The sequence below is a fragment of the Brachycentrus maculatus genome, unplaced genomic scaffold (genome assembly GCF_059751285.1).
Source record: "Brachycentrus maculatus isolate JH-2025_06_01 unplaced genomic scaffold, ASM5975128v1 h1tg000241l, whole genome shotgun sequence".
Taxonomy (NCBI): Eukaryota; Metazoa; Arthropoda; class Insecta; order Trichoptera; family Brachycentridae; genus Brachycentrus; species Brachycentrus maculatus.
Genome location: NW_028280992.1, coordinates 470717 through 759074, shown reverse-complemented (window position 1 = coordinate 759074; position 288358 = coordinate 470717). Strand labels below are relative to the sequence as shown.

At 33.7% G+C, this 288358-nt stretch overlaps 11 protein-coding genes across 28 annotated transcripts in view; 5 read left to right on the top strand and 6 right to left on the bottom strand.

The window, feature by feature from the left end:
* The window catches only part of LOC148306461 (DNA damage-regulated autophagy modulator protein 2), an 18934-nt gene extending 18420 nt beyond the window's left edge, over positions 1-514 (top strand). Inside the window, exon 7 of the mRNA XM_088264989.1 lies at positions 1-514. This exon is cut by the window's left edge and continues 1677 nt beyond it. The gene's annotated coding sequence lies outside the window, so the exon portion shown is untranslated.
* Positions 515-7029: 6515 nt separating this feature from the next.
* Positions 7030-13299, bottom strand: LOC148306460 (transmembrane protein 127-like). Its single transcript, XM_088264987.1, has 4 exons — positions 13160-13299; positions 10208-10514; positions 9137-9439; positions 7030-7438 (listed from the first exon to the last, which is right to left on the bottom strand). Exons 2-4 carry the CDS (start codon positions 10488-10490, stop codon positions 7206-7208), a joined length of 819 nt encoding a protein of 272 aa, XP_088121113.1. The 5' UTR covers positions 10491-10514; positions 13160-13299; the 3' UTR covers positions 7030-7205.
* Positions 13300-14399: 1100 nt separating this feature from the next.
* On the bottom strand, positions 14400-27590 carry LOC148306459 (ornithine aminotransferase, mitochondrial-like). The gene is made up of 8 exons (XM_088264986.1): positions 27503-27590; positions 21649-21832; positions 19459-19683; positions 18234-18457; positions 17264-17407; positions 16309-16465; positions 15208-15411; positions 14400-14688 (listed from the first exon to the last, which is right to left on the bottom strand). Exons 2-8 carry the CDS (start codon positions 21821-21823, stop codon positions 14525-14527), a joined length of 1293 nt encoding a protein of 430 aa, XP_088121112.1. The 5' UTR covers positions 21824-21832; positions 27503-27590; the 3' UTR covers positions 14400-14524.
* A 2680-nt stretch (positions 27591-30270) lies between these two features.
* LOC148306458 (ornithine aminotransferase, mitochondrial-like) lies at positions 30271-47080 on the bottom strand. Of its 7 annotated transcripts, none has more exons than XM_088264981.1 (8): positions 41602-41695; positions 39549-40461; positions 37883-38055; positions 36012-36236; positions 34834-35057; positions 33786-34086; positions 32925-33128; positions 30271-31381 (listed from the first exon to the last, which is right to left on the bottom strand). In XM_088264981.1, exons 3-8 carry the CDS (start codon positions 38031-38033, stop codon positions 31218-31220), a joined length of 1269 nt encoding a protein of 422 aa, XP_088121107.1. In that variant the 5' UTR covers positions 38034-38055; positions 39549-40461; positions 41602-41695; the 3' UTR covers positions 30271-31217. The 7 variants fall into 7 exon arrangements, with proteins under 7 accessions (XP_088121107.1, XP_088121106.1, XP_088121109.1 ...); XM_088264980.1 differs by having other exon boundaries at positions 40304-40461; XM_088264983.1 differs by lacking the exons at positions 39549-40461; positions 41602-41695 and adding an exon at positions 46960-47080.
* A 1333-nt stretch (positions 47081-48413) lies between these two features.
* Positions 48414-56069, top strand: LOC148306457 (coiled-coil domain-containing protein 149). The gene is made up of 7 exons (XM_088264977.1): positions 48414-48662; positions 49487-49741; positions 50853-51026; positions 51552-51827; positions 53388-53469; positions 53993-54137; positions 54530-56069. Exons 1-7 carry the CDS (start codon positions 48591-48593, stop codon positions 54963-54965), a joined length of 1440 nt encoding a protein of 479 aa, XP_088121103.1. The 5' UTR covers positions 48414-48590; the 3' UTR covers positions 54966-56069.
* Positions 56070-65154: 9085 nt separating this feature from the next.
* On the bottom strand, positions 65155-91389 carry LOC148306456 (armadillo-like helical domain-containing protein 3). 4 transcript variants are annotated; one of them, XR_015838003.1, is made up of 14 exons: positions 91248-91389; positions 90740-91015; positions 87412-87572; positions 84803-84970; positions 79748-79859; positions 74379-74552; positions 73640-73775; positions 71135-71214; positions 69256-69388; positions 68774-68861; positions 67226-67585; positions 66304-66458; positions 65839-66114; positions 65155-65796 (listed from the first exon to the last, which is right to left on the bottom strand). XR_015838003.1 is itself a non-coding variant. In XM_088265014.1 (13 exons), the coding sequence occupies exons 1-13, from the start codon at positions 91364-91366 to the stop codon at positions 65899-65901; spliced, it is 2178 nt and encodes a 725-aa protein (XP_088121140.1). In that variant the 5' UTR covers positions 91367-91389; the 3' UTR covers positions 65155-65898. The 4 variants fall into 4 exon arrangements, 2 of the variants coding, with proteins under 2 accessions (XP_088121140.1, XP_088121141.1); XR_015838004.1 differs by having other exon boundaries at positions 91255-91389; XM_088265014.1 differs by having other exon boundaries at positions 65155-66114.
* Positions 91390-95162: 3773 nt separating this feature from the next.
* On the top strand, positions 95163-113574 carry LOC148306455 (uncharacterized). The gene is made up of 9 exons (XM_088264971.1): positions 95163-95746; positions 97481-97652; positions 98345-98710; positions 99560-99705; positions 100272-100353; positions 102083-102151; positions 107743-107820; positions 109775-110035; positions 111263-113574. Exons 1-9 carry the CDS (start codon positions 95317-95319, stop codon positions 111690-111692), a joined length of 2034 nt encoding a protein of 677 aa, XP_088121097.1. The 5' UTR covers positions 95163-95316; the 3' UTR covers positions 111693-113574.
* A 3019-nt stretch (positions 113575-116593) lies between these two features.
* sev (receptor protein-tyrosine kinase sevenless) lies at positions 116594-229678 on the bottom strand. Its single transcript, XM_088264994.1, has 36 exons — positions 229301-229678; positions 214317-214376; positions 162153-162212; positions 161617-161707; positions 160249-160469; positions 159376-159618; positions 157940-158087; positions 157744-157860; positions 156864-157200; positions 155288-155494; positions 153284-153470; positions 152784-152980; positions 151442-151539; positions 150354-150694; positions 149046-149232; positions 147927-148042; positions 146483-146690; positions 145463-145632; positions 144128-144324; positions 142755-142953; positions 141992-142267; positions 140121-140335; positions 138200-138510; positions 136069-136602; positions 134664-134828; positions 133409-133658; positions 132568-132776; positions 131189-131662; positions 130120-130341; positions 129556-129815; positions 128518-128712; positions 127484-127703; positions 125989-126196; positions 125165-125328; positions 123793-123843; positions 116594-123697 (listed from the first exon to the last, which is right to left on the bottom strand). Exons 1-36 carry the CDS (start codon positions 229430-229432, stop codon positions 123003-123005), a joined length of 7965 nt encoding a protein of 2654 aa, XP_088121120.1. The 5' UTR covers positions 229433-229678; the 3' UTR covers positions 116594-123002.
* Positions 229679-233564: 3886 nt separating this feature from the next.
* Positions 233565-234881, bottom strand: Polr1E (RNA polymerase I subunit E). The gene has a single exon (XM_088264997.1). The coding sequence runs from the start codon at positions 234756-234758 to the stop codon at positions 233616-233618; it is 1143 nt and encodes a 380-aa protein (XP_088121123.1). The 5' UTR covers positions 234759-234881; the 3' UTR covers positions 233565-233615.
* Positions 234882-234987: 106 nt separating this feature from the next.
* On the top strand, positions 234988-239558 carry LOC148306452 (zinc finger protein 711-like). 3 transcript variants are annotated; one of them, XR_015838001.1, is made up of 6 exons: positions 234988-235413; positions 235505-235745; positions 236377-236535; positions 237004-237253; positions 238464-238617; positions 239158-239558. XR_015838001.1 is itself a non-coding variant. In XM_088264996.1 (6 exons), exons 1-6 carry the CDS (start codon positions 235409-235411, stop codon positions 239460-239462), a joined length of 1128 nt encoding a protein of 375 aa, XP_088121122.1. In that variant the 5' UTR covers positions 234988-235408; the 3' UTR covers positions 239463-239558. The 3 variants fall into 3 exon arrangements, 2 of the variants coding, with proteins under 2 accessions (XP_088121122.1, XP_088121121.1); XM_088264996.1 differs by having other exon boundaries at positions 235510-235745; positions 236377-236554; XM_088264995.1 differs by having other exon boundaries at positions 236377-236554.
* A 3457-nt stretch (positions 239559-243015) lies between these two features.
* On the top strand, positions 243016-287284 carry LOC148306451 (protein Aster-B-like). 7 transcript variants are annotated; one of them, XM_088265024.1, is made up of 16 exons: positions 243016-243214; positions 243438-243509; positions 254093-254218; positions 256629-256716; positions 260382-260709; positions 262296-262606; positions 263601-263720; positions 270626-270701; positions 277026-277107; positions 278452-278611; positions 279865-279975; positions 280290-280482; positions 280928-281059; positions 282600-282891; positions 284354-284486; positions 286287-287284. In XM_088265024.1, the coding sequence occupies exons 1-16, from the start codon at positions 243171-243173 to the stop codon at positions 286377-286379; spliced, it is 2361 nt and encodes a 786-aa protein (XP_088121150.1). In that variant the 5' UTR covers positions 243016-243170; the 3' UTR covers positions 286380-287284. The 7 variants fall into 7 exon arrangements, with proteins under 7 accessions (XP_088121150.1, XP_088121148.1, XP_088121152.1 ...); XM_088265022.1 differs by having other exon boundaries at positions 270626-270758; positions 286287-286569; XM_088265026.1 differs by having other exon boundaries at positions 282621-282891; positions 286287-286565.
* The last annotated feature ends 1074 nt before the right edge of the window (positions 287285-288358 follow it).

Genomic DNA, 288358 nt, shown 5'->3' with positions numbered 1-288358 from the left:
AATTCCGTATTGAATTTTTGGGTAATATATCCAAAATTAAACACGGTTAATGGATTGAATTCTACTTTTATTTGCATATATATAAGATAATATGTGACGTGTTTCGTCTTATTAAGACATTATCAAACACTAATGTGATAAAGTCTTAATAAAATGAAATGCGTCACATATTATTATATATATGTATATGTAAATAAAAGTAGAATTCAATAACCGTATTTAATTTTGGATACATTACCCAACAATTAGCTAACAGATTACTGTGGTTTATATGATAAATTTGTTTTTTTTAGACTGGTTTGAGATTTATTGAGTGATGTGTTACATAAATCGTTCCTGTAATACATATTATCATATTCAAATCTGAGTAATTAGGGGAGATAAAATGAGATCATATGGATGAGAGAGGGTTAATCATTATTCCATAATATTAAGGGCTTAATTATTTGTTAAAAAAAGGAACTTCTCTTTTTTTTCATTTATATCTTATTTTATGCTTGCTGACCAAAAAAAACTTCTCAAAACAATTTGATTTTAGAAATTATTTTTGTAGTATTATAAATAAATTTTATGGTGTAACCATGTAACTCACTGTTTTAATATTTCACTCTATGTGCAATATATAAATATAAGTTTAACCAAGTTAATGTTATGTCTGATATTGTCAGCAGAAAGACAAAATGGCCGACAACCACTAAAAAATTATTTGTTTTAACATTTTATTCCGATTTTTTTCCTACATCTATCATTATTATTTGCTACTGTAATAAATTATATATATATATTTTTTTTATGACATCTCATCAAAGATGAAGAAGAATATGGAAGTTTAGTGATTCAAGAACAAGGTTTCTAAATTGGTTCATATATATAGAACTTCCGAGAATTTGAGTAGTGTGGTTGTCAATAATGGGTAGAATTGGTAAATGTTACACGTGTGTAAAGTGATCACTTAAACCAGCCTATGACGGTTGTCAGCCCCGTAAATGCCCAGACTTCCATATTCTTCTTCATCTTTGATGAGATGTCATAAAATAATATGAAAATAACTCCTATAATTGGAGATAATCCAGATTTTGTGAACAAGTATTTGGACACACTCAAAATGTTGTAAATTATATTTTGTTGATTAACGTTTTCTATTTCTATCATAATTTTAGAATAATCACTCCGTGGCTTTTTCTGGGGTCAACTATTTTTAATCCATGTTTTTTAGTACAATTGAAACCAATTTTTTTTAAATATTCATGCAAGAAGGAAGATATGTACAGTGGAACCTCTAATAACGAGTAATTCGCATAGTGAACAAAAAAATCTGAAATGGTTACTCCCCCCTTAACAAGCGATATTTCGCATGAGTTACAGAGAAAAGCAAATCCCCTTTTCACAACATTCGCTTGTGAGCCGGAACTTCTGCGCCAGTCAAAACAAAAAAGGTTTTACTTAATGAGTAAGATTCTGGAATGAATTATGCTCACTATCAGAGGTTTCACTGTATTATAAAATGTCCCCTCAGCACGGGAAAACCCAGTGAGGTATTTCTATTATATACATTATTGTAAATTAATTTTTAAATATTTATTGATGTAAAAATACCAATTTGCCATTCTGCTGACAATGTCTTGACTTACATAATTATTTTATTAATTGATTCGAATTGATTTTACTCCTTTACATTAATACATAATATCTATTTTCTTTGTTTTTAAAACATAACTTTAACTTGAGGTGGGTGGGTCACCAGTCGGTGACATGTTTAATGCTCATTTTAAAAATAAAGAAATTTGCATGTGTATTGCATAATAAATAGTAAAATGTTGATAAGGAAGAAAGTGTCTTTACGAAATGCGTAGTCTGACAATGAATAACACTAAATTAAACTCCCCCACCCCCTATACAAAAGGTGCAGAAATCTACCAAATATTGTTTTAAAACTCTCCTTATTATTCATTGTTCACTTTCTGTAATACCACTTTAAAAAACACTACTTTGTGACTACCGGTTTTACACAAATTACACGATGAATGGTAAGAAGTGTTATATTACCATACCACAAGTTAATGCTTTTAATATACAAAATAAATATTGTTTTGTCTGAAATACCTTACATAGGAGACATAGGTCTCCCTGATATATTTATTTTTTCTTACACATTACGTTTGTTATTTTATAAATGCTGTTATACACCCTTTAGCACTCGAATTCTGCACAATATTTATATTTATATTTAATGTACAGTCGTTTCCGCATAATTGGGGCGGCTGCTTATTTGGGCCGGCTGCTTATTTGGGCCTAATCTCAAGAAACGGAAACTTAACCAATAGTCACTTAGTTTGAACAATATTCTGTCTTGTTCGGAAATTTGATCATAGTACCCTAGAACGGGGCTACTTGAACTTTGATGTGTTACTTGAGCCCAGTACAAAAAAATATTAGATCGTGGTATTGATCGAAGTATCGTGACAATAAGTGTCACCTGTCAGGTAAACAATGAATCATGTCGATACCTTCATTATTGTAGACCAAATACAGATTTAAATCTTTTTTTGTACTGGGCTCAAGTTACACATCAAAGTTCAAGTAGTCTAGTTCTGTGGGATGTATAATGTATAAATTTATTGTTTTTAACACGTCAGTGAGTCAGCCTTGAGTATTGTTAGTCCAGCTCTAATGTGTAATGGCAACTAGCCGTAACTCAAGTTGCTGTTGTTTGGCTTAACACGGCTCAAAGCATTCTTATAACTGGCATCTATCATATACATTCACAGATTTTGTTCTATCTCTTTCCTTTACCGAGATATTCATTATCCAAATAGCCTCAAAATTGTATTAATTTGATACATGTTTTGGCAAAAAAAAAAACATAATTTTAAGTTAACTATGAACTCGTTTATCTCAAAACTACTGTTTTTAACTTGCGGCTATTTGCCTTTGCACATCAGAGCTATATTAAATATTATTTTTTATTGAATATGTTATAAAACGAAGACTAAGAGTCAAACCTTTTTTTATTATAAAAGTAGGGCAAAATCTTTTCTTTTTTTCATAAGATTCTCAATAACAATACTTATTTATGTTAGTGTCCTAGACTTTTTTTTTAAAACAATATAATAGTTTAATAACGAAAGTTTCTTTTACTTTTTATGCGTAATATATGATATATTACTTTTCAATTAGAAAAATTCCAAAACATATTCATAATAAAACTATTTTCAAGTCAATTCCTGTGATTAGAATTAAATTTTTAATAATTATGTGATGTAATTAACCAACTTACCAGTATGTGATGTAATTACGATATGTTTTATTTACCAAGGCAAAAATATAAGTAATGCAATTTTTTATAAAATTTATTTTACTCTTATGTATGCTTTATAGATATTTTAATGGAATAAATTTATAAATAATTTCATGTGAAACTTTTATTTGAGTTATACATATACCTTTATGTGTCGGGTTGTGGTCCGTGGCTTGTGTCGCGGACTCTTAATTCAGAGTTTCTCGGTTCAAACCCACTCTACCACAATTTGATACCTATAATGATTCGCTTAGGTTCACAGAAATAGTATGAAATTGAAATATTTGTGCAAATAAAAAAAAAACAAGAATATCTCTTTTTAAAATTAATAAATGTATTCTTCTTCTTTAGCCTTCTGTCCTCCACTTGCTATAGTCCTGTTTGCAGCCAGTTTGTACCCCCACAGCGGCTGTCGTCGGAACATCTTTTTTTAGGTCTTGCGACGCCTCTTTTATTCTCCCAAAGTCTACATCTCAAAATTAGTCCATCTTGTGGGGTCTTGTCTTGTAACGTGTCCTGCCCATTGCCACTCAGGTCTTGCTACGCGTTGTATGATACCCGCTATTCTGGTTCTGTTACTAATTTCTTAATTTATCTTCATACAAAGGATAGTAAAAACAGTGTAATCGCAATAATAAATGTATCACCTGCTACATTTTCAAAGTGGGAAAAGAAAAACACCAAATTGGTACAACAATTTTATCACATGTTTTTTTACAAAAAGTCTACATTAATGATTTCAACACTTACAAACATAAAATAAAATAGATTTGTTCTTTGTTCCTATAATTATGAGATTAAAAAAAAATTAACAAATAATTATAACATAAATTAATGTAGTCTGCTTTGAATTTAAATCGCAAGTTATATTTTCAACAGCTTACTCCATTTTACGCACGAAATCAACTAACAAATAATTGAGAATCCGAATGGTTTGATTTTACATTTCAAAATCTCAACATAGATGGAGAAGAATATGGAAGTCTAGGTATTTACAGCGCTTATCTCTTCACATACGTGTAACATTCACCATTCTAGCCATGATTGACAACCACACTACTTGACTTTTTGAAACTAATACATACACATCATAAATTTCGACGCTTCACATTTGATTTGATTAAAATTCAATGATAAAAATGTGCAATGTGTCATAAAGTCTTTATATAATACTAACACTATACAAAAGTACATGAATATTTTAGAAAAATATACTGTATTGGGACTAAATCTAACATCAAAATTGCATTTTTTATACTAAAACACGACTACACCATTTCATTATGATAAATTGATTACTGTTAGGTAATCAGGTTGGTAGGTATACATTAGAAAGATATTTATATGATATTGACACATCTTATGCGGAAGGCGAGTTTTACAGTCCTCAGTCTGCCAAACCCCATTTGCCAAATTGTACAAATTCCGAGTATATAATAATTATTTGAAAATAATTATTTTATACTGAGAATATCAATGACTTTGCAAATCCTCTAAAGATTACCCTTTTTAATCATGTTTTGCACTCTCCAATGACATTCCTATGATGTTTCACACTTTCCAAGTATGTTACACCCTCTCCAACAATGTCACACACTTTCCTTTGATGTTACATACTAATCTAACGTAGTGAATACTGCGACACATCACATAAAACTAAATCTCAAAGCATGGACTTTTGACGATACATTTTCATAACACCACCTTTAGGTTGAAGCATTATCTTTATTGGTGCAATCATAATGTTTCAAGGTACATGAATAAAAAAGATATATAGAAATAAAAGAAATATATATAAAGACATTTCCTAAATTAAGTATGTAGCGTGTTTTATAACATAATTTCAAATGGCAAAATAAAATACATTCAAATTACTATACATTTTGCATTAAAATCTATTATTGCTTTTCACATTCATTTACATACTATATGATGATTATTCTGGAATGTTCCGAGTGAAAATATATGTTATCACCACATCCATTATTCTAAGTTTAATTAATTTTTTAATATCAATAATAGCCCAGATCTTCATAATTTTATCGGATACACAATTTTACATATAATAATATCACGTAAACAGTGAGAAAACAGATTTAACATACTCTGCATTAAAATGGAATTTCATAATTTATATACATATCAAATGTTAAAATCAAACACTGATTTTTTTGATGTACGTAATTGTATTTTATTGTTAAAAAACACATAAAAATAAATTTTGTGACAATTGTTTCGCCTTGTTATGAGCATCTTCAAAGGAATGTGAAGATTAAATGGACTGATGGTCCTTATGTAGCTATACAATTCCAGGTACTTAAGTAATAGTTTTAGCATGTGCAGTAATAATTCACGTAAACTATAAACTAATGATCTAAATTAATGATCTTCACATTCATTTGACGAGATTCATTCATCTTCACAAGACGAAACAATTGTCACAAAATTAATTTTTATGTGTTTTTTAACAATAAAATACAGTTACGTAGACTCGAAAAATCAGTGTTTGATATAGAAATTAAATTTATTTAATTTATATATCTTTATTCAATTCAATTTACATTTAATATATAAATTAAAATGGAGTTCCAAAAATTAAACGCGAAATCTATAAACAAATTTTAAAATCATCTGTATTTACAAAAGTTCATTTATGATTTTGGTTTTTGGAACCATTGCACACACAAACATCATCATGTTTTGTCTTTGGTCATTCGTCTTCTCATAATTTTTACGAAGGCAAATGAAGCTTTATACCGTTTAATGAAATTCTCATCAATTCCAGTTAAAGTGATATTTAAAAATATAAATGTTTTACTTGGCAAATACCATTATTTCTTAAAATCTATTGTAACAGGTGTTTTGGTGCATTCCACATCATTTTCAAATGCCGTATGCGAAACTAAAAAAGAATCGAAACGAAAAGTCTAAATTTTCTTTGAAAATCATGCGAAATGCATCAAAACACGTGTCACAACAGATTTTAAGAAATATGTGTATTTATAATTAAAAATTTAATTAAAAATGGATTACCTGAAATAAAGGCGGATTTACACTACTGAGTCAGCTACTGACGCCAGTACTGGCTTACCAATTTGACCTGTTATTTTATTCACGAGAAAAATAAATTATACATTGAAAACTGTCAAATTTAGAATGTCCCTAATCATAAAGGCAAAATAGAGGGTCGACGAGGTGTGGGCAGAAGACAGATCTCCTGGCTCCGGAATATACGAGATTGGATGGGGATCAGGACCGTCGAGGCGTTGTTTAGAGCTGCCCAAGACGATGACAATTACTCCCAGGGGGACCTGACATGACACGCACAGAAGAAGAAGAGACCTTGGTATCAGACCTGATTGCAACTCTGATTACAAACCCCTATGAATATGAAGATGTGGAGGATCTTACTAAGTAACTAACCATGATGCCGTTTGTAATAGTAGTAGTAAATTTGGTAAGTTGCGCGATAGGATAGTAGTAGTAAAAGATATGAGAGTAGTAGTAAATGTGCTAGGTTGGACACGTTGCGCATGGCATGAGGATAGCCTGGAACGACTGGATGTGATCGGTAGCCTGGAGGGGAAGAGAGGGAGAGAAAGATCACTCTGTTTTGATAATGTCTTAATAAGACGAAACGCGTCGCATATTATCATGTATATGTAATAAAAGTAGAATTCAATCCAATAACCTTGATCAATTTTGGGTATATTACCAAAAAATTCGTAATTCGTTCCAGGGCGCAAAATATATTTTAAGGATGTATTCATATGTCCTACCCGAACCCGATATTGTTTATGTTTGACGTATTTATGCGTCCCGCCCGGTTAACAGGTTAATTATAAAATAATAATATTTTCAAGAAATTTGGTAAGTATTCATCAAGGCTTCTCTCGTCTTTGCAGTTCTAGGGTGTGTACGGCGGTGGCGGCGGCATGGTGTCCAGGTCGCTGCCGAGGTCCAAGGGCGGGGGCAACCTGCTGGGCGCGCGGGGGCGCCCCGGTGCGCGTGCCCGTGGCGGGGAGATGCTGAAGCTCTCCAGACCGTCCCAGTCCTCCATAAGGTGGCGTCGCTGCAGGCTCTGGTCCGTAATCGTCACACTCAGCAGATTTGTGGCCGCGCCCAGTATGGCAATCACACCTGAAAATATTTTCACACGCTTGAAACAAACAGTATAGTAACTTAAGAGACATCTTGGCTGTCCAAACTTTTGCATTTTTGGACTAAGTAGAACCTACTTAGTCCAAAAATCCAAAAAAATGTACTACAAAAAAAATGGCCCTTACTGTTTTTTGAGTTTGGACAGCCGATCTAGTACGATGCAAACTTGCAATTAACAATAAAATCATGTCCGTCTTCTTGCTGTAATGGTTAGCGTGTTTAGCTACTGTGCAGGAGGTCCCGGGTTCAATTACAATGTCTTACAATGTTTTTTGACGTCTCTCACGATACCAAAAGTAAGCAAATAGAATGTGTGTTTTTTTCATCAACCCCGGCCCAAATAAGTATACTAATTAGGGTCGTACAGATAAGATAACACTGTGTTTATATGATGCAGTGCCCTATGCACCATCGGGTGCGGATGAGGGTTTGAAGAAGCAGATGAAGAAGAATTGATCAAAATAACACTGCGTTTATACGATGCAACGAGGGTTTGAAAACGAATGATCAAAATAACTCTGCGTTTTTATGATGCAATGAGGGTTCAAAGAAGCAGATGAAGAAGAATTGATCGACATAACACTGCGTTTATACGATGCAACGAGGGTTTGAAAACGAATGATCAAAATAACTCTGCGTTTATACATATGATGCAATGAGGGTTCAAAGGAGCAGATGAAGAAGAATTGATCGAGATAACACTGCGTTTATACGATGCAATAAAAAGAAATGATGAATGAAAATATCGATTATATTGGCTGCTATAAACACAAAACGAGTCTAATACAATCGTTATATAGGTTGAGTATGTTAAATAATTATTTCTCCCTAATGATGAAACCCATTTTTACCTTTATGTATTAATTTGAAATCAAACACAGATTTTTTGAGTCTGCTAAGTTGTATTTTATTAACATTTCGCTCACTCCTTTCAAGAACGTCATAAATCAAAATTCGTCAATTTTCAGTTGTGCATATTTTCGGAATGCCCAGAAAATGTACTATATCCCAGCAAAAGCAGCATATTTAAACTTAATATTTACCCGCTACAGGGCAGAGAGTGTTGTTTTTGCATTTTGAAGAAAATGTAGTGTTTAAATTTTTTTTTAAATACAATAAATATTTTTCAAATGGAGAAAAAACCTTCAGGTTTTACCTAAAAAGATCTGTTGCACAGTAAAAAGTTCAATAAGTGCCATGATATTTATTTTTAAAACATTGTATTATATTTTTAAACTTTAAAAACGTTCTCCTGAAAAATCAAGTATTTTGATTTATGACGTTCTTGAAAGGAGTGAGCGATTTGTGTTTGATTTCAAATTAATACATGAATTAAAATGGAGTTCTACAAATTAAACGCCAAATCAATAAATTCATTCGAACCCTTTTCCACACCCCAATGGTGCATAGGGCACTGCATTATATAAACACAGTGCTATCTTGATCGTTAACACACAAAGGAAAGGTGATCAGCCCTCCGCTTCAGGTACCAGTCTAGGATAATATTGAATAAATATTAGAGTGAAAAAATCACTTTTATTTATTTGACCCCCCTGGGAATCGAACCCGGGGCCTCCGGAACGGTAGCCGATCGTGCTGACCATTACGCTACGGAGGCAGACAAAATCAATAAAATAAATAAAAATTAAATTAAATTTTAAAAAAACCCATTGTTACCGGCCGCCGTGATGGTGTAGAACCCGTACTCGTAGGAGACGTCCACGTTCTTGGCCGCCCCTCCTCCGCTGGTCTCCTCCTCGATGACCAGCGTGACGTAGTAGCAGACGCCCACGACGGCCACCACCCACAGCACGCAGAACACGCTCAGCACGCCGTTCCTCTGAATGGCCCGCAGGCTCTCGTTGCGCGTGTTGGACACGCTCAGGGAGATGCCCAGCACCGAGAACAGGATCACCATGAAGCACAGCAGGAGGATTATCCTCATGAGGTTCAGCAGCCGCGGAGAGACGCACGCCAGCGCTGGAAATATTACAAAATGGAGGATTGTATTTAAGGGAGCGTAACATAGGATTGTAACATTTTTATGATAATGTTAATCTTCTTAGTGGTGAGGATAGCAGCGGACAGCAGCATAAGCAGGATCAGACCCCCAGGAAGATCACCTAAACGATGGAGGGATAGCTGGTCTTCCACCTCCCAGGAGCGGACCGGAGAATGACAGGACCTAGTCCTAAAAGAAGAAGAAGAAGAAGTAGTTAATCTTCTTCTCCGCCTTCTTCCTCATTACTGAGGGTTGTGACTCTTGTGGAAGCAATTACTCTTCTCCAGTTATCCCTTGACTGCGCTGCACGTAGCGCTCCAAACACAGAGGTGCCTGCTGCTGCCCTAATTTGATCGGTCCATCGTGTGGGGATCTTCCTATCCCTCTCTCCCCCTCCAGGCTACCGATCAAAACCAGTCGTTTCAGGCTATACTCGTTCCCACGCACAATGTATCCAAAGAACTGGAGAATCTGTCGGGTACAGACATTGGCCAGAGTCAAGCCATCCAAGCGTAGTTCCTGGCAAATGGACTTGGTGTGTCTAGCTGTCCATGAAATTCAAAACATGCGCCTCCAACACCACATTTCGAAAGTGTCATTCTTTCTCCTTTCTGCTGCATTTTTGGTCCATGTTTCATCAGCATAGAGAAATAACGGAGTGGACCAAGCTCCTGATAAGCTTTATCTTGGTGTTGTTACTATATAGATCAGGTAGGCTATTATAATATTGAATCAACTGTACTCACTATCACTAGACGTGTAGAGATAGGAGACAGTGACAGGCGCCGGCATCTCCAAGTCGATGTCTCCGCTCCTGGTCTGGTGGTGGACCAGGGAGGGGGTCACGGCCTGGACGCTGAAATCCCCGAACCTGAAGAAGGGGGTCAGGCCCAGGTGCGGGGCGCACTGAAGCCCCCGGATCCGGAACCATCCGGATTGCGCCATGGCCGTGCACGTCAGCAGGAAGGTGGCGAAGTGGAAGAAGGAGGTGATCTTGTTGATCTCGTGATCCTTGAATGAACAAGTCATCTTGGCGGATAGAGATTCAATCACCTGAAATGGCAACATAAACAGTTTAACTCTCTTTTTTTTAACCCACCAGCATACCATATATCAGCCGGGATTTAAGCCACGCTTTATATTTTATTGTACGCTTATTTTATGTTATTTAAGGCTAATGCATTTAACAATACAGTAGAGTCTTATCCGACCTAAACCGGCCGCGGCAAGGTCTGATAAGCGAAGAGGTCGGATAACATGGAAAATATCGTGTTGTGGTCCCGTGGTTAGTGTCACAGACTCTTGTCAGAGTTTCTCGGTTCGAACCCACTCTACCACAATCTGATACTTATTTCTAATAATGATCCGCTTAGGCTTACGGAAATAGTATGAAATTGAAATATTTGTGTAAATAATAAAAATACAAATATTTCTCTTTTTAAAATTAAAAATAAAATAAAAATAAAATGATATAAAAATGACATTGAAATTGTGTTAATTTTATTTGCAGCTCTCCTGGATAACGTCACCTAGGCCATGCATTCCAATCATGTTATCTTTCTGCATCACCCATGAATTCCTTGGTCTTCCTCTAGACAGCTTTCGAGGAAGATCCATTTCTATTCCTGATTAACTAGATGTTCGGGTTCTCTACGTCCTATATGCCCATACCATCTCAATTGTCTTTCCTCTACCTTCCTATTAATGTCTGCCCTGTCTGTTATAACAATAAAGAATACACTAATAAAAATCATCACTATCAGCGAGCAGCGAGAGAGAGTGAAACATAAAGGTGGAGACTGACGGAGCATTTCGTCGTAACATAACGTTGTAACATCGCTCGCGGCGAGCATCAGCGAGCATCCGAAACTATGGATGGAGTGCTCGGCTCGCTTTACTGACAGCCTGAATGCTCGCATCGTAACGTGTTACGTTACGACGAAATGCTCCGGTCAGTCTCCACCTTGATGTTTTATCCATTATAACATGGAGAAGAAATGCTGAGAAAGCACAGACTTCAAGGTGGATGATGATATATTAAATAAATCTATATTTTCAGAGGCATTGGCTAACATGTTTAAGGCGCAGAATCGGAGAGAACATGGCATAATTCGCATTGTGTACGGATATGGCAAATGAGGATTTTTGCCTTGCACCTCTTAAAGTGGCGACTGACCAGACCATTTCATCGTAACATAACATGTTACGATGCGAGCATTCAGGCAGTCAGTACAGCGAGCCAAGCTGCTCACCGCTCATTCCGAATGCTCCATCCGAAGTCGGATGCAATTTTAGGTCAGTACCAGGGCTGCCAATCTGTGGGAAATTCCCCAAACTGCGGGGAATATTTTTTTTCTTCATCTGGAGTAAGCTGTTATTTATTAAAATCACAGATCCAGGAATCACGTCTTCGTCGTCCGACATTTTAACTATGAATGCAAAGATTCATACAGATTTTGGGTTATTGATTTTATACAAATTTAATACAGATTTCTAGACTGTAATTCAGATTTTTTGGTTTGGCATATGGCAACACTGAGCGCAAGGCCACAAGCCTGTGTTGTGTTCTAGACGAGCACTGATCGCGGCAGTCAGCAATGCTGTAACGTCGTAACGTAACATGCTCGCCGCGAGCGATGTTACGACGTTACGTTACGACGAAATGCTCCAGTCAGTCTCCACCGTTAGACGCACGCTAAGCTTTATTTGACTCAGGATATCAGGGCTGTCCAAAAAATTTTTAATAATTATAAAGATACTTTTGTATGGTATCTACAAATCAGTAAAGAAAACTTTTGGTATTGCATTATTTGTATGCAAATTATAAATAACTATTTTTATGCAAATTTATTAACGACTTGACCAAAGATGTCCCTCTAAGGATAGAATTAAGTTTTTAATTAAAATATCAACTAAAATCAGTTTAAATTAGAAAACTTTACATCTCAGGCATAATGTTTTGCTGAGCTATATTTTTTAGTTTTATTAACTGTCAATTTATCACATTTCTGATCTAGACACTCAATAAAATATGTGCGTAATAGTTTTATGTACCATTTTTATTAGTAAAACAGTAATAGTTATATTTTTATGATCCGTTTTTTGCGTGATCCGTGATTTTAACGCTTTTGACGCACCCAATATAAAATATAAAAAAATGTAGTTGTCAATTGTTTTACTTAAAAATTCAAATAATTTCATATCTTCTTCTTACCCTTATTCGCACTCAATGGTGCATAGGGCACTGCATCCAATTGATGTTATGTAAAAATAATGTAATGTATTTGACATTTCTCACACTAAAATGGTATAATATTGTAAATTGTACCAAAACTACAAAATTGATCACCTATATGTAATTACGATCAAGACAAATGCATCACTCCAATCGAATATCGTATGCACCATTAAATGTGGATATTGAAATATGAATCTAAAATAATTCTACACATTTTGAAGTCATTTTAAACATACAAAAATCTTCATAACATAAATATATTTTGATTAAACTTTCAGTATATTTATTTAATATTTTACAATATTTTAGCATATTTTCAAAGTTACACGAACGTTTTTAGTATGTTAAGCATTGAACACGATCATTACTAAATAATTTAATAACAATGACATCCATACCAGTCGTGTCAAGGCTTATTATTTTAGGTTGGATACAAATCAATAAAAAAACTTCAGCATACCTAGAAGGAGCACTCAGTGCTGAATCAATGGAAAATAACCACTTAAATTAGATATCAATATTTACAGTGTTTAAACTCAAGCTTTGTGAAACTCGAATCTTTTATTTCTATTATGACGTTTTACTAATAAACAGCTGAGTGGTTTTTTCTGAAGGTTGTTCAGTGTGACCAATATCCATCCAGCTAAAAAAATATTTTTTCAATATTCAGGATATCTATCTATCTTGCCCATTTTATATTTTTCTTGATATTTTATTTTTATAAATATTTCTAAATTATTTTTTTTGGAGCAATGATAGCATTTTAACAGGTAGGCTTTATACAATTTCATTTTTAAATAATTCACATTTTCAGTACCTACCTAAGTAGTAAGTAAATGAAAATGAATATTTGTATTATTTACTGAAACATTATAAACATTTGTTACAATTGTTACAAAATTTCTTTAGATTATTCTTAAATTATTTTTTGTTAAAAAATATTTAAAAGTTTTTTTTAAAAAACGCCTGCGTGGTGTAAAGGTTAGCTTGTTTAGCTATCGTGCCGGAGGTTTCGGATTTGATTCTCAGGGGGTGGGTGAAGATAAATATTAGTAATTTTACATTCCAAAAATAATTTTATATTACTCTGAAATGCAGGAGTGAGCCTTCATGTATGTACCGATCAAGTTAACACTGCGTCAATACGATGCAGTGTGCCCTATGCATCATTGGGTGCGGATAAGGGTTAGAAGAAGAAAGAAGAAAGTATTTAAAAAATTATCCTTAATTGTGTTTTTTAAAAGGATTTTTTTTAATGGTAGTAATTTCAACAAAACCATGATATAAAAACTTATAATCATTTCTAATAGCCATCCAAATTTTTGATTTCGGTAATAATATACCCTATACCCTAGTATCGCCTACGATTCAGTTGGCTTGGCCATGTACTCCGCATGCCTCCCGAGAGCCTTAATCAAGCTTGCTTCTTTTACAAGGCATCAGATTTGCGCCGCCCATGACGACCACTGCTGACAATTCGTCGGCAGTTCTCGTCAGAACTTCGGGACGCGGATCTGACTTGGGAGGATGCAAGGGAGCTGGCCGCCGACAGAAAAGCCTGGAGACAGTTAGTGGACTCCATATGCTCCTAGGGAGCGGATATGGTTTAATAAAATAATAATTTACCCAGTGTGTATAAAAATAACCACCTTATATATGATTAGCACAAGGGAAAATGTAATAAAAAACACAAAATTATAATAGACACTGGTTATTTATTCATTTTAAAGTTTGAACAATTTAAAAAGTCGCAATATTTGTTTTATATCTTAATTGAGCAATCATATTGGAATAACGATATTTTAAAAATATATACACAACATGTTTATAATTTGTTCAAAGTATTCTCCAAGATGTCCAGAGCGTCATTCAATTGTTCCTCGGTGATTATCAAAGCCGGAGATAACCTCAAATTTTTGTTGTGAGTCATTTTGGTCAACAGACCAGCCTGCATCAACTCCAAGCAGACGTCCCAAGCGCTGATGTAATCTGAAAACCATACAAAATAATATTTGTGTGAGAGAAACCACTAGCAATGAAAGATGTTCAAGATGTCCACCTCCGTAGTGTAGTGGTCAGCGCATTTGGCTACCGTGCTGAAGGCGCAAGGTTCGATTCCCAAGGGAAGTATTATCAAAATAAATATAAGTAATTTTCACACTCATATTTATTTAATATCACCCTTGTCTGGTGCAAGAAGCGCAGGGATGATCACCTTGCTTTCATGCAATTAACAATCAAGATAACACTGTGTCTCTACAATGCAGTGCCCTATGCACCATTGGGTGCGGATAAGGGTGAAAAAAAAAGAAGAGCAATGAAAACTCCCGAATTTTTCGAAATTAAGAATTTGAGTCATTGCAAAACAATATTAGTGTAAGAATGAAACCACTAGCAATGAAAACTCCCGATTTTTCCAATATTTAGAATTGGAGAGTCATTGCTTCCATCAGAGTCACAACCCTCAGTAATGAGGAATAATACGGAGAAGAAGAGAATTGACTTTACCAGTGTTGATTTCAATAGCGTGAAGTAGTCCTTTCCCACGGACTTCCTTTACAATCTTCTTTGGTAACAAGTCGAGTCTCTTTCTCATGATGGTTCCCAGGTATGCTGAATTCTCCACCAGCTTCTCGTCTATGATCACATCGAGCGCTTCCATGGCGACTCTGCATCCAAGTGGGTTCCCGCCAAAAGTAGACCCATGCGTTCCTGATGATATAATACAAATTAAGTTTACTCAGCCAAAGGGCGTTTGTCCACTACACAGAATTACACGGAATTTTACCGTCCGGCACCTCAGTTAGCATTTTAAAACGATGATTGGCTAGTGCTTTTGTCCATCTTTCTTCGGATCGGAGCTCTTGATCAATGCGTGAACACGTTGCGCGTAAATTCGATCATGCTAAACTGTCGTGGTCGCTTTCATTTTCCAAAACCGGACTGCCGGCTGGTAAAATTCCGGGTAGTGGACAAGCGCCCAAAGGGTGATACGATATAACAGCAACACCAAACCAATTTATAACAGAGAAATTCATCTTATAATACACAAGGACGTAATCAAATACATGTGGGGACGATAAACTCAACTATGTTTGGAGTACAATATACCCAAATTAACAAGCTGCCTGACATATATAAAATAGAACCCAGTCAGGGTTCCAAAATGAATGAACTGAAAAAATACTTTATGGAAAGATCAGTGTTAGTGATTAATTATATTTCCTCTTTTTTTTCCTTGAAACATGCATCTTACCAATTTTTTATTATATGCCTATTTACTGTACCTTTTAATGCTTTATATTTTCCATTTTGCCCTGATGTTTGTTGCTTTCTTATATGTTTTTCAGTCTTGTTAACCTTAATCCTATGTCACAAAATGCGTAATGAAAATTACTCATTGGGAATATTATTTATATGAGAGGAATGAGCGGGTGCAAAGTCTTGAAAGTGTTGGGCAAACAAAGAGTATATTGTTAAGGTCTTCTTCTTCAAAACATTATATACGAGTATGTGACTTATAGATGTAATATGTTTAGTTAAATAAATTAAGAGAGCGAGAAAAAGGAATATTTATGATTATAAGGAAGTCAAAATAAGATTTTTTACCTGGTTTCATCACCAACATGATAGGATCATCCGCTAAAACACATGAGACGGGATAAAGTCCACCCGATATAGCCTTCGCAAGAATTACTATATCCGGGCGTACATTTTCATGTTGAGCACACAACATTTTACCGGTGCGTCCGAGGCCTGCCTGAATCTGTAAAATAAACACAATTTTGTCGTAAACAATTACAAATTTTAACCAACGCTCCTTCTATTGCTCAAATTTACAAAACCCATTAAAAGTTTAAACTCTTAAGGTGGGTACTGACCGGAGTCATTTCATCATAACGTAACACGTTACAATGCGAGCATTCGTATAGTCAGTACAGCGTTCCGAGCGCTCCATCCATAGTCAGATGCTCGCCGTGAGCGACGTTACTATGAAATGCTCCGGTCAGTCCCCACCTTTTAAGAAAAATCTATACGAAAACATATAAGCAGATCCTAACCCTCCTTAATCTTACGCTTTTTAGCGCCTATATCATAGTAAATCTGGCAACATTGTAGTGACAGGAATCGTACAATAAAAAATGTAGTCTATACAAAATACCACATGTGTATTTGTAGTACACAAAAACATAATGTTTTTATTCACCATCCATCCCTTTTAGTCCGCCTCCGTGGTGTAATGGTTAGCATGTTTAGCCACCGTGCTGGAGGTCCCGGGTTCGATTCCCAGGGGAAGGGTGAAAATAAATATTAGTGATTTAACACTATAATATTATTCCTAGACCTGGTCCCTGTAGTGCAGGAGTAATCACCTTGCCTTCATATAAGTAACGATCGAGATAACACTGCGTCACTTTCTCTGTAACTCATTATGCAAAATGTCGCTTGTTAAGGGAGCAACTTTTTCACATTTTTTTGTTCGTCATGCGAATTACCCGTTGTGAGAGGTTCCACTGTATGCTTATATCTTTTTATTTATTTTATCGTAGACTGATCGTAATACCTCATCATCGATCCAAAGAATGTTATTTTTGGTGCAAAGCTCTCTGACTTTTTGTAGGTATCCAGGGTCTGGAACTATGACCCCGGCTTCTCCTTGGATGGGTTCCACCATGAATGCACACACGTTAGAATCCTTAAGAGCTTCCTAAAACAAATTTTAAAAAAATTACAACCAAATAATTTATTATCAATCATTATTCTTATTCTCCGTCTTAATAGTTATTACTGAGGGTTGTGACCCTTGTGGAAGCAATGGCTCTTCTCCAGTTATCCCTTGACTGCGCTGCACGTAGCGCTCCAACCCCGAGGTGCCTGCTGCTGTCTTAACTTGACCGGTCCATCAATCATTATTCTTCTATGAAATGTGCCTAATGGGTAACTGTTACTTTTTTGGTAACCCTTTTGTGACGGTATCCTTATTTTTTTTCAGTTTATATTACATTTCTTTCCTGTTTTAGTTTTTATGTTAAAATGTCTAATATATCAGTAGTTTTAAAACACAATATGCAACCAACTTTCGATTTGAATGAACAATTTCTTTTAACTCTCAGTCTATCGTAAACAAAAACTATTTAAAACTACCATTTTGGGTCCAATAGACTCTTATGTAAAGTATGGTACCTGCATACTTTTCTTTACTTGTAACCCGTCCATTACTTATATATAGTTATCTCCATATATGTTATATTAAGAGTTTCAATAAACCCAACATTAGCTTCATTTGGTAGACAGATAGTTAAAAATTCATTGTAATTTTAAAAGCTGTTAACAAGCATTTCTGGTCGAACCAAAAAATTCATAAGAATCAAATAAATTAAAGACTTTAGGACATCTGGACTTCAATACAAGAAATCTTTTTTGTTTATAAGTCTATTTCTAGTATTTCTGAAGTCATTAATACCATGTGTATAAGTTGAAAATTATTGGGATAGATTATTGGACCTATCCCAATTATTTTCACTTTAGTTTACCTCGAGTGCAGGGATGTCGTTATAAGGAATCGTCTCTAATCCTGGCATGAACGGACCGTAACCTTCAACACAGTCCATATCATTCGATGTAGAAATGGCAGCCATTGACCTCCCCCAGTAATTTCCCTCGGCAAATAATATTTTGGCTTGATTTGCCGGTATTCTTTTTACATCATAACCCCATTTTCTTGCCAATTTACATGCTGTATCACACGCTTCAGTTCCTGAAGAAAATGTGTAAATTATTTTGAATGATAAGTAAATTTTTCAATATCCATTCTACATAATATGTACAACCAATCAGCAAGATCCATCCAAAATATCCTTGAATGAATACCCCGCTTAAACGATTAAAATAGATGATTTTATTCTTATATAATAAAACAACTTTTTTTCCACTTTTGTTTTATTTGACCATTCGAACATCTATCATACTTTTATATTATCCACTGACACTTCGTGATGGAATTGCATTTTTAATTTATTATTAGATTAAAACCAATATTTTTAGCTTTTCCACTTTTTTATTTGACCAGCGACCGGGTTTCGTCGTTACCGACATCATCAGACTGGTCTGATGATGTCGGTAACGACGAAACCCGGTCGCTGGTCAAATAAAAAAGTGGAAAAGCTAAAAATATTGGTTTTAATCTAATAATAAATTAAAAATCTATCATACATCGTTTTGCAGACATTTGTCTGAGGGATCGCATTTTGACTATATTCTGTTTATTTTTAGCCTTCTTTTGCACAACTTGTGTGTGTTTTTCATTTCAAGTTTGGTGATTCTTTCATCAGCGTCTTCAACTTATATTACATATATGTAATTACTAGCTTTTTCAGTTTTTAAATAATTAGTGACTTGTGATAATTTTAGCAGATTATAAATATACGAGTCAATAAATACATAATTTTATTATGTATTATATACTCATAGTAGTTTAATGGTCAGCACGCTCGACTACCGTACTGGAGGTCGAGGGTTCGATTCCCAATTACGGGTAGGTCAAATAAATATAAGTGATTTTCACTCTATTATTTATTCAATAATACCCTGGACTGGCACCTGAAACGGAGGGCTAATCACCTTTCCTTTATGTGTAAATTATCAAGATAACACTGCATTTATGTGATGCAGCGCCCTATGCAACATCGGGTACAGAGAAGAGTTTGAAGATGATAGAAGATATTTATGGTATATATTTTACTAATGTATTTTAATTACCTGAGTTCATGGGCAGCATTTTATCATATTTGAGGAGCTTACATATCTTCTCCGCAAATTGCCCCAAGATGTTGGTGTGGAAGGCTCTTGAAGTGTGGTAAAGCACGTCCAGCTGTTCCTTCATGGCGTTGATAAGGCGAGGATGTCCATGTCCTTGATTGGTAGCAGAGTACCCGCTGAGGAAATCATAATATCTTTTCTCCTCCATATCCCACACGTACACCCCTGATGAATCAAACACATAAAATAGTTGATACACAGTTCTGCATAATGTGGTACATTGAGTTTGATTTTATTTTAACGTTATTTACTGGATGTAATTGGTTTTTCCAGATTTTGTCTATCTGGAAAGACCGAGGTGTGAGTAACAACACCAAGATGAAGCTTGTCAGGAGCTTGGTCCATTCCATTTTTCTCTATGCTGCTGAAACATGGACCATAAAAGCAGCAGAAAGGAGAAAAATCGATGCCCTCGAAATGTGATGTTGTAGGTGAATTCCATGGACAGCTAGACGCACCAATGAGTCTATTCATCAGGAACTATGTACGCTTGAATGGCTTGACTCTGGATGGCCAATGTCTGTACCCGACTAATTCTCCAGTTCTTTGTACATGTTGCGGCGTGGCAATGAGGATAGCCTGGAACGACTAGCTGTGATTGGTAGCCTGAAGGGTAAGAGAGGGAGAGGAAGATCCCCACACGATGGACCGATCAAATTAAGGCAGCAGCAGGCGCCTCGGTGATTGGAGTGCTACATGCAGCACAGTCAAGGGATAACTGGAGAAGAGTCATTGCTTCTGAAAGGGTCACAACCCTCAGCAATGAGGAATAAGACGGAGAAGAAGAAGGATGTACCTGATTCTAAGTCTAGTTAAATGGAAAAGAAAGAAAAGAGAAAGCATACATTTATCATCAATTTCACAGCGCTTGCGAAGCAAAAAAAAAACATTTTGGTGTCAAGATATTTTTCTTATTTGTATGCTTATAATTATATGCTTTGTATGCTTATGATTATAATTCAGTTAGCTTCCGGCAATGCATAGAGCCGGACGTCTGGTCCGAATACACATTGGATTTTATTTATTTTTTTAGAATATGTTTGAAATAACTTTTTTTTTTAAACCCTTTCAATAACTATTTTCTTTTCAAAACCACATATTTGCTTTGAAGAAAAACTTTTTAAAATGTATATATATATATATATATATATATATATATATACATTTTAAATATATATATATATATATATACATATATATATATATATATATATATATATATATATATATATATATATATATATATATATATATATATATATATATATATATATATATATATATATATATATATATATATATATATATATATATATATATTCGTGTTTTTATTATTTGCAAATAAAATTCAATTTCATACTATTTTTGTGAGCCTAAGCGGTTCATTATTAGAAATAGGTATCAAATTGTGGTAGACACTAACGACGGGACCACAACCCGACAAGAAATGGCTAGAAGAACAATATCTTCACCTTTGCTCAAATGCCTTTTAAATTTTATTTATTTAAACTTCAGCTACAGAAAAGAAATAACTAAATTGGCGCGCTTATCGCTAAAAAGCAATATCTTCCAACCAGCCAAAAACAGACTAGTGATATTGATCAAAACGATTGATACCATATGTAGCTGTTTGCAATCAGAGGGTAGATAGTACTTCAATCAGAGGGTAGATAGTATATCATTAAAAGAAGGAAGTAGAGGGGAAAACTAAGGGAGGAGGACAATTACGATTCCAATGATAAATAGTAATTGTTGGTTATATATCCAAAATAAAACAAGGTTTTTGTTGGATTGAATTCTACATTTAATTATGTATATCTTAATACGTGACGCGTTTCGTCTTCTTAGGACATTATCAAACACTGAGTGTTTGAACATTGAGTGTTTGATAATGTCCCAAGAAGACGAAACGCGTCACGTATTAAGATATACATAATAAAATTTAGAATTCAATCCAACAAAAACCTTGTTTTATTTTGGATATATTACCCAACAATTCAATATGGAATTCTACCAACTGTCTGCAGTTACAATAAATAAATAGTAATGTCTCAGACGTTTCTTTTTCGACCTTATACATAGACGGAAAAAAATATATCAGATCCCACCCCCTGTATCCTGCCATATTACCTTTCCCTTTGCATAGGGCGACTGGAACGGGGTCATAATTATGAGCACCATACTTCAATTCCCTTTCGATGACCTCCTTGGATGAGACGGATGAAGGCACCTGAACAGAGTGCGTAGGAGAACTGAGCGTCCGAATACTTGACTTATATGTAGATTCTAGTCCACTTCTCAACATTTTCAATGCCTGAAAATGTTCAAAAAAAGATTAATGTTACCAAATTAGATTTTAATTTTGTACTGACATTTCTTAGTGGAACTATGTAATTTTTTCCACATGAATTTAATTTCACCAGCCGTGTTGTGTATATAACAAAGAATTTTGTCTAGCCTCACACCAGTTTGATGATGTCGGTTACGACGAAACCCGGTTCCCGGTGGAAAAATTACATGGTTGTTATTTTATTCTGTAATCAAATTAGACAGTAGAGGTGGGAATGATCTGTTCATTTGGAAGATCTGCATCAGTGGATCTTATCACTTGAGCGATCCGTTCATAAGACCTGTTGTTGTGTATATAACAAAGAATTTTGTCTAGCCTCACACCAGTTTGATGATGTCGGTTACGACGAAACCCGGTTCCTGGTCAAATAAAATTAATTTGGAAAAAATTACATAGTTGTTATTTTATTCTGTAATCAAATTAGACAGTTGAGGTGGGAATGATCTGTTCATTTGGAAGATCTGCATCAGTAGATCTTATCACTTGAGTGATCTGTTCATAAGACCGGATCAATCGAACGATGGATCTTTCGTTGGACAAAATGCGGGAAAATCTGAGCAGTCTATTTCTAATATTTTCCAATTAATGATTCAAGAATCTGAAGTGCGGGAATGAACAGATTTCCTTCATAAAATTGATGATCAAGTTATCGCTACGTCAATTCGATGTGGTGCCCTATGTATCATTGGATGAAGATAGAGTTTTTTTTACCCTGAGCAGTTTGAGGTGTAATATTAGAAATCTCAGCTCTAAATCACTCTATCAAAGTTACAACATTCGGATAGTATAAATATGTAATAAGAATTTATATTTTTTTGTAATGTTTTATTTTATTGTACCTGTAAAATGGGTAATTTATTCAAATAATGTTTCAAAAAGTTGAAAGAAGCATTGTTCAAAATGTCACGAATTGTATGCATTAAGATAACACTGCAAAAATACTTAAATATATAGGGGAAAGTAATGTTAAGCTTCAAAGTAAGCCATGTACCTACCAAATTGTCTACGATTGCAGGAAGGGATTTTTTTAGTAATTGTTTTCTGTACTCATTCATTGACTGCATATTACTAACCTACATTAACATCAATATTTTTATCACCAAAAACATGTGTTTTTTTATTACACTTGGAGAAGTGTTTACTTTAAATGCAATGAAGATTATCATATCAGTATTATTATCATTTTTCATTAATACATTATAATAACCTCATTTACGCAATTCATCAAATGATCCCTCTTAAAAAACAACGTTTTATTGATAAAGTTAAGTTACCTGTTCAAATGATAAGATCTGAGTACATTCCGACGGTACTTCAGAGGTCAATTGCTCTTTGTATCTAATAAAATGCTCAAGTGGAGTTAGCGATATCTAATAATAGTCATTCAATAAAAAACCGGATTATATCATTACGAAGGTAGTGGAAAATTACCTCAAAATTATCTCGTAAGCATCAAAAACTGCAGATATTGGCAGGGATTACAATATATGTTGGCAGCAGTGATCACGTTAAAAGTTTGATCACCCAAAGTCCTTTCTTTAACACCCCCTTTTTTTTTTATCGTAAAAATAATTACAATTTATTACATGGGCACATTTTACAGTACATAATTATAATTAAGTCATTTTACAGTACTTAATTGTAAAAAAAAATATAATTGAATTATTAAAATAATATACTTATATTTTAGTAAAATTTTTTTTTTTATGAGATGAAATCAAATCAAGATATCTCCGAATGATGCGATCTATTTCAGATCTACCCACCTCCATTATCCATTTATGAATACTTTTTTTTTATCTCAATTTTTTCATTTAATGAATTTTTAGACAATAGAAGCAAGTTGTACAACTTTATTAAATAGTAATCAAAGTACTTTTGACCAAAAGAGATATGTTTTGTTTGATGTGTCTGTGTTTTGGATCTTGAGGTTCTTATAAGAATGAAATCAATGTAAAAATATCCAAAAAAACGTATTTATATTTTTCCACAACATTTTGAGTGTGTCCAAATACTTGTTCATAAAACCTGGATTATCTCTAATTACAGGAGTTATTTTTATATTATTTTTTGACATCTCATTAAAGATGAAGAAGAATATGGAAGTCTGGGCATTTACGGGGCTGATGGAAAAAATAATATGAAAATAACTCCTGTAATTGGAGATAATCTACATTTTGTAAACAAGTATTTGGACACACTGAAAATGTTGTAAATAAATTATCTGGTCAAATAAGCTTAAATAATAAAAATGAAAATGATATTTTTTGGCGTTTCTCATGTGTGTGATTATAATACAGGATTCGGAACTCACATAGTAATAAAAGAGTTTCTGCTCAATAAAAAGCTTCTTTTCATCTCACCAATAGATGTCTCTAGTGATTCAAGAATAATGTTTCAAAATTGGTTCATATAAATAAAACTTCCAAGAATTTGAGTAGTATGGTTGTCAATAATGGGTAGAATAGGTGAATGTGTGTAACATTCACCAATTCTACCCATTATTGACAACCACACATGTGTGTGTAAAGTGATTACTTAAACCAGCCTATGACGGTCGTCAGCCCCGTAAATGCCAAGACTTCAATATTCTTCTTCATCTTTGATGAGGTGTCAAAAAAAATTGTATAGTTCGTTTATTAAAATAAAATTACTTTCTTGTAAGATGTTCTAATAGGATTCAGAAAGCAATATAAAAATTCCGTTTTTTTTCCCTCGTTCATTCAAATAAAATTACATTATTGTTAGATGATCTAATAAGATTCAAATCAATGTAAAAAATACCCAAAACCTTATTTTATATTAGTTTATTCAAATAAACTTACATTCTTGTAAATTGTTACTAACAAGCAATTTAAATAAATCGAAATAACGGGTTTATATATAACAAATAATTAATTATTTTTGCTAGAAAGCAGCCTCCATTTGTTTTCGTCCACGCTTCAAAATTGAGTGAAAATGTGACACATCATTGTCAATACATAGCCACCTCCCTATCTGGGACATTTCTTAATTTACATATGATGTATCCAGTATGTAACAGTTTCCTATGCTTTCAGCATTTATCTTATTGTGCCAGAAGATTGTTGCCCTGCTACTTCCTGCACTCTTTATGCGAAATGTCGCTATAAAAGGGAGGGATTTTTTCACAATCCGTTTTGCTCGCTATGCGAATCACTCATTATAAGAGGTTCCACCGTACCACATTACGATACCCAATGATCGATTTTTTTTCAATCTTGTCTCAAATCGAAATCCATTTCAATGAGAAAAAACTTTTTTATTTTACAATTTACCGATATAGAGCCTAATATAAGCTTTAAACTCAATATTATTTAGAATTTAGACCTTGATTTAGTCTAAACAGGATACAAATTAAGTAAAAATAAGAAGGAAAAAATATGCCAATATATATTTATCTGGCCGCGACCTCGGCATTCATATTGCCTATATCGCTCACTCCTTTCAAGAACGTCATAAATCAAAAATTGTCAATTTTGAGTTGTGCATGTTTTCGGAATGTCCAGAAAATGTAATATATCCCAGCAAAAGCGCCATATTTTCAACTAAATATTTACCCGCTACAGGGCAGAAAGTGTTGTTTTTGCATTTTGAAGAAAACGTATTGTTTAATTATTTTTTAAAATATACTAATTATTTTTCAAATGAGGAAAAAACCTTCAGGTTTTACCTTAAAAGATCTGTTGCACAGTAAAAAGTTCAAGAAGTGACTTGATATTTATTTTTAATACATTGTGTTATATTTTTAAACTTTAAAAACGTTCTCCTGAAAAATCAAGTTTTTTTATTTATGACGTTCTTGAAAGGAGTGAGCGATATATCATTACTATTTCGAACATATCAAACATTGCTCGAAAAAACATTAAATTTGAAATTTTTATATTGACACAAAATTGGGGTCGGAATTTCTCAAAAAACCAGAAGTTGTTACGTCACGGCTGGGGCGTGTTACTTGTAACAGCTTCCAAATATAGCTACAAGGTTATTTTTTCGATGAAAACGTCTAAAAACATAATCAAATGTACATTATTATGTTCTATAAATAGTCGATCAATGATAAATGGCCAATTTATTTCACTTTTCATTCAATTATTTTTGTAACTACTGTTGTTAATAATATTACTGTCTTTAAAAAGTTTAATAATTCAAAACAAACTAGCTATGAGTTTATAAAGCCTATATTATACATTTTTTTCACGTTTTGTTTTTGCCATGATACATAAATTGTATGAAATACGTTTTTTATTTTATTTTTCAAAACACGTGTCAATTTTGTCGGTCATAAACGAAGTAATCAGATAATTGACAGATATCGAAACGTAAAAAAAAATAATGATGAAATTTTCTTTTATTTATTTTTTTGATCTAAGAAAATTGAAGAAAAAAATCGCTACAGAATTCAAAACCTTACAAAAACAAAACCCAATTTAATAGTAACAAAATAATAAAAAGATAAAAGAGATTGCGATGAATTATTTTTTATTTGTTTAAATAAAACTGAAGAAGAGAAAGCTATTTAAAGGGTTTAAAACTTTACTTAAATAATACCCTATTTTTTTATTATTCACTATAGGTCCGCTTCCGTAGTGTAATGGTCAGCACGCTCGGCTACCGTTCTGGAGGTCCTGGGTTCGATTCCCAAGGGGGGTAAAATAAATAAAAAGTGATTTTTTCACTGTAATATTTATTAAATATTACCATGGACTGGTACCTGAAGCGGAGGGCTGATCACCTTTCCTTCATGTGTAAATGATCAAGATAACACTGCGTTTATACGACAAAGTGCCCTATGCACCATTGGGGTGCGGATAAGGGTTTTATTATTATTCACAATCTAAGAAAACTGAAGAAAAAAATCACTGTGAACAGAATTCAAAACAAATCAAATAATTAAGAAATCGTGACGGGTTTTTTTAATTAAAAATCTAAGAAAACTGATTAAAATCTCATTTAATAGATTTTTTTTTTTAAATTACACAATCAAAAATAGTAATAATAATAATAACAGAGATCATTTGATTCAATATCTCATAAAACTAAAAAAAAACAGTACTAAGAGAATTAAATAGTTTAAAAACATAAAACTTAATTATTTTATTAAAATTAAACACTTGAATAATCCACTTAATCGAGTTTTATTTTTGTTTACGACTAGTTTCGAAAACGACAATTGTTTTCATCTTCTGGTACAAACTAAAACAAATTTATTTTTATTAATTGGTTTTAATTTGTACCAGAAGATGAAAACAATTGTCGTTTTCGAAACTTGCCGTAAATAAAAATAAAACTCGATTAAGTGGATCATTCAAGTGTTTAATTTTAATAAAATAATCATGTCATTCCACAAAGTTAATGCCGAATCAATAAATAATATAAAACTTTATAAAATAGTTTTAAAATTTACTAATTTAAAAAAAGTCATATTGTTGTTTTTTTTTTTTTTTTTTGTATTTCAAAGAGAACTAAAAAAATTAACTAAGACAAAAATGCGATTTATTTCAGGAGACGCATCTCAACATTGGAAAAATCGATACTCTTAAATAATAAGTTTTTTATGCGTTTTTTTTTTTCGTAACTTATTTCACATTCCTTACACACACATATTATACATACCTACGAGAATATTCCCCACAGCTGACATAAAAAGAAATGATATTTTCTGCCAGGACACACACTTACTGCAAACTGATTGACGATGACTGAGCTAATCCATTCCAAAACTGTGCAATTTATGTGCTACTGTATTAAATTTTTTAACGACTTCATCGAGAACTTATCTTTATCAAGATTGCTTACGTAATATTGCACAAATATTAGTACATTATTATTACAATAAATATAAAACAAAATTATTATTATTATTAATACACTAAACATAAAATATTATTATTATTATTATTGTTTTTACATTAAACATAAAATAAAGTTATTATTTTTATTACAATAAGCATAAAACAAAATTATGATTATTATTAATACAATAAACATAAAACAAAATTATGATTATTATATTATTACATTAAACATAAAATAAAGTTATTATTTTTATTACAATAAGCATAAAAAAACGATTATTATTATTACATTAAACATAACACAAAATTATTACTAATATTAAAATAAACATTAAACAAGATCATAATTATTATTATTACATTAAACATAAAATAAAGTTATTATTTTTATTACAATAAGCATAAAACAAAATTATGATTATTATATTATTACATTAAACATAAAATAAAGTTATTATTTTTATTACAATAAACATAAAATAATAATAATCTTATTATTATATTTAACATTAAAAAAAAATTTTCACAATAAACACAAAACATAATTATTATTTTGATTATTATTATTACAATAAACGTAAAGTAAGATTATTATTATTACAATAAACCGTCTCCGTAGTGTAATGGTCAGCACGCTCGGCTACCGTTCTGGAGGTCCCGGGCTCAATTCCCAGGGGGGTCAAATAAATATAAGTGATTTTTTCACTATAATATTTATTCAATACTACCCTGGACTGATACTTGAAGCGGGGGGCTGATCATCTTTCCTTTACGTGTAAACGATCAAGATAACACTGTGTTTATATGAAACAGTGCCCTATGCACCATTGGGGTGCGGATAAGGGTTTTATTATTATTACTATAAACATAAAACAATTATTATTATTATGATTACAATAAATAGACAACAAAATTAAATATTATAACTTAATTTTTCTTCAATCCCTCATCCGCACCTGATGGTGCATAGGGCACCGCATCATATAAACGCAGTGTTATCTTGATCGTTAACACATGAAGGAAAGAGGAGCCCTCGGCTTCAGGTACGAGGTAGAGGCGGACGAAATTATATAATATTGTAATTGTATTAATAGTAAATATGTGTATCTTTGAAACCGGTTCTAATGTAAATGGGTACTTACTTTGCATTTTAGATGATGACTTCTCTCTCTGTTGTAAAGATATATATAAAATAAAAATTTTGGGTAGTGTGGTTGTCAATCATGGTTAGAATGGTGAATATTGCATGTGTATAAAGTGATCACTCAAAGCAGCCTCTGACGTGTCGCAACCCCTGTAAATAATACCCAGACTTCCATCTTCTTCTTCATCTATGTTCATCAGTCAATAAGAGATCAATTACAGATATTTATCAGTCAATCTACTGTATAATTGTTTTTTTATTACCCTTGTGAAAAATGATATCATTTTCCATATGTGGTATAAGACTTTAGATGTGACCTTTGATGACTTACTTTTAAGACAGCTTACCAGAGGTGGGCTGCAGGGGGCTCGGAGGGGCTCGCGCGATCCCCTTGTTAAATTTGACTTGGGCCAGCGAGCCCCTTGTTAAATTAAGAGAAATCAATATTTTCTGATTAAATCAGTAATCTTCCATAAAAAGTCATTTTGTCATTTGATGTACATATTAAGTATATTCTCTTATTTTTAATTATTATGTATTTTGGATATTTAATACAAAATCATACCCTCCCCCTCCCCCACCCCCTTCGCCCTCCACCCGCGAGCCCATTGTTTAAAAATTGTCAATCTACCCCTGCGGCTGACCCCTTATTACTGCATAGGCCGCTGCATCTAATGCAATGATGTAATACACTTATATTTATTTTGAACACCTTGGAAATCGAACCCGGGACCTTCAGTGTGGTAGCCAAAGGTTCTACTGCACTATGGAGGCGGACAACTCTTCACAACTATCAGTCGTGAGTCACAACTAAGGCTTATTTTACACTTAGGCTTTACCAGGATAATATGGTTTCGTCACGAATTTTATTAAACTTCATGAGTAATTACTTACAATTTAATTACAACATTTTGAGTGTGTCTAAAGACTTGTGAACAAGTATTTGGACACACTCAAAATGTTGTAAATAAATTATCTGGTGAAATTATAAGCTTAAATAATAAAAATGAAAATGATATTTTCTGGCGTTTCTCATTTGTGTGATAATAATCCAGGATTCGGACCTCACATACTAATAAAAGAGTTTCTGCTCAATAAAAAGCTTCTTTTCATCTCACCAATAGATGTCTCTAGTGATTCAAGAATAATGTTTCAAAATTGGTTCATATATATAGAACTTCCAAGAATTTGAGTAGTGTGGTTGTCAATAATGGGTAGAATAGGTGAATGTTACATGTGTATAAAGTGATCACCAGCCTATGACGGTCGTCAGCCCCGTAAATGCCCAGAATTCCATATTCTTCTTCATCTTTCATGATATGTCAAAAAATAATACTTACAATTTAATTATCTTTTTCCATATGTTCCAGGTCAGTAAGTAAGCATTATATAAAACACTACATATGTACATTTAAATACTAATAAACATGTGAATAAAACACAAAATAAAATATAAAATCTTGTTTATTTAGTTAGGTATGTTAAATCAATGGACCGTGAGAAGGATAACCATTTCCATATGAAAATAGCTTAATAAAGATTAGAGACTTTCTTCTGTCTATTTGAGACGAATCCTTCAGTTTTTCAGACACACCGAGAGAGGAAACTATAACAGCATTGAAAATTTAATGGTTATGAGAGAGGTACAAGGTAGTAGAAGAGAGGAAGATCCCCACTAGATGGACTTACCCAATTAAGCCGGGATAATCAATATCCAGCAACTTAATTTTCTTTAAATCCAGGTAATATTTAACATGTAAAGGGCAATAAATGGGTCGAAAAAGCCCATACTAGAGAAATTTCGAAGTCATTAGAAAAGACCTACATCCAGCAGTGGAGAGACGGCTGATAAAGAAGAAGAAGAACATTTAATGACATTTTTTGCTTAAAACAATGTATATTGAAAAAATAAATATTTCTTCTAAACAAATAAGAAAAATTTGAAAAGAAAAAAGTTATAGGAAGGTACGAAGTTAAAAAAATAAATTTATTTGCCAAATTCCAATATATGTATATTCTAAAAACAAATTGTGCGCGGTAACCACGTGCGGCTTCTTGCGCAGCCGGTCATGTACTAACTTTGCAAATTTGAGACTACATCCTTAAGGCTGCCACAAAGTCATCAGTGATTGGAGCGATGCGGATGGCGGGTTTTAAAATAAGTGGAGGGGAACTATACAAAATGTTCAAGGAGAAGAAGAGAGGATGGTTGAGACCATCAACAATGAGGACAGTACAGAGAAATTAAATGAATCGTTGCTTTGCTAGTCTCTCAAAAAGCTAGTTAACGAAACCATTAGAATTACCGTTGAACACAACTGTACAGTAAAAAAATAGCGAGTGTTCTCTTATACATATTATTTTTGTTATAAAACTCATTCCAATCGTTTCAAACTGCCTTAATAGTAGCTTCCATGGCGTCCATCGCCTCATTCATCTCTGTTCTCGTGATGACCAGTGGAGGAGACAGCCGGAGAGCTTTCCCATGGGCGACTTTTGTGAGAAGTCCAGCCTTCATTAAACGGAGACTGAGTTCCCAAGGATCTATGGCATCTGAAAAATATATTAATTCATTAATATCTAAAAAAAACTAACTAAACTAACTAACCATCACAGGCAGAGAAAATACAACGCCACATCTATCTGTCTTTGCAAACAATCTTTGCCTCTTTCACGTTCATGCATCTCCTCATACATCTTCTTCAAGCTAGGACACAAAATGCCGAACCCTCTTCTAGTGGAACGGAAGGTCTGTTGACGACAGTCAACAGTCCGCCTTCTCCTGAGGATTTTTATGTGGTTTCCTCCCAGCAATGAGCAAATGCTGAGAGAAGTTCCTGATTAGCCTGCACAAGATTATCCCTCTTGTTCCCAACACAGGTTGAAATAAAAATACAGTTATTTAGTTAGAAGAAACAAAAATCCACTAAATGATCTGAAAACCTTGTACATAATAAGCAAGGTAAATAATAAATGCAATTCCCATCTAAAAAAATACATCTTCTCAATCGTGGATTGGTTTGCAGCAACAAATGACACCTCCTTTGCCATTCCAGTCTATCAAGCGCCACCCTCTTCAGCTCCTCATACGTTAAACAGCCCATATCCTTGTACAAGTCGCAAAGCTATTCGCGGCGTGGGCGTCTTCTGGTGTTAGTTCTCTCGATCATTCCCTCTATTATCAGATGCAGGTACCTCATACATATCCGCCGATTATTCGAAACTTCTGACCTGACCACACCCAAGTATTTGAAACACTTGATCATGCCAAGTTTTCCTCGGTCTTCCACATTTGCCTCATAAATTTGTTTACTATTCTTTATTCACTCATTCCATTTACATACCCAAACCATCTCAACACACTTTTCTTAGTTTTATCCATAATCCTTATCTCAGCCTTGCTTTCTTTCTATAAGGAAAGATATATATAAATCACCATTCAAACATCTGTTATACAATGTTTTGCAATACATTTGTCTGAGAGAATGCATTTTGACAAATCATCATTTTCTCTACTAATTACCAATGCTCAGGGCCCACGACTGTTTCTAGGAATCAAACCGGGGACTTCTAACATGGTAGCCAAACCACTACACTGCAGAGGCGTGCAATCTATGTATATAAGCAGAAAAACAGTACCTACTACTGCCTACGCTGATTAAAAACTCTGTGCACGCCACTATGCGTATATAAATACAAATAAATACGGAAGAAGTGTTGATAGCGAAAAACATGTGCGAAGGAGATTGTTCTAGATTTCAGCTTCTTAAAATTATAAATACTCAAATTGCGATAATTCATATGTCAATCCATATAATGAGAGATTATGCATTATAAACTTTACAATCATGTTCATTATGTTATCGTTCTGAATATAATGCAATTATTAATTGCACACTATTAAAATGAGGATTAACTTTTTCGATAAATTTATTACATGATTCATTTAGTAGATAAAAAAAGAGATAGATGCACGTCAGGCAGTTGTATAAAGAAGATAGCGCAATGAAAAGTATGTATGTCGTATACCTGAAAAAATAATCCATTGCAGCCACTTGTTTCTTATGACAATATATTCGCCCCCGGGGTATCTTACCTGTATTTACGTCAATGGCGTTCATGAGTCCTTTGCCTCTAACGTCTGTTATTACATTTCCCTTCATGGCTTGCAGCCTCTCCCTCATCAGTTCACCCATAGTGAAAGAATTGAATGAAAGATTTTCGTCTTCCAAGACTTGTAACCCGGCCATTGCTACCCTGCATCCTAGAGGGTTCCCTCCAAATGTGGATCCGTGAGTTCCTAAAAATTCCAAGTTTTTTAGTTAAATAAATACACAAGAGTTACTATATACTCAGTAGTTTTTCCAAATGTTTCTTTGAGCTTAAGTCAACATCTCAAAGTCTCAGAGCAACTGATCTACATTTTATGGCCGGCACACACTCAAGAATGACTTCACAAATGAATATTATACTATAGACCACCCGGTATTTTCAAAATTGCAACTTGGCAACATGGATACAGTGAAAATTGCCAATCTGGCGACATTAGAGAAAGGTCGCTTCACTTTAAGCCGCTATGATTAAATTCTTAACAAAAATAATGAAAACCGACAATGAACGGTTTGCTACAAAATGGATGGCAGATACTGAAGACAATATAAAATGATAGAGACAAAATGGATTATGTATCGTGAGCCATATGCACTCGTGAAAGCATGTAAGATGAATTGCATACATCTTTTATATTTGAAAATTGCTGTTTTTGTCAAATTAATGGGGAGTTAACCTAGTCAACTCGGTAGTCAGTGGTGGTTGGAGCGCTACGTGCAGCGCAGTCAAGGGATAACTGGAGAAGAGTCATTGCTTCTACAAGGGTCACAACCCTCAGTAATGAGGAGTAAGAGGGAGAAGATGAACCTAGTTAGTCAGACAATGTAATTGCAAAGAACTGAATTACCTGGAGTGATTACATTCATGACTGGATCATCAGCAAGAACTGTGGACACGGGATACAAGCCACCAGCTAAGGACTTGCCCAACACCAGAAGATCAGGTCGAACTCCTTCATAATCCACGCACAGCCTCTTCCCAGTCCTTCCCAAGCCAGTCTGTACCTCGTCAGCTATCCAAAGGACATTATTTTTAGTGCAGAGATCGCGGACAGCTTTGAGGTACCCATCGTCAGGAACAAGGACACCGGCTTCTCCCTGAATCGGCTCAACCATGAAGGCGCATACGTTGGGGTTTTTCAGGGCTATCTAAATGTAGCAACAAAAAAGTGCAATTGCATTAAAATTTCTCCATTCCCAACGTGCTTTGCAGGCAGTGGCGCGAACAGAGAATTAATAAGCGTAGGCAGTAGAGGTAGGTAGTAAGGTAAGCTAGGTACTACTTACTAGCTTCCTTTACATCCATGGATCTGGTAATACATGTCCTCCGGTTACGGTTAAAAACATGGTTTGTTCAGTAAGTAAAACATATAACTGATTATGATGTATCATCAATAGATGGCGTTGGTAGTCCAAATCCTGACATAATCTGTAAATATTGGAGAAATAATCACTACATCCCAAACGTGGGGCCACACGCTACCTGACTTGGTATTTTATGGCCCCTGGCTTGGTATTTTATGGCCCCTGGCTTGGTATTTTTGGGTGGTATGCACAAAGAGGTTAAGAGAAGAAACAAACTAATTAGCATTGAGTTTTTTTTTGTAAAATCAACATGGAAAGATATCGTAGTCATACAGGAGAAAGTGACCAACTAACAAAATGTAAAATGTTCAGAAGGGCCATTTACTTTTGCTTGGCAAGAAAATAGAAATCAATGCAGTTAGTCATTTTTAACAAGTCAATATAATGTACTTCATGTTTAAAATCGCTTTGGGATTTTTTCAGGACAATATAAAGCTAGTAAGATATCAAATAGTCAATAATCACGTTTTTGTACAAAATGCACTTGGTCACTTTCTCCTGTATGACTACGATATATAGAAATTCTCTCACCTCTAGCAATTTCAGATCATTATATGGCACCAAATCAAACCCTGGCATCAGCGGCTGATATCCTTCGTAGCTCTCTGGATCCGTGGACGAAGAGACTGCAGCTAAGGATCTGCCCCAGAAGTTTCCTTCAGCAAAAACGATCACCGCTTTTCCACTTTCAATCTTCTTCACGTTGTACGCCCACTTCCTGGCAATCTTGCACGCGGATTCGCAAGCCTCGACACCTGTGGATTACAAAAATACATTATTCTTCTTCTGTGCGTGTCTTTTGAGGTCCCCCTGATGTCGACTATCACTTAAGAGTAATTGTCCTTGTCTCGGGCAGCTCTAAACAGCGCCTCGACGGTTCTGATCATAAGCTGGTTTAAATGATCACTTTATATACGTGTAACATTTTCCATTCACCCATGATTGGCGACCACACTACTCCAATGTCGAAAAGATGTATATCCTTCAATTGACAACTTTTTTCACATGCAAGTTAATCAGCACCATCTAGGTTAAGTTGTTTCATATTCTTCTTCATCTATGTTGATATATCAATATAAAAAATATATAACTCCTGAGTGGAAAACCCAGATTTGAACACACTCATAATATTGGAATCCATTTTGATTTACACATTTGAAATTTAAGTTTTACTTGGTAAATACCACTATTTCTTAAAATCTATTATGGCATATGTTTCGATGGATTCCGCATCATTTTTAAACACCATATGTTTTACGAGTTTATCGAAACACATGTCACAATAGATTTTAAGAGATAGTGGTATTTACCAAGTAGAACTTAGAAATTAAAAATGAATAGATATTACCACAAAGCAGGATCAATTAGCACGTTAACTGCCATGGTAATTTCAGAAAGCCGCTCTAAAAAGCCTTTAAAAATATTGTTTTACTTCTTGATTTTTAATAAAAAAATTAATAATTTTATTTTCAGTTGATTTATTAATAAATTTTCTATTCACGTAAGCCAGCATTGACTTTTCCCATACGCCATCTATCCATATTAGCACTGATATACTAGGAAGTTTATCGTAGCTGCACGAATGTGGCAAGTAAACACAGTACAAGATAACTCGTAGTAAGCGTCCTAACAAAGAATGCAATCTACGAGTTATCTCGCAGTTAGCAGTCAACGTGTTAATGAAATGAAAACATTCGTATCGTGCTAACCTGAGTTCATAGGCAGCATCTTTTGATAGCCAAACAGCTTGCAAATCATCTCGGCGAACTCTCCCAGGACGTCGGTGTGGAAGGCCCGGGAGGTGTGGTGCAGGACCTGCATCTGCTTGACCATGGCTTCCATGATGCGCGGGTGGCAGTGCCCGTGGTTGGTGGCGGAGTAGCCGCTCAGGAAGTCCCAGTACTTCTTGCCCTCCACGTCCCAGGCATAGACCCCTGCAAAAATAAACATCCGTATAAATAAAAATGGTAAAGGTGGAGACTGACTGGAGCTGCCGCCAGTTTACAATGTGCCTAATGGATAACTGTTACTTTTTCTGCAGCCTTTTTGGGATGGTATTGTTACTTTTTCTCAGTTTATATTGCATTTCTCTTCTGCTTTAGTTTTTATGTCAAAATGTCTAAAGGTGGAGACTGACCGGAGCATTTCGTCGTAACATAACGTCGTAACATCGCTCGTGGCGAGCATCACCGAGCATCCGAAACTATGGATGGAGCGCTCAGCTCGCTGTACCGACTCCCTGAATGCTCGCATCGTAACGTGTTACGTTACGACGAAATTCTCCGGTCAGTCTACACCTTAATATTTCATATTATTTTTGACATCTCAACATAGGTGAAGAAGTAACAACGCTCGCGGCGAGCATCACCAAGCATCCGAAACTATGGATGGAGCGCTCGGCTCGCTGTACTGACTGCCTGAATGCTCGCATCGTAATGTGTTACGTTACGACGAAATGCTCTGGTCAGTCTCCATCTTAATGTTTCATATCATTTTTTGACATCTCAACATAGATGAAGAAGAATATGGAAGTCTGGGCATTTACAGAGCTTACGACTCTCATAGGCTGGTTTAAGTGGTCACTTTACACACGGGTACCATCAACCAATTCTACCCATGATTGACAACCACACTACTTATTTCTTGAAATTTCTAAATATATACATATTTCCAATTTCGAAACATTGTACTTGAATCACTAAAATTTCACTAAAGACATCTATTGGTGAGATGGAAGAAGCATTTTATTGAACAGAAATCCTTTCATTTGTATGTGAGGTCCGAATCCTGGATTATAATCCAGTAAATGCCCAGACTTCCATATTCTTCTTCATCCACGTTGAGATGTCAAAAAAATAATGTAAAAAATAACTCCTATAATTGGAGACAATCCAGATTTGTGAAGTATTTGGACACACTCAAAATGTAAGTAATTCACAAGTAATTCACCAATTGCTTTGAAATTTGACACAGCTTTGAATTTGTACACTGATTGGCATGATTAGATTGAAATGATCAAATCTAGTAAAGAGTTACTTTAAAGAAGTCGTTATTTAATTTAATCACCTGCTTCTAATTTTATATGAACATCTCAGAACAAAGACTCGACTCATAGTATGGTATCTTGTTACTAACTCATTTACCATCATAGTGTTACAATTGAGTAGTCCACTTGCAAACCATTATATTACTCGCAGATACTTGCGGAAATTCACCACAGAAGCTCTAAAGCTTCACAAGAAACAAATAAGGATCCTAACCAGGACCTTGACAGGACACTGCAGACTGAAGAAACACATGACAAAAATTGGACTACATGACTCCCCAGTCAGCAAATTTTGTATGGAGGATAACGAAATACACATCCACATTCTCTATAATTGTGATGTACTCGCTCGCAAGCAAAGTCACATCCTTGGATGACCACTACTAGACTCCGAGAAGGTGAAGCTATTACCACCAAGACAGGTTGTGAGCTACATGACTCATGTAGGCCTTGAGAGTGAGCTATGATACAGAGGGAGGTCACAATATATGGTCGCAGTGAGATATAGGATGCAAGTATCTTGTGTAGCCTCACCTTTTCCTTTGCAAAGCGCTACGGGCAAAGGATGATAGTTGTGGCAGCTGTATTTCTCCTCCTTCTTGATGACTTCAGAAGTTGTTGTACTTTTCGAACGAACGGAAGTCTTCAAGACATGCGCACCCCTGGAGGAGACCCGTGAGAGCATCTTGCAGATATGATGAGGGTATCTGAAACAAGAAAGTTACTTGGAATAGAGTTATGAAGCAAAAATTACATTTAGCATAAAAAAATAATAAATTAAATAAATTAAATAGAAATAACACGCAAAACCTATGTTTTAAGAGGCTTGTCTGTAGGTAGGATAGTAAGGATATGGAAGATAAATGTGAAAAATACATTACAAATATCCAGAAGATTTTATCATTTTGATAAACTTTAAACATGTCCTAAAACTCCTTTCCAAAACGGCATAAATCAAAAATCATAAATTTTCAGTTGTGCATGTTTTCGGAATGTCCAAAAAATGTACTATTTTCCAGCAAAAGTGGCATATTTTTAACTTAATATTTACCCGCTACAGGGCAGAAAGAGTTGTTTTTGCATTTTGAAGAAAAGGTATTGTTTAATTATTTTTTTAAACATAATAAATATTTTTCAAATGGAGAAAAAACCCTCAGGTTTTACCTAAAAAGATATGTTGCACAGTAAAAAGGTCAATACGTGGCTTGATATTTATTTTTAATACATCGATTATATTTTTAAACTTTAAAAACAATCTCCTGAAAAATCAAGTTTTTTTATAAATGACGTTGTTGAAAGGAGTGAGCGATGTGTCATCATATTGTAAATTTGAACAGGATAAAAGGGATGCGACCATACTTTATTCCAGTATACTCTCACAATAGCAAAGGAGAACTTCCTAAATAACTTAATACAGGCAGTACCACCCATTTCCACCCTTCTTTGTGATCTGAATTCTAGAATTGAGGCCATAATTCCTAAGTTTAGTATCTTTTAAATATTTATTTGATTATTTTGTTTATAAATAAAAATAAGACTTGATACTGGCAGAAACATTCTTTCACTGGGTGACTGTCAAACAATTATAAAAATAAAAATAAAAGTTCAATTTTGTTTTCATTGTAAATAAATATCAGTACCTACCTGTGCTATATTTCATGAACTGTCTCTGGAGTATTTGCTTTTCGATTGCTTGATTCAATCAAAGAAAAATACAATTCATTAGAACTTTTTTTCATATAAAAAAAATGGAAAACCCATGGCTCTATTGACTAGTGTTAAAATATTTAATTATATTTTGTTTTCAAGAATTTTTCTGAAATTCATGAATGAGAAAACGTTAATAAATGAACATTGATATAAACAATTCTTAAATTCTAAATAAAAATCACCCAGCTAAGAATCAACAAAATTTGCATATTTTTCACATCACCCATTATATCTCCTTCAACGCGATTTTATACCACAAACGTCACAATAATCAAGCCATTTGCAATAATAAATAAAATATTATTTTACTTTATTAAAACTTGGAATAAATAATCTTAATAATTGAGTAGGTACTTAAATAAATTAAACAATATGTTTTACTTTAAAGTAGCAAGAACTGTGCATTTTGGAATGATGTTATCATGTGTTAAATTTTAAAATGACAGTTGTACAATATGTCAACAACAAAATCAATAAACAACACACTCACCTGTTCCTTGGATTTCTCGAGATAATGACAGTAAAACTTCTACTTGAACTATTTAAATACACTCGTCGTAAGTGGTTTTATGTGAATTACGAATCACCCAAAGCAATAATAATTACGATATAATGAAGTGGTTTACGAGAATGCTACATTATTTTCACTAACTATAGCACTAAACTGACTAAACCCGTTGTATAATCAATGAATCGTATTCTAGAATATATTTAGCAGTGTTTTTTAGTCGATTTTTATAGTAAATATTTACAAAATATATTTTTTAAACCTAGTACGAAATGATTGACATAATTTGAATAGCGACCAATACGCCAAACATGATTTTGAAAAAGTACCAAATTTTTGACATACCTACTATCCATGCCAATAAACATTTTTTTTCAAATCGGTGCTACAACAAATTAATTTTAAAGATTAGATTCTTTTATTTAATAATATTTTCTACAGTATTAGAATTCTATTGGATGCTTTATTTTCATCAACGGTTTTTTTTAAATAAAGTAAAAAACCATATTTAATTTTAATCTAATTTATAAAACGACTTTTTTTAACAACATAATTTCTCAAGGGAGTTTAAAATTTGCATATTAACTGTATTTTTACTATGCAGTGGCGTACATTCCATACAGGCATATAAGCAATGCCTGCCCTAATTTAATGGGGAAAATATGGAAAGCTGTGATAGTAAACGAAATAAAAAATTTAACTATTTATTTGGAAGAATAAAATAGGTGTCGGAAGACCTCAAAAATTATGGTCCGACGACAAAGCCGCTGTAGGGGGTAGAAACTGACTGCAAACCACAGACTAACTAATTTATATACCTACTGCAAACAGCAACCGAGCGAAGGAAATGGAAGGATACAGAAGAGACCCATATCCAGCAGTGGAAAACAGAAGGCTAGAGAAGAAGAATAACCATTTATTCGTTATGAAACTACAAGTTCTCTTTCAACAAGAAAATCGAATTTCGCCAAATGCAAAATAAATAATAATAAATAAATTGAAGATTTTTTTTTCAATTGGCCTGATTTTTTTGCGATGTATTTGTCGGGTTGTGGTCCCGTGGTTAGTGTCGCGGACTCTTAAGTCAGAGTTTCTCGGTTCGAATCTACTCTACCACAATTTGATACCTATTTCAAATAATGAGCCGCTTAGGCTCACAGAAACAGTATGAAATTGAAATATTTGTGTAAATAATAGACACAACAAATATATTTATCTTTTTGTTTAAATATATTTCATATAAATAACACTTTCCCTATCCTTCGCACTTTACAAACAAGCCTCTAAAATAAAGGCTTTGTGGGCTATTTCTGTTTTTTTTTCTGTAGGTTTTGTCTTTTGATTGCTTTAATTTTTATTTTTATTATAATTCTTAATATAACAGAGCATTATTACAAAATAAACTTTAACGTAATTGTTTAACCAATCCCCGCGGCTGATTCTTGCTAATTATTTCAAATGACTTAATCGATACTTTTAATTGACTGGTAATACGATTTTAATGAAATCACAAACATAATTCTCGTGGGAACTTTTTTTACTAGGTTAATATTTTATGTACCACTAGCTGTACTCGACCACGCGTGCTGTAGCTTAGTCTGGTTAGAGGAAAAGAAAGAATACAGTAGAACCAAAACTTATAAAAACACGCGCGTGTTTGAAACCACGTTGTGTTAGTTCACAATGGTTTTTAAGGCCCAATATACGATAAATCGCAACTTTATTTTCTCTAGACCCAGGGAAAATATGACATAAATGAATTTTTTTGCTTAAAATACCGTTTTTGTATCGAAAAAATAAGTTCTTCGAAATAAATATATGGTTTTGAAAAGAAAAGAGCTTTAAAAAGGTAAGGCAAAAAACGGAGGGCGTTTGCGTTCTGAATTTGAACTTTCTAACCTTAAGTAATACAAATATTAAAATTTATGAAACAACAAGACAATCGAAAGCATTAAAAATGCTAAGTAACAACAGTGTCAATAAGCATGCTGTCCGCCACCAGCAATTTCTACAGTCAATCATATTATGCACTTACTTGAGGATCTATCGGTTTTTCAAAAGTAGCTTTTACAAAATTAACTTAGAAAATCGTATTTTTGTATTATCCCTTGCATTCCGTTTTTCACTTTGTATGTGACCAAATCAAGTTTACTTATAAATGCACTATCTGCATAATCTTATTGCACATTTTTCTTTCCGTCATAAATATTCAAGACGATTTGTTGACACAAATGTGCAAATTCGCATACATGCAGTTGTTTTGCATCTGTGGTGCGCGGAGAGTTGGTGATATGTTTAACACGTATACACATATATTCTTCTTCTTCTTCTTCTGGCCCCTGTTCGCGTCAAAGTGTCGCATAGGGCACGGCGTTGATCGATGTGGCCTTAAATCGATTTTTGATCATATGAAGGCGCGCCGATCGGTTCTACTCTCCAAAATTTTGGATCTAGATCCAAAGAGTGGAGTAAATTTGATGGAATAAAGATGACGTAGGTAAGCGTGTGTGTGTGTGTGTGTGTATATATATATATATATATATATATATATATATATATATATATATATATATATAGATATATATATATATATATATATATATATATATTATATATATATATATATATATATATATATATATATATATATATATATATATATATATATATATATATATATATATATATATATATATATGTGTGTGTGTGTATGTGTGAGTGGTTTTACATATCCTGAAGGGACTCGTACATATTAGCAGTTACACACATTAGCATATGGGAACATACTGTGTTACCACATGTGACGCTGACGTTTGTAGAATATGACGGATTTATTAAGTATGTGTTTTCGAACAATGTTTTCTTTTAAAATGACATGTCCAATTTATTGATAATCTACCAATAATTGTATTATATACGTATAACGATAACAAATAGAACTTATCGACGTAAAAACCAGCTTTCCGAGTGGATTCTTGTTTTTGTCTAAAAATAACTTATTTATAAAATTTTATCATTTCTTTATTATCAGCGGATTAATTTATAAGTGGATAAGTTAAAAAATAAACCCATTGATGTGTCTTATATAATATATAAATTCTCAATAAAGTTGATTAGATGTTTTCTTTTACAAATATTGCTGTAATTTATGTATTAGTTTTTTTGCCTCCGTGGTGTATTCGGCTGTCCAAACTCAAAACACAGTAAGGGACATTTTTTTTGTAGTACGTTTTTTTGCATTTTTGGACTAAGTAGATGCTACTTAATCCAAAAATGCAAAAAAAACGTACCACAAAATAAAAAGTCCCTTGCTGTGTTTTAAGTTTTGGACAGCCGTATTGGTAACTACAGTGCTGGAGGTCCCGGGTTCGATTCCCAGGGAGGGGTGAAAATAAATATGAGTTATTTTACACTATAATGTTTATTGAACATTACTCTGGACTGGTCCCTGATGCGCAGGAGTGATCATCTTGCCTTCATGTAAGTAACGATCTAGATAACACTGCGTCATTATGATGCGGTGCCCAATGCACCATTGGGTGCGGATAAGGGTTAGAAGTAAGTTTTTATAATAAATATATCTTATTATCCTTCAAAAATGGCCGACTAGTGGATATTCGTGTAACCTACCGCATGACTATTCAGTGCATCGTTACTTTTTATAACATATTCAAATATTTCAATTAAATGCTACTTTAAAATAAGCTCAAAAGCGTAAAACTTTTGTTGAAAAAAGTGGAGTCGAATCCAGAATTTCTGATTCAGACGTCTACGACCCAGTCTAAAGGATATACTATTGCAAAAAAATACGACAGTGCATAAAGTAATAAGTTAAGCCAGCCAAGGACAAGTCGTAAATCCTGAAAAAGGCCAAAGGCTTCCATATTCTCTTTGATACATCTGTAAAAAGTATTGAATTACCTTACGTCCAAGTGACGTTGAAATCTAGCTACAGCTTATGGAACACCGCTTATCATGGCCCTACTTAGGCTTCAAGTCTTATAGCCTATACCTACTTGTGAGTGGATTTGACCTTTGTGTCTATTTGATGTAATTCATAAGTGAAAATTCTTAGCAAAAAACGCTCGCTGGTTTAATATATCTACTTATAATTTATAATTTTGCGTGTTTATATAGTTTTTAAGAGTTCAAAATACAGTAAAACCCCTTAAAACGTTGAGATAGGTACCGCATTATCAGAGGGAATGTTATAACTGGTTTATTTTTTTTTTTACACATTTTAACCAGCGGAAAATGAGTCTTTTATAATTAAAATACATTTTAAAAACACTAACCCATTTTTTTAAATTACCTAACGTCCAAGTGACTCTGAAATCTAGCTACGGCTTATGCAACACCGTTTTTCATGACTCTACTCAGGCTTCAACTTTTTAACTTTCATAGCCCATGTCTACTCGTGAGTGGATTTACTCTTTATGTTTAAAGTTACTATAATTTCATGTAATTCATGAGTGAAAATTCTAGGCAAAAACACTAACCCCCCCTCCAACGTTCCCATTGATAAACACGGTACCTATCTCAACGTTATAAGGGGGCTTACTTTATTCCTGGTAGATTTTTTTTAAATATCATTTTATGGCTAATGAGTAAAATATGTTAACAACCATTGAAAATTATTTATTTCGAGAATGCAAATACATAAAAATATATCTCCGCTATATATGCTACACATCGCTTGACGACAAAGGCGATCAGGTGATCCATTATCAGCTCGTCACAAGAAGGTGTGTGTACCAGCTGTTTATATTATCAAGTAAAAACATCGTCACATAAGCACACATAATCTCAATGGTACCTACGTACTACAATGTATTTACGTACGCAAACAGTACACTGTCAATTAAATTTATTAGATATTAAAAATAATTTATATTCTACAAATCAAAGAAAAATAAGTAGAAATATTGACGTTATTAGCAAAAAATTACTTCATGTAAAATGAAAATTATTTTGGAGAAAACTATCATATCAAATTGACAACAGCATGGACGCAATTCCATAGAAAATGAAAAAGCTACCGTTTAAAAAAAGCAATTCCATAGAAAATGTTAGCGCTACCGTTAAAAAAAAGGAAATCATAAAAATTTGTACTACAACAAACTACAAGGCTATGAATAAATGATATAAAATGGGAACGAATATTTCTAAAGATTTTTCAAAAATATTTAAGAATAAACTAAAACATTAAGTACTGCAGTGTACATCAAACATGTCTAGAATATGCGATTTTTTTATTAAAATATTTACAAACAATTAGTGTTATTAAGAGTTATAAAGACTCATGCTTTTTGTACCAATAATTATATTATTTACATGAAACGATGATAAATTTAAACTTATCTACGTAAAAATCAGCTTTCCAAGTGGATACTTGTTTTTGTCTAAAAATAATATTGAAATATTCATGATTATTTCATTATATTGAAAGGAGATTATTTAAAAAGCTAATAACGTTGAAATTAAAAGCTGGGAACAGATGCTTTCTTATTTTTTTATTTTTTTTTATTTATATACATTTATTTAAATCACAATTTATACATATTTAGAACTTTTTTTTGCAGAGACCCACCAAATGAAACCAAATTCTTACCACCAATCATTAAAAAAATGTAAGAAAGCCTATTTTCATTTTCATTTTGATTGACATCTTTTAAGATTTTTTTTAAATATTTTAAATTATCATTACTATTAGTATACTGTTATTTATTTTGGTCGTTTGTATTATGGTAATTTTTTATAAAATAAATATGCTATAGTAATATTTATTTTTTAAGTTTATTTTAAATAATGTAAACATAGACCATATAAACCTTAGAGGCTTGCACTCTTTGCTTCAAGGTTTGGAATAAATATAAATACATAAATTAGTATAAAAGTGCATAAAATAATTTCAGCAACTACTGTGTAACTAACGACCGCGAAATTTTTCAAGGAGAAGATAACATTGTATTAATGTAATAAAATTCCATAATTCTCTAATATTAAAATACTTCCAGTTAATCCTCAAGTATTATGTTAAGCCGCCTCCGTAGTGCAGTGGTAAGCGCGTGTATCTTTCGTGCTGGGTAAACTAAATCCAAGTGATTTTTAGTACTAATATTTATATCTAGTCACCCTGGACTAGTATCTGAAGCACAGACTAGTCATCACGCCTTCACGTAATTGACGATTAAGACAACACTGCGTCGATACGATGCAGTCCCCTATGCACCATTGGGTGTAGATGAGTGTCTGAAGGAGAATACATAATTGTATCAATTATCGAATCGAATCGGGTGGTGGTCCCGTGGTGTCGCGTACTCTTAAGTCAGAGTTTCTCGGTTCGAACCCACTCTACCACAATTTGATACCTATTTCTAATAATGAGCCGCTTAGGCTCACAGAAATAGTATGAAATTGAAATATTCGTACAAATAATAAAAACACAAATATTTCACTTTTTAATAATAAAAAAAATCTGATTCCACGATTTTAAGAAGGGAGTCTTGCATTTCACATATTTACCTTCATGGTTTGATAAGTTACACTATTCGTTGTTCTTCTGGCTCATTTCCACATCCATGTGATGCATAAGGCACCACATCGATATCGAAGCGGTATTATATTTTATTTGATGGGATGTAGATGACTTAGGTGAAGGAGCTGGACGTGTGGGGCATTATTACTATATTGGAATGGATATGGAGGAGGAATGTAAGAAAGGATGTAAAACAATCAGAATAGCAGCTAGGGCACTCAGATTTGCATGCTCGTATTCGTACTAGCTTGTGTAACTTAAATACTGCATATATTGTGTGCATCTCCCAAGCACTCTATGATGCATAGAGTACTCCATCGCATTAACGCACATCACATAAATTACGTGAAAAGTTCCGCGCTTCAAATACTAACAAGTCAAGGGTGACAAAAAATTAAAATAACAGTGAAAAATCTCCTACTTATATTTATTTTGACCCGCCTAGACCGGGACTTCCAGCATAGAAACCAAACGCGCTAACCATTGCATTACGAAGGCGGACGACCTACTCTCCTACTGTTAGGTCATTTTGATTAATTAAAAACTGTTCACCATAAAACAACACGTGTTCAATTTACATTTGTCGTATTATAACATTTTATCATTCACCATAATCTCAAATATCGACTTTATTGAAATTAATTATTTTTAAGCAACTTCGAACATCGTCGTGTAATTGTATGTATATAAAATAAAAATAATCTCTAACCTTAAAATGTTAATTCTCTTCTGACAGAATTCTCCTCATGTATAATATGCGATTTACCACCAGTTTTGTTTATTAATTCATTCACTACCATGTTATGTTGTTGTTATTAGTCAAAAATAAATAATCGTCGATTTCACTCACCGTACCTATTTTTAGACGAATGATTTCTCTCAATATTTGCGAAACTCGATAATTCGCAAACATTCGCGAATAGACGAAAATACTATTCGAACCAAGGTCATTATCATCAGTTTTTTACTACTTTCCTAAACCAGGGCTGGGTTTCCATACGGAAATTAATGAGTTAACATCGAAGTGTTAACATTACTTCTACTCGTCAAAAAACAAGCATTCATTAATTTTATTTACAGTATCATTAATTCCCGACAATACTGATCAATCAGTTTCAAAATCGTTCAAAATAAAAGTCTAGAAGAAAAGTTTAAGTTATCTTCACTACATGTTTGCTTTCGGATGGAATTGAAGCCCAGGGCATCGATTACATACGGAAGTAATTTTTTTTATTAAAATAATAGAGAAAAATATTTGTGTTTTTATTATTTACAAAAATACTTCAATTTCATACTACTATTTATTTGAGCCTAAGCGGCTCATTATTAGAAATAGGTATCAAATTGTGGTAGAGTGGGTTCGAACCGAGAAACTTTGACTCAAGAGTCCGCGACAACCCACGGGACCACAACCCAACACTAACTTTAACTTCATTGATTCTCAATTTTAATTCCTCATTTATTTATTTAATATTTACTTTGTGGAATAATGATATAAATGTAAAAATAAAACACTTTGAGAACGGTTTTCGAGTTTATTAATTTTAATAAACTTGTAGTCTTGTTTACATTAATAAACTCAAAGAGTGGTCTTACACAAGTGTTTTTTTTTCTAATATCATTTTGTCAGCCTTCGTAGTGTAATGATTAGCATTTTTATCTACCGTGCTGGAGGTACCGGGTTCGATTGCCAGGGAGAGGTGAAAATATATATTTGTGATTTTGCACTCTCTAATTTTTTTTATTAATATTTCTTGGACTGGTCCCTGAAGCGCAGGAATGATCACTTTACATTCATGTAAGTAACGGTCAATATAACACTGCATCAACAAGATGAAGGGTTAGAAGAAAAAGAATGACATAAGCATTTTTAAATTCCTTGTCTGACCGTATTGTCAGGAAGTTTAAATTACCAGTATACCCAAAGTAAATGATTTTAGGTTTTTTTATCAAATGCAAGGTAAGTTTATTTTATCTACGTTAACTTCCGCACGTACTGTAAATAAATCTTACTTTACTTCCAGCTTGTAATAAACAAATAATCCTTATCTTTTCTGTAAACGGATACGATTAACAAGGTTTTACTCCTGCTTCGTCCTCAATGCTAAACATTAGTGCTATTTTAAAATATCGAGAAGCGGCGTTTATTTTCCCATTATTCGCAAGATTAACGGTAAAAATAACATTTCTTTTTAATGCCTTGCCTTATGCACCATGAGGGCGAAAGCGAACGAATGAATGGGTAGGTACCTAGGTATTAAATTAGAAGTTTAATTTGTGCTTCTATGTCTATGGTAATCTCGGTTAGTGTTTATTGACCGTGGTTTGACAGTTGACAGCTCGCTGCTGATAGCAGATTTTGGCAAATTAGATTCCCCGCTTTTTAAATTTTGTAATCGACAAATTTACTTTTGTCACAGTAAATTTGCCCAAAATTATAATGAAAGTGCTTTAAAATATTGTAATCACTATTTATATTTACACAAATGTTTAATAAAGCAGGTGGTCCGCCCAGAGTTAATTTTTTAGACGAACATGTTGACAATGTACTTACTGAGGTAATCATATTTTTCATATTTTTACTGATAAGTTTTTTAAATAAATATATTTTATAGCCATGTCATTAAATCAATGTGCAAAAGCGCCAAAACAGCCTTTTATATGTAAAAGTTTTCTTTCAACAAACAACCAATGTGGTAATAAGTGTCGGGTTGTGGTCCCGTGGTTAGTGTCGCGGACTCGGAGTCGTCAGAGTTTCTTGGTTCGAACCTTATCTATCGCAATTTGATACCTATTTCTAATAATGAGCCGTTTAGGCTCACAGAATAAGTATGAAATTGAAATATTTTTGTAAATAATAAAAAAAAAAACAAATATTTATATTTTTTTAATAAAATAAAATAAGTAGCATTCCAGTCGCTGTGACAGTTTATATGGGCACAAAGTGGACCTTTTTCTTGGAAAAATACATATTCTCATCGAAATCAGTAAAGAAGTAGGTAGCTGAGTTTTATTTTATATATGTCAGGCAGCTGGTTAATTTGGGTATTGGTAATATATTTTTATAATATATATCCTTCAGCTAAGATAAAATTCCTAGTAAATATATATATATATATATATATATATATATATATATATATATATATATATATATATATATATATATATATATATATATATATTTACTAGGAATTTTATCTTAGCTGAAGGAATATGGCAAGTAAACACAGTACGAGATAACTCGTATTCGGCGTCCTAGCAAAGAACGCAATCTACGAATTATCTTGTAATTGCCAGTCAACGTTTTAATAACGAATCAATTAACATAGTTTCGTTGTATTCTTTTTTCACCACTATCACATTGTAATTTGGACTCTAGAATGCAGTGCTCCGCAGTAAACTACAAAGTAAGGTGGAAGCCCTCTCCATCATGAGTAAGCAGCTGGATAAATGTTCCACGGAGAAGGACAGGTACAAGCTGCTAGCGGAACAGTTCCAGATGAGGTTTCCTTCATCCCGCGGGCCCGAGGCAGACTATAAACAGTCATACCACGGCTCCAAGACCATCAACAACATATCCGGAGAGCAGCTTTTGGCCAACACGAGAGAACAAAATAAGCTTTTATCCGTAGAGGTGAGTGAAATGAAATGAAAACGAATGCATGCAATCAACACCATATTTTCACTAACCCTTTCCGGTCCCCCAAAATTAAAAAAAAAATCTATGTAAACAGTTACATTCTAATAAGAAAAATATATTTTGTCCTCTGCTCCACATACTGTTGTAATAGATACGAGTGATAAAAATGTAAGCTTGGAATTTCAACAAATAATACTAATGTTAAAAATAATGTGGAATAACATCCGACAAGGGACCTAAGAGGAAAAATCGATGTCGAATGAGATTCGACATTGACCAGTAAGGATTAATTGATTCGGCAGTCACTTTCTGGAAAAATACATCCATTTTGAACTTAGTTTTACTTGGTAAATACCACTATTTGTTTAAATCCATTGTGACACGTGTTTCGATGCATTCTGTATCATTTTCAAACTGAATGAATGAATCTCCAACATGCGTCTAAAGCACCACATCTCAAATCCCCAACCACGCTTTAAATATTAAAAATAACAACATTTTGAGTGTGTCCAATGAAAATGGTATTTTCTAGCGTTTCTCATGTGTGTGATTATAATCCAGGATTTGGATCTCACATACTAATATAAGAGTTTCTGCTTAATAAAAAGCTTCTTTACATCTCACCAATAGATGTCTCTAGTGAAGTTCTAGTGATTCAAGAATAAGGTTTCTAAATTGGTTCATATATATAGAACTTCCAAGAATTTGAGTAGTGTGGTTGTCAATAATGGGTAGAATTGGTGAATGTTACACGTGTGTAAAGTGAACACTTAAACCAGCCTATGACGGTCGTCAGCCCCGTAAATGCCCAGACTTCCATATTCTTCTTCATCTTTGATGAGATGTCAAAAAATAATATTAAAAATAAATTTGTGTTTTTTTAATTTTGCAAATTTCCAGGTATTCTGTGTCACATTTAGTATTGTATACATAGTGAATGTGTTAAGCAAGTGTGTCAAACTGTGTGTCAAGTGTGTTCAAACTTCAATTTGTTTTGACAAAGTCATCAATAAGTATTACCTTAAAATGTCTTATTTAAGTGATTTTTTCAATAAATTACCATCTTAAAAATAATATAAACGCAACCCAAATTATTACTTTCCAGGTTGAAACTTTGAGGCACAAACTGGAAGAAGCGGAGGAAGATATACGAGTATTAAGAAAACAGAAAAAAAGTCCGCAACAGTCTTCAGATAAGTTGTATGGTGGGAGTACTGTTACCTCTATCAACTTTGAAAGGGAAGAATTGGTCCGGCAGTTAGAAACATTAAATAAGAAGGTTAATTATATTTCCTTACAATTTATAAAATACTTTAGCGCCATTATTTTGGATTTGTCCATTTTTTTTCCACAAATTTACTACGATTAGTAGTTATTAGAAGTTATTTTTGTCCGCCTCCGTAGTGTATTATTAATGGTCAGCACGCTCGGCTACCGTTCTGGAGGTCCCGGGTTCGATTCCCAAGGGGGGAAAAATAAATATAAGTAATTTTTTCACTGTAATATTTATTCAATATTACCATGGACTGGTACCTGAAGCGGAGGGCTGATCACCTTTCCTTCATGTGTAAAACGATCATGATAACACTGCGTTTATAAGACACAGTGCCCTATGCACCATTGGGGTGCGGATAAGGGTTTTATTATTATTAGTAGTTATTTCAATCAAGATTTTTATCTTTTCAAGTGTTACTTTATGATAATATCCAGGGCTATTTTTTAAACAAAATAGGTTCCGGAATTCACCTCATGTCATTTAAATATTCATTTTGATAGATTCTTTTAATATACTTTCTTTTTTCAGGTTGAGCAATTACAGTCAGATCTGAGGTCAATGTTGGATGAAAAGGAAGACTTGATTAACGAAAGAGACTCCTACAAGTGTAAATTGCACAGGTTAAACCATCAGCTGATGGTCGCCTTGTCCAAGAAGACCAAGTCTACCGGAGCCGACAATGGCAAGCCCGGGCCGGTCCTAGACATAGACTCCCTGATCATGGAGAACAGATATCTTCAGGAGAGGTTGACACAAGCTATTGCAGAAAAGGAACTGGCTACTCACGCCCTCACTAAATACAAGGTACTACTTACTTCAGCCTGCTTCTTGTGTCCATATTGCACAAACACCTTTCTCTTGGACTTCCACAGTTGTCTGTTGGACGTGACTCTCTACCAGTGCAGGCCCGTCACTTTTTTATTGTCATCGGACCATCTTGTCTGGGGCCTACTCATGCTTCTGCATCCTGTTCTAGGCCTACATTGAAAGCTGTCCCACCGCATGCCCAGATCTGATACAGAAGCATCTAGGCTTCCTGACAGATCTGCTCTCGCTAAACAATATTTCTTTTTTGAACTAAGTTGCGAAATTCATTGAAAATGTGAAACAATATAAAATTGTATCCCGATTTTACTGTAAATTTACATTTAAAAGCTTTCAATATACCCGTCACTGCCAATCTAAATAAATACAAGATTGTAAGTCCATCACCAAATTTTCTAGAAGTACCCCAGTGTAGGCAGTGAAAGGGATTAGTGTTTAGTTCAATTAGTCAGCTAGATCCGATTCCGACTCAAAGTTGGCCGGCACACAGACGCCCACAACTCCGACCAGCACAGCAGATAGACACGGAACAGTTCTAGGCCTACAGTCAAGCACCTTTTTTGTCCATCTATCCTCAGGCATACGTGCCACATGACCTGCCCAGTTCCACTTTTATTCCGCTATTCTTTGAGCCACATCTGTTACCTTGGTCTTCTCCCTTATCCAAACATTAGTTTTTCGGTCCCTAAGAGATATATTTGGCATCATTTTGTACTCTTTATGTTACCCAAGTACGAGTTTGCTTTGGTTGCTAAACACAATGTTGCTTTTAGTCATATTTATTTGTATATGTACATACCTACTGCCTTCATTAGTTGCTATACAATTTTAAAAAGAAACTGTGGCCCAATGTTTCATAAATCGATCCCGTACAGAATGAATATTTATTTTGCTAACCGCCCTACCTTTGAGTAAAAAAGAAGTAGGTAAAATAATCCTCAAGTTTTTTTTCCTAATATTTATCAATAACAATCTCAATACAGCAACAATATTCAATCCAATCAGTAATCCGTGCCAGTAAAATAGCACGCTAAACAAATCAGCGCTAAGCGCAAGAGAAAATTTTGAATCAATAGATCCATTTATGACCTTTTTTATTTCCTTTGCAAGTCAGAGGTTCTCAACATAAATGTCGCCAGAATTTTTTTAAATAATATTTTATTGAATATTTTTACAATTTTATTTTATATCAAATGTAATATATCAATCAACATAATCCCAACATATTCTGCAAATGAGGTAGTCAATTATATTGATCTCGAAATACTAAACATGCCGTATGGTGCATTAGTATGCATAGGGTAAGTAGGAATAATTTGACATATCACCAATGTTTCTGTGGTTGCGGATATACTTTTTTGTACCTGAACGTATGGGATACTGGTTGTTGCATTTGGGCGTTAATATAGCTTCTAATGTTCGTATGGGTAGAGTGGTTAAAGAGTGTAACAGGACTTGACTCACATAAAAAGAATATATATTTTTTTTCAATACAATTTGATCAGAGATGTAAAAATTAAACATTTCATATTTTTTCAGAGTATTTTAGAGACCAAACATCGCAAGAGCGTTATAAAACTAGGCACCAATACGGCTAACGCAGTTGTGACGCACAAACAAGGTATTTTGATACACTTGTGAAAGTGATTACATATTTACAATAATATTACTTAACACATTGTTTACGGCATACACATCATATTTGTGCATTTCAGGAATATTATGTTGCGGTGGTGGGTACATTGTTATGTATTTCGGTTACCTTCAACATCATACACAAAAAACATGGAATGTCTTATTTCTTGTCATATTTGCTTAGCGGTGTAGCGGATAGGTGTCACTACATATAATACAAAATTATTATTGATCATTTTCTGATTTCATAATATGACTAAACGTATAATTCTTTCAATGTGATCTAATATCGCCCGCATCAAATTCAATTTCTTTAATAAACTTCGCCATAACCAATGTGTTAAAAGAAAACTTATATAATTCGATTTTAAATATATAAATATGTATAGAGCTTGCTCCATTTGATAGAAACAATAAAAGTTTCATCTCAACACACATTTATAAAATTATATTAGTCGAATCGCTGAATATCACATCAATTGAAATTGAAATTATTGTTTTTTTTTTAGTAAAACAGCTTCTTGAGAGTGGCACCACTCAGGAACTGCCCGTCACGGCTGCCACAATAGCCGACCTAAGGGCGTTGAGTTTTGGTTTACTAGACGCCTTGAATGACAAATCACTGGCTTTGTCACATCAAAAGAAGGCTAATAGGTAAGATTTTCTTCTTCTTGGTCTTATCCCTCATGATGGTGGAATCGTGACCTCTGGTTAATCAGCTTTCCATCCTTCCATTGAATTCATGGGATTCTCAACATGCGGAGCAGTACCATAAACCAAGCTAGGACACAAAATGCTGAACCATCTTCTAATGGAAAGGAAGGCTTGTTGACGATAGTCAACAGTTCAGCTGATGGAAGACAGCTGCTGTCATTTAAAATTTCCCATGTATTTGATGCATTATTGTTTCGTAGATTTTTTATACTTTTTTGCCTCACAACCATTGTGGAATGAAGTATTTAGAGATGTGCGCTTTCTATTTTCTTTCTTTTCTGTTTAACCAGCCGTGGCTCAGGCTAGTGTGCAATAAAATCGTAATTTTTCAGGATATTGGCAACCAGGATAACTGAACTGGAACAGAGGTTAGAAAGTACATCAGACAACGAAGAAAGAGTCTCTCTTTTCCCCTCCAAAGTGTTTCTCGAAACGTACTGTTCCTCGGAAGTCGATACCTACGATATCAACAACCACGATTTGGACAAACCAAACGCGGAAACCTCGCCCGACCCGTCCGAAAACATTCCCAAAGTGTTGGTCGAAGATGTTGAAGTAGATCTCCAAGTCGTACAGACAAAAAGAAACAAGAGAAGAAGAGAAAAATCGGAGAGTAAAAAGAAATTAAACGGAGATGTGGAATGTAGAGAATTTCCTGTTGACTGTATGAATCGTGAGCTTGTCGATGAGAGTCTTCCGCCGGAGCTTCAGAAGTTGGTCCAAGAAGCCCTGGACAATATTTACATCGAAGAAAACCAAAATCAGTGAAGACAACCACAAAATATTGGGTGAAAATCTTGTAATACATATTTAAAAGATTAGTTCAGTATCATGTAATGATGGGTCCTAACCGAAACCAAGAGTTTCTTTACCGGACCTGGGAATGTGGTGGAAGCTTACAGAGTACATCTGTAATGATTGAGTATCTTCTTAAAGTAAAATTGAAACGGAATTTGTAAACTGTCTTTGACACTTACAAAATTCTGTCACTAAAATTTACATCATTTTGTAACTTACCTATTGTTATTACCTTAGCCAATTCGGATATTTATATGTTTCATCAAATATTCACGTTTATATATCATTTCCGCGGAAATGTCAGCAAATCATATGTGCCGCTGCTATAGTGACCGCAAGAGATATGATGAGGAATCAAGAAACTTATTTTTTTGAAAATGTTCTGTTCACATTTTTGTGTGGTGAACAGTGTATGTATTAGGTCTTGAGTTTGATTCCTAAGGGGGTCAAAATAACAATACATTCCAAAGTACTTATCATTACTTATATTAAAATAACTTTTATTTACATAGTTTTTCTCAATATTTCAATATGTACATTAATTTAAGCTACGCAATTATATATTATGAATATCATAATATTAAAAGTGAATACTTTAAACGCAATACATTCCAAAGTACTTATACTTAGTTATATCAATATAACTGTTATTTATACATAGTTTTTATAAGGGTGTTAGAAGCCAACTTACAATTTTCCACAAAAAAAAAATACGTTGTTGATAGCAAACATAATACACCTTACATTTCTTATTTTGAAATTTTTCATTCCAAAATAACAAATGTATTTTTTGCTGTCTCTTAATAACTCTTTGCCCACAGTTGGCAGTCATCTATAATAATGGCCGTTTAGTACACAGTTTGTGCAGCATATAACGCAGTACCCGACATTCAAACCTCAATTTCTCTGGGCATTAATTCTCATAATGCTAACGATTTTTGGTGTAAAAAATAGCTAGTTCTTTATGTTATTGACATCTGTGTAAATAATTTCAAAGAAAAAATATGCTTTTCTACAGTTACATGATAGAATTGGGGCTATATTAATTCCAGCGGCTCCCGTAGTCAGACAAAATATATCTGCATATCACTCGCATTATATCACGATAGCAACATGAGTATTAAATTATTATGTTAAAGCGTGAGAGAAACTGCCGTAATAATAATTGTTTTGTAGTTCATACATATAACATTTGATGTGTCATTTAAAACCAATTGGATAATTTATCTAAATGATTTATAACTTCATTAATTGATTCGGCAGTGACTTTGTGGGAATATCTATCCATTTTTAATTTAAGTTTTACTAAGTGTTTACCACTATTTCTTAACACATTGTTGTCGGGCAGTTTTTTCATCAACCCTGACCCTAATTATATTCAGATAGTCTGCCGCCCGACCCTCAGTATACTAATCACAAGTAACCGCTAACCTGATTCCGATCTGTACAATGTTTTTTTGGTGTCTCACGCTCTCTACCAAAAGTAAGCAAATACAACACTTATAAGCATCTCCCGCTCTCTCTACCAACAGTATGTAAAATATGCTTTTTAGCATTTCCCGCATATAATGTGTTAAAATCTGTTGGGACTCGTGTTTCAATGCATTCCACGTCATTTTAAAAATGTGTTTGAAATAAATTTTAAGAAATAGTGGTATGTATTTACCAAGGAAAACTTAAATTAAAAATAGATTTATAACTTACTTACATACCTCTTATTCCAATTTAAAAAAACAAGTTCTCAAGGAAAGTATGTTTAAAATATAAAATAAAGAATGTCACATTTCGCTCACTCCTTTCAAGAACGTCATAAATCAAAAATCGTCAATTTTCAGTTGTGCATGTTTTCAGAATGCCCATAAAATGTACTATATCCCAGCAAAAGAGGCATATTTTTAACTTGATATTTACCCGCTACAGGGCAGAAAATGTAGTTTTTGCATTTTGAAGAAAATGTATTGTTTAATTATTTTTATAAATAAATTAAATATTTTTCAAATGTTGAAAAAACCTTCAGGTTTTACCTAAAAAGATCTGTTGCACAGTAAAAAGTTCAATAAGTGGCTTGATATTTATTTTTAATACATTGTGTTATATTTTTAAACTTTAAAATCGTTCTTCTGAGAAATCAAGTATTTTGATTTATGACGTTCTTGAAAGGAGTGAGCGATTTGTGCGGCATGATGAAAATGTCACAACTTATTAGATCGGTTTAACTCGGTTAAATGGAGTTAAAATTCCAACAATATTCAAACCAACATGTGTTTTTACAAAATGGTTCATGGTTTTTATGAATTTATTGGAAACAGATAATTTTAATTTTGCAACTAATACCCTCATATCATTCATTTGACTTGTTAGTTTTAAGATTTAATGACATGAAATCATATAAATAATATGTAGATTAGAATTATAGACAAACTGTTGACAATTATAAAAATCTTTATGACAAAACTTGAGCGGAAAAGATCTGTCTATATTTTTTCTTATTTGCCATTTTGTAATCCTGTTAATAGTTCCTTTTTAAAATGTTTTTATTGCAAATAATTCAATTACAATGTGAATCTCTAAATTCTTAATGGAATATTATAAATCATTTATTCTAGTCTAAATTGTGATGCGGAATACATTACATATGTATGTACTACTTTATATGCCACCACGTCTCACATATGGTCAAGATCCCAATTATTGTCACTGTAAGCAAATTGCTTTGATAAATACTTATTTAAGACTAAGACATTTATCATATCAATGTATTTTTTATTAATTTTATGAACGAATTTTAATTTGTATATTAATTTAATTATTCTTATTTTTTAATACAAAGTACAAAGGTTTTAAAGGTTCAAAAAGATAGTAAAATAACATGTTTTAAAAATTGATAAATACAAAAGTAAAAATTGTGATATGTTAAATTAGTTAAAAAATATATTACGCAGCCTGTAAAAAACTCTCCCAAATCATAAAATCAATCTAAAACTCAGTCCATGTACTGTCCCAACAAAAAGAAACATTTAGACAAAATTATCATTACTTATATGGACGGTGTACAGAAAAAATGAGATACGTACTCAAAATTCCAAAATGTATAAATTTTTTAAAAAAAAAGTGGAATTCTGACCTTTATTCTATGTACTTTAACCATTTTTCCATACACTTTTTTTGCACATTTGAACACTTGTACCTTTTGAAACCGCAATGTATCTATTAAATAATATTTACATATAAAATCAGTGTCAAGAATAACTAGTCCCAATTTTTCGTAGATAAAAAAAGTACTTGACTTCAAGTTGTGTGAAACTGACTTTACATATATTTTGACCACATTGTATGTTCCTAAAAGTAACCTAAATTATTTGAACTGTATTGTGTGTTCCTAAACGTTACCAAAATTATTTAAGGTTAGTTTTTTCTCATAGTTTATTATTTGTTAATAATATTTTTGAAATTTATAAACACAGATTATTTTATGTGTGTATTTATATTAAGTACGAAGATTTATTTCTTCAAATATACCAGAGTATAAAATCCCTCTGCCTAGCAGTGAAATACTGTTTTTTAGTTTAAAAATGCATGTATGTTAATGCATATTAGTCATTTTGCAGGAGTCGTTATAGAAAAAAGTTGCAGGAACAAGTCTCTCATATTATTTTTATGCTTTGTAGTTTAAAAACATTGTACAAAAACATGAGTATGCAATAAAATTTCTGAAAGAATCATTGTGTTTCATTACTTACCATTAGATCCAACAATTTTTTTTTTTTTAAATAACTAAATAAAAAAAGTAATGACTTGGACGATCAGTGTTTGCAGAGGACGCTTTTTATTGCTTCTGTTTAGTTTTTGTTAAACTGGACAATTTTTAAATTATGTAACAACTGACCCTCATCCGCACCCAATGGTGCATAGGGCACTGCATTCAATTGATGCAATGTTCACTTGATCGTTTATTACATGAAGGCAAGATGATCAGTCCTGCGCTTCGGGTAATATTGAATAAATACATATTTATTTTCGAACCCTTATCCCCACACCCCATGGTGCATAGGGCACTACATTGTATTGACGCAGTGTTATCTTGATCGTTAACAGACGAAGGCAAGGTGATCACTCCTGCGCTTCAGTGACCAGTCCAGGGTAATATAAAATAAATATTAGAGTGTAAAATCACAAATATTTATTTACACCCATGGGAATCGAACCCGGGACCTCCAGCACGGTAGCTAAACACGCTAACCATTACACCGCGGAGGCGTATAAATAAATATTAGAGTGAAGAAACTTGTATGTTATAAATTTTTATTTTACCCCCCCGTGGGAATCGAACCCTAGACCTCCAGCATGGCAAATGTGCTAACCACTACGCTATGGAGGGGGAACAAAAACGTAAGCGAATTATGTAAACTCCATATAAAAAATTATTTAAAAATTAATAAATAATAATAAACCCTTATCCGCACCCCAATGGTGCATAGGGCACTGCGTCATATAAACACAGTGTTATCTTGATCGTTTACATATGAAGGAAAGGTGATCAGCCCTCCGCTTCAGGCACCAGTCCAGGGTGGTATTGAATAAATATTACAGTGAAAAAATCACTTATATTTATTTTACCCCCCTTGGGAATCGAACCCGGGACCTCTAGAACGGTAGCCGAGCGTGCTGACCATTACACTACGGAGGCGGACAATTTAAAAATTACCTAACATATTTTTTTTTGTGAAAAAACCCAAGCAGTAAATTGGTTAACAAAATTGCTAAATGAATAAACACATTTGTGATGTTTTTCTTCAATCTTTTTATTTCAAACATATTTCATAAGATCAGTCAGTAAAAATAAAATATGTATATACGTATGTATTATTTTATCAATAATAAAAAAAATTCACCAAAGTTGAAAAACATATTTTTTTGTTTTTTGTCTCTTATACAATTAAAATGTTAGCAGTACTATTATATCATTGATAATTAGCAGACGTCAATAACAATATATATTTTAGCGAGATAACATATTTTTGGTAAATATTCTGTCTTAAAATCTATATTTTTAGAATCAGCTAATAAGATGCCATCATTTGTGAATGATTTATGTACGTGATTTATTAAACAAATTACCATAATTTGTTTTTAAAGTCTCTTGATTGCACTGAAAAACAACAGTAAAACAAGTAGACACAGTTTAACAGCAATTCGGTCACAGCAGTCAATATGTACGTACAGTGAAAACCTGTATCTATCGTTTTTAAAGGGACCTATTGAAATAAACTATGACTGCCGGATTAAAACATTAGTACAGAAGAAGATACAATCGATTAAAGATACTGTCCTCCCAATCTGCATATAACCGTTGGTAGGTTAATATTCTAAGAATATTACAAGTTTTAGATGTGAATAAATGCATTTATTTTTAAAAAATACACGGATGAATAGAACCAAAAAAAATTGTTGAGTTTATTGCATTGTAAATAATACGTCCGCCTCCGTAGTGTAATGGTCAGCATGCTCGGCTACCGTTCTGGAGGTCCCGGGTTCGATTCCCAAGGGGGGTAAAATAAATATAAGTGATTTTTTCACTGTAATATTTATTCAATATTATTACCCTGGACTGGTACCTGAAGCGGAGGGCTGATCACCTTTCCTTCATGTGTAAACGATCAAGATAACACTGCGTTTATATGACGCAGTGCCCTATGCATCATTGGGGTGCGGATAAGGGTTTATTATTATTATTATTAAATAATACGTGACCAACATTTGTTTTTTTACTGTTTTATTTCCGTAACTCAACAGTATATTTTCGGCTTTGCAAATGATATTTTATCGGCACGGGTTATTGAATGTGCGTAGTAGAAAGTTTTCAATATTTCAAAGAGTGTGCATGCTTCTGAAAATGAAGGTACAGGCAGTGGCTCCTTATCATCAATATTGACCTCTTCTGCTGTTTCCGCCAACCTTGCATCACACAAGCGTTCGATTTTTTCTATCCCACATGTTGGAATATTGTCATCGAAAGTAGCAAAATTGAGAAAAATGTAAAAAAAAAACACAGACAAAATATATCAAGTATGCAGCGTAATTCAAACGATGAATGCGGTAAATAGTGATAGAGAAACAATCAATGCGATCTATTTTTGTATGAAATGAATTTGGGGTAGAAGAAATAAACGACACATCCGTAAAAACAATAATTCGAGGAACGATAGATAGAGGTTTCACTGTATTTACATATCGCTCACTCCTTTCAAGAACGTCATAAATCAAAAAACTTCATTTTTTAGGATAACGTTTTTAAAGTTTAAAAATATAATACAATTTATTTAAAAAAAATATCAACCCGCTTATTGAACTTTTTCTGTGAAACAGATCTTTTTAGGTAAAACCTGAAGGTTTTTTCTCGATTTGAAAAATATTTAATAAATTTAAAAAAATAATTAAACAATACATTTTCTTCAAAATGCAAAAACAACACTTTCTGGCCTATAGCGGGTAAATATTAAGTTAAAAATATGCCGCTTTTGCTGGGATATAGTACATTTTCTGAGCATTCTGAAAACATGCACAATTGAAAATTGACGATTTTTGATTTATGACGTTCTTGAAAGGAGTGAGCGATATATGCATATATGTCCTGTGTTTGCATTTTTTAACAAATAAGGGTAATTCATTAATAAACGTGTGTGTCAGTCGCTCTTATTAGCTGCTTCTAAGGAATTGAACCTTGACACAATCCTTGGAAAGAGCACATCCTTCATGACAATTTAACTACTTTTATCACAGTTCATTATAATAATATGATTCATCTCATTATGTGTTTCAATATTCATTATATTTGCAGAGTAGGCTCTATATCTGTGGTCGGCAAACTTTTGAGAGATAAAAAATTCCAGTTTCTAAATTTTCATTTTACACGTGGCGATGTGAATAGCCTGGAAAGACTATGACTTGTGATTGGTAGCCTGGAGGGGGAGAGAGGGAAAGGAAGATTCCCCACACGATGGACCGATCAAGTTAAGGCAACAACAGGCACCTCAGTGGTTGGAGCGCTACGCGCAGCGCAGTCAAGGGATAACTGGAGAAGAGTTATTGCTTCCACAAGGGTCCCCCCTCCTCTCAACAACACAACCCTCAGTAACGAAGAGTTAGACAGAGAGAAGATAATTTCATTTAATACATAATAATAGTAAAAGTTCTTAAAAAAATAAAATAAAATAAAAAATTATATATATATATATATATATATATATATATATATATATATATATATATATATATATATATATATATATATATATATATATATATATATATATATATATATATGTGTATATATATATATATATATATATATATATATATATATTCATAAAATGAATATATACAGAAATAAATTTATAAAGTGTCACATCAGTAAGGGAGTGTTGCCATTACATATTCGATGATAAGTGATGATAAGCGATATTCGATGATAACAGTAAAAAAACTGACCATCAGTTATTAACTTAAAATTATCAAGTGATAAAAAAACATGATTATTTATTCACCTTACTTTTGTAATTGTTATTATTTTCAAAGAATAAATAATTTTACTGAAAAAAAATTATCATATTTTCTTGGTGGGTACTTCAAAATGTTGTAGTGGGTAATTCAACTACGGGCGGGTAGTAAGTTGCCGACCACTGCTGTAGATTAACAGAGATGAATGGTAAAAAAAATCCAGTTAAACAAATTAACTTATTAATCCAAAAATATCAAAGAAATCCACAACTTCATAAATATTTACCTCTTACCGACAAACATACAAACGTACTAGGCCAAGTTATATAAGTGGCCAGAAACAAACATATTCTCATATCACTCATTTCTTTGTATTAAGGGTGGAACTACCCCCTATCATATGGCCGGCTCACATATCGCTCACTCCTTTCAACAACATCATAAATCAAAAATAGTCAATTTTCAATTGTGCATGTTTTCGGAATCTCCAGAAAATGTACTAAATCACAGCAAAAGATACATATTTTTAATTTAATATTTACCCGCTACAGGGCAGAAAGTGTTGTTTTTGCATTTTGAAGAAAAGGTATTGTTTAATTATTTTTTTAAATACACAAAAAATTTTCAAATGGAGAAAAAAACCTTCAGGTTTTACGTAAAAAGATCTGTTGCACAGTAAAAAGTTCAATAAGTGGCTTGATATTTATTTTTATTAGATTGTATTATATTTTTAAACTTTAAAAACGTTCTCCTGAAAAATCAAGTTTTTTGATTCATGACGTTCTTGAAAGGAGTGAGCGATGTTTCAAATACAGGACACAGTTGACAGTTGTTTAAATTTAAAGTTATTGAGAAAATTGGTTAGCGTTTTTAGCTACCGTGCTGGAGGTCCCGGGTTCAATTCAATCAAACACTACTAGTTTTGAGAACTACAGATGTTCAATTAACACGTTGACTGCCACATAAATTTTCAGAATTTCGGTCTAAAAAGCCAACTCTTATAAATATTATTTTACTTCTTTATTTTTAACATTTTTTTTTTATAATTATATTTTTTGTCCATTTACTAATAAATTTTCTGTTTTTAAAAAAAATATATATATTTTTGTTTTTTCATTATTCACATAAATATTTCTATTTCATACTATTTCTGTGAGCCTAAGCGGCTCATTATTAGAAATAGGTATCAAATTATGGTAGAGTGGGTTTGAACCGAGAAACTCTGACTTAAGAGTCCGCGACACTAACCACAGGACCGCAACCCGACACAATTAATAAACTCAACTAAGTGTTCTTTTTATTATTATAATTTAAAACTGGTTTCAACTGTTTTGTATTGTTTCTTGTAGCAGCGTACCCATTAATTCTTTATATCACCCCACTTTTAAAACAAATTTCCAAAAGTATGGTATTAATTATCTCCTCGTGATGATAACATTGTATTATTACAACCGATAATTAATTCAAATTAATTTGATATGATATAATAAATCATAAATAAATTTTTAATTATATTCGTAAACCAAACTATTCCGTGGGAAAATACAAGACGCTTATTTGAAGCACCATTTAACCATTTTAGTGCCATACATTTTCGATAGAACTATCTAGAAACACAATCGTGCTCTTCTGTACTAAAACAGTTAATATCATATCAGTAATTAATATTTTAATATCTCGGCTACTATCAAATTCTTACAAATTCGAAAAGCCGATATTTTAATCAATTATATTTTTTGCATAATAAGCAAAAACAAAAGTTATTATTTACTTGAAATAAAAATAACATAAATATTAAATATGTGTATATACCTTCATGCATATTATTTATTACTTTTATATAAAGAGTATGCATGTATAAATAGCTACAAAATGACATTATTTTGTCCCTTGTGAGCACAATTATAAGAAAAGATTCAGTTTTATATACACTATATAAAAGAAATGTCATAGAAATGGTTTATCCTTTTGATAAATGCGCTGTATTGAATAGTGTTATATGTATCAACATTTAACAATTAAGAAATGCAATATCTACTGGAATTTTCATGGATTGATGTCTGCCTCCGTAGTGTAGTGGTAAGTGCATTCGGTACCATGCAGGAGGTACCGGGTTTGATCCCCAGGAGGGGTCAAAATAAATATTAGCAATATTTTCACTCGAATATATACTTATTATCACCCTGGGAAGTGTAGGACTGGTCACCTTACTTTCACATATTAAATGACCAGGATAACACTACTCAATCCAATTCAGTGCTGTATGCACCATTGGATGCTGATAAGAGTCGAAAAAAAATGATAAAGCATTTTTAAATCAATCACATAACAACCTTGAAAATAATTATTTTCTTACACATGATTCCCATAAACGGAAAACAAAAAGCTTAAATACAAAGTATGTATGTTGTCCGCCTCTGGTTAGCGCATTTCATTACCATGCTGGAGACCCCGGGTTGCTCACAGACGGCCCTAGAAGGATATTACTAACCAGAACAAAAAAACTTGTAACCCTGAATATACGGAACGCAGATTGAGAACCTCAAAAAAGTATTACATTCAAATACATCGAGTTATAAAGAAATATTATCTCTGAAATTTTTGCTATCAAAAATTACTTGAAAATATTTTATTTTTTTTTTTTTTTTTTTTTTTTTTTAACTCTTTATTCCAGCTTGACTAAGTGGTGGGTGCAATACTTATGCAATAATATATGATCATTTTTCAACAGAAAATGCTAGATGTTTCAAACTGCCCGTCACTGTAGTAATTTTAAGATAATTTGTAAAAAGTGTTAACACATTGTTTGCGGGTAATTTTTTCATCAACTCCAACCTTAATTATACTCAGTCTGTCGCCCGACCCTCAGTATACTAATCACAAGTAATCACAAAACCAATTCCTAGAGTAGAATGTTTTTGGCATCTCTCGATTTCTACCAAAAGTAGGCAAATAGGTCCCTTACAAGCTTCTCTCGCTCTCTACCAACAGTATGTAAAAGACACTTTTAAGCGTTTCCCGCAAACAATGTGTTAATACCCAATTCATGCAAAAATATTATAAATATCTTTCAACGACATTGCAAACAGTAAATGCCATGGTTGAATCAATCCGTATTCGTGATGTGTCAGTATGGGTCGGAATAACATCTTAGAACAACAGAATCTAACTAGGCATCAGATTTTACTTTTTCATTAATTGATTCGGCAGTCACATAATAAAACCTTTCCATTTTAATTAAAAAAATTACTTAGTGAATACCACTATTTCTTAGTAAATACCAATTTTTACTTAGTAAATACCACTATTACTTAGTAAATACCAATTCTTACTTAGTATATACCACTATTTTACTTAGAAATAGTAGTATTAACTAAGTAAAATTTTTAATTAAAATGAACAGATTTTACGATACAACCGTCCCTTCTATTAACAAGGAGAGACCTTTAATATCAGCTCCCGCATAGTCCACGTGAGTTCTCGTATCGCCGACTGTCTGCGTCAACGCAGCCTGAAGGAACGCACTGTGCAGGGGCCGTTCTCCGTATCGCTCAAATTTATCCAGAGAATCTTGCAGCTTCAACATGAGACTGTCGTAATTCTTTCGGACAACATCCAATATCTGTAAAGAATGAAAAAAATTTAAGCAGGGGCGAATTTTAGTTTTTATATTAATATTATGTACCAATCTCTTTGTTAAGGTCTAAACTACACGACTATCAAATCCCATTGCCAGCGGTCCGCAGGCGTAACAAAATACCCGTCCGAAATGCTTAATTGAATGTTACAAAGGAAATAAAAGGGCATTTACCTGATCTTCATTGGGCGTGGATAAACTTTGGCTGGCGAGCCAACTCTCTATTTTTGGCGTAAAGTGATTTATAATGGCCCGTATATTTATCAAGCAATTTGCTAACTTCAAGGCCTTCTCTTTGTATTCACTGTCACTCGTAGAGTAGCGGAGAGCTGAAATTAATATTTAAAAAATACATCAGTTACAATAACTGAGATCCCTCATATCAAAACAATCATTGTTACCAACTTCTGGGGGAAACCTGAAAATTCAATCCTTTATTGAAATGTGATATTTGTTGATCATAAATCAATTTGGATTCTTTCAACACATAAGAAGAACTTTTTTTAAGCCTTGATGTGAGAAACAAGAAAGAAAGAAAACTATAGTGGTTTGAGTGATGTGTGGGGTAGGGGTTTATTCTACAAACATTTTTATAATTAATTTTTGAGATAATAAAAAACCTCTAAAAATGTAATCCTGTAATTACATATGTCTGATCTGTCACTGTGTCGTCAATTTTCGCACTTTTGTCGCACTTTGTCTTGTCGACAGTATTTTTATTATTTTTTTAGAAAATAAAACTAGTCAAAAACGATAAACTGAGAGACAATGACATTAACCATTTTAGTGCTAAGATTTTTTCCGATATATGCTAAAATTGCTAAATTTCAAATTTAGTGGACACAATAAATATTTATTTATATTTTTCAATCATAATAAGTTCAATTTTGTTCAATTTGTAAATATTATCAACGAATCGGAATTTTAGATATGCACACTGTCACAAAACCTCCCAACCCGGCTGCCAAAATACACAGCACTCTTAATGGTTAAAAGAAGAAAAATATGCATGTAGTGTAGGATGATAACAGATAAGACCATATTTCATTGTGGCCAGCATGAGGGTGGAGTATAAACAGCAGGTTTACCAACTCACCCATTGAATACAGGTTATCGAACACCTGATGCATCCTGATCAGCTCATAATAGAGCTGGTCGTAGCTGGCTGGAGTAGGCAGGAAGGTGTCTCCATATGTGATGAAGAGGTTGAAGATGTTGACGAGCTGCAGACAGAGGTGGAAGATGTCCATCTTTTTGGACAGGTTGGACTCGTTGTTGACCACGAACTTGAGCAGGCAGATCATGGCGGACCAGAGCTCCCGCCACTGGTAGTCCAGGCGCACGCGGCAGCGCTTCTGGTAGCACAGCAGGCGGTGGATCACCCCGATGCAGTGCAGGTATAGCTCCATCGGCAGGCGCTTCATCATGTGCGACATTATGAACTCCACGAGCAGGTCTGGAAACACAAAGTATGAATGCAAATTACATCATGGAGATTTCTCTCATGTAACGCAAGAAATTGGGACCAGAACCACAACGCTTTACCTACAACAAAGGGTTGATAGTCCCAAGAGTAAACAATAAATATGGGAGTTGAACAATTCAATATATTTATTTATTTTAAAACATATTACATACATAACTCATATTGCTCACTCCTTTCAACAACGTCATATATCAAAAATCATCAATTTTCAGTTGTGCATGTTTTCGGAATACCCAGAAAATGTACTACATATATCCCAGCAAAAGCGGCATATTTTTAACTTAATATTTACCCGCTACAGGGCAGAAAGTGTTGTTTTTGCATTTTAAAGAAAAGGTATTGTTTAATTATTTTTTTAAATATACTAAATATTTTTCAAATGGAGAAAAAACATTCAGGTTTTATCTAAAAAGATCTGTTGCACAGTAAAAAGTTCAATTAGTGGCTTGATATTTATTTTTAATACATTATATTATATTTTCAAACTTTAAAAACGATCTGAAAGAGCAAGTTTTTTTATATGACGTTGTTGAAAGGAGTGAGCGATATATATAATATTCCCGATGAGTAAAAAGTATTGTTTTGATTAGAGGTGGGTAAGATCTGATCATTTAGAAGACTCGCATCAGTGAATCAAACTCTAATACCGAATGGATCTTTCGTGAGATAAATTGCACTGATAAGACCGGAGAATTTTCATCACAAATATTATTTTTATTTATTTGGGAATTGTACAGCTTCACATATAAAAAATGATATAATAAACAATAGTTACATTAACAATAATAAACATTACATTACATTAACATAAATAGTCACGTTAAAAAAAAAAGCTAATTAAACAATTCTACATTTATGTCATAATAACTATTAAAAAACATTTAGAGATTAAAAAAAAGGGTATGGTATAAAATTATGACAGCTAAGAAATAAATAAAAGGTTATCAAGGCATTATACAAATGTTCTAAGTCATAAACACTACATAAGTGATATAGTTATTCTATTACTCTGGAAAACAAATGCATTCGGCCCTCAACATGTGTTTTGACATTACAAGTACTATCGTGAAATATTTTTGTTTTTATGAAATATTTTTTCAATGGCTCAAGTGTTCCTACCCCAGAACAGTGTTCTGTATACATATGTAATTCACTTACCTATTAATGTTGCCGCAAGAGTTTGTGAAGGAGCTTCTTTATCTAATGTAACTTTTCTGTGTCTCATTGGCAGTCTGTGTAGTTGTACCTAGAAATTCAGTGTTTTAATTAAACTAGTGTGCATTTCTCTTTCAGAAATTAAATTAAACACTTGGATGGCTTGACTCTGGCCAATGTCTGTACATGACGGATTATTCAGTTCTTTGGAGATAGCACGTGGCAGGAAGGATAGCCTGGAACGACTGGTTGCGATCGGTAGCCTGGAGGGGAAGAGAGGGAGAGGAAGATCCCCACACGATGGATCGATCAAGTTAAGACAGCAGCAGGCACCTCGGTGGTTGGAGCGCTACGTGCACCGCAGTCAAGGGATAACTGGAGAAGAGTCTTTGCTTCCACAAGTGTCACAACCCCCAGTAATGAGGACCAATATGGAGGAGAAGAAGAAGAAGACAAATTGAGCGAAAGATTATATGTAAACTTACCTTAAATGTGAGGTTACAATCGTGCATGATTGAGTTGGCATATTGGTCTTCGGAAATACAGGTCAGAATCAAAAAACATAACTTGCAGTTGTTTATACTGGGGTCGCTTTTCGTGTCTTGCATCACAATTGAACTGCAACAATAATGAAAAATGATTTTCAATTTCAATTTATTCAGTAAAAATTAACATCTAGAAACTAAAATTTAAAGCGTATATATTAACACAAAAATTATAAAGTAAGCATGAACACTCTTATTAAAGATGTAGAAGAATCCCGCTTTGGAATACCCCTCAGATACATGAAACAGATCAATATCCAGTGTGATATTATTCAACATAGCGGTAGATCTTCCCACAGGCCTAACCATCGGCAGTTTGGTCCTGTATATAGGAATGTGAAACAATCTATACCGATGCTGTCTTAGGTAACTATCGGGAACATGCAGATCAATGCTTCGGTTAGTTTTAAGATTAATATATTATTAGATTAAAACCAATATTTTTAGCTTTTCCACTTTATTTTTATTTGACCAGCGACCGGGTTTCGTCGTTACCGACATCATCAGACTGGTGGAAGTGGAAAAGTGTACTGTACATATTAAAACGTGTACTATACAAAAAGTAAAGTGGAAAAGCTAAATTTTTTTTTTATTATAACCCTTATCCGCACCTAATGGTGCATAGGGTACTGCATCAAATTGACGCAGTGTTATCTTGATCATTACTCACATGAAGGCAAGGTGATCACTCTTGCGCTTCAGGAACCAGTCCAGGGTAATAGTAAATAAATATTACAGTGTTAAATCGCTAATATTTATTTTCACCCCCCCCTGGGAATCGAACTCGGGACCTCCAGCACGGTAGCTAAACACGCTGACCATTACACCACGGAGGCGGAAGCTAAAAATATTGGTTTTAATCTAATAATATATTAAAATGCAATTCCATCACGAAGTGTCGGTGGATAATATAAATCTATTCAAAAATAGTTTTAAGATTATCGATCATACCGCGTAACAATCGATAAAAATGCGTAGTCAAATACACATTCCTTCTAGTCATTAAACTATTGTAGCCTAGATATAGGTATAATGCAGTGGTCGGCAAACTTATTAGCCAAACAGCCAAATACGTACAATACAACAATTAAAAAATTTCTTGAGATGCAAATCTGTTTGCAATTCTAGTACACCTTCATAATAATTTTAGACCTTTATCAAATTACATTTTTGTCCGCCTCCGTAGTGTAATGGTCAGCATGCTCGCCTACCGTTCTGGAGGTCCCGGGTTCGATTCCCAGGGGGGTTTAATAAATATAAGTGATTTTTTCACTGTAATATTTATTCAATATTACACTGGACTGGTACCTGAAGTGGAGGGCTGATCACCTTTCCTTCATGTGTAATCGATCGAGATAACACTGCGTTTATATGAAGCAGTGCCCTATGCACCATTGGGGTGCGGTAAGGGTTTTATTTTTTTTTATTATTATCAAATTACGAGTACAGTCAATAAAAGTTTATTCATGGAGAAAAAATCTTTTGAAAGTAAGGTATCTATAAGAATACTACTTATTGCATATAATGTCCTTGAATCTCCTTTGAAAGTTTTATCAAGTCAGGTTTGTATATCATTGTTTTTAGCACGTTTCCAGGTTCTCATCAATAAGGCAATTTCTCAGATTACTTTTAATACGTTTCATGCCTGAAAAAGATTGTTTGCATGAATACGTAGAGTCAAAGAGCCTTCCCGCGGATATTTGTGCCGGAGCTGCACACAAAACGTGATAGAGTCGCATGTGGCCCCCGAGCCACACTTTGCTGACCTATGGTAGAACGGAACCACAATTATAAGAGAATATTATTATGTTATATTTACCAGTACTGGAAAAATGTTACAAGCAGGTTGGTCGGCTGAGCTATATCTAGTACTAGTTGGTCTGTAGCATTTGGCGGGGTCTGAAAGACAAAATAAATAATGTAACGAAATGAAATAGATATTTATCAATATCTTACCATAGTCTATTTAGATGGCAATCTAAATAGACTATGGTAAGTCTGTGGAACATGAAACAGTGAAAGTCCATTTATTCAAGTGTAATTTCAGTTACTGAAATTAGCATCAAGTTACAAGCTACATAAATCATTAAAAAAATATATATATCGGCGTGACTTTTATACCCTTTATTGTCTATGTTAAGATATCCATATAAAAAACATAATCCTAACAAGGATAAAACCCAGATTTAGACACACTCAAAATATTGCAAATAACCAATATCTTTTGGATGTGTATTTTATTTTATTTTATTTTTGTTTTATTTCATTTTATTTACGGCTAATGCCTTTAACAATATTAACAAAAATATGTACAATTACAATTAAGAATACGCTAATAAAAATCATCATCAATATCATACAACAGATTTAATACAATACAATAGATTTTCAAAACGACAGTTACATACTATGTATTATTGTCCCATATTTTTATTTAACTATGTTGGGATGTAAGTATTTTTAGTACATATTAGGCTTCAGATGAGGCATATGTGGAGTTTGGTTTCAGACCTCGAAGTTGGTGTATCTTCATCCTAGCTCCATCCCAACTAATCGTCTTTGTAGACTATTGGAGTCAGCTCTCCTCGTCCTCAGGATGTAGGTCCTTCTATCATAGACAACGTCACCTAGGGCATGCCTTCGAATCATGTTATCTTTCTGTAGCATCCATGAATTTTTCAGTCTTCCTCTAGATGTCTTTCGGGGAAGATCCATGGTGATTGCCTGGTTCACAATATGTTCAAGTTCTCTACGCCCTATGTGCCCGTACCATCTCAATTGCCTATCCTCTACCTTACTATTGATGCCAATTATACTCAGGCTTCCACGAATGTGTGAACTCTTTGTTGTGTCTCTAAGAGACACTCCAGCTGACCACCAGTTTCAGCAGTTTCTAGTTTCTAGTCGACATAGATTGTTTCAAATTCCTATACACAGGACCAACCTGCCGATGGTTATGCCTGAAGGAAGAGCTACCGCTATGTTGAACAATATCACATTGGATATTGATCTGTTCTATGTGTCCGAAGGAGTTTTCTGAAGCGGGATTCTTCTACACCTTTAAGTCTTCTTGCTTACTTTTAACAATAATTTTAATATTCTTCTTCTCCGTCTTATTCCTCATTGTGACCCTTGCAGAAGCAATGACTCTTCTCCAGTTATCCCTTGAATGCGCTGCACGTAGCGCTTTTAATATTTACGCCTTGAATATTGTTTGTTATGTACAGTGGTGCCTCGCATAACGAACGCCTCGCACAGCGAACGCTGCACACAACGAACTTCCTTTTCGTTCATTTCACGATTCATACAACGAACTTCGCTTCACACAACGAACTTCGCTTCACACAACGAAGTCGCCCACTTCACACGATCACTGCCGATTTATTGCATCCTTCCGCGCAGGCAGTCGTTAGTCACTGAGCAGTACGCTTAACTTACGCACGTGTCGCAGCAATCGTTCATCATTACAACGAAGTCGCCCGATCTTCTACGATCACTGCCGATTAATTGCATCCTCCCGCGCAGGCAGTCGTTAGACTCGTTAGTCACTGCGTAGTACGCTTAACTTACGCACGTATCGCAGCAATCGTTCTTCATTACGAATTAAATCGCACACCTATCACGACAGTCGTCCTTTTAAGATAAACTCAACATTTTTTTTATATGATGGGTTCTAAAAAAAGCAGGAAGGTGATTTCTCTTGAAATGAAACAGGAAATAATTAGAAGGAGTGAATGTGAGGTAAAACAGTGTGACCTCGTCAAAGATTGACAAACAATGACAAACAAACAACCGATACTCTTGTCCGTTATTTCCGGCAGATGTTGAAGAAAAGAGAGAAACAAACGACTTTGGACAGGTTTTTCACTGCACCATCGGCCAAAATGCGGAAAATGGATGAAAATGTGCAAGATTCGATTATTTCTTAAAATTAAAAAATGTGTGTTTTTTTCATTATGTTTTTAGATGTATCTAAATAAAAATAATAACAAAAAAATTATCTTTTTTTTATGTCATCTTACCATATTTTATGCTACAGAACGAATTATTTTTTTTAACATGTATTGTTATGGGAAAACGCGTTTCACATAACGAACTTTTCGCATAACGAACTTGCTCCTGGAACGAATTAAGTTCGTTGTGTGAGGCACCACTGTATATATTAATTTTTTGTTGTTGAATAAATTGAAATTGAAATTGAAAAATTGAAATTGCCTAAAGTAGGTATTATACATCGTCCAGCATTCGGAGACATAGAGAAATGCGGGTCTGACATGGTCATGGCCGAAGATGGTGTGTAGTCATAGGCAAACTGTAGACCAACCTGATTGTGCGGAAGGGTATTGACAGGGGAGGGGGGTGCGCTGGGCCGGTCACTCTGCGTGTGTGCCAGGGTAGTCATGAAGTTCCTGTTGAGGTGAGCCGCCTCGTACAGGGCCAGCAAAACAGCATTATTCGCTCTGGAAATGAGGAAATATTTATTATAGGAGTCTTAACTTGAACAATGTCCTCATCATTCGTCGTTCTTAAGTAGTATTACACAAAGTGATTGATGAATGATAAGGAGAGTGTTGTTATATTACCATACAAACACTTAAAAGCGTCATTAAAATACTGTTGGTAGAGAGCGGGAGACGCTTATAATCGTTGTATTTTCTTACTTTTGGTAGAGCACGAAAGACGCCAAAAAACTTTGTACAGGGCAGTTCGTTCATCAACCTCGACCCTAATTTAATGTCTCTCGCGCTCTACCAAAAGTAAGAAAATACAACGATTACATAGCAGTATGTAAAATACGTTTTTAACCATTTCCCGCAAATAATATGTAAACAATTTTTTTATCATACACTGGTTTATTAGACACCTTTAATATTGATATATCATCCTAGGGTGAAGAATCCACTGTCTGATATAGAGTAAAAAATAATAAATTTAAAGAAATCAATTGAAATAACTTTGCGCAAGCGCTAAAACCTTTAAACGGTACTTACACAAGGGTAAGATAAGATAGCCCTCCGTACATCTACATATTGTGATAGGATAGCTGTCAAGTAAAAGCCTACCTGATGTGATGCGTCCTGCCTCCGGGCGCATCCTCACCGCTCAGAAACATGCCGCCCACCATGGAGGTGAGGGAGCTCAGCCACCCCCCGCCGCCGCCGCTCTCCCCGCCGGCACGCTCGTGGCCGTACCGGGAGCAGAACCCTCCCAGAGCGGATGTGATCACTTGACCGTATCTGGAAATAGTGATTCAAATGTCCCGAACATTTTTAATTTGTTGTCGGCGGATGTTAGAGGAAAAGATGTTACAGAAAAAGAAGACCATTGTTTTGCTGTTAGAGGTCAAAATAAAATATGGAACAAAGGCAAAATAAAGGAATGGGTAAATGGTCAAGAGTTGATTTTATGAAAATTGTAAAATTTTTATATTCTTAATTTTTTTATCTTTTTTGTGTGTATATTAGGTTAAAATCTTTAAAAACAATAAAAATGTATTAAAAAAGAACCCCACCGACAAGACACACAAGGTGGCTTGGTGGGATGGATATGTATAAATTGTGATTTAAATAAATAATAATTTTTTTTTTAAATGTACTGCAAATTCTCTACCAAAATCAGATTATTCAGGAAGTTTTGTATTTTGACAATCTCTGAAAAAACATGAAACCAAACTTGGTAACATTGTGGTAATATTAAAATATTTTTAATTCAAATTTCGCTAAGTAAATACCACTATTTTTTTTTTGTTAGGTGGTGATGGCAACGGAGAAGGCAATAGTATGCGCATGTGAGGACAATGGAACCATTCAGACTCCCTCACATACCACTGTACGGCCAACCCCAAGGTAGACGTCTCCCATGCAAACCACCAAAGAGACAGATAGACATCTCGGAATTGACATCACAGGATGCTAATCCCACTTAAAAACAGACCACAAAGCCTACACCAAGAAGAAGAAAAAAAAACTTTAAATTTACTCAAATCAATTAAAATAAAATTACAACATTTTGAGTGTGTCCAAATACTTGTTCACAAAATCTGGATTATCTCCAATTACAGGAGTGATTGGAGATAATCCAGATTTTGTGAACAAGTATTGGACACACTCAAAATGTTGTAAATAAATTATCTGGTCAAATTATAAGCTTAAATAATAAAAAATGAAAATGGTATTTTCTGGCGTTTCTCATTTGTGTGATTATAATCCAGGATTCGGACCTCATATACTAATATAAGAGTTTCTGCTTAGTAAAAAGCTTCTTTACATCTCACCAATAGATGTCTGTAGTGAAGTTCCAGTGCTTCAAAACAAGGTTTCTAAATTGGTTCATATATATAGAACTTCCAAGAATTTGAGTAGTGTGGTTGTCAATAATGGGTAGAATTGGTGAATGTTACACTTGTGTAAAGTGATCACTTAAACCAGCCCATGACGGTCGTCAGCCCCGTAAACGCCCAGACTTTCATATTCTTCTTCATCTTTGATGAGATGTCAAAAAATAATACAGATTAAATTAAGTTGTTTCTGTATTTTTAGTTGTGTATAGTTAGTAACAGTTAAAATGAGGAAATCATAATATGTAGTTCCCTTGTTCTCATTACATCCAAGTTCAACTGTATGCTCTTTTTATTTCAAGAACCAAAAAAAATAGTACCAAAAACATGCATATCCCAAACGGAACTAGACAAAAACCTGTATTTTTTACAATATTCAGTTCTAGACGTATTATTTCAAAAAAAGTCTGTACACAAGTTATAATCAACAGAGCAATGCCTTGAATGATGTGCAAACTGACCTTATTGCAGCACAATGGGCTATGTGGACTTGTTACTGACGCAACCAACCATGTGTAACACAAAGCAATTTGATCAATCAATATTTACCAAATACATACATAGTTTGTTCGGTGGAATAGAACGCAAAAAAAAAACATATACACAATATCATCAACGTACAAGGACAGCGAAGTGGTCATGAACTTGTGTCTTTAGGATAATGAATATCGCATCTTCCTGTTTTTAGGAAATAAATCAAATCAAATAGAAGAATATGGAAGTCTGGGCATTTACGGGGCTGACGACCGTCATAGGCTGGTTTAAGTGATCACTTTACACACGTGTAACATTCTTCTTCATCTTTGATGAGATGTCAAAAAATAATATGAAAATAACTCCTGTAATTGGAGATAATCCAGATTTTGTGAACAAGTATTTGGACACACTCAAAATGTTGTAAATCAAATAGAGATCTATAATTTTTATTTGAAGCACTAACTTTGTGATTTTCCATTTTATAATTAAAATGTAACTTTGTTTTAAAATCACTATAAATAATAATATAATTTCAAATCACTAAATTTATAGTGATTTTAAAACAAAGTTACATTTTAATTATCAAATAGACATCATTCAACAAAAGTTGTTTTTTCAAATAATTGAAAACATTTATTCTTTTTCTAACCCTTATCCACACCCTATGGTGCATAGGGCAGTGCATCGTATTGATGCAGTGTTATCTTGATCACTAGTTACATGAAGGCAACGTGATCACTCATGCGGTTCAGGGGCCAGTCCAGGGTAATATTAAATAAATATCAGAGTATAAAATCACTAATATTTAAATTCACCCTCCCTGTGAGGATCGAACTCGGGACATCCAGAACGGTAGTCGAGCGTGCTGACCATCACACTACGGATGGGGACAAGCGAAAAGCAAGATTGCCCAGAGCTTTTATCACTCAAAAAAGAGTCCCGGGAGCACAGACCAGAATCAAAAATCTATTTAAAATCCCTAAAATGCACACCAGGTCCTACCAAAATTTCATTTTTAAATCGAGCCTGCGATATATGCAATGTAATCTTTAATGAAATAGACATCAATAATGTTTCTTTTAATACGTTTAAGAGAAATATTGTTAATGTCTATTTGACTAGTTGATAAAGAAAATTTTTATTATTTGATAAAAACATGTAATGTAAGTTCATTATATAGTTATACTTTTATGTACATGACAGTTTATTTTTATTTTTAAATTACTCAAGTGAAAACCTCTAATTGCAATGTTATTTTTTAATTTTATTATTTTATGTTATTTTTGTTGAATATTCTGTTGGTTTTCCAATAAATAAAAAATAAAAATATGGTACATATGTCCAAATACCAGAAGCTATAATAATAGTTATAATAAATAAATAGATTTATATTATCCACTGACACTTCGTGATGGAATTGCATTTTTAATATATTGTGGTTTCTAGTTGAATACCACTTTAATTTATCAGAAGGGAAGCAAGATGAAAGCGGATTACTTTTAACACAAATTTATTCAGTTCTATAAAATTACAATCAAGAAAATACTTAAGAATAATCGCGTGATTCTAATATGAGAACAGTTGAAATACGTGTCCATCTGAGGACGGGCGGCGGCGAAGTGTAACGGGCTCGTTTCCGTTCGTTGCGGGCTTCGTGTAGGGTGATCGTTATTTCACTCGATTTGGGTTGCCATGGTAGAGTGGGTTGCCACAATATTATTAGATTAAAACCAATATGTTTAGCTTTTCCACTTTATTTTTATTTGACCAGCGACCGGGTTTTGTCGTTACCGACATCATCAGACTGGTCTGACGAAACCCGGTCGCTGGTCAAATAAAAAGAAAGTGGAAAAGTTAAAAATATTGGTTTTAATCTAATAATATATTAATAATAAATATGATTTGGTAGGACTGTTTTATATTTAAATAAATAAAGCAAGCAGCAAACATGTTATTGTTTGCACAGCATGTTGCGTATAATGTGATTCACGGTGTAATTTACTTTGGCGGGGGTCTCTTGATTACTAAATTTGATACTCACTTAGCCAACAAGATAAATGAGTCAGGACAAGAATATAATTTTTTTAAATGCAGTCGCTGCCATATTATAAAATCGGTAAATCAAAGAAAAAATTGCATTATTTATAGATTTAGCGTTTTATTTGTAAGACTCCATTTTAACTTATATATCAAATGTTAAAATCAAACACTGATTTTTGAGTCTACTAAATTGTATTTTATTGTTAAAAAACATATAAAAATAAATTTTGCGACAGTTGTTTCGCCTTGTTATGGCATTTTCAAACGACTATGTGTTTTTTAACAACTTATCATTTTAGATACTCTCAAATTCACACAATTTATTGTAAATAAACTTCTCAGATAGTCGATTTCTTTGTTAATCTAAAGATGTTTAAATAAAAAACACAATTTTTGCTAAATATAATGATTTTTCATATGAAAAAGTAGCCGTAGTTAAATTTTATTGATATGATCTAACATTCTATAAAAATAAACCTAAATATTGTTGACAAACAACATTGCCAATGTGTTATACAACATGGCTTGCATTAGTCACACGTATAAGGCATCTCGAGGTACGTTACAAGATACGCAACTCAATTTTCTCATATTTGATATTCAATCAGTTTACAATCAAGAGTGTGATATACAGATTACATAATTACATTATAATAATGAATAATTTTTAGTCAGAATCACTCAAATCAAACATCATCACTCGTGTAATCAAGATCTCTGTCATTGAAATCACTATCAAAATAAATCTATAAATTTTCAGGAAGCAATCCATTTCACAATCATAAAATCATGATTAATATAACATAGAATAACGTGTTAACATATTGTTTACGGCGTGCACATTTTTGAGCATTTTAGCTATCGTCAACTTCATATAAACACAACATTTTGAGTGTGTTCAAATACTTATTCACAAATCTGGATTATCTCCAATTATAGGGGTTATTTTTCATATTATTTTTTGACATCTCATCAAAGATGAAGAAGAATATGGAAGTCTGGGCATTTACGTAAATACCCAGACTTCCATATTCTTCTTCATCTTTGATGAGATGTCGAAAAATAATATCATATAAACACGTTTAAAATGTCTAATTTATTCTGTCATGTTTGCTTTGTTGAGTAACGGATAGGTTTCAAATAAAAACTATTATCGATTCTTTTCTGTTTTTAAAATATGGCTGAAAGTAATAATTCTTACGGTGCGAGCTAATATCGCTCGCGTTGGATTACATTTCTTTAATAAACTTCATCGTAACCGATGTGCTAACATTTTATTGCGTAAATATCTTGGCTACAGCCAATGTGTTGATAAATCAATTAATATTGACAGTTGCAAGACAAAAAGTGGTAAGTTACTAATGGCTACTTTTGAGGAGACACATTTGAAGCTCGAAAATTTGTAGTAAGTCTTATAAAAGTATTGCACACTAACATATTGTACCTTTTGCCAAATTCTCAAAATGAAAGTTTCATTGTATGTATTAGGATATATACAAATTTAAATGCAGTAAATAAATGGTGTCCTCCAATAAATGGGGTCAAAAGAAGAATAAATAAACGGTTTATTATTCTTACCCATTTAAAGCCAGTTCATCATCCAAGATAGACAACTTTACAATGTATGGATTGGCGGCTTCGTCTTTCTTATAATTGACTAACAGTGTCAACAGCAAGACTGCATCATGACCTGAAAGTTTTAAATTGATTAGGTATTTTCTACAGAACAGGAGTATTTTAACCATTTTACTGATGAGTTATAATGAAGATTTTATTTTGAAAAAGGTTTTTTTCATTTCAAATATGATATGTATTTATATATATTGGAAACATAGGAAATAATACCGACATTGAACGACAGAGTCCACTACAGTCCATACACAGAGCCACCTTGCAAGAATACATTAAATTACCTCATAAAATAATACAGTGGTGCCTCGCATAACGAACGCCTCGCACAGCGAACGCTGCACACAACGAACTTCCTTTTCGTTCATTTCACGATTCATACAACGAACTTCGCTTCACACAACGAACTTCGCTTCACACAACAAAGTCGCCCACTTCACACGATCACTGCCGATTTATTGCATCCTTCCGCGCAGGCAGTCGTTAGTCACTGAGCAGTACGCTTAACTTACGCACGTGTCGCAGCAATCGTTCATCATTACAACGAAGTCGCCCGATCTTCTACGATCACTGCCGATTAATTGCATCCTCCCGCGCAGGCAGTCGTTAGACTCGTTAGTCACTGCGTAGTACGCTTAACTTACGCGTAGTACGCTTAACTGCTGACATCAAGAACATCCTGGTCAAATGGAAAGCAGTTCAGGAGTTTACCAATGCCCACTATCCGGATTCCGCTGAAGCAAACAGGATCAACGACCTGTACTCCGATACTCTTGTCCGTTATTTCCGGCAGATGTTGAAGAAAAGAGAGAAACAAACGACTTTGGACAGGTTTTTCACTGCACCATCGGCCAAAAAGCGGAAAATGGATGAAGATGTGCAAGATTCGATTATTTCTTCAAATTAAAAAATGTGTGTTTTTTTCATTATGTTTTTAGATGTATCTAAATAAAAATAATAACAAAAAATTTATCTTTTTTTTATGTCATCTTACCATATTTTATGCTACAGAACGAATTATTTTTTTTAACATGTATTGTTATGGGAAAACGCGTTTCACATAACGAACTTTTCGCATAACGAACTTGCTCCTGGAACGAATTAAGTTCGTTGTGTGAGGCACCACTGTACATGAAAATCAGTTTGAGCTATTTCTTCGCCAGGGTGCCTATACCAGGTACGGGAAAATCCACAAAGGCCAATTTTTTTGCCCGTATGAGGTACAGGCAGCAAGCAACATGGTGGAAATGTGCAAAGAAAGATGGGCCACCAAACATATAATAAACAAACAATTGATAGTGAACAGTTGGAGTAGCGGGTTTTGATCTGCCCCGAAGGGCATAGGTATAGCAGAACAGAATAAGAATGGAACAGGGTTCCTGCAACTACTTGCTTTAGATGTAGGGGAAAAGGAACAACCCTGATTGTGAGTGTAGACCTGAGCAGACCATAAGGCACATAGTGCAGGGCTGCCGACTCAAAGGGTTCGATTGTGACCATCGGCTTCGGTATATTCATGAGGCGACCTCGGAGGCTGACGAGACTGGCGCCAAGACTCTAAGTGCTTAAGACGCAACCCACATGATGGGTGAAGAAGCCGGAGGCGCATGAAAAGTAATAAGCAACTCATAATTCTTGAGTCCCTCCACACTAAAGGTTGGCAATCATTAAGGTAATAAATTTGCCTGCTCTTAGCAGAGACTCAACTTGTTAACCGGGCGGTCCGCTGTCCAATTACCCAACTTGTAACGGGCGCGGTTGTTCGATAAATATACGTCCATATATATAATATAATAAACATATATTTCAAGGACGTATTCATATGTCCTACGCGTACCCGATATTGTAACTCCTCGTACCCGATATTGTAAATTACTCTTTATAACTCCTTGGTGCGAAGTAGACTCGAGAGTGACTCGATGATTTGGGGGCCACACGAGCTTAAGTACTCTCTTATGGTAGAGAAAGTCCAAAAGAAGTTTTTGAGGTATCTCTACATGAGAGTACGGCTATTATCCTTGGCTCTACCCGACCCAGTTTCTCCAGGGTATGCTTGGCTACAATAGTTTAGAGACTAGAAGGAATGTGTATTTGATTACGCATTTTTATCGATTGTTGCGCGGTATGATCGATAATCCTGAAATTATCCAGAGCATTGGTCTGTATGTTCCCGATAGTTACCTAAGACAGCGTCGGCATAGATTGTTTCACATTCCTATACACAGGACCAACCTGCCGATGGTTATGCCTGTAGGAAGAGCTACCGCTATGTTGAACAATATCACATTGGATATTGATCTGTTCCATGTGTCCGAAGGAGTTTTCCGAAGCGGGATTCTTCTACACCTTTAAGTCTTATTGCTTACTTTTAATATATACGCCTTGAATATTGTTTGTTATGTATATATATATTTTTTTATTGAATAAATTAAACTGAATTGAATTGTTTATGTTTGACGTATTTATGCGTCCCGCCCGGTTAACAGGTTAATGCTACAGTGGAACTACTCTCCCAAGCGTTTAAGCCAGGATATACGTATTTTTCCTATACTGCTTTATCGATGTTGAGATGTCAAAATGCAGTTAGGATAGTTCTGCATTCAGGTAACTAAATATTTACTAACGAATGCAAAGCTTTAGACCAGCTACAAAAATCAACACTACATTAGTGTAGCATAAATAAATTTAGAAAGTCATAAACTACACTAAAACGTTTCTCTTATTATGATAAAAAGACAACTTTATAAGTTGAATCAACATTTCTGTTATCAAAAGTGCACTTTATATGATATTAAAAACTCATTTCTGCAAACAAATATTTCAGTGTGACTTATAAATGAACTCTAAGAGCGAATGTTTATTTTATCAAATATGTAACTGATATAGCAAACAAACATTTTGTTTGTCAAGATAATATCAAGTATTTTTTTTTTAATACTTGATATTATTATCTTGAAATCGTCCGCATACGTGGCGTAATGGTCAGCACACTCGGCTACCATTCTGGACGTCCCGGGTTTGATACCCAGGGAGGGGGGGTAAAAAAATATAAGTGATTTTTTCAATAGATTTATATTATCCACCTACGCTTCGTGATGGAATTGCATTTTAATATATTATATTACTACCAGTCTGATGATGTCGGTAACGACGAAACCCGGTCGCTGGTCAAATAAAAATAAAGTGGAAAAGCTAAAAATATTTTTTCACTCTAACATTTATTCAATATTACCTGAAGCGGAGGGCTGATCACCTTTCCTTCATGTGTTAACGATCAAGATTACACTGTGTTTATATGATGCAGTGCCCTATGCACCATTGAGGTGCGGATCAGAGTTTGAAGATTTTTTAAATGTAAGTAGATATATATATGGAGACAAGAAATTTTCAATGAATTTCAGACACAAGAAAAAAATCTACCGGGAAACATATTTTTTCTGGCATTCGGCTGGCTTATGCGATCAATTTATACTATTGTATAATGTTCAACATTCTGCCTATTATTAAATATCCATATTACATTAGGACGTTGGCCCGGGGATGCTCAGACTTCCATCTTTTTTCCATAATAAAAAGGGAAGAACGATACATGTTTCATATCGGGTTGAGACACCTTTAAATTGGCATATTAAGTTTAATTGTAAATGGATAGATATTAGCACAAAGTGCCGAATTAATTAATGAAATTTTCAAGTGGTATTACACAAAGTGAAAGATGAATGATAAGAAAGGTGTTGGTAAAGATTTTTTGTAATAATATTTATTAACCTTTTAAACGCGTTAACTTTGTTCCTAAGAGACGCTCGTGCGCGGTTGTATTTCGCCGTTTTTTAAATGATTACTTTAATCATGTATTCAGTTATGAAACGATTTATTTTCCTAAACAAAAACGTTCAATGGGATTCATTGTGCCTTTTTGGTACTCTATAATACACGTGTGTCACATTATTCTTGAAATATATCGTAATATAAACAAATTAGATCGTAACATAAATAAATCAAAGCACTGCATCGTGTGTCACTCTTACCCACTGGCGATGCGTAGCGTCGAGAGTGAGACAGATATAGGGCATGATTATGGCGCGGACTAATTACCGACCGCAAGAAAAATCAGGGATCTGTTGTTTTATTTATCCTTGTGATGTTACAAATTATTAGTCAGATATTTCAACAGATGTCATAAGGCCGAGGATTGACGTATTATTTTATCCAAAGTTCCACACCATGAAAAAATCCCTCCAAGTTGAACTGAGGTTCGAAACTTGGAGCAAAGTGAAAACACAAACGCTTATGTCAGCCGCGTATGGGGCATGTCTTGTTAAAACACATACGCTTATGCGAGCCGCGTGGATCCGGTTAAAATATATTATATTAAATTGTTTGCAATATCTGAGCATAATTTTTTAAAATATTAAGCTGAAATTGAAATTAGTCCCCACATATCGCTCACTCCTTTCAAGAACGTCATAAATCAAAAAACTTGAGTTTTCAGGAGAACGTTTTTAAAGTTTAAAAATTTAACACAATGTATTAAAAATAAATATCAAGCCACTTATTGAACTTTTTACCGTGTAACAGATCTTTTTAGGAAAACCTGAAGGTTTTTTCTCCATTTGAAAAATATTTAGTATATTTAAAAAAATAATTAAACAATACATTTTCTTCAAAATGCAAAAACAACATTTTCTGCCCTGTAGCGGGTAAATATTAAGTTAAAAATATGCCACTTTTGCTAGAATATAGTACATTTTCTGGGCATTCCGAAAACATGCACAACTGAATATTGACGATTTTTGATTTATGACGTTCTTGAAAGGAGTGAGCGATATATTATTCAATGTCAAATTTATCGCAAAAGTGTAATACGTCTGATGAAATTTATACTGCAAGCAAACACAATACACATCAAATCGATTTCAAAACAGATGTTCTCCGTATGCCATATGGTTTATACAATGGAGAAGTCTACTGTTAAATAAACATCAGTTGATCATAAATCATTACCGTGAATTTGTCTCTCGGCGGTTGTGGAAAGGAGTTTTATCAAGGATTCAAACAGAGACGTGATCATGAAGAACTCGAGTAGGGGATTATCGCTCACATCCTCTTTACCAGTTGCAATTACCAGTAATAACTTCAGGACATGCGTTTTGAGGCTGTCCGGGGCATCGCCTGAAAGAAAAAATTGTGTTAGCTCTCGTCTACTTGCACATTGTCTATGCTTTTTCCACAGACAAAACATCGACAGGTCAAATCTTTCATATAATATATATAAAACCCTTATCCGCACCCAAGTGGTGCATAGGGCACTGTGTCATATAAACGCAGTGTTATCTTGATCGTTTATACATGAAGGAAAGGTGATCAGCCCTCCGCTTCAGGTACCAGTCCATGGTAATTTTGAATAAATATTACAGTGAAAAAATCACTAATATTTATTTTACCTTCCTTGGGAATCGAACCCGGGACCTCCAGAACGGTAGCCGAGCGTGATGACCATTACACTACGGAGGCAAATCTTTCAACATGGGAATATTGTCTATGATCCATTTACATGAAGCCGTTCTGATTCCGTTCTCAAATACAAAAATAAAACAATTGTATAAGACCACTTTTCAGATTTTTTATGCAAACACGACTAGTTCGCGAGTGTTTTTGACTAGAATTTTCACTCATGAATTATGTGAAATTATAGTAACTTTAACGTGTAGGTACAGGCTATAAAACTTGTAAAGTTGAAGCCTAATTAGGGCCATGATAAGCAGTGTTGCATAAGCCGTAGATAGATTTCAGAGTCACTTGGACGTTAGGTAACTACAGATGAATCTCAAAATATTATTTTGAAGGTTAATTAAAAAATTTAATAAATATGTACCATTATTATCGTAACTCTTTTTTTTAATACATAGATAAAACTTAGTTAAAAATGTTTTATTTACTAAGTAAAAAAATTATCAGTTTATATATCAAACAACAAAACTCCTCAAAAAAATATTGATATATATAATTTAAATATAAAAATAAAACATTTGTATATGATCCTATTTTTGGAATTTATTACTGTGAACACAACTAGTTCCGAGAACTACAGATGTTCTCAACAGGTGAAAATATGAACTGCTTGCATTTTCACCTGTTGATGAGAACATCTGTAGTTCTCAAAACTAGTCATGTTTACATTAATAATCTCAAAAGCAATATTTTATTTTTATATTCAAATCATCATGTTTTTTCACAAATCAATTAATTATGTTATTCCAGTCAACTAAGATGTTCCAATAATAATACAAAAGTTATTATGTTACTTGCTAGCAGATTTGCATGGTTGCAAATTTTTATTTTAAATTTAAAAAAAACTCATTACGGAAGTGACAGACCGTTAAAAATCACAATATAATAATAATAATAAAACCCTTATCCGCACCCCAATGGTGCATAGGGCACTGTGTCATATAAACGCAGTGTTATCTTGATCGTTTACACATGAAGGAAGGGTGATCAGCCCTCCGCTTCAGGTACCAGGCCATGGTAATATTGAATTAATATTACAGTGAAAAAATCACTCATATTTATTTTACCCCCCTTGGGAATCGAACCCGGGACCTCCAGAACGGTAGCCGAGCGTGCTGACCATTACACTATCACAATACTTACATATAATTTTTTTGGGTAAAATTAATTTATAATGAACATATTTTACACGTATTCATTTTTAGTACTCTCAATTCATGTTAAATCATGCAGAAAATTCAATGTCGCGTGAGCCACATAAAACAAATAATTGAACCTTTTTCTATTCTATGTGTAAAGTGAACTTTTTTTATTATTTTTATCTGCGTATTGAATAGGAAGGGACCTAGTTGTCAAATTAAGAGATAGATCCAAAGGAAGGCTAAATGTGTCGGGTTGTGGTCCCGTGGTTAGTGTCGCGGACTCTTGAGTCAGAGTTTCTCGGTTCGAATCCACCCTACCACAATTTGATACCTTTTACAATAATGAGCCAGAAATAGTATGAAATAGAAGGATAAAATCACAAATAAATAAAATAAAATCATTAATATAAATAAACTTTTTGGCGAATTTTTCTCAAAATGATTTCATTCACATGTAATAAGTAATTCCTTCTCTGGCCAGACATATTTTTATAAAACTTTATCCGCATCTGATGGTGCATAGGACACTGCATCATATAAACGGAGTGTTATCTTGAACGTGAATACATGAAGGAAACGTGATCAACCCTCCGTTACAGGTACCAGCAATGTTGAATAAATATTAGAGTGAGAAAATCACTTATATTTTTTTGACCCTCCCTGGGAATCGAACCCGGTACCCTCAGTACGGTAGCCCAGCATGCTGACCATTACAATACGGAGGCGGACAAAAAAACTAACTAACTAACTATCACGCCGCTTCTCCGCAGGGGTAGGCAGAGAGAATCGAACGCCACACCACTCTGTCTTTGCAAACATTCTTCGCCTCTTCTACGTTCATGCATCTCCTCACACATACTCGACAATTATTACGACTCGTGACTCGGCCGCTTTCAAGTATTTGACATACCTGTTTGTGCCAAACGGAGGCGGACAAAAATGATAAATAAATAAATTTACCTGATAGGAAGCCATTACAGTAATCCAGAAACTTTTGCATGGTGCCTTTGGAAGAATCGGTCCCTATCATCACATTGACTATATCATTGCCAGGATCATTGGACACCTTCCTGTACATTGCATTCACCAGGGCACTCAAAGTCTGCAAGGAATACACTATCCTGAAAAATTATGAAGCCATTAAATTCAATCCTGCAACACAGGACATATATATAGTTCAGGTATTTTTTTATTAACTTTTATTTAAATCACAATTTTAAACCTACTTAAAAAACAATTGCACAGACCCACCAAGCCACCTTGTGTGTCTTGTCGGTGAAGTTCTTTTTTACTACATTTTTTATTGTTATTAACCATTTTAACCTAATATACACACAAAAAAGACGGAAAAATTAAGAATATAAACATATTACAATTTTCATAAAATTAACTCTTGATTCCCATTCCTTTATTTTGCCTTTGTTCCATATTTTATTTTGACCTCTAACATCCGTCGGCAACAAATTAAAAATGTTATTGTTTGACATCTCATCAAAGATGAAGAAGAATATGGAAGTCTGGGCATTTACGGGGCTGACGACCGTCATAGGCTGGTTTAAGTGATCACTTTACACACACCAATTCTACCTATTATTGACAACCACACTACTCAAATTCTTGGAAGTTCTATATAAATGAACCAATCTTGAAACATTATTCTTGAATCACTAGAACTTCACTAGAGACATCTATTGGTGAGATGTAATATTTTTTTTACAATCTTTTTTTTAAATGAGAAATATTGTGTTTTTATTATTTGCACAAATATTTTAATTTTATACTATTTTTGTGATCCTGATTTTAATAAAGAATTTTCAACCATAAAAAAATAAGTCATATTTATATTTTGTCGTTTGGTATGCATATTAAGTTTTTTTCATTATTTTTAATTATTATGTATTTTGGATAGTTAAAACAAAATTAAACACCTCCCCCTACCCCCATCCCCTATTATTGATGAGATAAAATGCCCAGACTTCCATATTTTTCTTCATCTTTGATGAGATGTCCAGCACTTCAGGTACCATTCCGGAGTGAAATTAAATAAATATTATATATCTAACCCTAATCCGCACCCAATGGTGCATAGGGCACTGCATCATATATAAGCAGTGTTATCTTGATGATTAAATATATGAAAGCAAGGTGATGAAGGCTGGGAAATATGAAATACATATTGGAGCGAAAAAACGCTTAAATTTATTTCGATCCTCCCCCCCCCCCCAGGAATCGAACCCGGGACCTCCAGCATGGTAACTGAGTGCGCTGACCGCTACACTACGAAGGGGAACAAATTAACAGTGATAAATCACTTAAGGTGGAGACTGACCGGAGCATTTCGTCGTATCATAACACGTTACGATGCGAGCATTCAGGCAGTCAGTACAGCGAGCCGAGCGCTCCGTCCATAGTTTCGGATGCTCGGTGATGCTCAGCGCGAGCGATGTTACGACGAAATGCTCCGGTCAGTCTCCACCTTTAAATTTATTTGAAAACCCCAGAAAACGTGTACAATAGCTAAACCCTCTAACCACTGCACTACGGATATGGATAATTTAATCCAGTAGTATGTTTTTAGTTGATTGTTCCTGGTTGATTCAAATATGGATAATTTAATCCAGTAGTATGTTTTTAGTTGATTGCTCCTGGTTGATTCAAACCTCCGCAAGGCAATAAATCATTCCGTCCCACAGGAAGTGTGTTCGCAAAGCTTTATTGATTCAATTGCCACTTCGCTTCATACCAGTAGGTACCCTACACGCGAGAGACGAGGCGTTTCGCAATTACAACAAACAATAAATGCAGGGGTGGGCTGCCAATTTTTCAACAAGGGGCTCGCGGGTGGAGGGGGAAGGGGATGGGGGGAGGGGAAGGTGTTTAGATTTAACTATCCAAAATATATGATAATTAAAAATAATGAAAAAAAAAACTTAATACGCATATCAAACGACAAAATATAAATACAGTGAAACCTCTATCTATCGTTCCTCGAATAATCGTTTTCCCGGATGTATCGTTTATTTCTTCTATCCCGAATTCATTTCATACTAAAATAAACCGCATCGATCGTTTCTCTATCACCATTTACCGCATTTATCGTTCAAATTGAACTGCGTATTTGATACATTTTGTCTGTTTTTTTACATTATTTTCAATTTTCTTACATTTAACGGCAACGTATGGGATAGAAACTATCGAAAGCTTGTGTAACCGATAGCGGGAGAGGTCGATATTGATGAAAAGGAGCCGCTGCCTGTACCTGCATTTCCAGAAGCGTGCACACTCATTGAAAGAAAACTTTCTACAACGCACATTCAATAACCGATGCTGAAAAAAATACTATTTGCAAAGCCGAAAATATACTATTGACTTACGAAAATAAAACAGTTCAAAAACAAAATTTGATCAATAAACTTTAATATTTTTTCAAATTCTATTCTGGTTTGTAATTTTTTTAAATAAATTCATTTGCATCTGAAACCTGTATTATTCTTAGAATTTTAGCCTACGAATAGTTATACAGATTGGGAGGCCGGTATCTTTACTAGGTCGTATCTACTTGCGTATTGACCTCTAAATCCTGCATTCATTGTTTTCCCGCATTCATACTTTATTTTGATAGGTCCCTTTAAAAATGATAGATAGAGGTTTCACTGTATTTACAACATTTTGAGCGTGTCCAAATACTTGTTCACAAAATCTGGATTATCTCCAATTACAGGAGTTATTTTCATATTATTTTTGACATCTCATCAAAGATGAAGAAGAATATGGAAGTCTGGGCATTTACGGGACAATTATGTGGTTGTCGATAATGGGTAGAATTGGTGAATGTTACATGTGTGTAAAGTGATCACTTAAACCAGCCTATGACGGTCGTCAGCCCCGTAAATGCCCAGACTTCCATATTCTTCTTCATCTTTGATGAGATGTCAAAAAATATTATAAATATTACTTATTTTTTTATGGTAGAAAATTATTTAATGCAACAAATGAAAAAAACTGATAGGTCTCTTTTACTTTGCACCTCTAATAAATATATTTCTCGAGAAATTTCAAAAGGTAACAAAGTTTTGTGTTTCATAATACATTCAAACCTTATTTTTTTCACTGAAATTGCATTTATGTACTGATTTAATCAGAGAATATTGATTTTTCTTAATTTAACAAGGGGCTCGCCGGCCCAAGTCAAATTTAACAAGGGGCTCGTGCGAGCCCCTCCGAGCCCCCTGCAGCCCACCCCTGAACAAATGCCTTCGTAAATAATATGACATCAATTGACACCTACCTCAATTGGTGCTCCTGTCCGAGAGTATCGACGCATTTCAAAAAGAGAATGTTGATATTTTCTTTCAATCCGCCAATCTGCTCCGGAGTGAGTTTTTGAATTTCGGCTTCGAGTTGGGCGACTTTCGGCTTCAACAAAAACAGCTCGTCCCAAAAAGTGGGATTGTTCGAAGTCAAATCTTCACCGCGAAAATACGACTCGTAAATTTGCACAACTTTTTCTTTTAATTGGCGCTTCGAACCGGAACCGCTCCTTTTTCGCGTGGCCATCATTAATCTAGTAAATAAAACGGGAGTTTTCTATAATTTTACACTGCGTTTACAACTTAGGTTAACTACGAACTACGACACAGAAAATCGTATAAATATTTACAATTTGACCGATTTTTATGACGTTTAAAAATAATACTTAAATATAACACTTAACAAATAACACTTGAGATATTTTTGTGACTTTAATATATGTATTTATTTTTATTGAATTTGAGTAAACAAAAATATTATCTCACCCATCACCTGTCAAATTTTCTAATTCGTAGGTACGTGTAATATCAGGGTCGGAAACATTAAAATCGTTGGGAATAACATTTTCGCCCGCCATGAGCAGTAAACACCGGCGCGTTCTCATTTTGTCGTTGGTGGATACCGAATGGCGCGAAAACCGAAACAAGACCGATAACTCGATTCTTGCATTATCTAGAAAGCATTGAACAACATACTGCAGTGCCTCCTAGTCGATATACTGATTATTTGATCGATTCAAAAGCTGAATACATATGTATTTATTTACTTTTGCGATTTCTTTCGAAATAATAATTTGTAAATAATAATGGAGTATACAGCAACTTTTATTGTTTTCGAATTCATCCATAACGATTTTTTTACACACCACAAAAACTTTTTACAACGCCAACAAAACAGACTCGGAAAAACATTCACTGAACAAAAGCATATAATATTTGCAATGTCAAAAATATTTTTGAAATAAACATTGCTCAAACCATTCACCCTCTCTCCTACAATAATACTTTTTAACATAGAAGGCACTGCAATCATTTTATTTACGTACAGACGGTTGTTGACTTTCGCATATTCGGTATTTCAAAAAGAGAACGCCGGTGGAAAGGGTTTTTTTTTAAATAATAATATTGAAATTATCCATAACCTCCTAGCAAATATCCCTTTTCTAGACAAGGCACCTAGGCGCCTTATCTCTACAAGTATGTAACTAATCTATAAAATATTATTTTATTTATTTACTATCTAGTGCGCCTCATTGTATTTTTAAACAGTTACATTTTTACATTGCCTTTCTTTTGTAGACACATCGCTCACTCCTTTCAAGAACGTCATAAATCAAAAATCGTCAATTTTCAGTTGTGCATGTTTTCGGTACGCCCAGAAAATGTACTATATCCCAGCAAAAGCAGCATATTTTTAACTTAATATTTACCCGCTACAGGGCAGAAAGTGTTGTTTTTGCATTTTGAAGAAAAGGTATTACTTAGTTATTTTTTTTAAATATACTAAATATTTTTTGAATGGAGAAAAAACCTTCAGGTTTTACCTAAAAAGATCTGTTGCACAGTAAAAAGTTCAATAAGTGACTTGATATATATTTTTAATACTTTGATATATATTTTTAATATTTTTAATATTTTTAAACTTTAAAAACGTTCTCCTGAGATATCAAGTTTTTTTTATTTATGACGTTCTTGAAAGGAGTGAGCGACATATCAACAATGTTCTCACGAAAGTTGAGTAAGCCTGTATATTCTTTGCTACAAATTGACTAAGTACCCAGGTGGTCCGGCCATTGTACCTTCAAGAGTGTAAAAAATATCTACCATGAGTTGTTAGTTGTTAACCTTGAATCGAAATTTTTTGAACGTGACATTGATTGCAACGCAAAATCAAAACACGTTGTGTTTGTAATTTCCCGTTTTTCATGCATTTATTTTGTTATATCGGCACGTCCAACGAATATAACCAGGATCTGTGCAAAAACGCAAAAATCGATTTATCACTCACTCCCTAAACGGAAGTTGTGACGTAAACGCAATACAGGACAATACTGTAATATAGAGAAGATATACAAAAGACATATCTTCCGTGGATTGAATCATCAGAAGAAAAAAACAATAACTTATTTTTTCACAAATTGTCAATATTTATCCCAAAATCGAATTCTTTCATGTCTCGTTTCTTATGTCAAAAGTAAACAAGGAACTTGTTTGGTCCTTAACATCATACCACCTCGAAAAAATAGAAAGTAGATTATTATCATAACTTTCAATTATTTTTAAGTTATAATATTCTAAGGCATAATTCGTAAAATGCCTACGTACTCAAGCTGTCTAAAAAGTTTATTTTTTTACTTAACAATCACTGATTATAATCAGGTAGGTATATCGATTGACAAAACATTGAACTGGATTAGTATAGCTCAAACTTGAACGTAAATTAATACAAGCTGTACGCTCCAAGTGATAGTTAAGTCAATTATATCTGCTTCTACTACTCATTTCATTTATTGGTACGGTTGAAAACACTTAACAGTACAATTAAATGTTATTCTATTTTCACGGTAAAATAATAATTAAATTTAAAAAACTGACATTTAAAAAAATAACAATTTGAATTTGAGGACATCCGTGTTCATATATCGTATTGTCATGTTTTTCAATTACCTAAACTTTTTGGTTACCTACGTTCATGACATTATAAAAATATTTATTATTTAAAAATAATAAGAAATCCAATATCCCTTTATTTCCGACACCAATGATTTGTTATCTTTTAATAATTGATCGATAAAAATGTATCTAATCTTCCACCGTTTTATTTCTATCTTTCAATTAAAATTAAAATCGTGTTATTGAACTTTCAAAATACACAACGTCGTAATTTTTCACTATTATTAGTTTTATCAGACTGATTTTTAGAGTATCTCGGGATTATATCGCCGTGTAAGGAATATAAATTTTCATTAATCGTTTTTGTAAATCTTGCTAATGTTTTTATTTATTGAAATTTTTTTAAAATAGAAATAAAATAACGACTTCAAAATTCCCGTTCTTGATGTATATACAAATATGTGCAGATATCAAACTAAACTAAATTTATTGATTATGTAATGTTTAATGTCGAGGTCAAGGGTGTCCGCGGAGTGAGTGAAAGGCTGCGCTGCTATTGTAAAATTTACGGAAAGGAATTAAAGCGTTTAACGTACAATCTAAAATAAATGTATGAAATTATAGTACCGTAGCAGTGGAATTCCTCTTTTTTGAATTACCTAACTATATTTTCACGTAATACATGAGTGAAAATTCTAGGCAGGACTTCCTCTTCCTCTGGCCCCTATTCGTACTATAGTGGTGCACAAAGATACAGTAAAACCCCCCATAACGTTGAGATATCATTGTCAGAGGGAATGTTAAGAGTGGTCTACTTTTTTAATTTTATTTTTACATTTTAACCAGAGGAAAAGACTGAAAGGAGTCATTTAAAATTAAAATGTATTTTAAAAACATTTATCCCCTACAACGTTCCCATTAACAAACGCAGTACATATCTCAACGTTATAGGGGGATTACTGTACTAGTAGTGGTATTTTTTTTCTGCTTTCTTTGTCAGCCGTTTTTCCACAGCTGGATACATCCAATAGAAGAGGCCTACAGGCGTACAGGCCTCTTCTATTTTTTCCTAACTTCTCTCATTTGGGCTTTTTCAATCGATTATATAATGACAGGGTGATCAGTCCTTCCAATTTATCGATAAAAGAGCGAAATATGTTTATTGGGATGCAGACGACGTAAGGGAAGAAGCTCAGGGTAAGGGATATTACTGATACATGGTAAATGATGGATGAATAATAGCAGGAGAGAAAAGAAAATAGCAGCAATATCTATGGCACTCCTAGTTATATACCAATATTTGTACTTGCTTGTATAAGTTGTATACTGGTAATATGTAGGAGTCCCTTTATGATAAGAAGACAGTGGACTTATCTCAATAATACCACTTTCTATTTAAATTAAAACGACGCTGGATTACTGGAATGTGTAGAGAAATTTAAATGTGTGCAAACCGTATTTGAATGATTTCTCACGTATTTTATTTTTTTTTATCTTTAGACAGATGATAGAACGCCATAGATAGAAATAGAGTTACTTGGTGGTATGACACTGGGCAGTGCGGAGTGTCATGAAGAATAAACAGCGACAATTTTTTTTTCAAAACTTATTTGAAAGACTCCTGATTTTTTTTAAATAAAATGTTGAGTTTTTTTTCATCTCGAAAGAACCAATTTGAACAAAAAGAGAACCAATTTAGAACATTACCAATTTTATTCATTACGTAGGCACTTTAACCTTTCTTATGTTTATGCTAGTAAATTAAAATTACGTTGTCTATTGCCTGTTTTTCGCCATCTTCAATTTATTTTTGGGTTGATTCGATTTGTTCTCGTGCCGCGGGTCGTTTTTGTGGAATGTGTTTTTGCGTCATTGTATCATATTTTGCAACGTATATTTAGTAAATTCAACTTTTTCGTGAATAAACTGAGTGCATAAACATATGATTAAAATGAAGAACAAGCGATCTCGTAAAGATTTCGACAGTGACGATGATTCCGAAGAGCCGGAACAGAATTGGTCTGCAGCTCAGAGGAAATCTGATTCCGACCTTTTCAAATCGAGCGACGAAGAAATTACCAAGAAAGCTAAAAAGCGCAAGAAAAAGCGGGAGACGAGCTCCGATTCCGACTCGGACCCCAGCGACAGGGAAGCGTACAAGAAGAGAAAACACAAAAAGAAAAAGCGCAAACACTCCAAGAAGAAGCGTAAAGACAGTTCGGACGACAGTGACAGTGATTCCGAAGAAGCTAGTTCTGATGCTAGCGAAGAAGAAAGCCCCATGACCAAGAAAAAACATAAACACAAGCATAAGCATTCTGGGAAGCACTCGAGGAAACGCAGGCAGGGCTCCGACAGCGATGCGTATGCAGGTTAGTTGCGCGTTTCCAAAAATAATACATTCCCCCACATCCTAAATATAAACACCAACTTTGTTTATTATTACGCTTTCGTTTTCAGCATTCCGTTTACAATTTATCGGGTTTGCCATAGTTTATTTTGAGGTGAATTATTACTTGTTTTCACTTGATTAGGCGTCGGTGAATGGAGACGCACTCGTATATTTCTCGCTACCTTTCGAGATACGTGCATGTTTTGGTTCTACCGCCATTGGATAGGACAAATAATTCGTAAAAATTTCATTAAAAGGAAATTTGTGACGCTATCTTTTTGGTTTTAGGTAACGACTGCCGTGTCACTAGTCAAAAACGTCATTTTTACCATGGTTATATTTTTATCTTTGCTACTGATTTTCAATTGTTTTTTTTTGTACTTTTTTTACTTACCATTTTTGGTGGATGAACATTTTTTCTCCATTGGGCTACCTGCTCAATATCATTTGAATCCATAATTGTAAATAATGTAAAATACAATCAAAATATGATTCTCAATCGAGTGAAAATTAAATGTAATGAAATCAGCTAGAGTTAGTCAAAATGATTCGTGCATATGGAGCGAACATGTTATAAAAGAGAACATTCACTAAAATTTGCATAAATGGAGAAAATGGATAGCTTTTTTAAATATGTTGCCATTGTTTTTTCTCACACACTTTTTTGTGTGATTATATTTTTAATAAATGTCCCAGGCCTGTAGTCTTACATTTTTTTCTATGCAATGATGTACACATCCCTTTATACCACATGATAATAAATATTTTGTTTTAGTTGTGCGATTGCATTTGTTTTTTAATTTTTTTTTATTATTTAAAACAAGAATACAGTGAAACCTCTTATAATGAACATAATTTGTTCCAGCATCTTACAAGTTAATTGAAAAAAAAAATTCCCATTGAAATTAATGTAAAATACGATAATGTGTTCCATGCTGAAAGAATACTCAATTTTGAATAGAATTTTTGTACTCATATAAATTCACATTTATTCAAATAAAATTACTTTTGGAAAACAATTTAGATTTGAAAAAACAGCGTAAATAAAATTATGAATTAATAACAAATAATTCATGCTTTTTAACTAGAAAACTGTTTAAACTAGAAGACATTTCGCTCACTCCTTTCAAGAACGTCATAAATCAAAAATCGACAATTTTCAGTTGTGCATGTTTTCGGAACGCCCAGAAAATGTACTATATCCCAGCAAAAGAGGCATATTTTTATCTTAATATTTACCCGCTACAGGGCAAAAAGTGATGTTATTGCATTTTTAAGAAAATGTATTGTTTAATTATTTTTTAAATTTACTAAATATTTTTCAAATGGAGAAAAAACGTTCAGGTTTTACCTAAAAAGATGTGTTGCACAGTAAAAAGTTCAGTAAGTTGCTTAATATTTATTTTTAATACATTGTATCATATTTTCAAACTTCAAAAACGATCTCCTGAAAAATCAAGTATTTTGATTTATGACGTTCTTGAAAGGAGTGAGCGATTTGTTTTTGTCGACGCGTCATAATTTGGCAAAAAAGCGTCACGACATAATCATTTAATAAAATTGTTGCACGAATAGCCACCATATATTAGGGTGATGCTTCTCTTAATGTACGATGCAACGGTTTCCCATGCTTTCTGCCTATTCTAGGCGTGAGTGCACGTTCGGACTATAGAGGTCCTGCTGTATTAGCGCTTAAACTTGTCCGTTTTCTCAGAAAAGGCAGCGGAGACTATTGCCCCGCCCAAGATGGCCGCCCACAAGATGCGGAGTGTGTGCATGGGGAAGGAGATGCCCCGGAAGACCAGCAGTGTGGAGAACATAGTCTCCTCGGAGGAGGAGCAGGTGCGCAACCGAGCGGGCAGGAGGCCGGAACCCGAACGTAGCAAGTGAGGATTCAAAATCTTATTTTGAAAACGCCATAAGAATGCAAAACAATTAAATTTTATTTTTATGTCTTTTTAATAATGAAAGGTAGACGCTCGACTGCGAAACTGGCATCGCGGGTTTGATTCCCACCAATTGCAAAATAAAATTCAAGAAAGATTTATTTTCAATTGATCTGGGTGTTTGTGTGTCTCTTACATGAAGGCAAGGTGATCCTCCTGCGCTTCAGGGACCAGTCCAGGGTAATATTACTCTTAAATAAATATTAGAGTGTAAAATCACTAATATTTACCCTTAAAGTGCTGAGCTTATTTTCACATATTTTGCATAAATTGCCAAAGTATTTTTGAAAAAAAATTCTTTCTGTTATGTGTAAGTGACATACATACATACAAACTACTCAAATGAAACATATTTTTTATTGTAACTGTATTTATTTAATTGCCATGTAACTGTATTTATTTAAAACTGCGCAATAGTCGGTATTCCGACGCTCCGCACTTTATACGCGTTAATCGGGAGTCGATCTATCGACGATTCGCACTCTAAGGGTTAAATTTTACCTTCCCCCTGGGAATCGAACCCGGGACCTCCAGCACAATAGCTAAACACGCTAACCATTACACCACGAAGGCCGACAAAAATCACTGTAATCTTTTTGGGTTAATTGATAATTTTTTTTTATGAATTGCAGCTACAAAAGTCTTGCAGAAAATAAAGAATCGTACGATCAACACCGGTCCAAACACTACCAGCCCGTGGCGCACCACTCCTCCCAGAAGCCGGATGAATCCGGGCAGTACTACAAGGAGAGGCCGGGCGGGTCCCACCCGAGGTCGTACGAGGGCAAGCCGCGCCCCCCCGACTCGTACTACGACAAGTTCAGGGACGAGCGCCGGGGGAGGGAGGAGGTCAGGCCCAGGGACGCGAGGTCGCGGGAGGACAGGGACTACCAGGACAACAGCTACAATCGCTACAGCGACAGGAAACAAAACTTTGACAGGAATGGTGGTAACAAATACCAGAAGGAAGAATACGACGAAGAACCGCGAAATGAAAGGTATACTTATTAATACTTTGCATTCCACGCTTACCGTGTTTCTCCTAAGATTTTTCATTACAATTTAATGTACTTTGACCCCATCTCAATCAATGGTGATTTAAAGAATTTCTCGAGTAAAGTGAAGGTTGCTTTAAAATACAGTAGAAGCCGACTATAATGTGTCTGTTAAAACGTCACAGGTCTTTTTTTGTAAAAAATAAATATAAACAAAAACTGCGAGGTAAATTAAAATAGGTCTTAAAAGAAATAAAGGTTTAAGTTCTTGTCAAGTAATATTTTGGTGGACATCCAACTTAAATTTTCTTCTCCGTCTTATTCCTCATTGCCGAGGGTTGTGACCCTTGCAGAAGCAAATACTCTTCTCCAGTTATCCCTTGAATGTGCTGCACGTAGCGCCACCAGCAGCAGGCACCGTAGTAGCCACTGAGGTGCCTGCTGCTGCCTTAATTTGATCGGTCCATCGATCAGCTCTCTTTCCCTCCAGGTTACCGATCACAACTAGTCATTCCAGGCTATCCTCGTTGCCGCGCACAACATGTCCAAAGAACCGAAGAATCTGTCGGGTACAGACTGAATTTTTACGCAACATACAACGGGCGCACTATTTTTTTTTTTATCAATGCTTACAATTAATATAAAGTCAATAAAACATTTTTAAGACCTTTTTTTTAAAAGTACATACAAACATTAAGAAATATAAACATTTACAAAGAAATAAACAAAAGTAGTTGGAATTAGTCTCCTTTTTCTACCTGCCGGTATATTGACTTTGTCACTGATGTCGCTTGAATAGCTTTCGTCTATTTCAATGGATGCTAAATTTTTTTTTTGCTTATTTGCCCGCAGATACGGTGGCCCCCCGCACCAGTACAACCGAGACGGGGGTGAAAGGATGGAGGATCGCCAACAGGCATACCACAACAGGAGAGGGCCTAATAATTATCCTACACAGAATTATCAGCGGCACGACGCAGGATACGAAAAGGGAAATGGTAACTAAATCCCCTCTTTTTTACATTATTTTTGGCCTCTTAGCATAGATGAAGAAGAATATAGAAGTCTGGGCATTTACAGGGCCTACGACCGTCATCAGCTGGTTTAAGTGATCACTGTAACATTTACCAATTCCACCTATGATTGACGACCACGCTACTCAAATTCTTAAAACTTCTAGTTAAATTGATCAAACTCGTAACTAAGTATGTGCGAGTTCACTAGATACATCTATGGAGGGATGAGGAAAGCTTTTATTAAAGTGATCACTTAAACCAGCCTATGACAGTCGTAAGTATTGTAAATTCCCAGACTTCCATATTCTTCTGCATCTATGTTGAGATGTCAAAAATAATGTAAAAAAAATAACCCCTAATTGGAGATAATCCAGATTATATTTGTTTACTTGAGAAACGCTTGAAAACATCATTTTCAATTTTTTTATTTATCTTATCCAGATTCGTGAACAAGTATTTGGACACACTCATAATGTTGTAAAAAAAAAATCCTGTCTTGCTAACTAAATTCACTCGTAGCTATATTCACCTCATTTGAAATGTTTCAGATTACCCCAATCCAAGAAATGAACAGAGAGCCACTAAGTACCAAGACAAAGCAGAGTATTCTGGTGGTGGTAATAATAACAGGTTAGTTTTATTTGATTATTATTATTATGTGACTTAAATTAATTTAAAATATTTTATTCATTAAAACAACCGTCCTGTAAGGATAGAGTACCAAAAATGCTATGCATCTAATTATTTTTATTATTGAATTATATATTCCGAATTTCTGAATCAGATATTTGAATTTTTAAAATTATAAGTAACTCAAGCCTCTCCCCTATTGTCTATGTGCCTACTGATAAGAAATAATAAATAAATAAAAATACGAAACAGCTCCAACCCCTACCTTCGTCCTTCAATTTCCCAAGGACAAAACTCAAAAATTTAGACTTGGCTTCACATACGGTGCTTGAAAATGACGTGGAATGTATAGAAACATGTGTCACAATATATTTGAAGAAATAGTGGTATTTATCAAGTAAAAATTAAAAATTTCTGTTTAAGTTTTTGGCTTTTGAAATTTTGTTATCTATTTTTTTATTGATTTTAATTGGTTTTATCGACTCTGCCACTCCTATGTAGAGTGACTCGACATGATATTTATTACACCAACTCCACTGTCTACTTTACATGGTGCAATTTGTAAAATAGTATAAATAAAAAAATTAACACCCTCCAATGTTGCCATATGAAACTAATTTAAGCCCCTTATTTTGTCTATTTTATGAATCACTTAGGTGAAGAATAATAATAAAATAATGAGTGCTGAGAGTTAAGTGTTTTAACTAAAATATAATTATAAAAATTGAAAAATAAAATATTTTTTAAGTTTGAATTAATAAGCTTTTCCTATTCAGATTCATTTCGTAATCCATTAAATCTCTTTTTTTTTGACATTGAAAAAAATTGTTATTTAATTTAAAGATTTCATTAATTGATTTGGGAGTCGCTTTGTGGTAAAATCTATCCATTTTTAATTAAAGTTTTACTAAGTAAATACCACTATTTCTAAAAATTTACTGTGACTCGTGTTTCGATGCATTCTACATTATTTTCACGGTGTTTGAAAATGATGCGGAATGCATCGAAACACGTGTCACAGTAGATTTTAACCGGATCCACGCGGTTCGCATAACCGTATGTGTTTTAATAAAACATGCCCCATACGCGGCTGACATAACCATATGTGTTTTTACTTTGCTCCAAGTTTCCAACCTCAGTTCAACTTGGAGGGATTTTTTCATGGTGTGGAACTTTGGATAAAATAATACGTCAATCCTTGGCCTTATGACATCTGTTGAAATATCTGAGTAATAATTTGTAATATCACAAGGATAAATAAAAGAACAGATCCCTGATTTTTCTTGCGGTCGGTAATTAGTCCGCTCCATAATCATGCCCTATATCTGTCTCACTCTCGACGCTACGCATCGCCAGTGGGTAAGAGTGACACACGATGCGTGCTCTGATTTATTTATGTTACGATCTTATTTTTTTATATTACGACATATTTCAAGAATAATGTGACACAAGTCTATTATGGAGTACCAAAAAGGCACAATGAATCCCATTGAACGTTTTTGTTTAGGAAAATAAATCGTTTCTTAACTAAATACATGATCAAAGTAATCATTTTAAAAACGGCAAAATACTGCAGCATACGGGCGTCTCTCAGGAACAAAGTTGACGCGGTTAAAAGGTTAAGAAATAGTGGTATTTACTGAGTAAAACTCTAATTAAAAATAATTTAAAGGTCTTCATAATTTCCATTACATCTTTGTAATCATTTTGTATTTTTACCTTCCATCAGACGTTTTGAAAGTCGGGATAATGAAAGAAGCAACACAATCAAGAGTGAACAGTCCAATTCCTCCAATCGGTATGTATTTACTCTGAACATAACAACTTGTTACGCATTTCTCTCGAGTAGTTTGTAATGATTGACGAATGGTCCGCAAGTTGCTGATACATACATGTGCCAGAGGCAAGTAAGGTTATGTTCTTTCAATATTAACAACTATAAAACAATTTTCCGAGCTGTATATGTAATTTAAACATTGTATTTATTTATATTTGGGTATTGGTTTACAAATTCTTGACAAGTTTTTACTGTCTTTTTGAACTTGTTTTATTTGTAGAGTCTAGAGCAAACTAAACACTTTTAACAAACCTGACAATTCTTCTGTAACGGGCCAACTTAATATAACAATCACACCTTATTTTATTATATATTCCCCGAGTCTATACCTTTGTCTGTCTCCCCGCAGTTAGAACGTTTGAATATCATCCCTTGAAAATCAGTAAAATTGTCAATGTTTCCATGAATGTCGATGATTGGGTCCATTTATGATCACAGAAATTATGAATTGATTAACATATGCAATTTCTCATAGACGGAGAATGATAATTTTGATTGAAGGCAATATGGTTTTTTTTATTAATTATTTTGTCGATGGTGGGAGAACGACTGTCAATTTTGTCTTTTTTGTCGAGAACTTCTCTTTAAATCATGCGTATAATATGCTGAATATTGCAGTGGTATTATGAAATATAAACGACAGCTAAATGTGAACACGAACTCCAGTCGTGATTCATTTATCAAAAGTAATATCTGGTGCCATTTTGGCAAATTTGTTGATCGTGAAGCGATCTTTTATTGGAATATATCGCAATTTCCCAGAGTTATGGAATATGATATTAAATTATCACAGTATGAATCCTTACAGAATATTGGCGCAATGAATTGAAATTCCTATGTATAATTTCTCACGCTTCAAATAAAACTGTCAAAACATATTTTCAATCATTGATGATGCTGGGACCTCATTACCCTGCAGGCTAGCTGCGGGGTAACATCGATTAAATTTAGTTAAGATGGGGTTGCATTATTGAATAATGTGTAATATGTAGCACCATTTTGTACAGTACTCCCTCAAGGCCACTTGTACAATGAAAATAATGCTGCATCATATTAATGCAGTGCCGCACGCGTCACTCAGTGGGAATATAGTAAAATAATGGATTGTTAAGTGGGGCCGTTGCGGAATTGTCACACCACATTTTTGTTATGCACAGCTTATAAAATTAATATTCAAAGCGATGCTATTCTTAAATTAAGAAAGTTATAAAATAAACTTTATAAAATGACGATGTTTATTGTTTGATATATAAAAGACCATCTGTAAATGCCGAGAACACTAAATGTGCTCGGAGCCTGTGGCATTTTGGTGTCATGTTTATGTTCCTTATTCCAGGGAAGCGAGCTAAATACATTTTTATTTGTTTTCCAGTGTCCCCAAACTCTCAGACCTTTCAACCAAATGGATTTTGTCATGTATAAGAAATATTACCCGTATCATAATTGGTATCAAGATATTTAGCGCATTCTAATACCTCGAGAACTCGGCGGCTCTTATCTGAGATCGTGAGAATTCTTCCATAGTATTCCACGAGGGAAACGGGAAAACAGCCTATTCCACCAGGAAAACGGAAGACAGAGTTTCTTTTCTAGAACTCCTCAGAGAAAACACAATTCTTACCTGACTGTTTATTCCACAAGATGGACATTGTTTCTTCTCCAGAACTCCACGACCAAATTGGAGTTTCTTTTCTAGAATTCCACAAGGAAAACAGAGTCTCTTCTCTAAAATAACACCAAGAAAACGGCTTTAGAATAGCCAAACTCTAGAATAACACGAAGAAAATAGCATAAGGGAAACAGAATTTGCTTCCTAGGACCCCCCCCCCCTCACAATGGAAACTGAGATTCCTAGAATTTCACGAGGAAAATGACTATTCTTCAAGGAAACAAAGTTTCTTCCTTAAAACTCCACAAGAGATGAAAAAATCAAGTTACTTTCCTAGAATTCCAACATGAAATATAACTTCTGCAGCCACAAGGGAAAATGAGTTTCACTATTCCATGTTGAAACACGCCATTTGAAGTTACAAGGAACTCAACTATGTAATGTCACAAAAAGACAACATAAACATTGATAATGCCATTTGTACCCAATGTGTGTGTGTGTGTGTGTGTCAATCAAGAAACAAGTCAATGGAAAATATCAATCAAGAAACACATCAATCAAGAAACATTTGGAAGAAAAATTCAACGGTCGCCTCGGGATGATTCAACTCTGCGTCTTTCAAATATATCTCGGTCTTTAAAAGATAATCGAGTTTAAAGATGATTTAAAACCTCAATTGAAAACTATATCTACTCTTCTCATCTTGTCTTTGTCTTGACGTGATTTTATTATTTTGAAATGGAAAAAAAAATTGTCAATGACAATATTCAACTGGTATTTTTAATTGACAGCAAATGAGATTTTACAATATGAAGAAACTATTCTACCAAGAACGTCGAAACTACTAAAATAACTACCTCTTTTCTTCATAGAAATCTACCATGTAAGTGTCATCCTGGTGAATAATACAGTTTTGATTTATTTACTTTTCTACACAAGTCCAAATAAATTATTACTGTGCTAAGTAGAAATATGAAAGTGGATTTTTACTACATGAGATGGAAACACTTCTACTAAACGCGATATAATCATTCCTTCTAAGCACGATGGAAACTTCTTTATTACATGGAATGGAAACACCCTTAGAATGTGTGATTTTTACTATGTACAAGGGATGGAAACACTTTTTCTGCACGACGGACACTTCTGTATGGAATGGAAACATTTTTTCTACACGAGATAAAAAAATTTAAGAATATACAACATGGAAACATACTTTCACAACATGAGGTAGAAATATATTTTCACAACAGAAGATGGAAACAAATTATGTTTAAATATAAAATAAGACTTCTAGATCTACAATCTCCATTTTCTTCTCGGCACTTGCTAAAACAAGCAATGAATGTTTAGTCTACAGGAGGTGTACATAAATCGATTTAATTTTGGTATCGAACAACCAAAACCAGCACTTTTTCTTCGGGACAGAACAGAAATTATTAACACATAACTGATAAAATATCTGACTTTATAAATATCAAAATGATAAATATACCGAAATAACCATATATTTAAATGATTTAAGAGAATAATGAGGTCTGCAGGATATACTGTATTTCTTTTACCAATGTGTATAAATATTAATAAAATTAATTATACTGTAAGGATAATGAGAAATTTACAACCACAGCAAAAGAACATAAGAAATATGTTAGTAATTTTACTGTAACAATGAACGAGATATGAACTCATCGGACCATCCAAATAATTTGTAATGCAAAAGAATAATTATTAAGAAGTTGATTTGTAAGTCAAGTATTTCACTTGTCAACGGTAAACATTTGTATCTCCATCTTGGAAATTCCTCTAAAGTTTGCGAGCATGACTTGACATTCCGATTGAATGCAATCTATCGATAAAGACACAATATTTGTGGAGCGTATTGTTGATAGATGAGAGTTATCGTACGTAAGCAATATTGTGCATTGTATTTTTTTGTACGAGATTCGGAGCCGACGACTATAAGTATGTATTTTTATAGTGCAAAGGTTTTTCTAAAATCGAGTCATTTCAATGTTACCATGAGAGTAAATAATTTAATATAAAAACATAGCGATGTTACGTTTAGAACACATCCCAGATTCAATGTTTTAAACATTTTTTGTGAATGTCAAAATTAACCACGCTGCGAATTGCACATTGCAAAGTTCTTGCTTTAAAAAAATAAATATTAAAAAAAGTTTTTGTTCGTTTATCGCACGGCTTTAAATTTAATATCGATATGTGACTACTGAAGTGTATATGTAAAACCATCTTGCAATTTTGCAGAAGAAAAAAAAAAACGACTTTTAAAATTCAATATAATCATTACAAATATACAAAAATGATAATAATGCTGATTAAATATGATACATCAGGATATTTTATAATATTGCATTCAATTTTCAATTCATATGGTATATAGGATAGTAATTGGCTCTTAACGCTATTTTTTTTTTATCTTAGTCGAGCAATTTTCCAGATACAGTCATATTCAATGGCGTTAGAGGAATGAACTTGTATATATTAACACGTTGTCGTCGGGACACGGCATTTGCCGTTTTTCGCGGACTGTCGGTCAACTGCGGGACACGGCAAATGCCGTTTTTGTCGACTGTCGGTTAGCGGCGGGAAACGGCAATATACGGGTTTGTTATCAGCGTGAAATAAAACGCGTTGAAGGGTAATCTTCTACCTGGGTGCTAGGCGACAGTATGTTGACGTTATTTGAGATGCCTTGTCCGGATTGGCTAGTGTGTCGCTTGTAAAGGCATCGCCAGAAATCTAGAGTTTTTATGCGATCTCAAACACCAGTTTAGTTTGAGTCATTTCACGTATTGGACTATTTTTCATACCGCTCGCACTGTTTTGTTTACTGTTAGGTATTTTATTATTTGAATGTATTAGCATTGTATAGGGAATGATACCTCGGAGGGGAAGACTATTTTTTACAGTTTACAATGCTTCTAAAATTGTGAAATACGGAATACTTAATTAAAAATTATGATTATAATTTATTTTTGATGATCAAATGTTATATATGATTTCTTTGAAAATTTCAATCGAAAATATTATTTGGTTTAGAAATTGTGTCAATTTGAAGAAAGCGATATATTTTTGCGTTAATCGCGAAAAACGTCCGATATAGGCTAGAGTCTATTGTTCGAAGCGCCGGACTACAATGTGTTAATAGGCTAAAAATGTAAAACAACTCGGAAATGTCTGGATATTATCCTCTTGGGAAATTATACATTTTGGGCTATAATAATTGATATATTAGAGTTGTAATTTTTTGTTTTATTACTCAACCATATGGCAAAATTACTGTTTTCTTATACTTTGATAAATGTGTACATATTAATTAAAAATTGGGATAGATTCAATTAATAAAATAAATGAATATTTCACTTTACAAAAATCAGAATCAGAAACATTTACGTAACGTCATTGTTGCTAATATGGGGCAGTATTTTCATGAAATTTTCATCATGTGGTCGGACAGTATTTACATCAGAAGGGCCAGTTACTGGAAAGCTGCCTATGACTCCCATATTCACCCCATATTCAACAAAAAAAGTCAAACGTTTTTTGTCTCCTGAAAAATGTATAAAATGGTTTTATAGATACTTTAGAGGTCTTGTATTAATATTATACCACATATATATTGAATGTCTAAATTTAAACAAACAAAATTAAATAAACGATTTAAAATAATCTTAACAAATGAATATTTTTGTACTATTTTAACACTTATCTGGGATTTTATTTAAAAGTTTTATTTATATATTTTTCTTTAATAATTTACCGAATAAAAAATGTCTGGGTTAGTGCGCAGCATTTGATCTCAATAGATGTGATAATTGAGAAGTATGATTTGATTAACATAACTGGTAGAGATTGCACGGGTTGGTTGGCCGGCTTGGTTTCTCCCGAGATGTGACACTGACCATTCTGTTTTGTTCAGGGACATTAAACAGGAAAGGAGCGCCGAGTCCCAGAGGAATGGCAGCAAAGACAGACCGCCACGAACCGACATTAAGAGGTAGGTTGGGATTGATCATCAAGAACCGTTCTTTTTCTAAATCAACATTCACTTGAATTGAGTAAATATTTTCTCATTATTTTTTGACATCTCATCAAAGATGAAGAAGAATATGGAAGTCTGGGCATTTTTTCTCATCAATAATAGGGGATGGGGGGAGGGGGAGGTGTTTAATTTGGTTTTAACTATCCAAAATATATGATAATTAAAAATAATGAAAAAAAAATTTAGGGGGCTGACGACTGTCTGGTTTAAGTGATCACTTTACACACGTGTAACATTCACCAATTCTACCCATTATTGACAACCACACTACTCAAATTCTTGGAAGTTCTATATACATATATGAACCAATTTTTGAAACATTTATCTTGAATCACCAGAACTTCACTAGAACTTTACTCACTTAATCCTGTAATTGGAGATAATCCAGATTTTGTGAGCAAGTATTTGGTCACTCAAAATGTTGTAAATATTTTCTCAACTCTAGCGTACGTTAAACTTGCATAAGCAGGCTAAAAAGTGGACACTTTATTCACTCGCAATGCTTCTTTCTTCCTGCTGGAAGTCCCAGGTTTGATTTCCTGTTTGGGTGAAAATAAATATGAGATTTTACTATAATATTTATTTAATATTACCCTTAAATGGTCCCTGAAGTACAGGAGTGATCTCCTTGCCTTGATGTATGTAAAGATCAAGATAACACTGCACCAATACGATGCAGTCTCCTATGCACCGTTGGGTGCGGATAAGGGCTAGGAGAATACTTTAAAATGTGTCAAAAAAATTCAGTACCAATTTTTACTTAACAATGTCACGTGTACAATTTTCTATTCTATTTGCGATCCATTTTCACGGCATTGGTTAGTCTTCTTGCTCTTCTAACCATTATCCTATGTCATTAATGGTACAAAGAGAGGCACTGTATCACATTGCCACTGTATTATCTTGATCGTTCATCTATTTGTTCATCATATTACTTGATATTACCCAAGCAAAGGTGCCTGGGTAATATCAAATAATATTAGAGTTAAAAATCACTGATATTTGTTTTGACCCCCCTGGGAATCGATTCCGGTAACTCCTGCGTGGTACCTAATGGATTTGTTATCAATTCATGTGATGAAAATTGTGGGTTGTAAATTTTCTACTATCAGTGTTCCCAAAACGTGCCAGGTATTTATACTAATTCAAATCGTGAAGTCTGTATAACAGATGATTGTGGATAGTTGTATACAAACTTCCAAAAACTATCCAAAGAAAGATTTTTTTTTTTAAATAAATTTAAAAGCCCATCAATTATAGGCGCAGAGAAAGTTCCCTTTAGAACTAATTTTTCCTAACTATTTAGTTTGTTCATGCTCTTCATGAAGTTTAAGAGTTTTGAATTATTAAAAAAAAATAGTAATCAATTAAGTAACACATTGTTGTTTGGGTGATTTTGTTTATCAACATCAACGGCCCTAATTAGTATACTAATTAGGGTCGTTGATTTATTCATGATTAGTATACTAATTAGGGTCGTATACTAATCATGAATAAATCCAAACCTAACTCCAATCTGTACAATGTTTTTTTGGCATTTCGCGCCGTACCAAAAGTAGTAAGTAAAACCCTTATCCGCACCCCAATGGTGCATAGGGCACTGTGTCATATAAACGCTGTGTTATCTTGATCGTTTACACGTGAAGGAAAGGTGATCAACCCTCCGCTTCAGGTACCAGTCCTGGGTAATATTGAATAAGTATTAGAGTGAAAAAAAAACATACCAAAAGTAAGTAAATATAACACTTAAAGTATCTTTTACATACAATAGTATGTAAAAGACGTTTTTAAGCGTTTCCCGCAAACAATGTGTTAAAAGGCTATCGTTTTTCTACAACAACAAAAAAAGCGAAATGGTGTACATTAATGAGCAGGACACGCCTGATCTCCCGTATATTCCGGTTTCCAGGGAAGAGCGTCCGGCAGCATCGGGTGCCTCGGGCCGCCCTGGCCGCAGCCGCTTCTCCGACGGGGGCGCCAGAGGGGAGGGCGACGGGTACGAGTGGGGCAAGAAGGTGGCCGCGCCCCCAGAGGGGGCAGGCCCACAGGACAAGGACAAGCCCAACTTCGGGCTGTCGGGCAAGCTGACGGAGGACCGCAACACTGTGGACGGGGTCGTGCTCAAGTACACGGAGCCGCCGGAGGCCAGGCAACCCAAGAGAAGATGGAGGTAATGCTGACTCACCACCATATATATTTATATAAATAATATATACAGTGAAACTTCATCTATGGTTCCTCGAATAATCGTTTTCCCGGATGTGTCGTTTATTTCTTCTATCCCGAATTAATTTCATACTAAACTAAACCGCATCAATCGTTTCTGTATCACCATTTACCGCATTTATCGTTCGAATTAAGCTGCATGTTTGATACATTTTGTCTGTTTTTTTACATTCTTTTCAATTTTCTTACATTCAACGGCAACGTATGGGATAGAAACTATCGAAAGCTTGTGTAACCGATAGCAGGAGAGATCTATATTGATTAAAAAGAACCGCTGCCTGTACCTGCATTTCCAGAAGCATGCACACTCTTTGAAAGAAAACTTTCTACAGCGCACATTCAATAACTGACGCTGAAAAAATACAATTTGCAAAGCCGAAAATATACTATTGACTTACGAAAATAAAACAGTTAAAAAACAAATTTTGATCAATAAACTTAAGTATTCTTTAAAATTCTATTCAGGTGTGTATTTTCTTTTAAATAAATACATTTGCATCTGAAATATGTATTCTTTGAAATATGCGACGGGATTTGATAATTATGTACATAAAATTAATACCCTGACAAAGAGATAGGTATATAAAATATTATGAATACATATTAAAAAAATGGATAATTCCATCTTTTTGACCTTTAAAATGAAGCTGATTCGGAAGGTAAAAATACCCTTCCTGTCTTTAAGCATCAATCAGCCAAACAGGCAGAAATACCTTTCCTGTCCGAATTGTACTAAGTATGAAAATAGTGAATGTTTTTAACCAATGGGTTAAAATTATTTAGTATGGACCTGAAACACAATGTTTACAGCTAAGATACAATTATTATTTTTTTATATGTATATGGGTAATTTGCCAACCTTTATAGAGCACTTTTTTGTTGAAGTTATATCTCTAAGACTTACAATGAAATTACCATTTTTCATTTATCCTGTAAAATATAATTTGAATTTTGCTACAATTTTAAAACATATTACAAAATACTGCCCTAGCTAATAATTTTTACGTATACATTTAAATTAAAAGAAAATTTGAAGTAATGTTATAAGAGAAAAAAACATTATTTCAATTGGTTGTTTTATCGGCATATTTTTTTCCATTTCAAAGTTACTGATCTAGAATTGGAAATATTTTTCAATGTTTGTATGGAGCTTTTATTGAAATGGTTGCAGGTTCTACCCGTTCAAGGGCGACAAGGCGCTGCCGATCCTGTACATCCACCGGCAGTCGTGCTTCCTGCTGGGCCGCGACCGCAAGGTGTCGGACATCCCGCTGGAGCACCCGTCGGTGTCCAAGCAGCACGCGGCGCTGCAGTACCGCCTGGTGCCCTTCGTGCGTGCGGACGGCACGCGCGGGCGGCGCGTGCGGCCCTACATCATCGACCTGGGCTCCGCCAACGGCACCTTCGTCAACAACAAGCGCGTGCAGCCCGCCACCTACGTGGAGCTGCTGGAGCGCGACGTGGTCAAGTTCGGCTTCAGCCAGCGCGAGTACGTGCTGCTGCACGAGAACAGCAAGGAGGACGGCGCGGACGACGACGACGTCAAGGGCAACGCCAGCGACGAGGGCCGGCCCCGCCCCAAGGAGGAGCGCACCAACTAACCGACCCACCGAAACAACCAAATAGACGCGAAGTTTGCAAAGACAGAGTGGTGTGGAGTTAGTGATGGTTGGTTAGTCAAGTCTGCTAGGAGACTCGGGAATTTTAACAAGTTATGATGTCGCTCATTTGGTACAAATGACATAATTACACTATTTTTTTAAAACAAGTTAAATGTGCGGAAAGACTATTTACATGGGGAGAAACATGGACAGAATTGATTTTGTGGTGAAATGCTGCAAGATGGCACGAGTGTCATTGTAGAATTGAGTAAATAGGCGCCATTTCTGTTGCTAGATTGTCTGAATGGCATCTCCTGTAGTATTTTCAAAAGAGTAATTACGCCATTGTTGCACCAAATGAGCTATGTCGCTATTTGCTTGCATTCTTGTAGAGTTTAATCCTAAAAAATTAAGGTAGATGTATATATCTACCTTATTTATTTACAGATTTCAATATGAACGGGGCTGATTGTTGAAGATACAGAAGCGGCGTGTTGGTTAGATAGTTAGTTTAAAACTAAATATTTACAAATGGGGCGTCGGGCTAGAGAAAATTAACACGTTATGTGTCTACATCCGTACAATGTCGATGAAAAAATTGAGACAAACTATTAGTTATCATATCATTTTTATTTATTTATCAAGCTTTTAGCGTTAGCGCTCAAATCTACGGCTTGAAAATACAGGAAAAGCTTATTAACCGGATCCACGCGGCTCGCATAACCGTATGTGTTTTCACAAAACATGCCCCATACGCGGCTGACATAAGCGTATGTGTTTTTACTTTGCTCCAAGTTTCGAACCTCTGTTTGGTTTGGAATTTTTCATAAAATATTACGTCAATCCTTGGCCTTATGACATCTGTTGAAATATCTGACTAATAATTTGTAACATCACAAGGATAAATAAAAGAACAGATCCCTGATTTTTCTTGAGGTCGGTAATTAGTACGCGCCATAATCATGCCCTATATCTGTCTCACTTTCGACGCTACGCATCGCCAGTGGGTAAGAGTGACGCACGATGCAAGCTTTGATTTATTTATGTCACGATCTTATTTGTTTATATTACGATATATTTCAAGAATAATGTTACACAAGTGTACAACGTTTTTATTTAGGAAAATAAATCGTTTCTTAACTAAATACATGATAAAAGTAATCATTTGAAAAACGGCAAAATACCGCCGTGCACGGGCGTCTCTTAGGAATAAAGTTAACGCAGTTAAAAGGTTAAGCAAATTTTATTATAATTCGAAAAAAATATTTTTAATTCCCGGTGCCCTGTTCAATTTTCATGCAAAACTTTTGATAATTGGAAGGTTGATGTTGCCCAAAATTCTAAACACATTGCGGTCGGGTGAATTCCCATCAACCCTGACCCTAAATATACTCGGACAGTCTGCCGCCCTTCCCTCAGTATACTAATTACAAGTAACCGCAACACCCGATTCCCATCTGTACAATGTTTTTTGGTGTCTCACGCTCTACCGAAAGTAAGCAAATAGAACGCTTATAAGCATCTCCCGCTCCTCTACCGATAGTATGTAAAAGACGCTTTTAAGCGTTTCCCGCAAACAATGTGTAAATAAATTTATGAGATTAAAAATTATTCATTAAGAATTTCAAATTTCATTTGCCACTTAGAAAAAAGTGAATGAAAATGAAATGCAAAGATGATCTTGCATAAATATTAAGGCTTTCGATTTTTTTTTTGGTGCATTTCTTTCCGAAATACAGAATATATTTTTTTTATCGATATAATATATCCTAATTTTCAGCTCACAATATTCGAAAACACGTTATTTCAGCACAAGTGTTTTCTACTGTATCTGGGACTGATTTTTTAAATTTTTTGACGTAATAAAGTGGCATGAATAATGTTTTATTTTTTTCTATTAAGTTAAAAAAACCCTTTGAAGTAAGAAATAGTTTAAAATGAACAAAATATTAATTGAAATAATAAAAAATAAGTTACGTTGATCTGATGAAGGATTTAGTTCCGAATCAGTATTGGTCGAACTAATATGCCTGAAGTGACAATAACTAGAGTCTGTTCTCATCCCAACACAAGAAGAATGCAGAAAACGTATGTGGTGATGAAGAAGAAGACTAGTTCTTCTTGGTTCACGGATATGGTCGACAATAGTGTGTGTCAGCAGTCAATATGACGATAAGTATAAGTGTTAAGTTTATGGTAGAATTGCCTAGCCTTTTGAAGTAATGTAAAAAAATCCCTTCAACTTAAAAAAAAACCCAAAGACCCACTAAAAAACGATACAAAGTTTTTTTTATGTAATTATTTTGTACAAAAATGTAACCTGCTGATACCGCATATAATTTTTTAAGAGAAAAAATGTAAATATACGTATATATTTTTAAAATATATATAGATCATTGTACTTTCCTGCATTATGGTTAGAACTTTTATGTAAAATATCAAATAATGTAGCATTGTTACTTAATTCCTTTGCTAGTAATAAAATTATAATTTCGGCACCAATAAATTTGTTTTTTTTTTTTTTTACTTTTTTCCGTAAATTTAATGTCATGTATATTTTATGTTTTCTTAATTTGAAAACAAAAGGCAACTTTTGATACCGATTTTGGTTTCTTGAAAGATTTTTAAAAAATGACACTCATACAAGTTGCACCTTTGTAATGTTTGGATATATGATTGCACACATCTGCAGAAAATGTTTTGCACCATAAGTAATTTTTTGTTTTAAATAAAATTTAAAACTCAAGTCAAACGTTTTGTATAAGCAATGAAATGCTGAATAATTTTTAATAATGGGTTGTGATTGACCCTGAAATGTGTATTTAAAGCAATAATTCTAGAAAGTAACTTTAGCTTTTAAATTTTTCTTCGAACTTCATTCGAAATTACTGATAAAGTATCAGGTCATATTGAGATACAAAATAAGTTCTAAAATAAAATAAAAAGTAAAACAAACCCTTCTCACACATCTCATATTCCAATTCCAATGATATCTTAATTGTAAACAAGGCTGTTCTAACTTTATTTTGACAAAAACTTCTTTGAAGTACCTACTTACTCATAAGTAGGTACTTCAAAAAAGATATCTGGTTATTTTCATTTGTTTTTGTTACAATTAAAATACTAAAGGCTTAGTTGTGAATTTTTAGAATTCTACGTCATGTACATATTTTTTTAAATAAGACATTGTAAAGTTAATGAATATTTATTGCTACAAAGCAGTAAATCAGGTAAACATTGATACATATTATTATAAATAATGATAAAACTTTAGAGTTTTAAAAGTATAAGACATAAAGATATCTTCGAATCAATAATTTTCATCAATTTAGAGTTGTTCACTAGTTAGAAAAAAATCTATACCATAAACAAATTAACACATAATATTGTCTATTGACAAAGTTATGATTTTACTTTTTTTTTCTTTGCTGGTGAGAAATCTTTAATTTTGTATTTATCAAAATCAATAGAAATTCATTTATTGTGTGGGGAGGTATTAGGAAACACACCAGTTATTAGGGAGATAAGAACTGTCTAATGATTATTTAGTTTTTTTTTCAATGTTACCTGGATAGAGAGTCGTGTTTACTTTTATTTTGATATTCTATAAATTTGTCTGAAAGCAGAAAAATGCGGAAAAGTGCTAAAAGTGGATGTTGTAGCCACATGTTACCTTTATTAGCAGTTGCGAAGGATTATTCACTAGTAAAATATATTTTTTATTCATAGATTTAACAGATATAGAATAAAGTTGTACAACTGTGCTTTGTTGTTTTATTTATATTTTAATTGTTCTAAAATGTCCGCCCCACGGTGGTGTAATGGTTAGCATGCTTAGCTCTGTGCTTCTTGTGTGGGATCTCTATCCCGGGTTTGATACCCAGGGGGGTGAAAATAAATATTAGTGATTTTACACTCTAATACTTATTTAATATTACCCTGGAATGGTCCCTGAAGCGCAGGAGTGATCGCCTTGCCTTCATATAAGTGACGATCAACATAACACTGGATAATTTGATGCAGTGCCCTATGCACCATTGGGTGCGGATAAGGGTTAGAAGAAGAAATGTGGAAGATTTACAAATTCCATTACTCCAAGACAAAATAGAATCTCAGCTTTGAAGTTTCAAAATCTACTTTTTTTTCTTGTCATAAATTTTAATTTTTTTTATCTGACCCATGGTGAGTTCAGCTCTAAGACCAAAATCGTTATTGATATCTCAACACGGATGAAGAAGAATATGGAAGCCCGGTTATTTACAGGGCTTATAGCTTGGTTTAAGTGATCATGTTGGACACGTGTAACATTCACCATTCTACCCATGATTGACAACCACGCTACTCAAATTTCGGAAGTTGTATTTATCCTTTCATTGACACCTTCATTCACTTTTCTAGGCACCATCTGTGGTTGAGTAGAGTAAGTTTTTAATTTGGCAGAGACCTTCACTATATGTAAGATTATTCCTAAATTACATACTAGACGATGCTTGAAAACAGTTTTAAATGAAATGATTGTTTTCAAAGCCAAAATCCTTTCCCTATGGCTAAGTTTTCTTACATGGCACGTAGAACACTGTAGTGGTTTGATGCCGTGTTGTCTTGATAAGTTATACACTTTCAGGTCCAATCTGATTATTTTTCAAATTATCATTAAGTGATAATTTGAAAAATATTTCTGCTCAATCAAAAAAATTATGCAGTAACATAATAGCTGAACATCGTAAAAATTATATATGGATAAAAATTAAATACAGTAAAATGAAAAATAAAAACTCATATTAAATTTTCAAACAAGTTTATTAACGTTTCTTTCAAATCAACAAATGCAAAAATTATAAATAACAAAAATATTCAGTGGACCAAAGGAAAAGAAAAATTTAAAATAAATAAAACATAAATTGATTTTATGGAAAAATATTCATTTGGATCGAGATCTAAAATTAATTACAGAAATAATAAATAATACTTAAATACGTTTAAAAAGTACAGAATAAGTTATTGAAATTTGATAAATTATAATTACAAACAATGCTGGACTCTATGAGAGTAGTTTTCATTTACTAAAACAAATCAAAATACAGATCTGGAAATAAATATAACTCCCTGATTCCCATAAACAGATGAGAAAAACAAGATTCAATAGGATATTCCTATGAATGGTCTTGGTCTATACCAAGTGTTCAATAAGGTGTTACACAGTACTTCAGCGAACTGGGAAATTCCAGCCTTAAATTGCTGAATAAAAACAAATTGATTGGAGAAATTCCGTTCGCCATTGCGAATGATACATTTATCAAGAGTGAAGATTTTGTCTTTTAAAGTAACTCATACTGATTAGCCTTTTGACTAATCAATATTATCACTCTGTATTACACATAATGTCTTACTGATCACTTGGTCCAAGCATATCGCTCACTCCTTTCAACAACGTCATCAAAAAACTTGTTTTTTCAGTAGAACGTTTTTAAAGTTGGAAAATATAATAAAATGTATTATAATAATAAATATCAAGCCACTTATTGAACTTTTTACTGTGCAACAGATCTTTTTAGGTAAAACCTGAAGGTTTTTTCTCCATTTGAAAAAAATTTAGTATTTTTAAAAAAATAATTAAACAATACCTTTTCTTCAAAATGCAAAAACAACACTTTCTGCCCTGTAGCGGGTAAATATTAAGTTAAAAATATGCCGCTTTTCCTGGGATATAGCACATTTTCTGGGAATTCCGAAAATATCCACAACTGAAAATTGATGATTTTTGATATATGACGTTGTTGAATAGAGTGAGCGATATATATAAATAGTTTGGGACTGCTTTCAAAAGGATCTGAATAACAGTCGAAATAATCTACTCCTGAAAAAGAACCTGCATAAAAGCAGGTAGGTACTAATGTGAAAAAAATGTTATGTCATTTGGACGCTTCAATAATGCACGATTACAACTAAATAATTTATTTGTACTTACAGCTTATAACTGCAGTATATTTTCTACACATGCAGTATATTATACAAATATGTTGCAAACTTTAATTTGTCATGGTCCCTTTTATTCATATCAATAACAGAAAGTAAAAAACATATTTGGATTTTTAAAAATCTTTTGTTTTTCTGAAGTATATCAGCTGCATTAACGAAGAACTGAATATGTACTAATAATTATTTTCTTGAGAAAAATTTGATAAACCGTTTTAATAGAAATTGCTTTAATTGGCAATATGTATAAAGGATTTGCTTTCCGGCATCAATATAATGAAAACATCAGATCTATAAGTAAACGCAGTTTGTTTTTTAGTAAATTATCTATCTACAGGTTGTACATAATAAAATGTACACAGCTTCTGCCGAAGAAACAATATAATATCTGTTTAAGTATATTATGGAGTAAAAAAAGGTTATTTTGGTACATAATATGTATTAAAAGTTATCATTTGTACTCGGTCACATTTTTTGACTGTATTATTTTTGACATTTTGTCGTCCATCTTTTCAAGACGTATCTCAATTAACCAACATACAGTAACTTGTGACATCTTCGATAATGCCCTCCGAGCGTTTGGTACACAGTTTGTGACATCACATCACCGTAGTACGTTGATAGTGAGACACAGTTAAAATTATTTGTTCATATAACAAACTTGTCACTATCTTCAAATCTTAGATAATTTACTCATAAGTAAGTTAGAAACCTATGTAATAAAAAATCAATGATTCTTAAGAAAATAAGTGTTTCAAATAATAAATACTGCACTATGTGGTGAAAATGTCACAAACGATTTGAAATGCAGTTATCTGGTCAAAACCCAAGATGAAAGTGGATTTTTTTCCTTTTTTCAAAAGCAAATAGATCCAAAACACAAGTAACCATAAAGTCAGCAAACCAAATACGTTTCTAAGAAAGATGGACGGCAATATGTAGCATATCAATTAAAGAATATATAAGTTTATTTTTTAATTGATTTACTTGAGTATTAATTTCAACAATTTGATAAAGTTATATAAATGTATATATTTAACCTACCCACTAGTTTATACATAATACGTTGAAAATAACATATTCAAAAGGAGTACAGCACCCTTGAGAGTTACATACATGTAATTATCAAGAGTATTTGTATCAATATTTTAATATATTTATAGCTTGCAATGATTTTATCACAAAACATCCACCATTTTTTTTCTCAATAAATTACTGTAAAATGTATGAACAATAATATATATTTAGATAGATACATATTTATGTATCTATTAATTTTGTTGATTTCTTAAGTCTTTTCCATTTATAATATAAATGGTGTATAAGGCACTTTACATAGAATGATTAGTATAATTAACATAATAAACACAACATTTAAAATAAAATTACTAGTGACAAGAAAATAATATCAATAATTTTTAATTTAATATTTATTTACAAAATATACAAGGTGAGAGTAGTAGGGCATTGAAAACAGGTCGCAATCTCGGAAAGTATGTATCAGTTTTTATTTTGAATATTTAAAGCACTAACATTATGGATCATTGTAATATTTTATTTGGAGAATTTTTTTTTGATCCACACACTTTTATTAGTATAACCAACTTTTCAGGGTTTGTTTTATAACTTAATTGTAAAAAAAAACCCTGAACAGGGCAACAGGTTGTTGCCGAAACTAGTTGGTTTGTATTTATAAAAGTGTGTGGATCAAAAAACAAAGTTATTTTATTTCTCCAAATAATATAGTATCAGTTTGAGCTATTCCATTTGGAGCTAATCTTATTCCTAAAAGTCATAAAGTATATGAAAACTAGTTTGAATAAAGGTGACATCCATAAACTGAAGGCATTAGCCATTGATTACAAATGAGAAAAAAACTATATTATTTTGAGTAATAAAAAGACTTTGTTTTTTGATCCACTCACATTTTTAGTAACAACCAACTAGTTTCGGCAATAACCTGTTGCCCTCTTCAGGGTTTAATTTAAATATCACTATGATCCACAAAGTTAATGCTTTCAATATAAAAAAAAAAAAAAACTGATTAGAAATAAACTAGTATTTCCAAATCTTTACACACAATACTGGGTACAATACCCTTGCGGGATGTCATCAAAAGATTTAACAGAGACAAAGAAGGGAATATATATGTACATAAATTGAAAGATAATCTCAACACATTGTTGTCAGGTGGTTTTCTCATCAACTCCGACCCTAATTAGGGTCGTATACTAATCACAAGTAACCGTTAATCCAATCCCGATCAGTACAATATTTTTTGGCGTCGTATAAAAAAGTGAGCAAATAGAACGCTTATAATCGTTTCTAGAAATACTAAAAGTAAACAATGTGTTGATATTGTTTTTAAAAAAACTCTAGTACAAAAGAAGAGTTAGGGACTTATGTGAAAAAATACAGGTGCAATGATAAAGAACGATCTGCTCCAATAGTGAACACACGGTAAATAGTGTTTACCGTTGTTGCAAGTACGTCTCCATTAGATACGCTTGTCAAAACAGTTCAAAACGATTTGCTTTGAGATTGTCGACTGTGCCCCCAATATCCTTATAATATGTCTAAATAGTGCTTTTATCACAGCACACCTTTCTACCCCACTGCGAAAATGTCCATAGTCTTTTATTAAATGATCCTTGAAACATACATCATCACAGTGAACAGCAGATCCAATTCTAAACAATAGTTTTTATTCCCTTAACATTTTAATATCAGTCCAATTAGACAAGACAATAATAGGCACTGTATTGAACAGTTGTATGTACTAAAACTACATATAAATACAATTATATACAGTCGTACTTATGACAAAACTAAAAATATCTATTTACAGAATTAATTTTAACACAAAGCGTACTTATTTAAATTATAAATGCTCTTTATAGTGACAATTTTATGAACTAAATTATAATACTGAACAAATGTTTTTTTCAACAGTATAATATACACGAAGAAATTGAATCTATGGCTCTGAAGTTATATCATTGCAAGTCCATTATATTGTCTACTATGAGATTCTCTCATACATATCATACCTGAATGCAGAACTATCCTAAGTCGCGTACAAGTCAATTTTGTTTTTATTTGAGTATTGTATTCTTTGTGCTACTGATTTTACTATGCAGAGAGTTTATAACTCAAATATTCAATAGAAAAATTCAATAAAAATACTGCTTAATGATTGAGAGCAATAACAATTTGAAGCTTGATTTGCCTCCCCTATAAAATTTTCTTACGTGCAATGAGAGTAGTTCTGCACTCTGGTAAAAATGTGCCTAAATAAATAATGCATTTGGTATTTTTATATAAAAATAATAATACATTTTGTTTGTACGAGAGTTTGAGAAACAGCATATTTAAACTAAAAATTTACAGTTGAAAAACAATATTTGATGGAAAAGTAACAGTTTGAACATTTCTGAATATAAATTTAATTGAATTTGGTTGTTCAGGCAGGCAGAGGGTTGACTGTTTCCATAAAACATTAATGAAATAAAATAAGATTTTTTATTGATATCTCAACAGTCACAACGAAGTCTGTACAACAAAGCTTGTGACCTGTTGTTAACTGTTTTATAACTTAAGATTCTTGTGTAGATTGAGATAAAAAAAATATTGACCCAACCGTTAAATTATGATTTGGAAAACATTTTTAAAATATAGAAAAACTGGTTTATATGACTTGCAATAGTAAACCTCAGAGGCATAAAAATTCAATAATTATGTATAACATACAATTGATTTTATAGAAAATAAATGATTAGATAATATCTCAGAATTTTAATAGAAACAATAGTTAAACTAAATATGAACAGCATCAATAAAATAAATAATATGTGTGATCAAAAAAACTTACATTTCACTCATTTGCTGTAACAAAAACATGATTCAAAATTACTATTTTTTCATAACAGGTATTCGGATAAAAATAAATTTAAAATACTAGGCAGCAGCAATTGGAATGTACCAATATATCACTTTTGAACTTACATACCAATCTGTCTTTGGTTATAACCAGGGCCTTTTTTCTATGTAACGCGGTGGAACTGCATTCCAGCAACTTTTTTCACAAAAATATATATTTTTTAATTCAAAATTAATTATGTTCATAAAACAATGTTTGCGTTTACATTATAACAATCTATATCGTAGTCATACAGGAGAGAGTGACCAAGTGCATTTCTTACAAAAACATGATCGTTGACTATTTGATATCTTACTGGCTTAATATTGCCCTGAAAAAAATCCCAAAGGATTTCAAACTTGTAAGTATAATATACTTATAATATATTGAAAAATGACTAACTGCATTGATATTTATTTTCTTGTCAAGCAAAGGTGACTTAAATGCCCCTCCTGAACATTTTACATTTTGTTAGTTTCTCCTGTACGACTAGGATATTTATATAATTCAACAAAATGATAAGATATGGCATTGTAATGAATATTCAAATGATGTTGGAATATATATTTTTTAGCTTGAAATGAAGTGAGTTCCGGGATCTTTTTTGTTAAAAAAAGCCCTAGTTATATCCAACAATATATTTTAAAAATATGTTGTTACAGCAGATGAGCAATATATACATGAAAATTATCAGTGAATAATACCGAGTGATTCTCGTCAATTTTGTCTTCAAAACAATGTTACAAATTTCAATAATATCGACAAAACAATGTTTTCAGGTGTGGGAAAGTGATTTAGCTAGGAAAAGACACTCATTTACCAAAACCAATATAGCTGCCATGATTGTTGCATGTCTTAAGCAAATACACAGGCCCTTCTCACTGGCCGAAATTACAATTGACGAATTAGAATACGTTTTTTTATGTAAAATGTCAAATTGAATAGAAAAATTGATAAAATTTAGAAGAAAGATTAAGAATTATTAAGGCTAGATTTGTCTGCTTCCGTAGCGTAGTGGTAAGCGCATTTATCTACCGTACTGAAGGTCCTAGGTTCGATTCCCGAGTGGGTAAAATTAAATTTAAATGATTTTTATTATATTCATTTAATATCACCTGGTCTAGTACCTGTGAGTGCAGGACTTATCTACCTTCCTTTGTGTTATTAACAATCTAGACAAAACTGCGTCGATACGATGCAGTGCATGCACCATCGGGTGCAGATAAGAGTAATAAGGGAATGGCTAGATGCTGTATCACTAATGATACCTTATTATCTCTATCTAACAGAGGTTCCATACTTGACCGATAATAATGAATTAGTGTCAGTTTAATGGAATGAGATTCAAACTATCAAAACTCATTGAAATGTTTGACAATCTTGGCAATGACAATCACAAAAAGAACTTTGAAGAGTCACGTAATCCTCCTCAGAGAATTGGTATTGGGGATAGGGTCGCCGCAGTCACCGTTAGTAAAACTTGTAACGCCGGTACATAAAAGTCTTCTCTGTTCACTTCGAATCGGGCTCATGATCCTTTCGTCTTCGCTCCCTCGACTGGCAATGCTGTTTGTTCTAGAAATGCCGTTCTTCAAAATGCCGTTAGGCACTAATTTACTACCCGAGGTGTTCGGCAAGGAATCGCGGTCGCCAAAATGTCCGGACAATCTCGCCGGACGAGTGTTCCGGTATATGACGTCGTTTGCATTCGGTTCCAAGACCCGGACTTTGAATCCGTTCGGAGTGTGAACCTGCGCGGTCGAAGACGTAGGCAAAAAGGTCACCGCTCTCGCGTTTTCCGAACGGTGACACGTGGAATTGGCTCGTTGTAAAGAGCGCCTGTGCATAGAAGACCTATTGTGGTCCATCGTGTTGAAGGATTGCCTTCGCTGTATGCCTCCTGACGAGTGTGACGCCTCTCCGCTGAATGTCCGGCGAGACGCGTTGCTTCTGATGCTAGATCTCGGGACTTCGTACCCGTCGATAGATACGGGAAGCGGCTCGCTCTGATAGATCAACTCCAAGTACTTCGGCGGGCCGTCCACCGCGTGCTCCGTACATTGCATCACAGGGGACATCTGCGTAGTCTCGTGCATGAAGTCGGAATCTCCTGGAGTCATTTAAAAAAATCATTAATTCTCGTCAATCTTTGAGAAACATTGTTAAAAAGGAAGCAAGATAAGTATTCATGCGTCAAGTATTTACCTGAGAAATTGTTTTGGTTCTCATCCATAAAATAAGCGCGGTTAGACACCCCTGCAAAAGCAACATAAACTCAGTAACATGCATTTTTTAAAAGAAAGACGTGCAGCATCGTGACAGCCGATAGAAATATGTAATTAAATAATTAACACATTAATGCAGGAGAATACGTAATACGAGTGATCAAATAACTTTGTATTGAAGCGGGGGCGTGGGTTCTTGTGATTAGATTTACTGAAATTTATTGTTTGTATCAAATATTAGTTGCTCATTAGAGCATAAAATATAAATAAATAAAAAAAATGTTGATAGCTGTCAATTATAAATGGGGAACATATCTTGTACGATAAGTACAAGCAAAAAATTGATAATCTTTCAAAAGCTCTTCTAGTACTTCTACTGAGTATGATTGTTCCATAGTATGTATAGAGTATACGGAAAAAAAGTTTTTTCTTCTAAATGTTTATTTTCAGCCTTATTAGATTTGAGTGCATTAAAAGATTGCCAACTCCTGTCTTAATGCTATAAAGGCTTATTTTACAAAATAACAAATTTCAATTTTAATTTACAGAATCCACTGATTTAATGAATTTTTTTGCAAAATGGCCCCGACTTTAATGTGTTGAGAAAAGGAGATTAGGAGAAATATATAAGAATATTTTTTTAGTACTTGTCTGTTAGCGATTTATGTAAAAATATAGAGATTGTTTATATGAAGACTAAAGGTTTTACATGGAGTTACAGCAAAGGACACATCAGCACCGTACATATTGTCAATGCCTTGCTTTCCAATTATAAATTAATCGAGTTGAAATGATTTTAAAAATGGCACTTTATAATTTTAACAAATATTATTCTTATCTTATAGGCATAACCTGTCTGTGGGTATGAAATATATTCTATAGTTCGAAGCTAATTATAATAATTTAATGCCAGAAATTTAGATGGAATAACAAGAAAGATAAATAAAAAAAACTGTAAAAATATATATTAGTAGTATTTCCATGCTGGTCATAACAAAGTAGGGTTAAAATCTATGTATTTTAGTTTTTAAAAGCATTTTTAACTTTGTGGTGTGGTAATATAACATTCTCCCTATCATTCATCGTTTAGTTTGTGTAATACCACTTAAAAACTCTACTTCACGGCTACCGATTTAGGAATAACCATTCCCTTGTCAGTTTTTCAGTGGTATTACACAAAGTGAACGATGAATGATAAGAAGAGTGCTTAAATTTATGACTTATCATTGCTTAACTCACTGTCAACATCCAAAGCTAAAGAACAAACATTCACAATGAGATGTAGAAGCGGAGATGCGCAAAATGCAAAGCCACACAGAGTGAGGTCAGGCGTGGGTAGAAGGTAGACTCACCATCCGCCACGACGGTGATGTACTGCGGTTCCTCGTTCACATTCACGATGAGGGGCGCCTCGGGGTCCAGGGAGGCCGAGAGCCGCTCCATGACCTCCAGGCAGTGCTTGAATGACGGTCGCTGCTCCGGATTGTAGCTCCAACACTTCTGCATCCAGTTGAACCTGCATGTGAAAAATTAATTCTTTAGATTTATGTGTGTAGTCACTAAATGGATGTTACTCATCACTAGCTCCAAGGGGCAGTGTTGCCATATCTACAGATTTATCTGTATCAATCAAGATTTTAGGCTGCCGTTACGGATGACAGATTTTCTGTAGTTTTAACAAAAAACAAAGTCTAATTGAACAAAGTCTATGATAAAACAGAAGAATAATAAAATAAAAAAAATAAAAAAAAAAAAAAATATATATATATATATATATATATATATATATATATATATATATATATGTGTGTGTGTGTGTGTGTGTGTGTGTGTGTGTGTGATGCCATAACTAGGCGAAAGAATTGTCACAAAATTTATTTTTATGTGTTTTTTTTCAACAGTAAAATACAATTTAGTAGACTCAAAAAATCAGTGTTTCATTTGACAAATTACATACACAAATTAAAATGGAGTTCTGCAAATTTTACGCCAAATCTATAAATATGTTTGAATTCTTTAAGAAAAAAATTTATATCATTACAAATTTGCTCAAACAACCCACAGGCCACACATACCTCCAACGGGGCGTAGGTCACACATAGCTAGCTCCAAGGGAGCGTTGATCATCTATTACTAGCTCTAAGAGGTACGTACAACCAAAAAACTTAATACTCACATTTCCGGAGGACAGTTGAGAGGGCGCATGAGCGTCTTGCCGCCCTGCACGTATCGCATGACGGCGTGGTTGGACAAGGCGGCGTAAGGCTGCATGCCGAGCGTGCACACCTCCCAGCACAGCACGGCCCACGCCCACACGTCGCTGGCGCGGCTGAACACTCCGTCCGTCAGGCACTCCACGGCCATCCAGCGAACTGGCAACAGTCCTTTTCAACACAAAATAACTTGCTATATAACCACAATACTTTTCTATAAATGTCTTTGCATTGTTCCGTGTCTGTCTTCTGTACTAGTCGGGGTTGTGGAGGCGTCTATGTACCGGCCAACGTCGGGTCGGAATCAGATCTACCTGACTAACTGAACTAACTAAATACTAATCCCTTTCATTGCCTACACCGGGGTACTTCTAGAAAATTTGGCGGTGGATTTGAAAACTTGTATTTATTTTGATTGGCAGTGACAGGGATTTTGAAAGCTTTTAAATGTAAATTCATAGTAAAATCAGGGTACAATTTTGTTTCACATTTTCAATAAATTTCGCAACTTAGTTTAAAAAATTGCTTTGCTAGAGAAGGTATCTAAGGTATGAAGGAAGCCTAGATGCTTCTCTATCAGATCTGGGAATGCCGTGGGATAGCTTTCAATATATACCACAATACATTCATGTAGATAAGAAGTAACTCCCGGAAATTTTCCATTTCAAGTGTGCGGTTGAAGAAGTTATCATCTCATCGTAACAGTTCATCTGCACATTACATATTTGAATATGGTTGCAAAAATCCATTTCTATAATTGTAAGGAATGTGACCCTAATTACTATACTAATTAAGGTCGTATACTAATCACAAATAACCGTAAACCCAATTCCGATGTGTACAATGTTTTTTGGCGTCTCTCGCGCTCTACCAAAAGTAAGCAAATAGAATACTTAAAAGCGTCTCCCGCTCTCTACTGACAGTATGTAAAAGACGCTTTTAAGCGTTTCCTGCAAACAACGTGTTGATAGATAGTGCCACTATTAGTTATTTTTAAATGTTCCGTTTTCTGTGAGATACATCATGTAAAATTTGCATACATCAAATTCAAGTAAAAGACGCTTTTAAGCGTTTCCTACAAAGAATGTGTGAATAGATGGCGCCACTATCAGTATTTAAATAATTCCATTTTTTGTGAGGTGAACTTTGAATATATCAAAAGCAAGTATGAAGATTAAGAAGAGTTCTTTACGGTGGAATGGATAACGAGAGAATGACTAAGAAAATATATGTGGCGAATGTGAGAGGGTAAACAGAACGAGGACGACCGAAAAAGACTTGGCACAATCAGAACCTGAAATCTAGCGGTGTCAAAAGTCTGCGTAATTGCAGGGCATGTATGACTAGATGTATGGATGTGAAGGAGGCGAGGAGTGTATGTCAGGACAGAAGAGTGTGGCATTCCATCCTCTCTGCCTACGGAGTGATGGTAGTAGTAGTAGTAGTAGTATGAAGTACCTTCCCCCTCCTTGCGGTAGTAGTCGTTCTTGTAGATGTCCCGGGTGAGGCCGAAGTCCCCGATCTTGACGACGCGGCCGTGCGGCTGCAGCGACACGAGGCAGTTGCGGCAGGCGAGGTCGCGGTGCACGAAGTGCAGCTGCTCCAAGTACCGGCAGCCCCGGGTCACCTGCACGCACATGCTCAGCAGGTCGCCCAGGCGCAGGCAGTCGTTGCTGTACTGCAATGTGTAATCTTGCTGTTAGCGAGTGAAGCAGAGTAAAGCTCAAATTATGGAGGATCAAAGTCACGAGTGGCAAAAGATTAGGTAAGCTGTAATAGTTATTTATTGTAACTGAAGACAGTTGGTAGAATTCTATTTGAAATTTTTGTGTAATATATCCAAAATTAAACAACGTTATTGGATTGGAGTCTACTTTTAATTACATATATATGATAATATGTGATGCGTTTCGTCTTGTTAAGACATTATCAAACACCTACAATTTAGTGTTTGATAATGTCTCAATAAAACGAAATGCGTTACATATTATCATTTATATGTAAATAAAAGTAGAATTCAATCCAATAACCTTGTTTGGTTTTGGATATATTACCCAAAAATCTGTAAAAGGTTGCAAGTGGTAAAAATTTATATCCACACAGTGGTGAGTGGTAAAAGGATAGGTAATCTCACACCGGTGAAAGGAAATATTTTTAAGGAATAACCCACAATGCCTCTGCTTTTAGAGGCTTGTCTGCAGGCATGATAATAAGAATAAGGAAGGTAAATGTGAAAAAATACATCACAAACACCCAGACCAATTGAAAATAAGTCTTTGTGATTTATGATTTTGATTATTTATTTATTATTATATTTATGATTATTTCTTGATAAAGGTATTCAAGGTAAAAATACACTTCCTGTCCTTAAGCACCAAACGACCGAACGGATAGAAATACCTTTCTTGTCCTTAGTGTGTTAATTGTAAGATATTTCTTTCCCCTGTGGTTCGTGAAGCGGTGCATTAGAACAGGCTTGTGCCGGCACTTACCAGCATAGGTCTCCTGGCGCGCAGATAGCCCAGCAAATCGCCGGCTTCCATGAGCTCCATGATGATGAAGTGGGGGTCATTGTCCACACAGACCCCCAGCAGACTTAGGATGTGCTCGTGTCGGAAGTTTGACATCAGCTGCGCTTCTTGGAGGAATTCTGACTTCTCCTGCTCCGTAGCGCCCTTCCGTAATGTCTGTCAACAATGATTTGCTATTAGAAAACTTTTAAATCCATCTCCAAAAAAAAACTAACCGTTACACTGCTTCTGCTGGCAGAGAAAAAAGAATGGCACACCAATCTGTCTTCATAAACAATTTTCACATCTCCCACATTCATGCATCTCCTCATATACACCCACCAATTATTCTGACTTCTGACCTGACCGTTTTTAAGTATTTAAAATGCTTGATCATGCCAAATTTTTCCCGGTCTTTCCTTGCTTTTATTTCCAACTATATTCCTCATAAAGTTTTTACACTGTTCTTTCTTCACTCATTCGTTCCACATGCCAAATCATCTCAAAACACCTTTCTTAATTTTATTGATAAAGCTGATTACGAGTCATGCATTTCTTCCTTATATCACAATTCAAACATCTATCATACATTGTTTTGAAGCATCATCTTGGAGATTGCATTTCTACTTCATTCAGTCTATTTTCATTCTTCTTTTACCAACACTATGCTGCACTTCCATATATTTGGGTTGGAACATCCATCTTCATTCTATATTTCCTTTTTTGTTTTATTCGATTTCAGGTTCAGATTAAACAACTAAATACATAAATAAGAACATTCTGAAAACAAAATAAATAGCATAAAGAATGCAATAATGAGCGAAAACAAAATTAAGTTGTTAAAGACCAAAAAATTCATGGATGCTACAAAAAGATAACATGATTTGAAGGCATGCCCTAGGTGACGTATATGATAGAAGGACCTGAGGACAAGAAGAGCTGGCCAGAACAGTCTACAAAGAAGATAAGTTGAGATGTAGCAAGGAAGAAGAAGATTAAAGTTTTCATATATTCATATACCTTGATGGCCACTCTTGTCTGGTCCGACTTCCCCTCAAACACTTCTCCGAAAGCGCCCGATCCCAGGAACTTGGAGAGAGTGATCTGGTGTCGCGGGATGTGCGTGAGCGACGTGAGGTCGGGCGGCGTGGCGCGCCCGTACAGCGCACACGCCGCGAACATGCCGCCACCGCCCCGCGAGCGAGGAAGCTCACGCAGACTGGCCAGCTCCATGTCGGGACCGCGCGTCACTAGTGTCTTCTTATCGCGGCGTTTCATCACTGAAATGCACACTCAATTAGTAACTTTATTAGGAATATGTATTAGATTCCGCACGGGGGACATGTTTTATTTTTAGTGTCGGCTAATGAGAGTAGTGAACGCTCTAATTTACAAATAACTCATTAAATTTATTTAAAATTATTTTTGAATATGTAACTGATTTGTTCAATGAATTTTAATGAAGCACTATTTCTTGTTGCCCACTCAATCAACTAATCAATAAAGAAGAAGAATATATATATGTAATAAGAAATAATAATAATATAATATAGAGAAATATATATATAAAAGGTGATCACTTACACACACAAAGTCCGATGCAAAAGATAAGTACTACGAGCAAGGAGATCCCAAATCCCAAGAGGAAGGGGACATAGTTCTGTTGGGAAACCAGGACAGCGGCTTCCGAGAAGTCAAACTCCTCACTGGGCTCCGAAAAGTCACTCCAGCCCAACAAGTTGAGCGCTTGCACGTAGAATGTGTATCTCTCACTCAGTTTCAGATCCCCAATTATCCAATAACTGTCTGTAATTTTGAAGTTTTCATTATTATTAATTACATATCTGGGAACATTATTATATGATTTGGAACTAAAGATAATGCAACATATCGTGGGTATACTGGCAACAAACGATAACCCTAAAATCCCTGTTTGAATAATCCGTTATTTAAAGCTTTTAGACTGAATAAAATACCCGCTGTTAACTAAAAGTTGAATTTACTTTTAAAACCACATAAATATGACATTTTGCACTGCTTAGTATATTTTGCCAGTTTATAGAATGTTAAAAACTTTATAATATGCATCATTAAGTCAAAATTGCATATTTTCAAGTTTTTTGCGAGTGCTTTGCAAAAATTTACAATTCGCGGCTTACAAATATGTACATAGTTAGAAATATGAAGAATCAAAATGGAAAATGCGTGGGCTGTTTAATTATCACATTGTTTGCGAAAAATGCTTAAAAGTTTATTTTACATACTGCTGGTAGAGAGTGGGAGACATTTATAAGCGTTCTATTTGCTTACTTACAAAAAACATTGTACAGATCGGAATTGGGTTTGTGGTTACTTGTGATTATGTAGTACATAAACTGAGGGTCGGGCGGCAGACTGTCTGAGTATAATTAGAGTCGGGGTTGATGAAAAAACTACCCAATAACAATGTGTTAAAGACTGATGTCATAAAACAGAATGTAAGCTGATGAAACAACAACGCTCCAGCTCATTCAGGTTTCAGAACTCACAAATTTTAGACCAAACACTTGAGACGTCAGTCTACGTATTACATAATTAAACATAAGTAAATTTGTAAATCCGGATAGGGAACGTCATTACACGATTTGGAAATTCAGAAAGAGAAAACATTTACCTGTGCCATTGTAAAGCATCTTCCATCCTTCTTTGATGGGTTCGTCCGTTCCTTCAATCAACATAGAATCCGCACTATCTTCGACGCTCAAATGCGGCAAGTCCGCTTGCGGCAGTGAATAGTTGGCTTCTCTCCTCATTCTATAATCAAAGTCCACGGAGTTATCCGAACTGACATCCAGATCAGCCTTAGACTCAAACGATTCTTGTGGGTTGATGGAACTCGGAATGGTCCAATCAGGGTACGTCATCCCACTTGGGAAGACAGTGCTTGTTATGTTAGTCCCAGATTTAAGAACAGCCTTCAGATCTCGGTGTGTGCGGACCCGTTCTCCGTCTGCGGGTTTGGCGTGGCCGTATAAGCGATATAGCATTATAGGACTCCCATGAGGAGCTGACGGAGGCCATTGCAGCTGATACACGGAGCCAGATAAATGTTGAACTGTGGGTTTCCCGGGCGGAGATGGGCGATCACCTGTGAAAACAGAAGCATGATAAAATAAAGCTTAACTGACAGTGTACAATGGAGTCCTGGTCTAACCCTAATGTAAGGAAGTGTAGCATGAAATTAGCAAAAGAAGAATGAAAGTAGACTGAATGCAGTAAAAATGCATTTTCTCAGACAAATGTGTAGTAAAATGGCGTATGATAGATGTTTGAATGGTGATATAAGGAAAGAATACAAGGCTGAGATAAGAATTATCCATCAAATTAAGAAGGTGTGTTGAGTTGGTTTAGGTATGTGGATCGAATGAGTGAAGAAAGAATAGTAAAACAAATTTTTGTAGCGAATTTGGTTGGCGATAGAAACAAAGACTGAGGAAAACTTGGCATGATCAAATATTTCAAATACTCGAATGTGGTCAGGTCAGGAGTCTGAATAATCAGCGGGTATGTATGAGGAGATGCATGAATATTGAAGAGGTGAAGATTGCTTGCAAAGACAGATCGGTGTGAAATTCTATTTTCTGCTTATCCCTTTTGAGAAGCAGCATAGTGGTTAGTTGGTTATTAATTTTGTGAATTTGTTTTTTAAATTTGCTAATTCAAAATATGCTGCGAGTTTTGTTCTTTTCAATTTTGAATTGATGAGTCTTTACTGCATTTGGCATTTATGGTACCGAGATGTCAAATTGGCAGAAAAAGACAGAGCGACCATAGACTAAGACACTGACCCAAAAATAGATAGATAAATAAATAGAAACCATAGATGACGGGAAAGAAAATGAATGCTTCTCTCTCATAATATGGACTCCAGAAATACATAGAAACATAATAAGAGTTTTTTTAATGGCAGGTAAAACTCCAATATTATGTGAAATGCAGTTCTACTAAGAAATGACAGTAAATAATCTATATTTATCTTGATAATACACTTACACTTAGTCTCAAAAACGAATGAGGAGTCCTGAGGATAAATGTACGGAGTCGTATTGTTAAGATAGATGATTTTGATTCTGAATTTGTACTGAGTCTTGGGCAACAGGTTCTGCACAACGTAGTTAATGGATCCATCAGATTTCCTGGAGCCCTCATCCTCAACTGTTCTCCACAGTTCTGAAGCCATCTCTGCATACTCCACAAAATGTCTGAAAAGGAGAAGGCATGTAAATACAGTTGTCACAATATTTTGATTATGTCTAAATCAGAGTTCGACTCCACTTTGGAGTTATTTATATTGATATCTCAACATTAAAGAAAAATATGGAATGTTTAATTTTTTTTAATTTATTTTAGGTACAAAGATACATTTTTTTAATTATATGTATTACGGCTCTTTAGGCATAGCATTTTTTGAGTTTCATAATCTACAGTGAAAATGTGAAAAAAAAATCTACTCTTATTTCCTAATTTACTCATAGTTGGGAAAAATACATAAATTGGTAGTTACTCAATTTCAGATTTTGAAATGGTTTTTTCTTCTCCTGCGCTTCAGGGACCAGTCCAGGATAATATCAAATAAATATTAGAGTGAAAAATCACTAATATTTATTTTCACCCCCCCCCCTGGGAATCGAACCCGGAACCTCCAGTACATTAGCCGAGCGTGCTGACCATTATACTACGGAAGCAGACAGTGGAAACGGGGGGTTAGGTATAAAGCAATAAGCTGAAAATATTTAATTTGACCTAGAAATCTTATACCAACTTTTCCCATAAACCTGATGATACTTGAGATCCGTTTTGTTAGTTTTTCATGGATTAAACATAAAGGTCTTACTTAGAAGTTTGGATGTCCTTGTACGGCATCCACGACACGTGTATCGTGTATGCCTCCACGGACGTAGCCAGAATGGCGCTGGGCTCCGGGTAGGTGCGTATGGCCACGGTCTCGCTGTCCGTGTGCACGTCGCTGTTGTGCGAGTACGTGCGTACCCACACCGCGTAGCTCTGCGAGGGCAGCAGCTTCAGTAGGTCGGCCTGCGTCGTCTCGTTGGACGGGGATTTTGTCTTGGCGATGAACGTGTGCTCTGGGAGGGTAATTAAACATATATTGTAATTGATTATAATCCAGGATTTGGACCTCACATACTAATTAAAGAGTTTCTGCTCAATAAAAAGCTTCTTTTCATCTCACCAATAGATGTCTCTAGTGAAGTTCTAGTGATTCAAGAACAATGTTTCAAAATTGGTTCATATATAAAGAACTTCCAAGAATTTGAGTATGTGATTGTCAAAAATGGGTAGAATTGGTGAATGTTACACATGTGTAAAGTAATCACTTAAACCAGCCTATAACGTGTGCTCTGGGAGGGTAATTAAACATATATTGTAATTGATGTAATCACTCTGGGACCAGTTGGGCGGATGACAATATTAAGCAGAAGAGAAAATAAAATATAGATTTTCATATTATTTTCATATAAGCTAAATACATGGCACCTTACAAGGGCCCAGAGCAGTCATGTACCTAGCTTTGAGAATAGGTGTCTGCGAAGAATTTTAGGCGTGCGGTGGTTTGGCTTTGTGAGGAACGAAAAGATAAGGCGGAGAACGCAGCAAATTTTGGTCACAACTGTCATCAAGAGAGGCGATTCAGTTGGCTTGGCATGTACTCCGCACGCCTCTCAAGAGCCGCCATCAAGCTTGCCTCTTTTACAAGGCATCAGGTTCGCGCCGCCCAGGACGACCACTGCTGACAATTCGTCGGCAGTTCTGGTCAGTATTTCGGAACGCGGACTGGCTTGGGAGGATGCAAGGGAGCTAGCAGCCGACAGAAAAGCTTGGAGACAGTTTGTGGACTCCTTATGCTCCACATAGGGAGCGGATATGGTTGCTAACCCTTACTGGTCCAATGTCGAATCTCATTCGACATCGATTTTTTGCTCTTAGGTCCCATGTCGGATGTATTGACATTTTTTTTAATCATAAGTATTATTTATTTAAATTCCAAGCTTACATTTTTGTCACTCATATCTATTAGAACAGTAGGTTTTTGGGGGACCGGGAAGGGTTAAATATAGAAGTGAAGAGACCTTTGACTCCCTGGTTGGGTGTGAAGCTGCCCTCGGTCTTCCAGTGGATCTCGTGCCAGAGGTCCAGGTCCACGGAGCCGTGGCTGGGCGGGGCCGTGCTCCACTCCACGCGGGCGTGGTGGGGGGAGAGCACTTCCGCCTTCACATTGTGCGCAGCTTCCGGAGCTGAGGGAGAGAACATCACCAATTGAGAAAATTAACATTTCAAAATAGAAAGTACAAAAAATATAGTGAAATAAACCAACCAAGAAGATCGTGGACCCAGCAAATGCCCAGACCCTCATATTCTTTTTTCATTGATTGATTCAGCAATAACTTTATGGCAATATCTCTATATGGTATTTCTTATATATATTTTACTGTTGAGATATTAGTAACATTTTGAGTGTGTCCAAATACTTGTTCACAAAATCTGGATTATCTCCAATTACAGGAAGTTCTAGTGATTCAAGAACAAGGTTTCTAAATTGGTTCATATATACAAAACTTCCAAGAATTTGAGTAGTTTGGTTGTCAATAATGGGTAGAATTGGTGAATGTTACACGTGTGTAAAGTGATAATTTAAACCAGCCTATGACGGTCGTCACCCCGTAAAAATGCCCAGACTTCCATATTCTTCTTCATCTTTGATGAGATGTCAAAAATAATATGAGATATTAGTAAACAACTCCTTATAGTATCCTGAACCTAATTCTAGAATTGCGATCATAATTTCTAAAAGGATAAAGCTGAACGCATTTAAACTATGAAATTTTGTATTAATTGTTATTATTATTTTGTTTCTTAATAAAAATAATACTTGATACTGGCAGAAACATCCTTTCACTGGGTGACTGCCAATTAAAAAAATATTTAAAAAAAATAAAGTCTTAAGCATAAAATGGAAAGAAGCATTATCTATAAAATTACGAAAGGTGCGTTGAGATAGTTAGGGCATGTGAATCGAATGTGTGAAGGAAAAACAGCATAGCAAATTTACTAGGCGAATGTAGTTGGAAATATGTAGAAGCAGAGGACGACTGAGGTAAACAGATGAGGGAACAGATTATGGTATTGGAGTGGTCAGGTCAGGAGTCGGAATAATCGGCGGGTATGCATAAATGTGGAAGAATGTTTGCCAAGATAGATTGGTGTGGTGTTCTATTCTCTATACTTACCCTTGTGGAGAAAGCGACACGATGGTTAGTTAGTTGCAGACAGTTGGCAGAATTCCATTTTAAATTTTTGGGTAATACATATATCCATAATGATAATGTCTTAATAAGACGAAACGCGTCACAATATACATCATTGTATATATTTAAATAAAAGTAGAATTCAATCTAATAACCTTGTTTAATTTAGGATATATTACCCAAAAAGTTAGTTTGTTAGTTAGTTAGAGTACCTATATTATGAATTTACCTCCAGCCGAAGTTCTTAAAACAGCAGGCGGTCCCATCACGGGTTTCATGTCGATAAGATCTCCGTAATAATTACTGAACTGCACCGAGAAAACATACTTTGAGAATGGGACCAGTCCTCCCAAATGCAGGGTCCTTTCCGAAGTCCTAACAATGGTGCAGGTGGTTTCGTTACATTGCGAGTGCTCGTCTTCGGAGTAGGGTTGGTAGAAAACCGTGTAATACGGTGTCGCCATCGTGAAATCCTCACATGTCTCGTATTTCTGTATTTGCGGCAGCAGCAGAGTCAAGCTGGTGGAAGTCCGGTTGACCAAGCTGACCTGGAGAGGCTCCTGTCTGGGTATGAGGCAGGCTTTGGGCGGGAAGGGTTGAATCTTGCTGCCGAGCGCCACTATTTTCTGCCCGTTTGCGATGTTGATGAGATTGATTCTTTCAATTTTCTCCGCATTTTTCACAACGGAGTACATGTGCTTTTGAGAGGAATTTGTCCAGTAAATGTATTTGCTGTCAACCGTGATTGAACTTGGCGGGAGACCTGCAATAAAAATTACATAATAGATATTAAATAATAAAATAAAAATAAACCCCTTATCCGCACCCCAATGGTGCATAGGGCACTGTGTCATATAAACGCAGTGTTATCTTGATCGTTTACACATGAAGGAAAGGTGATCAGCTCTCCGCTTCAGGTACCAGTCCAGGGTAATATTGAATAAATATGACAGTGAAAAAATCGCTCATATTTATTTTACACCCCTTGGGAATCGAACCCGGGACCTCCAGAACTGTAGCCGAGCGTGCTGACCATTACACTACGGAGGCGGACAAATAGATATTAAGTTCAAACAAATTAACAATTTGAATCTTATCATCTCGAGTAGTAGGATAAAAAGGTTGCATACAGAGTGAATTTTTTTACACAACATTTTAATTTTTAAAATAAATTTTCAGATTGAATATCAACATTATAAACATATGCCACGCACATAATCAATAAATATCCATTATCAATAAATAATCACTACGCCCCAAACGTGGGGCCACACGCTATCTGACCTAGTATTTTATGGTCCCACAGTTGGGGTGGTGCGCACGGAGAGGCGGTACGCACACCTACACTATTTTTTTCAACACCGGATGTCGTCAATTAGGTCAGGAGTCATTTGATTCGCAGTTTTATGTGCACGCGGTAAAAAAAAAGAAATTCGTCATGAAAAAATGGCACAGATTGTTTATAAATTATCAAACACATTTTAGTTTTGAATTATTTATATTCAATTTGCGGTATTTCTGGCATAGAAACCCCAAAAGTCTTGGTAACCAAAGGATAAAGCAGGAAGTAAATATAAACTGAGAAAAAGTAGCTAATACCATCTCAATTCGATAACTGGAAAAGTAAAAGATACCATATGGGTCACTTTCTCAGATCTCGAAGACACTTACCAAATGGATCGGTCACATATTCAGACTGGAGGGTTTCCTGCACCTGATAATAGAAGGAACGATCGAGTGAACAAACCCCAGAGGACGTCCACGCCGCCAATATCTTAACGACTTATACGAGGACATGGGCTGTTGAACGTATGAGTAGCTAAAGAGGGTTTCATAATAATAAAAGACCGAAGTAGCATAGGAGGTATCATTTGCTGCTGCAGACCAATTCTCAGGATTGAGACCACAGAAGAAGAAAACCCTAATGGATAACTGGATAATGTCATATCGCTCACTCCTTTCAAGAACGTCATAAATCAAAAATCGTCAATTTTCAGTTGTTCATGTTTTCGGAATGCCCAGAAAATGTACTATATCCCAGCAAAAGAGCCATATTTTTAACTAAATATTTACCCGCTACAGTGCAGAAAATGTTGTTTTTGCATTTTGAAAAAATGGTATTGTTTAATTATTTATTTAAATAAACTAAATATTTTTCAAATGGAGAAAAAACCTTCAGGTTTTAAAAAAAACTGGCTAAAAAAATCTGTTGCATGGTGAAAATTCAATAAGTGGCTTGATATTTATTTTTAATACATTGTGTAATATTTTTAAACTTTCTCCGAAAAAACGTTCTCCCGAAAAATCTAGTTTTTTGATTTATGACGTTCTCGAAAGGAGTGAGCGATATCTCTACTAACCATGATCACTGAATTTCGTAGCGTTAATGACCACCTTGCAGTAGCATCCACTCATGTCCGAGATGGTCACGTGCTTCAGCCATGCGTCCACCCAATACATCTTTCGATCCTTTGCATCGGTTAAGTCCAGGGTGAAGCCGAGGCCGACGGCCGGATTCTCGGGGCAGTTGCAAGGTTCGGCTTTCCTGGCAGCGGAGCTGTTCCCGGCGGGCTGCTGGCCACTGAAGAACGGGCGGACGTTGGACCCGTCGATGCTGGACGTCATCAGCTTACCCAGGCCATGGTGATTCATCTCAATCCAGTACAGGGATCTGAAAATAAGGTGAAATGATGCGATCGTAGCTCTATTATGAAATCTAATTTCTCAAAAATTACAATACAGTGGAACCTCTCATAACGATTAATTCACATGACAAGCAAAAAAAAGTGAAAATGTTGCTCTGAAAATGAGTTACAGAGAAAGGGCATGTTCCTTTTTCACGACATTCACTTGTGAGCATTCTGCACCAGTCAAAACAAAAAATTATTTGCTTAACAAGTAAGATTCTGGAACAAATTATATTCATTATGAGAGTTTCCACTGTATATGTATTGGAAACAGGTTAATTAATTGTATTTATTATTTTATGTATTATGATATTTATTGATATTTTGCTAGATTTCTTTTATGGCTAGCAAAATGACTATAAATAAAATTGTAACGGACCAGCTGAGCACACAGCCCTAAAATAGACCATATTTATGGATTAAATAAAATATATGTATTAAATCAAATATATGTAAACATGTCATAGGGAAATCGGGCGAGCGAACCAACATCCTCTCGCAACGGCAATCAAATATAGAATGCGCTAGGCGCGTAGCGCGCCGTCTGATACGTGGTGCGTAAGACCGTATTTACGTTGTGAGCGGGGAAATCGGGAGAGTAACGACAACCTCTCGCCATGACAACCGATTCCCGAATGCGCTAGGCGCAGCGCGCGCGGCGTTTTTTATGACCGTATTTACGTTATCACGTGTTATTTACGTTGCGAGCGGCCGGCCTGGCGCAGGTTAGGGTAAGGGGAGAAGATTTCTGTCGCTCGGTCGATTTTGACGGACCGCGCTGGTTATGAACAAATATATATCTGTGCCATTTTATGAATAAATCATTCCACTCACACCGAGTTCTTCGTTTCACTTTGATCCTCAACGACCCTGTGCCACTACTTCGATTTCGGAATCTTCTGGGACTTGACCATCGCTACACCCACTGGACTACGAATCGATTACACGGACCTACAGCTCATAACTTTCGGGATTTACGACCCCGAGAGCGACGGAGCGGAGAAGTCACTGCCACACCTATACACAGTCTAGCGGTGTGTTGGATAGACGCTGTTTGTGCGACACAAAAATAATACAAAGCTTCAAGGGTTTTAAAGTCATGTTCAATTTCATGTTTATTTGTTTTTATTTCAGTGTTGTATTTTGTACTCAAGTTTTAATTTATGAGATTAAGAAAGGTGTGTTGAGATGGTTTGGACATATAGAACGAATGAATGAGGAAAGAACGATAAAACAAATTTATGAGGCGAACGTAATTGGAAAAAGGAGCAGAGGAAGGCCGAGAAAAACGTGGCACGATCAGGTATGCCAAATACTTGAATGTGGTCAGGTTAGGAGTCGTAATAATCGGTGGGTATGAGAGATGCATGAACGTGGAAGAGGCGAAGAATGTTTGCAAAGACAGAGTGGTGTGGCGTTCTATTCTCTCTGCCTACCCCTGCGGAGAAGCGGCGTGATGGTTAGTTAGTTAGTTAGAGATTTGATATAATATAAGCTTCGGTTTAAAAATTTCATCTGAAATTTAGTATATTGGTAGTTGACAGCAGTGGTACCTAACAGGTTTGTTACTGGTTGACAGAGTTCTCAGCTTTACCTCGTGACAGGGGAGACTTGCAGCCGCTTGATGTGCAAGTTCCTCTTGAGGATCCTCTCCAGCTTGACGAGGCCCTCCTTGTCGTAGGCGTTGAGGTCCATCCGGTAGAGCATGCACTCATACTGGTCGGGGGAGTTCTCCACCTGCGACCAGTACAGCATCCTGGCCACCCAGTCCACCGTCAGACTGAGGGCGGTTCCGTTTATGGAAAGTACCTGGGGTAGAGACATAGCAAATTGACCAAAATATCTCATCATTAACTTCAAGGGACACAAGAGCTGCCTAAAGTTGATAACCCCACCTAAACAAAGTCAGTGAACCAAAGTATTAGTATTGTTATATTATTTCGAGAAATAAAAATACTTTGTGTTTTGATCCACTCACATTTTTATTAACCAACTAGTTTCGGCAACAACCTGTTGCCCTCTTCAGGGTTTAATTTATGACTGAAGAGGGCAACAGGTTATTGCCGAAACTAGTTGGTTAATAAAAATGTGAGTGGATCAAAACACAAAGTATTTTTATTTCTCGAAATAATATATCAATATGATCCACAAAGTTAATGCTTTCAATATTCAAAACATATTATTATTGTATTCATGTAAATTTCTTAATGTACTAACTATACTTTTGTTAACCGGATCCACGCGGCTCGCATAACCGTATGTTTTTACAAGACATGCCCCATACGCGGCTGACATAAGCGTTTGTGTTTTCACTTTGCTCCAAGTTTCGAACCTCAGTTCAACTTGGAGGGATTTTTTCATGGTGTGGAACTTTGGATAAAATAATACGTCAATCCTTGGCCTTATGACATCTGTTGAAATATCTGACTAATAATTTGTAACATCACAAGGATAAATAAAACAACAGATCCCTGATTTTTCTTGCGGTCGGTAATTAGTCCGCGCCATAATCATGCCCTATATCTGTCTCACTCTCGACGCTACGCATCGCCAGTGGGTAAGAGTGACACACGATGCGCGCTTTGATTTATTTATGTTACGATCTAATTTGTTTATATTACGATATATTTCAAGAATAATGTGACACACGTGTATTATAGAGTACCAAAAAGGCACAATGAATCCCATTGAACGTTTTTGTTTAGGAAAATAAATCGTTTCATAACTAAATACATGATAAAAGTAATAATTTAAAAAACGGCGAAATACAGCCGCGCACGAGCGTAGGAACAAAGTTAACGCGTTTAAAAGGTTAATAAAAATAAATTATTTTATGTAGTAATATTTATAAATTTAAAACAATATTTTTTCATAATGTAAATGAACAAATCGTCGTGGTTTTAACCTCTATAGAGAGAAATAGTTAGCTCAATGTCCTCCTCCGTAGTGTAATGGTCAGCGTGTTTAGCTACCATGCTGGAGGTCCCAGGTTCGATTACCAGGGGGGAGGGGGTGAAAATAAATATCAGTGATATTACAGAGTAATATTTATTTATTATTACCCTGGACTGTTCCCTGAAGTGCAGGAGTAATCACCTTGTCTTCATATAAGTAACAATCAAGATAAAACTGCGTCAACTCGATGCAGTGTCCTACGCACCATTGGGTGCAGACAAGGGTTAGAAGAAGAGAGTAAAGAGATTCTGACTTGTCTAAAAACAAAAATTTATGAATGTTGCGTACTGCCAGTGAATATATACGCATTAGAGACCATGGCTCTGACAAAAAGAAACACAGAGAAGCTCAAATTGAACACAGCAATCTATCTATCCATTTTCAATTTAAGTTTTACTTGGTAAATACCACTATTTCTTAAAATCTATTGTGATCATATCACAATAAGAAATAGTGGTATTTACTAAGTAAAACTTAAATTAAATAAGCAGAAGATGGTTTTCATCTCACCTTTGTGTGGCCAGTTTCGTCCATTCTGGATACGTAGATCTCCTGCTCCTGGTTCATCCAGAAAATGAGTTCCTCCCTGAGAGACACGGCAAAGTCCTCGGGTTTCCCCGGACTCCGGGACACTGTGTACGTATAGCCGTCTCCCAAATCCAGGTCTACCACCTTGATGGAATCGAATAACGATATGGCCAACTTCGGGATTGGTGATTCCACGTCTGTTGCTGCCGATATGATCTGGGTTTTGAGACCATACCCAGCGTCATTCAAAGCTTGAACCTATAAAAATATTATAAAATTAAAGTTAAATAAATTCCGCCAATGTTTCAGGCGCCCTTGAGGTAGTATTTTACGAAAATGGCGCTGTATAAATTAATTATTATTTACGGGCAACATTCTTAGGTTACATTTTTGACATCTCAACAAAGGTAAAGAAGAATTTGGGCAAGAAGTCTGGGCAAACGCCTGTAAATGCAGGGCTTGCTACCTGTCATAGGCTGGTTAAGTGACCACTTTCTGCTTCAGGCTTGCTTCCTTTACAAGGCATCAGGTTCGCGACCCGACGACCACTGCTGACAATTCGTCAGCAGTTTTCGTTTGAACGCAGACCTGACGTGGGAGGGTGCAAAGGAGCTGGCGGCCGACAGAAAAGCCTGCTCCATACAGCATATGCTCCACATAATGAGCGGATTTGGTTGAGTTAAATTTACGCACATGTAACATTCACCAATTCTACCCATGGTAAGGTTAGGTTAGGAGTGCTCACCTGGCAGTAGTAAGTGAGGTTAGGTAGCACCCCCCGGAGCAGGTAGCGGTGTTGCTGAGGGGGGACCCGCACTGGAGAGGGGGCTCCTGCTCCTGCTACACCGCCGTTGTGCCAGCACTGCAGCTCGAAGCCGCGCACCACCCCGTTGGCATGCACGGGCAAGTCCCAACGGAACTCCATACTTATCTCTGTGTCGTTCCTAGAAACATCAAATTATTCATGTACAGTCCCAGCTCACTAATCCAAAACACATTGTAAACAGAATAATTATAAACAACCAACAAATTAAGGCTGAGATCTGCTGTTCGAATTCAGAATGCAAATAGCTGCGCTAGGAGTCGGACGTGTTTTCGCGCGCCTTTTTTATAACATATTAATTGAAAAAATATTATTACATACCATTTTTTTTAACACCTTATGGAAGAGACTGACCGGAGACATTTCGTCGTAACGTAACACGTTACGATGCGAGCATTCGTATATTCAGTACAGCGAGCTGAGCGCTCCATTTATAGTCGGAGCGCTTACGAAGTTACGAAGAAATGCTCCGGTCAGTCTCCATCTTTACCTTTCAGTAACCTTTTTCTTTTCAAAACTATACATTTATTCAGAAGAAAAACTTTTTTTTTCAATATAAAAACGGTGTTTTAAGCAAAAAATTAACTACGTGAAATGTTACCCGGGTTTGAAGAAAATTAAGTTGCGATTTATCGTATATTTTTTCAATTTCAATTTATTCAATTTCAATTTCAATTTATTCAACAACAAAAATTAATATATGCATAAAAAACAATATTGAAGGCGTATATATTAAAAGTAAGCAAGAAGACTTAAAGGTGTAGAAGAATCCCGCTTCGGAAAACTCCTTCAGACACATGGAACAGATCAATATCCAATGTGATATTGTTCAACATAGCGGTAGCTCTTCCTACAGGCATAACCATCGGCAGGTTGGTCCTGTGTATAGGAATGTGAAACAATCTATGTCGACGCTGTCTTAGGTAACTATCGGGAACATACAGACCAATGTTCCGGATAATTTCAGGATTATTGATCATACCGCGCAACAGTCGATAAAAATGCGTAATCAAATACACATTCCTTCTAGTCTCTAAACTATCGTAGCCAAGCATACCCTGGAGAAACTTGGTCGGGTAGAGCCAAGGATAATAGCCGTACTCTCTCGTATATTGGGCCTGAAATATTGCAGGAACTATGTATTAAAGTGTTTTACTTCCATATTTTTCGTTTCCTCTTGGTAATTTGAAAATAAGTTCAAACTATAAAGAAGAAAGCATTTACCATACCAACTGGGTCATGCCAGTCTTTCTCGGTTTCTTAATCCAATAAGACAATAACTATCGGTGGATTACCTGGCGATCTGCGTGTGGTGCATGACGAAGAGTCGGAGTCTGGTGGGCGGAGTGGGGGGCGCCTGGGGAGAGTACAGCATGGTCCTCGTGGTGCCGGCAGCTCCCCAATACGTGTACGCGCGCACGCACATCTCCACCGGACTGTACGGAGGAACTTCCCCACCGCCATAAGTAACCAGGGCCTGGGTCGCCGTGTGCTAAACAGGGAAAAGGAGAAAGTGTTTTATTCATCAATAACCCTTTCAATGCCGGAAGGTATAAATATGACAGTACCAAGCAGGCCGTAATTTTTTTCTACAAAAATGTGAAAGCTTTTAAAAAGATGACTGTAATTTTGATAATATCGGTAAATTGTAATATTTTAGTATTTCTTGATCATCCTAATAAATGTCTCTATATATTTCAATTTAAAAATATTGCAATTGGATTTGATATTGGCTTGCGACAAGCTCAAACGAGAGCGCATTTACGCGCTCATTTTGTATGGCCGGCCGGAATTGGGGAGCGCAATAATGTCAGCAAACCGGTTAATTGCATGAAGCCAAGGTGATCAGTCCTATACTTTAGATACCAGTCCAGGGTGATATTAAATGTACTTATTTCTTCTCTTCTTTATGTAGCCCTTGTCCTTTTTTCCATTAGATTCAAATACCAAACCATCTCATCACACCTTTTTGAATTTTATCGACAATGCGATGCATTCTTTCCTTATTTTACCATTCAAACATCTGTCATTCATCATTTTGCTGCACATTCCTCTTCTTTTTCTTGGTGGAAGCCTTGTGGCCTGTTTTTAAGAGGGATTAGTCTCCTGCAATGTCGATTCCCAGCTATCAATCCATATCTTTGGTGGTCTGCCCAGGAGTCATCTACTTTGGGTGCAATGTGGGGGAGTCTGTATGGTTCCATTCTCCTCACATTCACATACCATTGTCTTCTTCATTGCCTTCCCCACCTAACGACATCTTCGATCTCGCATATTTCTCTTACACTGGTGTTCCTTATTCTATCTAGTAAACTCTTGCCAGATATGCTCCTTAGAGCCTTCATTTCTGACACTCTTAGCGCGTTTTTTGCTACTCAAACAAGTGTGCCGAAAATGTCCGTGCCGATTATTACTGATTTTAACTTTGAAATAACTGTATTAAAATTTATTGATTTTAGCTTTGAAATAACTGTATTAAAATTTATTGATTTTAGCTTTGAAATAACTGTATTAAAATTTATTGATTTCAACTTTGAAATAACTGTATTAAAATTTATTGATTTTAGCTTTGAAATAACTGTATTAAAATTTTAAATTATGATAAATAGGGAAATATGGTTTTAACTTACTTCAGTATGAATTTTATGATTGTATTCTATCTTAATTTCATAGAAGACCTCTCCGTAGTTAACTCGAGACACAGGATTCCATGTAATGTTGAACGCATCCCATTCTCCAGATATGCCGATGGAAGTTACATCCACGGACTCAGGTATCACGTTCAGGACATCTTGACCAACTGGAAATAAGATATTAAGCTATTTTATTTATTGTTTCAGCATTAACTTTGTGGTAAGACATGTTACAATAATTAAAGAAAACACTTCGTTTTTTACCACTTGAGTTTAATTATAGACTACATGTTTCAGAAGCTAAACTTCCATCATTCAGACATCATTCCATCATTGTTATTATACAGACCTGAATGATGGAAGTTTAGCTTCTGAAACATGTAGTCTATAATTAAACTCAAGTGGTAAAAAACGAAGTGTTTTCTTTAATTATTGTAAGATATTAAGCTAGTTAAATAAAATAATATTTCAGTTATTATAACTATATGTCGCAAGGATGGGAAGGCAACGAAGAAGACAACGGTATGCGGATGTAAGAAGAATGGAACCATCCAGACTCCCACACATTGCATTGCTCGGCCAACCCTAAAGTAGACAACTCCCGGGCAAACCACTAAAGAGATGGATTGACAGCTGGAAATCGACATCGCAGGAGGCTAATCCCTCTTAAAAATAGGGCACAAGGCCAAGAAGAAGATACCAGATTTTTAGCAAGTATTTTTTTTTCAATTTATGCTTTCATTTGTTAACTATGTATATATGTACATATAAATACATATACTAAACACATTCATTTAAAAATTCGTAAACATAATTTTTTAATTCACTGTTCATTTATGTTTATGAATTAAAAATTCATAAACATACATTTTTTTTGCAGAGACCCACCAAGCCACCTTATGTGTCTTGTCGGTGGATCATGTAAATTAATAATTACAAAATGGTGTATTTGAAATGGTTATTACTCATTACAAAGGTTTGTTTAGAATGGGAGTATTACCGGGATGCTAGGCTCACCTGGATTCATTTGTAGATCAGGATCAACGACTGTTATCATGTTGACATACGACGTAGTGACTGCGTTAAGATTAGCTCTATTGAGCCCTGCAAGGTCAGAAATAACCGCATAGGAGTTGTCTTGCAGCCATATCAAACGGTCGCTGAAGTAACACAGCGGTCCGGTTATGGTCGTACCGGAGAGTGAAGTCACTAAGGCTCCAGACACCTGTGGAAGTGTGGAAAGATCATCAATACAATTGTCCATTTCAATATAATATATTAATCTATTTATTGAGATGACAGATACCTTGCCGGATAATTTATCCACGCAGCTTGGAAGAAAAATATTCTGAAGTGATTAAAAATATAAAATGAGGGTACTAGTTGCAAAATTAGAGATTACAGGACATTCTGAGATATTAACACATTTCAGACGCGTATTTTTTACGCCTGCGGATTGCTGGCAACTGGATTTGATGATTATGTACATAAAGTTGACCATAATAGATAGATTGGTTTATAATATTCTATATAAAAACGTTGGATAATTCTTTTTTTCTGGCTTTAAAATGAGGCCGGCGCAGAACCTTTAAAATACCCTTCCCGTCCTTAAACATGAATCGACCGAACTGGTAGAAATACCTTTCCCATCCTTAGTGTGATAGCGAAAATCTATAAACTTTTTTGTAAAAACACATAATGTTTTGAAAGTGGTTTTAAACTGTTCGGGAGTGGGTTTCAAAGACAAAACTGTATCAAGAAGCGAGTATTTTTTTCGATTTTTTAAATACTTTTTATAATTTTACAATCATAGTCAATGCCATGAGCAATATTTTTCTATGATCCAATTTTAAATTAAGGTAGATAGTGATTCTAAATCTGCTACTAACACCCTCAAACTTATTAAGACGTGGTTGTTTCACAGAAAAATAATCTAGTCTACACATTGTGCAGTGCTACAATGTAGAGCTACGTCCTATATAAGGATACACTACACACATTTTTATACTCAAATACTCTACAATTGTAGTGTTGGCACAAAAATACAAAAGTGCTGAATATAGCTCATAGCGGTGTTGAATGTTGCGTTTAGCTTAACACAATTGAAAGCTACATTTGCATGTCTGAAATTCGCAAGACTTAAAATAAAACTTGCATAATAACACATTTGTGATATTTTGAACATACCTACAGCTAACCGCATACAATACAATCAAACTGTAGCATTGGACACTACACACTACACCTTGGTATATTGTGCAAACGATACAATTGTAGAATACCGTAGTGCACTTTTAGAGAGCTACAACCATACTAGGCTACATTTTTTATTGTAGCATTTATCACTGCTGATGCCCATCACTATATTATTACCATAGATACATATTTTTACTGTTTTTCTATTCAGTTTATATTAACATTTAGCTACAAAATGGTGCTGATTTAAAATGAATATGGCTACCTCCATTCCGGGTGTCAATTTGTCAGCAGTGGAAGCTTGATATAAATCCGTTCCTTCATAGCCGTGAACAATCCAGTATAATTTCTTGCCCTCCAAATCAACCGTGAGTCCCATGACTAGAGAGAAAGAAAAACAACACTTAGTGTCTATGAAATTAGGTAAACATACAACTCTAAGTAACAACTTCCTTAAAATAAGTCATTACTTTATTCAGATTTTGGATTCGGTCATTTCATACTAATCGGTGCACAAATTTGGTTGTGTGTTGCGTATTTCTAGCTCGTGTTATATTAGACATTTTGATGGTAAAAATTAAGCTGTAAAGAGATACGAAATTAAAAAAATTAACAAATACCATCCCCCAATTGGGTAACTGAAAAAGTAACAGTTATTCATTAGACACTCCTCTAAATATCTCCCAAAGTTATTCACCGATTGCTTCAAAATTTCGACACAATGTTACATTCAAATATGAGCATGATTTTATTTGCTCTGATGTTTCTCATACAACCAAACTAAGCCACACAAACACATGACCAGATACAGCTAGTAATACAATTAATTTATACTTGTGATAATATATATTTTTTTATTAACATAAATTTACTAACAATTATTTAAAGAACAACTTTAAAGATATTTTTTTAAAAATTGCAAAGACCCACCAAGCCACCTTGTGAGTCTTGTCGGTGGAGTTCTTTTTATAAACATTTTTTTATTGTTTTTAACCATTTTAATCTAATATACACACAAAAAAAGAGAAAAAATTAAGAATATACACTATTTTACAATTTCATAAAATTAACTCTTGATCATTTACCCATTCCTTTATTTTGCCTTTGTTCCATATTTTATTTTGACCTCTAACAGCAAAACAATGGTAATCTTTTTGTGTAATTCTACTTCCTCAGCAAGGTGTACCTCTTGCCAGGTAAGGTTGGTAAGACTGTCTAGTGTGCAAATGAGATTCACAGAGATTGAGAGAGAGTAAATGGTGGAAGTTAGTATGTGCCAATATAAACTGTGTATCGGCTTTATAAAAATACTGTGTTTTCAAATCTCCCCAAATATCAAGATGCAATGCCCAAACACATATGCCACAAACAAATAAGATGGTACCTTGCTTTCTAAACAGTTGGGCTGGGTAATAGGTGAACTTGTGTTCTCCGTTCAGCCTCGCGCATTCGATGGCGTGGCCGGTATTCCAGTAGATGAACCCTTGAAGGGAATCCAGCCTTAGCTCTTTGCCCACCGTGACTATCGGAACGGGCTCTCGTGAGCCACCACGAAGGTTTCCTCGAGTTATCTAAAATAAATAACAAATTGGCTAATTATTAGTAATCCTTTAGAGTTTTGGCCTACAAAAGCTACGGTGTATTTTTTCTCCACAAATAAATAAAGATATAATTAAATTTATATTTACAATATGGCGTTCAGTAACATCACATTGGTGTCCCACAAATCAATCAAAATCAGACACACTCCTTTCAACAACGTCATATATCAAAAAACATGATTTTTCAGGAGATCGTTTTTAAAGTTTAAAAATATAATCCATTGTATTCAAAATAAATATCAAGCCACTTATTGAACTTTTTACTGTGCAACAGATCTTTTTAGGTAAAACCTGAAGGTTTTTTCTCCATTTGAAAAATATTTAGTACATTTAAAAAAATAATTAAACAATACCTTTTCTTCAAAATGCAAAAACAACACTTTCTGCCCTGTAGTGGGTAAATATTAAGTTAAAAATATGCCGCTTTTGCTGGGATATAGTACATTTTCTGGGCATTCCGAAAACATGCACAACTGAAAATTGATGAATTTTGATTTATGACGTTCTTGAAAGGAGTGAGCGAAATGTTAGTGAATATACATTAATGTCTAAAGAGTAGCAAACCTATCGAGATGCCTGTAACATTATCCAGTATCATATGACAATATGCTCAAAATTTCCAGAAAATATAGGGATTGAGAGATTAGTAAAACTTGGCAATATATGATCCCCGAAAACCTGTAAAATCATAACTTTAGAAATGCGCACGCTGCGACACAACCTCCCAGCTCAACTGCCCAAATACACTAGCGTTATTGTCGGTATATTGATGGCCCCAGTTTTGGCAAAGTTTACCAGAGTCAATGTACAGATTCCCAGCATTCTAACAGTTATGTTATAACACACTGTTGTCGGGCAGTTTTTTCATCAACCCAGACCTTAATTAGTATATAAATTAGGGTCATATACTAATCACAAGTAACCGCAAACTGTAAATTGTTTTTCGGTGTATCGCGCTTACAAAAAGTAAGCAAATAGAATGTTTATAAGCGTCTCCCGCTCTCTACTAACAGTATGTTAAGCGTTTCCCGTTTCCCAAACAATGTGTTAAGTTACTAAATAACCGATTAAAAAAACAAAAAAATACACACAAGTTGTTGTTTGGGACTGGACCAGTACAGTTTGTTTCCAACCCAGTCCACAGCAAGACTCCCCACATTCTCCATGTCAGAGAGCCATCCTCTCTCGTTTGAAGTAGTGTTGTACCACATGACGTTGGAAGAGTTGGACACCAAGTACAGCTGGTCGCGGTACCACGATATCTCGGTGACAAATGTCCCGTGCATCTGGGAATTGTGCAGCAGCTTCCGGACATTGTTTCCCGTCAAGTCCGAGCGCATGACCCCCTCGTTGGTGGACCAGAGAATGGAACCAGGAACTCCGCTACGAGAGGCTGGCAAGGTCTTGGCCGCAAATTCTGAGGACCACGGACCTAAAAGGCAAATGAAAATGGTTAAATATATTATTTATTGATTTGGCATTAACTTTGTGGAACGACATGTTGATTCTTAATATGTATTATGCTTTATTAACACATTTCGGACAGTTTTTTTATGCCTGTGGACCATTGGCGACAGGATTTGATAAATGTGTACATATTGTTTAGACCTTAACAAAGAGATTGGTTCATAATATTCATACAAAAACATTAAATATTCGCCCTTTTTTGACTTTGAAATGAGGCCGGCGCAGGAGGTAAAAATACCCTTCCCGTCCTCAACGATAGTTGGTAATAGAAGCAGAGGAAGACCAAGGAACTCTTGACATGATCGAGTATTTCAAATACTTGAAAGTGTTCAGGTTAGGAGTTGGAATAATCATTGGGTATGTATGAGGAGATGCACAAATGTGGAAGAGGCTTTACAAAGACAGATTGGAGTGGCATTCCATTCTCGCTGCTTACCCCTGCGGTAAGTGGCGTGATGGTTAGTTTTTTGTTTTTATAATTAAATGTATCCCAGAATCATATATCATTATAATATTGCATAATTTGTAAAGAAAATGAAGACAAAGAGTGAAAATTGGTGATATGATGGGGTTAAAAATGGAGTAGAAAGAAATGTAAAACAAAATACATTTGGTTATATCAGAAAAGGGTCTCCATATGGTTTGGTAACGAGGAATAAATGGATGATGATTTATTCAAAATTTTGTTTAATTATTTTAAAAGGATTTTTACCACTTCCGGAAGATGTCACGGCTGATACTTTGATAATGTACACCGTATTTTCTTCCAAATTTTTCGCTACGTAGCTTGTCGAGCCATTGATATCAGTTCTGAAACATAATATTTAATAAATTATATAACTCGCGCCTGAGTATATGTCTCCAGCATATAGTAGCTATCTTTGGTGTGCATGTGACTGAACATACCAATTTTGAACCTAATAATTTGAACACACACAGCGTACTCTGTATCCTCGTCAATTCTGTTGTGCCGGAAGCCGCGCTCAGAGATCTCGTGAACACCGTTCACGGAGCTTCTCCATACATCTCTGTCTCTAGCCCGCGGCTTCCTGTCACCATCAATTAATTATAAACTAAATAGGATGAAGACATACCGTATTCTACAGACCATAAGATTTTTTTTCATATACATGAGAAAATCGAGTGTACTGTAATAAATATACAGGGTCTTCCAACAGGTACTTCCGAACTTTGACAGTTGATATTCGCCATATTGTTGAAGCGACATCTGTCAAATTGGCTGTCATTAAGTCTGTTTATTCAAATCACCGTGGACAGATATAGCGTTCAATAACACATGATAATACGCAAATGATATTTTTTTTATCAAAATAGATGTTCTGTTTTGGGCGAGCTTTGCCCATTTTACGGTTGCAATAAGCGTCCTACCGAGAGGACTATTGGCAGTGTGATGGATAAATTCAAGTCCACTAGTTCAGTTCAGACTCTGACAAAGAGAAATGCAGAGAAGCTCAAGTGCACACAGCGATCCATGGAAAGATTCATGTTTGGTAGCCTGAGGGATAAAATAAAAAATGAAGATACCAGGAAAAGTACCAAAGTAGAGGATATCATGGATCGCGTGGCAAAACTCAAATGGCAGTGGGCAGGACATATTGAAAGACAGGACCCCACAAGAAGGACATCAAGAATTCTATGATGGAGACTTTGGGAGAACAAAAGAGGCGTCGGAAGACCCCGAAAGAGATGGTCCGACGACATAGTCGCTGTGGGGGGTAAAAACTGGCTGCAAGCAGCAACCAACCGGGGGAAATGGAAAGAAGGGGAAGAGGCTTATATCCCAGCAGTGGAGTTCAGAGGGCTCATAAAGAAAAAAGTTCAGTGATCATTCATTCATTCAAACCCTTATCCGCACCCCAATGGTGCATAGGAAGCTGCATCATATAAACAGTTTTATCTTGATCGTTAACACATGAAGGAAAGATGATCAGCCCTCCACTTCAGTGATCAGCCAACCAAAACCTATATGTCAACAAAACGCAAGATCTGTCGAAAGTATCACGCTGTCCGTGAGAGTGTGCAGGATGGCTCACTTTTGCAGGGTGGTGTTGCCGCTGGTGATGTGCAGGCAGTAGTCCCAGTGCTGCCAGGCGCCAGCGCCCTGCGGGCCCAGGCGGTGCGGGGCCCGCCAGGACACGTGCGCGCGGCGCCGCCCCATCACGCTCTGCAGCCCGGTGGGCGGGTTGGCCGCCACGGGGATGGGCTGCGACAAGTTGAACGCTACGAGGATCTGCAACGGACCCAAATATATCAAGATATTTACTAAAAAAATACATTGAAAAATACATTGTGAATACGACGACTGCCCATTCTCTGTCTTTCAACACACCTTTCTTAATTTTATCGATAATGCTTATCTCAACTTTGCATTCCTTCCTTATTTCACTATTCGAACATCTATCATTCATCGTTTTGTCGCACATTCTTCGGAGAGATCGCATTTCGACTGCATTCAGTCTACTTTCATCCATCCTTTACCAACTCCATGTTTCACTTCCATACATTAGGGTTGGAACCAGGACTCAATACTCACATTATTAAAGCTTCCATTACGGCTTGGATAAATATTGTGGAAATAGCTATCGTGCCCGTTGTTGTATTCTTCCGACAGTACGTGGTCTCCGTTTATCCAGTAAAATAGACCATTGGCAAATGTAAGTGATTTGACAGCGTTAAACATGGCATTTTGAGTTTTTTCCCTGAAGTCTGTCACCTCGCGACTGAAACATGATAAAATTATGTTAAAACTCAGCAAATCTACATCAGTAATAGATTTTATCATGCCCATACTCTTGGTGTTTTATAAAATCAGAAGGCTGAGATCTCAAATGTTTAAATGAACAATCTTTCCTTACCTTTCAATAACTTTTCTTTTCAAAACCGCAGATTTCTTTCAAAGAAAGATTTATATATTCAAAACAAAAGCAGTATTTTAAGCAACAATAAAAAATCAGTTACGTCAAATGTTACCTGGGTTTAAACTAAATTGCAATTTATCATATGTCAGACCTTAATTAACCTCTCCAGGAGTGAGATTCTACAAACAAAACTGTATCTTGGAAGTGAGTTTTTATATCTTTCTTCCTTTTTCTTTTTTTTCACTTTAAATTTTTTTATATCATAGTCAATGCTACAAGCACTAAATTTTCTTGAATAATAAAAAATATTTTAACAAGACTAATTTTGTCCGCCTCCGTAGTGTAATGGTCAGCACGCTCGGCTACCGTTCTGGAGGTCCCGGGTTCGATTCCCAAGGGGGGTAAAATAAATATAAGTGATTTTTTCACTGTAATATTTATTCAATATTACCATGGACTGGTACCTGAAGCGGAGGGCTGATCACCTTTCCTTCATGTGTAAACGATCAAGATAACACTGCGTTAATATGACACAGTGCCCTATGCACCATTGGGGTGCGGATAAGGGTTTTATTATTATTAATTTATAAACAGGATTAAAATAAAAAATATTCACGTTTTATTCCATGGGTTTTCTTTGACAGCGTCATTATAATGTTTTCTGCATATGTCTGAGAGATCGTAATTCGACTGCATTTAGTCTACTTTCATTCTTCTCACAAGAAAAGGAATTTGGCTTTGTGGAAATTCCACCCGGCCTCATTTTACTACAGTAGAGTCTCAATTATCCGACCTAAACTGGCCGCGGCAAGGTCGGATAATACGTAAAATGATAAAAACGACACTGAAAATGTGTTTTTATCTTTTTTTGTCACTACAATTATTAAAGACGACAAAACCAAAACACAACTAACAGTAACAAAACGGCAGAAACGAAACAAGGAAACAATGCACAACACATCCTCTCAGCAAAAGAGCTACGTAAGCACTGAGGACTAAGGACTGTCACCTGGCGCGTGAATTAAATGCGTGCAGTCGGGTAAAGGAAAGAGGCATTACCACGGTAGGTCAGATAACTCAGAGGGTCGGATAACCAAGACTACTACAATTTTACTACTCTTTTCTACAAACGCAAGTATTAATGCTCTGTCCTCCAGTATACAGTCTATAGTATACAGTATACAGTCTATAGTCAGTATACAGTAGAAGGTCGGATAACCAAGAATGCTCTGTCCTCCAGTATACAGTCTATAGTACACAGTATACAGTCTATAGTCAGTATACAGTCTATAGTCAGTATACAGTATACAGTAGAAGGTCGGATAACCAAGGCTACTACAATTGTACTACTCTTTTCTGCAAATGCAAGTTTTAATGCTCTGTCCTCCAGTATACAGTATATAGTATACAGTCTATAGTCAGTATACAGTCTACAGTATACAGTAGAAGGTCGGATAACCAAGACTTCTACAATTTTACTACATTTTTCTGCAAACGCAAGTTTTGATGCTCTGTCCTCCAGCATACAGTCTATAGTACACAGTATACAGTCTATAGTTAGTATACAGTCTACAGTATACAGTAGAAGGTCGGATAACCAAGACTACTACAATTTTACTACTCTTTTCTGCAAATGCAAGTTTTAATGCTCTGTCCTCCAGTATGCAGTCTGTTCTTACCCATCGAGTGACACTGAGAGTACCGTGTTGGTGATCAGGTTAGGCACGAGGAGTCTGAAATTGATGTGGTCCACCGTGAAGGAGCCCAGACTGCGTCCCCTGACCACCAACTCGGGCGTGATGTCATGCTTTACCCCGTTGGAGATGTCCGCCAGATCCAGCCTGAAGAGTCCGCCACCAGACCCTTGCTGCACCCAAAATAGGTACCTGCGAAAAAATCATTCCTGTTCTTATCGGTTTTAATTTGGTAGTTTGTTTTTTTTTTAATATTTATTTCTTTAGTTAGGTTATATTACATTTAATACAAACAATTTTTTAAACTTAATTTACATCATATATCGCTCACTCCTTTCAAGAACGTCATAAATCAAAATACTTGATTTTTTCAGGAGAACGTCTTTAAAGTTTAAAAATATAATACAATGTATTGAAAATAAATATCAAGCCACTTGTTGAACTTTTTACTATGCAACAGATGTTTTTAGGTAAAACCTGAAGGTTTTTTCTCCATTTGAAAAATATTTAGTATATTTAAAAAAATAATTAAATAATACCATTTCTTCAAAATGCAAAAACTACACTTTCTGCCCTGTAGCGGGTAAATATTAAGTTGATAATATGCATCTTTTGCTGGGATATAGTACATTTTCTGGGCATTCCGTAAACATGCACAGCTGAAAATTGACGATTTTTGATTTATGACGTTTTTGAAAGGAGTGAGCGATATATATATTTACATCTTTAAAGTTAAAGTGTATTTTTGTGTTGCTATGCCATGCATTGGTTGTACTTTTTTCAAATACTTCAGTCCTCAGGGTATAATACCACCAAATTATTGAATAATAATACTGTAATGTGATATCAACAAAAAATATAATCCGTTCACAAAATAATAATGTAGAAATATAATATCAACGTCTAAATGGCCGTGAAATCTGAGAATATATTAATTTTCAATTGGTCTAGGTGTTTGTGTTGTATTTATCACATCTACCCTTCCTATTTTTACTATCCTACCTGCAGACAAGCCTCTAAAATAGAGGCTTTGTGGGTTATTCCTTTTTGTTAACACACTAAGTGCGGGAAAGGTATTTCTTCCCGTTCGGTCGATTGATGCTTAAGGACGGGATTTTTACCTTCTGTGCCGCCCTAATAGCAAAGTCAGAAAAGAAGGAATTATTTAATATTTATGGATGAATATTATGTACCAATCTCTTTGTTAAAGTCTTAACTATGTTAACACAATTATCAAAGCAGGCATAGAAAAATAACTGTCCGAAATGTGTAAAAATACCCTTTTTTTAATCTCTGAATGTTTTTTTATAGTTGTATAACATAAATGTGAAATTGTTTAACTGTTTTTTTTAACGTAACTATTTTTGTTAATGTAATGTAATTTTTATTATTTTTTATGTAACTTTTGTTTATTATATCATTTTTTTATATGTAAAGCTGTACAATTCCCGAACAAATAAAAACAATAAAAATTAAATTAAAATTAAAATAATAAAATAAAAATACCAAATAAAGAATTCTAAAAAGCAAATGGCATTAAATTCAATGAATGAAATCTTACCCATTGTATGGATCAACTTCAATATGCACCGGCTTGGAATGGAACCCAGCAAAAGCCACAGTCTGCCCTTTCCCGTCAAAGTCACATCTGATGACTTGCCAACGGACAAAATTATTCGTGTTTCCTCTTGGAGTGTTGCCATTGTTGTGGTTGACCTCGCCCAGGATATACAGATGGCTGTTTAGCCAATCCACTGACAGGTCCAGAGGGTTATAGGCGATTGTGGACGGGGTTAAAATAGGAATTGAGGCAGATATCTTGGACAAGGAACTTTTGTAAACTGTTCCGCTGGAGTCGGAGACGAAGAGAAGGTCTCTTCGAACATCGATGCCCATACCTAAACGGAACAAAATTCAATTTGTGACACATTTTTAATTTAATTTCAATTCATAGTATGAAATATCATCTAGACTGGTTGTTTTATAATATTGAATACATACAATTCTGGCAGATAGATTCAGCATATGCTGGCTTCGGAAAAAGTTTAACAATGCCTAGTAAAATCCTGCCAAGCAAACCGATTATATTGAAACTTAAAAAAGGCATTTTAAAAGTTATTTTGCCTGTTTTGGCATATAGTGGTGTTCCAAAGGGTTCACGTCAAGATCCAGTAGTATTTTTGCACTAAATCAATTTTTTGCCTGAGGTCGACATATGACGACACTCCCAATTGCGTGCTTGATACACATTTTGTGACAATGCGGTATCCAAAATTCAAATTTCATTTTCTCGGGACAGTATTAACATTCCGGTTTTAGTTTAAAACATAGCTTGTATCTCATACTATGTAAAAATATATGTGAAGATAATATCGAAGATACCTTAATTATGTAAAGTTACATAAAAAAATTGCGATATGTTGTATTACTAAAATACTTGCCTTGGATGAAATTTGTAGTGTTATAAATCAAATCATTCTCTGCAAAAATGTCCGAAGGCTGTTGCACAATAGTGTGAGCTCCTCCGAGGATAAGAATAGGTTGCTGACTGTCAACAGCTAAAAAGGAAACAAAATCAGTTTTGAATCAAGGGTTATCTTATACAAAATATAGCCATTTTGCAATGAGGGTACTAACCTGTGGGTTGGGCAGATGTGGTGACCACCACGGTAGCTTGTGGTCCCACTCCTTCTGCGTTTCTCATGGACACCCCGACCCTGTACTTTACAGATGGCGACAAGCTTTGAAACATGTAGAATAGGATGTTTTCTGATGCTGGTAAATCCTACAATAAATAAAAACTGTCAGTAAAATGTCAATTTATGGTATATAACTCCCACTACATCAGCAATTCATATAACGTGGTAATATTTTCCTTTGTAAATTGGGTGTAAATAATATGTAAAGTATAATAATAAAATAAACAATGTGTTGCTTTGTAATTAAAGAAACGACAATAAAAGTTTATTCTTAATTAATCTTTGCAATAATTTTCTATCTATCTGATTCTGACAGTTAACAATATTATATTTTTTCTATCTGATGTCTTTTGTTTTATTCAGTGCGACGCATGCGACATCTGGTGGTAGAACTGTTTTATGTAGGTACTATTTGTAAGTACTTAATAAAATGTATAGGTAGGTACCTAGGTATTTTATTACATTCATATGGACAAAATGTTTAATTCTCCCAATGAGTCATTTATGACTATTTTCCATATTCCATTTTTGGTCCCAACCAAAAGCGTGTCAGTAGCAAATCGCTACTTTGCAAAGACACATTTGAAACACCATTATTTTATTAAAAGGCCATTTACATACTGCACATAATTCAAAGGTAAAATTATATAAAATGATGGCATTTTAAAGGTTGTTTTATCGATCAAAGCAAGTTTGTATCAGCAGCAACATAATTACTTTACAAGAAAGTTATAGCACTTCAAATGTGTCACCCGAAAGTAGTCATATGCCACACATAGTCAATGATTTGATTTCAGTTTATTTATAAATTTATTCTATACATATATTATGATACATTCATATATTTTACAGTATTTTTAATTGAAGAACTACCTCTAATAGAGCATACTGCTTGTGTTATATATAATTTGTCAGCAGAGTAATATGTAGACCTAAAATTAATCCTACTGTATATTAAACTAATAATAAAAGAGTAAGTCTAAGAAAAAAAGAAGAATGAAATGCAATTATTGAATAATAAAAAATAAAGAAACAGTAATCTAGTTAGATTATTGTAGTGATAGAATTTCCTTTTAATTTCTCTTTTGAATCTATCATAATCTTTCTCCATCCTCTTTTCATCTGGTAAAGAATTAAATTCTGTTATTCCGACAATCTTGTGTTGTCATAATTTTTGACATTTCAACATGGAAATCAGGGTATTGATGGGGCTTACGACTGTCATAAGACTTTCATATTCTTCTTCATCTGTGTTGAGATGTCAAAAAATAAAATGAAAAATAACTCCTAATAGGAGATAATCCAGTATTTGGACACACTGGAAACGTTGTAAATCTTGTATTCTGGTTGTGCTGTTGTGTTGTCGGTACATACCTTCAAAGCCGTGTATCCCTGTCTTCCCAACTCTTCGATTCGAAGCACATAAGACAAGATGGGCCCGTTGGGGAAGGGTCCGGGTTCCCAGGAGAGAGATATCCTGTGGGAGTCGAGTGCCGTCACCCGCAGCTCGATGGGGGCAGACGTGGGGGGGCCGGAAGGGAGCGTGCTGATGATGACACTAGGCGCGGAGACTATGGGGTCACTGTGGCGGGCAGACAGGAGGACAGCCACTCGAAACTGAAGGGAATCAAAGATAAATTGTTTACATATAGAGAGACGTTAAGCTAGGTAAGAAACCAGTTAACCAGTTCCGGAAAATCATTCAATCATCAGGTCATTAAAATAAAATTATTACGATATTACAAACAAAATTTTGGTATTACACAAAGTAAACGATGAATGATAAGGAGAGTGTACCATACCACAAAGTTATCAATGCTTTTAATATACAAAATATAGTAAAAATATACAAATATAACACAAAAAATGCGCTTAGAGTGTCAGAAATGAAGAATCTAAGAAGTATAACAGGCAAGAGTCTTCGAGATAAGAATAAGAAATGCCTGGATCAGGGAAATATGCGAGATCCAAGATGTCGTTAGGTGGGGAAGGCAACGAAGGAGACAATGGTATGCGCATGTGAGGAGAATGGAACCATCCATACTCTCCCACATCGCACTGTACGGTCAACTCCATGGTAGACGACTCCCGGGCAGACCACCAAAGAGATGGGTCGATAGCTGGGAATCGACGTCGCAGGAGGCTAATCCCTCTTAAAAACAAGCGCCAGGCCTACAATAAGAAGGAGAAGAAGTAAAAATATTTTTAAAACAGGCACGATAGTTTGTTATATGATCAGGCACTCACCCGGTACTTGGTGTAGGGCTGCAAGTTCTCCACATGCACCACGGAGCTGTGGCCCCAGGTCTGGTTGCGGCAGTACTGCCACGCGCCGGCCAGCTCCTCGTACCGCCACTGCACCAGGTAGCTGAGGTTGGAGTGCCGGGAGCCCTCCCACTCCAGGGCCAGCGAGGTGGCCGTGAGGCTGTCCGCGACCAGCGCTGGCGCGGGGGGAGTCCCAATCTTCTCTGAAATATATCAATACTTCAATCAATCCCAATCTTCTCTAAAATATAACAATACTACAATTAGTCCCAATGTTAAGGTCCTACATCCATTAAATAACTACTTATATATATATATAACCATATCCGCTCCCTAGGTGGAGCATATGGAGTCCACAAACTGTCTCCAGGCTTTTCTGTCGGCTGCCAGCTCCCTTGCATCCTCCCAAGTCAGATCCAAACAACTACTTAACATTATTTAAACCCAAGTAACACTTGACGCAATAGTTTTTCTTCGATACAAATATATGGTTTTGAAAGGAATATTAAAAGGTATGGAGAAAAAAATATGTAAAAAAATATTTTTCTATTGTAAAAATATATACGCTGTTCAAAAAGTTTCCGACTTTTATTCATAAAAGCAACATTTATTGAGATACAATTAAATGACACTTATCCCCTTCAAAGAAGTCCCCTTGAGCTGCTACATACTTCTCCCAATGGTTCTGCCTCTGCCGGAAGCAATGCTGGAAAGCCCCTATTGGTAAGAGTCATTGCGCAGGTGGTCCGTCGCAATTTTCATTCTTCTTTTTCATTCATTTTCGTCTTCCCAGATCTGAAATCTTGTCCCTTTCAAATGCATTTTTAGTTGGGGATAAATTCAGAAATCACAGGGAGCGTATTGAGAAAGTTGGGATCATTGATCGCAGTCTCCACAATTTCCTGTGCGATCTCCACGCGAAGTTGCTTCTGCTCAGTTGTCAGCGACTTAAGCACAAATTTTGCTGAGACCCTTCTGAGGGCCAAACCAAATTAAGGTACCAATTCAGGGTAATATTAAATAAATACTAGTTTGAAAAAATCTTATTATATTTATTTGACCCCCCCCTAGAAATCGAACCTGGAACCTCCAGTACGGTGGCCGGGCGTGCTGACCATTACACTACTAAGGCAGACAACTAGTAATAGATAATACACATTATTATCGGGCAGTTGTTTCATCAAACTCGACCATAGAACGCTTATAAGTGTCTCTTGCTCTCTACCAACAGTATGTAAAAGACAATTTTTAGCATTTCCCACTGCAGGGAAGCAGCATGATGGTTGGTTTAGAACAAGCTTAAAGTAACTATCAAACAATGAAACTATCCATGTGAATGTATCCAAGTACCTTTTAGAAGTTGAAAATAATAGTTGACAGCTCCATTACATCCCATCACACAGTACAGTTCCTTTGCTGTTAGTACTTCAGTTGTCACATTCTGGAATCATAACATGTGTTAAAATTTATAACAGTAAAAATTTTAATGTTGATTTGTTCAAAATCTCCTAAAGTTATTCACAATTACAGTGAAACCTCTATCTATCGTTTTTAAAGGGACCTATTGAAATTAACTATGAATAATTTAATTTTGAGCAAGTTATGGGTTTTCCAAAATTCATGCTATATGACATTACTTTATACACATTGAACATGTTAATAAGACAATAATATTTCACAAAAATTTTGTTTAATTCATTATTTGTTTATTTCTTTTACATTTGTGTGACCTTTCAAAATTATCATCAGTTTGCATTGAAATATTACAGAAGCTATTACGCTCCGTCTTAGGACTGCATTATCTGCCCACGTGGCCAATGAATGAACTTGAATGAATTTATTAAAGATGACATATGTGTTTGGAGTTACTGGAAAGATATACTCACGCAGACAGCTTGGCATGAAGTTTCCAGAGCCTTGTTCCAGAGGGAGCAGCCATGATTACACTGAAACAAGTAAAGAATAGATATATATTGAAAATATTGAAAAGGAATAGGGAAGAAGAAAAGATTTTTTTATGGCAAACAAGCCTATGTTTTTTTGAAGTACTAAATATTTTGTTATTTTTTTTAGTTGGTAATGAGTGATACGCTACGGAGGCGGACTTGGCTACCATTCTGGAGGTCCCATGTTCTTTTTTTTTTTAATAAAAAGAGAAATATTTGTGTTTTTATTATTTACAAAAATACTTCAATTTCATACTATTCCTGTGCCTAAACGGCTCATTATTACAATAGAAATAGGTATCAAATTGTGGTAGGGTGGATTCGAACCGAGAAACTCTGACTCAAGAGTCCGCGACACTAACCACGGGACCACAAACCAACACAAGTTCGTTTCCCAAGGAGCGGGGTCAAATAAATACAAGTTATCGTTTCACTCTAATATTTATTCAATATTACCTTGGACTGGTACCTGAACCAGATGGCTGATCACCTTTCCTTCATGTGTTAACAATCAAGGTAACACTGCGTTTCTATGATGCAGTGCCCTATGCACCATTGGGGTGCGGATAAAGGTTTGAAGAAGAAGAAGAAGAATGAATGATAATAATAGGCTGATTCACCCTATATAAAATTGTTTTGAAGCTTAAACTCTTAAAGAGACTTTGACAGAGGATACCGCAACAAAAGTTGACTTAAATATCACCTCTTGCCGGTTTTTTTTTGTATGACTTTATTATCATTTGAAGATTTGACTTTTTTTGCCCTAGTGAAAGTGAATTGTTCATATATAATGTCAAATGCAAGCTAACTCAACGAAACGTATTCATAATATATTTCTAAGCAGGTACTAAGTTTTCAAAAATCGCCAAATAATTATGAAAATATCCAGGTATAATCCAAATGTAGTAGTTAGCATGTTCAATTGCATGGTCGAGGCATAAGAGAAGAATTTTTGGATGCTCCACAATCTTTTTTTTTAAAGTACCTACTCAAAAATGTATTTTTTTTTTTTAAATCTGGTAATGAGTGTAATAATATTTTGTAGCTGGAAATTAATATAGAAATAAAATAATACTCTGAATCACCTGTAAAAAATTGGCATTATCTAGATTTAGTCCAAATGTAGTGGTTAGCATGTTCAATTGTCATGGTAAAGGTCCCGGGTTCGATTCTCAGGGGGTTCAAAATAAATATAAGTGATATTTCACTGTAATATTAATATATTTTCACCCTGGACTGGTACATGAAGCGCAGAACTGAGCATCTTGCCTTCGAGTAATTAACAATAAAGACAACACTATGTTGATGAGATGCAGTGCCCTATGCTACATTTGATTCAGATGAGAGAAGAATAATAGCAATGACTAGGGCACTCGGAGTTGCATATGATTACCAAAGTCTCTCGCTATATTTCAATGTTAAGGGAAAGATGTAAAACTCTATCTTAGAATCTATTTTTTTTATAAATGCCTAACGTCCAAGTGACTTTGAAATCTAGCTACGGCTTATGCAACACCGCTTATCATGACCTACTCAGGCTTCAACTTTTTAAGTTTTATAGCCTATGCCTACTCGTGAGTGGATTTACTCTTTAAGTTTAAATTTACTGTAATTTCATGTAATTCATGAGTGAAAATTCTAGGCAAAATATCTCGCTAGAATCTAAAGATGTAAACTTTTATCTTTTTATAGTAAAAAAATACTATTTGAAGATAAGCGTTCGGTTATATTATTACTTGTGTAAATTAAGGGAGATTTTGAGATGAAGAAAACTAGCACCCACGCATCTGCGTTCCTAATAAGCAGAAGTAATCAGAGCTAGCAGATGGACGCATCTCCGTAACGATGAGTTATTGGCGCCCAATGTGCGACCGCTGTCACTGCGCGACCAGCGACCAACATGGCGGCCGCCCCCGCTTCCTGCGCACGCGCCTCGGCACATTTGTCACAATCTACGCATTCTGTGATCCACATTGTCATCTTTGAAGCTTCTCAATCTTTGAAAGAAAGGTGTACAAAAACACGTCGAAAATTGAGGGAATTCATGTAGTCATATTTCGCATCAATTGGTGCAACTGTGTAGCGTTCTGACCAACTGCAGCTTCTTCGATGGAAACGTTGCCCTTGTAAGAGCAGCGAACGTACCGACTGTGCTCGCTGTGTGTTCACTGTCAGAGCAGATCAAAACGAATCACTTCTAGACGGATCGCGAACCGTTGCAGGCTCGGAGCGCGTGAACGCATACATTAAGGTGGGGACTGACCGGAGCATTTCGTCGTAACGTAACATTCGCGGCGAGCATCCGACTATGGATGGAGCACTCGGCTCGCTGTTCTGACTGCCTGAATGCTCGCATCGTAACGTGTTACGTTACGACGAAATGGCTCTGGTCAGTCACCACCCTTAGGCACCCTGATATTACAGCCGCTTTATTATATGTTGTAGACTCTCATCATCACGGTTTATTCATTTTAAAAAAAAAAGCTTGCAAGGAGATGAGTAAGTAATTGAAAAAATCTCAATCTTCGGAGTAATTACGTAATCTTCGTCGTAATGATGTTATCTATTGTACATAATATCGTAATAGCAGGGTTGTCCGCGAGTTATGCTCTCTAATAACTTCATCCTGTCGTCTAGCACGAACTACAAAACAACAACAAAGCCAGTTTAAATCCAATCACGATGTAAAAGGTCAGTTTCCACCCGCCGAGTGTCACTAATTGGCCATCAGAATGGGCACAATTAACGTGCCGGCCAATCAGAGCCCGGGAATAAGATGCAGCGTGCTTTGTTGTAGCAGGAAATGAAAAAAACAACAATGTGTGTATCATTCTTTCTATTTGTAGATAAATAATATCTTGCGTTAGACATCAACCACAAAAGGGTGCTTAAATAGTAAAATTAGGTACCTACTTTTACGTTCAAATATACATTTTTTTAAACAAATAATTATTCTTTAACTACATGGCAATAAAATATTTTACGCGGGAATTCATTCTGACATTTGGCATGCGAAATAATATAAAAATTAGGCAAGCGGTTACTCAAATTTACGTAATGGGAGGTTTTCGGGACAAATATGAACGAATTTCAAAATTTAACAGTAACCAACTAGTAACTTGACTTATTTTAATTTAACGAAATATGCTGGTCATTTTAATTTTAAAATAATAATAACAATGGATAATTTGTTTAGGTTTTTCTCGGTCGCTTGGAAGTGATGCCCACCCATATTTTTACACGTTGCAATGAAACAAATAGATAAGTCCAGGGGTAATATGAAACGGCTATACTTCAAACTACCGTCGATTTTTTGCACTCTTTTTTATTGTTACCGTGTGTTGCTCTTTTGTTGGGACAATTTGACGTCCCGAAACTTTACTTGGGGACAACGGGACAGGCTATCTAAAAACGGGACGGTCCAGTTCAAAACGGGACATATTGTCACTAAGTATAGCCCAAAAGAAATATGTATTAATCACGTTTTTTTTTAAAGTGCTTCAACTTGAATGAAAAAGAATATGGAAGTCGTTTACGGGGCTGACGACCGTCTTAGGCTGGTTTAAGTAAATACTTCACACTCGTGTAACATTCACCAATTCTAACCATTATTGACAACCACACTACTCAAATTATTGGAAGTTCTATTTATATTAACCAATTTTGAAATATTGTTCTTGAATCACTAGAACTTCACTAGAGACATCTATTGGTGAGATGAAAAGAAGCTTTTTATTGAGCAGAAACTCTTTTATTGGTATGTGAGTTCCGAATCCTGGATTATAATCACACATAAGAAACTCTCGAAAATATTATTTTCGTTTTTATTATTTAAGCTTAAAATTTGACCAGATAATTTATTTACAGCATTTTGAGTGTGTCCAAATACTTGTTCACAAAATCTGGATTATTTCCAATTACATGAGTTATGATATGAAAAAAATAAAATGAAAATAACTCCTGTAATAGGAGATAATCCAGATTTTGTGAACAATTATTTGGAAACACTCAAAATGTTGTTGATATGAAACATGTATATGAAAGTCTGAGCATCCCAGGGCTTACGACCTGGCATTTGGCTGACTTAAGCGATCACTTTATACACTTGTGTAGCGTTCACCATTCTGCCCATTAATCACGGTTGTTACTTTAACGGATTTCTTAGTTTGTCACACGTGACCGTGGCTGACGTTTAGCTGTGCGTGACCACAACATCTTTGGCCGTTGGTAGATGATATACCTACATATAATGGTAAATATAATCAAGGCAATGTCTCCGTCAAGTGCACCCATCCATTGTGATACCTCATGGTCACCCGACCGCAAAATATAACCCTCGATAGTTAGGTACCTACCAGTACTTACCTACTTATTTGCATTATAATAAAATGTAAATATTTTTTCACTCCAATATTTATTCAATATTACCCTGGACTGGTACCTGAAGCGGAGGGCTGATTTTTGACCTTTCCTTCGTGAGTTGACAATCAAGAAAACACTGGGTTTATATAATACAGTGCCCTATGCACCATTGGGGTGCGGATAAGGGTTTGAATGAATAGTTTTGTGAATGAAGTATTGTAAAATGTGTCCTCGGCACGGGAAATCTCAGTGAGGGCACAGTATTGTAATTTGCAATTTTTGTATGATCAAGTATACAAATCCATAGATCCGTGTCCGCCTCCGTGGTGTAATAGTCAGCGTGTTTAGCTACCGTGCTTGAGGTCCCGGGTTCGATTCCCAGGGGGGGTGAAAATAAATATGAGTGATTTTACACTGTAATATTTATTTAATATTACCCTGGACTGGTTCCTGAAGCGCAAGAGTGATCACCTTGCTTTCATGTAAGTAATGATCAAGATAACACTGTGTCAATTCGATGCAGTGCCCTATGCACCATTAGGTGCGGATAAGGGTAATAAAGTATACAAATAAATATAAATATATAAGTGAATATTAGATGTCAATCATGGGTACAATGTTGCATTTTAGACGTGTGTAAAGTGATAATTTAACCAGCCTATGGCAGATCTTAATCCCTTTAAATACGCATAGTTCCATATTCTTCGTAATCTTTGCTAAGACGTAAAAAATTGTATGAAGTGAGCCTAATATTGAATGTCTTTGATTGGGTCGGTATTGAGCAATAACTCCCTACCCTTGACCGTAATATCAAGATAACATAGGCGATATAACGAACCTTCTTCAAAAATCACTTACCGTGAGAATCCATTATGGTTGGGGTGTTCCGGTTAAACGAATTTTCTTACAATTTAAAACACCCTTAGTAGGAACTGTTTACCTGTTTTAAGTTAGGGTGATTTAATGATAGCTAATTTAGAAACACTTTAAAAAAATCGGATGTGTCCTTTTGAGCCTAACCTTACGGCCAACGGTAAATACTATTTACAACATTTCGAGTGTGTCCAAATACTTGTTCACAAATCTGGGTTCAGATATTGCATACAAATAAAAAAAGGCCGGCTCTGTTAATAAAAGGCTCTGTTAATAAAAAGTAAATAAAAGCTTTCTAAATCGAAATCAATCCGCCTCCGTTAGCGTTTTAGATACCGTGCTGGAGGTCCCGGGTTCGATTCCCAGCGGGGGGTGAAAATAAATGTTAGTGATATTACACTCCAATATTTATTTGATTTTACCATGGACTGGTCCCTGAAGCGCAGTAGCAATCACATTGCCTTCATGTAAGTAACGATAAAGATAACAGTGCGTCAATACGATTTATGAAGCGCATCACCTTGCATTCATTTAAGTAACGATCAAGATAACAGTGCGTTAATAGGATTCAGTGCCCTATGCACCATTGGGTGCCAAAAGCGTTAGAAGACGAAATCAAATCACAGATTATTGTTGCGAACTCAATTACGGAACGTCATGAGATGGATCATATAAGTATGACTTCCAAAATTTGAGTAGTGTGGCTGTTATTCATGGGTAGAATGGTGAATGTTACACGTGTGTAAAGTGATCACTTAACCAGCCTGTGGCAGGCCGTAAACCCTGTAAATGCCCAGACATTCATATTCTTCTTCATCTATGTTGAGATGTCAAAAAAACTATGTGTTGCAAATGCAATGTAATTTGTAACATTAAAAAAAACGTATTTATAGTTCCCGCCAAAGGAATAATGAGTTCAATAAATATTCATTAATTGTTCTAGGTCTTCTTCCTGGCTCCATCTCAACTTTTTGTCATTGTAGACTGTTGGAGTCAGCTCTCCTCGTTCTCAGGTTGTAGGTCCTTCTGTCATGGGCAACGTCACCTAGGGGTGATGTATTTTTCAAATAAAAATAAATGCCATTGTTGAAAAAAACCGAGTCGCAAAATTCTTTAATGTATAAGGGTTTTAAAATGTATGATGAGATGCCTGAATGTATGAAGAATAAAAAGAGCCTGAAAGAATTTAAAAATAAAATGTAAATAAACTGTTTTGTTTACTGTAAGGAGATGTAAATATGTCGTAGTCGTACAGGAGAAAGTGATCAACTACCAAAACGTAAAATGTTCAGGAGGGCCATTTAAGTCACTTTTGCTTGGCAAGAAACATCAATGCAGTTAGTCATTTTAACCAAGTCAATATATTATACTTCCAAGTTTAAAATCATTTGAGATTTTTTCAGGGCAATATTAATCTAATAAGATATCAAATAGTCAATGATCACGTTTTTGTAAAACAATGCACTTGGTCACATTCTCCTGTATGACTACGATTTATAGATGATATAAATTAAGTGTAAATAATAGTTAATATTGGTTGTAATATAAGCTAACTTAAGAAATAAATAAAATTTAAAAAAATTAAAAAATTTAAAAAATCTGCCTTTCCTATCCTAACTATCCTACCTGCAGACAAGCCTGTATAGAGGCATCGAGGGTTATTCCTTTAACAAAACCGACTATTTCACCATACCTGTTATTTGGTACCACTTGACTCGCGTCAGTTTAACGTTTCAATGTTTTTTTTTTTCATTTCAGGATAATATGACCAATGAACTGTGTAAATATTTAGCCCTTAGTACAGTCAGTGGTTCCCAACCTGGGTTTGATCGAACCTCAGGGGTTTTATAAATCATTCCCCCTAGTTCGCGCGAAGCTCTCAACCAGTCTCAATTTATTAATTTTAGAAATCAAATCCTTTTCTATTTTTGGTTGGTAGCATGTATCATTGTAGTTGTTTTGATAGCAATAATCCTTAAATATTTAGCCCTTAGTACAGTCAGTGGTTCCCAACCTGGGTTTGATCGAACCTCAGGGGTTTTATAAATCATTCCCCCTAGTTCGCGCGAAGCTCTCAACCAGTCTCAATTTATTAATTTTAGAAATCAAATCCTTTTCTATTTTTGGTTGGTAGCATGTATCATTGTAGTTGTTTTGATAGCAATAATCCTTAAAACGTTTCAGTACTTATTATTAAATGTTAACCATGCTCGAATCTATTCTTCTGTTTTATCATATACTATGTCCAATTCCAAAAATCTGTATAAAACTAAAAGTACTACCTAAAAGTAAAATCTGTCATCTGTAACGGCAGCCTAAAATCTGTATCAATACAGATAAATCTGTATATATGGCAACACTGGTCTCAACGTTTTGGTGTAAACAAATGGCAACGTACCCTGTTATTGCTTAGAAAGCTCTGGAGCTTTTCATACCGTTCGTTACGACACATCTTTGTGAGCAATCCTTTTCGAGGATGCTGCATTTAAAAACGAAGAAAAGGAACAGACTTTGTTGCGAAAATGATATGTGAGAGGCACTTGCCAAGGTAAAGCTGCGTATTTCTGAACTGGTCTCTGAAAAGCAACAGCAGTAGTCACACTAATTTGCAGTAAATATTCATTATGTATTTTGTTTTTAGGTGAAATCATGTCAAAAGTAGATTTGTTTTTAATGGTTTTCATTTCGTGCACCTATGTATAAATACCTATGTTTTGAATTAAAAAATATATATATTATTTTAAGGATTGTTTAAGACTCATTTTGTGTTTATAACAGCCGATTTTATCTTTTCATTCATAATTTTCTTTTGGAAAATTCGCCTTCGAAAAAACGTTATTTTCGTAAGTTGGCAATGAATGACGTCACAGAAACAATGGAGTTATTTTAATTTTGGTGTCACCCTCTCACCCCCCCCCCCTCCCCTTATATTTGTTTAACACAGTGGTAGTGTAGTGGTAAATAAACAATCCATACTACTACTTTTACAGCTCTATAAACCTTATGACGTCATAAAACGTTCGATGACGGAAATTTGATGACGTATGCGAACGCACGTTTTTCGTTTTATAAAAAAAATAAAGTTTAAACCTTCATATCTCCCTTAGTTCTCTACATATTTTAATAAGAATGTTACCGATAGTCTTGTGATTTTTCACATTAATTTATTAGCCAATAATCACACATCGTGATATTTATCCATTAAGGGTTCGGTGAACGCACATATGAAACTGGTGGGATCGGTACCTCCAACACGGTTAAGAACCACTGCCTTAGTATGTTATGTATTGTATTTGTGTGAGACCATCACAATGCTATATTTGTACAAGTAATAGAACCGCGTTAGCCATATTGACCAAAGAACTTGGTTATTCAAAATAATTGTTTATCTTTCTCTTTCCTTTAAAATCTGGGCGTGTATTTTAAGTCACCATAGATTTATTTTTAAAAAAAATGTTACCTTTGCGGGCACCCATTGGTGCTCAGGGCAATGCGATGAATTGATTTTTATGAGAGAGAGCCTGAAATAACATTTAATTTTTAAGATACATACTTCCTTTTCACCAGTTGATTATCAACAATTTATTATTAATATATTTTTATTTATTTCATATATTTTATTCTTATTTATTATTGTATTTTATTTTGTAAATATTTCTACTTACAATCTTAAAATTAAAAACGCAGTTCTCTCCAAAAAAGAGACTGAGCTCTTATGCTTGGAGAGGGACTGACACTTGTTTTACAATTTAGAATTTAATTTTATTGATTTTTTTCTTTTTTTTCTTTCTTAGATTGACATAAATAAAATTCATTTACAACATTTTGAGTGTGTCCAAATACTTGTTCACAAAATCTGGATTATCTCCAATTACAGGAGTTATTTTCATATTATTTTTTGACATCTCATCAAAGATGAAGAAGAATATGATGTTTCTAGTGAAGTTCTAGTGATTCATGAACAAGGTTTCAAAATTGGTTCATATATATAGAACTTCCAAGAATTTGAGTAGTGTGGTTGTCAATAATGGGTAGAATTGGTGAATGTTACACGTGTGTAAAGTGATCACTTAAACCAGCCTATGACGGTCGTAAGCCCCGTAAATGCCCAGACTTCCATATTCTTCTTCATCTTTGATGAGATGTCAAAAAATAATATGAAAATTCATTTAATTTATTTTTTAGCATTTCAAACTTGATTTTTTCTATTGATTTTTTTTATTGAAGGTTGTTGAAGAACTTACATAGTTCTCAAATATTTAAAGTTCTGTTCGAATTGTTTAGTATTGCATTTTGGTATTGTAAAGTCCGCCTCCGTAGTGTAATGGTCAGCATGCTCGCCTACCGTTCTGGAGGTCCCGGGTTCGATTCCCAGGGGGGTTTAATAAATATAAGTGATTTTTTCACTCTAATATTTATTCAATATTACACTGGACTGGTACCTGAAGTGGAGGGCTGATCACCTTTCCTTCACGTGTAATCGATCGAGATAACACTGCGTTTATATGAAGCAGTGCCCAATGCACCATTGGGGTGCGGTAAGGGATTTATTATTATTATTAAAGTCATGTTTATATCTCAAAGATATTTCGATTTTTGCACATTATTTAGCATTTAGCATTTGCAGCAAAAGAAGAAAAGAAAGATTGGTTTTTTACAGGGCTTACGGTCCGGCCGCCATAGGCTGGTTAAGTGTACACACATCGCTCACTCCTTTCAAGAACGTCATAAATCAAAAATCGTCAATTTTCAGCTGTGCATGTTTTCGGAATGCCCAGAAAATGTACTATATCCCAGCAAAATCGGTATATTTTTAAGTTAATATTTACCCGCTACAGGGCAGAAAGTGTTGTTTTTGAATTTTGAAGGAAAGGTATGGTTTAATTATTTTTTTTAATAAACTAAACATTTTTCAAATGGAGAAAAAACCTTCAGGTTTTATCTAAAAAGATCTGTTGCACAGTAAAAAGTTCAATAAGTGGCATGATATTTATTTTTAATACATTGTAATATATTTTTAAACTTTAAAAACGTTCTCCTGAAAAATCAAGTTTTTTTTTATTTAGGACGTTCTTGAAAGGAGTGAGCGACATGTAACATGGTGAGATGAAAGAAGTTTTTTATTGAGCAGAAACTCTTTCATTTGTCTTTGTGGTCCGAATCCTGGATTATACATAATCACATACTCGTACATGAGAAACACTAGAAAATATCCTTTGATTTTTTTATTATTTTAGCTTATAATTTGACCAGTTAATTTATTTACAGCATTTTGAGTGTGTCCAAACAGTTGGACACACTAAAAATGTTATAAACTTCTCCATTTAGTTAGATCGTTACTAGTCTATCTAGAATCTACAATGATTTCTTATTAGCGATCCATCTCAGCGGACGGAGGTGTGTGGGCAAACGGTGGGCACAGATGGCGTACCTATTGTACAACTTGAACAAATGAACTTTTAACTAGGTTCAAAACATTAATCAGCGGAGCAGACTACGAAAAACATTAGTCGAGTCCCTTCTGTCATGACGATTGAGTTACGATAATTAAAATGAAGAAAGAAATCTGGAGGTAAGTCACTTTAATTCAATTTCAGTATGATCTTGAAAGCGTTACGTAGAAATAACCAAAGGACTTATAAAAAGCACACAAAAAGCGTCTGAGTAAATCCACTCACGAGTAGGCATAGGCTATGAAACTTAAAAAGTTGAAGCCTGAGTAGGGTCATGATAAGCGGTGTTGCATAAGCCGTAGCTAGATTTCAGAGTCACTTCGACGTTAGGTAATTAAAAAAATCTAACATTCTGAAGCTCGTCTAGAGCAGTTTTCCCCAAAAAAAATTGTTCAAGGTACAGCTGCCAAATTAAGAAATATCAAAGGTACACCAAAGAAAAGCCAAGAGGTACACCAAACAAAGTTTTAGTATTTAAGTATATAATATTGATTTATTATCAAAATGATGCGAAAACATAATATAAAAACATGATAATACCATAATTTATTTCACATTTTCACAAAACTAGACTTTTTGCCGCGGCACACCTACTAATCACCACGCTACACCAGTGTGCCGCGGCACACACGTTGCGGAACCAATAGTCTAGAGGTCCGTGTTCGATTCCCAGAGATATCTAAATTAACATTCGTGACTTTTCACATAAATAATTATTTAACTCTGCCGTACATTTAAAAAAAAAAATGAGTGTAAAAATCTGTAGTATAAAATTTCTGTAGATAATTAGATACAGAAGCAAAGTATTTATTTTAAGAGAAATTTAAAAGGACCTTATATGAAGCTTATTTGTATTTGAGAGGGCATTTTTCCCCCTATAACGTACTTTCGGCTTTAACGGACACCCTCTCCCTCAATTAGTCCGTCATAACGAGGTTTTACTGTAATTAATATATACATTGATTGTCTTCTTTTCATTTTCATCTTTTGTCCGCCTCCGTAGTGTAATGGTCAGCACGCTCGGCTACCGTTCTGGAGGTCCCGGGATCGATTCCCAGGGTGGGTCAAATAAATATTAGTGATTTGATAATATTTTCACTGTAATATTTATTAATATTACCCTGGAATGGTACCTGAAGCGGAGGGCTGATCACCTTTCCTTCATGTGTAAACGATCAATTTAACACTGCGTTTATATGAAGCAGTGCCCTATGCACCATTGGGGTGGGGATAAGGGTTTTAATATTGATTGTCTTCTTTTCATAATGGGGGGGGGGGGTAATATCAACTTAAGCAAAAATATCATGGGGTAATGGTTAAAAAAATTCCTTGATCGCTGCCCTAGGGGCTTCTGCCCCTTGAAGACATGTAATGTGACTCTTGAATTGATATCGTATCGGCCCTGCACTGTATCCAGTTGAGTCGAGAGCCGGCCACTCGACATGTTGAACGAGTAAGGTGAGTTAGTCTCTTTGCAGTTTGTAATTGAATAAGTGGGGCGTACAAGAGGCGCCACGCGAATTGCCACTCTTCCTAGCTGCCGACTTGCGAACCATTTCGTCCTCATTTCACAGATAAAGGAAGAAAGATATAATATTCTCAATATTATTAATATTTAAAGCATTTACTTTGTGGTTAGAAATTTTTAGTTTTTTTTTTGTTTTACAAAAATGTTAATAATATTAGTACCTATATAACCACTCACCGAGATTTTTAAGTCTACCGGTTTCGAGACGTACCCGTCTCTTCGTCAGGACAATCACTTCTACAGCATGCAAACAATACCACCCTTCACCACCATAGCACCATTTACACACTCAAAACTACACAAAATGTCTAACACATGCGATTTTTGGTCGACCCGAAGACCAACATGCACTAAAGGTTTCAGCACAAACATGCGTTACGAGCCGAGGTAATTGAATGTTTAACCTATAAAAATCTATAAAAAATGCTTAACCTGAATGCATTTACAACATTTTGAGTGTGTCCAAATACTTGTTCACAAAATCTGGATTATCTCCAATTACAGGAGTTATTTTCATATTATTTTTTTTGACATCTCATCAAAGATGAAGAAGAATATGGAAGTCTGGGCATTTACGGGGCTGACGACCGTCATAGGCTGGTTTAAGTGATCACTTTACACACGTGTAACATTCACCAATTCTACCCATTATTGACAACCACACTACTCAAATTCTTGGAAGTTCTATATATATGAACCAATTTAGAAACCGTGTTCTTGAATCACTAGAACTTCACTAGAGACTTGATTGGTGAGATGTAAAGAAGCTTTTTACTAAGCAGAAACTCTCAGCCCCGTAAATGTCCAGACTCCCATATTCTTCTTCATCTTTGATGAGATGTCAAAAAAAATATGAATGCATTCAAACTATGAATTAACTTTCTTTTAAATAATTTTCTTTATTTTGTTTCTAAATAAATAACTGACACTGTTTGAAACATCCCTTCAACGAACTACCAAATAAAACAATTAAAAAAAACTCAAGTGGATTTGCCAGAAAACATGTGATTTTTTTACTTGCAACGGTCCTAAATAAAACTTTAAAATTCAGGGTGAGATTAACATGATGTTTCTGTTGTATTTATTTATCTTAGAAACTGCAGTAGTCCCAATAGCGAAGTGGTTTACCACATCAGGCTGTCATCGCTCGAATGGCAGCTTCTGCTTCGTACAAATTACCAGTAGCGTGGCTGATAACAGAATTTTCAAGTGGGTATGCGTGGCATTGGAAGCGGTGAATACCGTGGGAATAAAACAAGCACTGCACAATATTATCAGTAGGTAATAATACCTAGCAAAATACTATTGCAACCATTTAACGTATTGTATAATATATCGCTCACTCCTATCAACAACGGCATATATATCAAAAATCGACATTTTTCACTTGTGCATGTTTTCAGAATGTCCAGAAAATGTACTTACATATATCCCAGCACAAGCGGCATATTTTCAACTTAATATTTACCCCCTACAGGGCAGAAAGTGTTGTTTTTACATTTTGAAGAAAAGGTATTGTTTAATTATTTTTTTAAATATACTTAATATTTTTCAAATTGAGAAAAAACCTTCAGATTTTACCTAAAAAGATCTGTTGCACAGTAAAAAGTTCAATAAGTGGCTTGATAATTATTTTAAATACATTTTATTATATTTTTTAACCTTAAAAACGATCTTCTGAAAAATCAAGTTTTTTGATATACGACGAAAAGAGTGAGCGATATGTATTATCACCTGAATGCAGAATTCTTGTAACCTTCATAGTGCTAAACTGTGTGCATAAACACAACTGAAAATTGCCGATTTTTGATTCATGACGTTCTTGAAAGGAGTGAGCGATATGTATGTGCGCAGCCGGGAGTAACCTATCTATGTATGCATTAAAATGCAGTTGGTTCATTATACTTCTAGTATAACTTCTACAAGCTATTTAGAAATCCATTAGCGCGAGGGATAGATGTTTATCTGCGTGTTATCTTTAATCTAGGGCTCAAGGGTGGTTCAATCTCCACCAACACGAATTCCTCACGATTGTTTACGCTTCCTGCGGTTTGCACTCCATTTCAGCCTTTTAACTGTAAAACCATAAAAGTTAACGGTTTTATCTTCCACGATTTTGTAAGCGGATCTAAGCTTGGATTAGTGGCAAGTTTATTTTATGGGCTGTTTTTGGGCAATGCTCGAAGAATAGCATGCCCTCAGACGAAAATACAGGCGAGGAATGCGAATATCTGGATATAAAATCAAACGTTCTTACACTTAAGGGGATACAACGCAAACACAGAATTCAATCACCGGCCGACCACCGGAGAGGTCACACGTTTTTTCGCGCCCGATATTTTTAAACCCAATGCATCACTAATAAATGTGACATTATTTGTTCATACAATACTATTTCATTTTTACACGTTTTTTCTTAAACCCAAGTAACATTTTACGTAATATATATATATATATATATATATATATATATATATATATATATATATATATATATATATATATATATATATATATATATATATATATATATATATATATATATATATTTAAATTGTGTGCAGATACGCGTAGGTATGGCTCCTCACGCTGCCGGTTGCATAGTGGATTGTTTATTTGCAAGTACCCCTTAGTGAAGATTTAGTTGCAAGTTGTCGATTGTTGACTAAAACCTTGACTTTATTTATTTATTTGAAAACCAACAGAATATTTGCAAATATTACAAAATAAAATAAATAAATAAATAAAAAATATTCCAATCAAATACTTTCAATTAAAAGTTATCTAATAAAACTGTCATGTACATAAGTATAACTATATAAAAGTATAACTTACATTTCTGAATCAAATAATCAAATAGTAAAAATCGTTATCGTTTAACAAAAAAATCGACACGTATATGAACGATATAGAAAAAAAGTTTAGTGAATTCACAATCGCCTGATATTATACTGGAAAAAAGACGTGGGCAGTTTTAAATAAACGTCAAGTTATCGGTTTTAAATGGGACATAACGATAATTTTCAATATCAATTCATTTGTACTTTAAAAACGGTCGTATACCAATATATTTGTCACCTCCCAGTCTCTTCCCCTTCAAGCGTTAATATTCTGTGGCAGTTATGACCGCCATCAAACACCACCAGGCGTCAAAAGATAATAGAGACATAATAATACAAAGTGTAATCAATTTATAGACGACTATTATGACATCTGACCACGGATCATTTTTTCATAATTCGTGTAATTTCACGCGGGCTCGACTTAACACAATTATAACAAATTGCCCCATTAAGATGGACAAAGATACATATTTATATTTTATTTCCTTCCGTGTGGTATTAACGCATTAACTACCAAATGCCGACAAGTCGGCTTTTCGCTACCAACCGTTTAGGGTGAGTATAAATTTACACGCTGATGACAATATTTTAGCACTTGAAATTAAAAGCAAAAAATGTATTGTGATTCATTCCAAATATATTTTGTATTTACTACAAATATTGTCTTTAACACTTGCTATTTTCTATCTTATTATTATCTTATTCTTTTATGTACCTGTCCATACACAGGCATGTATGTATGTATACGTATGTGTGTATGTATGTGTATGTCGCTCACTCCTTTCAAGACCGTCATAAATCAAAAATCGTAAATTTTCAGTTGTGCATGTTTTCGGAATGCCCTGAAAATGTACGATATCCTGGCAAAAGCGGCATATTTTTAACTTAATATTTACCCGCTACAGGGCAGAAAGTGTTGTTTTTTTGCATTTTGAAGGAAAGGTATTGTTAATTTTTTTTTTTTAAATATATTAATTTCAAATGGAGAGAAAACCTTCAGGTTTTACCTAAAAAGATCTATTGCACAGTAAAAAGTTCAATAAGTGGCTTGATATTATTTATTATTAATACATTGTATTATATTTTTAAACTTTAAAAACGTTCTCCTGAAAAATCAAGTTTTTTGATTTATGACGATCTTGCAAGGAGTGAGCGATGTGTGTGTCTGTATATGTAATAACTTATAATGTTTATGTTTTATGCAATATATGATGTATTTATTATGTAATTGTTATGTAAATAAAAGGAAAAATGAATAAATGAGTAGTGAGTAATGAATGTAGAAAAAAAATATACGTGTCCCCCCAGCAACGTGTTAAGCTATTTAACACCGTTTACGTAACGATGATCAAAGATATCCAGAGATAACACGAAAGATAGTAAAAATTGTTTTTTTTTCTAGATCTGTCTGTTAGCGGTAGGGGCGGTAACGCAGGATGCTGTAATTTAAATAAGAAACAGGGTCTGTTCATTTTAATTGACAGCTGGGAGAGTTTTGTTTGATTGATACAAATTATATTTGAACAAATGTTTTCGGTAAATGAAGGGTGTCTGGTCTCTGCTTTACATATCGCGTTAGCTCGTCAATGGGCTAAGTGACGTCTCAATAGGTCGTGGGACTTCGGGGCACTCAATGTTACAGGCCTTCACAAACAAGTTTAACTCTAGATTCTATTACCGTACTAAAGGAGATGGTTATTTTTCAGCCGAATCGTTTGTGCACTATACGGAATTTTACCGTCTGGCAGTCCGGTTTTTTTAAATAAAAGCGAGTACGACAGTTTAGCGAGATCGAATTTACGCGCACCGTGATCACGCACCGATCAAGCGCACTAATCTGAAGAAAGACGGCCAAAAGCACAAGCCAATCCAAGCCAATCTTCCGTTTTATCATGCTAACCGCACTGCCCTGGACTGGACGGTAAAATTCCTGTAGTGCACAAGCACCCTAACTAACCAGCACGCCGTTTCCCCGCAGGAGCAGGCAGAAATATTTAGTGTCTCGTCGGATATTTTGCGAATTGCGTTAAATATAATAGGCACGCATTAGGGTCGCTTTCTTGTACCAATTACATGACAAAAATAATACATGATGAGGGTATGAAGAATGCTCTCAATTTACTACTCAGACGGACCATCATGGATCATTTTTCTGGAAAATTTGCAGCCGTTGAGAAAGCGATATCATAATATGATAAAAATAAACAGGGCTGTCGGAAAATGGGCTCTATATTTTTGCTGTCTTTTGAATAAAAAAATGACATCAATTCGTAGTTGAATAGATACTCGACTGCGAAAATGGCGTCGCGGGTTCGATTCCCGCCAATTGCAAAATTAATTCAAGAAATATTTATTTTCAATTGGTGTGGGTGTTTGTAATGTATTTTCCACATTTACTTTCCCTATCCTTACTATCCTACCTGCAGACAAGCTTCTAAAATATAAGCTTTGCTGGTTATTCCTTAAAAAAAATAAAAAAATAACAATAAAAATTATTAAGCTCATCACTGCTGAGGATATCATATTTCATTTTAGTAACGAAAACTAAAGATGTTCTTATCAATGGGTGAAAATGCAGCTTGTATTTACATTAATAAACAACAAAAAAAGTGGTTTTATACAAGTGTTTTATTTTCATCTTTAAACAATATTTTAATTATAACATTAGAGATAATTTACGGCAAGTGTCTTCCTTTATGAAATTTTTGTAATTATATTAATTTAAAGTTTAATACATGTCTTCCGAACTCCAGCTAAAATTTGCAAAAAATAACTGTACATTATTTTCAAACAGTTAAACGGTTGATTGAGAAGAAGCCATGTGTAAATTTGAGGACTAAATAAAGCGGAAGTAAAACACAATAAAACGGAACGTTTAAAAATTCCTTTCCGGATTTAAGTTCCGATGAGTAAACGCGTCACTGCTCCGGATGAATAGGTACCAAGTCGTCAGGGGCGTGCATTCCATGTAGGCAGAAAAGCAGTGCCTACCCTGGATTACTCGCGTTACATATAGAAACACGACCAGTGCCTTATCCTTACCCACTGCCTATACTGCCTACACCGGGATACTTCTAGAAAATTTGGTGGTGGATTAACAAATTTGTGTTTATTTGTATTTGTCCGCCTCTGTAGTGTTAAGGTCAGCACGCTAGGCTCTGTTCTGAAGGTCCCGGGTTCGATTCCCAGGGGGGGGTCAAATGAATATAAGTGATTTTTACACTCTAATATTTATTCAATATAACCCTGGACTGCTACCTGAGGGCTGATCACCTTTCCTTCACGTGTTAACGATCAAGATAACACTGCGTTAATATGATCCAGTGCCCTATGCACCACTGGGTGCGGATAAGGGTTTGAAGAATTTCTTTAGATTGGCACTGACAGGGATATTGAAAGCTTTTAGATGTAAATTCACAGTAAAGTCGTGATACAATTCGGCTTCACAATTTTAATAAATTTCGCAACTTAGTTCAACAACAAAAAAACTGCTTTTCAAGAGAAGGTCTGTCGGGAGGCCTTGATCTTTCTAAATCAGATGTGGGAATGCGGTGGGACAGCTTTCAATATACTTACCCAACCTTACTGCGTACCCTGATAAAAACTCTGCGCACGCCACTGGTACCAAGTCATGTTACCAAATGAACATTTAGGGAACTAACCAGACTTCCCTTTTAATTGTTTTTCCTTCCATTCCTACAGTCACGCGTGGATAAAACATTCCACAATAAGAAACCAAAGTAAATAAAAACCCATGTAGCCATGTTTATTTGCTGGCTATTTTGTGGCTAGCTTGTTCGGTATGGATTACTTTCTATTAAATAATACTTTTAACTGTGTACTATTTACTTTTTTATGTGTTCTAAGTTGATATTTTTCTTATTTTGTTTTTGTCTTATTTAGTTGTAACCCTCTCCAAGCACAAGAGCTCAGTTTCTTTTTTGGAGAGGCACAGCGAATCTAAAACTATAAGTTTGCCATATGTATAAATGTTTAGAAAATGTATTATGTTGTACTTTAAAATGTATAAAAGTATATTAAATAAAAATAAAATTCAAAAACTATACTTTTCAGCCTCCGTGGTGTAATAGTTAGCGTGTTTAGGTACCGTTCTGGAGGTCCCATTTTCGTTTCCCAGGGGAGGGGGGTGAAAATAAATATCAGTGATTTTACACTGTAATATTTATTTAATACTATCCAAGACTGGTCCCCGCAGCGCAGGAGTGATCACCTTGCCTTCATGTATGTAACGATTAATATAACATTTATTTATTGATTTGGCGTTTAATTTGTAGAACTCCATTTTAATTTATGTATTAATTTTAAATCTAACACATTTTTTGAGTCTACTAAGTTGTGTTTTACTAGTAAAAAAAATATATTGTGACAATTATTTCGCCTTTTAGGGCATTATCAAACAAACATTCGTTTGACAAGGCGAAACAATTGTCACAATATTTTTTTTTGTTATGTGTTTTTGTTAATAAAATACAACTTAGTAGACTCAAAAATCTGTGTTTGATTTAAAATTAATACATAAATTAATATAACACTTCATCAATACGATGCAGTTCCCTATGCACCAATGGGTGCGGAAAAGAGGTAAAAGAAGAATAAATATTTTCATGCTTAGTTAAATAACTTTTTCCTATGTGTTTCTTTGCATAAAAATTATTTCATTTCAAGAAACAACCGTGCGATATATTTTCCAATGCGTCCGTGAACCTCGGGATGACATAGTAAATATTTTTAAATGTGCTTAAATTAATATTTAATTTTGCAGACTGATTAACGATACAACATAAATGCGAGCGAATGGTATTTAAAAAATAAAAAAAATGAGGGCGTTATTTATTTTTGGCTTCTGGCAACCCTGGTCCAAATTCGTGAAACGCAATAAAATATATAAATATTATTATTTGTGCGTCTCGGTTACCCGCTAATCCCCGACCGGCCGTTTGTGTACACTACTCTCCGTGTTTTTAATCAAGTTTAATTGGGCAACTAGACGGTCGTGCGTCGGATTGTCATGGAGTTATGACGGTTGAGCTATACGGTTGAGTATACTATAAGACTCAAATCTGCATTGTTTTGGTGACGACGAAACGAGACCCGCCGCTGCAATTAATGAAAATAAATAAGATAAATGCCAAAAATAATAATAATAAACTTATTTTTTTATTTTTTTATTTATTATTTATTTGACCCCCCCCCTGGAAATCGAACCTGGGACCTCTAGTACGCTGGCCCAGCGTGCTGACCATTGCACTACTGAGGCGGCAGTGATTTTTTCACACTAATATTTATTCAATATTACCCTGGACTGGTACCATCATTAAGCTTTTATATGATGCAGTGCCCTATGCAACATCAGATGCGGATAAAGTTTTAAAAATATATATAAAACGAAAATGATATTTTCTGGCGTTTCTCATGTATTATAATCCAGGATTATAATACATGAGAAACATATGTGATTATAATCCAGGATTCGGATCTCACATAGAAATATAAGAGTTTATGCTCAGTAAAAAAAAAATAAAAAAAAAAAAGCTTCTTCGTCTCACCAATAGATGCCACTAGGGAAAATTGTAGTGATTCTTATACAATGTTTCGAAATTGGATAGTATATTATAGAATTTCCAAGAATTTGAGTAGTGTGGTTGTCCATCATGGGTAGAATGGTGAATGTTACACGTTTGTAAAGTGATCACTTAACCAGCCTATGACGGTCGTAAGCCCCGTAAGTGCCCAGACTTCCATTTTCTTCTTCATCTATGTTGAGATGTCAAAAAATAAAAGATAAATGCTGATTAGTCCGTACGGTCGGCTATTGAGGAACTCTACGTTTGCTTTTGCGGGAAGGAAATCACAGGAAACTCATCGAGAGAAGTCGGAACGTTGACAGACGAAAACGGGTTCTCCGTTTTGCTTGTGAACGCCATTCTACATGCTTCCCTGGTTTACGAGAATTAAACCAATGATTTTTTTATTTGGTGAATTTAACCAAATCCTACGAATAGCCTTGAAAATCTGAAAAAATGAAATGCGATAAATCTAGAATCGCAAGGAATTTTAGGGTTGTATTTTTTAGTTCATATATATATATATATATATATATATATATATATATATATATATATATATATATATATATATATATATATATATATATATAATTTTCCCATATAGTGTAGTGTTTAGCCCGTTCAGCTATCGAGCTGGTGGTCCCAAGTTCGATTACGAATGCGGTCAAAATAAAATACAGGGGATTATTCACTGAATTGTTTTCATTTTTAATTAATGTTTTACTTAGTAAAAACCACTATTTCTTAAAATCTTCTGTAACACGTGTTTCGATACATTCCGCATCATTTGTGTTTGAAAATGATGCGGAACGCATCGAAACACGTGTCACAGTAGATTTTAAGAAATAGTGGTATTTGCTAAGTAAAACATTAATTAAAAATGGATAGATTTTACCACAAAGTGACAGTCGAATCAATTAATGGAATTATTTTCACCCTAATGGTTACTTGATATTACCCTGGACCTCACGCGCAGGACTAATCATTTCGCATTTAAGGAATTAAGGATAAAAATGACAACGCTCGATATTATGCAGTGCCCTTTACACCATTTCGCGAAGAAGGGATAGAAGAATAAGTAAATAGGTAAAACTAAACAAAAATAAATACTGGAAGTAAAACCATGCGAGTTTATATCCTTATGGATCGTATAAGAATTAGTAGGTATATTACAAAAGAACAGCTAAATTATAATATTTTGTGGAAAAGGGGATATGTCGCTCACTCCTTTCAAGAACGTCATAAATAAAAAAAACTTGATTTTTCAGGAGAACGTTTTTAAAGTTTTAAAATATAATACAATGTATTTAAAATAAATATCAAGCCACTTATTGAACTATTTACTGTGCAACAGATCTTTTTAGGTAAAACCTTATTCTCCATTTGAAAAATATTTAGTATATTTAAAAAAATAATTAAACAATGCCTTTTCTTCAAAATGCAAAAACAACACTTTCTGCCCTGTAGCGGGTAAATATTAAGTTAAAAAATATGCCTCTTTTGCTGGGATATAGTACATTTTCTGGGCATTCCGAAAACATGCACAACTCAAAATTGACGATTTTTTTTATTTATGACGTTCTTGAAAGGAGTGAGCGATATAGTATTTTTATTATATCTACCTTTCCACAAAATATTGCAGATTTTGCTGTTTTTTATACTTTTTTTTTTGATCACCTGGAACTCTTAAGCTTGTGAGTTGTATTTCTCAATATCTGGATTTCTCCGGTTATTAGTGTTCTATATGCTATAACATTTTATAAAATATAAATAATAAATATGTCGACATATTAATCAAATTATTCAAAAATTGCTCTACAAAACAAGCCTCCCGCGGTTACGTATGTCACAATAGATTTTACGAATAGCCCGCTCACTAAATGATGAAGCCATAAATAATTGAATATCATACATTTTAAGTGGATTAGTACGTCAAGAGCTCACTAGGGGGTGCTGTTAGCAGCGGGGGTGAATCCTGATTGGTTGGAACTGGAATCATCAGGTTTATTGGTCCAATGAACGAAAAGGACACAGTTCCGTTCGGCATTTAAATAAAACCCAAACGTCAAAACAAAGAAAAACAATTATAAAAGAAAATTGTTACAATAATTAGACGCCATTTTGTGAATGCAATTTGATCAGTTCTGTGCTCCAAAATCACTGATATAGGAGTGAAAAGAGATTAACGGATGCAGTTGACGTAAGTGAAGGAGCTCAAGGTTAAGCGCTATATGGAAAGGGAATGGAGAATGAATTGTATAGTGGTCAGTGCGCTTGGTTACGTGTTCGAGGCCCCCCAGCTCGATTCCTGAAATGGATCAAAACACACATCGGTATTAAGAGCTTCGAAGTTTGACAATTAAGGCCCAGTATTCCTCGCAAATTAATTTTCTCTAAATCCTGGTAACATTTTACGTAACTGATTTGTTGCTTAAAACACCGTTTTTACATTAAAAAAATAAGTTTTTCATCGAAATAATTAAATGATTTTGAAAAGAAAAGAGTTATTAAAAGATTCGGGTTTTTTTTCTATAAATATATATTCCAAAAAAAGAAAAAAATCCAATATTCATTATTTAAAAATGTCGGGCGTGAAATTACGTGCGGCTCCTGGCGTTGCCGAATGCTTAATGAATTCTGTGATTGCGAGTATGACCTTAAGCGACGGAGCTTCTATCTCGCTTTACACGTCTTTTTACACTTTATTATCTCGACCATGCAAACCTCGATTTAACCTTCAAATCTTTCTTACATAATTGACGTGAATTTTCAGTCACCCATGTCATGAATATTTGCGTTTTGAAAAGTTTATTAACCTGAATATTATCTGAAATTAAATTAAATTAAATTAAAATAACTTTTACACAAGCCTAATATGAGATAATAATGTAGTAATACGATAGTAAACGTTCAATTATCATTTATGTCAAAACTCGACAGTTGTTCGAATGAACATTAATTAATTGCCATTACATTAAATAATTATAATTATATATATATATATATATATATATATATATATATATATATATATATATATATATATATATATATATATATATATATATATATATATATATATATATATATATATATGTATATATATATATGTATTTATATATATATATATATATATATATATATATATATATATATATATATATATATATATATGTTGTGAATAAAATAACTGGTCAAATTATAAGCGTCATAAAAAAATTCAATAATTTGTCATTGTTTAGATTTTAAATAATTATATTGAAATGAAAAATCTTCAGGTCAATCCCGGTAAATCGAGAGCGCGTTACGATATCACAACCGCGTTATACTATCGCGATGCATCGATATGGTACAGTATGCCGGCACAAAAAACCGAACAGGATGTCAGGCGGACAACAATAATTAGTGCAGGAAGGGCCCTTTCACATCCTGTCCGCTGGCAACAATAGCAATACTAATTAGTATAGGCCCATCGGATGCTGCAATCATTCGATGGACCACGAAATGCAGCATCATCAGCGTATTGCCACTAATTGGGAAGCAAATTAAGAGTGGGTACAAAGTACCCCACATCGCTACGGGAGAGTTATATGCCTTAAGGGCTAGGGGTCAAATGAAAAGCACTAAATAATTTCGACTGCTTCTGAATGAAGGATTTTAATTCAATTGAATAAGCGAGTGTTCACTGCACTTTTTTTTAATTTATTGGTTTATATTTATAAGTTTCTAGAAGTGCCCCAGTGAAATGGATTACTAGATGAAATAGTAAAAGAAAAACACTTATTTTTTACACCTATTTTTTTATTATTATAACGACTAGTTTCGGGAGCTATGCTTCCATCTTCAGGTCTAATTAAAAACTAAATATACGTGAAGATGGTAGCATGGCTTCCGAAACAAGTTGTTATAATAAAATAAACACAAGTGGTAAAAAACAAGTATTTTTCTTTTACAATTTCATCATGTCTTACCTCAAAGTGAATGCCGAAACAATAAATAGGATTACTAGATAATTACAACCTTTCGGGTGTCCCAATCTATGTTCAAATATCGTAGTCGTACAGGAGAAAATGACCAAACTACCAAAACGTAAAATGTTTAGGAGCGCCATTTAAGTCACTAACATCAATGCAGTAAGTCATTTTAACCAAGTCAATATATTATACTTCCAAGTTTAAAATCCTTTGGAATTTTTTCAAGGCAATATTAAGCTAGTAAGATATCAAATAGTCAATGATCACGTTATTGTAAAACAATGCACTTGGTCACTTTCTCCTGTATGACTACGATATAATGTAGATTCACATTTAAAAAATGTAAAAATAAATGGAGAAACCCGGATTTGTGAACATGGATTTAGACGCACATAAAATTTTGTGAATAATACTGGTTAAATTATAAAAATTGTGAATCATTTAAACCCAGGATTATGAACAAGGTTTCGGACACACTCAAAATGTTGTAAATTAAATAACTGGTCAAATTATAAACGATTTAAAAATTGTAAGTCTTTGTGTTTCAATCTTGTTAGCCTTAATCCTATTTCTAAAAATGAGTAATGGAAATTACTTATAGGGAATAATATATATCGCTCACTTCTTTCAACAACGTCACTTATCAAAAATCGTCAATTTTCAGTTGTGCATGTTTTCGGAATGCCTAGAAAATGTACTATATCCCAGCAAAAGCGGCATATTTTTAACTTAATATTTACCCGCCACAGAGCAGAAAGTGTTGGTTTTGTATTTTGAAGAAAAATCATTGTTCAACTATTTTTTTTATTTACTAAATATTTTTCAAATGGAGAAAAAACATTCAGGTATTACCTAAAAAAATCTGTTGCACAGTAAAAAGTTCAATAAGTGGCATGATATTTATTATTATCTCCTGAAAAATCAAGTTTTTTGATATATGACGTTGTTGAAAGGAGTGAGCAATATGTGACTTCTGTATGTAATATGTTTTTAAAATGTTTTAAATATACGTGCAGCTAATGAATTAAATTGTAATATTTTTTGTAAATATAGTAAACAAAATAAAAATAATATACCGTAATTTTTTGTTGTTTTTTTTTTTAAATACAATGATATGGACGAAATAAAGGATGGTTATTATAACATATATGACAAATTAAATTAATTAATCAATGAATTTAAATAGAACACAGACTAAAAATAAAAATCTGTTAAGCAATTTGTAGCTAGATAATTTTTACACCACCATTAAGATATAAAGATCAAAATGGCAAGAAATAATGTTATTATTTGTCTATTATTGTTGGGCGTGTTACGCTTTATCGTGCACGCGATAATCACCTTACCGATAACACTATAACCCAATCGCCCTCGTATCCATGAAACTGTCGAATCTCGTTTTTATAAAATATTATTAATATCGTTATTATAAAATAATGCGAGATAAACATCAAATAATTTAACGAGAACGTTAAATTAAAGAATTTAAATTAGAGAATTCGCTCACTCCTTTCAAGAACGTCATAAATCAAAAATCGTCAATTTTCAGTTGTGCATTTTTTCGGAATGCCCAGAAAATGTACTATATCCCAGCAAAAGCGGCATATTTTTAACTTAATATTTACCCGCCACAGGGCAGAAAGTGTTGTTTTTGCATTTTGAAGAAAAGGTATGTATTAATTATTTTTTTAAATATACTAAATATTTTTCAAATGGAGAAAAAACCTTCAGGTTTTACCTAAAAAGATCTGTTGCACAGTAAAAAGTTCAAAAAGTGGCTTGATATTTATTTTTAATACATTGTGTTATATTTTTAAACTTTAAAAACGTTCTCCCGAAAAATCAAGTTTTTTTATTTACGACGTTCTTGAAAGGAGTGAGCGAATTGTGCAAAAGTAAAAATAGTAATTCACGGTAAAAAGGTTGATTGATCTATTTTACTGGTAACCTGGAAACTCAAACACATTCTAGATTCTAGGTTAAAGATATTCAAACCTGTCTAAAAGAAAAAAAAAAACATGAATCCTGCATACTGCCAGTACATACTTGATCCTGCCAAGATTTCCTCAGTCTTCCTCTGCTTCCATTACCAACCACATTCGCCTCATAAATTTATTTAGTTATCCTTTCTTCACTCATTCGATTTACATGTCTAAACCATTAATTTTGTCGACGATGATTTTCTCAGCCTTGCATTCTTTCTTTATATCACCATGATGTTTATGTATTTATTTTTAAATCAAACACAAATTTTTTGAGTCAACTAAGTTGTATTTTATTAACAAAAACACATAAGAAATTAATATTGTGACAATTGTTTCGCCTAGTTATGGCATTTTCAAAAGAATGTCGTTTGAAAATGCCATAACTAGTCGAAACTATTGTCACAATATTAATTTTTTATGTGTTTTTGTTAATAAAATACAACCAAGTAGACTCATAAAATCTGCGTTTGATTTAAAAATTAACACATAAATTAAAATGGAGTTCTACAAATTAAACGCCAAATTAATAAATACACATAATGTTGTTTGCACAAAATATAATTAATTATTTAATCAGAGTTCGGTGTTTTTAAATTTAAACCAAAAATAATACTAATAAATCCATATCTGTACCAGACGTATTTAAATTAATTTGAGCTATACGTACATCGTTAAGTGTCTTTTTATTATTTACAAAAGATTAAAATGGCTTTATTTCTTGGGGCCACACAAGATTTTATGCTTTTTGTATTTACCAAATACGATAAAGTAATCTGGCATAGCTATTAGCATTTAAAAAAAAAAACAATATTTAATTTTATTATCGTTTATGGGAATATCGCAATGAGTAAACATCGTATGTTTAAAAAATGCAGAGTTTGAGAAAAATATTGTATTCAGATGAGAGCTTTAGCGAATAGGCCTTTGTCAGGATGTTAGATTATTAGCTAATAAATTAATATGAAAAACCACAAGACTATCGATAACATTCTTATTGAAATCTGTAGGGAACTAAGGGATATATTAAAGTTTATACTTTAGATATTTGAAAAAAAACGAAAAACGTGCGTTCGCATACGTCATCAAATTTCCGTTATCGAACGTTTTATGACGTCAAATGGTTTATTGTCTATGGTTTGTAGAACTGTAATAGTAGTAGTATGGATTGTTTGTTCACCACTACACTACCATTTGTGTTATACAAATACGAGGGGACCATAGACATCAACAAATAGAGCCGCCAATAATTTATCAATGACACCAACATTAACTCTATCCTTTCTGTGACTTCATTCATTGCCAACTTACGAAAATAACGTTTTTTTCGAAGGCGAATTTTCCAAAAGAAAATGATGAATGAAAATATTAATTATATCGGCTGTTATAAACACAAAACGATAGATGATCTAATACAATCCTTTATAGGTTGAGTATGTTAAATTAGATATTCCTCCCGTATGACAAAGATACATTATTGAAAGGGGGAAAATCACAAGTTGAGTTCAAGTGAGTATCAGTAAAAAAATCCGTGAGACTCTCGCAATAGAAGCCAAACATTTTGTTCTAAAAACAGTTGATTTAATGCAGCGGTCGGGGAACCGGAGAAAATTACCCCAAATGAGGCAAAAATTAATTTTTTGGGGTAATAAGGAAATTTTTCTAGCTTGACCTTTCATAAAAATGTTAGTATTTTTTACCATTTTAAACAATTCAGAAATCTAAATTTGTGACATTGTGATTTTCCATTTTATAATTAAAATGTAACTCTGTTTTAAAATCACTATAAATATTTTTTTATAACTTAATTATAATGTCTACTGGTTTCCAAGCTAACCGCTTCTTTATCAAGACTGATAAATACTAAAACACTATCTACTTAACAAAATTCAAAATATTTTGACGGTTGGGCAAAGGAGCTTGGGTAGATCTCAAGTGGCTTTATTTTTTATGTTGATTGGCAGTCACAGTCGAAAGGGATCAGGGATGATGAGTGATTGGAAACATATTTAATAACGGACTTTTAGAACAATCATTGTGTATTTATTAGTTGTATCGAGCAATCTAACATTTCTAACTAACTAACTAACCATCACGCCGCTTCCCCGCAGGGGTAGGCAGAGAGAATCGAACGCCAAACCACTCGGTCTTTGCAAACATTCTTTGCCTCTTCTACATTCATGCATCTCCTCATACATACCCGACGATTATTACGACTCCTGACCCGGCCGCTTTCAAGTATTCGTCATACCTGATTGTGCCAAGTTTTCCTCGATCGTCCTCTGCTTCTTTTTCCAACTACATTCGACCCACAAATTTGTTTAACCGTTCTTTCTTCACTCATACGCTCCACATGTCCAAACCATCTCAACACACCTTTCTTAATTTTTATCGATAATGCTTATCTCAGCCTTTACATTCTTTCCTTATTTCATCATTCGAACATCTATCAAACATCGTTTTGCCACACATTCGTCTGAGCGATCGCATTTCGACTGCATTCAGTCTGCTTTCATCCTTCTTTTGCCAACTCCATGCTTCGCTTCCATACATAAGGGTTGGAACCAGAACTCCATTGTGTAATGCCAATTTAGCTTCCGCTGATAGATTTTTATTTACTAAAACTGATTTTAGTGCACCATTCACTCTGTTCCCAGCATTCACTCTCCTTTCTATGTCTTTATCAATCTTTCCATCCCTAGAAAACATACTACCCAAATATATGAAATCATCTACCTGTTCCAAAATCTCCCCATTTACCAATATTTCACACTCAGATCTACATTCATCTCTTTCAAAAACCATGATTTTGGATTTGCTAACATTCATCAATAAATCACTTTCCTTGCACACATTATACACTTTTGTCACCAACGTTTGCTAACTATCAAGTAAATTAAATTTTTAAACCATTTTGAAACAAAATAATATGATTATTGAAATAATATTTTCCCAATCGCACGACCCTTACTGTATTAAAAAAAAACAATAATTAAATAAAATAAATAATGCATTAAAATAACAAATTAACAAAATGTCAGCTCTTAATTGAATAATTAATCAAACGTCGTTTCTCCAGCCAGATTACGCGTTTAATCTAGCATTTCGGGTTCAAATTACCCGAAAAATGATAAAATTAATTCACCTCGAAAAAGAAAATAAGTTAGGTGAATTGTTTTTATTTAAAAATAAAAATTTATTATGTTTATTTAATAGTTATTTTATCACAAATTCAAATGATAATAAAAGCATTACAAATAACGAATTAGGTAAACGTGGCGCCAAAAAGTCCGTGAGTGATGTATGTAAATATTACACGAACTACGTACAAACTGAAGTAACGCATAGCTATTGAAATGTACCAAATCCACTTTATTTCTAGATCAAAACTTAAACTTCAGTAAAACCTCGATATAACGGACTAATCGGGGAAGGAGGGGGTGTTCGTTAAAGCCGAAAGTCCGTTATATTAAAATAGGTTTAAGAAAGGTGTGTTGAGATGGTTTGGTCATGTGAAACGAATGAGTGGGGAAAGAACTATGAAACAAATTTATGAGGCGAATGAAGCGGAAAAAAGGAGCAGACGAAGACCGAGAAATATCTGGCACGATCAGGTATGTCATTAAGAGCAAGTACCTTCTGTCATAGCAACAGTGTTTCGTATACTCCTGACATAATTAATATTTATTTGAGTAAAAAGTAATCATCAGGAATCTTGAAAAGTGAATTAATACAAAGTACTGTATTGTGTATCTTAATAATAAAGTGGTTGTTCGAATGGTTCGTTTTAAATACTGTTTTTTCAAATTTTTAAATCTTTAAAACCGAAACAAATTTTATTGTTGTAAATCAATATTTTGTTTAAAATATCTGCAGATGTCTCACTACTAGCTTATCGAAGTGTTAATGTATATATTATTGACATTTAATCGAGATATCAACCTTTCGAATAACAGTTAGCCAAGCTCACAATCAAGTATTTACTTCATAAAATTACCAACAGAGACCGCTTAGTTGTAAGTTGTTTACCAGTAAAATCTCTTATAGTAAATAAATATTAATAATAACAATGTCAACCCGAGCATCTTCTGAATCCAAATTGTTCGAGTATATTGACAAAAAGTTTTTAGAATACAAAAAAGATGAAGAAGATTTAATAAAAAGAATTAGTACTGAAATGAAAAAAATTATAAAAAACGAGTTGACTGAATTGAGCAAATCTGTTGATTTCTGCTCCAAAAAAATTGATGAATATGAACAATCGAGAATAAAAATGGATTCCAAATTGAAAGAAACTCAAAAAGAAGTTAGAGAACTAAAATCGAAAATAAATCAAATTGAACAAAATACGCTTGAAACAACAATTGAAGTTCAAGGAATAGCTATAAAAAAAAATGAAAACCCCAAATCTGCGGTCAAGATTTTATTAAATAAACTTGACTGTAGTGATATATCAAACGACTATAACCTTATTAACATATACTCTAACCCCACCAAGAAAACGGTTACTGTCAAATTTAATACAAAGGAGGCTAAGGATAAGGTGATGAGTCAAAAAAAAATTAAGGGGAATATTTCGTCAAAAGATTTAAGCATTTCTGACTCTTTGGATAAAATTTACATCAACGAGAAATTAACGACCACCAATAAACATCTACTCTGGTTGGCAAAAACCACTAAACCCCTTGGATACAAATATGTCTGGACGAAGAACGGCAACGTCCTTATCAGGAAAACTTCAGACTCGCCCATTCTATATATTAAGGACCCCAACGATATCCCGCTTCACTGAGGACAAAACATAATTTCTCATCTACATCGGAACCCGCCACTGCGATGCAGCATCACAACCACATTCGTACAGAAATATGTGACGATCTTCAGCAACTCAATGCATACTTACAAGGAAACAGCTTCAACATCATGAATTTCAATATAAGAGGAATAAGAAAAAATTTTGATGAATTTTGTATCCTTTTAAATGCGATTAAAACTCAACAAACAATTTTAATACTCACTGAAACGCAACTGAGGGATTGTACCCCATTCTGTATTCCCGGATATTCATTTTTTTCAGTGCCCTCGAAACATACATCGCACGATGGTATTTCCATATTCTATAATACTCATTCTATTTCTAATATTAATTTAACTGCATTAGATTCAAACTACTCAAACTCAATAAGCATAAGTTTCACTATGAATGAAAAAACATATTTAATAATTGCCATATACCGCTCTCCTTCACTAGATATAAAATCTTTTATTTCTGAATTGAAATTGATAATAGAGGAGGTTAATAAAAAAAATATTGATTTTTCTTTTATTGCTGGAGATATCAATATAAATATTTTGAATTCTATTTTAAATCCGTTAGCTAATGAGTACCTAAATCTTCTATACACAGCAGGCTATTTATCATATATAAACACCTCTACCCGGCCAAACATACTCACTAACTCATGCATTGATCATATATTTCTAAAAACTAACCAATCCTATCTCCCAAAATCTGCTATACTCAAAATCGACTTAACTGACCACTACCCTACTTTTTACTGCCATAAAATGTTTAAGTCTAAAAACCCATCTATATCTAACGACCAACAAATAAAAAAATTTAAAATTAATTATCAAACATTAACTGATTCTCTACAATATGAAACGTGGAATTCCGTGTTTTTACAACACGATCCTAACCTTTCTCTTAACATTTTTTACGAAATATTGAATAAACACATTGAGAACAGTAGCCAACTAATACCAATACCAAAAAGTAAACACAAAAAAATTAAACCTTGGATAACCCGTGGACTAATAATTTGTATTCAACATAGAAATAAACTATATAAAATGTATAAAAATCATGAAAGTTTTTGTTTGACTAATCACAAGCCTATTAATGAAAACAAACGTAAAGAATATATCATTTACCGTAATTTTGTAAATATTCTAATAAAAAAATGCAAGAAAGATTACTATTCAAATCAATTACTAAATTCGAACTCAGATTGTAAAAAAACATGGAATGTGATTAATGAAATTACAAATAGGAAACAAAGTGAACATATTTTTCCGCAAAAGCTAGTAACTGATGATAACATTATTATTACTGATAGAGAAGAAATAGCAAACAATTTCAATGATTTTTTCACCAACATTGCATCAACGCTCATAGATAATAATCCTTCCCTTAAAACACGTTTAAATGATTCTTCACATTCTCCTCGCATTCTCACACAAAGCCATCTGAATCCTAATTTTGAACTTTCTCACTTTAAGCGTATAACAGAAGCTGAAATATCAAAATATATTGACGAACTTAATATTAACACTGCTAACGGGCCAGATGAACTAAGCAGTACAACAATTAAGTCTATTAAGATATTTATAATACCACCTTTACTTTATATTTTTAATGAATGTCTCGCAAAAGGGATATTTCCTAACCAATTCAAGATATGTAATCTAGTACCAATTCACAAAGCTGGTCCTCAAGTAAAACTGATAATTACCGACCAATACTTTAATCTCGCAACTAGCTAAAATCCTAGAAAAATGTATTAAAAACCAAATGATATTTTTTCTGGAATCTTCCGATCTTCTATCTCATAACCAATTTGGTTTCCGATCTAGTTATAGCGCAGAAGATGCGATTTACAACCTTACAAAATGCATTTACTCTAGTTTAGACTCAAATAAGAAATGCCTTACAATATTTTTAGATCTTAAAAAAGCATTTGACACAGTTAACAATGGAATTTTACTAAAAAAAACTTTGTAAAATTGGTATTAAAAATGATTGTCTATTGTTTTTTGAAAATTACTTAGTAAATCGACTTCAAAGCACCAAGATTGGACCAACTATAAGTAAGGCTAACACTGTGATACACGGAGTTCCACAAGGAACAGTGCTCGGTCCTTTATTGTTTCTAATTTATATTAACAATCTTTGTAATATCGATGTACCTGGTAAACTGTTCTCCTACGCTGATGATACCGCAATAATTGTACAAGGTAAATCCTGGGAAGAGACAGCCAGCAAAGCCAACAAATGTATAACAGTAATCAAAGAGTGGCTAGATCGGAACCTCCTTTCTCTTAATTGTGAAAAAACTTTATTCATACCTTTTTACAATTCTTACTCGTCAGCCCCTTCATCGAATCTTAACATCATGTTTCATAACAAAAATTGTAACCTCGACATATGTAATAACTGTGTAAAAATGAAATCTGAAAAGTCGACAAAATATTTGGGTCTAACAATAGATTGTCAACTCAAATGGAACCAGCACATAGAAAAAATTGTGAACAAACTTAGGTATCTGACATATATTTTTAAACGTTTGTCTAGTTATGTCCATCCTAACACCAACAAAATGGTCTATCATGCACTTGTACAGTCTTCTCTTTGTTATGGAATAATTGGATGGGGGAGAGCATTCAATATTCATTTAAAGCCTTTAGAAACAGTCCAAAAACTTATTATTAAAATCATGCTTAAAAAAAATTCTACTTTTCCTTCCAACCAATTATTTCAGGAAGCCGAACTTTTGGAGCTACGAGAAATCTATTGCCAACAGTGTCTAAAATATGTTTATTTGCGCCAACATTTATTTCCTAAAAATAATAATAGATCTAGCCAACGAATTAATAATTTATTAGAAATCCCTTTTTGTAAATCCAGACTTGCGCAAAGACACTCATTTTTCATAGCTCCAAAACTGTTCAACTTATTCCACAAAGACTATTTGTTAGATGTTAATTCCCTAAGTTCGTGTAAATTAAAAAATTTGCTTAGATTATTTATAAAAGAGACAGATTTAAGTTCCTTTTTCAATTAGAACATGATCGCTAGCTTTTTACTTTTTTACTTTGTCATCTTTTTTATGTTTAAGTTTTAATTAAAAAAAAAATAAAATAAAAATTGCTCACTGAGAGTCAAGTATTTTTATTTTTATTTTTTTTTGTATTTAATTTAAGTTTTTTGTATTTTGTATTAACTAATTATACTTAGAAACCTATACCCTTATACCCTGTACTATGACTATTTATTTTGTATACCCACACACAGGCCATGCCTTTGTGGGATCTTTTTTTGTATTTATTTTTATTTTTTATAAATATTTTTTGTTTTTGAATTTATGTAATGCAAAAGAATTTTAAATAAAGAAAAAAAAAAATAAAAAAAAAAATATACTTAAAAGCAGTCAGTTGAGGAGTCAGAATAATCGGCGGGTATGTATGAGGAGATGCATGGACGTACATAGAAGAGGCGAAGAATGTTTGCAACGACAGATTGATGTGGCATTCTATTCTCTCTGCCTACCTTTGCGAGGAAGCGGTGTGATGGTCAGTAGGCTAGTTATAAATGTGGTTCTGTTCACTTATTTCTTCCCTGTCGTAATATTCATAGTGGGTAAATTTGAAATGGTCAAAAAATTACAAACCCCTAAGCAAAAACCATCCAAGCTGAGAATTTAAAAAAAATACAATGCATATACCATATACAGTAAAATCTCACACAACAAGCACCTCTCCTAACGAGTAATTCGTATAACGAGCAAAAAAATTGTAAAAGTTAAGCCCTTAATGGGCGGATTTCGCATAACGAGTTACAGGGAAAGGGAACTTCCCTTTTTTGCGACATTCACTCGTGAGCCGGGACTTCCGCGCCAGACAAAACAAAAAATGTTCCGCTTAACGAGCAAGATTCTAGAACGAATTATGCTCGTTATGAGAGGTTCCACTGTGTGTTTTTTATTTGTTGTTTTAATATTATTCAAATGAAATGGATTTGGAACTATTCCGAAGTCACCTGTAAAAATACTACCGCAAAACGTAAATATTATTAACATGTGGTATCTCGTTCCTACTACATACTATTTTTGAGGGCATTTGAAGGGGTTATCTTTGCCAATAACATTTGACAGGAATGACACAAATAATAATAATCGCAGTATTTATTATTTTATTATTTTGAATTTGCTGCCGGATGACTTATAAATAAAAAGGTTAAATATGCAATAATTTTAACGGTAAAGCGATACCAATTTTTACTTCGTAAATATCATTTTCCATTAACGTAATTAATTCTAACACCGCTTGTGCACTACACGGAATTTTACCGTTCGGCAGTCCGGTTTTGAAAAATAAAAGCAAATTTAGCGTGATAGAATTTATGCGCACCATCACTCACCGATCGAGCAAACCGATCCAAAGAAAGATGGAGAAAAGCACAAACCGTTAGATAATTCCAAATAAAGCACACTATTGTTGCAAGTTTTAAAAAGCTTGAAAGAGTATGGGCGTTTGTGCACTACACGGAATTCTACCGTCCGGCACTTCAGTTAGCGTGATAAAACGATTGGATTGGCTTGTGCTTTTGTCCATCTTTCTTCGGATCGGTGCTCTTGATCGTGCGTTAACACGTTGCGCGTAAATTCGATCACGCTAAACTGTCATAGTCGGTTTTATTTTTCAAAACCGGACTGCCGGACGGTAAAATTCCGTGTAGTGCACAAGCTCACTAAGGGTATCTTTATTATTTCTTTTTAAATTAAGCTCCACGTGTTTTAAATTCATAATATCGTCACCCCAAAACCATAGTGAAATATCTAGAAAAACACTGTTCTGAGATAATCGGACATTAAGGTTTGCATGAGTTCTAGCAGAGTCAAGTTAACTTAAATGTATATTATTGATATGCTATTAGACAGGAAAGGTATTTAACTTCATTGCAATAAAATATCATTCTTATAAATATATAAAGTATTTTTTCAATCTAAATTTGGCATCTAATAAGTTAATCAGGAAATATCTCACTGTTGCATGGAGTTTTTTTCATTATTTTTTAAGTTGTATCATTTCGAAGGATATCAGAAATAGTGGAAATATTTTCTTTTTAAATATTTTAGTTATAAATTTATTTTTAAAAAAAGTGTAAAAGCACGAAAAGTATAAAAAAATAAAACAAGTAATTATTAACATATTAAAATTACACTACAGGCTTCATTCGTTTCGCACTATGTATTTTCCAAGATTTTGCAACATATTCCTGGCCAGTATTCACCTTTAGTTTCTTAATATTTCTCTTCCATTCGTTTGTCTTTCTCAGACGTTTCCTTGTTTTTTGTTTTTCTGTATTAAAATACATTAAATTCTGTATTAAAATACATTAAATTCTGTATTAAATTACACGAAACACTAATCTCTAATCCTAGGTCACGTAATACAGTAATTCATAATACTCTGCTTGTCATACGACGTACAATAGACCTCATGACCTGCCCATGGATGTGCGACTGTGTCTCCTATTGACCTCTGACCTCTCAAACGAAGCTCTCAAATCCGCCGACGCGAAATGGGTGACACAATTCACTTGTCTCGAGTATAAAACCGGGATAATTACTTCAAAACATACGTGAACAATACACAGAAGTGCTGGTAAAGTTGTTGTTTTAAAAAATCCGCTTCCAACGGAGTTAGAGCGTTTGGCCACCATGCTGGAGGTCTTGGGTTCGATTCCCGAAGGGGTCAAAATAAATTTTGTGTTTATAACTCTTATTCTTCTTCTGACAAATGTACGCACCCAATGGTCCTTAGAGCAGTCGAGGTCAGTCGTGCTTTCGCGCTCCATTAAATTATATGTAAGTATGTATTTTTTTTTAGAAAATATGCAGAAAAATATTTTTTTAAGTTTATCGTATATTGGGCCTTAAGGCGGGATAATGGATGGTTCGCAACTTATTTTTCTTTAAACCCAGGTAACATTTAACGTAATATTTTTTTTGCTTAAACCATCGTTTTTATATTGACAAAATAAGTTTTTCTCCGAAATAAATACATGGGTTTAAAAGAAAGGCGTAATGAAAGGTAAGGAGTTCAAAAATTATAAAAATAGTTTTTCAATACATATTCTAAAAAAAATCAATTTAAGTATGTTTTTTTAAATGTACCTACGTGGACGCTTAACGTAATAATTTATTTGTTTAAAACATCCTTTTTGTATTGAAAAAATAAGTTTACTTCGAAGTAAATATACGGTTTTGAAAAGTTATTGAAAGGTAAGTATTTAAAAAATATATAAAAATATTTCTACAATAGTGAAGAAAAGGTATTGTTTAATTATTTTTTTAAATTTGCTAAATATTTTTCACATGGAGAAAAAACCTTCAGATTTTACCTAAAAAGATCTGTTGCACAGTAAAAAGTTCAATAAGTGGCTTGATATTTATTTTTATTACATTGTATTTTATTTTCAAACTTTAGAAACGTTCTCCTGAAAAATCTTCTTAGTTTCTAGTTCTTGAAAGGAGTGAGCGATATACACCCTCAAAGCCGAAATAAAATTTGTTGGTAAATTGCTAGTAGATAGGTTCGGGGTGAGGTACAAGCCGATGTGTCTAGGAACCCACGCGAATCACTCGAGTGTGATTATATGATGGAATAATAGCAGTGATTACTTGCTGTATCATTTGTCAAGCTGTTTGTGTTAGTGGCCGCTTGTGTATGCAAATTGTGCCACATTCAGTGTAGTAGATACGACACTACACACAGTTTTCATTCAAAGAGAAAAATCAGTATGGAAAACCACTCTTTCTAGAAAAACGTTAATTATTTTCAATCAGCATCGCCATTTTTTTACGACAAGCTTGAACTTTGACAGTCCGTCTTTTAATAGAATTTTATTTCTTTATTTATTTTTCAAAACATTAATTAAGAAAACACAGGGTAAAATGTAAAATTTAAAGCATTAAAAGGTACAGTAAATAGGCATATCAAAAAACATAACGGAAAAAGCATGTTTAGAGGAAAACAATTAGAAACTATAACTAACCATTAACAAATATCTTTCTATAAAGAATTTCCGCGTAGCAAATTAGTGTCGCGGACTCTTGGTTAAGAGTTTCTCAGTTCGAACCCACTCTACCACAATTTGATACCTATTTCCAATAATAAGCCGCTTAGGCTCAGAAATAGTATGAAATTGAAGTATTTTTGTGAATAATAAAAACACAAATATTTCTCTTTTAATTAAAAAAATAAATAATAATAAATATATTTTTCTGGAATATAGTTGTTATTTCATTACATATATAAAATGCAGTTCTACCAAGAAATGGCAGTACAAAACTTAAGCCTTATTGAAATTTACTTCAACATGTTCCACTCAGTACTGCTGGATTTAGGCGATTACTCTTGGTTTACATTCGTTTGAAAATGCCATAACTAGATGAAATAGTCACAAAATACTCGTACAGCTTAGTAGAAACAAAAAATTAGTGTTTGATTTAACATTTAAACATAAATTAAAATGGAGTTCTTCAAATTAAATGCCAAATCTATAAATAAAGAAAATATATAAATAATTCCACTCGGATTGTATAACGTGGTGACTATTTGTGATCTCAGTTTGTCTTACGATTTTTTTTCGGTAGGTACGTTTTATTATTTTTTGTAAGCTTTCTGTAAAACATTCTGTTATTTTCTTTTGTCCATGTAAGAAAAAATATGAAGGTGTGTACATTATAAATACTTTCTAAGTATTTGGACCTAGAGTGTTGTGCCAGGATTTAGGACGGAGTATGAAGTTATGAAGTATGGAGCGATGGACGTGCACTAATTCCTACATCCTCATTAAAAACTGCGTTGTACAATATGTGTGGCGATATACCGGCACAGTACGGACTGAACTGAGACCGATCAAACAGGGAACACAATCATATCCTACGCAGGACGAAACTCCTTCGCAAAACGAAAATAATTCCGTTTTTATTCGTTTTCTTAAAAAAATAATAGACTAGACTGACAAGTTATAAGGTCTCGGGGAAAGAATGATGTCTCCAAGGGATAAACCATCTCATAGGCAGAGTGTTGTCATATCGCTCACTCCTTTCAAGAATATCATAAATCAAAAAACTTGATTTTTCAGGAGAACGTTTTTAAAGTTTAAAAATATAATAAAATGTATTAAAAATAAATATCAAGCCACTTATTGATCTGTGCAACAGATCTTTTTAGGTTAAACCTGAAGGTTTTTTCTCCATTTGAAAAATATTTAGTACATTTAAAAAAATAATTAAACAATACCTTTTCTTAAAAATGCAAAAACAACACTTTCTGCCCTGTAGTGGGTAAATATTAAGTTAATAATATGCCGCTTTTGCTGGGATATAGTACATTTTCTGGGCATTCCGAAAACATGCACAACTGAAAATTGACGATTTTTGATTTATGACGTTTTTAAAAGGAGTGAGCGATATGCCAAACCAAAAAATCTGAATCAAACAGTCTATAAATCTGAATAAAATCTGTATAGAAACAATAACCCAAAATATAAAATTTATTTTTACACATTTTTTTTAATTTTAGAAATCAAATCCTTTTCTATTTTTGGTTTGCAGCATGGATCATTGTAGTTGTTTTGATAGTAATAATCCTTAAAACGTTTCAGTACTTATTATCAAATGTTAATCATGCTCGAATCTATATACATATTTTCATTCTTCTGTTTTATCATATACTATGTCCAATTCCAAAAATCTGTATAAAACTAAAAGTACTACCTAAGAGTAAAATCTGTCATCTATAACGGAAGCCTAAAATCTGTATCAATACAGATAGATCTATATATATATATGGCAACACAACACAACACAACACAAGTTCCTTAGATACATTAATTTTAAACTAAATATACCCATTGTTGAGTTAGATTATAATTGCATAATGAAGCGGCTTAAATTAATAAATCTTAGTGATAGAAGGGAAATTACTGATCTGGTCCTGTTATTTAAAATTCTTAACAATTTTTTGGACAGCCCTGATCAAATAAAGCTTAGCTTGCGTCTAAGAGGTACTAGGCAAAAATCTGTATTCGCAGTATTTGTACATAATGCAAACTATGCCATGTTCTCTCCGATTCCGCGGCTTCACATGTTTGCCAATGCTTTTGAAAGTATAGATTTATTTAATATATTGTTATCCTCCTTGAAATCTGTACTTTCTCAGCATTTCTTCTCCATGTTATAATGGATAAATTTAAACGTTGTGTTTCACCCTCTCTTGCTGCTCGCTGATAGTGTTTGAAGGAGATGTGTATTTACCAGTGCTTACTACTTGTTATTTTATTATGATTTTATGTTATAAGACTATTTGTTATAAGACTTTTTGTTTCTCTATTAGTGTATTCATTAGTGTATTTTTATATTAGATACTGTATAAATGTATTATCTTAAAGGCTTCAGCCGTTCAATAAATAAATACTGCATAGGCATGAGTTTAAATGATACAATGATTATAAGTTAGCAATGAAGTTACTTAGGTATGTGATTTTAGATTTTTTTTTATCAGAGACTGGATTATTCACCCTAAGGATGGTGTCAATATGCATATCAACTTGATGTGAAACAACTATCGTTGTTTTATGAAAGAAGATAGAAGTCTGAGGGAATCTCAGGGCTTACGGCCTATAAATATAAGAATTTAGTCGATTTTCTTCACATTTACTTTCCCTATACAAACTATCCTACCTGCAGACAAGCCATTAAAAAGTAAATAGATGCTTAACAAAACGTTTTCTCACCTATTACTATCCATAAATCGATTAAATAAAGTGCCCTTTACATCATTAAGAACGATTACTTCAAGAAATGCAATGCTTTAAAAAATCTTTAAGTGGAATAGGTACACAAAACTCCCTAAATTATTTTTAATAAATTTAATAGTAAGGGTAGGGTGGTCAAATGTTTTATTATGCATTACACTTGTTACACAGCGGATAAATTATTCAAATCAAACGGCATTTTTAATGCATTTGAGTGGAGTTCACACGACGACCAACAGAGAGGAACGTCCATTCATGAATATTGCATTACGAAGGTACTTATCGAATTGAAAATGTAAAATGATACAAGTAGACCTCAAATAAATATATTCTCAAAGCAAACATATCTTGATTCCCTTTTCAAAGCGGGATTTCCGAAAGCAAGCGCGTCGATATCAAACAGCAACGTCACTTCACGAGTGTCCGAAAACAATAAACAGAATTTTGTTTGTTTTTTATTATTTATTTATAATCTAAATACAGAATTCATGTAAACAAAAAAAATTAAACCTATTTTTATATAGCAGACTTTCCGCTTTAACGGACGCCCCCTCCCCCTAATCAGACCATCATATCGAGGTTTTACTGTATTAAAGTATACTAGTTATTGCTATTAGCGTAATGGTCAGCACGCTCGGCTACTGTTCTGGAGGTCCCGGGTTCGATTCCCAGAGGGGTCAAATAAAATGTGATTTTTTCACTCTAATATTTATTCAATACTACTACCCTGGAATACTACCCTGGAATCATATTACCCTAGAGCGGAGGGCTGATCACCTTTCCTTCGTGTGTTAACGATCAAGATAACACTGCGTTTATGTGATGCTGTGCCCTATGCACCACTGGGCTACGGATAAGGGTTTGAATTGAATTTAAAAAAGCACGCTAGTTATTTTTTTTAAAAAACAACGGTAATTTTATTTTGAATAACAGACAATCATATATTTCGTAATGCGCGCCTGATAATACGAAATACTGTGTATTAAAAGCGTTAAAATGTATGAATATTATTACCTATTTGGAGAGGCATACGTTTAGAGTTTGCGTCAAATTTAAAAACATTAAAAGCGAAATTCCCTTGAAATTTCAGCAGTATGATTACGATCATAGTCTTATCGTGATGATAGAAATTTATGTAAATATATACAAGAATTGGCTCCATATGGTTCAACTGGCCGGCAGATTGCTGCTAACAATTTCCCATTCATTCACTAATATACTGCGTACGTTCTGAATGGTGTATGAGAATGGCGTATGGTTAGTTTATAGTATAGGTACCATGCATGTTACAAAGGATTCAGCAAAATATACATATGTTTGTACTGTACACAGAAATTATCACTTTTTGTTCAAATATAACAATAATATTGTGTTTTTAAGACCCAGCATTCGTTAGGTCGCAATTTAATTTTCTCTAAATCCGGATAACATTTAACGTAATTGATTTTGTCTGAAAACACCGTTTTTGCATGGAAAAAATAATTTTTTCTTCGAAATAATTATATGGTTTTGAAAAGAAAAGAGATATAAGAGAAATATAGAGATATTGAAAGGTAAGGAGTTAAAAAAATATTAAAATATTTTTTTCTACATACTAAAAAATAAAATAAAAAATCCAATATACATTCTTAAAAAAAATCGGGCGTGAACAGACATGTGACCTCTCCGGTGGAATAAATTCTGTGTAAAAAGTATTCTAGCGAATATCTATTTGAAATACTTGATCATGATAAATTTCCCGGTCTTCCTCTGCTACTATTACCAACTAGTTAGTAAGTTATTTGAACACTTTCAATGCGTATAAAATAATGACACAGAACGTGATAAAAAACCCTTTTACTTAAAATGACACTTTGGGGGTCCGGCAGTCCGGTTTTGAAAAATGAAAGCGACTACGACAGTTTAGCGTGATCGAATTTACGCGCAACGTGTTCACGCCCCGATCCGAAGAAAGATGGACAAAAGCACAAGCCAATCCAAGCCAATCATCCGTTTTATATGCTAACTGACGTGTCGGACGGTAAAATTCCGAGTAGTGCACAAACGCCCTTAGGCTACATTGTACGGCACCATCGCGGTGGGATACGAGCGGTTTTGGATTTGAGAGGTTCGTTGACAAATTTGCTAAACACAACACATTTGATCTTGCATTTGTAACGGGCACCGATACTCGATAACAAAAATAATCACTGACAATTGATGAAAACAAGATGGCCGTCGGGATTTTGGCGGGAACCGCCGATGCCCCGGCGCGGAAGGAAGTGTTTAATTTAAATAATAAATGTTTATTCATACGCGGCCGACAAGCTGTCGAGTGAACACCGCAAGGGGTCAGTTTTTAGGCTATGCCAAATTCGTCGCGCTACGAAAGCCACCAGGATAGAATAAGTTAATTTTACAAACGAGGAATATAGGCGCCAAGCTCTGCATTCAGTTTGTAATGTTGGCACGTCTGTTATGGGGATATTCGCTAACACAGAATTCATCCCACCGGAGAAGTCACATGTCTGTTCACGACCGATGTTTTTAAAAGAATGTACATATATTGGCTGCCTCCGTAGTGTAATGGTCAAGCACGGTCAGCTACCGTACCGGAGGTCCCGGGATCGATTCCCGGGGGGGTCAAATAATTATAAGTGATTTGTTCACACTATTATTTATTCAATATTATCCTGGAGTGACATCTGAAGCGGAGGGCTGATCACCTTTCCTTCATGTGTTAAGATAACACTGCGTTAATATGATGCAGTGCCCTATGCACCGTTGGAGTGCGGATAAGGGTTTGAAGAAGAAGACATAATTGGATATTTTTTTGTTTTTTAGAACATACATGGAAAAAAAATAGATTTTTTTATCAACTCCTTACCTTTCAATAACTCTTTTCTTTTCAAAACCATATAATTATTTCGAAGAAAAAACTTGTTTTTTCACTGCAAAAACGGTGTTTTAAGAAAATAACAATAAAGTAAAATGTCACATGGATTTTGAAAAAAATCAGTTGTGACTTAACGAATACTGGGCCTTGAGCGTGTAAAGGAGAGAGTGACAGGAAGAGCGTTTTGTGAGGTTTAGGATGAGCAATACAGTATTTGTTCAGTTAATAATACTTTCTACAAGGTGATTAGTCCTGAGTTCCTGATTGTTGGATATTATATATAAAAGGTGATAAATACAGTACAAAACTGTATACTTCACACAACGAAGGAAGAAATAATTTACACATACTCAGAAATATGTATTTGAACGCCCGTATCGGTAATACTAACACACTTCATTTCAGCATTGGCATATCAAGAGCCGGTAGTTTTTTTTTACTAACACGAATTGTATACATTTATTTAAATCACAATTTAAAACATATTTTAAAAAAAAAAATAGGAAAGACCCACCAAGCCACCTTGTGCGTCTTGTCGATGGAGTTATTTTTTGATAATTTTTTTTTATTGTTTTTAACCATTTTAACCTAATATACACACAAACAATAGAGATAAATTAAGAATATATACATTTTACAATTTTCATAAAATTAACTCTTGATCATTTACTCATTCTTTTATTTTGCCTTTGTTCCATATTTTATTTTGACCTCTAACATCCGTAGGCTACAAATTAAAAATGTTCGGAACGATATATTGCAGTGTTCGATTTCCATATTTATTGTTTATTCTTAGGACTATCAAACCTTCCTTGTGAATTTATTTTGAATTTAATTTTAAGTTCAAAATTAAATGGCGATTTCTGCAGAAAAAAGTGGTTATAAAGTTGACAATATTTGATATTTCAGTATCTATGGCGTGTAGGTGTTAATTTGGACTGATAAGCCATCAGTTCAAGTATATGCAACAAAAAGTGGTTTTAAATTTGGCAACATTTGATATGTTACTTTCAATGGCGTATATGGTACATTGTTAATTTGTCCTCATCAAGCCATCAGTTCAAAACTAAAGGGCAATTCATGCAACAAAAAGTGGTTCAAAAATTTTCAATACATACTATTTCGGTGGGAAAGATATTAATTTGTTTGAAATATTTACAAAATATTAGTTTCATTAAGCTGAACCGTGTTTCTTTGACCGAAAGACGGAGACGACAAACTGACCCTAGCAGGGCCTACAGTAAGCGCAGTGAGTCGAACAACAGCAGTAATTGAAATGGACAATTCCCATGAAACGATCAAACAATATTATTTCCAATTTATGATGACTGGAGAACGACTTAAAAGGGGTGAGATCACGTACTTTGGTGAATGATTGGCAAAAAAATGTACGAAACATATTAAATCTATAATTAATAACGATAAAAATAAAATTGGACAATCTTACAGCCCGGAAGCGGTGAGGTAAGGAGTCGAAATAATCGGCGTGTATGTATAAGGAGATGCATGAACGTCGAAGAGGCGAAGAATATTGGCAATGACAGAGTGGTGTGGCGTTCAATTATTTCTGCCTACCCCTGCGGGAAGCGGCGTGATGTTTAGTTAGTTATACAGCCACATTTTCGTTCTACCTCAATGGCGCTTACACAGGCGTGAACTATGATATAAAAATGATTTAAAAAAGATAAAAGTACTTTCACCAGAAAGATGATGAGAACATCTGTAGTTTGGAAACTAGTCTTTTTTGTGCAAAACTTAACTACATATTATGAAAGAAACTCAAATGAAAAGATATGAAATTTAATAAAACAAAAATGATTTTAACCTGCAGTTAAAACTTAACAGATGATTAAACTGTAAAGTTTGTTTGTTTTTTTTTATGAGTGGGTATAATTTATTTACAATAAACTTTAAAAGTTGTCTAATAAAAGTGTTTTATTTTTTATTCAAAACTAAACTACATATGAAATAAACTCAGATACACAATAACAATTAGCCATCCTAGAGATGAAATTTAATAAAAGAAAATTTATTTCAACTAGCAGTTAAAACGTCACAAACTATTAAACTCTGAAGTTTTACTGTAGTATTTTTTATGGGTGGGTATAATTTATTTAAAATAAACACCATATGCAAGACACATAATAAGAACAAGATGAAATTTAGGAAAAGAAAAATGATTTTAACTAGCAGTTAAAACTCAACAGACTATTAAACTCTAAAATTTGTTTGTTGTTAATTTTTTATGGGTGCGTATAATTTATGGCGAGCTAAGATATGAAAGGCCAACACACACACTACAAGGATGCATCTCAATTGGAAGCCATACGATGCCTGCAAGTGCTTTTTGGGGTACGCAACTCCATCTGACGCGAAATCAGCTATTCTCAAACCGCTCTGAACTCACGACTGGCAACTTAAACCCTTACTGGTCCAATGTCGAATCTCATTCGACATCGATTTTTTCCTCTTAAGTCTCATGTCGCATGTTATTCGACTTTTTTTTCATCATTAGTATTATTTATTTAAATACCAAGCTTACATTTTTGTCACTCGAATCTATTACAACAGTATATGGAGGAGAGGACAAAAGATTTTTTCAAATTGGAATGTAACTGTCTACCTAGGTTTTTTTTTTCATTTTAGGGGACCGGAAAAGGTTAAGGCCCAGTAATCGTTAAGTCGCAACTTGATTCTCCCTAAATCCAGGTAACATTTTACATAATTGATTTTTTTTCTTAAAATACCGTTTTTGCATTAAAAAGTATTCTTGTGTATGAATATATATAAATATTTAATATTTTCTAAAAACCAAAAAAATATCCAATTTACATTCTTTAAAAATCGGGCGTGAAGAGACGCGTGACCTCTTCGGCGGTCGGCTGGTGATTGGCTGGGTTTTAACGGAAAAGGAATAACTGAAGAATGTTGTGATATGGCGAGGAATGCAAAGAGTTTTCTCCTGAGAAGAACGAAGAGCAATGAACACGAATGAAAATAAATAATATATTTTTAGTTTCTCAATACAGATAATAAATTTTAGTCCATTGAGACAGAAGTATGAAAATATTCTTTAAACCCTTATCCGCACCCAATGGTGCATAGGGCACTGCATCGTATTAAACAGTGCTGTCTTGATCGTTACTTACACGAAGGCAAGGTGATCAACCCTGCGCTTCAGGCACCAGCCCAGGGTAGTATTAAAATAAATATTAGAGTAAAAAAGTCACCAATATGATGTATTACACGTGCAACATTCACCATTCTATCCATGATTGACAACCAAAAATACAAAAACTAGAGCAGTGCGGTCGTCAATCATGGGTAGAATATTACACGTGTGTAAATTAATCTCTTAACCAGCCTATGACAGGTCATAATGAAATGCTTCGGTATTCTTCTTCAACTATGTTGAGATATCAAAATGTAAAAATAAAAGTGGATAAAATCCAGATTTGTGAACAAGTATTTGGATACATTCAAAATGTTGTAAATAAATATAAACAGTTTGAGAATCTGCCAACCCTGTGAGTGCGATTGCCTACCTCCTGTCAAGTAGTCGATTCGAGTGCAGTTACTGCTACTGGTGGCTGATAACTGATGCCAAGTACCGAGTCACCAGTAAGCGGGAACTAACTAGGGCTAACCAGACTCACTTAGGGAGGAACAAGGAGTCGCGTTGCAACTTGGCGTGGGATAGCGACAGTTCTCAGGGGTTATTATAATATTTGTTTAATTTATTTATTTATATTTAATCATAATTACAAATGACAATAGGGTGCCCTCAGTGAGTTTACCCGTTTTACATTTTACAATACAGGCGGACCTCATTTTCGCACAATTCGCTATTTCGCACATTACTAAAATGTTTTTTTTTTGCAATAATGCCAAAATTTCCGTACAGTTGTTTGAAATGCATATGAACTATGTCCGTACTGTGAAAAATGACAATGAGATGACTATATTATGGAAGAATGTGGTCACAATAGAGAACGCATATTGCTCACTCCTTTCAACAACGTCTTTTATCAAAATACTTGATTTTTCAGGAGATCGTTTTTAAATTTATTGACTTGGCGTTTAATTTGTAGAACTCCATTTTAATTTATGTATTAATTTTAAATCAAACACAGATTTTTTGAGTCTACTAAGTTGTATTAACAATTGTCACAATATAATTTTTTATGTGTTTTTTGTTAATAAAATACAACTTAGTAGACTCAAAAATCTGTGTTTGATTTAAAATTAATACATAAATCGTTTTTAAAGTTTAAAAATATAGTAAAATGTATTAATAATAAATATCAAGCCGCTTTTTGAACTTTTTACTGCGCAACAGATGTTTTTAGGTAAAACGTGAATGTTTTTTCTCCATTTGAAAAATCTTTAGTATATTTAAAAAAATAATTAAACAATACATTTTCTTCAAAATGCAAAAACAATACTTTCTGCCCTGTTGCGAGTAAATATTAAGTTAAAAATATGCCGCTTTTGCTGGGATATAGTACATTTTCTGGGCATTTCGAAAACATGCACAACTGAAAATTGACGATTTTTGATATATGACATTGTTGAAAGGAGTGAGCGATATCTCAAGTGCGTAGGGCGATCCATAATAGTACTTCATGTTACAGAACTCTCTATGAAGAATAGAAAAAAATAGTAAAATACAACTAACTCTTGACAAGTTTATTAAGATTTTTTTTTCAATATGTACTTAGTAGGTAATTTTTGATAAATATAAATTTTAAAGTACAATTTATGGTTTTTTTATTATATTTTTTTACATCCCTCTACTTTCGAACATGTAACTTTCGCACACATTTTCAGGAACCAATCATGTGCGAAAGTTGAGGTCCGCCTGTACTTATTTATAAAACTGTATGGAAGAAAATTTCATTAATAGATTTATATTATCCACTGACACTTCGTGATGGAATTGGGTTTTAATATATTATTAGATTAAAACCAACATTTTTAGCTTTTCCACTTTATTTTTATTTGACCAGCGACCGGGTTTCGTCGTTACCGACATCATCAGACTGGTCTGATGATGTCGGTAACGACGAAACCCGGTCGCTGGTCAAATAAAAATAAAGTGGAAAAGCTAAAAAAAATATTGGTTTTAATCTAAAACTAACTAACAAACTAACCATCACGCCGCTTCCCCGCAGGGGTAGACAGAGAGAATCGAACGCCACACCACTCTGTCCTTGCAAACATTCTTTGCCTCTTCTACATTCATGCATCTCCTCATACATACCCGACGATTATTACGACTCCTGACCCGGCCGCTTTCAAGTATTTGACATACCTGATTGTGCCAAGTTTTAAAATTTCATTAATTGATTTGGCAGTCATTTTGTGGTATTTTTTGCGTCACATGTGATATGCTATAACCGGTACACAATGGAAGCGGACATAACTGTCGCAAAATTGTTAATCAACGATTTGCATGTCCAATTTATATTTGTAAACGCTTATTTTAACCCATGTTTATAATCTAGTATCTTCTAATACACTTTGAAAGGATTATTTAATGTATTTATGGTCCCACGCTTTGCAAGGAGGTAGGTAGGTATCTTTGAGCCCAATTAAAGTAAAAATGCTTGTAATGAGATGCACTTATACCACAATTACATGTAGAGATGGATGCATAACTTGCTGCGTTACAAACAGTGGCGGGCGTTCCATGTAGGCGCACAACCAGTGCCTACCCTCCTCGCATTATTGTTTATTTATTGGAAAAAACGAGGAAAACTGTGATAGTGAAGGAAATTTTTGTTTAAATAAGTAAATGTATGTGTAAATAATACACAAAGTTAAATGTGCTTTACATTAGAAAACATAGTTTTCTAATCTAATTTAACGCATATTGGCCCTTATACACTAAACACTTAAAACTATTTTATTTTCAAACTTTTTCATGAAATTGTATAAATAAACATCAATTTATTGGTAAAAAATACGCAAGGCGGGCGATAAAACTATGACGTTTGAAAATGGTTGTCGAGTAAAGAAGAATAAATTTGGAAAACTAAAGTGTACGTTATTACAATTTTAGAAGAAGGATGAAAGTAGACTGAATGCAGTTGAAATGCGATCTCTCAGAAGAATGTGCGGCAAAACGATGTATGATAGATGTTCGAATAGTGAAATAAGGAAGGAATGAAAAGCTGAGACAAGCATTATCGATAAAATTAAGAAAGGTGTGTTGAGATGGTTTGGACATGTAGAATGAATGACTGAGGAAAGAACGGTAAAACAAATTTATGAGGCGAATGTAATTGGAAAAAGGAGTAATCAAGTATGCCAAATACTTGAAAGTGGTCAGGTTAGGAGTCGAAACAATCGGCGGGTATGTATGAGGAGATGCATGAACGTGGAAGAGGCGAAGAATGTTTGCAAGAACAGAGTGGTGTGGCGTTCTATTCTCTCTGCCTACCCCTGAGGGGAAGCGGCGTGATGGTTAGTTACTTAGTTACAATGTTTCCACACTGACTTCATAGCCCCAAAGCGACTTGAGCATCTCGCAAGTCAATTTTTGATAACCATCCAGTTGACAATGTTTACAAACATTTATTTACCAGAGTCGTCACAAATACAGAGGGGCGTACTACAATTCGTCATTCAATGATTCCTACAAACCGAACGCGTCGTCTGCTTTATTTGATATGTCACTGCTAATAATAAATGTATCTAATTGTTATATTTCTGTACGCTTTCCGTTTACATTCAGAATGGGCGCGGGATGCGATAATTACAAATTTACAAGTGGAACTTTACGGAGTCAATGGACCAACGCACATATGGAATATGAGATCTAACATGCTTATGAAGAAAGCGAAATCTCTTTTAACACGGCGTGTCCATTCAAATATTGAAGACATGCGTTGAACACGGGAATCGTGTTGAATAAAGATTCCTTGCTGGTGTAATGTGTGTTTTGAAAACACGAAGGAATTCACTTACTTACGTTGTTTAAATGGAAAGTAGAATTTGATTTTTAACAAAGTACCTAATGGGTTTTCGAAAATTTCGGAAAAAAGGTAAAACCTCTTTACATTTTTTCCCTTTTTCTGTTTCCAGCTTGTATGGGAGTGTTAATGAGACTAAACGGAGATGGATATTGGGTCAAAATAATAAACAAAGATGTTTTACGGTGTTTGAGAAAGGTTCAAGTTTGTAGGAATATCCACAAAACAAACTAAAGACGTATTTTGTGGTTATTTTAAGTAAACACAGACCATCCGCAAACTCAGACAAAAGGTGTGACCCATTTCGATTTTTTCACAGAAATCTTTAACGTAAATATTTGACTTAACGCATTCTTGAAACAAATACCACTTAAGTAGAGTCCACATGAGCTCTTTGAAGAGAAAAAAAAAGTTTGTATGAATTGGGTTTTTTCCCAATTTTTTTAAAAGTTAGTTGCATTATTATTATGTTAAAACATTTTGAGTGTTTTGATTATAATCCAGTATTCGGATCTTACATACTAATAAAAAGAGTTTCTGCTCAATAAAAAAGCTTCTTTTCATCTCAAAAATAGACGTCTCTAGTGAAATTCTAAGGATTCAAGAATAACTTTTGGAAATTGGTTCATATAAGTATATAGAACTTCCAAGAATTCGAGTAGCGTGGTTGTCAATAATTGATAGAATTGGTGAATGTTACACGTGTGTAAAGTAATCACTTGAACCTGCCTATGACGGTCGTCAGCCCCGTAAATGCCCAGACTTCCATATTCTTCTTTATCTTTGATGAGATGTCAAAAAATATTATTACTGTTGAATTTTTTCTATTTCTGTCTCTTCTCATATCCTTTATTTATTTTTATTACAATGTGTTTTGTTTGTTGGAGCTAAAATCACTCGTAAACGAGTGGAAGCTTAGTAAAAAATTTAAATAAATAGATAAAAACTAAGTTAGTTGCAACAATATCTTAGAATGTAAGATATATTGAATAAAAAATAATATTAATAAATAATGAATTAAAAAATATATCAAATTCTTACCTGCGCTATACTGCATTCAATGCCACAACCAAAATCATAGTGTCCATCGTCGGTTTGGTTCTGAAAAATAAAATAACAACTCTATTAATATGACAAAAAAAAACTACATATTTAATAACGGTAATGGAGCTCTTTACTTAATTAAAAATCACTTTTATTTATTTGACTCCCCCCTGGGAATCGTTTTTTTATTTATTTTAAACCTATTTTTATATAACTCTCGGCATTAACGGACACCCTCTCCCCCCGCCCCCAATTAGTCCATTATATCGAGGTTTTACTGTATGTGTAAATTATAACAAGGCATAATGAGATAAATATATAGCTTGAAATTAGCTTTAAAAAGATTATCCTTTTTTAGCGAGTTTGAAAATACGAAAGTCGTTAAAGATAAAAGCCCAAAAGTAAAGACAATGTTATCTACAATGTGTAGTTAAACACATATCTATCCATTGTAATCAACAACCAAATAGAGCTTTAATTTCTCAACCGATGCGCAGAATCCGAAACCACTAACACAAGAAAAAAGCTTGTTTAAAAATCCGATAAAACGATATATTTAACACCCTCAGTAGACAACAGGTAACAGGAAGTAACGGAACGTTGAATAGAAATAATAATGTCGATAATTACCATAAAATATACATTTTCGTGGTTCACTGGACATTTTCGTTTTGACTCTGGTGTGAAAATATCATACGTAGGTAAATAATGCTTAATTTGAAATAGGGGTTGTTTTAACAAGGGTCTTGAAGTCGATTTAATGTAAATTTCGAAATACCTGCACTCGACCGTTAATGGGATATTCGCTAACACAGAATTCATTCCACCGGAGACCACCGAAGGGGTAACACCACTTTCCTCGCCCGATTTTATTTTTGAAGAATGAATATTGGATTTTTTGTTTGTTTTTTAAAATGTATATTTTTTTAAAATTACCTTACCTTTAACTCCTTTCTTTTCAAAACTATATATTTATTTCGAAGAAAAACGAAAAAAAAAATAATACAAAAACGGTATTTTAAGAAAAAATTCATTACGTAAAATGTTACCTGGATTTAAAGAAAATAAAGTTGCTATGACGAATACTGGCCCAACATACTACGTTAAATCGCAACTTAATTATTTTTTAAATCCAGGCAACATTTGACGTAATTGTTTTATTTTTTTCTTCTTAAAACACCGTTTTGGTATTGTACTAATAAATTTTCCTTCGAAATAAATCCATGGAATTGAAAAAAAAAACAATTATGGAAAGTCACTTTGTGGTAAAATCTTTCAGAATCTTTAGAATCTTTAGAATCCATTTTCAAATTAAATTTTACTGATATTATTTATTGATTCGGCATTAACTTTGTGGAATGACATGTTGATTTTTTTTCTTTTTTTTTTTACCAGAAGATGAAATCATCTGTCAGTTTTCAAAACTAGTCGTATATATAAATAAAACTCATTAAATGGTATATTCAAGTGTTTAAACTAAAAAAATATATTACTTAGTTTGAAAATGTGTCCCAATAGGTTTTAAGAAATAGTGGTATTTACTATGTAAAACTTAAATTAAAAAAAAATATTCGATTTAAAGTTTTATTAATATACGTCAGCAAACTATTGTAGTTACTTTTACTTGCATGATGATTTATAAAATATATCACTAGCATCCACTTCCGGTGTCTACCTGTTGGTAGGTTCGATCTACTTACGTTCCGCGTCCACTTCCGCCCGTAGCGGAACTAATTATTTTGTCAAATCATGGCTCGGAAGGCAACAGGTAAATTTGATGGGTCATTTTTTTAAATGGCGACATGCGCAGCGGATGGGCGAATGCAGGATACGAGAATTAGTTGCTGAATTCCGGGGAAGAAGCTTTAAAACGGAAGTAGAATCTATTCCGGTTAAAAGGACATGCTCAACCGTTTTAGTTCGCTGAGATTTATTCGTATATCGTAATCATACAGGAGAAAGTGACCCAGTGAATTTTTTACAAAAACGTGACCATTGACTATTTGATATCTTACTAGCTTAATATGGCCCTGGAAAAAATCCCCAAAGATTTCAAACATGGAAGTATGATATATTGACTTGTTACAAATGACTAACTGCATTGATGTTTAATTTTCTTGCCAAGCAAAAGTGACTTAAATGGCCCTCCTGAACAATTTACGTTTTGTCAGTTGCTCACATTCTCCTGTACGACTACGATATGTATGCTGTTTATCATATGTGTGACTTTTTCGCAAAAATAGTCATTTTCAAGGTGTACAAAATCAACAATATTTTTATGAATTAATTTTTAAATCAAACGGACGTTTTGAGTATAGTAAGCTGTATTTTTTTAAAAACACATCAAAATTAATATTGTGACAATTCGCTCACTCCTTTCAAGAACGTCATAAATCAAAAAACTTGATTTTTCAGGAGAACGTTTTTAAAGTTTAAAAATAAAATACAATGTATTAAAAATAAATATGAAGCCACTTATTGAACTTATTACTGTGCAACAGATCTTTTGAGGTAAAACCTTAAGGTTTTTTCTCTAATTGAGAAATATTTAGTATATTCAAAAAAAAATATTGAAAAATATATTTTCTTCAAAATGCAAAAACAACAATTTCTGCCCTGCAGCGGGTAAATATTAAGTTAAAAATATGCCTCTTTTGCTGGAATATAGTACATTTTCTGGGCATTCTAAAAACATGCACAACTGAAAATTGACGATTTTTGATTTATGACGTTCTTGAAAGGAGTGAGCGAATTGTTTCGCCTAGTTATGGCATTTTCAAACGGATCGTTTTGTTACGATTATTACGACTCCTAACCTGACCGCTTTCAAGTATTTGGCATACCTCATCGTGCCAAGTTTTTCTCGATCTTCTTCTGCTCCTTTTTCCAATTACATTCGCCTAATAATTTTTTTTACCGTTCTTTCCTCACTCATTCGTTTTACATCTTTCTTAATTTTATCGATAATGCTTATCTCAGCTTTGCATTCCTTCCTCATTTCACTATTCGAACATCTATCATACATCGTTATGTATGTCCTTTAATTGACATCGTCTGTCACATGCGACTTCTCGGCACCATTTATGGTCGAGTTGAATGATTTTAAGGCAGTTTATTATGATCTATAAAGTAACAGTTGTTCCCACGGCCACGTTTCAAACAGTGTGACAGGGAATTGTAGGTAGTCGAGCATTTCTACGGCTTCCTTCACCTGGAAACACGATACGTCTGAGGTGAAAAGAAAAACAAATACAGGATGATGATGAAATATGTTACGTTTCATTACAAATCTAATATTCTTCACCCTTTCCTCTATTATTCATTCAAAATGTTGCATAGGCCATCGATTGTAAAGACATCCATATTTTAACTTCGCCCAGCGCTCGTGCTGTAGGCTAATAAAACAGTATGTAGGTTAGTAAACACAAAAACGTCTGTATACCATCGCCAATTGATTGTTTTCAAGCAAATATATATATATATATATATATATATATATATATATATATATATATATATATATATATATATATATATTCACATAATCTATTATTTTATATAAAACCCTTTTTTGTTTTTTTTTTTTGTTTTTTGTTTAATCTCTGAATGTTTTTTAATAGTTTTATAACATAATTGTGGAATTGTTAAATTGGCTTTTTTTTTAACGTAACTATTTTTTGTCAATGTAATGTAATGTATATTATTGTTAATGTAACTATTGTTTTATACCATTTTTTTATGTAAGCTGTACGATTTCCGAATAAATAAAAAAAAAAAAAAAAATATCGTAGTCATACAGGAGAAAGTGACCAAGTGCATTTTTTTTACAAAAAACGTGATCATTGACTATTTGATATCTTAGTAGCTTAATATTGCCCTGAAAAAAACATATTTCAAAATATGATAGTGAGAAAAAAATGGTCATATTATTTTTTGACATCTCAAACATGAAGAATAATATGGAAGTCTGGGCATTTACGGGGCTGATGACCGTCATAGGCTGGTTTAAGTAATAACTTTACACACGTGTAACATTCACCAATTCTACCCATTATTGACGATCACACTACTCAAATTCTTGGAAGTTTTATATATATATATCTTTATGAACCAATTTTGAAGCATTATTCTTGAATCACTTGAACTTCACTAGAGACGTAAACATTGGTGAGATGAAAAGAAGCTTTTAATTGAGCAGAAACTCTTTTATTAGTATGTGAGGTCCGAATCCTGGATTATAATCACACACATGAGAAACGCCAGAAAATATCATTTTCATTTTTATTACGTGCGTAAAGTGATCACTTAAACCAGCTTATGACGGTCGTCAGCCCCGTAAATGCCCAAACTTCATATTCTTCTTCGTCTTTGATGAGATGAGATGAGACGTTGAAAATAATATGAAAATAACTCCTGTAATTGGAGATTATCCACATTTTGTAAAGTATTTGGACACACTCAAAATGTTGTAAAAAAAGGGTGGCTGTTTTTTTCCAAGATGGTGACCATAGAAGTGGTATTTGTAACTATTCTATAAAATTCTCAAATAAAATAAACATACTAAATAATAATAATAATAAAACCCTTATCCACACCCCAATGGTGCATAGGGCACTGCTTCATATGAAGACAGTGTTATTTGATCGTTTACACACGAAAGAAAGGTGATCAGCCCTCCGCTTCAGGTACCAGTCCAGGGTAATATTGAATAAATATTACAGTGAAAAAATCAATAATAATAAACATATAATATAAAATTTGAAAATGGATTTTCGGGCTGTAGGTAACAGAAGAGTTCAGCCTCAAATCAGTTTGTTTCCATGTATCTATAGATATTTATAAACACATCCCAGTACCAGTAGACGCCACCTTCATACACACGAAATGCACCGCACAAAATGGAGCAACAATCCTCACGAAGGACACATCAATTGGCCCGCAGCTGCCATTAACTAGTTAATTCGTGTTGCCAACATACTCGCGCACAGCGCACACTCTTTATTATACTTCACGCCAATAGCCAGAGCGGGTAGACAACCTTTCTGCGGTCACACCTTCACGGCTCGCAATGCCGCGGAAAATCCGCCATTTCAGTTCAGGGTTCCTTGCTAGCGGGTCATTCCTCGGGTACAATTCGACAAACAATAATGCGGGTGACATGTCGCTCACTCCCTTCAAGAACGTCATAAATCAAAAAACTTGATTTTAAACTTGTTAATACTTATAATAAGGAAGGAATGCAAAGCTGAGATAAGCATTATCGATAAAATTAAGAAAGGTGTGTTGAGATGGTTTGGACATGTGGAGCGAATGAGCGAGGAAAGAACGGTAAAACAAATTTATGAGGCGAATGTTAGCGGGAAAATAAGCAGAGGAAAACCGAGAAAAACATGGCACGATCAGGTATGCCAAATACTTGAAAGTGGTCAGGTTAGGAGTCGTAACAATGGCGGGTATGTATAAGGAGATGCATGAACGTGGAAGAGGCGAAAAATGTTTGCAAGGACAGAGTGGTGTGGCGCTCTATTCTCTCTGCCTACCCCTGCGGGGAAGCGGCGTGATGGTTAGTTTTAATTTTTTTAATACTTAAATAGTTTCTTGCGGTCGGGATTAGAAACATATTAAATGTCTTGCGAGCGCATTGAATCTAAATATTGACAGTATCTACGTTTTAAGTAAGGTTTTATTTTAAAAGATACAATTTTCCGCGCACACGTTGAAGAAAAAAAATATAAAATACTCTTTTAGGTTACACGTGGAAAACATTGGTTACAACATTTATTACAATTCCGGTAAATATTCAGAATTTACTGCAGTTTTCAGTTTTTTTTTGTATTAATGAGAGAAAATGTGTGTAAAAGGGTGGGTGTGTATGTGTGTGTGTGTGTGTGTGTGTGTGTGTGTGTGTGTGTGTGTGTGTGTGTGTGTGTGTGTGTGTGTGTGTGTGTGTATGTCCATACTTCTGTAAATTTCAGCACAAACACATGATCGAATATCATAATTAAAAGTGCTTTGCTGGGTTTTCCGTCGGCTTACGATGAACGTCTAAAAAGTGGTAAATAAGTATTGTGAATGAAGCAAACGGCATGGTAATCCGGATTCTCTAAAGATTGTTTTAGACTCGCGTACCGATGGTTGTCGATCCCTCGCGAATGGCGAAGCCCTCTTGATTGCGGACATCCACGAGTTCGCTAATGTCGGATTAGCCGTTTTAGATTTTGCTATGGGAATCATCAAAAGAATGCAAGAAACCGGCGTTTTTCAGATGCAAGAGTGTCAAAAAAGATTTTAACATATAAACCATTCTTGTTTTTTGCAAACAAATAAATTGACTAAATTATTCAAACAAATAATTAAATTATTCTTATGGCAAAATCTTTAACGAATTTGCTATGGGGATAGTCAAAGAATGCAAGAAACCGGTGTTTTTCAGATGCAAGTGTTAAAAAAGATATTCACATATAAACCATTCTTGTTTTTTGCAAACAAATAAATTGACTAAATTATTCAAACAAATAATTAAATTATTCCCATAGCAAAATCTAAAACGAATTTGCTATGGGGATAGTCAAAGAATGCAAGAAACCCGTGTTTTTCAGATGCAAGTGTTAGCAAAGACATATCGCTCACTCCTTTCAAGAACGTCATAAATAAAAAATCGACAATTTTTAGTTATGCATGTTTTCTGAATATCCAGAAAATGTACTACATCCCAGCAAAAGTGGCATATTTTTAACTTAATATTTACCCGCTACAGGGCAGAAAGTGTTGTTTTTGTATTTTGAAGAAAATGTAGTGTTTAATTATTTTTTTTAAATATACTAAATATTTTTCAAATGGAGAAATAACCTTCAAGTTTTACCTAAAAAGATCTGTTGCACAGTAAAAATTTTAATAAGTGGCTTATATTTATTTTTAATACATTGTATTATATTTTTAAACTTTAAAAACGTTCTCTTGAAAAATCAAGTTTTTTTAATTTATGACGTTCTTGAAAGGAGTGAGCGATATATCACATATCGTGGGCAAAAAAACGTTAACTCTAAAATCCCTGTTCTTTAAAGCTTTTAGCCTGCATATTAAACTTAAATACCCGCTTTTAAACTTAACGTTGAATTTACTTTAAAAACCACATAAATATGACATTTTAAACTACTTAGTGTATTTTGCCAGTTTATAGAACGTTATAATACTTTATAATACTGCATAATAAGTCAAAATTTAAGATTTTCGAGTTAAAGTTTTTATTTAATATTTTCGAGTTGAAGTTTTTATTTAATATTTTCGAGTTGAAGTTTTTTGCCAGTATACCCACAATTACCATTCTTGTTTTTTGCTAACAAATAAATTGACATAAAAAAAAATCAAGACAATAGGTACTCTTCTTGAATTATGTATCTTCTTCTAACCCTTATCTGCACCCAATGGTGCATAGGGCACTGCATCGTATTGACGCAGTGTTATCTTGATCATTAACACACGAAGGAAAGGTGATCAGCCCTCCGCTTCAGATACCGTCCAGGGTAATACTGAATTAATATTAAAATGGAAAAATCACTTTTATTTATTTGACCCCCCTGGGAATCGAACCCGGGACCTCCAGCACGGTAGCTAAACACGCTAATCATTACACCACGGAGGCGGACTAATATCGAAATATGGGAGATAAATATATGTAAACACGTATTTACAAATTCATTTACATAATTTGGGATTGTAGTGAAAATTCCATGCAAAAAAAGATTGCAACGATTAAAATCATTATTTTCGAATAAAAAACGTTTAACGAAATATCCGAAAAAATCTAGGTTGATTTCAGTACGCGTCAAGATATATTCTAACAAGATACATCTGCTGGGTGACTTGAGAACTACAGTCCATGTAGTGTACTATTACCGTGGAATTATTCTAAGTATTTAGTACTGGGAGCGGGAATTGAAATGAAAGTAACGTATTCTCCACTAGTTTTAACAGCATTGCTACCAACTTGCAAACGCGTAATGAAACGATATACCCCCAACGTACTGAAATGCTGTATATCGAATATTGCAAATTAAATTGTGTACTTGTGTCAAATTCGATATTACTCCCGAATCAAAACACTGTTGGAATATCATTCTCTTAAAATTGGCGTTTACGATGTTCTGGTGAGGGTTCGATATTGTTTGGAAAAGCGAGGCCACAGTATTACACTACATACATGATAGAATTAAACCATTACACAATGTATCAATGTCACTATTTATAGATTATAACCATTGGTTGACACGAAACAGATTGAGGCAGTGTTTTTATTTATTTTAAGGCGGGATATTCGATAGCCCGCAGCTTAATTTTCTTTAAACCCAGGTGACATTTAACTAAATTATAATTTTTTCTTAAAACACCGTTATTGTATTGAAAATTTAAGTTTTTCTTCAAAATAAATATATGGTTTTTAAAAGAAGAGTTATTGGAAGGTAAGGAATGCCTCGATATACATGTCACAATAGATTTTAAGTAAAAATTATATGTAAAACTTTAATTAAAAATGAAAGGTAAGAAGTTTAAAAATATTATATTTATTTTTTTAATATAAAAAAGATGTATTTCCATTTTAGTTTTACTTGGTAAATACCGCAATTAATCAAAATCAGCGAAAATAATGCAGAATGCATCCAAACACGTGTCACAATGGATTATAAGAAATAATGTTTTTTGGCAAATACTCAAAATAGTGGTATTAACCAAGTAAAACTTAACTTAAAAATGGATAAAAATGTGACTGCCGAATCGATAAATGAAATCTCTGGATTTAATCCCTAAGAAAATAATTTTGCTATATGAATTTGTCCTAAAACGGGATTGTAAAAAAAATCGCAAACAATTTTCTTATATCGCTCACTCCTTTCAAGAACGTCATAAATCAAAAAAGATTTTTCAGGAGAATGTTTTTAAAGTTTGAAAATATAATACAGTTTATTAAAAATTGCAAAGCCACTTATAGAACTTTTTACTGTGCAACAGATCTTTTTAGGTAAAACCTGATGGTTTTTTCTCCATTTGAAAAATAACTAGTTTATTTTTTTTAAATAATTAAACAAAACATTTTCTTCAAAATGGAAAAACAACACTTCTCTGCCCTGTAGCGGGTAAATATTAAGTTAAAAATATGCCTCTTTTGCTGGGATATAGTACATTTTCTGGGCATTCCGAAAACACGCACAACTGAAAATTGTCGATTTTCGATTTATGACGTTCTCGAAAGGAGTGAGCGATATGGTTATATTTTTTTGGACTATTGAGTAACAATAACTGGAATTCGGTCGATTATTTACCAACACATTTGTTTACTCGACCAAAAATTTGGGATTTCACTTGATTCATAAACGAAGACCCTAAAAAATATATATGTACATAGATACTTTAATAAAAATATTATTTCTGTATACAAGGCAAGAGTTTATCTTGGTGACCTTACATACGTACATAGAGAATAACATGTTAATTGAATGTGTAATTCTGTAACGTAAAAAAACGTAGGTTTATGAGGTTACAAGACAGCTATTTATGAGAAATTTACAAATTATTTTTTGACATCTCATCAAAGATGAAGAAGAATATGGAAGTCTGGCCATTTACGGGGCTTACGACCGTCATAGGCTGGTTTAAGTGATCACTTTACACGCGTGTAACATTCACCAATTCTACCCATTATTGACAACCACACTACTCAAATTCTTGGAAATTCTATATATATGAACCAATTTAGAAACCTTGTTCATGAATCACTAGAACTTCACTAGAGACATCTATTGGTGAGATGTAAAGAAGCTTTTTATTAAGCAGAAACTCTTATATTAGTATGAGATCCGAATCCTGGATTATAATCACACACATGAGAAACGCCAGAAAATACCATTTTCATTTTTATTATTAAGCTTATAATTTGACCAGATAATTTATTTACAACATTTTGAGTGTGTCCAAATACTTGTTCACAAAATCTGGATTAACTCCAATTACAGGAGTTATTTTCATATTATTTTTTGACATCTCATCTTCCATATTCTTCTTCATCTTTGATTTTTTTTGTAGTAAGACTATATTAGTTCAATGAATAGAGCGATTGATAGACATCAACAAATTTTCAGTTGTGCATGCTTTCGGAATGCCCAGAAAATGTACTATATCCCAGCAAAAGAGGCATATTTTTAATTTTACATTTACCCGCTACAGGGCACAAAATGTTGTTTTTGCATTTTGAAGAAAGGGTATTGTTTAATATATTTTTTAAATGTACTAAATATTTTTCAAATGGAGAAAAAAACCTTCAAGTTTTACCTAAAAAGATCTGTTGCGCAGTAAAAAGTTCAATAAGTGGCTTGATATTTATTTTTAATACATTGTGTTTTATTTTTAAACTTTAAAAACGTTCTCCTGAAAAAACAAGTTTTTTGATTTATGACGTTCTTGAAAGGAGTGAGCGATATGCGCTGGAAAAAAATTCATACAAATTCAAATGATCAAAAAAATCACACGTGTCCTTCAAACGCTGACGTGACACGTCATTAAAAAAATTGCAGTGGATAATTGTTTTTTTATAAACACAGGTATTTTGGAGATAGATAACAATACTTTAAAACGGGCATCCAGAAGACGTAACGGATCTTTGTCAGACGGGACGAATACCTAATTCAACATACTCAACCTATAAAGGATTGTATTAGACTCGTTTTGTGTTTATAACAGCCGATGTAATTAATATTTTCATTCGTCATTTTCTTTTGGAAAATTCGCCTTCGAAAAAACGTTATTTTCGTAAGTTGGCACTGAATGACGTCACAGAAACGATGAAGTTATTTGAATATTGGTAACATTGCAAAATTATTGGCGGCTCTATTTGTTGATGTCTATGGTCCACCCTCCCACCCCCCCCCCATCTCCCCTCATATTTGTATAACACAAAGTGATTAGACATATTAATTTATAAGCCAATAATTCCAACATCGTGGTAAATGCCTACTCTTAATATCTACGCAAATAAATGCTCAGAAACCACAATAGGACAATAACTGAACGTTTTACCCCACGTGGAAAAATACATAATAATCATTTCATTTGAAGATGAGTTATTTTCTGGGTAATCCGGTGATTAAACTTAATTTGTGACGTTAGATAAAAGTATGTTTTGTCATCTCAGATGATCAATCTTATTATACAACCTTATATTATTAATTTAACCCAAGATAACTAAACATTCGTCCACGCGACGACGCCCTTCTCCGAGAGAGTCAAGTGGACTTCCCTGCACCCCGCACCCGCCAGGCTTTGTTTACGGAATAGGGATTTATTGTTAAAATGTTTCTTACATTCATTCCAAATAAACCAAACTTAAGTGTCATGTAATCATCATCATCAAACCCTTATCCGCACCCCGATGGTGCATAGGGCACTGCATCATATAAATGCAGTATTATATTGATCGTTAACACACGAAGGAAAGGTGATCAGCCCTCCGCTTCAGGTACCAGTGCAGAGTAATATTAAATAAATATTAGAGAAAAAATCACTTGTATTTATTTGACCCCCCTGGGAATCGAACCCGGGACCTCCAGAACGGTAGCCGAGCGTGCTGACCATTACACTACGGAGGAGGAGGTTATGTAACCAGTTACTATTTTTAATAAATACTTTAGATAATTTTCAAGTTTTAATTGCTTAGTCCGCCTGACGAATGTTTAGTTATCTACAAATAAAGTTTAGTTATCTAGGGTAAGTAACAATAAATTAGTAAAACGACAGCGTTGCCATGTTTCAAAATACGATGCAATGGAATATCATTAGATCATTGACCTCAAACTTTTGAAAAAATGTTACCATACAATAATGTAATCTATGTACATTTATTTTATTTTATATATTTTAATAACGCAGTTCTCTCCAATAGAGACTAAGCTCTTGTGCTTGGAGAGGGACTTACACTTATTATTTCGACGGCCCCTACGTAAAGTACCCTATTTTTTTTTTTTAATTACCTAACGTTTAAGTGAATCTGAAATCTAGCTATGGCTTATGCAACACCGCTTATCATGACCCTACTCAGGCTTCAACTTTTCAACATTTCATAGCCTATTCCTCTACTCGTGAGTGGATTTCCTCTTTATGTTTAAAATTACTAAAATTTCATGTAATTCATTCTAGGCAAAAACACTCGCTAAAGTACTCTATCTGCAAATCTGTTACTTTATAGGAGAGAGCTTATAAGAGTTTTTCAACGTATTTTTTTATTTTATTAATTAACGGTTTTATCTGAAATTCTAAACTAGTATTATAATATTTTTTGACATATCATCAAAGATGAAGAAGAATATCGAAGTCTGGGCATTTACGGGGCTTACGACCGTCATAGGCTGGTTTAAGTGATCACTTTACACACGTGTAACATTCACCAATTCTACTCATTATTGACAACCACACTACTCAAATTCTTGGAAGTTCTATATATATGAACCAATTTAGAAACCTTGTTCATGAATCACTAGAACTTCACTAGAGACATCTATTGGTGAGATGTAAAGAAGCTTTTTATTAAGCAGAAACTCTTATATTAGTATGTGAGATCCGAATCCTGGATTATAATCACACACATGAGAAACGCCAGAAAATACCATTTTCATTTTTATTATTAAGCATATAATTTGACCAGATAATTTATTTACAACATTTTGAGTGTGTCCAAATACTTGTTCACAAATATCCAGATTTTGTGAACAAGTATTTGGACACACTCAAAATGTTGTAGTATTATACATTCAAAAACACGATAAAATAATGTATTACGTCGTTTTAAAACTTTATGCTTTGTCAAAATTAAGTAGTTAGCGTTTTAGGAGTTCAGTTCATTTCGAAAATTCAATGTAGATCTTATACGTAGCGTCGTTATATATGTAGCGTCTTATACGCCTGAAAACTAGGCGTAATTTATTATATATTTTTTGTTTATTTATATTTGTACATAACGGTCTGTTGATAACGTACACCAAATATCTCAAAATTGACTAAAATGTAGTTAGAGCACTATACGTAGGGCACGTCGATTTATTGTTTATGTTTATTGATCATGCACTCAATTAATTTCTATAATAATGATTTTTTTTTCATATTTTTTTTTCTTGTATCAATTGCATATAATTCATTCAATTTATTCTTAGCATCTTAATGTTTACAATTTTTATAGGTCATTACTTATTATTAAAACCCTTATCCGCACCCAATGGTGCATACGGCACTGCATCATAAACGCTATGTTATCTTGATCGTTAACACATGAAGGAAATGTGATAAGCCCTCCGCATAAGGCACCAGTCCAGGGTAATATTGAATAAATATTAAAGCGTAAAATCACTTATATTTATTTGACCCGCCCCCTGGGAATCGAACCCGGGGCCTCCAATACGGTAGCCGAGTTTTCGGAATGCCCAGAAAATGTTCTATATCCCAGCAAAAGCGGCATATTTTTAACTTAATATTTACCCGCTACAGGGCAGAAAGTGTTGTTTTTGCATTTTGAAGAAAAGGTATTGTTTAACAATTTTTTTAAACATACTAAATATTTTTTAAATGGAGAAAAAACATTCAGGTTTTACCAAAAGTAATATGTAGCACAGTAAAAAGTTCAATAAGTTGATATTTATTTTTAATACATTTTATTCTATTTTTAAACTTTAAAAACTTGTGAAAAATCAAGTTTTTTGATATATGACGTTGTTGAAAGGAGTAAGCGATGTATGTACATCGATCACGCGTCACGCTATGGGCACGTGTTAGCTGGATCATTTAATGAAACAACTAAATCATCCGCGAATTGGATATTCATTATATCGCTAAAGTTACGGAGCCCGAAATAATAATAAAAAAGACACTAGCAGATCTGCTAGATACGCTACTGACTATCTAGCAGAAGTACACAAGATAAAATATTGTAATGAGAATAATAAAATACATATAATAGAAAATATCAACAAAAACATCAATTAATTATACAACTTCAAAAATCACTCAAAACTAGAAACAAACATATCCCAAAGATGTAAAAATATGTTATTATAAAATACCGAAATGCAAAACAAAACAGTACCAACATAATTATTTAAACTCGGGAATAAAACATTTCAACAGCCTCCCTTTAGAAATTAAAAATATAAAAGACGCTCTAAAAAATAAATAAATACACATACAGACTATATAATAGAAAATGAAACAAGATAACTACCTCGTATCGCATTAAAATATGTGTTCCCCAGTAATATTTTTTTAAATGTATAACATGATACTATCAACAACAACAAAAAATAATAATAAAGGCCCTCTCCAAGCACAAGAGCTCAGTCTCTTTTTTGGAGAGGCTCAGCGCAACTAAAATTATAAGATCATATTAAGTAGAAATGTATAGAAATTGTATTAAATAATGTAACTAAGTATATTTAAAAAAAAACGATAAAAGCTATAAAATATTTATGAGTTACTTAAAACATTTTTACCATCTTTCAAATGGTGTTTCTCAAATAAAATAATTAGTAGAATTGTAATTTTTAAAATTCTAGCCCAACATTATTTTTAAATGTCTGTAAATTAATAATGCCTAAATACTTTTAAAACAAATAAGTACATATGTAGGCATTGAGTTTGTGCTTCTTCTTTGCTATCCACACCTAATGGTGCATAGGCCACTCAACCCATCGATGCAGTGTTCAGATATAAAATAAATATTAGAATGAAAATGCTCTTTGACTCCTATGGGAATCGAATTCGGGATTTTAAAGGTAGACAAACGCGCCAACCACTGCACTGCTAGTTGTTATTTTATTATATTTTAATTTATTTACAACCTTCTAGTTATTAGTACAATATATCGTTTCAACTTAAGAAAAATATTATTAAAGGGATAAAATACGATATTAAAGATAAATATTTAATTTTTTTCATTTAAAAAAGCGTACCTGGAAGGGGCACTTTGAGACGCATCTTTCAAAAAGATTCAGCTCGTCAACTAACTCAGATTTCACTATAGTCAGCACGCAGAAAAACAGCACAATTGTAGTAAAATAAAACACCGAGAACGTCCATGCCATGATAAAACTACTAAATATTAAAATCTAAATTGTCTAAAAACATTTGTTAGACATTTTTGATTGACGTCCGATTTTCCGACAACAATTCGAAAATCACTAGATATTTTTTTCAAATCCCACTTACGGAGACAACATAAGCATTGTTTTGATAACAAAAGCGTTCAAATATTTTGTAAACGCGGCAATTCGATATTTTAACGGCGACGACAGCGCACACCCAACACCGGCGAGTGATGTTGTGAAACTAAAAAATAAAAGCACAACCCAAACGGAAGTACCGACAAATTATCTGTACACGACGCGCAAGGGTACGACGCACACAGTAAACGGAAGAAAAACATAAAGGTTCCGCGTGTGTAAAGCCGCAATTTTTACTCTTATATCGGCCAATTTTTTAAGGATCAAAATAATAGTTCAACCTTTTTAAAAAATATATCTATTAGTTGCCTAAGAAAACTCTCCTTGCCTATTATGTACAAGGATTTATGGCATATTTAGTTTATTGTATATGTCTTAAAAATGATAGTGGATGTGTATATTTAATAATAAATAAATAAGTTCACCCTAAATGTGTCGCCTACTTTCAAAATCAGCCAGATCCCATTTTTTAAGATTTTGAAATAAATACCCTATCGGTTTTTTTTTTATTACCTAACGTCCAAGTGACTCTGAAATCTAGCTACGGCTTATGCAGCACCGTTTATCATGTCCCTACTCAGGCTTCAACTTTATAAGTTTCATAGCCTATGCCTACTTGTGAGTGGATTTACTCTTTATGTTTAAAGTTACTATTTCATGTAATTCATGAGTGAAAATTCTAGGCAAAATCACTCGCGAAATACCCTATCGGAATGCCAATTGTGTGTTTTATTGTTTAAAATATTTATATATTTGAAAACCCTGCTAAAAAAATACTTAAAAACAGCGTTTTATTTCAAATTCCGGTATATTCATGGAACTTTCCTTCTGACCCATATCGGCCAATCAGAAAGCGGGAATAGGTCAAAAATTAAGTTGACGTCATTATCGGTTTGTGTCTCGTGTTTTTTTTTTTAATACTGAAAGAAATTCTAAAAAAATGTGAAAATTCTCTATTTCATAATATTTTATCTAAAGATAGACAAATCTTTTACACATAAGTGTTACCCGGAGAATCTTGCATTTTTTGTAAAATCGACTTACATGGATCTGGCGGATTTTGAAAGTAGGCGACACAAATACAATACGATACAATAATACAATAGACACAATGGATTAAAACTTCAACCTTCAAAACTTCCAAAATTAAGTGGCTTTTGATTCTGAAATATTTTGTTTACAATCTTATACGAGCTATACTAAAAAAACGCAATATGGTTATTTTGAGGCATTTTCGCATTATTTTATTAAATAGTTTTATGCACTTAACAGTTTTACGACGTCATATGAATTTTCTAAACGCATTTAAATTATGTATATTTAAAATCACTTACAAAATAACATCTTCGCGGACTGCGAATTTTATGACGTCACGTTAGTTGACATTGGCTGGGCGTTGTGCAGGATGGATCCAGTCCTCAAACAAATAAAATTATTAAGGGTATATTCGCAAATACAAAACTCATCCGCCGGCCGACCCCCAAAGAGGTAACACGTCTTTCCACGCCCGATTTTTTTAAGAATGTTTATGTTTAAGAATGTTTGTTTTTTAGAATATATTATAAAGATAAAATGTTTTTTTAACTCGTTTCAATAACTCATTTCTCTTAGAAACCATATGATTATTTCGAAGAAAAACTTATTTTTGCAACGCAAAAACAGTGTTTAAAAAAATCTATTAAGTAAAATATTACCTGGGTTTAGAGAAAAATAAGTTGCGACTTATTGAATAGTAGGCCTTATATGTTATATCAATGATTATGATAGTATGCAAATATTTAATGATATGTTTTATCAATGTCCGGCTCTGTAATGTAATGGTCAACACGCTCGGCTACCGTTCTGGAGGTCCCGGGTTCGATTCCCAGGGGGGGTCAAATAAATATAAGTGATTTTTTCACTGTGATATTTATTCAATATTACCCTAGACTGGTACCTGAAGCGGAGGGCTGATCACCTTTCCTTCGTGTGTTAACGATCAAGATAACACTGTGTTTGTATAATGCAGTGCCCTATGCACCATTGGGGTGCGGATAAGGGTTTTAATTGAAATTGAATTGTATCAATGATTTTGATAGTATGCAAACATTTATTATCATGTACGTTATTTATTAAGCCGTGGAAGTTGTTTATTATACCTACATAACGGCAAATAAATAGGGTTTTGTGTGATTTTTGAATTTTTTAAATGTGTTTAATTTATATTGGAAACTGACCCCGTATAATTTAATATTTATGAATAAGTTTATATTGCATTGTAAACTTTGAACCACACTATCTTGTATATGGGCTGGTCACTTTCTGCATAATACCTGGGATTTATCACAATCGAGTGGGTTCACACAGGGGGGGGGACAATTTTTTTAAGGTATTCTCGTTCTTAATACAGATTATGTTATTATAATTTTGAACGAATACAATAATTTGAACATTCATAGAAGCATATTAAAATCATTAAAATGTGTTTTGAATATAAAACGTTTTTACAAAATACCCTACTAGAGTATAAAAGGATATAATACTCATGAAGGGCCAGAAAACCTATACTTTCACATTAAATAAATCTCAACCAGCTAAAATATTATTAACTTTGATTTCTTTAAAAAGTTCACTATATACATGTAACATTTCAGAATACATATATTGTTTTATTTGATAAAAATACCCTACAGATTCACTGTATTGTAATATGCACGCTCCACTAGTCCGAACAGAAGGTAAATTTTAGGCGTTCGGATTAAAGAAGTCCAGCTGTATTTGTATTTCTCTTCATACACAAACATTATATTTCAGTATTTTTTTCAGATAAGCCTGTATTTGAATTTAGTACAGTACATTTGTGGGGTATTTATTGTAACTGTAGACAGTTGGTAGAATTCCATATTGAATTGTTGGGTCAAATATCCAAAATTAAACAAGGTTTATTTGGTTGAATTCTACATTTATTTATGTATATCAAACACTATTTGTTTGTTGTGTTTGATAATGTCCTAAGAAGACGAGACGCATCACGTATTAACATATACATAAATAAATGTAGAATTCAACCAAATAAACCTTGTTTAATTTTGGATATATTACCCAACAATTCAATATTTGTGGGAGACAAACCTACAAACTCTGATTCAGAGAACTCAACACTATACCGTAAAGGTGAATCATCAACTGCCCGACTTGTCAATTTTATCTTCAAATCCTATCCTATATTATATAATTTCATTGTTTGTGTTGTCCGCCTGGATGGACACACAGAACAACTTGATTTGATAACTAACAAACTCTATTTTAGAGGCTTGTCCTCAAGTAGGATAGTTAGGAAAAGGAAGGTAAATATGAAAAATACATTATAAACACCCAGACCATTTGAATATGAATATTTCTTGAATTCATTTTGCAATTGGCGGGAATCGAACCTGCAACGCCAATGCCAATAAATATGAATCGAACCTGCAATGCCAATAAATATAAATAATTATCTGTAATTTATATTTGAAGCACTAACGTTGTGCTTTTCCGTTTAATAATTAAAATGTAACTTTGTTTTAAAATCACTATAAATATTTTCGTCCGCCTCCGTAGTGTAATGGTCAGCACGCTCGGCTACCGTTGGTCCTGAGGTCCCGGGTTCGATTCCCAGGGGGGGTCAAATAAATATAAGTGATTTTTTCTCTCTAATATTTGTTCAATATTACCCAGGACTGGTACCTGAAGCGGAGGGCTGATCACCTTTCCTTCGTGTGTTAACGATCAAGATAACACTGTGTTTGTATAATGCAGTGCCCTATGCACCATTCGGGTGCGGATAAGGGTTTGAATGAATAAATATTTTATTATAACTTAATTATAAAGTCTATGGGTTTCGAAGCTAACCGCTTCTTTATAGAAACCAGTAGGCATTATTATTAAGATATAATAAAATATTTATAGTGATTTTAAAACAAAGTTACATTTTAATTATAAATATTTATCGCTTTTTAAAATAAAAACATTTGTGTCGACGAAAAATTGTTTATTAATAAAATACAACATTAATATGAAAATACAATCATTGCTTTTTCCTAACCATCTTAAGAGATGGGGGAGGAGCAAGTGGTAGTTTGAGTACAATAGATGGGTTACTTTTATCACCAACTACATGAGCCCCGACTACCTTGGCCATTTGAGTAATTTTAGGTATTGTTGTGCCACATAACGAACATAAGCTTTTTGCATCAGGTATGCAATAGTTCTTGGCTATGAGGAGAACCACGATAAGGTAGCAAACTGCTTTATCTTTCAGGGACTGGGGACGCGTTCTTCCCTTATCATTGACCATAGAGAAAGAACTGAAAATCAACTCGTTAATCAAATCAGAATAATAACAAATGACATATTTTGGATTGCAAACTTTCCTGTACGATTCCTTGAGATATGTCGTTATGCAATTTGCGTAAAGCAACAGAGAGCAAATTTTAACTTTGTCAGCAGTAGGTGATATTTTTAATGCGGAAATTTCTGAGGCGATATATTCTGATAATTCTATTTCGTGACTTTCATCTTCTAAAATAGAAATGGCGGTAGATTTCAAGGACTCCATATGTTCCGCATTTAAGAAATCATCGATATTGTATACGTCTTGAACACTTTTAGCTTCTCTGTTTATGCAAGGAATGTACTTATCCAGCGTGTCTCCGGTGTCCGTTTTATGATGGGAAATATCCGATACATCTATTTGTTTCTCATTTATCGTTTTTTCTAATTGATCCTTCATTGTCTCAATGTCAATTTTCATCTTTTTATTTCGTTCCAACATTCGTTTGCGACGCTTAGATCCGAAGGCTTCTCCCAGCTGCTCTCGAGCGTCTGTAACATCGAGAATCGCGTTCTTTTCCGGATTTTGCTCCGCTTCCGGAAGAGCTTTGACCAGCGCATTTCCTACTTCTATTAATCTGACTGCGCCCGTTCTTCTGTTTCTAGCTACAATGAGGTTCCGGCAGACATTATCATCCTTTTCTTCACCGACGTAGATCATCTTATTTAAAGCGATTACAGCATTTTTGTTAGACTTTTTCGAAGAGAGGTCGGAGTACATTCTAGCTTCACATTCAACTTTGCCTGTGTGATTCAAATTTCCGTTTTGGAAAGAAATTATAAGTGGGTAAGCATCTTGTTTGCTATACACTTCTGTAACCTTATAATTAGAACCCATGGTTACAGTCACGTTTTGGAACCTTTTAATACAAAAATATTAACACAAAAAACTGTGGAAAATCTCGAGTTATTCAAAATCGAAACGTCAAAAGCACATGTTGATAACTGAAAATGAAGTCTTGCTATTTTAAAAAATTAATAGCACCATAAATTATTTTATTTTAGGATAAATATATATTTTTAGCTGTAAATTCTATAATATGATAGATGGCAACACGCGAAGAGACGTCAATGTCAAATATGTAGTACCTACCATAGTATTATTTTTAAATATCCACCTTGTGTCAAATTAGTTAGTCTGTGCTTGTGTCGGTATTATCAAAATGAAATATTTTTATGGTGAAATTTTTTTCATCTTCTATTTATATAAATACGACTTATGTAGTTTTTTTTAAATATTATAATTTGCTCATGATACATTACTACTACGACTGTTTGCCTCTGCCAAAACCGCACTGGTTGTTTTATGTGTACAAGTGTCAAGTTTGATTATTTTTTAAAGTTACTTTTGTTCGACTAGCAAAAAAATGAACTGCAATTCGAATACTGTTCTTTCAAAAATATGTGGTTTATGTGGCGTACTGAGTGACAATCTTGACGATTTAACTAAAAACCCTCGATTTGAAAACTTTCAGTGGGTAACGCGAAATGAGGTACCATAGATGTCTCATATATTTTTTCACTTTTTATTTTTATTTTTCTTACTTCTAACCTGATCTTTAATTTGAGTGTATTTTTTTTCAGAATAGTGGTGACAATATTAAAATACAAAGCTCTTGCAAGAAATGCACCAAGAAAATTAATCTGTTGGTCCACAATGTATCAGAAATATGGAAAACCTACCTTGCTACACAAGATATATTACAAAATTGTGTCGTTTCTGCTCTCGAGAAGGATTGCAATGAATTGCAAGAATCAAAACATGAAAATTTATTGCCAACAAATGAATATTCAACTTTTTTAAAAGATGACTCTATTAAACTTGGTGAGTTAATGCTTTCTTCAATCGCCCTACCCGTATGAAACTTCGCGATACATCTGTTATATTATCGCCTGAATACAACAAGCCATTTCCCGTATGTTCAGGTATAAAAAGAACATACTTAATTATATTTAAAAAAGTATACCCGCAACCACAGAAACGTTTGTGATACATCAAGTTGTTCTTACTCGCCCTACGCATACAAATAGGTCGGGTTTTATTGGGTTGTGGTCCCGTGGTTAGTGTTGCGGACTCTTGAGTCAGAGCTTCTGGGTTCGAACCCTTCTTCTTTATTAGTCCTTTGACCTCCACTACTGGATATAGGACTCTTCCCCTTCTTTCCATTTACTCCGGATGGTTGCTGCTCGCAGCCAGTTTTTACCCCCCACAGCGACAATATCGTCAGACCAACTCTTTTGGGGACTTCCGACACCCCTTTTGCTCTCCCAAGGTCTCCATCGTAGAATTCTTGGAGTCCATCTTGTGGGGTCCTGTCTCGCTATATGTCCTACCCACTGCCATTTGAGTTTTGCCACGCTGTCCATGATGTCCTCTACTTTGGTTTTTTTTCCTGGTTTTTTTATTTTAATTTTATCCATCAAGCATGTAAATATATCTTTGTTTATTTTTTCAGATAACATATCAAGTGAAGTTATTAAAAAGGAGATTGAAAGCAGTGTTAATATTGAAGGCTGCACGGATATTGAATGGTTGATGGATACAGAATCATTAGATAGTATTAAATATGCGTTAAATTCTGCTAATAACAAACAACCATCAGAAGGAACTGAATGTAAGGATGCCTTTACAAGGTATATAAATGGAATTATTGTATGAAGAAAATTCTGAATGTTCCAAGTTTCATTGGAGATATTGTTGTATTTATTATTATAAGATTTTTTGAAAAAGGAATAACTCGCAAAGCCTCTACTTTTAGAGGCTTGTCTGTAGGTAAGATAGTATGAATAGGGAAGGTAAATATGAAAAATACATCACAAACACTCAGACCGATTGAAAATAAATTTCTTTCTTGAATTTATTTTGCAATACGTATGGTATCAATTATGGAAAATAGGGCTTACAAAATATGCCACAATTTTTCTTTTTTTAATGAATTCATTTAACATGTTAGAGATGTATACCAAATGCATTTATATATATATATATACAGAACACTTAGAAGTTCCATTCTTCATATGCTTTAGAAAACCATTTGTTGGACTGAACAAAAATCAATTTGTTTTGTTATTAAATGTTTAAGGACCAATAACCGCGGCCGAACCTATAAAAGCATTTCCCCGAATTATATAATTCCGATTAATGGGGAATTCCGGTGCACCATCTGCAATGACACATTCCTCCACCGCTACAAGGCAGAGCACCATGTCAGGAAGCATCACACCAAAGAGAGGCCGTTTACTTGCCAAATATGTTCCAAAGGGTTTATGGCTTCTCATGACCTCAACAGACATGTCACTTGCGTTCATGAACCAGGGAGATTCATTTGTGAGGTAAAAATAATAAGATACTTTTTACCAGTGGCGTGCACAGAGTTTTTAATCAGGGTAGGCAATAAGAAAACGGCATTTTACAATTTAAAAAAAATTATGTCATAACTCTCCGCCTCCGTAGTGTATGATCAGCACGCTCGGCTACCGTTCTGGAGGTCCCGTTTCGATTCCCAAGGGGGGTAAATTAAACATAGGTGATTTTTTCACTGTAATATTTATTCAATATTACCATGGACTGGTACCTAAAGCGGATGGCTGATCACCGTTCCTTCATGTGTAAACGATCAAGATAACACTGCGTTTATATGATACAATGCCCTACGCACTATTGGGGTGCAGATAAGGGTTTTATTATTTTATTATTATTATGTCATAACTCTAATAGTGCATGTTTTGCCGCGGAGAAATAACTGAGAAAATTGTAGTTATAAAGAATATATATTACAGTCAAGCGCACTATTCCTTCGCTATCACAGTTTTCCATATTTTTTTCCATTAAACTAGGGTAGGAACTGCTTATGTGTCTATATGAAATGCACGCCACTGCTTTTTACTAATTTTTGCAAGTTCATCCAAAAACAAGTTCAGTAACCCTATTAGATGACCAAGATATACAACGTTCTTCTAAACTGCTAGTATAAAACTAATGCAGTTACAGAAACACTCATTTACTATGCGCGACATTGACATGCTACATAGTTATATGCGTTTACACACGTACAAACACACACACTAAGACGATTCCTAAATATTTGGGCTACCTGATATCTTTCATTTTTCTTTTTTTTTATGTCAATTGCGTTTATTATTTGCCTCACTTATTATGTACAAGATTAGATCATTAAATGCATTTCTGTTTCTTCTAACAACAACAAAAAATATGTTTTATGTTAATCTGTGTTGGGAATGGGAAGGATAATTTTGTGTAGGCCAACCAGGAACTTCTCAGCATTTGCTCATTGCTGGAAGGAAACCACGTAAATTCCTCAAGGGACGCCGGATTGTTGACTGTCATCAACAGACATTCCATTTCACTAGAAGAGGATTGGGCATTTTGTGCCCTAGCTTGATTTATGGTACCAATACCTGTTTATCTTTATGACAAATTAAAAATACTACTGATATCTTTAATATGTAATTCTGGGGTGATTCTAACTGGTCAATTAATAAAATCATGAGGTTTATTAATGGTATGTTTTTTTACTTGTAGAAATGTGGCAGACGATTTCAAAAGCGATATCTTTTATCTGCACATGAACAAAGCCACATTGGACCTCCGACAATACTTTGTACCTATGGAAAATGCACCAAGAAGTTCTACGCTGATAGCGTTTTGAAAATGCACATTGCAAACAGTCATATTGGTAACTATACCTTATATTCATTTTCTTTGAATAAATATTTAATTCCTTCTGACCGAAACTTTAAATAAAGTTAGGTTAAATACTGTGGTTATTATGTAAATACATTATGTAAATATTAGCAATTTTCACCAATATTTATTTGTCATTATTAAATTAAGTTTTGCTTAGTAAATACCACTATTTCTTAAAAATGTATTGTGACACGCGTTTCGATACATTCCGCATCATTTTCAAACACCGTATGATAGTATTATTTATCGAGTAAAACCTAAATAAAAAATTAATAGATATTACCGCAATGTGACTGCCGAATCAATTAATGAAATTTTTTATTATTACCCTCGACTGGTATTTGAACCGCAAGACTAACCACGTTGCCTTTTTTTAATGATAACACTGCTTTTTTATATATATATATTTTTTTTTTTATAACTTAAATTTAAGCAATAAACTTTCAAAATAAGAAATTCATCAAATTTAACTATAATTAACTATATGTATTCAATTTTCGAATGTACATATTTTTTTCTTATTGTTTAGGTCTGAAATTCGTATGCGAGCAATGTGGACAAGCGTTTCGCACTAAAATCCGTCTCACAAATCATCTGCAGAGACATGGAGACAAGACTATAGAGTGTCCGCACTGCCCTAAAATGTTTTACATTAAGACTGATCTACTTCTACATATGAAATATCACAATGACAGTTTACCTTGGCGATGCAGAAACTGCGATATGCGTTTCAAAAGCACGAGGGGTCTACAAAACCACCTCTCCGTAATGCACGGTGAAAAAGTTAGCAAGGTTGATTTGTATAAACGGAATACTATATTGACAATTAAGTGATGATCAAAATCTTGTCTTTTATTTTTATAAATAACTTTTTACAATTCGACTTTTAATATATTTCTTAGCAAGCAAATAAATTCATACTAAACAAGATAATGTACTTTTCTTACTGAGAGCTCTTAATCTTTCTCCTATGGTGCTAAAAACTACCGCGAGCAACGGTGATATGTATTTTGTACACCATATGAAAATGTGATTTGAAAACCGAAAAAATGTGAATATTCCTAAATGTTGCTTTTATTGACCATATTTGAAGTTGAAATGAAACAATTTTGTAATGTTAGCTGTGGTAAGTATCTGAAAACGAGAAAAAATACATCGCAAGTAGCCTCAATAGATACCATAGTGACACAACCGTCGCAGAGGACGACCAAAGCACAGCGCGCACGCACACACTGGGAAACGTTTGTGTATTGGTGATTTTATCCCCGATTTCAGCACAATCTATTTATTTCCGTCGCTGCAAATCAATAACTTTTTATTAAAAACTTTTATGCAATACATAATTATATTATGGAGGAATACAAAAATTCTGAGCCCGTATCTAGTATATTTTATATCGATATTCTCATTTTTAAAGTTGAGTTGTAGTAAATATATATCACCGGGAGGGAAAGGTAATTAAATAAGGGAAATATAAGTTATTAATGTCTGGATATTTAAATTGCAATCAAATATAAATAAATTGTGATAGTATCATAACGTGATTAGGAGTACAAGAAGCTTGCAGTCTATACTCTATCAGTGCGATGTAGCTTGCAATAACTGTTATACAAAGTACTTGGAGATTCACTTAACAGGAATGAAATCTTTTTTGCACTAGTTTTAACCGAAAACATGACTGTATCTCAACAAACTTATCTGTAGAATTTGTGACATGGCTACTCTTGCCATTTTTAATACAGAACCGATTTTTATTGTGCAAAAATTTACAAAAGTCTGCGACATCCTATGAATTTTTTGGTGAGCATCAATAGTTACCAACTTACTAAATACATACCTGTTTTTTTGTAATTGAAAGTCGCTAGTGAAACCACTAGTTTTTTTACTAACACAAATAGGTTCTAAAAAAATCATTTTTATGTAGTCAATTGAATCCAATACCCTATTTATTTAGTACTCAATATATTACTAACAGTTTTGGTTACTAAAAAAATAATTATATTTTAAACTTTATTCTTATCAATAGGTAGGAGTGTACCGTAGAATCTATCAACGTATTGATGATTATGTTATACCATTATGAAAGTATTAGTGTTCCTATCTATGTGTTATCAGTATTTATGTAGGAATGATTGTAATGGCGAAATGTGCACATTATGATTCCAAGATAAAGTAAAGGCTCCCAGATGTATTTACCAATGTCTTGCATGGACTTTTTCATAAAATAAACTAATTCCTGATATTACTTCGCGATCTTAAATATGGATTTTGAAAATGTACGAGGTAAGTTTTCATACATTTATGTTGCTGTATGAAAAATATGAGATATTCTACTTATAATCTCTTTACAAAGCTAGGTTACCTGTCGGTTTTAATATAAACATTGCATGTTTTTTTTCAGTCAAAACTAAACGCCCGTATAAATGGGGTATATTTATAACTCTACTAATTATAATAATAACCCTTTGCGTCAGTTTGCCATTTCTAATAGTAAATCAATCCAAAAAATATCTACTTTATGGATTGATCGCTGCTATCTTCATAGTACTTTGCATTACCATTGGGCTGATGGAATGGTTCAGAAGAAAATCACAACAGAAAAAAATTAATAGAGAGGATGTCTGGGTGTCCCAAACACTTCACACAAGGGTAATTTTTTAAATATCTTATAAAAACGAACACAATCAAACTGATTTAAAGATAACTTATCAATGACTCAATTTGCAAGTGTGGTAATTTTTATTACATCATAGGAGCATAAAATAAAACAATGTTTATTATTGAAAATAAATCAAAATACTGAATTGTTTCCTCATTTGACAAAAAAAAATATTGACCTTCTCAAAATATCCAATTGAATGGTTTTCTAATCTTGTTGGTACTAAAAAATCTAAAAGCCCTTATCTATTTATAATAATTAATATGCATATAAATGTAATTTATGTTTGATTTTTTTATGACAACTGTTTTGATTTCTAACTATGTCGAAAAAACTATATAGATATATTTAAGTATATAAAATTAATTATTTATAGATTTAAAATATATTATAGTAACATGTACATCTCGGTCATCATATATACATTAAAAATTAAACCAAATTAGTTATTTTACAATAAATATGATATTGTGTTGCATAAACGCGGTGTTATCTTTATCGTTACTCACATAGAGGCAAGGTGATCAGTTCTGGTTCAGGTGTTACCAGGTATCACCAGTCCAGGGTGACATTAAATAAATATCAAAGAGAAATATTACTTATTTATTTCCAGCCCTGTGGGAATTGAGCGTCTTGGAAACATTTTCTTTTTAGAAATTCAACTATTTTTTTGTTGTTGTTTAAAACTAGCTGTTTGAATAATGGAGTTTCTACTGTATTTGAAAGTAAATATGTAAATATGTAACCTTAAAAATAATTATCAATTTAATAATGCAGATGAGTTACGACGCACCAACCGTGTCTTCTGATGTAACCAATGGACGGTCAGTACGATCTTCATGGATACACTGGATTCCAAAGACAAAGCAGCGGCCAAGTGCGCCTTTGGAAACTGATATAAACTGAAAGTTCGCACCATCAGTTCAAAGGTAAAACTCATAGAGTACTGTGCAGATAGTACGGTCCATGATGAGTTTTACCTTGAGACCAACAAAATGTAAATGTGTATATTGAAAATATACACATTTACATTTTGTTGGTCTATTTTTTTGATACCTTAAATGACTAATAAATCGCAACAATTTTTTTAACCAAATGTTTTTTATTCATTAATTTCATTTCATTCTTCTCTGCTTCTGGCCCTTATCTCCAAGTAGTGCATAGGGCAACGCATTGAATTGATACAGTGTTAACTCTGGTATGATTGTTTGAAAGTGAGGTGATCAGTCCTAGGCTATAGCATCTATAGATGTCCAGACTTACGGATATAGTAGGAAAATACGTTTGATGGGATATAGATGTGAAGGACCTCAGTGTGAATTTACTCTCCTACTGCATTGACAAATTTTTGATGGGGCCATTTGCTCTAGTTTATTAAAGTCGCAGTTTTTCAAACTCTACACTGTTTTTCTTATGAAATGTAGAGATTATGAAACCAAAGGTAGTTTAGGGCTACAAAAATCAGTTATTATTATTTTATTAGATGATAAAGAATGTTAATCACCTCTCGATAATTGATCACAGGGTAACACTATCAAAAAATAAAAACGATTTACTCAGCAGACATGTATTTTTTTCTTTCTTTTTGATACCTACTATTTTTTTAAATATATAGTTAGAAGTAGGTACTTGCACATTCACAGAAGTACCTACATAAATATTGGCTGAATATTTAGTACTTACCTATGTCACGAGAAATTGTATCGAATCGATTTTGCAACTGGCAGCATTCACGTTCTAACGTCATGGGAGACGTTTTGTGTTATCAAAAATCTATTGTTCTCCTATATTATAGAGATTAAAACATCTAAATAATTATGGTGTTTCGTATAATTGGAATGAGGCCAAGAGCTAGGGTTTTCTAATGGTGATTTTGTGTTAGTATGCTTAATTCTGAAAAAGAAAATACAAGTCCTGTTCCTCCAATGTAAGTACACCAAAAAAATTACAGTCTATGCGTGATTGATTTTAGTTGTAATATCGTTTCAAATTGCTGTTTGCACATTCTCGCTGTTAGATTGAACGGAATTCTTTTTTGTTCCGTTCGAAATCTTCACAACCAATTAATTTATTTAGATTTTACACATTTTCCGTGATTTTCTTTTTTGTTTTTCGATTTTGTTTTCTTTTTATTTTCTTAATTTCGATAGTGGGAAGGAACAGGACTTTTTGGCGGATGCTAAGAGAAGATTGACATTAGATGTTCCGAACAAAATAAGCAGGTAATTAATTAAAATTTGAAGAATTTAATTAATTTTACGAAATATAACATTTTCGCAAGATGTAATAATCTAAGTCTATATATTTTGAGGGTTGGTCTTTCTAGTGAACTATTTACTTGTTGTCTAATTGTCGCGTAAATGTTTTACCCGTACAGCTACATTACTTCCTACACTAATTTAAATTGCAATCATACCGTAAAGTGGTGTAATTATAAATACAACTGTAGTCAAGGCTAGTTCATACCTTAATCAGCATCATAGTACATGTTGTGTTTATCACTCTAAAATACTCTGTTTTATGGTTTTGGTGCTCAGTCAGTTTATTACATGTTTCACACTTCTCTTGTACTGCACTGCTAAGCCAAGGGGGAAAGGATTTACAGATATTTTTTGGTTTATTTATGGTTTCTTTTTGTACTTTTTTTCCCTGCTATTTTTTTTTTGTTTGCTTTTTGAATAAATAAAATAAATAATATTAAATCCCTTACTGCTACCACTGCTTCATATAAACACAGTGTTATCTTGATCGTTTATACATGAAGGAAAGGTGATCAGCCCTCCGGTTCAGGTACCAGTCCAGGGTAATATTGAATAAATAATAAATACCGTGAAAAAAATCACTTATATTTATTAACCCCCCCTGGGAATCGAACCCGGGACCTCCAGAACGGTAGCCGAGCGTGCTGACCATTACACTACGGAGGCGGACAATTTTTTTTTAAAATACTTAATTAAAATAATAATAATAAAAGATGCATCGACTACTGGTAAAACTCACTACCAACTACTCATGCATTTTTTACAAAACCAACTTATCAACTGACCTTTTAATAAATATTCCTCTAAATATTTATGAATACAAAAGACGTCTCCTTGCATCAAAATCTACCATGGATTGTTAATATAAATATATAATATAAACAAAGAAAAAATATGGTTTTGTTTGCCCACCTCCTGATATTGAATATTCTATTTTAACACATTGTTGTCAGGCGGTTTTTTCATCAAACCCGACACTAATAATAATCTGACAGTCTGCCGACCCTCAGTATACTTAAAAATACCCATTTAAGCCTTTTCCGCAAACAAAGGATAGTTGTTGACAAAAATGTCATCTCTTTGTAGAGAAAAAAAGGGTTTTTTTCAATCATTTTTTTTGTTGGTATAACTTAATCTGACTAGTTTATGCATCTCTAATAATAAAAATTATAATGTATCTCAGTTTTTAATACGGCAGGTTCCCGATTTACCAGGATTGCTTTAAATGATGTGTTTTAAAAACTCACATAACACATTTTTTAAAAGCTAAAATGCACAATCAATACTATACCATTTCATAGAATGATTCTTCAATTTGTTTGTGTCTGCCGTAATATAAATAACCATAATAACACAATTCACAGATGTTTTATTTTGTTAAAATAATTTTTCTTTTATTAGACTTGTATGAGCTGGTTATATAATCTTCAAACCCTTATCCGCACCCCAATGGTGCATAGGACACTGCATCATATATACGCAGTGTTATCTTGATCATTAACATATGAAGGAAAGGTAAACAACCCTCCGCTTCAGGCCCCAGTCCAGGGTAATATTGAATAAATATTAGAGTGAAAAAATCACTTATATTTATTTGATCACCCCTGGGAATCAAACCCGGGACCTTCGGAACGGTAGTAGCCGAGCATACTGACTATTACAGTACGGAGGCAGTTATATAATAGGGGCTAATAATCACCCCTGATGTAAAGAATTCGCAAACACTGTCACTTTCACAATGCACAAAAATTCAATATCTGTATTTGTTAAGCTAGATTTCTTTTTAACATCCACCCTGGTGAATGGAAAGCCTATATTATGCACTTTGATTGTTTTTTTTTTTAGTAATTTTGTTTTTTTAGTGCATTTGAGTAATTGAATTAATTCCCATCCTACATTTTCTGTTGTATTTACTTTAAACTTTATAATGTGTTTGTGGTAAATTAGAATATTTTAGTTTTATTTGCATAAGTATGAGAATTGGTGAGTATGATATTGTCATTTGGCATCTAATACTGCAAGTGTTATAGTATAAAAATATACTGAGTTGTTGATTACATAAGATGACATTTTTTTCTTTGCTTATTCTTTATTATAAAGAATATTTAAATTATTCTTTATGTGTAATATTTCAAAGCTTCACAACCGCTTTTTAAATTTCAATATCCAAAACCCCAGAAAATAAATATATTTATAATTGTCATCCTATATGATTTTTTTCTCATTTAAGACATTATAAGCAATATCTTGTTGTTGTTTTTTTTTTGTAGTGGTAGATTGCTGCATTAAAAATAATTTTATGAGGAAAGGTGTATTTATTTGTAATATATGAAAGTCGAATATCACGGTTTTAATAAGTATTTTTTTATTATGATCTAATATATTAAGATTCTTTAAATGTATCCATATTAATTGAATTTATTGATAGGTGTGTATTAGGTTGATGCATAAGTAACGTCATATGTTTTCATGAAAACAAGAATGTTTTTTTTTTTCGCATATACTTTACTAATTTAGTTGATTACATATTTTCAATTATTTAAAATGACTTTTTTCCATCTTTCTGTCAACTTTTTAATCCCATTTGAATATAAACTTTCGGGTTTCGATGCTAACATCGTTTCTAGTGCTGTTTTCACCTCCTCCGTTGTTTTATTTTTTTTCCATTTTAATCATTTTGTAAAGACAAAAAAATGTGAAAATCAGAAGGAGTTAAAAATCAGGAAATTAATGACAGTTATATTTACATATAAATAGGGTCTGTAGTTTTTGATTTGACAATTTCTTTATCAAATGTACATTTTAAAAACAATCAACAAGATATTTGAAAATAATCGGTATTAAAAGCTACCAATTAATTAAGGTATCGTTGATCATCATGAATTCTGATAAAATAACAATTTTAATCATGTAAGCCACAAGGATATCTTTAAATCAATACACTTGATTGATTCTGTGTCTTTTTCTCCCAAAATAAATAATTTTAAGTTGGTAACTCTGGTAATAAAACTGTTTTTTTAAAAACATCCAGTAATTATATGTAAAACAGGCAATCTAACTATTTTCTTCAAATGCTAATAAATCTCAATTTTTTAAAAGTAAATATCTCTTTTTTTATGTACGAGAATAGTATATTTATTAATATTATTAAAAAAGGTACACCATTACAGTATTCCTTTCTTTCTTTTAACCCTTATCCGCACCCAACGGTGCATAGGGCACTGCATCATAGCGATGCAGTTTTATTTTATTGTTAATTGTATGATGGTAAGGTGATATGCCCTGCGCTTATTGTACCAGTCTAGGGTGAAATTAAATAAATATGAGAGTGAAATTCTTACACTATTACACTCTTAAAGTATTAGGGACATGAAAACGTATTTTAGTTTTATTGTTACCCGGTTTGATTACAGTCGTGAAGTTAATAAAATATACATAATTATATTTCATTATTCAAAGCTGTAATTTTTTTAACTGACAAGTTGTAGACATGCATTCAGTTAGCAGGTCGCACTCATTACATCGACCTTGCGTTCCAAAGGTCAGATTACTGCTGATATTATTAATTGTGCATGTAATTAAGACATTTCGTCACTTTAAAACGGAACTGTCCTATGCAAAACACCTATTTTAATCCTTCAAGACACTTTAAAAATCATCATTTATAAAAAAAATAAAAAATATGTAATAAAGTTCTAAAATCATGAAAGGTATTTATAAGAAGTTTTTTTTTTATATATAAAATTATATATTTAATAATTAAAGTGATGTACCAAGCTCCATTTAATGCAAAAAATATTGCCAATTCTAGTTTAATGAGAAATTTGTAATTTTCATCAGATTTTTAGTTTTCCATACAATTTTTGTTGTTGTGAAAATGAGTTTTTTTACCGTCATATGTAACTCCAAACAAAATTATCATTTTTTTTTATTTGTATTTAAAAGAAAAACTAAATAGCATATTCAAGCAAAAATAATGTTTTTTTCCTGTTAATTATGAAACTTTTTCAACCAATGCAATTTTATTTCTTTATTATATTGCATATTTGCCATGATTTATTATAGCTTTGAATTAAACCCCGCATACATCTAAAAATAATAACTGTACATTTTTTTCCTCTCCTTTAACCTTTCCAGGAGTACAATAATTGTTATCTGGGGAGTGGTTTTTTTTTACATTAAATATGTATTTTTTTAAAATATAATCTTTGTATTATGAAGATAGAAATTATGTTAAAATAATTTAAATAAAAAATAAAGCTCGCCATCTCTAGGTTTTATTTTATGACATATGAAGTAAAATACAAATATCCACAGATGTCATTACTATACAAATTACATCATAAAAACTGACAGATAGACTTCGACATTCATTAACGTCGATACTCCTTTGAGGAAAATTCGCATCGACGTTCATTTACCTCCCTACTCCCGGAAAGGTTCATTTCGTTGAATAGTGGATAAGGTTATTAGCCTTCCACATTGGTCATCATTAGGCCTATGAATTCGGATATGATATATCGCTCACTCCTTTCAACAACGTCATATATCAAAAAACTTGATTTTTCAAGAGATTGTTTTTTAAGTTTAAAAATATAATCAAATGTATTCAAAATAAATACCATGCCACTTATTGAACTTTTTACTACGCAACATACCTTTTTAGGTAGAACCAGAATGTTTTTTCTCCATTAGAAAAGTATTCAGTATATTTTAAAAAATAATTAAACAATACTTTTTCTTCAAAATGCAAAAACAACACTTTCTGCCCTATAGCAAGTAAATGTTAAGTTAAAAATATGCTGCTTTTGCTGGAATATAGTTCATTTTCTGGGCATTCCAAAAACATGAACAATTGAAAATTGACGATTTTTTATATATGACGTCGTTGAAAGGAGTGAGCTATTTCTGTTTTATTTGGTATTTGATATAAAAAATGCAATCAAACTCAATGTTACATTTAGAATGTTCTGTATTACGGTAATGATTTATTTGTTCCGTTTTTAACACTCAACTCTTTTTTCCTTTGTTTATTGACCAATGTAATTTGGTAGTGGTATGATTCATATTTGTTTTTGTTACAGTATCAAACATGTTGCGGTCCACTGACATACATAATCAATTTGACATAAATATGTGTTGAAATAACTTCCTACAATTTTATATTTCAATTTAATAAAGTACCGTAGAACGGGGCTACTTGATCTTTTATGTGTTACTTGAGCCCAGTACAAAAAAGAGATTTAAATCTGTATTTGGTCTACAATAATGTATCGACATGATTCATTGTTTCCCTGACAGGTGACACTTATTGTCACGATACATTCATTATTGGAGACCAAATACAGATTTAAATCTCTTTTTTGTACTGGGCTCAAGTAACACATCAATGTTCAAGAAGCCCCGTTCTACGGTATGTGTTTGTTTGCAATAAATTGACCTACATGCTATTATTCGGCATTGCCGTGAACAATACATGTTTACATTTTATAATAAATAACGAATAAACATTAAAATTTAAAAAAATATAACTGTATCGGCAAAAGCTAAACTGGCAGTACACAATGAGGTCCTGGTTCCATCACTGATATATAGAAATGAAGCATAAAGTTGGCAAGGGAAGGATGAAAGAAGACTAAATGTATTCGAAATGCGATCTCTCAGAGTAATGTGTGGTAAAACGACGTATGATAGGTGTTCGAATCATCAAAAATCAATTGTGACTCATGCTTTGATGCATTCCACATCGAAGCCCGTGTCATAATATTTCATACAGTGTTTGAAAATGATGCGGGATGCATCAAAACACATGTCGCTCACTCCATTCAACGTCGTATTTCAAAAAACTTGATTTTTCAGGAGATCGTTTTTAAAGTTTAAGGATATAATAAAATGTATTAAAAATAAATATCAAGCCACTTATTAAACTTTTTAGTGTGCAACAGATCTTTTTAGGTAAAACCTGAAGAATTTTTCTCCATTTGAAAAATATTTAGTACATTTAAAAAAACTATTAAACAATACCTTTTCTTCAAAATGCAAAAACAACACTTTCTGCCCTGTAGCGGGTAAATATTAAGTTTAAAATATGCCACTTTTGCTGGGATATAGTACATTTTCTGGGCATTCCGAAAACATGCCCAACTGAAAATTGTCGATTTTTGATATATAACATTGTTGAAAGGAGTCAGCGATGTCACAATAGATTTTTTTAAATAACGGTATTTACTGAGTAAAACTTGAATTAAAAATGGATGTAAACATTCTTCATAAATATAGCTTCTCTAAAAGACAGAAATTATTATGCCTCTTTTGATTAAACTTAACCTTATATAGTTTTGTGACAAATTTTCATCTTACTGGATGGATTTCCGATAAGTTTCAAGCATAGATGTTGCAAACAAAGTTTTACTTGAAAATATGGTTGATGTTTTTAATTAAATAATTTATATACCTCTTCGAATATTCAGTAATGTAATTGTCAATCATGTGTTTCATTACTCATGTGTGTGATTATAATCCAGGTTTCGGACCTCACATACTAATATAAGAGTTGCTGCTTAAAAAAAAGCTCCTTTACATCTCACCAATAGATAGATGTCTCTAGTGAAGTTCTAGTGATTCAAGAACAAGGTTTCTAAATTGGTTAATATATATAGAACTTCCAAGAATTTAAGTAGTGTGGTTGTCAATAATGGGTAGAATGGTGAATGTTACACTAATAATGTTAATAGCACTGTAAATTTCCAAAATTCCATATTCCAGTTTATAAATTTCTTTCCAGTGTGTCCGTAGTGTAATGGTCAGCAGGCTCGGCTACCGTTCTAGAGGTCTCGAGTTCAATTCGCAGGGGGGGTCAAATAAATATAAGTGATTTTTTCACTCTAATATTTATTCAATAAACCTTGGACTGGTACCTGAAGCCGAGGGCTGATCACCTTTCCTTCATGTGTTAATAACGATCAAGATATCACTGTGTTTATATGATACAGTGCCCTACGCACCATTGGGGTGCTGATAAAGATTTGAAGAAGAAGAGAATAGATTTCTTAATCTATTTTAGATATCAATTGAATCTGGGATTTTTCGTTTCAAATATAGGTATCACACGCATTTAAAAATAATTTTGCACAGATGAATGGTCTAATCGTCCTAAGCAAACTAATTTTGTAACATAACATTTATGCTTGTTCAACAATTTACACGTTCATATTGTCTTTCCATAGATGTGTTAAAATAATCTAGCATTTTCAAGCAAATATTTGTACAGTTATCACATCTAATAAAGTTTTATATAGATAGTGTTGTCTTTCTTGTATAATATCTCTCTATCTTTGTATAGCATTGGGTAAATAAGTAGGGTTATGTTATATAAATTAATACATTAACCCTTTGACCGATTTGCTCGTACCACAAACATGCAAAAAAATGGGCTTTTGCGTATTTGCCCGTATTTAGTACGGGCACAAAAAAAGAGAATTTGAACATTTTCCCTTATTATTTATTACCTTGATTACCATGGGTTACCGTAGTAACGGCGGTAGTAGTAAATTATAATTAACTTATGAGCTAGAAGTACTATATGGAAAGCCTTTGTGTATGTAAGAACAGTTTTAAAAGTAGTTAAAAATTCTCTTTGTTTAAACGTTTAATAAAAACATAAAAATATTGTAAGAACTGGAAAATATTGTTATTAAATGCTTAGCAATAAAGCATTGTTTCATTATCAGAAACAGCTCAATCATTTTACCGTATTATTTTATGAGATCTAGTGATTTAAGAGTCCACTACAGTGATGTGTATGCACTGTACAAGGACTCGTGGAGTCACCCATTGTCGATTATTATTTCATATGTTTCAAACATATCGCACGCCTAGATCAAAAGAGTATCAACTCAGATAGTTTTTTCAGTAGAGACGAAAAACGTCGCCGGCGTAAAAATGGCGTAATGTCGCCTTATGTAATAGAAATTTTCTGTTTTCTTTTATGAATGAACAATGCATATTAAAACATTTCATACAAATGGTCTAATTATTCTAAAAATAGGATTTTTTTAGTTATTACTGTTTTGTACAGCATATTTGAAGTTTTCTCTCTCATTATTTCGACGTGAAATGAAATAAGTCAAAATAAACATAAATTTTTCGTGTACTTGAGTCATCAAAATGGTTGCAACTCGAAATTAAGCAGTGCCGTTTGATCAAGATCTAATCACCAAAACTGTCGCAACTCGAAATAAATCTGTTTTGTACCACCAACGTATGTCTACCCCGCTCGACTTTATGGCAGTTATTAAAAAATGCAACTGTTTTAGTCGAGGGGCTCTTTTATTCACCAAAAAGAACATATAGTGCTTTCTTTTGAAAAATATTTGAATATTGACAAATCGGATATATATATATATATATATATATATATATATATATATATATATATATATATATATATATATATATATATCCGATTTGTCAATATTCAAATATTTTTCAAAAGAAAGCATATATATATATATATATATATATATATATATATATATATATATATATATATATATGCGTCTTCGATTGTTGAATCCGAATACGTGATTATCTAAAAAATCATAATGTTTCAGTTGATACACAGTTTTGATCTAGGTGTGCGATATCTTAATATGAAATAAAAACCTGCTCTTTTCCAAATAAAATCTTCATTGAAACTTATCGATGAAAGGGTTAAATGTGTGATTATTTATTTGTCATTCTTGTCTACTTCATTATTTATTTCTCAGTTAGATGCAGTTCACTGCACCGTAAAATTAATACCGGCCAAAAACAGTTGAATACCCAAATGTAATGTTTTTTTTGTTTTCTTGCATAGTTGATTTTTTGGTGATTGGGTTCTTTTGTTTATTATTCATCAATGTTATATTGGTTTTATTCTTATGTGTTATATTGGTATTATTCGTATGTGTTATATTGGTATTATTCTTATGTGTAATATTGGTATTATTCTTATGTGTTATACTGGTATTATTCTTACGTGTCAATTTAAATTTTACATACATTGACTTGTGCAGTTTTTAATAATTTTCCTATGCCGTTACAGAAAGAGTGAGCTAAATCGCAGAAGAAATGCGGTTTTTATGGCTTGTTTCAAAATTAACTAAATTATGGAAAAATATAATGAAAAAATCAAGAAAGGTGTGTTCAGATGATTTGGGCATGTGAATCGAATGAGTGAAGAAAGGATAGTTATACAAATTTATGAGGCGAATATGATTGCCTAATTGAAAGTGTACCCTTACATTCTAGACATAATTTTTTATGTCAGTGTGTAATGAATAAAAAAAAAGGAATAATTAAATTTCTTGTATTAATGTTTTATTTGGGAGTGTAAAGTTTTAGTCCCTGACTCATGTTCATACTCTCTTGTCTCAAAACACGTCCTTGCAAGTATAAACATGAGCCGCGTGTGAATGCTACACACAAAAAGAATAGTGTGTACTAGCATCTCCAAAAAGAAATCTCACATTTTTAATAGACTTGTAGTGTATATATTTGATTTTTAATTAAAGTTTTACCTAGTAAATACCACAATTTCTTAAAATCTACTGTGACACGTGTTTCGATGCATTCCGTATCATTTTCAAACACCGTATGTGAAGCTTATTCTAAATTTTAAAGTTTGGCCCTTGGGACGTTAAATAACAATATGACAATGACTAAAACCTCCCCCTTATTATCTATGTTCCCACTGATAAGAAATAGAAATAAAAAATAATAGTAAAAATTAAATAAATAAATAAAAATAAGGAAAAGCTCCTACCCCCTCTTCAACCTTCAAAACTTTAATTAAAAATGGATAAATTTTACCACAAAGCGACTGCCGAATCAATTAATGAAATTATATATTTAATGTAAAATTAAGCAATGATTTTTTAAGTCTACTAAGTTGTATTTTATTGTTAAAAAAACACATAAAATAAATTTTGCGACAGTTGTTTCGCCTAGTTATGGCATTTTCAAAGGAATGTTTGAAACATTCGTTTGAAAATGCCTTAACTAAGCGAAACAACTGTCACAAAATTTATTTTTGTTTTTTTTAACAATAAAGTACAGCTTTGTAGACTCAAAAAATTAGTGTTTGATGTAACATTTAATATATAAATTAAAATGGAATTCTACAAATTAAATGCCAAATCTATAAATACTTTTAGGGTTTTATAGGATTGCTATTTTGTGATTGTACAGCATCTTGTGATTGTTTGCGATATATTAACCCTTTCCGGTCCCCCAAAATGAAAAAAAAAATCTAGGTAGACAGTTACATTCCAATTGGAAAAAAATCCTTTGTCCTCTGCTCCACATACTGTTGTAATAGATACGAGTTACAAAACTCAAGCTTAAAATTTAAATAAATAATACTAATGATGAAAAAAATGTCAAATAACATCCGACATGGGACCTAAGAGGGAAAAATCGATGTCGAATGAGATTCAACATTGGACCAGTAAGGGCAGTGAACATTTTAACTATATATTTATGTTTTATTTGGAATGTTTTAGGCGAAAATCTGTGGAAAATCTTGTAATTTCATCTCACGATGCCATTGGGCAAAGCATCAGCCATGCCTTGTCTTTCTCCGGAGCTATCACTCAACAAGCGTCTCAGCACACTTCATCAGAACACAGGTTGGTTCAGATCTAAGCATTTTCTTCTTTTAAACTTGTAATTCATATCGCTGGTTCAATGCCAAAGGGCCACAATGCAAAACAAAAATTAAACTCTTTATGCTTGCAAAATTTGGTGGCAAGTCGAACACCCTGTATAGTCATATGGCAAAAGGGTGTCTTGTAAGATTATTTTATTTGAATAGTGTGAAAAAACAGCAAAAAAATAACATTTAAAATTTTAAAAAATCCATTAACCACTCTCATTAATTCCTCTCTTTTTCTTTTCCTTCCTGCAAATTCAATTTTTTTATACCATACCCTTGCCCTTTTACTTCCTTCCTCACACACATACTCCCACTGTTTTTATATTTTTTTAATCTCTTAATGTTTTAATAGTTATTATAACATAATGTGGAATTGTTGAATTGGCTTTATTTTTATTAATGTAACTATTTTTGTTAATGTAATGTAATGCTTATTATCGTTAATGTAACTATTTTTCATTATGTACTTTTTTAAATGTAAAGCTGTACAATTCCCGACCAAATAAAATTAATAAAAAAATAAATTTCAAAAATGGTATCAAAATCGTCAACATTGTCATATTCAAAAGACACCCATGATTCCAGTGTAAAAAAGGGACATTCATAACGCTCGAATCATGGGTATCTTTTTCGAATATGAAAACGCTGCCAATTTAGATACCATTTTCGTAATAAAGAATTTATTTTTTTTGCCATGTGGCCCTTTGGAATTTGACCAGCGATATAGTGCATACTTATTTGTTAATTTTTTTCATTTTCATCATTTTTGTTTTCTGTTAAAATCAAATATTTGTAATTTTTATTAGCACTTTAATCTATTTATATTTCTATTTTCTATTGTATTCTGTACAGTGCCCTTTATTATAACCTAAAATAAAATGTAAATCCACACACAGGCCATGCCTTTGTGGGATCTTTTTTTGTATTAATTTAATATAATTTTTTTGTAATTATAATATATTGTGAAATGCAAAAAAGAAGAAAAATAAATCAATCCAATTATTCACTTATAAGTCATTCCATAATAATTGATCAATCAAAATCATGGGGTAATAATATTGTAATCACTAATCAATTTTCAAAGAATTTAATTTGCTGATGATAATCAGATAATGATGGAAAGTAATCATCTTTCAGTGTAAAAAAATAAGATTGTTAGAAACACCTGAGATATTATTATCTATCCTTGAAACCCTAAGGGCGATTGTCTACTACACGGGAATTCACCGTCCGGCAGTACGGTTTTGAAAAATGAAAACGACTACGACAGTTTAGCGTGATCGAATTTACGCGCAACGTGTTCACGACCGATCAAGAACTTCGATCCAAAGAAAGATGGACAAAAGCACAAGCCAATCGTTGTTTTAAAACGCTAACTGACGTGCTGGACGGTAAGATTACACGGAATTCCGGGTAGTGGACCAGCGCCCTAACTGTTCAGCATATCATCTCTTCCTTATTTTCCTTTTTCCTCTACCCTCTTAACTACTTACCGGATCCCACTCGCTTGTTTTCCATTTTCATTTGGCAAAATACGGGATTTAACTCATAAACGGATTTTTAAACTGATCTCGAACACATTGCGAGTGGCAATGAAAATAGCCTGGAACGACTGGTTGTGATTGGTAGCCTGGAGGGGAAAAGGGGAAGAGGAAGATCCCCACACAAAGAACCGATCAAGTTAAGGCAGCAGCAGGCACCTCCGTGGTTGGAGCGCTATGTGCAGCGCAGTCAAGGGATAACTAGAGAAGAGTTATTACCCCCACAAGGATCACAACCCCCAGTAATGAGGAGTAAGATGAAGAAGATGAAGATATATACAATATGGTTCTTCACACATGGTGTGCAACAAATCTGGGTTTCCCCACTTAAATTTAAACTTAAAGCAGCCTAACAGGTTGTAAGCCCTGTAAATACGCAAACTTCTATATTCTTCTTTGTTGAGATGTCAAAATGGTTCTTCATAGTTCATTTCGGTCCTTAACCCTTAGAGTGCGAACCGTCAATATAAAGTGCGGAGCGTCGGAATACCGACTATTGCGCAGTTTGAAATAATTACAGTTACATAGCAATTCAATAAATAAAGTTATACATAGTAAAAAATATGTTTCATTTGAGTAGTTCGATATGTCCCTTACACATAACAGAAAGAATTACGAAAATTCATCTATATTTGAGGAAAATAATTAAGATCTGTGCACATCTAATTAGAAAGCTACTTTTTTCCAAAAATCCCTTAGCAATTTATGCAAAATATGTGAAAATAAGCTCAGCACTATATTGGTTAATTATTATACATTGTTTTTACTTTTTTCATCTCCTACTTGCAAAAGTAATCTGAGTGAAATAGGAAATCTCTTATGTTTGTTTGTTATTTCTTTCAGAAGTGTATCCCGTTCACCATCGCCGTGTCGCCGACCAATAACTTCCCCGATATTAGAACATGGTGACTATCTGGGACAGTCTGAAGTTGTAAGTTTATCAATTCTCTATACATATTATAATAGTCAATATTCTAGTTCAAGGTCTGATACTTCGCAAACTTTATACCAATATTCAGTGTTAGTAAAGTTTATTTTCGCAGTTTATATATCGTAGTCGTACAGGAGAAAGTGACCAACTACCAAAATGTAAAATGTTTAGGAGGGCCATTTAAGTCACTATTGCTTGGCAAGAAAATAAACACCAATGCAGTTAGTCATTTTTAATTAGTCAATATATTATACTTCCAAGTTTAAAATACTTTGGAATTATTGAGGGCAATACGTATTAAGCTAGTAAGATATCAAATAGTCAATGATCACGTTTTTGTAAAACAATGCACTTGGTCACTTTTTCCTGTATGACTACGATATAATCCTTGAAAGAAAGTCACACTTGAAGACATTGTGACAATAAAAACATCTAGTTTCATTTTACACATTTGTCAAAAGATCAATAAAAAATGACAAAATAATTTGACACAAGAAATCATATTTGTTTTTTTATTTTATTAAACAAGTGAGGAGTTGAGACATATAGTGGAAACTTGGAAATCCGAACTTATCGGGGCTTTGGCCTGTTGGGATTTGGGAAAGTGCGGATTAGCAGAGAAATTTGTAATATAGTACATACATGTACTTAACACTACAGTAGTTAGTTACGTTGTATACGCCGCCTGTGCCGCCTATATTCTACATTTCAATCTAATACAGTGGAACCCCCGAAAACTGAACATTACAGTATATACTTGAGTAGCAGTACAGGGACAGTACTGTATACTTTATTAACGTTTTAATAATTTTTAAATAAATTAGGTTATATATAATAATTTTATGCAATAAAAAACATTTTCTTCAGTCTTTGCATGTTTTTTTTAAATGTTTTCTTTCAAATGGTTTTCCTCAAAATGAGATTTCCCGGGTTTTTGGATTTCTGGGGTTCCATTGTATGTGTGTAAATTCACAGATTTAAAAATCAGCATATTTACCGTTTCGTGATGCTAAAAAAATTTATCTACAAACTTTGTTCCTTCCTTCTGATAAAGAAATTCAATCCCAAACCTGTGTGATCCTTGATATCAAAAGCCCAGTTCGTCTTGATATATTTTTTTTATTAACATAAATTGTATACATTTATTTAAATCACAATTTTAAGCATATTTTAATAAAAAAATGCAGAGCCACCAAGCCACCTTGTGTGTCCTGTCGGTGGAGTTCTTTTTCAATACATTTTTTGATTGTTTTTAACCATTTTAACCTAATATACACACAAAAAAGAGAGGAAAATTAAGAATATAAACATTTTACACTAAATTTGTATACATATAACAAAACGTTGTTTTTTCACAATATTTGATAAAAGAATAATATTGTTTACTCATAATTGAAATTTGTGAGTATTATTTTTTGACATCTCATCAAAGATGAAGAAGAATATGGAAGTCTGGGCATTTACGGAGCTGACGACCGTCATCGGCTGGTTTAAGTGATCACTTTACACACGTGTAACATTCACCAATTCTACCCATTGTTGACAACCACACTACTCAAATTCTTGGAAGTTCTTTATATATGAACCAATTTAGAAACCTTGTTCTTGAATCACTAGAACTTCACTAGAGACATCTATTGGTGAGATGTTAAGAAGCTTTTTATTAAGCTAAAAAGTCAGCCCCGTAAATGCCCAGACTTCCATATTCTTCTTCATCTTTGATGAGATGTCAAAAAATAATATGAAAATAACTCCTGTAATTGGAGATAATCCAGATTTTGTGAACAAGTATTTGGACACACTCAAAATGTTGAAATTTGTGAGATTCAAAACCTTCTAAATGTCAATTTATGGTGGTAGATCTCTTTTGATGCAAGGCCTTCAACTGTTAAATATTGACTCTAGCAATGCATTAAACATTCAGTAGACTTTTCTTTCATAGACTCGTGTCTGTGTGGATATCGTGTTTAAATTGAATTTTAATGAGATTCAAATAGCTTCGATGTTATACTCATATATACTAAAGAACATTCAGTCCAATAGGACATTTATCGAAATACGGTAGTGTGTTTCTTTTCGAACTCTATTCAGATATATTTATTAGTTTGTTAGTCATATAAACTGTGATTTTATTAGCTACGTAGTTGAATAATTGATAATTGTATTTATATAATACAATATCTTGCATCAAAGTTTAAGGAAGGAGAAACGTAAGCATTTTTTAAAAACTATTTGTTTTAGATAATATGCCTCTAATTGTACACATAATTTGATTATTCAATACAATTCTTTTGTCATCGGTAAGGTTTTTCTTTTCTTCAGTTGTGTGTTGAATATTTATTGTTAACATACAAATCAAGATCTAGCAACTTGAAAAACTATGTTGTATAGGTATTTGAATTTCAAATATGTGTATATATAATGGCTTTGTGTAAATTGTTAGTTTTTAAATTGAAACCTGTTGATAAAAGATCCATTTTAGAGGTAAGCAAGTCATTCATAGATCGATTACATTATATCAGAGTTTCAGAAATTTCTATTATCAATTATTTCTTCTGATATTCGGTTTCGCACAGTATTGAATTTTAGTAGACGGAGTTCAAAACTCTCATAAAAACTTCTTTTTTAAACTAGGTACAGTAGAACCCCGGAAATCCAAACCCTAGAATTTCAAAATCCCTGGATATCCGTATAAGATTTTAAAGAAAAACATTTGTAGGAAAACATTAAAAAATTTATGGTAATAACTTGCATTTTAAATAATTTAAAATGCAAGTTACCAACTGATTATAACAATAAACACATAATTTAGAAAAAATCATACACTTTGTGGTGTTTTGTTTTTGGGTCAATTTCTCAAATTGATTTAAAAAAATCAAATAAAAAAATAATGATAGATCATTGACACGGAGATTTAATGATGGCACGGAGAAAAACAAGAGGTCTATTACCAGATTGGTGAAATCGAATTTAAATAGAACCTTTTTTCCACCTTTATCTCGTCGCTTAGTTTAATTTCGCTTTTAATTTTTACTTCTTATATTTTTTTATTTCATTACTTATTGTATTATTGTTACTACTCTTTTTTTACAACCACATATCTCTTATTTCTTTATATATGTATTTAACCTGTGCTTTTACCTTTTCTGCAAGTTTCTTGTGTTCTCATCTAATTATTTATTTTATTATTTATTATTTCTTTTTTTTTACAATACATTATACAATACTGTAATATAATTTTTAACAATATTATATTTTTTTATGAATGCCTCACTTCTTCTTCTTTATGTGCCACTTCTAACGAAGATCGGCTATCTTCAATTTTGATGCTGCAGCTCGGAACAGAGATTTGGTGCTTCTGCCAAACCATTGTCGTAGGTTTTTCAGCTATGATGTCCTTCGGCGTCCTTGAGTTCTTCGCCCTTCAATCTTTCCTTGTATGATTAGGTGGAGAAGAGGATATTTTTCATTTCTCATAACGTGTCCGAAGTACATCAGCGCACTCTGCTTGATGGTTGGTAGGAGTTCCTCACTTAGCATAGTCCAATTATTATTCATAACTGATGAAAAATATTTAAACGATTTGTATTGCACTGTATTTCATTTCATGTTATGTGTTTTCACTGTTTGCAAACCATAAATAAATAAATATGATTTTTTCACAGAGCGGCAATACCAGTTTGGCCCGCAGTGCGAGCGACAACTCAAGCCAGTCGCAATCCCAATCTCCGCCGCAATCTCTCTCTGTAAACTGTCCCTCGCCCGCGCCGCAGGCCGCCTCCGCCCTCGCGCCCCCGGCGGAGCCCCAGCGCTCCTCCAGCAGCCTCGGGGACTGCCCCGCCCGGCTCCCGGCCAGCGCCGCCGCCACCCCGGCCGGCCCGCGCGGCAAGAAGAAGTCCTGGTACAGCGCCCTCTACCCCACCTACAAGAGCAGATCTGAAGATTTCAAGAAGATATTCAAGGATGTACCTGATGACGAGAGACTCATTGTTGGTGAGTGTAAAGAATTTGTCCGCTTCCGTAGTGTAATGTTCAGCACGCTCAGCTACCGTTCTGGAGGTCCCGGGTTCGATTCCCAGGGGGGGGTCAAATAAATATAAGTTATTTTTTCACTCTAATATTTATTCAATATTACCCTGGACTGGTACCTGAAACGGAGGTCTGATCACCTTTCTTTCGTGCGTTAACGATCAAGATAACACTGTGTTTGTATAATACAGTGCCCTATGCACCATTGGGGTGCGGATAAGGGTTTGAAAATGATGAGTAAAGAATTTATGCGAAGTGACTCAATAGATCTATGAGGTAGGTGGAGTTTACCTTTCCCGTACTGATCATCCAAAAATTACACGTGATCCATAGCCGGGTACCGAAAGACCCCAGTTCATACTAGTATGGAAATTGTAGTACGTAGCTCACAGCAAGTACCAACTGAGCTGAGTCATAGATGCCACGTCTGTTCCAACATGCCGCCAAACGCCGACTAAATGCCGCTTTCTAATAAGCGAGAGGCCGGAATTCGGATCGGACGAAAGCAGAGTAGTCTAGTTTTTTCGCTCTCTCCTTATGGTAATACTACATTTATTAAAGTGAAAGAGATAACATGTCGCTAGCAGATAAAAAAAAATTATGCTGATATATAAGTACGTAGATCTTGCAGCACCGACTGATGGTGCTCTTTGTCTAAAACAATAATTTGAATCATTTAACTTTTTGAAATTATGAAAATAAGAAAGCGAAAATTTTCTTTAATATTATTTTTAATATTACAAAAAATATGGAGTGAGTAGCTCTTATAACACTAAAGTTATCGAATTAAAATTCATATATGGGGAATTTTAATTCTTTGATAGATCCGGCTAAGTTAAATGTGACAATTGAGGATTGCTTTCTATATCAGTAAATGTGTACATCTATTGGACAAGATAGCTATTACGGAAGTGAACGTTCCTAACATGTTCCTATCATGTAAATCAAAGACATTCTTGCTATGTAGTAAAGGAGAATGGCAGATATAACTAGGGCACTTGGGGCTCAATACCTGTACTCCTACAAGCAATATGAGAGTTCGACTGGATGTAAAAACCAACTTATTTATTAATTTGACCTTTCATCTGTAGAACTTCAAAAAATGTATTTTAAATTTTAAAATCAAACACTGTTTTACCCTGGGTCTACACTGAGTTGAATGTTTTGTTAAAAAAACATTAATTAAAAATTAAATTCGTTACAATTGTTTCGCCTTGTTAGGGCATTATCAAACTACTGCTCGATAATAACAGTAGTTTGATAATGCCCTAAGATGGCTATTTTCACTAGTAGTAGACAGCAGGAACCTCAGTGGATAGAGCGCTACGTGCAGCGCAGTCAAGGGATAACTGGAGAAGAGTCATTGCTTCTGTAAGGGTCACAACCCTCAGCAATGAGGAATAAGACGGAGAAGAGTAGACCCCAAATATCAGTGTTTGATTGTAATATTTTAAATATAAAAACTAACTTTTTACATTGTAATATGTAAAATTTATGCACATTTATGTATTTGAGTTCTGATTGATATATATATTTTTTATATTTTCCAGATTATTCCTGCGCCATTCAAAAAGACATACTAGTTCATGGCCGACTCTACGTATCTCAAAACTACCTCTGTTTCTACGCTAATATTTTCCGTTGGGAAACATTCCTATCTCTCCGTTGGAAAGATGTAACCGCAATAACTAAAGAGAAGACGGCCATCGTGATTCCAAACGCTATATTAATATGCACCGACAGCGAGAAACATTTCCTGACTTCTTTCGCCGGGAGAGACAAGACCTACTTGATGCTGTTTCGGATCTGGCAGAATGCTTTGATGGATCAACCGATGTCGAGTCAGGAAATGTGGCAATGGGTTTGTTATTTTTTTTCTCCATCTATAGATCCATTTTTAGCGCGGCAACAGGTCCAATGAAATCCGCAATTTGTCCATTGTTTGTTTTTTAACCATTGTGAGAATCGATATATCAATTCTGGTGTAATTTGCCAAAAGCGCGGTCATCGATATACCGATGATATAATGTCAGTGTATTTTGGCGGCCGAGCTGGGAGTTGAGCGATTGCGTAAATTATATTCACAAACAATTTTACCTAATTTTTAGTAAAGCATAGAAATAAATTTATTTGTAAAATCCTGTTGTTTTTGCCCTTACATTGTCCACTAAATTTAAAATGGACAATTTTCACAAAAAAATGTCAGCAATTTTAGTATACATATAAGAAAAATCTTGGCACTAAAACGGTTTTCTCATTGAATTCATCTACAAAACACTTCCCAGCCAAACGATTCACAAATCGCCAAAAACATACTACATGAAAACTTTAATAAAAGATCAAAAACATGGAAATGCATCAAACAACATCCAATATGTACAATTTTCAATTAAATATAAAAATAATTGTTGTTTGATTCAGTTCTCTGTGTAATGTATAGATTTGTAATGCATGTGTAAATGCGCTAAAAATAAGCATTTTTTTTATTTGAAGACCATCCTTTTTAAAGACATTAAGTGGTCAATGTGTGAATGTGTTAATAATTCAATAAAACAAGTAATAAATACCAAGTATTTTGTTTTAACTTTGCAGCAGTTATGTTTTTTTTTCAGGCTATTGTCAAATATTTGATTTGGCACTTGGCACCTTTCACTGTACAGTAATTTTATAAATACCTTTTATAAAAAAATTAAAAGACAAAATGATTTTTATATTCCCTTATCTATTATTAACACTATACGACTGGCCTTATCCTTCAAACGTGTGTTATCTTTTATCACACGCGTCCAAGTGTGACTTATCTCACTCACTACGCTACGTGAATTAATATCACTCTGTTTTATATCACCCGTCAGGTTCACATCTGCTATGGAGAAGAGCTAGGCTTCAATTCTGATGATGAGGAATATCCGCAGAACTACTTGGAAGAAGACAAACTTTCCGGTATTAGACTATCTGCTGAATCTATAACAGAGGTAATTTATCATCTCTCTTCAATATAAATCGCTTAAAGCTCACAAATCGCTCACTCCTTTCAAGAACATCATAAATCCAAAATCGTAAATTTTCAGTTGTGCATGTTTTCAGAATGCCCAGAAAATGTACTATGTATATCCCAGCAAAAGAGGCATATTTTTAACTTAATATTTACCCGCTATAGGGCAGAAAGTGTTTTTTTTGCATTTTGAAGAAAAGGTGTTGTTGAATAATTTTTTTAATGTACTAAATATTTTTTGAATGGATAAAAAACCTTCAGGTTTTACCTAAAAAGATCTGTTGCACAGTAAAAAGTTCAATAAGTGGCTTGATATTTATTTTTAATACATTGTTATAGTACAATAAAATAATAAAATGGCGCCATTTCTGTTGCTACAATGTCTAAATGGCATCTCCTGTGATATTTCTATAAGTGTAATTACCCCATTGTTCCGCCAAATGAGCGATATGTATTTTTCTCCTGAATAGTTATTACTAATATTGCTCTATCATTCAACTTTAAGGTTTAACTTTATATGTAGCATGATTTTAAGTCATGACAACTGGTTTAAAAAATTAAACATGCCCAGTTTTTGCAGTAGCTTATAATATATGTATATTTTTTCTCATGAATAGTTACTACATATATTGATCTGAGTAATCAATAATATATTAATTCAAGATTTTTATTGATATCTCAGCATAGGCGAAGGAGTCTATTGAGATGGGAATATGGAAATCTGGGTATTTACAGAGCTTACGACCAGTCACGTGGTGTGTAACATTCACCATTCTACCTGTGGCCGACAACCTCAGTGCTCAAATTTCAGATAGTTGTACATATATATGACAACATACAAGGTTTTCACCACGATACCACCACTTTGCACGCAAAATTTATAGTTGATATTTTTTTTTAATAAGTTAGCGAAGACCTTCATTTTTCACGAATTATTGCACATCTTAAAAATGCCACGTAAATCAGCCAATGACATGTCGTTAGCCCTGTACGTACCTAGTCTTCCATATTGCCGTATCAATAGACTTATTCATCTATGTTGTTATATCGATAATAATCTTCATATAAATAGCTCCTATGTTGATTTGGCTTTCAGCATTTGCAAGCCAAAATTTTAGACATAGTAAAAAATTGAATGACTGAAGAATTAACACAAAACCTTATTTTAATTAATGTTTTACTTAGTAAATACCACTATTTCTTAAAATCTACTGTGACACGTGTTTTGATGCATTCCGCATCATTTTCAAACATTGTATGCGGAATGCATTGAAACACGTGTCACAGTAGATTTTAAGAAATAGTGGTATTTACTAAGATTTTAATTAAAAATGGATAGATTTTACCACAAAAACTTTTTACTGTTTTTGTCACCATCGTGTTGTATTGTAATTAGTACATTTATGTGCTAGGGTATCTTTATTATATTGCTCACTCCTTTCAAGAACGTCATAAATCAAAAAGCGTCCATTTTCAGTTGTTCAATTTCATGTTTTCGGAATGCCCAGAAAATGTACTATATCCCAGCAAAAGCGGCATATTTTTAACTTAATATTTACCCGCTACAGGGCAGAAAGTGTCGCTTTTGCTTTTTGAAGAAAAGGTATTGTTTAATTATTTTTTTAAATATACTAAATATTTTTCAAATGGAGAAAAAGCCTTCAGGTTTTACCTAAAAAGATCTGTTGCACAGTAAAAAGTTCAATAAGTGGCTTGATATTTATTTTTAATACATTGTATTATATTTTCAAACTTTAAAAATGTTCTCCTGAAAAATCAAGTTTTTTGATTTATGAGGTTCTTGAAAGGAGTGAGCGATATGTTGCCGTTATGCCGATAATGAATGTTAATTGAAGCATTTAACAGTTTTTTTGTAAAAATAAATGTAATCGCTATCATTTGAATAAACATATGAACGTTTTTATGCCTAAAAATAACATTATCAAACACTCTTTATTAGGATAATGAACCAAATATTAGTGTTTTCTTTATCTGCTGATAAATTTAGAACATATCATTTAACATGTATTAGAGGTGCAGAAATGATTTGGAAATTTGTATATGTGTTCAATATCGTCATCTATTCTGTATACATTTTAACTTAAAACTTGCAAAAAGAGCACTAATCACATATTTTTTGTTATAATTGCTTTTACATTCATCAATTAATTTAGCAATCACTTCTTGGTAGTAAATTATATATCTATCCATTAAAAAAAAACAGTAAAATTACCACTAGTTATTATAATATTGCTCACTCTTTTCAACGTCATATATAAAAAAACTTTATTTTTCAGGAGAACATTTTGAAAGTTAAAAATATAATAAAATGTATTAAAAACAAATATCAAGCCACTTATTGAACATTTTACTGTGTAACTGATATTTTTAGGCTAAACCTGAATGTTTTTTCTCCATTTGAAAAATATTTAGTATATTTAAAAAAATAATTAAACAATACCCTTTCTTCAGAATGTAAAAACAACACTTTCTGCCCTGTAGCGGGTAAATATTTTGTTAAAAATATGCCGCTTTTGCTGGGATGTAGTACATTTTCTGGGCATTCCGAAAACATGCACAAGTGAAAATTTACAATTTTTGATTTATGACGTTCTTGAAAGGAATGAGCGATTTGTGTGCTAGGGTATATATATTATATGATGCCATTATGCCGATTATATATGTTAATTGACACATTTGAGTTTTTTTTGTAGAAATAAATGTAACACCATCATTTGAATAACATATGAACCTTTTTTATGCTTAAAAATAACATTATCAAACACTCTTTATTATTATAAAGAACCAAATATCAGCGTTTTCTTTATCTGCTGATAAATTTTGAACATATTTAACATGTTTAACATGTTTAACATGAGGTGTATTTAACATATTTAACATGTTTTTAACATAGTATTTAACATATTTAACATGTTTAACATGAACATATTTAACATGAGGTGCAGTAATATATGTGTTTCAATATCTTCATCTATTCTGTATACATTTTGACTTTATGCTTCCAAAAGGAGCACTGATAACATAATTTTTTGTTCAAATTACCTTTACTTTCATCAATTAATTTAGCAATCACTTTTTGGTAATAAGTTATGTATCAATCCATTTTTAAAAAATCAGTAAAAATACCACTAATTATTACATATAATACGTATATTGTGTATAGATGCAGTTGATATCAAACATTGTATGAACCTTGTATAAATTTGAGGTTTGTGCCCTTGGGTCTTTAAAGGATGAAGTGAAGCGGTAAGAGCTGTTTTGCATTTTTTATCAGTGAGAACATGGACAAAAGGCGGAAGTTTTAGTAATTGTCATATTTCATTGATTAATTCTGACCTCGTAGTAATATATATCCATTTTTTTTATTTAAATTTTACCTGGTAAAATGTCTCAAAATCTATTGTGACCGTTACATCGTTTGATAATGATATGGAATGCATCAAAAAACGTGTCAAAATGGATTTTAAGAAAAAGTTGTACATACCAAAAGAGAAATTAAAAAGTCATATTGGTAATAATAATTTTTCTATTTTTTTTCTGATGTTTTAAAATATTGGAATTTATTCCTTTTTATTCATGATCTCCATCAGTTATGTGATGTTATTATTTCTTCAGGAAAATTTATGTTTCCCGATTCTTATTTTGAATTTAAGTTTTGAATATGTACTGTGTTTGATAATGATGTTAATTGAGTGCATTAAAATACATATCTCGGGTGTCGAGTTGTGGTCCCGTGGTTATTGTCACGGACTCTTGAGTCAGAGTTTCTGGATTCGAACCCACTCTACCACAATTGATACCTATTTTGAATAATGAGCCGCTTAGGCTCACAGAAATAGTGAAATGGAATTGAAGTGCTTTTGTTAATAAAAAAAACACAAATATTTATCTTTTTGTTTAAATATATATTTAGCATAATAATAAGCTGTGTTAGCCATGTTGACTTTAATAATTTTACTGCTATTTTTTTGGAAATCTGATTTAAGGGAAATGTATGTAATCAAATTTCCTGGTTTATCACTCCTAAGAAACATTTATCAATCTGATAAAGGTAGTAGTATTTTAGGTAGATGTATGCTTTTGATTATCTTACATATTCATATGTATTGATAAGATTATAATAATTTTGTAACCTTTTACTTTTATATGACTACACTATTAAAAAATTTGGCTTTATCATTACTTAGTATCGACATCCTCAGTATAGATGGACTCTTTTGGCTACTTTTTTGACTGATTAACTGATTGGGATGGTATTTGTTGCTTTTTCTCAGTTTATATTTCTTTCCAACTCATGTTTTTGATATCAAATTGTCAAATATGTTAGCAGCTAGTAACATGTCGCTCACTCCTTTCAAGAACGTCATAAATCAAAAAACTTGATTTTTCAGGAGAACGTTTTTAAAGTTTAAAATATAATACAATGTATTAAAAATAATATCAATCCACTTATTGAACTTTTCACCGTGCAACAGATCTTTTTAGGTAAAACCTGAAGGTTTTTTCTACTTTTGAAAAATATTTAGTATGTTTAAAAAAATAATTAAACAATACTTTTTCTTCAAAATGCAAAAAGAACACTTTCTGCCCTGTAGCGGGTTACTATTAAGTTAAAAATATGCCTCTTTTGCTGGGATATAGTACATTTTCTGGGCATCCCGAAAACATGCACAACTCAAAATAGACGATTTTTTATTTATGACGTTCTTGAAAGGAGTGAGCGATGTATCCGAATTTTTGCACTGATTGTTATAATTAGCTTTAATTTAAATTATTAAATCCAAAAACCAAATTAAGTATGACTTCTTTTAAAGAAATTATTATTCAATTTGTCGTTTTTTTCATTCAATCGCTTATATCTAATCCACAGGTATATGGAAGCAAAGCTTAAGCATTGTGATACATGTCAACACCATTGTATTATGCGGCCCAGTTGTGGTGGTTGTTAATTTTTAGATCTGGCAACCCCGTCCTTCTTCCCACTTTGTCTGCCCATTTGTTTTCCCCACTTGTCAAATTCTACATAACGAATTGTTTGTGGGCGGTTTTTTCATCAACCACAACCGTAATCATACTCAACAGTCTGCCTCCCGGCCCTCAGTATACTAGTCACAAGTAAATGCAAACCCAATTCCCATCTGTACAATATTTTTTTGCGACTCACGCTCTACAAAAAGTAAGCAAATAGAACGCTTATAAGCGTCTCTAAACTAACAGTGTATAAAAGACGCTTTTAAGCATTTTCTGCAAAGAATGTGATAATATGACCAGATGTATGGAAAAAGAGAAAACTAGGAGCTAGGTTTGTCAGGACAAGCGAGTGTGGCATTCTATCCTGAGACAGCTTGATGCTAGTAGTAGCAGTATTAGTATAAAGTAAACACAATCTCAACCAATATCCTAAGAACCATTTTTTTCAATATCTTTCACAGTACAAACCAATACTGATCATTTTTTGACATCTCAACATAAATGAAGAAGAATATGGAAATCTGGGCAGTAACAGGGCTTACAACCGTCATAGGCTAAATGATCACTTTACACACGTGTTCACATATTCACCAATTCTACCCATGATTGACAACCACACTACTCAAATTTTTAAAAATGCCCAGGCTTCCATATTCTTCTTCATCTGTGTTGAGATGTCAAAAAATAACATTAAAAAAAAATTGTCTTCGTTGGTGCAACTCTGCAGTTGTATTAACACTTTATTTACCAACGAATTTTTAAAAGACTCATCTTAAAAATCAAGCAAATTTGTACTGATAGCAAAAAATACAAGCAATTAACAAATACATTCACAATTTCTGTACCGTAGAACGGGGCTAGATGTGTTACTTGAGCCCAGTACAATTTTTTTATTTAGATCTGTATTTGGTCTACAATAATAAACGTATCGACATGATTCATTGTTTCCCTGACAGGTGACACTTATTGTCACGATACGTTCATTATTGTAGACCAAATACAGATTTAAATCTCTTTTTTGTACTGGGCTCAAGTAACACATCAAAGTTCTAGTAGCCCCGTTCTACGGTACCAATTATTTGATTATTATTGATTATTTTGACAAATAATAGTGCATATTTGTAAAATTTCAAGTTCCTTATAAATATCCTTTTTTAATTAATAGTTCAAATTTAAAATCGACATAGTGATAAACATTTTATTTATTGTTTCGGCATTAACTTTGTGGTAAGACATGTTACAATGATTAAAGAAAATACTTCGTTTTTTACCACTTGAGTTTTATTATAGACTACATGTTTCAGAAGTTAAACTTTTATCATTCAGGTCTGTATAATAATAATAATAATAATTTATTATACAGACCTGAATGATGGAAGTTTAACTTCTGAAACATGTAGTCTATAATAAAACTCAAGTGGTAAAAAACAAAGTCTTTTCTTTAATCATTCTGATAAACATTATTATGAGAAATTTTTCCAGTACGTAGGGTAGAAAACCTACTAATCGGTGCTTGGTTGTTTACGGTTGGCAGCGACAAGCCGACTAGTCGGCTTTTGGTAGTATGTGTTAATCTGTTTGTTGTCTCCATCGTTCCGTTGGAACAAAGGCAAAATAAAGGAATGAATGAATGATCAAGAGTTAATTTTATAAAGATTGTAAAATGTATATATTCTTAATTTTTCTCTCTTTTTTGTGTGTATATTAGGTTAAAATCGTTAAAAACAATAAAAAATTATTCAAAAAGAACTCCACCGACAAGACACACGAGGTGGCTTGGTGGGTCTCTGCAAAAACTTGTTTTAAATATGTTTAAAATTGTGATTTAAAAAAAAATGTATACAATTTACGTTAATAAAAAAATATAAGTGTGATTTGATCTGTGTGTTGTAGGACTTCTTAGGGCACAGTATGGAGAGTGGCGGGATGGGCGGAGTGAGCGACGACAACATCCCTCCCCCTGTGTCAGGTGACTTGCCCCCCTCCTCACCACCTACCCAGTGGCGGCGGTGCATCAAACACGCCTGTATACATGTTACATACACCCCTTACCCTACTCCTAATACATACCATTCATATTGCACCAGTAACATTAATCAATTTTTAAAACTGCTAATTATATTTATTACAATTTACCCCGTAAATGATAGATTTAATTTGAGCTTCTCAAACTTTTTTGTAACCCAGTAATATTGACAGCCAAATAGGGATCCTAACCAGGACACTGCAGACTGAGAAAGCACATATCGAAAATTGGACTACATGACTCCCCAGTCTGCAGATTCTGTATGGAGGATAACGAAATACCAATCCACTTTCTCTATAACCGTGATGCACTCGCTCGCAAACAACGTTACCACCAGGGAGAGAGTGGCTGGTGATGCTAACACTTTTTGTATTACGGTACGAGAGCTTATTTCAAATTAATTAATTTCCATAATCGATTCTTCCAAAAAAAGTTCAGTGCAATATGAATGGGGTCTTACCATTTTGAGGGCTCTAGAAAATGGATTTATTTGATTTATTTATTTTTACAAAATATTTTTAAATTCTTCTTGTTAACCAAAGAATTAAAAATGGATATTTTTTATTTAATTTTAATAAATTTCCAAAGCTCTTTATGTTCTGAATATTTTGAGCATATGTAATAACCCTTTAAATCGATAAATTATAAAAAAAAGCTTGTAAGGCATTGTTTATTGCATATGTAATTTATTGACCAGGGATTGTTCAAACATGGGGAATATAGATGGAAGCATTCTCTGATAGGAACAAATATATTATTAATGTAAATTAAATCATAATCTATGTTAATAACAATAGACAATGGAATGCTACCACGTGAATTATGTATTTTTCACATTTACCTTCCCTACCTAAAGGCGTAAACATAGTAAACTATCCTACCTCCAGACAAGCTTCTAAAAGTAGAGGCTTTGCGGGTTATTACTTTTTTTTAAATGCCAATCACTATTTTTTTTATAAAATATTTAATATATTTTTTTGATTGAGATGTTACAGATCATAATCCAGTGCTGGAAAAAAGCATTTTGCTATGAAAATTCAGACTGTAATCACTTCGTACTTATAATATTCTATCCATTTGCTAGAGCCCCATATATCCTATTGGGAAACATTGCTTGCTAAAATTCTGTTTTCTTTTGTGATTTAAAAAAAATATAAATATATATATATATATATATATATATATATATATATATATATATATATATATATATATATATATATACAGTGGGTGGCCAAATTATTAGGGACACTTCGAATTTCCTGTAATTTTCATGATCAAATGAATTTAATGAGCAAATAATTAGGTTTTTTAATTATATTTTTTATTGATTGGGGTGCTTTATTAAGAATTTAGAAACAATGTAATCAAACATTTAATAAAAGTAATTTATTTTTATCATAAAAAGCGATTATTCAAAAATTTCAGAAAAAAACTTTTATATTTAGTAATAACACCCTATGCTGCGATTACAACTTCCAAACGTCGGGGCATGCTTTCTATGCAGATTTTTGTATTGTGCCGAAGATTAGGGTTACCATGCCATACTCTGATAAGAGTTTCTTTCAGTAACCGCTTGGTGGTGATGACTTTTTTAGCAATTTCCCGTTTCGTTAGCCTCCAAATGTTTTCAATGGGGTTCATATCCAGCAAATTGCCCGGGCAAGGCAAAACACATACTCAACAGACGTTTTTTTCAGCCAAGAATGCGGTAACACTCCTGGCTTTATGACACGGTACTTATTCATGCATAAACACATACTCTTCATCACCAGGGAACCATTCCTTAGCTTCGGCTGGAGCCGACTTTTCAGTACTCGCTGGTACTGGTCTTGCCTCATGGTCGCTCCATGATATGGAGGCGTCCCATACCCTTAAATGAGATCATGGACCACAACATTATGCTAACAGGGTGTTTTTAGCCCACTTCACCAGGCAGTCCGGGTGGAATTTTTCTCCTGGGCCCCGTCGGACGAATTAAGTTTTTCCCACCAAAATTTTAAATGTTGACTCGTCTTAGAAGCAGACCTATAAAGTATTACCATGATTGCAAAAATGTGTATTTTTATTATCTTCTTATTTTGTTATACAAATATAAGTCTTAAATACTCGATTCTAGTCCGAAACAGTCATATTCCGGAGTGTTCTGGCTCATAAGAGTCGTTTTTTCTTCATGGCCTCAGTCAGGCGTAGTTTTTTGGTTGGACGTCGACCAATTAGATTTACTTCAACTAACCGTCTCCAAACTGTCATTTTGGAGGCGTTGATTCCTACATCGTTTATCAACGTAGTGGACAATCAACACACGTTTTACGATTTTGGAAATAGATGTCCCTGATTTCACAGTGACCACGCGGAGTGGTGATCGTTTTTCTGCCACTTTTTCAGACGCGGGCTGCTTCTAGAGGTGGATTTTTATGAATTTTTCTTTTTATCCGGTTGACTCCGGACTTTGAAATACCTGTGAGTGCTGCTATCTCTCTTTAGAAATATGTGGAATGAAGTAGTTTGGTTGGTACTTCCCTACATTTTCTTGGAGATATGTCTAAAGACTTGCCCATACTTAAATTTAGAATATTAAGGTTCAATTCAAACTAAATTGAATTTTAATTAAAAATTAATTGAAATTTACTTATTAAATTAGCAAAACTAATAAATTTTTATACAATACTTAATTTTTTATAGTCTTGGACTCAAAAAACATACAGAAAAATGGTGTAAAAAAATATTAACTGAGCTCACACCAACACCATTTTTCACTAATTAACACTAAAATGAGAAAAAAACTTACTTCTTTGATATTTTGCAGCATTGCTACGTCTTAAAAACAATAATTATGATACAACCAACAAAAATAAATAATATTTTTTAATTAGAACAAATTTATTTGATCATAAAATTCATTTAAACTTGAAAATTACAAAAAAGGACAAGTGTCCCTAATAATTTGGCCACCCACTGTATATATATATATATATATATATATATATATATATTAGGGTATTAGATGTACATTTAATTCAGAGTTACTGAGATATCCGCGTAAACTCAACTTATAAAATTTTAGTTTTGTTGGAATTCCAACTCTGTTTTTTTAAATAGTGTGTGTAACCATGATTTTGAATTTCGGCACTCTATTTTGGTACGATCTATGTTTTTTTAGTAAGGAGTTGCATTTGCATCTGGTACCCTTTTATAATACAATTGAACCTCTTATAACGAGCATTTCTCATTACGAGTAATTTGCATAACAAGCAAAAAAAAGTTAATATCCCGCTCCCGTAACGAGCAACATTTCGCATAACGAGTTACAGAGAAAGGGCAAGTCCCTTTTTCACGATATTTACTTGTGAGCCGGGCCATTCAAAATAAAAAATGTTTCACTTAACAAGTAAGATTCTGGAACAAATTATGCTCGTTATGAGGGGTTCCACTATATTTGTGTTATGTCTTTACCAACCTCTGAAAATTAACAATTTCAAGCACATTCATTTGTCTTCAATTTATTTATTTAGTTAATTCCTGCTTATAAAAATAAAATAAAAACTTAATATGTATTGCCATATTATAGGTATACTTATTTGACAGATAATAATATTTAATTAATAAAACCCTTATCCGCACCCCAATGGTGCATAGGGCACTGCGTCATATAAACGCAGTGTTATCTTGATCGTTTACACATGAAGGAAAGGTGATCAGCCCTCCACTTCAAGTACCAGTCCAGGGTAATATTGAATAAATATTACAGTGAAAAAATCACTTATATTTATTCTTACCCCCCCTGGGAATCGAACTCGGGTCCTCCAGAACGGTAGCCGAGCGTGCTGACCATTACACTACGGAGGCGGATTGTCATAATTAGCTTTAATTTAAATTATTAAATCCAAAAACCAAATTAAGTAATGACTTCTTTTAAAGAAACCATTATTCAATTTGTTGTTTTTTCTCATTCAATCGCTCATATCTAATCCACAGGTATATGGAAGCAAAGCTTAAGCATTGTGATACTTGTCAACACCATTGTATTATGCGGCCCTATTTGACAGATATGTGAACAAAATTAAAGAAATTTCGGTAATTTTTATTTTGAACACTTAAAAATTTATTTGGTCTGATACAAAACTAAGGCAGCAGTTTTAAAACCACTTATTTAAATTTTCAACGCAAATAGAAAAATAATAGCTTTTGGGGGGTTTCACATTCTGTTCACTTTGTTGAAACGTCCAAATAAGATGAAGACCCACCAAGCAACGTATGCCGTCAGAAAATGCTACTAACTTCATACTTAAAAAATCTTTACTAAAAAACTGTGCTCATCGATTGTTTTAGAACATACTTTTTTAAAGAAATTTCACCTTGAACTGTTAATACAGATGCTTACGTTTATTTTATACACACAAGTGTTAGTTTTTTTTATCAAGATATAAATGAAAACACACATACTTACATATATTTTAATAATACATATGTGATATAAAAACCAAATTATACATACATTCTTGTCTGTATTCTGTTTCTCATTGTATTATATCATTTCACCTGCGATATCAAAAATATTAAGTACACAATCGCTTTTCATCGCACCGTTTTGCAAATTGTGTGTGTCTGTTTTTTTCCCTTGTGTTGTGCTGAAATGTATTTTAGTTTAACTGAAGGTTCACATTATTAAAATTCATATTGTTTTTTTACCTACGCAAAATGCCCGTTTTGAAATTGAAGAGTACAAAGTCTTGTAAGGATTTTTCTAGTGTTTTTTTTTATTCGATTTAAACTTACTTTAAGCAATTTGTATTTTCTTCAGCAAATATTGATGTAAGCATCTTTGTGGAATAAAAAAATCAGGGAGGAAGCATTCTTTCGTCTTGAAAATAAAACTAAACTTCAAGTAATTTTCAAGACCTCTGAATTTGGTTAATTATAATTGAGGCTGTCAAACAAATTAAAATGTTCACCAAAATAAAAATAATAAATGATTTGTAGATGCCAGAGTTTTGTCCGCCTCCGTGGTGTAATGGTCAGCGTGTTTAGCTACCGTGCTGGAGGTCCCGGGTTCGATTCTCAGGGGGGGTGAAAATAAATATTAGTGATTTTACACTGTAATATTTATTTAATATTACCCTGGACTGGTTCCTGAAGCGCAAGAGTGATCACCTTGCCTTCATGTAAGTAATGATCAAGATAACAATGGGTCAATTCGATGCAGTGCCCTATGCACCATTGGATGCGGATAAGGGTTATATATATATATATATATATATATATATATATATATATATATATATATATATATATGCCAAAATAAAACTGCTCTTTATAACTTAAAAATTGAGTTTATTTAAAACCATATGTATTTACTAACTGGTACAAACTTATATTTTGAGTATATCTACATCTTTATTCATACACGATTAGTTAAATGATCAATAAATCTAGTAAAAAAAAAACGAAAAATAAAAGGTTCTTTTTAAATTACCTCATGTATGAAATAAATCAAAATAAATCTCAGTCATATATAAAAATTTCAGCTCTATTACTTCTTAATAATTTCAACAGATGCCCCCTGCCGAAATTTTGTGACGATGATCGCTAAAAATTGTTAACATGCGGGGCGACACTTGAACTTAAGCATGTAAAATATTAATGTGTTCTGTTAACAGGACTTTCTAATTTTTTTTACTTTTTAACAAATTTTTTTCCATTATATCAGAAGTTCGTTAAATAGACGTCCGTTATATCGACGTTTTACTATATTTGATAATTAAAACCATCATCGGTATGATCGATAATCCTCAAATTATCCGGAGCATGTATGTTCCCGATAGTTACCTAAGACAGCGTCGGCATAGATTGTTTCACATTCCTATACACAGGACCAACCTGCCGATGGTTATGCCTGTAGGAAGAGCTACCGCTATGTTGAACAATATCACATTCGATATTGATCTGTTCCATGTGTCCGAAGGAGTTTTCCGAAGCGGGATTCTTCTACACCTTTGAGTCTTCTTGCTTACTTTTAATATATACGCCTTGAATATTGTTTGTTATGTATATATATATATATATATATATATATATATATATATATATATATATATATATATATATATATATATATATTTTTTTTATAAATTGAATTGAATTGAAGTGTACAATATACATATAACATATTGTGGCTGATTACTTGTACAAACATACTAATTTGGTTTTGGTTTATGAAACAGCGCTTTTTTGTTAAAATAAATAACATGACTGCTTTGTCACCAGCTAATGGAAATTTCAATGGAGGAGATACTTTGCCTACAGATATGTCAGACTCTTCACAGAGTGATGAAGACAAGCCTATTAGGTTAGTATTGACAACCATTTTTCCTTATACTTTTCATACGTCACTAAAATAATTAACAAGGTGACTAATGAAATGATATTAACTGTAAATTTTTACATATCAATCATCATGCAAAAACTGACTTTTTTTCAAAATATTTAGCTTGACCAGTGCATATAATAATTAATATATATTGACGGGTGTTTTTTTACGCCTGCAAACTGCTGGCGATGAGATTTGATAATTGTATGCATATAGTTTAGTCCTCAACAAAGAGATTGTTACATAATATGCATATAAAAACATTAAATAATTCCTTCTTAATACATACTATTCCCGTCCTTAAGCATCAATCAACCGAATGGGTAGAAATACCTTTCCCGTCCTAAGTGTGTTAAGTTTGAAGAATACATTGACAAAACCTACTGGTTTAAAACATTTAATCGCAAATTTACATCAATTGACTTGGCAAGTACACGCAGTTTGCTCACTGTGTTTAAAAAATTAAAAAATCTTTATAAATAGATTTATTCATACTTGTAACAAATCCCAATAACGATTACTTAAAAATTTTATATGTTCAAATATTACATAACTTTTTTAATTGATAATAAAATTTTCACCATCATAAATGAAAATTTCTAAAAAAATCACATTCTACAATGCCAAAACAGTGAATCCGTCTTTAATTTTTTCTAATATACATACGTATCATATTAAATTACATGTAGTGCATCAGTATTTGAACCACTACATGTAATTTTTACATTTCATAACTTAGTAATAAAATTACTACATATCTTATTTTTACTCTTTATTATAATGTGGACCGGTTTCAAAGCAAACCGCTTCTTCTTCAAGACTGATCAATACTTTTTAAAATGCATTAATTACTCTTAACACATTGTTATCGGGTGGTTTCGCCATCAACCCCGACCCTAATATACATATTATACTAATGAGGGTCATATACTAATCACAAGTAACCGCAAACCCAATTCCAACCTGTACAATGTTTTTTGGCATCTCTCGCACTCAACCAAAAGTAAGCGAATAATAAGAACGCTCATATGCGTCTCTCGCTCTCTACTAACAGTATGTATAAGATGCTTTGAAGCGTTTCCCACAAACAATGTGTTAAGGAAGAAGTTTTTGCTTCGAAACCGGTCCACATTATAATTGAGTTGCAATAAGATTATTTTGTATAGTAAGTCAGTTTGTGGTCCCACGGTACTGTTGCTGACTTCCATTTTCAAAGTATTAACTGGTAATGTCTCTATGCTTGTTTAAATAAATATATTTTTTGAAGTTTTGTTACTTATTTATATCACTCACATTGATTTACATTGAATGTTTTAATTTCAGTTTCGGTCATGGCCCCCAGTGTACAGATCCACACGAAGGCCGTAAAGTCTTGTCTATGGACTTCCATGTTCATATTGACCAATTATTCACCATGCTTTTCACAAACTCTAAATTCTATGTTGAATTACTGGCTATGAGAAAAACAACGGATTTAGTTCAGGTTTGTTATAATATTTATGTAATTTATATATCGCTCACTCCTTTCAACGACGTCATATATCAAATATCGCAAATTTTCAGTTCTGCATGTTTTCAAAATGCCCAAAAAATGTACTATATCCCAGCAAAAGCTGCATATTTTTAACTTAATATTTACCTGCTAGAGGGCAGAAGTGTTGTTTTTGCATTTTGAAGAAAAGGTATTGTTTAATTATTTTTTTAAATGTACTAAATATTTTTCAAATGAAGAAAAAACATTCAGGTTTTATCTAAAAAGATCTGTTGCACAGTAAAAAGTTCAATAAGTGACTTGATATATATTTTTAATACATTTTATTATATTTTTAAACTTTAAAAATGGTCTCCTGAAAAATCAAGTTTTTTTATATGTGACGTTGAAAGGAGTGATCGATATATGAGTATACTAACTCTTTTCCGGTATCTTTCAAATGTACCTACCATTTCAAATGTCCCATTCAATATGGTCTCAGAAATCAAGAATAATTTTGCATTTGTTGGTCCAGAAATCCTAAATTCAGCTGTGTTTTTGGTCCCATAATTTAAGATTCTACTGTGCTTGTTGGGCCCAGAATATCAAATTCTATTCGACCAACAATGGTCTGAAAATTTCAAATTATACTGTTTGTTGGTTCCAAAATTTCAAATTCCACTGTATTTGTTGATCCCACAATTCTACTGTATTTGTTAGTCCCAAAGATTCAAATTCTGCTATGTTTGTTGATTCCAAAATTTTGCTGTGAAGTAAGTTTCATTTATTTATTTTTGATTTAAGTTTTACTAAGTAAATACCACTATTATTCAAATAGTGGTATTTACTATCTATTGTGACACGTGTTTCGAAGCATTCTGCGTATGTGGAACTTCTAATTTTTCAAACACCGTATGTTAATACATTTCACCGCCTTTAACGTGTATTCACATACGGTGTTTGAAAATGATGCAGAATGCATCGAAACACATGTCACAATAGATTTGAAGAAATAGTGGTATTTACTGAGTAAAACTTAATTAAAAATGGCTAGTTTTTAATATTGAAAGCATTAACTTTGTGGATCATATTGATATATTATTTTGAGAAATATAAAGACTTTGTTTTTTGATCCACTCACATGTGAGTGGATCAAAAAACAAAGTCTTTTTATTTCTCAAAATAAAAAAAAATGGATTGATTTTACTACAAAGTGTCTGCCGAATCAATTACATAATGAAATTAATTTATTTATATTTTAACAGAATTCTTGGAATCATGATACTGAAACTGGGCTCAAATCTCGTAAAGTATCCTTCACAATCCTTCTAAATCAATCAGTGGGGCCCAAGACGGCGCAAGTCACAGAAATGCAGGTAATTTTATATCTTTCTCTTATATTTTACTGTTTTCTTACCATAGGTTCTATTACAACAAATAAATCTCTTTCAAAATTGACTGACTTTTATTGTAAACATTGTAAATGATGACTTGTATCAAACTTCCTTATAATTTTGAGCAGAGGGGCTTTGAGCCATTGCAAAGTCAAGACTGTCACCCTATTGCTAAAAAGTTCTAAATTTTTTCTCTGTACAGATTTTTTAATGGAAATGTAACCCTGATTTTAAGGAAATTAATCCAAATCAGTCCAATTATAACCCAGGGTAATAAACAAATAATTATTTTGTAGGTTATGCAGAGCTGCACACGTCCGGGGCACCTGTACGCTATAGAAATAACAAGTAGTAACGCGGGAGTCCCGTATGCCGACTCATTCGTGGTAATAGTTCACTACTGCCTTAAGAAGGTGTCTGAAAATGTCACAAATTTCCAAGCCTTCGGACAAGTTAAATATAAGAAAAACGTTTGGACTGTAATCAAAAGTAAGTCGGATCAAATATATTATTTTATCAACACTTCATTAGGTCTTATTTTGCAAGTTTTTAATAAAAGTAATCAATTATAACTGATAGAGCTTACTTAATAGAGTAATTTGATAAACTGATGAAGATAAGATAAGATGTCCGCCTCCGTGGTGTAATGGTCAGCGTGTTTAGCTACCGTGCTGGAAGTCCCAGGTTCGATTCCCAGGGGGGTGAAAATAAATACATATTAGTGATTTTACACTGTAATATTTATTTAATATTACCCTGGACTGGTTCCTGAAGCGCAAAAGTGATCACCTTGCCTTCATGTAAGTAATGATCAAGATAACACTGCGTCAATTCGATGCAGTCCCCTGTGCACCATTGGGTGCGGATAGGGTTATAAGTTAGTAAGTAAGATGAAGATAAAAGTGACTTTTCAAAAATAGTCTTATTTTTGCAGCTTTTATTGAGAAAAACTGTTGGGCGGGCTTAGATGAATACTTTGGGTATTTGTCAAAGGCCATCATAGCAGAAGTGGAGGATGACCATATAGCATCCAAAAGGAAAAGCAGAAGAAAACGTCGGGGACTTGGTATAACATTTTCATCCGTTCTCATAAACTCATTTTGAATTTAATTAATACTTGGTATACCATATTATAATTCCGCTATGTATCAAAATATATTGTGTGTTTCGTTGCATTCAACGTATACAGTGTTTGAATGAGGTTGAATGGATCAAACAGGTGTCTAAATAGAATTGAATTTAATTTAATAAGTATTGGTATTACCACTCTCAAATTAATTGATCAAATAAATAAACTCATCTTGAGTCTTATCATGCTGGAATAAATATATGTACATATTATTATTATCAACAGAAAATTTGCATTCAGAATTCAAAAGTCTTTTTAATTTTATTTGTACGTACATATTTATGTACATTCATTTAATAAATTGATTTCATGCAGTGTTTTCGTAATTTCATCAATTGTATTTATAAATTAATCTCTTTTTACAATTTGACTATTAATTCATAATAACTTATGATTGAATTAGCTTTTTCAATCATAAGTTTTAATTTAAAATTAAAGTTTATTATCATCAATACTTTTAACTAAGTTAATGAAATCGTAAGCCACCGTCCCTCATAGTAAATTTAAGTGTGTTAATTACTTCATTTGAATGATACACATTTTTAAATTACAATATTTAAAATCAAGCTATTGACTTTTATACAGTATTTTTTTGTTGTAAAAATCAAGTTTTTGACTTCAATTTATAATAAAAATAACATTGTGACTTTAAAAACTATCAGTTTACAATCAAGCTGTAAATTACACTTTTAACTGAAAAGAATATATTTTTTATTTTAATTTAAGTTTTACTCAGTAAATACCACTATTTCTTAAAATCTACATATGCCAGTGTGTCGATGCATAGTAAAACATAAATAAAAAATGGATAGATTTTACCACAAATTGACTGCTGCATTGATTAATGAAAAATGAAAACAATCCGTTTATATGTGTCGGGTTGTGGTCCTGTGGTTAGTGTCGCGGACTCTTGAGTCGGAGTTTCTGAGTTCAAACCCACTGTACCATAATTTGGTACCTATTTTTAATAATGAGCCGCTAAGGCTCACAGAAATAGCATGAAATTGAAGTATTTTTGTGAATAATAAAAACACAAATATTTTTCATTTAAGTTTTACTTTGTAATTACATACCACTATTTCTTAAATCTATTGTGACACGGGTTTCGATGCATTCCGCTAAGTAAAACTTAAATCAAAATGGAATTTTTTCCACATATTGACTGCCATTAATGAAAAATTAAAACGATTCAATTAAATTAAATTTATTCAATAATTAATGTTTAAATGTGTCGAGTTGTGGCCCCGTGGTTAGTGTCGCGGACTCTTGTATCACAATTTGATACCTATTTTTAATAATGAGCCGCTTAGCCTCACAAAAAAAGCATGGAGTATTTTTGCAAATAACACAAATATTTCTCTTTTTTTTAAAAAAAAATAAAGAATTTAAAAATTATAAATATCAATTGATTGACTTTAAAACGAATCAGTTGTAATGAGAATCGAGCTGATATGTAGCCCATCCCGAACGTGTTTAGCATACTACAAACTGTACGCAGGGACCCAGAGGGAGGGGGGCCCCGACCTAGAGGCTGCGCTCGTGGCGGCCCAGCTCCGGCCTGCGATGGGCCTCCGCCACCTGTCGCCCCACGGGGGCAGCGTCAGCGCGGCCAGCCACGGGGGCCCGTCGGCGCGCCTGCTTTGGTTCGTGCTGGCGGCGCTCTGCCTGCTGGTCGTGGTCAACGCCGCTCTCTATTGGAAGCTGTGGGGCATCGAAGGAACCAGATGGCTCTTCGATTCGGATAATAAATACGGCAGCAAGGATATTGGGTACTAAAAAAAACATTTCTCAATGTTTCATTTAACTATTTTGTATATAATTTATATTTGAAGCAGTAACTTCGTGATTTTCCATTTTATAATTAAAATATAACTTTAAAATCACTATAAATATTTTATTATAATGTCTGCCTGTTTCAAAGCTAACCGCTTCTTTTTCAAGACTGATTGATATTAAAACACTCTCAACTTAACAAAATTCAAAATATTTTGGCTGTTAGGCAAAAGAGCTTGGGTAGATCTCAAGTGGCTTTATTTTTTTATGTTGATTAGCAGTCATAGTCAAAAGTGATCAGGGATGTTAAGTGATTGGAAACATATTTAATAATGGACTTTTAGAAAAATCGTTTACTTGTGTATTTATTAGTTGTAAATTATTATTAATTGCTTTTTTAATTTCTAATATTTCTAAGTAATCTAATTTAAGTCCTCTGTTGCGCACTATATTACACACATGGAACAGAGGACTTAAATTAGATTGCTTACAAATATTAGAAATTAAAAAAGCAATCAATAATAATTTAAAACTAGAAGAAGCAAATACAGTGGTACCTCGACATACGAGTTTAATTCGTTCCGCAACCTTGCTCGTATCTTGAATTACTCATATCTCAAAGCAAATTTCCCCATACAAAACAATTGAACTACCATTAATCCGTTCCAACCTCCAAAATGTCACCCCCAGTTATTTTTGTTACGTGGTTTTGAATAATAAAAACGTATTTATATATATATCAAATATTTATTGCACAAAAACAAAAAAGAGAATGTAAAGAAATAAATAAGATATCCTCACTGGTCTTTGCCTTTTTCGCTACATTTTTCTCGCTTTCACCTGTAGGCCGTTTAGAAAAAAACATGTCCAAGGAGGTTTGTTTCTTCCTCCCTCTCAGAATGTTCCGGAAATGAGTTAGGCAAGTGTCATTAAAAAGGTCAGATGCACGACCTGTTGCAACTTTTTCTGGGTGTTTTTTTTCCACGAACTGTGAAACTCTCTCCCACATTCCTAAGATCTCCTTTATCTCACTTGTAGAAATAACCTCCTCCTCTGACTCCTCAAAACCAATTTCTTGCATAACCTCAGTATGCTGCTGTGACTGTAACTCTTGTATCTCCTCAGTCGTCAGTTCCTGGGTGTGCTCCTCGATGAGCTCGTTCACGTCTCTCTCTTCCACCTCTAGACCTATGGATTTCCCCACACACAGCGGAAGCACGCTGCTAACTGATCGTGATGGTGCGACTGCGTGTTACTACCGAACCGAACTCGTATCTCGAATTTCGCTCGTAACTAAAAGCAAAAAATCACTTGCTCGTCGGCTCGTATCTCGAAAAACTCGTATGTTGGGGCACTCGTATCTCGAGGTACCACTGTACTAACAACTGTCTGTCTAGTCATCAAAAAATTCAAATGATATTTCAAATTTTCTCATGTGGCCATTTTTTTATGTTTCAGATCTGAGAGTAACCCGACTCCTGATATTATAGCAGAATGGTCCAAGCACCTGAAGGAGCAGTCTTCCTTCCACATGGAAGAACTGGACAGGTGGAGAAAGGCCCTTAACGACGCTATTTCCCTCTTGAAACAGGTCATTTTCTCTTCTACTTTACTCGTTTGGGACACTTTTAATGACCATTCACACTTATGTTTATCCGTTATCTCATACTTACCAAAACTATTGGGAGTATTGAATATACAACAATTAACTTTAGGCTTAGTAACGGTCAAAATTGCATCCTTGTTTATTGTCACATCCCTATCATTGTTCATTTGGTGAGTTTGACATTTTCTATCTGGTACAATATAACCTTAGTACATATAGTATATGGTGCATTGTTACCCTTGTGTAATATGTGGCACCTAATTTTAACTACCTCCATAGTGGTTTGGCTACTGTGCTTGAGGTCCCGGGTTCGATTCCCAAGGGGGGATTGTAATTTTCGCTCTAATATTTATTTAATACAAGTATGTACTACCCAGGGCTTAAGCGCAGGACTGTTCACCCTGCCTCCATTTATTTAACGATCAACATATCACTGTGTCAATACTATGCAAATGCCCTTTGCATCATTGGGTGCGGACAAGGGTGAAATGTAAGAAAATAGAAAAATAATGTGTGGTGCACTTATTACCCTTGTGTAATATATTTTTTTTTAATTTGGGAGCCTCAACTGGCGTGCCTGTATTTTGTATACTGTATTTTGTCTGCCATCTCATTCTTAACACATTGTTTGCGAGAAATGCTTTAAAGCGTCTTTTACATACTGTTAGTAGAGAGTGGAAGACGCTTATAAACTTTTTATTTGCATACTTTTAGTAAGGCGCGAGAGATGCCAAAAAACATTTTACAGATCGGAATAAGGTTTGCGGTTACTTGGGATTAGTAATACAAACTTAATTAGTATACAGTGAAACCTCTATCTATCGTTCCTCAAATAATCGTTTTCCCGGATGTGTCGTTTATTTCTTCTACCCCGAATGCATTTCATACAAAAATAGATTGCATTGATCGTTTCTCTATCACCATTTTATTCATCGTTAGAATTACGCTGCATATTTGATATATTTTGGCTGTTTTTTTTACATTCTCCTCAATGTTGTTACATTCGATGACAATATTCCAACGTGTGGGATAGAAACTATCGAAAGCCTATGTGACGCAAAGTTGACGGATACAGCAGGAGAGGTCAATATTGATGAAGAGGAGCTGCTGCCTGCACCTTTATTTTCAGAAGCATGCACACTCCTTGAAAGTTTGAAAACTTTCTTCTACGCACATTCAATGGCGAAAAAAATATATTTGCAAAGGTTAAAAAATTTTATACTGTTGACTTACAGAAATAAAACAGGAAAAAAAAACAAATGTCGATCACAGATTATTTAAAATAAACAATAAACTTTAATCTTTTTTGGTTCTGTTCAACTTTGTATTTTTTTTATTTTTTAAATACATTTATTTACATCTAAATGTTGTATTCCTCTTAGAATTTGAACCTACCAATGGTTATTCAGATTGGGAGGATGGTATCTTCACTCGATAGCATCTCTTTGTGTATAAACTTCTTAATCCCGCTTTCATTGTTTTCCCGCATTCATAGTTAATTTCAATAGGTCCTTTAAAAACGATAGAGAGGTTTCACTGTACTACATATTAAGGTTGGGGTTGATGAATAAACATAAATAATGACAGCAATGTATTAAAAACGACATCCAAGCGGTTTTTAAGCTGGCTAACCCTTATTGAGTGGACAGTGAGTTTTTTCATCGGGTTGTGGTGGAATTACGAGATCAGAGCTTCCTCCCTCTTCCCGTATGAAGTAATGTTACCCTTGTGTAACATGTGGTGCAGAGTTGCCCTCCCATTTCACCCGGCAATGTTTGATTCCAGACTGAAACAGCCCTCGCCAACTTGCAGTCTATAATTCGACCATCCGCAGAGAGCCTGCCGTCACGAAGCTCGCAACCAAATTCAGAACTGTGATTTTCTTAACTTTATTTGCCAATATTGTAACTGGTATCCAAATATACTTTTACACTAATTTAAAATTATAAGTATACTTTAAGGCGATTAGGATTACATAATTTATCAAAAAACCTCCTGTGCAATACTTATTATTAATTTTTTTAAATTCCAGTCTTTGTCGAAAATATATATATTTTTTTGTTATTGCTATATTTTTTATTTTGTGGAATGTTTGTTTTGCTACCGCATTTATTTAATATGATCTATTATGTTTGTAATACAATTCTGCAATGTCGTTCTCTCTGTGTTTGGGTAATTTAGATAATTTTTACCTTAGCAGTGCCTAACGTTTTGGGAAAATCCTTAGCGATTCAATCCCACAATGCACAAAAGTTTTTTTTTATTATCTCCGTTTATACAAGTTTACAAGTATTAAATCAATTATATCAATAAAAAAATATTAAATTTTTAAACAGCTCAGTTTAAATTTATTTTAATATTTGAAAAAGATAGATATTCCATAATTGGTGATATATTTTTTTTCAAGAAGAGTAATATTTGTGTTTTAATTATTTACATAGATATTTCATTTTCATACTATTTCTGTGAGCCTAAGCGGCTCATTATTAGAAATAGGTATCAAATGTGGTAGAGAAACTCTGACTTCGCGAGAGTCCGGGACACTAACCACGGGACCACAACCCGACACAATTCAGATACAATTATATTTATACCATAAAGGTTTCGGATCTATTTCCTGATCTTATGAAATTTCATAGATGGCAACAGTAAAAATGTCACAAAGAATACTCAAACGGCGATGCCGAAGACCTTCTATCCAACAAATATCCTTTTTACGGGAGACATTTTATTAAATTTCAAAAATTGGTTTACAAAAATCCCTTTTAATACATTAATAAAAAGATTATAAAAATGTCAGAAGTTATTCACACATCACCGTCAATGTACAACTTCTAAAAAAAATATAGTTTTTTTAATCATGAGTAGAATACTGAATGCTAAACTATGTATGATTAAAGTTCTTTAAATGCCTATATATTCTTTTTCTAAAAAATCTCATCTTTATATAGATATCTATAAAAAAATCTTGATAATCATCTTGGTGGACAAACCCGGAAGATTTGGACGTACTCAGATTATTATTTACATGTATTTTATTCTATATATTGCTACATTCATACGAAGTATCTTTCCGCTTCACAAAGCCAATGAATTATTTATGTATTGTTAGGTTAGAATTTTAATGTAATTACAGTGGCCTAAAGTTGTTGAATATTTATTTAATTAATATATACCGAATAATGTAGGGAGATTTTTTATGCAAAATTGTTACGGATGTACATACATAAATTTATTTAAAATGTTCACATCAATGCACCCTAGAAAATATACATTTTTCTTTTCCTATTTTCTAAATATCCCTTTATATTTTTTTTAATTTTATATCACTGACACTGTTACAATATAACAAATCAAGTTCCTCAAGCAATTAGTTAACCCCTACAGACCTGGGTCATGTCACAATGTTCATTAGATTAAAACCCAAGGCCTGCTGCTCATAGACAGAGAAGAAATTTGTAATCATAATTTCATCAAAGTAAAATGTTTAGTAAAATAACATTTTAGTAAAAACATGATCGCATAAAAAAGTAACTCTATTTTATTTATAAATAAAATTGTTAAATAAAAATCGCAGATTAATGCTTATTGTGAAAAATCAATATTCTTCTTACATATACAATTTCCTGCTAATATGGTTGTGTATATGTAATTTGTATCTGAAATAGTATATATATATATGTATAGCTTCTTTTAAGTTAGCATTTTTTTAAATATTCATATTCCTGGGTGTGTTTAGGCACTATATTAATACATAATTAGTTTGGCTACCTCTACTGGTGTGCCCATATCTCATACAGTGTATTTTTTTAAGGAAACTAAGTAAGGTCTGAAGGGGTTAATAGAAACGAAAGTTG

Bases quoted from the DNA above. Each gene is read 5' to 3' on its own strand.
- LOC148306460 (XM_088264987.1), bottom strand. From the start codon at position 10,490: ATGACTTGTTCATTCAAGGATCACGAGATCAACAAGATCACCTCCTTC. The intron at 9,440-10,207 runs GTGAGTACAGTT...TAATATTTCCAG, and splicing joins TCTCTACACGTCTAGTGATA to CGCTGGCGTGCGTCTCTCCG. The intron at 7,439-9,136 runs GTAACAATGGGT...AAATATTTTCAG, and splicing joins CTACACCATCACGGCGGCCG to GTGTGATTGCCATACTGGGC.
- LOC148306459 (XM_088264986.1), bottom strand. From the start codon at position 21,823: ATGTTGAGAAGTGGACTAGAATCTACATATAAGTCAAGTATTCGGACG. The intron at 18,458-19,458 runs GTAATTAAAATA...CATTTTCTTCAG, and splicing joins AATGCTGCCCATGAACTCAG to GAACTGAAGCGTGTGATACA. The intron at 17,408-18,233 runs GTAAACTAAAGT...AATTTGTTTTAG, and splicing joins ACGACATCCCTGCACTCGAG to GAAGCTCTTAAGGATTCTAA.
- LOC148306458 (XM_088264983.1), bottom strand. From the start codon at position 38,033: ATGCTCTCACGGGTCTCCTCCAGGGGTGCGCATGTCTTGAAGACTTCC. The intron at 35,058-36,011 runs GTTAGCACGATA...TGTAATCCACAG, and splicing joins GATGCTGCCTATGAACTCAG to GTGTCGAGGCTTGCGAATCC. The intron at 31,382-32,924 runs GTAAGATACCCC...TATATTTTTCAG, and splicing joins CGCCATTGACGTAAATACAG to ATGCCATAGATCCTTGGGAA.
- LOC148306457 (XM_088264977.1), top strand. From the start codon at position 48,591: ATGTTTAATAAAGCAGGTGGTCCGCCCAGAGTTAATTTTTTAGACGAA. The intron at 49,742-50,852 runs GTGAGTGAAATG...ATTACTTTCCAG, and splicing joins ATAAGCTTTTATCCGTAGAG to GTTGAAACTTTGAGGCACAA. The intron at 54,138-54,529 runs GTAAGATTTTCT...GTAATTTTTCAG, and splicing joins CATCAAAAGAAGGCTAATAG to GATATTGGCAACCAGGATAA.
- LOC148306456 (XM_088265014.1), bottom strand. From the start codon at position 91,366: ATGAGAACGCGCCGGTGTTTACTGCTCATGGCGGGCGAAAATGTTATT. The intron at 74,553-79,747 runs GTAAGAATAATA...CACTATTTCCAG, and splicing joins GATGAACTGGCTTTAAATGG to ATACGGTCAAGTGATCACAT. The intron at 73,776-74,378 runs GTAGGCTTTTAC...CCTCATTTCCAG, and splicing joins GGCAGGACGCATCACATCAG to AGCGAATAATGCTGTTTTGC.
- LOC148306455 (XM_088264971.1), top strand. From the start codon at position 95,317: ATGATTAAAATGAAGAACAAGCGATCTCGTAAAGATTTCGACAGTGAC. The intron at 95,747-97,480 runs GTTAGTTGCGCG...CCGTTTTCTCAG, and splicing joins CGACAGCGATGCGTATGCAG to AAAAGGCAGCGGAGACTATT. The intron at 107,821-109,774 runs GTAGGTTGGGAT...TCCGGTTTCCAG, and splicing joins CCACGAACCGACATTAAGAG to GGAAGAGCGTCCGGCAGCAT.
- sev (XM_088264994.1), bottom strand. From the start codon at position 229,432: ATGGCATGGACGTTCTCGGTGTTTTATTTTACTACAATTGTGCTGTTT. The intron at 142,954-144,127 runs GTAATCCACCGA...TGATGTTTCTAG, and splicing joins CACCACACGCAGATCGCCAG to GAACGACACAGAGATAAGTA. The intron at 125,329-125,988 runs GTGAGTATTAAG...TTTCACATGCAG, and splicing joins CTCAACTGTCCTCCGGAAAT to GTTCAACTGGATGCAGAAGT.
- Polr1E (XM_088264997.1), bottom strand. From the start codon at position 234,758: ATGGGTTCTAATTATAAGGTTACAGAAGTGTATAGCAAACAAGATGCT.
- LOC148306452 (XM_088264995.1), top strand. From the start codon at position 235,288: ATGAACTGCAATTCGAATACTGTTCTTTCAAAAATATGTGGTTTATGT. The intron at 235,414-235,504 runs GTACCATAGATG...ATTTTTTTTCAG, and splicing joins AGTGGGTAACGCGAAATGAG to AATAGTGGTGACAATATTAA. The intron at 237,254-238,463 runs GTAAAAATAATA...TTTTACTTGTAG, and splicing joins CAGGGAGATTCATTTGTGAG to AAATGTGGCAGACGATTTCA.
- LOC148306451 (XM_088265022.1), top strand. From the start codon at position 243,171: ATGCTTAATTCTGAAAAAGAAAATACAAGTCCTGTTCCTCCAAT. The intron at 243,215-243,437 runs GTAAGTACACCA...TAATTTCGATAG, and splicing joins ACAAGTCCTGTTCCTCCAAT to TGGGAAGGAACAGGACTTTT. The intron at 263,721-270,625 runs GTAATTTATCAT...TGTGTGTTGTAG, and splicing joins CTGCTGAATCTATAACAGAG to GACTTCTTAGGGCACAGTAT.